This window comes from Mytilus trossulus, chromosome 1 (assembly GCF_036588685.1).
Source record: "Mytilus trossulus isolate FHL-02 chromosome 1, PNRI_Mtr1.1.1.hap1, whole genome shotgun sequence".
Taxonomy (NCBI): domain Eukaryota; kingdom Metazoa; phylum Mollusca; class Bivalvia; order Mytilida; family Mytilidae; genus Mytilus; species Mytilus trossulus.
In genome coordinates, this window is record NC_086373.1 from 67,690,613 (window position 1) to 67,978,970 (window position 288,358).

Sequence of the window (288,358 nt, forward strand, 5' to 3'; positions counted from 1 at the left end):
AGCGGAACGGACAGACATTTAAAAAACATAAAAGAGTTAAAACTGAGAGATGGATATATTATAAATGTTGATATAGAAATTTAGGACCGAAAACAGGATTAGTCAAGATATTATCCTGTGGTCAAAATAACAGCATCCAACAAACATGTAATGGAGGAACGCTTAATGTCTACATATGAACAGAGATATCTAAATACAAACAACCTGATGAGAGATGTTCTAGCCATGAAGGACCATTATAAAAATGAAATTCCATTCAATCCATATTCGCATGATGAGGAAGACTTTTTTTTCCAAATGTACGTTATATAATGTGCAAATTTACTGAAAGATTCCATGTACCAAAAGAAATTTCTTTTTACTAGGACCTTTCTGACACTAATAAGTAGCATAAACATTGATGCCATGTGCTCCAACTTACATCCTCTTAATAATTAAAATCCATTTGTGGGTTCCTCAATCACTTAAAGTATAGCAGTGCTTGATTCTGCATCATGACACTAGGATTCTGTGCTTATATTAGTGATTATTTTCAAAATGTTTTTTTTTATGAAGTTTATTCAATTTACGACCCTCTCAAAGCAAGGTTCAGGCGTCACAAAATGGCCTAAAAAAATCAGTGTTATCATTAAGCAATAAAAATGTCACAATTGGTTTCGTAAATGGGCCTTTTTCAAAATCTTTACGGAAAAAAATAAAAAAAAACATAATTTTCTACAAAATAAGCCCAATTTGAACATTTTATCAAAAATATGAGGATTTTGTGCCATTTTCAGACCTTACAGCTTGGCCGCCACATACAATCCAAAATGTGTTGTAACCAATAGATTCCATTTTTGTATACAATTCATCAATATAAAAACTTTTTGGGTCGTGGATGGCGGCCAAGGTTAACTATTCCAAAAAACAATTCGTTTGATTTGTTTGAGCTTTTTAAATTTTCCTCGGAAAAAAGAATGAATATAAATATAGATAATGTGTTAATTGAAAAATATTGTTGTTTTTTCATACAACCTTTTATATTTATGTTAAATGCCAATAACTATTTTTACATAAAAAATAGTGTATGAATACAAATCGATAACTACATTTCTCTAACTCTATGGAAATTTATCCCTTTCCGAACCCATTGTATAAAAAAATTTAATCAACGTGTGGTTGCTGGTGATCTCAAAAGATCATTGGATGATTTTGAGGGTCATGACCTTTTTAGCTAACTGAATGAATCAAAATACGATAACAGGTGTTAATGAAATTGACAACTTCGTGCAATGTGAAAGGCACTCGAAGGGGATTTTCGGTTAACAAAAAAAGAAAATGTCTTTTTAATCATTAGAGAAACAGATTCTTGCATGGTTACTCGTGGATTATCGGATTTATCCAATCTCGATAGTTAAATTATGAATTTTAAAGTCCTCGCCGAGGCGGCTCGGACTTTAAAATTGATAATTTAACTATCTTGATTGGATAAATCCGATAATCCACTGGTATCAATGTAAGAATCTATATTTATCAACGTTTTGCCCCTCACCCCCCAAAAAAACAATTTTTAATTAAAATCAAAAGATGCATTGGAAACGTTCTCACAATAGCCTGGGTTTTGCAGGTTTATATCAATAGGTATTGATTTAACTCCAGATACCAACATTAAAATTTGATACCCCCAGAACCACATTTCTTCTACAAAAGACTCATATATAGTGACGCCCGAGTCGAGTTATAAAGGACAAAATAAAGTACGTATTTGAAGAGCATGGAAGTAATTAAATTCGAAAGGTTTTGCCACATACTATAACATTTTTTAAAGTTTGCAAACAGTTAATAATAATGACCATTACAATGATAAGTGGCTAGTAATATTTTTTGTTTTGATTAATTAACATATATGTCGTGTCTTTTATATTCACATAACAAACATGATATCAAAAATGTTCAGACACAAAATAGATGGTTTTCCTTATGACTATAATTATGAATATTTATTAAACATTTCCTACAGACTGCAGTTCCCTTTTTAACTGTTAAAATGATAATTTTGGCTATCACCATCTCCTTTTATGGCGATTGTTGTTAGTTACTCATTTTCTTAAACAAAAGTTGCTAATGAAATACAAAAGTGTTAATTGTTTAAATCGTTGTTTGAATCTAAATAATATGTGTTCAAGAAGAGTAATGACGGACACGGATTGGGTGTTTACATATTATTACTGTATCACGTGGTCTGTTTTTATATAAGTTCGGATCAGATCTTTCAGATTCACTTTGAACTTATTGAATTTGCTGGACGGACGAATAAATAATAGGTTATGGATTTGAATATGATTGATCAGTCAAGATTCCAGATAGCCTTGTTGGGATCTGGATTTGTGGGGAAAAGTTCTTTTTTGAAGCAATATTTACATGGTGGTTTTTCTGATGACTACACGGAAACGGTTGAAAACCTATACTTTCAACAATATATGATAAACGGAACAATGAAATATGTCAATTACTTAGATACAGCCGGAAGTATGGCATTTCCTTCAATGAGGCAACTTTATGTTTCAAAATCAACAGGCTTTATTCTTTTCTTTTCAATAGACGATGCGGAATCATTTAAAAGTATTAAACGGATTTGGGAAGAAATTAAGATTAGCCGCCACTCTTTACGAAGTATTCCTTGCATCATTGTTGGGAACAAACTAGCCAATGAAGATAAGAGAGAAGTGGAAACATTCGATGTTTTAGAATGGGCTTGCAGTGAAAATCTTGGGGGATGTATTCTTGAAATTTCTTCTAAAGACAATGCAAGTGTGAAAAATGCTTTTGATATGTTATTAGAGCAGTTTGGCAATACAAGAACGGAACATAGAGGACCATTTCGAATTCATTCAACCAGTTTCGACAGACAAAACAACAATTCAAATAGACATAAAGTCACTTAAAAAAGGTTTGGAAAGAGGGTTACTTACAACAAAGTTATTCCATCATGCAAATCATTCCAAAAGACTATATTTGATGATTTCATACGGCATACGATTTACATGGTGCAACACCATCAGCATATTAGACGTTCGGTGAAGAAGAAAAGTAGTTTGACAGGCAAAGAAGGCATTCAGAATAAGCATCTTTGTAGTGATAAAATTAGACACAAAGAATCAAAAGGGGAGAAAAAAAAGCATGGCAAACGTAATGCTAAGATTGAACAGTGCCAAAAGTTTTTACAGGTTGTATTTCGACAAAAACGAGACAAGTCAGAAAAACAATAAAATAATTAATAATAAAACAAATGTTGTTTTTTTTTCAATAAAAAAGAAGCTTCTTATGTCATCAAATAACCTTAAATGACAATTAACCTACAATAAAGTATTTAGAATGTTGTTTTTATCTGATAATATTAATAATTTTAAATACATCAACGGAATTCATTTTGCAATATAACAATCGAACACGTTTTTCCAAGTAACAAACATCAATGCTGCCAAATGATCACACTTGAAACGTGTCATATCTTTAATTTAATTGTATGTTGATAAGAAACACTATTAAGTAACTAGATATCTTCTCTTTCATTTTCAAGCAAAGGGTCGTTACTCTATGGTTAACTAGACAATTAATAAAGAGTAACAGATGCCTAAGATCTGTTAAGATTAATTGGCTATTAAAGTATTTTCCAATTTGGCCATCAAGCCTCTGAAAAAAATAAAATCACAAAAAAAAATTAGCTTAGAGGAAAATCAATTCGGAAAGTCCATAATCACATGGCAAAATCAAATAACAAAACACATCAAAAACGAATGGACAAGAACTGTCATATTTCTGACTTGGTACAGGCATTTTCAAATGTAGAAAATGGTGGATTAAACCTGGTTCTATAGCGATAACCCTCTCACTGTAATTTCTAAAATGAAAATTACCCTTAAGCTTGTCTTGCATTCTTTTGATTTTAGATTTCCAGATGTGAGATAATCGAGTAGACTTGCATTGGATGCGCAAAATTTAAGATGGAGAATTCCTTAATCAATACTGCTGTACAGTCCACGAGGTTACCATCAGATTAGCAGTCCGGGCCTCGTTCATATTTAAGCTCCCTCCGCCAAATATCTTATATTAACTGGATTTATGTCCCTTTTATACATAAAGCCAAAGAGGATAAAGTACTTTTATATGTAAGAAGATGTATAACAAAAAGGGACATATGAGAGCCAACTTCAGTCACATTCATTTTTAACTAGGGGAATTTGAAACCATGTTTTTAATCATTTCTGAATTTATCATCGAAAGATTTAAAGAAAAGAAAGCTATATATTGTATCACTTATAAAGCTCTGTCTGCTGAGTTGATAAAAGAATAGAGAACGAGTACGAAAAAGAGAACAAAAACAGCATTAATGACCACATTATTGATATACATGTCAACACCGAAATGTTAACTACTGGGCTGGTGATATCATCGGGGACGAAACGTCCGCCAGCAGTTACATCGACCCAAAGGTGTCAAAAGGTACCAGGATTATAATTTAGTACGCTAGACGCGCGTTTCGTCTACATAAGACGCATCAGTGACGCTCATATCAAAATATTTAAAAAGCCAAACAAGTACAATACTGAAGAGCATTGAGGATCAAATATTCCAAGAAAGTTGTGCCAAATACGGCTAAGGTAATCTATGCCTGGGATTAGAAAATCCTTAGATTTTCGAAAATCCATTATTTATATGAGTACTGTATTGCAGCTAGATCTTTCCTTTCTTCGTGTTTTCTTCTTTAATTCGTTTTGACCAAATCTTTCACAGCAACGATGGTTGTTTCGACTGTCTTCCTTACTTGCTTTTTTTCTTAACCGCCTAATGTGTAAAGTCTTTTTGTCTGTTATACTGTAGTTTTGTCTTCTACGAAAACCGGTTGGAAATGATCCGTTCCTGTATCGTCAAACTGCTCCAATGGAATATCAGAAGCATCGTTTATATTTAAGTGGTACGAAGAATAAATTGAAAGAAAACTTTAGATTTTTCTGCATGCCCATTGTAAAACGTCGAAGGTTTTACTTCTGTTATCTTATTTGTCCTTTGCATGTTTTACTTTTAAATCATTAGTATGGCTTATCTTACTTTGTTCACAAATCCATTTAATATTTCAAATAATTCCGCATCATCCATTAAACAAAAAGAAACCAAACCTGATGATCTTGAGATAGAAAGGTGCCTTGACGGAAATGCAAAACATACGACAGTTTCTAATCAATCGATTAAATGATTGATTGCTGGTTAACGTCCATTGGCAAATATTAAATGCATGCTCGGACATATTTTTTCTTCCATTTATCATATAAATTACTGAAAATCACAAAAATACTAAACTCCGAAGAAAATTAAAAACAGAAAGTCCCTAATCAAAAGCTCAACCACATCAGACGAATGGACAACAACTGTCATATTCCTGACTTGGTACAGACATTTTCTCTATGTAGAAAGTAGTGAATTAAACCTGGTTTTATAGCTAGCTTACATTGTTGGATGTACAAGATTTATCTTTACATATGTTACCTTCAAAGAAGCTTCCATGTTAATACCGTTCCAAACATTACCTGATCCTTACAAAGCTATGTGGAATGTTGACTGATGACCATAATCTAATATTTTTTATTAAAAAATTAAAGTGATTCACCAGATCTGACCTATATTTTATTAATACAGATCACGTGAAGCACGCGCAGTATGTACGGACCCAATCTGCTTTTGTTGAACATTTATTTAGTTAAACGTGCTTCCGTTATATGTAAAGTACAAAATGGTCCTGCCAGATCTGATGGAACTGCATTTTTTTATACAGATCACGTGAAGAACGCGTAGTATGTACCGACCCAATCTGATTTCGTTATTAACCTTAAACACGTATTTAGTTAAACCAACGTTCTTTCGTTATATTTAAAATTTACACATGTTAACGTGATCCTGTCAGGTGTGACAAGCATTTAAAACTGACAACCACGCGAAGCATGCATAGTATGTATGAACTCAATATATTTTCGTCATTGCTTATCTTGGAACACTTATTTAGTGAAACCCTGGTCCTTTTGTTAAATTTGAAGTTCAAAGTGTTCCTGCCAGATCTAACCATCATTTAAAAATTGCAGACTACAGGAAGCAAGCGTAGTATGTACGAACCTAATCTGTTTTTGTCATAGCTTACCTTGAACACTTATCTAGTCAAACCTACAATTTAGAACAATTAACAAGTATACCATGACACTCCGTATTAATTAGTACCTTTTGTATAAAATAAATGGTAACTTACAGAAAAAAAACGCATGAAAGGGTAGGAATACAAAGGAAAAATCTTCCTTTTGTACAAAGGAAAAATCTTCATTTTGTTTTGGTGTTTTACGCCACTTTTAAGCACCGCAGTAAGGCTAGTTCGTGGCGGTCAGTTTTCATTGGTGGAGGAAGCCGGAGCGCCCGGAGATAGGAAAATCCTATTAATTTAAGATTGAAGTCGAGTTCACCCGCACGGGCGGGTTCGAACTCATAACGTCAGTGATTACAGTAGTAACTATTTAGACCACTCGGCCACCTAGGCCCCTTAAAATATGAAATGTGCAATTTCATTAGAATAGAAATCGTCAACGCAATTTGACATGACAATGAATAGCCTTCAGTGCATATTGAAAGTGTTTTGGGAACGAATTGTAAATATTTATCTTTTTTGTTTGTGTATAAACATTTTTAAGTATCAAAAGTATCTGAGATAAACAAAATAAAAACAATATTGCCATTTGATATTCAAACAAAAAGCTGTAAAAATTAGCTGCAATATTATAAAACTGTTCATTGTTGTTATTCAATATAGTAATTGTTTATTAAGGTTTATGAACCCTTTTGTAGCCATTTTTGTACGAATTTTTCAAACATCAATTGTATCAAAAGTACAGATATAATGATTATTAAATATTCGAAAGAAACCAACAGAAGTCAATTTAGGAATACGATATACCAGATAAAAGATAACCCAAATTCGTTGAAATCCCTTGTAATATTTCCAACGACTCCAGATTACCTTCGTTGTACAAATGTGAACAAATTGTAAGACAAACTAATATATGATCATAATATAAAAAAACAACAAATAGTAAGTTTGAATTTTTGGCAATTTTTTGTCATGGATTTATTAGGACAGTTCAACTATGTATCAACCGGCCAACGAATTTGCATTCATCGACAATTTCTCATTAATATCCAAGATAAAAACATTGAAGGGCAACCATCATATGTTTTCTCCAAATGGCGACTGGGCTACCAGACGCCAACTGTGATAAATTCAGCAAATGCATAGGTATTATTTTTATATAAGAGATGTCAACTAATAAAACTTTGTCCCAATTTTATATGGCTATTTTGAAAATGATCATGACTCATTTGAATAAACTGCACAACCCAAGAAAAAACCACCTGCACTGTCAGCATACAAATGTAAATCAGCATTAGAAAAGAGTTCATTTACATTATATGTAAATTATCTTTTGTTAAAACTTCCTTTTGCGTTTTGTCTATTACCAGAGTTGTTTAGGAAAGGTGCAATGTCATTCCTATTACACTTAGATAGATCAGTATCAATTTCATTGTCCATAAATCGACGACATCTTAAGGAAGAGTGATCTAAACCACATTTGAGACATGCATGTCTGTATTGGCAATTGCGTTTATTGCAAAAACCTTTGAAATTAAAATCGTAGCATTTATTACTAACATCAGCGTGTTGTTGTTTTGAAGTATTGGCTGTTAAAATACGTAACAACAAAAAACCATCTATGGATGACCATTTCTTTGTATGGTCCCTTGATACCCTTAAACGGAATTATTGGTCATAAGAATAGCATTTTTCAAAAGAATGATCAGCTGCTGCACCCCTTATGATGGACATATACGAAAAAAGTTCACTTGCCTTTCCAGGATACCTTTCGACAAGGACCTGGGCATAGGCAATAAATGAATCAGTCCAATCTTCAACAGAACTTACAGTATGGTTTTTTTTAACTCTGTTTTGTATAACTAGCATACCCTCATTGATGCCAATTGTATTTTCGGTATTTGTTTGGCTGTTAAAATTCTTACGGTGCATAAGAGACAAATCAATGTATTCAAAATTCCAAATTTTGTCCTTAAGTTTTTGGCTTATAAATATGTCAACTTCATTAAAGCCAGGTAACATAAGAGGTTCATCATAAACTTCATTTACCTCACCTAATGCAGCTAATTGTGTCTCATTCACTCGAATGTCAACAGGTTGCATGGCAACTACTTCGGGTTCATCAACCCGCTGTCTTCTTTCTATATGTGCTTCTTGTTCTACATCAGCTGGTGTACGCCTTCCCACATTTCTCACAACTGGTTGTGGCTGTTGTACTTCCCTGGGAGCCCTCCTAACCCGAAGCTCCGGACCTCTAACCTGGTCCTGTCGGCGACGTCTTCCTCTCCCTCTTGGCATTGTTATAACTACTTATGTCCGAATCTCCTGTCCTTTTTGTGTTCCTTCAGAGTTCAAATCACGCAATGAACAAATCACGAAAAGCATGCAATTTTATACCAAATAAAAGCGGGAAAACCGCTTATGAAAAATGTAGGTGAACAAAAGACGCTTAAGTCCGTCAAAATTAAAGAAAAGTTAACTCTAGTTTAGCAGACGATAATCTCAATTTATTAAATTGATTTAATGCTGAACGATTAAATCTTAATAATAGAGAACATATACTAGGGGGAAACTTGACGCAAAGCATTATTATTTACTGTTGCATTGCATTTGATAGAAAAAGAGTACTTTGTGGCAAATAAATCAAGATTTTTATAGAAAATCCACAGCCTTTAATACAAAGATTTTTGTTTTAAAATTTGAAACATAGATTACTCAATTGCTTTTCTATAATGTGCTAGTGTTTATTAGTTCTAAACAACCTGTAAATTTTAAAGCACCTCGTACTGAGTCACTAAAGTCGAGCGCACACTAAAAGGTGTACTTGATTTGGTCCATATTTTTTTATTTGTTCTAACCAATAAATACATTAATAAACTGGTTTTAAGGAAATCAATGATAGAACTGCATGCAATAATCCTATATCTATCGGTCATCAAATTGCCAGATATGATAGAACAAAGATAAAGGCTGTGGATTTTCTATAAAGTTTCCATATGTTTAGCATTGAATGGACGTCAAGTTGGTTACTTATTCCCTATTCCCTATTCGTTACCTATTCCTTATTCGTTACCTATTCGTTACTTATTCCCTATTCCATATCGTTATTTATTTGATTTTTAATATCCTTCCCCCTTTTTAATTGTTTATACTCTTATATCTGGTAATAGTTCTAAATTTGTTGAAGTAAAATGATCTTTATGACCTATTTATATGTGTTTGTGCTCAACCGATCCTTTTACTTTATGTTCGATACTCATTTGTTCCTTATTTGATTTTTATACGTTCTACCTTTTAACTTCTTTATGTCCATATGTTTGAAAATGGATCTTGGTTCGAAGGGATGAAATCACCGTGTTAGCGCTTTTATAAAAAAGAAGATGTGGTATGATTGCCAATGAGACAACACCCCACAATAGACAAAATGGCACAGAAATTATCAACTATAGGTCACTGTATGGCCTTTAACATACGCATAGCCCAAACCGTGTAGTCACCTAAAAAAGGCCCAGACATGACAATGTCAAACAATTCAAACAACAAAACTAACGACCGTATTTCATATACAGAAAATAAACGGAAAACAAATATGTAACACAAAAAACAAACGATAACTACTTAATTTCAGGCTCTTGTCTAGGGACAGGCACATACTAACATAATGTAATGGGGCTAAACATGTTAGCAGGGTGTACATCGTTTCGGAACATGTTGTTACCTTGTTTAATTCGTTCCATCACTCGCTTACAATTCGCTTATAATACGTGTATCATACGTTGCACCTTTTAAAACATGATTGTCAATTGTTTTGCTGTCTCTGGTGGTAAATTTTGGGTTCTAAGAGGTGACATAACTCTATAAGCGCATATGTACCCGTTCCAGCGCTCAGATAATACCCTGTTAAATATTTGTTACTTATTCGCTTTTAATACGTTTGTTGTACGTTGCACCTTTAAGAGAAGGATTTTCAATTGTGTTCATATCTCTGGTGGTAATTATGTGTTCTTATAGATGAAATACCCCTATTATCGCGTATGTACCCATTCCAGCGCTCGGATAATACCCTGTTACTTATTCGTTCCTTATTCGCTTTTAATGCGCGGGGTATACACCTTGAAATAAATCGTTTTTCAATTGTGTTCATGTCTCTGGTGGTAACAATGTGTTCTAAGAGATTAAATGATCCTATTAGCGCGCATGTACCCGTTCCAGCGCTCAGTAAGAAACCTGCTACCTATTCGTTACATATTCACTTATAACACGTTTGTAGTACGTTGCACCTTTTAGAAAGGGATTTTCAATTGTGTCCATATCTCTGGTGGTAACAATGTGTTCTTCAAGGTGAAATGACCCTATTAGCGCGCATGTACCCGTTCCAGCGATCAGTTAATACCCTGTTACTTATTCGTTACCTATTCACTTTTGATACGTTTGTTGTACGTTGCACCTTTTAGAAAAGGATTTTCAATTAAGTTCATATCACTGGTGGTAATAATGTGTTCTTATAGATGAAATTCCCCTATTTGCGCGTATGTCTAGTCCCAGCGCTCGGATAAAACGCTGTTACTTATTCGTTCCTTATTCGCTTTTAATGCGCGGGGAATACGTTGCACCTTGTAATAAATCGTTTTTTAATTGTGTTCATGTCTCTGGTGGTAACAAAGTGTTCTTAGAGATGAAATGACCCTATTAGCGCGCATGTACCCGTTCCAGCGCTCGGTTAATACCCTGTTACCTATTCGCTACTTATTCACTTATAATAGGTTTGTTGTACGTTGCACCTTTCAGAAAAGGATTTTCAAATGTGTCCATGTCTCTGGTGTTAACAATGTTTTCTTAGAGATTAAATGACCCTATTAGCGCGCATTTTCTCGTTCCAGCGCTCGGTTATTACCCTGCGCATTAAAAGCGAATAAGGAACGAATAAGTAACCGGGTATTATCCGAGCGCTGGAACGGTTACATACGCGCTAATAGGGGTATTTCATCTATAAGAACAAATTAATACCACCAGAGATATGAACACAATTGAAAATCCTTTTCTAAAAGCGGCAACGTACAACAAACGTATTAAAAGCGAATAAGTAACGAAAAGGTAAGGAATAGGTAACAGGGTAATAACCGAGCGCTGGAACGGATAAATGCGCGTTAAAAGGGTCATTTGATCTCTAAGAACACATTGTTACCACCAGAGACATGAACACAATTGAAAATCCTTTTCTTAAAGGTGCAACGTACAACAAACGTATTAAAAGCAAATAAGTAACAAATAGGTAACAGGGTATTAACCGAGCGCTGGAACGGTTACATGCGCGCTAATAGGGTCATTCAATCTCTAAGAACACATTGTTATCACCAGAGACATGGACACAATTGGAAATCCTTTTCTAAAAGGTGCAACGTACAACAAACATATTAAAAGCGAATAAGTAACGAATAGGTAACAGGGTATAAACCGATCGCAGGAACGGTACATGCGCGCTATTAGGGTCATTTCATCTCTAAAAACACATTGTTACCACCAGAGTCATGGACACAATTTAAAATCCTTTTTGAAAAAGGTGCAATGTACAACAAACGTATTATAAGTGAATAGGTAACGAATAGGTAACAGGGTATTAACCGAGCGCTGGAACGGGTACATGCGCACTAATAGGGTCATTTCATCTCTTAAAACACATTGTTACCACCAAAGATATGGACACAATTAAAAAACGATTTATTTCAAGGTGCAACGTATACCCTGCGCATTAAAAGCGAATAAGGAACGAATAAGTAACCGGGTATTATCCGAGCGCTGGAACGGGTACATACGCGCTAATAGGAGTATTTCATCTATAAAAACACATTGTTACCACCAGAGATATGAACACAATTGAAAATCCTTTTCTAAAAGCGGCAACGTACAACAAACGTATTAAAAGCGAATAAGTAACGAAAAGGTAAGGAATAGGTAACAGGGTATTAACCGAGCACTGGAACGGGTACATGCGCGCTAATAGGGTCATTTCATCTCTTCGGACACATTGTTACCACCAGAGACATGGACACAATTGGAAATCCTTTTCTAAAAGGTGCAACGTACAACAAACATATTAAAAGAGAATAAGTAACGAATAGGTAACAGGGTATTAACCGAGCGCAGGAACGGTACATGCGCGCTAATAGGGTCATTTCATCTCTAAAATCACATTATTACCACCAGAGTCATGGACACAATTTAAAATCCTTTTTGAAAAAGGTGCAATGTACAATAAACGTAATATAAGTGAATAGGTAACGAATAGGTAATAGGGTATTAACCGAGCGCTGGAACAGATACATGCGCGCTAATAGGGTCATGTCATCTCTAAGAACTCATTGTTACAACCAGAGACATGAATAAATTAAAAAACGGTTTATTTCAAGGTGTAACGTATAACCTGCGCATTAAAAGCGAATGAGGAACGCGGGTATTATCCGAGCGCTGGAACGGGTACATACGCGCTAATAGGGGTATTTCATCTATAAGAACATATAATTACCACCAGAGATATGAACACAATTGAAAATCCTTTTCTAAAAGGTGCAACGTACAACAAACGTATTGTAAGTGAATAGGTAACGAATAGGTAACAGGTTATTAACCGAGCGCTGGAACGGGTACATGCGCGCTTATAGGGTTATTTCATCTCTAAGAACACATTGTTACAACCAGAGACATGGACACAATTTAAAATCCTTTTCTTAAAGGTGCAATGGACAACAAACGTATTATAAGTGAATAGGTAACGAATGGGTAACAGGGTATTAACCGAGCGCTGGAACGGATTCATGCGCGCTAATAGGGTCATTTCATCTCTAAAATCACATTATTACCACCAGAGTCATGGACACAATTTAAAATCCTTTTTGAAAAAGGTGCAATGTACAACAAACGTAATATAAGTGAATAGGTAACGAATAGGTAATAGGGTATTAACCGAGCGCTGGAACAGATACATGCGCGCTAATAGGGTCATGTCATCTCTAAGAACACATTGTTACAACCAGAGACATGAACACAATTAAAAAACGGTTTATTTCAAGGTGTAACGTGTAACCTGCGCATTAAAAGCGAATAAGGAACGAATAAGTAACCGGGTATTATCCGAGCGCTGGAACGGGTACATACGCGCTAATAGGGGTATTTCATCTATAAGAACATATAATTACCACCAGAGATATGAACACAATTGAAAATCCTTTTCTAAAAGGTGCAACGTACAACAAACGTATTGTAAGTGAATAGGTAACGAATAGGTAACAGGTTATTAACCGAGCGCTGGAACGGGTACATGCGCGCTTATAGGGTTTTTTCATCTCTAAGAATACATTGTTACCACCAGAGACATGGACACAATTGAAAATCCTTTTCTAAAAGGTGCAACGTACAACAAACGTATTAAAAGCGAATAAGTAATGAATAGGTAACGAATAGGTAACAGAGTATTAATCGAGCGCTGGAACAGGTACATGCACGCTAATAGGGTAATTTCATCTGTTACCACCAGAGACATGGACACAATTGAAAATCCTTTTCTAAAAGATGCAACGTACAACAAACGTATTATAAGTGAATAGGTAACAAATTAGTAACAGGTTACTAACCGAGCGCTGGAACGGGTACATACGCGCTAATAGGAGTATTTCATCTATAAAAACACATTGTTACCACCAGAGATATGAACACAATTGAAAATCCTTTTCTAAAAGCGGCAACGTACAACAAACGTATTAAAAGCGAATAAGTAACGAAAAGGTAAGGAATAGGTAACAGGGTATTAACCGAGCGCTGGAACGGATACATGCGCGCTAATAGGGTCATTTCATCTCTTCGGACACATTGTTACCACCAGAGACATGGACACAATTGGAAATCCTTTTCTAAAAGGTGCAACGTTCAACAAACATATTAAAAGCGAATAAGTAACGAATAGGTAACAGGGTATTAACCGAGCGCAGGAACGGTACATGCGCGCTAATAGGGTCATTTCATCTCTAAAAACACATTGTTACCACCAGAGTCATGGACACAATTTAAAATCCTTTTTGAAAAAGGTGCAATGTACAACAAACGTAATATAAGTGAATAGGTAACGAATAGGTAACAGGGTATTAACCGAGCGCTGGAACAGATACATGCGCGCTAATAGGGTCATGTCATCTCTAAGAACACATTGTTACAACCAGAGACATGAACACAATTAAAAAACGATTTATTTCAAGGTGTAACGTATAACCTGCGCATTAAAAGCGAATAAGGAACGAATAAGTAACCGGGTAATATCCGAGCGCTGGAACGGGTACATACGCGCTAATAGGGGTATTTCATCTATAAGAACATATAATTACCACCAGAGATATGAACACAATTGAAAATCCTTTTCTAAAAGGTGCAACGTAAAACAAACGTATTGTAAGTGAATAGGTAACGAATAGGTAACAGGTTATTAACCGAGCGCTGGAACGGGTACATGCGCGCTTATAGGGTCATTTCATCTCTAAGAACACATTGTTACCACCAGAGACATGGACACAATTTAAAATCCTTTTCTAAAAGGTGCAACGTACAACAAACGTATTAAAAGCGAATATGTAATGAATAGGTAACGAGTAGGTAACAGAGTATTAATCGAGCGCTGGAACAGGTACATGCACGCTAATAGGGTAATTTCATCTCTAAGAACACATTGTTACCACCAGAGACATGGACACAATTGAAAATCCTTTTCTAAAAGGTGCAACGTACAACAAACGTATTATAAGTGAAAAGGTAACAAATAAGTAACAGGTTACTAACCGAGCGCTGGAACAAGTACATGCGCGCTAATAGGGTAATTTAATCTCTAAAAACACATTGTTACCACCAGAGACATGGACACAATTGAAAATCCTTTTCTAAAAGGTGCAACGTACAACAAACGTATTAAAAGCGAATAAGTAACGAATAGGTAACGAAAAGTTAACAGGGTATTAACCGAGCGCTGGAACGGGTACATGCGCGCTCATAGGGTCATTTCATCTCTAAGAACACATTGTTACCACCAGAGACATGAACACAATAAAAAAAACATTTATTTCAAGGTGCAACGTATACCCCGTGCATTAAAAGAGTATAAGGGATGAATAAATAACTGGGTATTATCCGTGCGCTGGAACCGGTATATATGCGATAATAGGGGTATTTCATCTATAAGAACATATAATTACCACCAGAGATATGAACACAATTGAAAATCCTTTTCTGAAAGGTGCAACGTTACGTAAAACAAACGTATTAAAAACGAATAAGTAACGAATATGTAACAGGGTATTATCCGAGCGCTGGAACGGGTACATATACGCTTATAGAGTTATATCACTTCTAAGAACCCAAATCTACCACCAGAGACAACATAACAATTAAAAATCATGTTTTAAAAGGTGCAACGTATGATACACGTATTTTGGGCGAATTATGAGCGAGTGATGGAACGAATTAAACAAGGTAATACCATGCTCCGAAACTATGTACACCCTGCTAACATGTTTAACCCCACCACATTATGTTAGTATGTGCCTGTCCCTAGACAAGAGCCTGAAATTAAGTAGTTATCATTTGTTTTTGTGTTACATATTTGTTTTGCGTTTATTTTTTGTATATGAAATACGGCAGTTAGTTTTGTTGTTTGAATTGTTTGAGATTGTCATGTCTGGGTCTTTTATAGGTGACTACACGGTTTGGTCTATGCTCATTGTTGAAGGCCTTACAGTGACCTATAGTTGATAATTTCTGTGTCATTTTGGTCTATTGTGGGGTGTTGTCTCATTGGCAATCATATCACATCTTCTTTTTTATACAAGCGCTAACACGGTGATTTCATCCCTTCGAACCAAGATCCATCTTCCAAAATATGGACATAAAGAATTTGAAAGGTAGAACGTATAAACATCAAATAAGGAACAAATGAGTATCGAACATAAAGTAAAAGGATCGGTTGAGCACAAACACATATAAATAGATCATAAAAAGATCATTTTACCTCAACAAATTTAGAACTATTACCAGATATAAGAGTATAAACAATTAAAAAGGGGGAAGGATATTAAAAATCGAATAAGTAACGAATAAGGAATAGGGAATAATATAAAAAAGAATAAGTAACGAATAGGTAATGATAGGGAATATGGGAATAAGTAACGAATAGGTAACGAATAGGTAACGAATAGGGAATAGGTAACGAATAGGTAACGAATAGGGAATAGGGAATAGGTAACGAATAGGGAATAGGGAATAGGTAACGAATAGGGAATAGGGAATAAGTAACCAACGTGACGTCCATTAGCATTGAAGCAACACAAGGGTACATAATCCTTAAAGCAACCAAATAATCAGGTCAACATCAAACTGTCGTTGAAAAAAAATAAGAAAAATATCTCACGTAATTCTGAACAAAACGAGGAAACGCAATGTTACTTGAAAGCTTTAAGAAAAGATATAAAAACAAGAGATGGTATGATTTTTAATGAGACAACTCTCCACAAGGGACCAAAATGACACAAATTAACAACTATAGGTCACCATTCGACCTTCAACTGTGACTCTAAAATTATTTTTGCCGAAAACCAATTGTCTCATACAGATTTTGAAATTGCCATCTGGATGATCACACGCCTGATAGAACAGGTGAAACAAACCCCGTTCTTTTTCCCCATATAAAAACTGGAAAAACTGTGGCCAGCGGATTGGACAGATATCCAGAATAGAAAAATTAGTAAAAACATTAAAAAATGTAGATAAAGAAGTTTAGGACCGAAAAACTAGTTAAGATATTATTCTTTTAACAAAAAAACAACATCCAACAAATATGCAATGAATAGAGATATTCAAATACAAAAAACCTGATGAGAGATGTTTTAGCCATGTAGGACCATCATAAAAATGAAATACAATTCCATCCATATTCGCATGATGAGGAAGACTGTTTCCAAATATATACGTTATATAACTTGCAAATTTACTAAATGATTTTATAAGTCAAAAGAAACTCCTTTTTCCTAGGACTTTTTGACACTAATGAGCAGCACAAAAGTTCATGGCATGTGCAACAATCTCGAGCCCGCCACCGGTTAATAATAAATATCCATATGTGGGTTCCTCAATCACCAGAAATATAACAGTGCTTTATTCTGACACTAGGATTATGTGCTAATGGTGTATAAGTGATTGTTTTTAAAATGTTTTTCTATGCAGTTATTAAATAATTATACAATCTTCTCAAAGCAAATTTTACAACTAAATGTCTCATAAAGGTACCAGTCTTGTATTACAACTCCAGTTTCTGGTGCATGTCAAAACATGGAGGGAAACAAAATAGTGCATTTTTTTTTCTGAACTCAATTTTTTCTGTTTGATTATAGGTTTATGCTGAATTGAAACATATTTATAGACTTAAAAAAAATCAAGCATCTTTTGGGGATATCAATCCAGGAAAGTGGAAGGATATCATGTTTACTGGAAGTGGTGCGGCCAAGTAAAAATAGCAAACAGAAAGTAGAAAAAAAATGTTTTGACTTCAGGATTGCGGAACATTTTATTCTTCGTGGCAAGACCCACTTTTTTTTCGACTAAATCACAATTTCACATTAGTACATACATGATATGAACATGATTTTTTTTTCTATGTATCATTTTTTATTTTTTTATTTTCAAAGATCAGCTGTTTTGCATGTAAGCCTACGGAGCAGCGAATTACAAAACTTCAACCTAAACTATAAATATTCTTTTTGTGACACATGAATAGACATTATTCTACTTAAGAAAATACTTGTACCAAGTCAGAAAACAGATGTTATCCATTCGTTTGATTTATAATTAGAGCTTTTGATTTACTATTTCATTAGGTTCTTTGAATTTTTCTCGGAGTTCAGTATGTTTGTGATTTAACTTTTTGTATCTATTTCAATCAGTTGTAGCAGTGTTGTAGTGTGTAGTCAAGAGTACATTGGGAATTACAGAAGGGTTTTCAATTATTTAGTTTATTTTGGTCTTACTTTAATAAAAAAAAAAGGAAGAGAAAATGTAAAATTAAGAAGATGAAAACCTTATCATAAATAAAACTATATCATAATTTCCGCAAGTAAGTTTTGTGAATGGTCTAGGACTCATTTTCACAACTTTTGCAAAACGTTTAATAAGATTTAAAATCTAAATTTTAAATCAGTTATCGGTTGTGCTCAGTCCGTTATAATACTTCGTCAGTTATTATTAATAATTGGTTTTTAATTGGATTATCGATCTTCACAAGTGATTGTTTACCCATAATCCTCCTTTTACCGTCGACATTTGGCAAAAGAAGACGCTTTTTAGAGCTAAATATATTTGCAGCAAATCTACACAAATCTGACACATAAGTTGTTAAAAACGTTATTTATTTTCAAAGTATTTCAAACAATTTTGTTCAGAGATTTGATTATCGATTATTTTGACTCGATTGATACAATTGTCGAAGCGCCAGGGCGAAACAAAAATTTTCATGCAGCAGACGGCATGGCATGGTTTTGAAATTTTTGACATTTTGAATTAGTTTATATCTAGCAGAAGTTCATTTTTTTTTTAACTTTATATTGAATAGATACAGTGAACACATCAAATATTTGTGATAGCAGAATTCCAATATTATTTGTTTGAGGTAGATGCAAATCTAAATTAATATTTTTTTCATCAATCGGCCACAGCAGAATCGGGCATATTATTGTGTTGCTTTTACATTGGCTTAAATCATATATTATCTGACATATAATCAAATATTTACATAAGTTATCATAGTGTGTCTTTTTCAGTTTAAAATGCTTAGAGCTTCTAAAAGAAAAAGGGTGGTGCCCAAGGGAAGAGGAGATAGCGTGGCTCCGGCCGCTAAGAGAAGTGTCTTGCGTCGAAAAGTTGGAGATGTCCATGATATCAGATCAACAGAGAGTCCAGTGGCAAACATTACACTAGATACAGATACAGAAGTGATGACTATGGCTCCGGTCCCGGTCTCAACAACCGCTACTGAACCCATTACGCCTTCAGGTAATTGTCCAGTATTTCAAACCCCTTCTCCTTGCATTAAGGCCAGTGATGACCTTGCTAGAAATATCCCTGTAAGCTTGAGACAAAAAATTATTGCTGGAGAGTATATTGACCTGGCCTTACTGTTAGTCAATTCACAAGCCTCTGCAGGGGATAAACAAAAAGTAGTTATTTCGCAGGGAGAAATTTTGTTACAACCACGGCAGCAACAACAAAAAATTGACTCCATAGATACCTGGACAGACGCATATTTATTGTATATAAGTATATATTGTACTGCTCACCCGCATGTATTTCAAGAATTACTAAAGTACATGCATAGTATTCGGTTAGGTGCTAAGCGGTGCGCACTAGGGTGGAAATCGTATGACGAACAATTCCGCCTCAGAATGTCACAGGATCCAGCAGGGTCTTGGGCTGTTGTTGACCCTGAGCTCTGGCTGCTTTATATGTATCCTCCGTCTTCTAATAGTAATGCGCCAGGAAGCACGGGGCGCTTTAAATGTTACGCATTCAATTACCAGGGCAATTGCGTGAATCAATCATGTCCTTATAATCATTCTTGTTTAAGATGTTCTGATCAGCACCCACTTATACAGTGCCCAAGACAAAACGTTTTTCCTAATAGGGTAGGCGGAAATGCAAGATTTCAGCAACCTAGGCCTCAATTTAGACCGAGATTTCAGGCACGTGGTGGCAACCCAGTGCAGTATCCCAACAATACGAAATCGTATTCTGGTCAATTTATGAAGTGATTCTTTGCAAAATGCAATTAAAGTTGTGGCACAATATTTTTTATGTTTCTATGTTAAAGAGATGTGTAAGAATTTATGACATTGTTCATATTGTTAATTTTGTATAGCATTCAGATTGTATTACTTTCAGAGTCCAAACTATTGCGTCACCTATGGGATAAAGGGTGGACTCCAATAAACATAATTGAATTAAACACGTATCTTGGTGATTATGCAAATAGGGTGGATGCTAAGCTCCTGCTTGAGGGGTTTACTTTTGGATTTAGGATACAATATGAGGGTCCACGTATTTCTACTACCGCAAAAAAATTTAGTTTCTGCAGAAATACACAAGTTCGAAACATTAGCAAAGTTGAACGACGAGGTCAAACTTGGTAGGATTTTGGGTCCATTTTCTAAAAAACCTATATCGACACTGCGAATTTCTCCAATTGGACTTGTTCAGAAACCAGATAATGGTTGGCGTCTCATAACTCATTTGTCTTATCCAAGTGGAGGTAGTATTAATGATTTTATACCCGAAGATTATTGTAGTGTGAAATACTCATCATTTGACAATGTTTTAAATATGATTGCAGCTCTCGGAGAGCGTGCGAAAATCGGAAAAATCGATATTCGCCAAGCATTTAGGCTTTTAATCATAAATCCTGCAGATTTTGATCTTATGGGTATCAAATTTCAGGATAAGTTTTACATCAATAAATGTCTACCCTTAGGATTAAGTAGCTCATGTCAGCTTTTTGAACGGTTTTCGACCTTTTTACACTGTGTTGTTCAGTCAAAGTCGGGTCTGGACACTTTGGATCATTATTTGGATGATTTTATATTTGCTGGACACGAGTCAAATAATAATTGTGAGTTGTTAATGGACACTTTTATGAAAGTTTGTAAGGATTTATGCGTGCCATTGGCAGACAACAAAACAGTTGGTCCTACAACAACCTTGACATTTCTTGGTCTTGAAATTGATACTTTACTTATGTTGGTAAAAATTCCGGAAAACAAGGTCATTAAGTTAAGGTCTGGTATTCAATACATGGTTGGTCGGAAAAAGATAAAATTGAAGGAACTAGAGTCAATCATTGGGCTAATGGCATTTTGCTCACGTGCAATTCCGTCATCAAGGGCTTTTACTAGAAGGTTTTATGATGTTATTTCAAACCTCCAACACGGAAAGTCGTATTATTATGTAAAAATAAATCAAGAGCTGAGATCTGATGCTTTAGTCTGGTTAGAGTTTTTAGAAAATTTTAATGGCGAATGCTTCATTTCGGAAAGTCTCTGGTTATCAAGTGATACGCTTGAGCTGTTTACTGATAGTTCTGGAAATGTTGCTCTTGGTTGTGGGGCTTATTTTAACAAGCAATGGACTCAGTTTCGATGGCCTGTCGAGTGGAGGGATAAAGACTTCATGTCCGATATATCTTTTTTAGAGCTGGTGCCTATATTATTGGCCATGTTAATTTGGTCCCCTCAATTTTGCAACAAGAAAATTTTATTAAGAATAGATAACCAAGCACTAGTTTTGATAATTAACAAGCGAACATCAAAATCGAAGTACGTAATGAAGTTAATTCGTCCTCTAGTTTTGTTATTAATGAGAAAAAATATTCAGGTACGAGCGTTGCATATTCCAGGCGAAAGTAATGCAATTGCAGATTCTCTGTCTCGTTTTCAGGTGATCCGTTTCCGTACATTGGCCCCGGAAGCAGATCAAACTCCATCAGACATTCCTGTGGAGTTTCACATGGTCATTTCGGAACTGAAGTAGATTTTTTAATAAACAATTCGGTAGCTCCTAGTACAGCAAAGTTGTACACCAGGGCTTTAAATTTATTTAACAGTTTCAGGAAAGATATCGGTCTTGCTAATGTATGGCCTGTGCCACTGCACGACATTGTTGCTTTTATTGCATATATGTATAAATCTGGATTCGCTCATTCAACAATTAATTCGTACATATCAGGCCTAAGTTTCTACAACAAACTAAATGATTATGAAGACTATACACAAAAATTTATCGTTAGGAAAATGATCGATGGTGTAAAGCGTACAAGGTCGCCTCAGATGGACACTAGACTGCCTATTTCAAGAGAGTTATTGGGTCGTATTTTGTCAATATTATCTTGTATCTGCAGTTCGGCATACGAGGTAAGACTATTCAAGGCGGTTTTTTCCTTGGCCTTTCATGGTCTTTTTAGGGTTGGGGAGTTGACAGTTCAAACTATGAGTAATACATGTTATTCAAATCATGCTTTAAACATGAATGATGTACAAATTTACAAAAAATATTTAGAAATTCATTTGGTTTCGTCTAAGACCGATCAGTTTGGTAGGGGCGTAACCATACACATTCCGGAGCAATTAAACAAATGTATTTGTCCGGTGGTTTTATTGCCTTGCTATTTGCGAGACAGACCTGTAGTAGAGGGACCGCTATTTTGTCATTTTGACGGTAAACCATTGACTAAATACCAGTTTTCTGCAATACTCAAAAAGTCACTACATGCTTTAGGTATTGTTAATACTCGTTGGTCGTCTCACTCTTTCAGAATAGGTATGGCTACAGCCTGTGCCATTGAAGGGTTATCCGACGAAAAGATTAAAAGTTTAGGTCGTTGGAAATCGAGTGCATATTTACGGTACATACGAATTCCCGTTTAATTGTTTATTTATATTGCTGTTAGTTTCAGATTCTCCTATAAGGGTTTGGATTGTTGGGTCGTCTATTGTTAAGAATGCGTTTGTGGAATCAAGGCAACGCCCGGGAGGAACTAATTTGGCTTTGAATAGGTTGGGAGTAAATATCTGGTGGCAAGGAACCGGTGGACTAACTCTCTCTAAGATGAAAAATCGCATTAGATTAATGCTGAGACTTGAAGATCCTCCCAGCTATATTATAGTGCACATTGGGGGAAATGATATAGGTAATATCAAACTAGGTTACTTACATTTCCAGTTGGTTAAATTTATGTCATGGTTATCAAATAAATTGCCTGAAACCACATTAATTTGGTCGCAAGTACTACCAAGATTGTTGTGGAGGTATTCAACCAATGGGAATTGTATGGAGAAGTGCAGACGTCGGTTAAACAGCTCCATTGGTGTCCACATGACAAAGCATGGAGGCTGTTACATTCGATATCCTGACATAAAAGCTACACATAAGTTCCTAGCACAAGATGGGGTGCATTTATCTAAGATAGGAAATGAAATTTTTCTGAATATAATACAGGGAGCACTAGAAACAATTATTTCCAGTAAGACGGGTGGCATTACTTTTCCAGACGACTATTATACACTTTGAATTTTGTTAATTGACTCGTTGTAAATATTATATCTGCTCATATTATGAACTTGGTAATTAGTTTAGATGAAACATCAGCGTTACTGATGCTGTTTTATGTATAATGTAGATAATTTCTTCCTTGTTCCTCTGTTCATTTATTTAGAAATTGTTTCATTCAAATTTGCTTGAAATGGCACAGCTTCGCGCAGCTCCCCCCAATTTTATTGGCGGTTGACGGTTCTACGAAACTTTTAACTGAGGACTAAAATTGTCGCAGCACCGTCAATTTGGCAGATTTCGCTGCGCTTAAAGAACATATTTGCAGTTTACAGACTTATTTAAATCGTATGATAGCATTAGCCTCTGATTTCCAGGGTTAATAGCTTATCTTGAACTTGCCCCTTTTCATATATGGTCTGCCACCTCGAACATATTCGGCGATCATCATACAACATTTTCAAAGAAACATATGCATTTCTATCACTGAATTTTAGTTCATATTATATCACAAATTGCATTTCATATAATAGTACATATATCAATTTGTTAATAAATGCTGTGGCCATTTCCTGCCAACTCTAATTTGTTATTTTTTAAATGAGCATCTAAGATAATAAGATTTAAAATCTAAATTTTAAATCAGTTATCGGTTGTGCTCAGTCCGTTATAATACTTCGTCAGTTATTATTAATAATTGGTTTTTAATTGGATTATCGATCTTCACAAGTGATTGTTTACCCATAATCCTCCTTTTACCGTCGACATTTGGCAAAAGAAGACGCTTTTTAGAGCAAACCCGCCCACCCTCCCCTTTATTTGCGGAAGATACTGCTGTTTGGTTTTTGTTTGTTTATTTCAGATGTGTATTGTCTACATAGATTATATCGTCATACCATATTGAAAGCTGTTCAGATTCTAATATCGAGACTGTCAATCAACTAAAAATAGATGTTATAGATGAATACTGGCCGCAAAAGAGTGGACATACACAGAAATTGAAAGGATTACTTGGAAGTGATTAATTATGGATTTTATTACATTCTAACATGTGAAATAGTTGCAGATTTGATTTAATCAATGATAGCGATAACTTCTGATTTCCAGAGTTAGTCGTTTGATTTATGGCAGATTTCGCTGCGCTTAAAGAACATATTTGCAGTTTACAGACTTATTTAAATCGTATGATAGCATTAGCCTCTGATTTCCAGGGTTAATAGCTTATCTTGAACTTGCCCCTTTTCATATATGGTCTGCCACCTCGAACATATTCGGCGATCATCATACAACATTTTCAAAGAAACATATGCATTTCTATCACTGAATTTTAGTTCATATTATATCACAAATTGCATTTCATATAATAGTACATATATCAATTTGTTAATAAATGCTGTGGCCATTTCCTGCCAACTCTAATTTGTTATTTTTTAAATGAGCATCTAAGATAAATACAGTTATTGTAAAAACTCTGTCAATGCATATTACATATTTGTTTGTTTGAATCAAACTTTTTATTAATAACCTATTTGTGTGACCTTAAGAAAACTCTTATAATTTGTGTTTGTAAACATGTTTTACACATATTAAATGGAAAAAAAATCATCAAAATAAAAATATTATTTGCCATTTATAAACAGGTTTAAAGTTGTTTGTTAAAAGAGGGACGAAAGATACCAAAGGGACAGTCAAACTCATAAATCTAAAACAAACTGACAACGCCATGGCTAAAAATGAAAAAGACAAACAGAAAAACAATAGTACACATGACACAACATAGAAAACTAAAGAATAAACAACACGAACCCCAAAATACGCAATGATATTTTCAAATAAACACATTATTCATACATTTTCAGTGCTGTACAACTTTGTACTTTTTTCACTTTCGATCTTTTATATCTGGGCGTTATGTATTCGGGTTTAGTTTTCTGTATTTAGTTAATACTTTAGTTCCATTATGTATATCTCTTTCATATTCATTTGATAAAATTTACTGTTTGCAATAGCATGAATTGGTCTATATAATAAGAATGTTCGGGCATACAAACAATGCCGTATTTGTCAAAACCTTTTCAACTTTTGATCTTCAGTGCTGTACAACTTTGTACTTTTTTCACTTTCAAACTTTTATATCTGGGCGTCACTGGTGAGTCTTATGTGGACAATACGCGTTTTTGGCGTATTTAATTTAAAATCTGATGCCTTTTGTTATCTATTCATCATGTTTTTCTTTGTCTAATGTGTTCTCCTATTTATTTGTATTGTAGTCCTGTAATATTATGTTGTCATTTCAATGTTATATTTAACTTTACCATTAAAGTGCGAGGCATGCCATAAAACCAGGTTAAACCCACCACTTTTATTCCCCATTAAAAGTGTCCTGTACCAATTCAGGAAGATGGCCATTGTGATAATATTGTTCGTTTCTGTGTGTGTTGCATTTTAACGTTGAGTCGTTTGTGTTTTCTCTTATTTTTGAGATATTGACATAAGACGTGGCACGGTACTTGTCTATCCCAAATTCACGTATTTGGTTTTGATGTTATATTTGTTATTCTCGTGGTGTTTTGTCTGTTGCTTGGTCCGTTTCTGTGTGTGTTGCGTTTCGGAGTTGTGTCGTTGTTCTCTTATATTTAATGCGTTTCCCTCGGTTTTAGTTTGTTACCCCGATTTTGTTTTTTTGTCCATGGATTTATAAGTTTTGAACAGTGGTATACTACTGTTGCCTTTATTTATCAATGTGTAAAAACTAAAAAGTCATCGCTCAACCATATAATGAGCTAGGCTCTGTAATGCCATATATATATATATATATCGATACAATATGATAATTTTTCAACAAAAGGACAAATGACTAGCGCTTTTATTAAGTCCAACAAGTTTAAGAAATACTGTAAATCCAGAAACGATTGCGAGGTTTTTATATCTGTGAATAAATCGGCTTGGTGAGTATTGCAATAAGAAGAACTCGCACTATGATAAATAAAGCATAGTTCTGCAGGTTGATATTTCTAATAAAACTCGCTTTCTTGTCCATTTTTGAAAAAAAATCCCGATACTAAATCCATTTAATTAGTTCTGCTTTCACGGTAATAAAATTGTTCTAGCCTTCTTAATATGTTAAACATTCTGTTACTTAAAAATCAAAAGATGATTTATCTGAACAACACATTTCAGAAATATTTAGTAGTGATATATTTTTAATTTTAAGTCTGTTGAAATTGATGTTTTAGTGGGATCCCAACCCTTCCTTAACCGTGGACAGTGTTGCAACAATATAACATAAGTACGAGCTATAAAATTAGTTAAAAAAGGCTCGTAAAATTGGTACAAATAAATATATATATAACATATAAATTCATTAATATTCAAATGGATGTGATAGGATACTTTAAGACCATTTAAGGTCCAAAATTCCGAAAAAGTTTTGTAAAATAAAATTAAAACCACTTGATGTATAATTATACTGCTATACAACCAAATTGAAACGCGATGAGGAAAATTTAATCAAATGATGACCCCAAGCAAATACCCACCTACATTTTGTATCTATAACATGTCAACAATTTATAAGCGCTTATGAAACATCTTACAATAATATAACAGCGACTATAAACTAATTTCTATCAATGTCCAGTATTTCCAAGAATTGTATTAGTGACCATCCACTATTTGTAAATGCACATTTGACATTTAAGAAAAATGTTACTATGAAAGCATATGAGGCAATAAAACTGAATAATACAAGGTGAAATAGACAACAAATAGCGCTTCTGATTTGCTCAATCAAAATAATGATATCTTTGAGGGTTTTTTTAACAATTTAACAATGTTAACTTTTACTGCGAACAAATGTACTAGTTCATGTACTTTTTCAGATGATATTCCGAATAGTACTTCATTTCAAGTTTATCGGTTGAAAAGAAAATATCTCTACAGCGGAATGTGAAGGTTGATGATACTTACTGCTGCTTTTTTCTAAGGAAGCTTCTAGATCAGGTTTGTCTCGTCAACATAAAGGAATAAGTCGGCAAGTGGAGACAGACGAGTAGAAAAACGTGTTGCAGACCCTGATATTGGAACTTGCATATTCACCCATACTTGGCTTTCATGTATGGGTATAAAAGAAATATTCTAACGTATTGCAATGAATTCAGACATGCAAAGAGCTTTAGTGATGCAATATAGTAATATGTTGTTTCAATAGGCGAATTGTATGACATTCCTCTGTTTGCCTGTACCAAGTCAGGAATATGACAGTTCTTATAAAAAAAGAAGATGTGGTATGATTGTCAATGAGACAACTATCCACAAAAGACCAAAATGACACAAACATTAACAATTATAGGTCACCGTACGGCCTTCAACAATGAACAAAGCCCATTCCGGGTAGTCAGCTATAAAAGGCCCCAATAAGACGTTCCTATAAGACAAATTGTACAACAATTCAAACGAGAAAATTAACGACCTTATTTATGTAAAAAAAACTGTCCATTCGTTTTTGATACGTTTTGTTATTTCATTTTGCCATGTGATTATGAACTTTCCGAATTGATTTTCCTCTGTCGGAGCCCCGCTTGACAGTCTCCAGAATGACCAACACATTAAAAAACAGTTCAGTTCCGTTCACACACTGTGTCTATCGTCTATTTTATATGAGCACCTACGTTTTGATATTGTATTTATATTGTCACAATTGTGTCATAGATCAAAATAAATTTAGTGTATGGTAATATGTTTTGTTCAAATGTCTTTTTGATCGAGTTTATCCATTTCGATTGATATTTCATAGTCCATCTTTTTGTGCTGTAATGTAACTTTATTTACGGGCGTAAGCTGCTATTACGTATTCAATTATTTGCTTGCACATTTTTTTCACACAAAAAAATAAATTCTGAAATTGAATAACGGATAGCCAATCCCGTAACTGTACAAAGTTTAACCCCAATAAAAATGAATATGTGAAGCTATTTTTTAACAAGAGGGAAGCGGATAAAGCAATGCAAAACTGTACATCTAGTTGGTCTAGCAAGGATGCAAATGAGCCACGTGCGTCGAGTTTATAAGACGTTACTGCAAAGAAAAATATTGTTGCCCCTTTTTATCTAACTTGACAGATGATGAGTTGCTAAAACTTGAAACAAAAGTCAATCTACTGCAGCATGAATGAGAGCCAAACTACCCTTCCCGTTTAAGTAATAAGAATATAAAAACGAAAACTGGACTTTTAGATGTCGAGATATATAACAGAGGATGATACCACTACCTTCCTAAACTAAGTCGGATTCAGGTCTACATATACCAAGAATTTACATTCTCACATGAACACAAAGGTCAACGTTCTCATAGGTAAATTTACAAAAGAAAAGCTGATGCACCCGTGCTGAATAATCATATATAAGTGCATAAGTAATGGGAAACTCCTTCGTATATATCGTGCGTGTGATACAATTAGATTTAGTTTAAACATATATTTTTTGCAAAAGGGATTGGAAATAGAAGGTACACAAAAGGAAGAACGTTGATAAAATGTCATTCACGTGATGAAGGGGAACATTATTTGGCAAAAAATGACTTACATGTCCCCGTCTTACCACCAAAAATACGGTAAGGTCTACGTTTAATGGTCGCACATTTTTTTTGAATTTTGAAACTGATATAACTTAAAAACGAACAGTATTATTTATTTACTCACATGAAACAAACCGGGATGTGGTATTCAGTACGTAGGTGAAACTGGACGATATTTATCTAAACGCACTCAAGAACATCTGTATCGTTTTAAAAGACCCAATAAATTCAAAAGTATCATTTATCAACACCTTAAGAAGCACAACCATCCTTTAAAATATTAAGCAGTTCAACCTTTAGAAGTAGTAAATAAGCAGCCTGGTGAATCTCATTCAAAGTTTGTACGATCACGGAACAAATTGAATTAAATTGGATTAAAAAATTACAGACAGTATACCCTCTCGGTCTAAATGATAATATCAAGGGAATTGGTAATATATCTAGAACCGATTCCGTTAACATTTTGGATATAGTTTCTAAAACTGTTCGTAAAAACCGATCTCACGGTCGCAGAACAAATCGCAATCAAAGAAAATTTCGGACCAATTATACCAATATTTCGGACCTAATTTCTATTTAAAAAAACAACGGCAGACATTTTCTGTTAACAAAACTCTGTTCATTACCGGTTAATAAGTTAAATAAAATTTTGGAGGAATGCAACACAATTTCATATAGCAGTCCTAAGTATGAAATTGTTCAAATTATTATGGCATATTGTTATTCTAAACCATTTCCCAAAATTGATCGCCCTGAAGATTAAAAAAAACATTTTATTAAAATAAAGTATGTCAATAAAGATTTTGATTTTGTAAATATTGCCGGTATATTTAACGACCATTCTGTTAAAGAACAAATTCCTGGATATTTTGACAATACTGAGCTACCTCTACAAGAAATCTACCCGGAAATTTGTGTTTAATTATAGTCAATTGTATAAAGATGTTAATATCAGTGAAAATACACCTACTTCATGTAATTGTAGTTATTCTGAATATATTTATGTACCCATTTCCCATGTTATAACAGGAGATCTTAACATCGTTCAAGACCGAGAGATAAAATCATTCCTCAGTTAAGGACCTAAATATCGTCCCCCGTCAATTACTATTTGGAATGAGTGTCGTAATATCATCCACGATTCACTCCATACTTACTGTATGAAATGGATAAAACGGGAAAAAGCTGACAAAAAATCTTTGGACTCTTTTTTTAATTCAGTAATGAAGATAGTTGATATACGTATTCAACATTTTAAATAACATTTTACTATTAACAATAACCACAATAAATCTATTTCTCGTATTAAACATTAACTAAAAGAACTAGCCAAGGAATTTGTTTTTGTCCCGGCCGATGAAGATGCTAATAAAATTATTATTGTTTGACGTAAATTTTACATTGAGGTTCTGAAAAAATAATTACCAATTCACAAACTTTCCAACTGACTCCATTTTCAGAAAACGACATCTGTAACAAACATAAACTTTTAGCTACCGCTTAACAAGCAAAGCCAAATACAATGAAAGTTCCAACTATGTATTGGCTTCCGAAGCTACACAAAACACCTTACACATATATATTTATTTCGTCTTCAAGCCATTGTTCCACTACTAATTGTCTATTCTTCTTACCAACACACTTGGTACAATTAAAAACCTGATAATAAAATATTCAAATAAGGCTTTCGAAAAAAGTGGAATTAATTACTTTTGGAGTGTTAAGAACTCGTTGGAAATACTTGATAAATTGCATGCTTATATTGGTGATTTTGAAACTGTTCAAAGTTTTGATTTTTCAAACTCTTTTAATTCAGTAATGAAGATAGTTGATATACGTATTCAACATTTTAAATAACATTTTACTATTAACAATAACCACAATAAATCTATTTCTCGTATTAAACATTAACTAAAAGAACTAGCCAAGGAATTTGTATATATATTTATTTCGTCTTCAAGCCATTGTTCCACTACTAATTGTCTATTCTTCTTACCAACACACTTGGTACAATTAAAAACCTGATAATAAAATATTCAAATAAGGCTTTCGAAAAAAGTGGAATTAATTACTTTTGGAGTGTTAAGAACTCGTTGGAAATACTTGATAAATTGCATGCTTATATTGGTGATTTTGAAACTGTTCAAAGTTTTGATTTTTCAAACTCTTTTAGGTCATTTTTCAGTAGCAATAAACAAAAAAACTATGTCAATTGGACATGCTTTGATACTATATATGCCCTTGAATTTTACTTGATAACATTTTTGTTCGCTATGGGGATTCCGTATAATGACGGCGTGCACAAAGTTGACGGCAACTGTAAAATGCACTTTTTTAATAGCTTTAAACTGATAATTTTATATGTATTTATAATATTTTTTGAAGAAGAATATTGTATCATGATTAAATTATGAATGCATGCCATAAGAATCCACATTACTAGTAAGGTAAATTAATATTTAATCTTTAAAGCATGAAACGGACATATAGAAAACGGCAAAAAATCGGTGTAACTTGTAACATTAAATTAGTATAAAATAGAGTTTTTGACCTAAAATTTATACAAATTTAAAATTCTATTCCAAATTTTCGTATAATAGAATTGTTCAGATTCGGACTCTGACATTATATGAAATTTACCGCAAAAAAATCAAAAACGACCATGGTAGATATGCTTGGAATGATCTTAGTTATGTGTAAGAAGTAGTAATTTGGAAGGGCTAATAATCAAAATGGAAGAATCGGTAAGAAAAAATATGTAATTGCTATCTTTTTATTTTAAAATAACTTGGTATTCGAAATGTGCAAAACCATAGGTTTAATAAAATCTGCAACATAAGAATGATTCGATAGTCCATACTGAACACCTGAATTTTTTAAATGTCCAGCTATTATGTTACATTCTAAAGAAATGGCGTTTTGACGCTGTTTTCTGAAAAGGATCCACGATATCGTCGCTACTTATTTCCATTATACTGCTCGTAGCAAATACTTATTTATATTTTCAAAATGTGCATTTGCTGCACTTTTTTTGTTCGAAAAAAAAAGAAATATGTTGAACATGAATGTTTAGAATTATGTGGTAAACTAAGTGTCCAGTGTTTTTGTTACGCTGACGTTTTCTGAGGGAAAATACCGACGTCGTAAATGGTTTTTGTAATTTGAAGACGTTACATTTGTAGACTCAGCTTTGTGCACGCCGTATATATCGTAAGGTTATCGGAATTCCAATGGGGACTAACTGTACCACTTATTGCGGACCTGTTTTTGTATTGCTATGAATTACAATTGATGACAAAAATAAGCAAAGACCCATCAAAACAACAACTGATACACAAATTTAATAATACTTTTAGATATTTGGATGATATTTTGGCTCTCAATAATGACGACTTCAGTATGCATATTAAAGAAATTTATCCTGTTGAACTTACTTTGAATAAAGCTAATACTAACAATGACCACTGCTTTTTCCGCGATCTTGATATCTATATCACAAACGGAAAGCTAAATACTAAAATTTATGATAAAAGATATGATTTTTCCTTTCCTATTGTTAATTATCCATTTTTAGATGGTGACGTTCCCTTGTCACCATCTTACGGTGTTTATATATCTCAACTTGTACGATTCGCTCGTGTATGTACCAATGTTTTAGTTTTAACGAGAGAAATTTACCCATATTTTGACTATTTTATTAATTGTGACTGTTTATTTAACGCATCATGTAAATATAACGGAATTTGACGAGACTGTTATTAAAGTGAGAGGGCTAGCGCTATAGAACCAGGTTTAATCCACCATTTTCTACATTTGAAAATGCCTGTACCAATTCAGGAATATGACAGTTCTTGTCCATTCGTTTTTGATGCGTTTTGTTATTTGATTTTGCCATGTGATTATGGACTTTCCTAATTGATTTTCCTCTGAGTTCAGTATTTTTGTGATTTTACTTTTTATGTATTACTGAAAAATTATTACACCAGGGTTTTCGATATCACAAACTAGTTAAAACATTAACTAAATTTTATCATCGGTATAAGGACATCATTCGTAAATATAGCTCAACATGCAGACTTCTATACGTATTTCACATTCAATTTTTTATGGAAATATTCTGTATAAAGCACAAAGGTGTCAGTATTCACCTCAGAAACTAACAAAACCTTTGAAAAGACTTATTAAGAAGGGATATAGCTACGATACTGTTGTCAGGTCATTAAAGATTGCATATTTTGGCGTTAATATTGATTCACTTATAGGGTCTTTGTGTCGGAACTAAACACATTTATTCAAAAACCAGTTGTTGGCACGACACGGGTTATGTTCTTCTCATATAAGTTATGATGGTATGATACTAAACCCCTAACGGGAAGGATTGTGCCTGATGTTCATATGATGAAATCATTATCTTTCAGTCAGTTTTATTGAAGTCTGGAGCTGGCATGTCAGTTAACTGCTAGTAGCCTGTTGTTATTTATGTATTATTGTCATTTTGTTTATTTTCTTTGGTTACATCTTTTGACATTATACTCGGACTTCTCTTGAACTGAATTTTAATGTGCGTATTGTTATGCGTTTACTTTTCTACATTGGCTGGAGGTATAGGGGGAGGGTTGAGATCTCACAAACATGTTAAACCCCGCCGCATTTTTGCGCCTATCCCAAGTTAGCAGCCTCTGGCCTTTGTTAGTCTTGTATTATTTTAATTTTAGTTTCTTGTGTACAATTTGGAAATTAGTATGGCGTTCATTATCACTGAACTAGTATATATTTTTTTCAGGGGCCAGCTGAAGGACGCCTCCGGGTGCGGGTATTTCTCGCTACATTGAAGACCTGTTTGTGACCTTCTGCTGTAGTTTTTTTTCTACGGTCGGGTTGTTGTCTCTTTGATATATTCCCCATTTCCATTCTCAATTTTATTTGACGATTGAACGTCAAATAATAGAACACAAAACGCAGACGTTGCAAAAAAGAAACATTTTCCACCCCCATATATATTTAAAGAGTTTTATTTGGAACAATGGTTAATTCAAAAAATTTTATACCCACCACTTGAAAATTTGTAGGTATATTATGATTGGGAAGTCTATTCGTTCGTTCGAAAAAAATCGTCAGTTGGTTTGTTCGTATGTTACATTTTTGTATCCGCAACTCATCCTATTCGACAGAATCTTACAGAATGTTATTCACCAAATGTACTTTTGCTCCTCATATATTCGGTATCTGCAGATTCTCTTTATTGTGATTCTTGTGTTTTATTTTGAAGAATTTTATCAGACCTGTCGACGATAGGAGCAATATGCCAGGACATTTTAAAACCCACGAAAGGAGCGATTTTAATCATTGTAGTTTTATCGAAATAACGGACAAGATCCTTAAGGATATACGTAATACAAAACACATCTGTCATTGATACCCTTAGAGATCATCAGATAGGGAAAAAATGCACATACAAAGAAAAAGAACAATTGAGAACCTTATCCTGTGTGGTAGGCAAAGTATGACTGTTAGAGGTAACACAGAGGAAAAGCCATATAAAATTAAGCTGCTTCAGGTGATGAGGTTCCGACAAAACAACAAACACAACAGAAAAATGAAAGGCCAAGTTAACATCTCCTGATATCCAAAATGAAATAACTAAAATCATTGGTAGACAAATAAGAGAAAATATCGTGCGCGATTGTAATAGAAGTGATACCTTTGTCGCCTTTGCAGTCCAGGACATTACGTTATCTTTTAACAATACTGCCAAAAAGATGGAGACTTTTTACAATGAGTTAACACTGACATCGTAATCAGAGAGGAGTTTGATTAGTAAAAAAATAAGAAACTTGTTTGAAACACGCTTGACGAGTTGCGCTGATTCATTTAGGTAAGTGTTCCATGTTATTGTCAGTACCATTGCAACTTTGTGTCGAGATGGTGATGACAAAACCGGTTAGTTATAAGCTGCAATATCAAGATTTGAAGTTATCATAGGGTTAGTAACAATGGAGCACATTTACATAGCATTCATTGTGTATTTAACGACTTACCTATAAAGCAAGAGCTGTGAATAAACTCATTATAAATATCAGGACAAAATTTTGTATACACGACACGCGCGTTTCGTCTACAAAAGACTCATCAGTGACGCTCGAATCCAAAAAAGTTAAAGAAGCCAAATAAAGCACGACGTTGAAGAGCATTGAGAACCAGAATTCCTAAAAGTTTTGCCAAATCCAGCTGAGGTAGAAAAGCCTTAGTATTTCGAACATTTCAAATTTTGTAAACAGTTAATTTATAAATATAACCATATCAATGATGATTCATGTCAGCACAACAAGTGCTGACTACTGGGCTGGTGATACCCTCGGGGAAATAAATCTCCACCAGCAGTGGCATCGACCCAGTGGTTGTAAATAAACTCATCATAGATATCAGAGACTAAATTTTGTTCAACGCCAGACGCGCGTTGCGTCTACAAAAGACTCATCTGTGACGCTCGAATCCAAAAAAGTTTAAAAAAAAAGCCAAATTTGGTAGAAGCTGTCCAGGATCGAGTGTAAACTGATAATTTTTTTTTGGTATACGCTTTTTGATCAGGTATTACAATGACTGACAAACCTGAGGTCATACCGTCCATTCCAAAAAGAGTCGGAAGATAGGTGAACTGGGCTAACTATCCAGCTGACACTTCAAATCAGTATTGGTAGTTTGCCTTGTACATGTTGTATTGCACCTTTCATAACTATTTTATTGGAGAACTCGCAAGACATTTACTGGATAATTCTGACCTTTTTCAAGACCAGAATCTTATACTTGGAATCTTTGAATGAAGAGTGTACAGACAAACTATACGAAACATAGCATTTAATAATAAGAAACAATTTCCTTCAAAAGTTCTTAATCCAATGCCAGTACCTACATTAACCACTGAACGGTCATTGAGTGCGCTTCTTATTGACTAGGTGTGCATTGAATAGTAATAATATTGTCCCCAGTGAGGTACACATGCCCTGAAGCGTAGCCGATGGCAATAGTTATATCCGAGGAAACAATAAACTTACTATTCCACGAATATTCAGTTAGTAAGTGTTTTATTATTACCGAAAGAGACAACAGCCAATACATGGCGTGGCTATATCAAAAATCGTAATATAAAAAGCAGAAAAAAACCTATTACTGTTTAACATTCACTTCCTTTATATTCTGAATGCTCAGGCTACGTTCTGCAGTGACGTCAACCCTATAGATACAATAGATAAAACACTACGTCGCAACTTTCGCGGTATTTTCAACATCCTCCGATCATATAGCTGCATATGAAATTCATCGAAATATAATGATGCTTGCGGTCAAATAAACTCATCATAGATACCAGGATTAAGATTTTATATTTTCGCCAGACGCGCGTTTCATCTACAAAAGACTCATCAGTGACGCTCGAATAAATAAAAGTGTCAAAGAGTTTCAATGAGGTCCAACAGTTTGAAATTATAGACCGTTGAAATAGTGCAATGCTTGCAATTTGAAAACAAAAAATCAAAATATTTTGCACTTATTTTAAAAAGAAAATTGTAACAGTTTAACTTTTACTGACAAGTAGGAAGTTAAATTTTTAGTTTAATTAAGGGTCTCAAGAAGTATTTTCCGTTTTCCTTATCATTCAAACTCCATATGCAGCGTTGCAATTTAACTTACTTGTGTCAAATAAAAAAAGATATGTGCACGCCTTCTTCTTCCTAGTTAAACACCCGCAATCTGATGATGTTGTGGATGCAAAGGAGTTAAGTAAGTATATTTGTCATTTTGTTTGTTGACATTGTTAAATGTATGCTTCAACTTTTTTTATTTTGTATTTTGAGTGGAAAAAAAATGATGAGATTGTTTTACTATGTTTCACTGTTTTTTTTTTATTTCTAAAAATTGAAACATACAGATATGACATACATACAATATAATGTAACATATATACAATGTCATCATTACAAATACTTCTTTATTGAAAATATTTTTATTATATTTAGGTGTTACGTATAGAAAAATTAATCACCGCCTTTATTAATTATATTTAATTTTGTACGATTAATTACGTTTGAAGTTGGATTCATTACAAACTGGACATATATATATATATATTACAGTTAATTGCTATTAATAAGTATTGCAATATGCATTTTGTTTTAATGAATTATCAGTATTTAGTTCTATTATAATCTTAAAGCAATCCTAATTCTATCTCACTTTGGAATTATAGTTTTTCATATGTGACGTCATGCTGTTTCTAAATTTTATAAATTCAAATGTGAACGTTTGTGCCATTTCGCCATCGTATGTGACGTCATTTTTTTTTAATTGCGTTGACGCCTGGACTGATTCGGGTGTGTCTATGCTGTATTGAACTTGGCATCATGTATTCGGGTTTAGTTTTCTGTAATAAGTTAATACTTCAGTTTTATTATGTATATATCTTTCATATTCATTTGTTAAAATTTACTGTTTGCAATAGCATGAATCGTTCTATATAATAATTGTGTTCTTATCCCGGGCATAAAAACAATGCCGTATTTGGCAATACCTTTTCAACTTTTGATATTCAGTGCTGTACAACTTTGTACTTTTTTCACTTTCGATCTTTTATATCTGGGCGTTATGTATTCGGGTTTAGTTTTCTGTAATTAGTCAATACTTCAGTTTCATTATGTATATCTCTTTCATATTCATTTGATAAAATTTACTGTTTGCAATAGCATGAATTGTTCTAAATAATAAGAATGTTCTTATCCCGGGCATACAAACAATGCCGTATTTGGCAAAACCTTTTCAACTTTTGATCTTCAGTGCTGTACAACTTTGTACTTTTTTCACTTTCGATCTTTTATATCTGGGCATCACTGGTGAGTCTTGTGTGGACAAGACGCGTTTTTGGCGTATTGAATTTTAAACCTGATGCTTTTTGTTATATATTAATCATGTTTTTCTTTGTCTAATATGTTCTCCTATTTATTTGTATTGTAGTCCTGTAATATTATGTTGTCATTTCAATGTTATATTTAACTTTGCCATTAAAGTGCGAGGTTTGGCATTCCATAAAACAAGGTTCAACCCACCACTTTTATTCCCCATTAAAAGTGTCCTGTACCAAGTCAGGAAGATGGCCATTGTTATAATATTGTTCGTTTCTGTGTGTGTTACATTTTAAAGTTGAGTCGTTTGTGTTTTCTCTTATTTTTGAGATATTGAGATAAGACGTGGCACGGTACTTGTCTATCCCAAATTCATGTATTTGGTTTTGATGTTATATTTGTTATTCTCGTGGTGTTTTGTCTGTTGCTTGGTCCGTTTCTGTGTGTGTTGCGTTCCGGTGTTGTGTCGTTGTTCTCTTATATTTAATGCGTTTCCCTAGGTTTTAGTTTGTTACCCCGATTTAGTTTTTTGTCCATGGATTTATGAGTTTTGAACAGCGGTATACTACTGTTGCCTTTATTTGATATTTTCTATAGAATAGAAAAAAAGTTAAAAAATATATAAATTTCTTAGAAAATTAAATAATAAATAGTAACAATAAAGAGATACATTAGGATTAAAAGAGTTGAAAATGAAGAAGACGCAAAAAAGAATTATTATTCAGTTACCTTCCTATTTATATTTTTGATTATTTCTAAATGTAACATATTCATTTTGAAAACTATTTGAAAAAAAAAAATATATATTTCTTTCGTGACAGCAAGCAACAATATCGATGACTCATAACGTGACAATTATATTTTCTTTAACATATAAGCAAATAGTCAAAAGTGATAGTAACAAAAAAGACATAAGCTAGTTCTCGATGACAGTTGTTTATAATTTTTCCATACATTGTCATTTTAAGTTTTATTTTTATTTTTTACAGCTATCATACTCTCTGATTTTTACATATCTCTAAGCTTTATTATAATTGCTTGCAATGAGAGATACTTTTAAAGCGTCTAAAACTTTACATATATTGTTAAACATAACTTTTTTTAATTTTGTTTTTGGGTTATAGAATAAGTCTCCAAATACCTAATGAAATTTATTCTTTCGGAGACTTATTTCAACGGAAAGGAACCAGTTATCATTATCTTTTAGCAAAATATATACAGTATTGCAATTCCAAAATAGGTGTTCTATAGCATGGAAGAGAATATCCGCCATAATTATATAATTCTTAATTTGTGAAATGCAACTTCCTAATTTGTGAAATGCAACTTCCTAATTCGTAACATAATTTCTTAATTTGTAACATGCATTCTTTCCATCCGATACATCAATTTCTACATTTCTTGATTTGCAAAATGTAAATTCTTAATGTGTAAACACAATTTTTTAATTTGTTCACGTATTTTCTTCATTCTTTACATGATTGTTTTGTATGAGTAACGTTTGGTGAGATCGCGTCTGTAAAATTGATACCGCTCCCAGTCAATGAGAAGTTCCGTTTCTAAAGAAAAACTACAAGTTACAAATCAAGAAGGTTGACAAGTCTAGAATGAAATAGTTTCACAATAATCCCAACGAGGTCTCTGTGAAGCCATGTCAACTCGTACCTTTGCAAACTGGTACCCAATATTTACCAACGCGTATTTCTACCAACTTGCACCAAATAGTTTATGATGTATATCCATTAAGTTTTTTATCTTCTTTTCTTTACTATAAAAAACCACATAACATTCAGTGCAACTGCATTTATAGGTAATCTGATGCAATTGGTTTTCAAATCAGAAATGGCTAAAGTTAACCCTTGGAAGTGTCTTAAACAATCAGCTCTATATTCCGGACTATATATTAGACTAATCTAGAGTAAACAGAGCATACTAGTTCTTCGTCAAAAAAATTTGACAAGACCCCAAACAGCACAAGACACCGAAAGCATAGGCTCCACCAACTTAATTTTTGTAGATAGCGGATGGTGCAAGTGGACTTTCTAAAAATAAATCGACCCGTAACAAAACAATAAATAACGAATAAAAATTGAACATTGATAGCTTAAAGTTTAATTTCTTATCTGTATGTTTGTGGGCTGACCAAAAATAAAAATGCTGTCTCCGGATTAATTGACATCTTTCTTGGACGTCATATCTGAATATTTGATGAAACGATGTTAACTAACATAGATACTTTAAACCTATTAGACGATTATATTTATTTTGATTTATTTAATTCTTGTTCTGATTTTGTCACTTCATAAATACAAGGGTTGTCAGTTTCCCTATCGAAGGTCTATGGTTTTCGCGGGGCACTATGGCTCCCTCCACTGGTAAAAACTAGTCGACACGAAATATAAAAAAAGCGGCGCTTAAATGTGGCGTTAAAACACTACCAATCAATCAATCGATTTTAAAGATACGAAAGGCTTTCACACATAAACTAAATAGAAAAATTTTATGGAACACATTTTCAACACAAAGATCAGTGAAAAAAGCTGCATAAAAGAGGGACGAAAGATACCAAAGGGACAGTCAAACTCATAAATCTAAACCAAACTGACAAAGCCATGGCTAAAAATGAAAAAGACAAACAAAAAAAAACAATAGTACACATGACACAACATAGAAAACTAAAGAATAAACAACACAAACCCCACCAAAAACTATGGGCGATCTCAACATAAGATGTTTTATCTTATCTTTTTGAAGTGAAAAAGCGAGTACAAGCGTTAAACATAGTCCCAACGTTTATACTTATAACAAATACGAGCCATGATTTAAATTCAAAAAGATATACATTTCGTCCTCATTTTCCCCTAATCTTGGTTTTTACAAAGTCAATAATTTAAACTTTATGGAATGTGGTGTTCAAAGTGCAGTACTGATTCTGGCATCTGTGTTTTCATACACCCGTCTATATTTATTTCCGCTAAAACAACCCATTCTCATCTATTTTTGTATGTTCGAGCCTTTTGTCCACTAATCAGGTGCCAAACAAGCAAATTTAAAAAAAAAGTATTCTAACACTTTCAGTCAAATAGAAAGGGGTGTTCTAATCATATGTCCCTATACAAAAGCATAAGTAGTCAAACACAAAAAGGGGGTCAACCCCCAAAAATCTCCTACTGCTTCCCAACCACTGACTTATGATCACTGATTATACTATACATTTTAATCAGAAATATCGCAGTTAATCATTCGTCTATAGAAGAAAGTGATTATATTAAATTGTTTGACCGATAATTTGTTTCGTATATATGTTGAATAATTATAACTACACAATAGTATAATCTGTTAAATGGTTAGCCTTAGAAATTTCTGATTTCAAAATCAATTGCATCAGATTACAAATCGATGTAGTTGCATCTAATTGTATGTTTTTATATTATAGCAAAGAATATAACAACTTTAATAGATATGAATTGTGAAATATTTGATGCGAGTTGGTAGAAATAAGAGTTGATAAATATTGGATACGAGTTTGCGAAGGTACGAGTTGATATGACTCCGCAGCAACCTCGTGTGTAATATTGTGAACTATTACATTCTAGACTTGTAAAACTTCTAGACTTGTCACACTAACATGTTGATTTGTAACTTGTAGTTTTTCTTAAGGAACGAAACTTCTCATTGGCTGGCAACATTAACAATTATACAGACACGATCTCACCATATGTGACTCAAACAAATTAACTACATTTCACAAATTAAGAAATTAAAAAATTCCTGTAACGAATAAAGAAAATACGGGAACAAATTAAGAAATTTTGTTAACACATTAAAAATTAACATTTCACAAATCAAGAAATGTAGAAAGTCATGTAACGGATGGAAAAAAAACTATATGTTACAAATTAAGAAATAACATTTTACAAATTAGAATTGAAAAATTATTGCGGATATTCCCTTCAATACTATAGACTCGTTCTCTGATTTACAAAATGAACATGAAGGATCATCAGCCAGTCTAATTTTATCTAATAAAATACTTATGTGTTGCAATACTGTAATTGTTAGTGGTTATATATATATATATCTTAAGCGTTAAATTACAAGTATAAATCAATTAAAGGTATTTATTAATATGGTACAATTAATCAAACACCTTGACTAAAATTATTTTGGCTCGTTTATTTTTTATAAAATTCTAACAAAATATTTGATTGACTACAAAAATACCAAAATTTCTTTTAAAAATTGAATCACATGCTTTATCGAATTATGTCATTTGGGTTAACAATTTTAATCATTCAGGAAAAGCATCTTCCTGTTCAGTCATATAAAGAAAATACATTCAATTCAGAAGACACTATCTTGACTTCCTGTTAGATGTCCTTACATAAATATTATACTTACAAACTAATGGCATCTACTTGAAATTCTCACAAGTACATAAAAGAAGTAAACACCTGGATATAAAAAAAAGAAAACTGAATCGATCGAAAGCATGATTGCATACCTTTTTAAAGGGATAAAATGAACTCAAATCAAAGAGGGTAGTATTTTTAAACTTCATTTCCCCATATAAAGACGATATCTTTTCCGTGAATGATTCAACGTTGAATGACCATCTTGACTGTATTTATCCAATCTAGAAAAAGACACTGATTATCCGTTTATAGAACAAGTTTTTTATAACAACAGAGTTGACTTAAATTTTCACAATGAGAACTGTTCATTTTTCTGTAGGGATATTCTATCAACTCATATATTTATCTTACCTCTTATAGATTTTTAGGAATCTGATTGGTTAAAAGCAACCGCGTGGAGACCGTGTATATTCCATATTAGGTAGGTATGGTTCAATATTGAGTTAGTAGGCTGGGCCTATGTCAATACACGCTTAGTGGTGGTGTTACGTCCCTTTATAAAAACAACACGGTCTTGAGGAAACATCTTAAAGTTTTCAACAGACGAAGAAACTAATGATTAATGATTGAAATAAATTATAAAACACATTTTAAGCTTACAAGTTGTTTTTGTTGACATTTTTTTTGTATCGAACAATGGAAGTAGCTTTCTAACGGTATTGAATACTTGACCACTTTGCATTGTTGTATTTTGTAAATGTTCTATCTTTTATGTCCAGGGTTATTATTTTCTATTTTCATATAATTATTCATTTCTTTCTTAGTATCTACTTTCTCTCTTTTTGTGTATAATGAAGTTTTTCTTAATATATATTTAAGAAATAAATGCTTCTCTTGTAATTCATTTGGGTGCAAAAATGTTGACAGAAGAATATTTTGTTTCCGCGCTTCATTCTATAAATGTGCGCACAGCCAACGCTTTTACTACCATATTAAATTGCTATAAGAATCATTAAATTATAATAACTACATGTTTTCGCTATGTTCATGAAAACACGATTACAATCCCGGTTTTTCTCTCTCACATTACCTGTGAACTTTACTGTGGGAACGTGTGTTATAAAAAATGTTACAACTCATCTAGAAAATGACTATTAATTTTAGAAGGATTCAAAATTGCTTTTAGCCAATTAAAATAAGGTAACAAAATGATGTAATTATCAATGTGTAATACCATTCTCCCATCAACATAACACTTAGTTTTAAACTTTTACATTTTATAGCATATTTATTAAATAGCTAATACCAACACAGTACTAAAGATATATATAAGAAGATGAGGTATGATTGCTAATGAGACAATTCTTTATCTAAGTCACAAGGCTGTTCACAGAAGGCTTTATTTGGTTGACAAACATCTGATTATTCACATTCTATCATATCATCATAGCTAGTTTAAAATATATATAGTTAAAACATTGTATCTACACTAGAATATAAACTTATTCGTTCATCGGTTCTGTGAATGCATCATGGTTGATTAAAAAATGTAGCTTTCGTCCCTGAAGGAATCACCAGCCCAGTAGTCAGCATTTCGATGTTGACATGAATATCAATTATATGGCAATTTTTATAAATTTCCTGTTACAAAACTTTAAATTTTTCGAAAAACTAAGGATTTTCTTATCCCATAAATAGACTACCTTATTCGTATTTTGCACAACTTTTTTGGAAATTTGGATCCTCAATGCTCTTTAATTTTGTACTTGTTTGGCTTTATAACTATTTTGATCTAAGCGTCACTGATGAGTTATGTAGACGAAATGCGCGTCTGGCGTATACAATTATAATCCTGGTACCTTTAAAAACTAAAAATGTATTTTCAAATTATAAATATTGTTTAAGGTCATGAAATCAAAACTAAATTCAGTGTGTTCGGAGTGCGATGCTGGATTTACATTCATAACAAAAGGTCAAACCTTAACAATTTATATAGATTATTCAATTTGATAACAAGGTCATACAAGGTAAACATATTTCCCGACACGTTTCAATTCACAGTTCTATGATTTTTGTTTTAGAGCATAAAGAACCATGTTCGTATCAGTCATCATCACGATTGTAAAGATTTCAAGTCTAATAGTTGCAGCAAAAAGTAAGCATAATTATGATATAGTAAAGCATTTTTTTTAATGAATCTTATAACACATGAAACATTACATGAAAAAGGTGAAAGAGAAAAGATAATCTAAGACAATCCTAGCGATTAATTTAACAAATGATTGTCTTACTTAAGCTACCTGTTCCGCATCTAAGCAAGTATTGTTTATTCGTTTTGGCTGGTGGTAACTATTTGTATTAAGCTTGGTATATCACACGGTAGGAAACCTTGATGATTGATACGTTGTAAACAGATGCCGTATGCTACGAAATTTCCGTCTTGCATATGTCTAATGTCCACGACCTGTATTTTGATGGTTTATCGATAGCTTGAAGAAACAGTTTGTTTTTGTCATGTGAATTTCTTACTATATTTTTAACGTTTGATGGACGTTTTAGCGAGCTATTGGAACCGACTGTTCTCCTTTTCTTGGCGACTTGATCCTTTATTTTTATGATGCTGATTTCATGCATATACTTCGAAGGAAGAAAAAAAAAATAGCAATGTCCTTTAACTTTACTATCAGCTAAAAATATATGATGTTCTGTCGCTAAATAATTCAAAATTGGTGTCTATGATGAATGCATTTATCCATTCGAACTAGAGATAAAGGATACAACAAATGCAAATAAGTCTGCCTCATACCTTGACTTACTTCGAGATATTGACAATGAGGATCGGTCGAAAACAAAACTTTACAACACAAGAGATGATTACAGCTTCCTAACTGTGAACTTTCCATTTCTATTTAGTAACTTTCCAGCAGCGCCTGCATTCGGAGTACATATCTCCCAATTTATACGATATTCCTATTATGATTTTCTTGATATATGGTTGCTGCTCACAATTAAGCTGTTTTACCAAATAGTGAAGTTGAAATATTAATTCGTAAATTTTATGGACGCCATTACGAGTTGTTTGACCGTAATGGAATATCCGTTTAACAGATGATGTGATTTTCATTTCACGAATATGACCTACTGATTTAGACTTTATACTGGGTTTGAACTAACACAAGCAACAAGGCGGGTGCCATGTACGGAGCTGGATCTGCTTATCCGTCTGAAGCATCCTCAATAACACCCTATTTTTGGGTTCCTTCCAATGTCTTCATGACCGGCAGATATAGTTTACCTGACCTTGACCTCGTTATATAGATCAGTGTTCAAAGTTAAAGTTACGTGATGAGGTTTGTTTCCAGTTAATAAAAACAGTAGTTCAATTATATGTAGTTTATGGATTGCTTGTAAAGGGGTGCATGTCAGTCCGACAATTTTTCACCTGACCTTGACCTCAATTTTCCTATTCATTGCCGTAAATCAATGTTTATAGGTATGGGAAGATGTGGTATGATTACCAATTAGACAATTCTCCATCCAAATAACAATTTATAAAAGTAAACTGCGGAGGCTTTGCTCGCACCGAACAACAAGCTATAAAAGGCTCCCCAACAATACAGGTGTAAAACCATTCAAACGGGATTTCTTTTCATATTAACAGAACTTTACAACTTGAAGATTACTGCCCAGTCTTTCGGTTTTTATTCCTTCACTAAATTAATTTCAGCTATCCAGTTAAAAAAAAAAAAACTTTAGCTTTATTTTCAAATTTAATAAATATGTTGTTTCATAATATATATTATTCATATCTGTAATCGTTAAGGGATTTGTCGTTATCAAATTTTTATAGATTTTTTTTTTATAAAAACCGGGAATTTTTCAAGGCTTTCTTCTGATTATCCCAAGTGTTTTTTTTTTAAACACTAACCAGTTTAACCAAAAATTATAAAAATAGTGGATATGTATAAACTTCCAACCTCCTTTACAATCACGTAGCTTTTGAAGCAGTAAAATTATTTCTTATATCAATCATTTATCACCCCCCCTTTTTCATATGGACCAATGATTGAATTTCTTTTCACTTTATCTGGTTTATTATCCCTAACAAAAATAAAACAACAATTTTCTATTCCTATCAATATTTCTCTTGAATTACACAGGTAGTTCCCACAAAGGGTGAAATAGGCACAATTATTGTTTTAGTAAGACTTTTTTCTTCCAATAACACAACAGTTCATTCATGATCTTTCAATTCTATTGTCCTTCCCAATATAGTATTGCCTATTCCTCTCTTAAAGGCACAAAGTATATGTCAAGAGTGTTAACTGGCCCACGTCGCCAGTTTCTTCCCTCAACTTTGTGTTTTCATGCTTTTAGCTTTCCGACCAAGATCTTTAAAAATCTTCAGTGTATATGTTACATGTACATGATGTTGTAAGCCCAACATTTTAAAGACTTAGAACATAAAATCAATAGTCAGTAAAACAGACGAGATATTTTACCGTGTGCACTATTATTTTCTTATATATCTAACTCTTGAATTTAAACAAACTTCAACAAGAAAACTATATAATGAAGCTTTATGACATAATGGGTTAACAGTTAAATTTCGAAAGAATATCGTTTTACAGTCGAAATGAGCTTTAAGGACAACAGTAAGTTTGATGCATACACATTCCGTCATTTTGGCATTCTATGTTTTGTGATTTCTAAACATGTGTGTTTGTATATGTGTGATTGACGATAAAAGACATTACATGAGATGAGTTATAAAACAGTCAAGATGGAAATAACATTTTTGCAATATGTGAATAATATCAATATCTTGTTGTAAGCGTCAACTAGACGTAGTAACCCTATCTCATTATAAAGGATATTTATATCACTAGTTGCTCATAGTTATCGTGAGTTGCAGTGGAATAATATCATTTAAATAAATATTCAACAAAAAAGAAAGAAAAAGAAGAAACTAATATAATAATGAAGGGCAGCTAGTTACTAGTATTTCGACATCTTTCTTATGGCTTGCTTCAATGGTGTTTGGTATATGTTTTCTTGTGTCAAGTCGTTGTCTTTATCTTTGTGTTGTCATATGTAGGTACTTACTTGGTGATATGACTCGTAGCTGGGTTTTTTAAACAGACATATGCACCGTAATCGACACCAAATATTAAAAAAAAGAAACGTCTTATCGATTTCTTGAACTTGCAGTGCGATGATAGTAATGACGTTTTTAGAATATACTTTTTTGTCAACATGAAAGGTTCAAGCAATACCATAATCATTGTGTCTTTATGCTCAAATCGGGAATTGCGATATTCATTGAAATCTTATGGTGTACACTTAGTGGGAAAGCTGAGGGATAAAACAAAAGTGATCGATAAAAAACTAAAAATCAAATACGAAGAGCTATTTATACAGTTGCCTTACAACAATTAGTATCAAGTACGGATTCCACCTCCTTGGAACGGCTTGCTACGGAGTATGAGCCTTTCCTGTTGCCTTCGATGCTGATGTATTTGTTTTACGAAAATTCATATGTTTTGTATGTACTGTTATACAGTTGTGTAAATGTGTGCTTTTTGGTTTAGATGTACAAGGACATGATATCACATGGACATCACTAGACGCAAACACAACAACCCCAGTCATTCATTCCGACCTCGAAATAACGGATTCTGTTAAATACATTTCAAAGATCTGTGAGAATCATATGGAATTAGTTCTGGACGCCTTAAACGAAAGCACAAATTGGGCAATGCACAGTAAGTTATCTTTGGGTAATTGTGTCACACTAAACAAACTTTGATTAATCCTATTAAGATAAGAAAATAAATATTATAATATTTATCACTGCAGCAATTTGTGATTGATTGTTTGTTTGTTATCAAATGACCATTTCCTTTAGAAGAGCTATCATTAAAAATGCTGTCAAGTAGAAGACACATTTAATATTCATAATAGGTAACAAATATGGTAATAAAATAAATGGTACCAATTTTCTTGCACCAGATGCGCATTTCAACAAAACATGTCTCTTCAGTGATGCTCGTGGCCAAAATATTTGAAATCCAAAGCTGATATAAAAGATGTAGAGCTATAATCCAAAAGATCCAAAAAGTATAGCCAAATCCGTGAAAGGAGTCAGAGCTTTGCGTGAGGGAGATACATTCCTTAATTTATAATAATTTCTAATATTTTGTAACAGCAAATTTTAATAACACAAAAACTCCGTATTTGCATGCAAGTACCGATATGGTAAATGACTATTAAAAAGCCTTAAAAACTTGCTGGTGAGAGCTGAATTATCCTCTCAAGCAGGCTCTTCATCTATGGGCTCTTGCAAGGGTTGCGGAAACAAACGATGTCTGACTTGCTAACAAATACTGGATAACCAGACCTTTAACAGTCACTCCACTGGTACAGAATACACCATATTTTGCAATGTTAATTGCAAGACTTCAAATGTTGTGTATCTGTATCAGTGTAAATGTGGTAAACAGTATTTTGGCGAGTCTCACAAACGAATGCACGACCATCGTAGCGACTACCAATGCAAGCCAGACCTCCCTCTCAGTCGACATTTGAGATCATCTGGCCACAGTAAGGCAGATCTCAATCGACTGACCATTAAAATCATTGACCACAACTCTGCTTGTTCTTAGGAGGATAGACTCGCTCGGGAAGGATTTTAGATAAGAAAATTAACAACTTTGGCACCAATTGGGATAAATAAAAAGTTGTAGTTCGACTCCGTGTAGTGCTTCACATTTAGGCTATATTACTTATTATTACAGTCTCTGTTTCTATTTCTTACTTTTTTCATTTATTAAAAAAAAATTGTTGAAGATACCAATTTAAATTGCTGAATTTTTTTAGGGATGTTTAAGTACCAAGCCACGTTCTTCTAGTTATTCTTAGTCAAAAATTATTATTGCATTTTAACGGCCGTTTGATCGCGATGTTTAAATATTCAGACTCTATTGTAGCTACTTTTCTCTGTCAATTTCAAATATTTTAAAATTTAGATCGTTCAGTGCTGTCTATATGGTAACTTTACAGACGTTATCATGCTTATACATGTTTTACCATCATAATGGTCGTTCCCGATAAAGTTTTAGAATTGTGCTAGTTCAAATCGCACATTATTATTTGTATGTAAAGCATATATGTGAGCTCTCTGTTATAATGAGCCTTATAACCTATGTCATGTTTAACAAATTTTTAGAATGGTGCAAGCGTCTAAACTGATGTTCGTTTTGACTTTTTTATTGTATAAATTTCAAGATTTAGTAAAAGTTTAATCTAAGACTTAAAGGTGATTCAATTAACATCAGAATCTGACTGAGGAAGGATATCTGCTATTCGAAATATTGACAAATAATTACACTAAATTTTATAGTTACCTTTTTTATATTTGGAGTTGTTGTGTACACTTTTTAAGCCGTTATCATAATATATATATTTATAAAACCAAAGATTTTGACGTAAATGCATCGAACTTTAAGTTGTTTATTACATTCCACGTTCAGTATTTCCGGTACAATACATTTTGTGCTTACCTTTTGTTTTCGCGTCAATTTTAAATGGAGGAATTTTCACAACAAACTTGGAAACAAGTTAAAGGTGCATTGTTTTGGAAAGTGGGTTTTCTTATTTAGACAATTTTCTTAAGAGATAAATGTATTTTGTTTTAAATTGACGAATGATACAAATCATAATGACATTTCATCATTAAAAATATTCTACATGTTCTACCTCGTGACACTGCCTTCTATCATTAATGTTATACAGCATTTATGGTATGAAATTCACATCGAAATTGATAAAAAAATACTTTCAATTGAGATCTATTTTTTTTAAATGTTCTTTTGTTTGTATTTTTTATTTCCACCCAAAATGCATTACAAAATATTGAATTGTCATATAAACAGAAATTGTCATCTATCCTATATCGCGATTTGCACTCGTCCCTTAGTAAGTGACTTCTGATTTCACATATTGTTTTATAATTGCTTATATTATTTAACAGTGTTAGATGCTCAAGGTAGACAGCCCTCTGGTATTTTAAATGGTGGATACAAGTGGTTGGGTGATTTTGACGAATGTCTAAAGATAAAAGCTGACAATCTAACACATTACTTATTTAATGGGCGTTACTGTCTGATTCAAGTAATGTTTCCACGACAGAAAAATCTAGTAAGTAGACTGATATACGTGTATGTCAAGTAAAAAAAAAATGCGCTAAAGTCTTAATTGACAAAGAAAAAATAAATAAGATGAAAACATTGAAAAGGCTGTTACTGAAAATAATTGAGATTCTGCCATATAACTACGATTTATATTCTAAATATAACGAGAAATATTATAATAGAAGATAATAACGGTGTTCAAGCACTTGCAAGAAAAACTGCAAAATATTATACTTCTGACGAAAACACGAAAAACAACACTTTATGCGATTCATTAAAAAAGAGTATGCATGTTTTGGATTAATAAGTAACGAATTCTTATAAATTAATGCAACAGCATACCATTGTTCAAAAACCATGAATAGATTGAGAGAAAACAAATTTAGGTTACAAACTTAAACAGAAGGAAACACTGAAGTGTGACAAAAACAAAAGCCAACAAAAAACAAAACCGAACTACATGTATTTGATAACAACTGCCATTATTTCTAAAAAATTATGATATATTTGAAAATAAATATTTTGTATTGTCTACAGTACTGTTAAAGAGAACAGATGTTTCCGTTTCAAAGGTTAACATTGTTTTGATCGTAAAAGATAAATGCTTTATTTGGAGTGTGATGGAATTACGTGACTATACAAAACAACCGCAGAACGATGACCTATAAATTCTTGCATCTACCACATTTGGTCTCTGGTTGGTATATGACGCCTTGACATGCAATCATACCACATCTTCTTCTTTTTATATTTGTCATAGATAAATACAATTTATTTCAACATTTGTAGCCGACTTCCCCTCTCCCCAGCTCATTTTTTTACCAATCCCCCCTCCAAATAAAACCTCAAAACAATTTACAATCAATAATTATAACATCGATATTTATATCTAAGTAGAACTTCACTGGAAATTCAGAGGAAAACATCAAAACATTGATGTCAAAAGTATAGCACTTCCGCATTGATTTCAAGCTTACATCTGTTGGAAAATGTTTCTTTCCATATGCTCAGTGTTGGGATCAAAGATAGCAAAAGTATTAATCTATAAATATTAAATACTAGTATACATTCAACATGTCATGGGTGTTTATTGTACTTACGCCCATTTGCTAGCTATTGGCCAGCTATAAAACAATGTTTAATCCAGCATTTTTTACAAAGGAAAATATTTGTACAAAGTAATAAATATGACAGATTTTCTCTAATCGTTTGATAAGGTTTGAACTTTTGATTTTCCCATTTGATTTTTAACTATCAGTTTTGAATTTTCCTCGGACATGTCGGAGCTTGAAATATTTGGTTATTTTATTTTTTGCATTGACAGTTTTAGCGACAATTAATTGATGTAAACTTAATAGTTGTTTATTGCAGTTTATGAACATGATAATAGAAATGTTTCGTTGCAGCTCTTCCCACAGTACCCAGTATCAGGACTAATAGGCGTTTGTGTTTCTGATAAGTGCACCACACAGGATACTCTTAATATTGCACATACTAGTAAGTGTGTTCCAAATATATAACCATATTAATTACATGAATAGTTTATTATTTGTTTAATTTGTTTAAACAAATCTTTCCCCTTTTATTTTGATGTAATGTTTCTACCATGATTTCGTAATAATGTTCAAACATTATTCAATGTATTATTAAATCTTGTTAAAAAATAATACTAAGACACTGAAATATTTTAGCCATAATAACACTGACTGGGAATGTATCAATGCATGGTATACTAACATAATTCTTTTAGTGTTACAGAAATATAACAACTCACTTTGAACAACTAGCAAATCTTATACTATTTTGTCTTTTGTGGTCTGTCTGCGTGTACCTTTTCTACATTTACCTCTTAATGTTGAAAATTTTAAAACTCAAAACTGAAGACAACATATGAGATAAGCAGCTTTACATTGAACAAAGGTGTCTGAAATTGTATTAACTATCGGAGCCTTTTGTTTCAAAAATGTTATAACAATTTCAATATTTTCCACTGTACCTATTCTCTTAATAACAGAACACAGTAGTTTCAATCTTAATGTCGTCTATTTCTTTCATTCGAACTTAAATACGTCCAATTAAAGTATACATATATGCTTATTAAGTTGAAAATTCTACAAATCCTTAATACAGAAAAATACCAAATTGATATATTCTTCGGAATTTCCTTTTTATATCAATCCTATTTCATTTTAAGTATAAGCATATGTCTTCAATTGATAGTGTTCACAATTTAAATCATCAATTAGCGGCCGTCGTCGTCGTCGCTAAAAACGCTTTCAAAGATCTCTGTTACTAATTTAAATCAAACCTTGGGAGAATGATCTTTATGGTGGTGTCCAGTAAAACGATTGCCTTTTATTCCGGTATTTCAATATACAAGGCCTCCGTGGTTTATTGAGAATTATATAAGTTACAGTCTTTGAAAATTCTATTTTTTTCTTCAATAAGTTTTACGAAACTACCTGTATGATAGATAGACAGTAACTTCAAATGACAATTATGCAGTCACCACATTTCCTTATTTTTTTTTATAAAATAAATGACTTGTGTTCTATTTATATTCACAAAAGACCCCAATGCATATTGTTTACATGTTACATGGCGTGATCTTAAATGCATGAAAACACATCTTCGTCATATTGTGTCAGAGTTGGAACTTTCTTTTTATTGCTTTTACAATGTTGTTCACTGAATGAGTTAAAAAAAAAAGATATTGCTCTTACTGAAGAAGAGCAGACTTTGCCATTTAAGTTTTATTTAGTGGATCGATTTACAAATTATAATTATACTTAATCCTAAACCAATACTTAATAAATTTTTTATTTACTAGGGATAACTATTTTGTACTTGGTACTTTTTATAAACATTCATATGTAAAACAATTATTTTCAAACAGATTTTCTTTTCATAAATATTGAAGGATAAATCCATGGCAAACATTTTCTACTGACGAATAAAATAAAATCTTCAAAACTCTACATAGAAAACTAAATATTGAAATTCACGACCCCTCCACCCCAAAAAATACCAAACAATGGAAACAAATCAGAGAAAACATTATCACTTGAAAGGTTCCTGCTCCATTGGTAAAAAATTTCTTCTGATAAAAATCGTCAATAAGACATTATGCATTGCAGTATTGGTTAATGCCTTTGTCCAACCTAACGACCTCAACAAGGTCATTAGCCGAAGGTATACTGCCGGCGTCACACATTGGCGTATAGACCGGCGTGCACCAAACGTACAGAGAAACTTGACAAAGTAAAAAAAAACAATCGTTAATCGCGCGTTTCATAAGTTTGAAGTACGTCGAAATACAAAGGTATACGCTTGATGAACACTACAACTCGAGGAAATTTTATGCAGCATAAAAATGTTCATCCAGCTCAAGCGTGTGTCTAGCGTAAACCTGTCCGTTACGCACTCGTTATGTATTCGCTACTAGCGCGTTTAACGCTCAACCGATAAGTTTAAGACACGTTTAGGGCACGTTGTATACGCTTCGAGATCGTTCGAATTTAACTTAAACGTATGCGGGTGTGTTTGTAACAAACATCCAATAATAGAAGGTCCAAGATACGACCGGGACGCGTCTCACATACGTTTAAGAGACTTTTTTCCTTCGTAGCGTGCATGTCATCTACGTTAGACAAATGCCAGGCATACGCAACCATACGTTTCTTGAACGCCCGATAAACGCTTAGGTACGCTTTTCGTACGCCAAATGCACGCTTAAAGCTTGTGCACACGTTCCAGATATGATTGACTGATTGAATGCACCCATTCTAGCGTACATGATTTTTTAACACGCTAGGCGTACGTCGTGTGACGCCGGAAGTAAACATTTTTTTTTAATTCTAAAACTTGAAAAAAGCAAAGACTGTAACCGGAAGAAACAAAATAGTCAATACAAAATTAAATTCACGGAGTTGGATATATATACCTGTATAGGGTTACGTTCAATTGTGTTTAAAAGAAAGGTGTTAATACAAAGATATGACAGATTCAAAATACACTGATCAACTCTATGACCCACTCTACATGTAGAGTGGGTCATAGAGTTGATCAGTGTATTTTGAATGTGACAGTTACATGACTGCTTTCTTAATAACTTCACATAATCAGTCTATCTATAAGTTTCTTATTAACAATAACAACCTATGTTCGCTTATTCTGGACTTTCTTAGACCAGCCCACTTATTACAAATACAGAATGTCGGGTGGCTATTAAAACGTAATTGAACTATTGAATAACCTGCTTAATCGGAAATAAAAAAATGAAGTTATATAAGAATATATTTTTAATTAACACCACTTTCAATGTGGTTGGGTGTAATTCATACCTAATAAAGGAGAGTGTTTAACTTTCCAAAAACAAACAACAATTCGAATTGTGATTTTATTTATTTTATTTCACTTTAATACTGTAGCGCTTCCACAAAAAATAGAGGAACCAATTGAAGTAGTAAATGCTATATGTCAGGAAGCGAATAAGAAGTTGGATACAAAGGCAAAGACAGTGTTGTAAGTGTCATAACTGTGTGATGTCTTTTTAAACGTTTAGTCAATGTAATGTGTTTTTCTTAACGTCATGTGTAATTCTTTTTGTCATATCAAACGTCTAAAAATTAAATATACTTAAATAAACCGAGGTACGTTCACCTCTTGTTTATTGCTTTATTTATTGCTGTCTTTTGTTAAAGTATACAATTTCAATTTAGCAATAATTCATTGTAAACTTAGTACCGTTCAGACAATGTGCTTGTAGTTAAATTCAGATTTGTTCAGTGCTTAGTATTTACCGGTAAAAGTCAACATCCTAGAGGTTTATATGAATAAATCACGAACAGAACTGTAATGGCTGCAAGCGAACTGTTTATAGAAAAGATGTGGTATTATTAAAAAAAAACGATGAGATGTGTTCCTCCCTCTCCAGAAACCTCTTTATCATCATGATCATATCGTTGGGGTTTTATCATAAAAAAAATATGGTGGCTGATGTATGTTCATCCAACGGCTTCTTGTATAAACGTCCAAAAACAGTTGATGATTGAACTCATAATTCTAGAATAGTTTTGAAATATCGATCCATTCCATTATTTTTTTCATGTTTATTATTGTATTGTATTTCTATTTTTTTCTTTCTATTAATCAAACTGAAAGGGGATTTTTACAATGTAGTTCGATATTGAATAATTAGTAGTAGATGCAATGAGTACTAATTCCTTGAAGCAATTCATTTCACATGAAATAAAACAAATGAATCGATGTTCATACATCGTTAGTTTACAATAGAATCAATTGGATTATTACATTGTATAAACTTACAACTCCCATAAGGGACAAAAGTAGCATAGGGCGCGCATTGAAGCCATCCATCTGAGTCTGTCTACTGCTTGTTATTGTTCTTCTCTAAATATCCCCCATCCGATTTATGTTCTTTTCTTGTCTACGATTCATCTCCAAGTTTCCTATTCATCTTCCTACATTTCTGTTTCCTGATTGTGTCCACGTCAATGCAATTCGACAATCATTTCATGGGTCAATCCTCATTATGTGACCTATCCCTCCAATATCCTGGTCTTAATGGTGTTGGTGATGGTGCACATGTTGGCTCTTTGCAGCACTTTTGTGTTGGAAATCATATTTGGCTAATATATATATAAACGAGTCTAAATTGAAAACTACGCTCAAACCTATGATTGCGTTGGATAAAAACCGCAATTTTTATACGTTTATAGTTTCGAAGATTTTACGCAAGTTGTGTTAAAGTTGATTTGATTTTCATTTCTTTTGCTTCTACAACGCTGATATTACATTGCACTTTTAAGTTTTCATTTCGGTGTTTCTACTGTATTGGTTTGATGGGCATATTTCTCTTAACTTATAGTATGCTGCACTTGCTTTTGTTTTATATTTCTATAATCGAATTTGGTATCAAATCAAAAACAGTGAACAGATAAATATCTGGCACCAACACTAGAAATTGGAGATAAATAAAAAAAATGTCATTATAAAAGCAGAGTTGACTTTTGATATCAATTAGTACACTGGTTTAACAACAAACTCGAACTTTGATCTCGGGGAATTTGATATCTATCAGGTTGATAAATCAATATATCAACCTTTATAACAGTCAATATTCATGATAATTATCTATCTATAATACTAAAATTACGAGGTCCAATTTGTCAGCCGTCATCACGTAAAAACGATGAATCAAAGAATTCAACTTTATATATATAACTAATATAGTACAAAGGTGTAGATTAAAAATTACACCACTCCAGGCCTTTTTGTTTTCCACGTAATTAATATTGCCAATAATTAAGAAGTTCCGGGTCGAGTCCGATACCGATACCAATAGCATATTCATCTGTGACCTATTACCTTATCTGTACGTTCCGCATCAGGCGCACCACCAAACAGTGTATTCAGGATATGCTATATACACGGGTCATAATCACAGGGTTAACACTACTAAATTGTCAAATTGTTACCTATTGTAGTATTTTAATCAGTAAGACTTTATAAGATAACAATACGAATACTAAAAATAAGGTGTATATTAGAATCATATTAGGTACAGTTATCAATTTGTTAGCGGGCATGACGTAAAACAGCGAATCAAAGAATTCAACTTTATTTATAACTAATATAGGACAATGCTGTTGATTAAAACAAAAATACTCCATCCCAGGACCTTTTGTTTTCCAAATAATTATTATTACCAATAATTGATAAGTTCCAGACGGGTTCAAACAGAAATATTTGAAAGCAGAGAAAACTGTGATAACTATCCTATAATCGGCATGACTTTATCAGATGACAATACTAATACAAAAATAAGTCTTGCTCATAGTTATATACTTTAATTCAGTCACGGACCCGCGATATCACGGGTGTGTTCTAGTTTATACTAAGATTGGAACTTCTTCAGAAAAAGAGAAGTGCAAAGCCACACAGGTAACTTTGGTATTAGTCCTCTTGACTGTTTTCAATATTTTGTTTGTAACTATATGTTTAGCAAATACTTGATGTTGGTTATTCCGGAAAACACTTGCCCTTGAAACAAAACAGATATTTAGTTATGCAAAAGGCACCATACAATTATAATTATAGTACCCATAGCTGTCCTATTATCCAAAATATGGATTACGGTTGTGATTTACTTTTGATGACTGTATTATGTAATTTGCTGGCAAATTATATTGATAAGTTATATTTTCTATTTTAGATGCATATTAATAGCATTGGGTGCCCTAGTATTAACCTCCACTGCATATGATGTTATCCAAAGAGTTTGTCTCAAAAGGTTAATTCCAAATGAAACTCTGAATGAACTGCAGGAGGCTCATGTGAACGGTTTAGGAAGATTAAAAACGGAAAGTAGAAGTGACATTAACCTTGAAAACGGTCCTGACGCAAGCCAAGATAGCAAAACGGATATAAATAATTCATGTACCGGTATATATTTTTAATAGAAGAGTTAAAGATTATCATCAAATACAAAGAAATAACTACAATCAGCATGAGGTTGTCCTAAGACTTAAAAAAAAAAAAGATAATGTGAACACGATACACTGATAAAAAATTGCAGCATGGAAGGCATGGCTAGCAGTTGCTTTATACATAAAATAACATATGTCATAAATTAATACATCTTACTATTTCTTCTATATACTTTTTAAATTAAAAACAAAATAAGTGTTTACCATGCAAGTTGCAAAAGTTCTTCTCCAGTGAAACTTCTGGTGATTCCTTGGTCTAACTGTATAACTAGTCTTCAATGCACATATGTATGTCAACACTTTCCGCAAAAGTATAAACCAATAAAAGACAAATTTTAATACTAGTCAGTTTTATAACAGCATTTAATTTGATATCGCTTGATTTCAACTAGAGTTATCTAATTTTCAAATGCACGTGACATAATGAACGAGATTTTTTCACTGTTTAATCAGATTACTTAAGTTGATATCAAGCGATATCCAATTTCTTTGAACTTCAAACATATTTATTTTATGGTAATATAACACATTCCAAATGTGTTAAGATTAAGCAAAATATGGGAAATTGTTGATCTTTTTGAAAATAATATTAGAGGTGTGGTACAATTGACAAATGAGACAACTCCCAAATTAAGTTAAAATGCAGTGGATGTAAGCAATTGCAGTAAATGTACGGCATTCAACAACACCTGTTCCGTATAGTCGGCTACTCATTTGCGCTTACCAAATTTGACCTCTTAGGTCCTGTTTATTAATAAAAGTTCAACATAAAAGGTTGAATTTTTTAAAACTTTTGTACGCTTTAGAATCTAAGAAATTTGAAACAATGAAGATTTCCAATTGAAAAGTGTGAGTGCTTTGTATGTCATCGAAGAAAATACATGTCTTCATTGGCATGTACAGAAAACCTTCAAACGATATCTATGATCAAACAAATATCAAATTGACATGCAATATCGTCCCATAATTCTGTATATGACAATATAATCAATGCTGTTTTCGTATACATTTTTCGTAACTCACTCCGTGCAGAAATGTCACTTCATGGGAGAAATGAGTAACAGACCACAAATCTAAGAGAATATTTGAACTGCGAAGTGTTTTATAATAAATACATATGATTCTTTTATTGCATTTACATGTATATATTTAATTACTGTGGATTCATTATTATTCGTTGGATATCAATTTTCGTGGATTTCTCGGGTACAGTTGAACCACGAAATTAAATGTGCAACGAATGACAGATTGTATATAGGTGTGAATGCAGACTATGGCAAAACCACGAAATTAAATATCCGCGAACATGTAATTTTTCCTTCATCCACGAAAATTGGTACCAACAAAAATGAATGAATCCACAGTAGATATTCTTTGTTTTGAATTTTAAGGAACGCCTAGTAAAGTATTGTTAGCCTTTTCGGCTTATACTAATGGTTTAAAGCTACTAAACACACACCAGGGTGCAGATACTCTATGTGCAATAAATGGGCTTCGGCTTTTTAGCATAACATGGATTATTTTAGGACATACGTATGCATATAGTTACCAAAGAACAGGTAATTTTAGAGCACGCAATTCGATTGCAACCGCATTAACTGCAGTTTTACATATATATTAGATTAGAGAACAGGCTTAAAATTCTTGATATCATATATTTGTTACAAATTTTTGCATATGTGATAAACGCTGATTTGGCATAGTCTTGTGGCCCGGGTTATATAACCGGTGTCCACTCGAAATCCAATATAATTTCAATGGGAAGACCAGGTAAAGCCCACACATTCTAATTCCCTATATGTACTCTTCTGGTGTGATCATGTATTCTCTTTCAGATTTGCTGGATTGTTAACCTATTGTGCAGTGCTGTACAAAGAAATAAACTTAGTATAAGTTTATAGTTGTTATCAAAAGTATCAGGCTTATAATTTGAAAGTTCATCGGAATGTACCAAGACCTTGTTGATAAATATTCCGTATCAATATAAAAAAGAAGATATGTTATGATTGCCAATGAGACAGCTATTCACAAAAGACCAAAATGACACAGACATTAACAACTATAGGTCACTGTACGGCCTTCAACAATGAACAAAGCCCATACCGCACAGTCAGCTTTTAAAGGCCCCGATTAGACAATGTAAAACAATTCAAACGAGAAAACTAACGGCCTTATTTATGTAAAAAATTTACGAAAAACAAATATGTAACACATAAACAAACGACAACCACTGAATTACGGGCTCCTGACTTGGGACAGGCACATACATAAATAATGTGGCGGGGTTAAACATGTTAGCCGTATCCCAACCCTCCCCTAACCAGAGACAGTGGTATAACAGTACAACATAAAACGAACTATAAAAATCAGTTGTAGAAGGCTTAACTCATCAGATGGACAAAAATACAAGTGGACGTGGCTGGGTACTTATACATCCCAACACAAAAAGACAACATAAACAGATCTGAGAGAACTCGCAGTTATCTGTCAACTTTACAAATTATATAGGATGGTCTTGATGTATAGATTCTGCGTAATGATGTTGTTTATCATCTTAGCAACGTGTTTTATTGTTCTTTAATTTGTCTTTGTTTTAATATTACTTTTACTATTGAATGGTTTTATGTGATATCCGTTTGACGTGGCTCGGTACTTATACATCTCGTCAATGTGTTTGTATTGTCTTTCATTTCTTGGCGGTGTGTTTTGTATATGCGACTTTTTGTATTTCCTTGGTTCTTATAACGTGACTCTGTACTTTAAAAGATCCCGTCAGTATGATATTGTTCTATTTTATGTCATTATGGTATATTTCTATTATGAATTACAAAATACGTTGAACCACAAACGTCAAAATCATTCAATCGCGTAGTGGAATTAACTATTTGTGGATTCTTATAAATTCTATATATAACTTTTGGACTATTTTAAATCTCGGTCTATTTCTGAAATATATTCTTATATACTTTTGATTTTTAAACCCTGTATACTAACATTGCCTATGTAAATTTTAAAACTGTTTGTATGCACATTGAACGACAAATTTATGTGACGTATACAATTCTCTGACGTCAGACACACAAATCAATGAATGTGTTTGTAGATAGATGTTTTTGTGTTCTGTTAAATTTTAAAATTGTTATACGATGATGACTGATGTTCCCATATTTTGACTATTTTATTTATTATGTCTGTTTATTTAACGCATCAATGTAAATATTACGGACTTTGATGAGACTATCATCAAAGTGAAAGGGTAAGCGGTACATTTTTTCTACATTTGAAAATGCTTGTACCACGTCAGGAATATGACAGTTCTTGTCCTTTCGTTTTTGATACGTTTTGTTATTTGATTTTGCCATGTGATCATGGACTTTCCGAATTGATTTTCCCCTAAGTTCAATATTTTTGTGATTTTACTTTTTGATAAAGTGTATTTCGTCTACAGAATTAGACTCATCAGTGACGCGCAGATCAAAATAGTTAGAAAACTTAACAAGTATAATATTGAATAGCACAGAGGACCCCAAATTTCTCTTTATTTTATCTTTTTTTTAATTTTGAATAGAGATAAAAACTACATAAAGAAAAATGAGGCTTTAAATTCTCATCATTTTCTGGCGAGTCGAATTGTTCAATTTCTACTATTCAGTTATATTAACACGGTTCTGAGGCTTTGTCGGTTGAACATAGTTATAATACAAAAATTTGGTTCTGTCTGATATCGTGAAGATATTTAATACTACATATATTTAGTTCCTGATTGCAGATCCCAATAGGTCTTGCAACAAAGTCATATTTATATTTACTTTAAAAATTTATAAATTAACATTGAGGGTTGAAAGCGACGAACACTGTATGACACAAGAGATGCTTACAGTCATATAAAACTGTTCATTCTTATAATTGTATCAACCATACGATATGATTTCTAATGATTTGTTTATCTTGTATTTTCTGAATATATCAATCGATTATTACAGCTTACAAATTGATCACCACACAAACTATTCTAAAAATGAGGATTTTTATTTACGCATGAAATTGTTTGTGTCTTTATAAAAACAAATATTTACGATATCGTCTACCATACTACATGCATCATATCAGTTCTTTGATTTCAAACCTTGCTGTAAGTATCAAATCGTAAGATGAAATCGTACAATAGAACATATCTAAAAAAAGAGGTCGGCTGGTAAATGTTTTTATGTAATCAATTACAGTATTGTTTATTTATTCACAGATAACTATTTCAGCGCCTATCGCAAGTTTTATAGTCGGATATCGTTTATGGCTATTGTGAATGCTGACCTAGGGGTTGACACATTTTTCGCTATAAGGTATCAATACTACTTGAAAATTTATTTATTATTTTTTCTTTAATTTGCTCATTATGTATAAAGTTCTTTTTCATGTACAGTATCTCCATACTATTTAATCATCATTGATTTATATACAAACCACAAATAGTTAAACAAAGGTTTGCAATCTTAGCTGTACAATGCCTTTGAATTCTAACGGTCTTCTTTAAAGTCGATCAAGTAAAAGTTATGATTCACTTAAACAAGAGGCGAACAATAACAAAGGGACAATCAAACTCATTAGTCGAAAATTAACTGACAATGCAATGGCTAAAAGAGAAAATGACAAACAAACAAAGAATTATACTTCACAAAACACAATATAGAAAACTTAAGACTGAGCTACAGAACCCCCACAAAAAACTTGGAATGATTTCAGGGAGGCAGAAGATAACAAGAGATACTCATAATTCGAAGACAAACTGACAACGCCATGACAAAAAAAACCCCAAAAAAACAACGAAAATATTAACAACAATCATGAACAATATAACTAATTTTAAAAGTTGTTATAATGAGTTCTTTTTGTTATTGAAGTGGTCTACTAGTTGCCTTCGTTACATTGAAAACGATGAAAAAACAGAACGGCAGACTAAACGTTTTCTTTTATTATTTTCACAGATTTTGGAGGTACGACATATTATTTCATTACATTAACATTCATCAGTATATTTCATTTCATGTATCAAACCTTTTATATCATTTTGATCACTCTTTACGAGAACTTAACTTTTCATATTAAAACTTTATATCAAATTTGTGTTTGATGATTCAAAATCACTTAACATACGGATATCAAATACCAAAATCAAATTAAGTCAGGTAAAATGACAACAGCTTAACAGATCTTCTGTGACTTCAATCGAAATAATAAAAACCTAAATTGATTGAAAAAAATTAAGGTGAACCTGACATTTTTTTGTGAATTCGTAAGAGCTGTCGAGATCGTAATGTTCATTTCAGAATAAAATGTGTTTACTTACGACTTAGAGACCGCGTGTGCCGTTAACACCATCGTCTTGTGATGTGCATGCACCACTCATATAAAAGAAAAAAATCCGGATACTAGGCTGAACGAATTATTCACGTAGAACAACATCAATGTATCTGAAAGTAAAACTAGAGGAAATTGTAAGGTGATTTTATAGTTGGAAAATAGTCTGTGTAGGAGATAAAACGTGTAGGTTTGCACAATAGGATTCCATTAAAATATCGACTGCATACTTAAAAAAAATCTATCAAACACACCAATCATGTTGTCGGTCAAACCGTTAAGCGTTTTTGATTTATATCATCGTTGCTGTTTTTATTGTTTGAATAAGTGTGGTTCTTTTTCATGACTAAGACAAGAAATGTGCATTTTTGTCGAAAAAAGGTACGTCTAATGAAACGATGTAATTACACTGATTGATTGTTGGTTACTACACGTACAGTGGCAAATATTATATGCATGATTGATTTTTGGTCACTTAACGTCTAGTGGCAACTATTGCATGCATGATCAGGACGAGAACAAGTAAACAATCAATACAATATGTTGGTCTTGTGAAAAGGGACATCAAGGATTATGGTTAGTGAAATTTGGACTGCCACTGGAAAATGAGGGTATATTGGATACGGACAGACATTTTGCCTTGCAACAGGACACCTACAGACCATTTTAAAGAGTTGTTGCAAGGGTTATTAACGTGCAAAGATCATGGCACTCTCTTAACACGTGACATCGGATTTAACGTCCCCTTTCTGACGAACGTGGCTGAAAAATTAACATCTCGCACAACCAAACGAACGCCTTACTTTGGCAAGCGTAAATCTGCCGGTCGGAAGAAGACCAAGTGACCATATTGATATCTTCCAGTCACCCATGGGTGTATGTTATTGGAGTCGAGCGCGTTTGAAGGTGAAAGAGAATATAGGATGAGGACAGTAATTTAGCCTTGCAACCGACTTTCTACAGAGCGTCCATAATGTTTGTATCAAGGGTTGGTAACGTGTAGAACGCGTGGCACCCTCTCTGTACTAGATGTCGGATTTAACGTCTAATTCTGCTAATATTTACGTTGTCAAGGATTTTAATACTGGTTTGTAGAAGACCAACAATGATCATACATCTATTCTAAAGTCAGCCTAGGGATTACAATTATAGTAAAAATTCACAACCATAACAGAAATGAAAATGTGAAACGATTGCATCAAGTGTGTCGACAGGATAAGCGTATACTTATATGCATGCACTACTACCATGCGTATTAACACAGAGAACTACATCGATGCGTTACCTTAATGGCGCAAACATTGTTGTCAGCATGCTTTAAAACGGCCGTGGACAGCTATGAACGGACCTTTTGTACAAAAAAGGGAATCATTGCTTTCCTTGGATGCGGTTACAAAAATAATAATTGTCCCCTCTTCTAAAGACATGAATAAATATCATCGGTATAAGGGTATCATTCGTAAATATAGCTCAACATGCAGACTTCTTATACGTTCAGGTATTTCACATCCAATTTTTTATGGAAATATTCTTTATAAAGCACAAAGATGTCAGTATTCATCTCAAAAACTAACAAAACCTTTGAATAGACTTATTAAGAAGGAATATAGTTACGATACTGTTGTCAATATAAAAAAGAAGATGTTGTATGATTGCCAATGAGACAACTATCCACAAAAGACCAAAATGACACAAACATTAACAATTATAGGTCACTGTACGGCCTTCAACAATGAGCAAAGTCCATACCGCATATAGTCAGCTATAAAAGGGTGCGGGAATTTCTTTATTTTTTTATTCCGAAATATATTTGTTTCATGATAGAAACTTAAAAAAGATTGCTACATACTATTTTTTTGGACTCAGATGGATAGTCGTCTCTTGCATACCACATCTCCTTTTGCATAATAATAATAAGAAAAGCTTTGTTTATTTTTAAGCAGTATTTTTCAGGAATTATTGTTATATAAAGTCATGCAAATGTCTGCTTGATAAATAATAAGTTGGCTCGAAAAGGATTTTATTGAATTACGGAGTTTACGATGGCTGAAAGAGACGGTAGTTTGTTTTTGTAAAGCAAATGGTCTCGACTATGACTATCATCTACTGTTAACAAATTTCTTTTCCATAATAAATAATATATTTCAAGTACGTTTCTAAAATTAGATTTTAGAAAATAGCTGTTACTTTTATATATTTTACCTATTAAACTGTTTATTATCCCAATAACATTTTATGAAGAATCATATTTCAATTACCCATTTTTTGTACAAAGGGCATGTCAAACATTGTGCCAGTCACACACACAATATTACTACTCTTTCACAATAAAAAAAAAAAAAATCTCAAAAAAGTATTTGCACTGTGGTTCAATCGTTTTGTCGCAATTTATTGAAAATAAACTAGATGTTTATGTCGAACCCGATCATTTCAACAATAACATGAATAACTAGTAGGCAGACAAGTTTATCAGAATGAATAAAAATCATCAATCACTGTTAAGTCCATACATTTTTGCAATGTAAACACTTAAAACAACAAAAACACTATGTATATGCTATATATTTCTAAACATTATAACTTTTAATAAATATACCTTTTAAAGACTCACGCCTGTTTACTTGCTTGTACTGGCAGTGTACGTGTCCTTATTCAATTATATTGGAAGTGGACCTTTATGGGGAGGAGATGCAGCAGACCGTAAACCATGTGAACGATTCTGGTGGTACAACTTGTTGTATATTAACAACTTTCAAGCATTGCCTGATCAAGTAACGTATAACAGTTTAGAAATAAATAAGTCAAGTTATAATAGATGTTCCTTTCGATATTGTCAGTGATAACTTATGCAAAAACAATGTCAAGTAAAAATTAAAGTAATTGGGTATATTGCATACTTAACGGAAAGTAGATGAAACATCTTTGTGTTGTAAGTTCTGTTTTCTAGTAACGGGCCGCTTTTTAAAAACACGCATATTTAACATATATATAACATAAGGTTTATATTAACATATCGATTAGATTTAATGTAATACAATTCATACAAGATGCTTCCTAAATGACTTTAACACTTATAGTACACTTTATATTGTTCTTATGTTGTTTCCGATAAGGGGAAGGTTAGGATCCGGCTGGCATGTCTTGTCCTTACCACATTATATGTGCATGTGCCTGTTTCCGGTCAGAGTCAATGATTCAGTGATTGTCGTTTGTTACTGCGTTGCATAATTGTTTTACGGTCATATTTTTGTACATTTTATGGGCCGTTGGTTTCCTCGTTTAAATTGTTACTAGAGCACACCCGCGAAATCGCGGGCATATACAGCTTAATTGTGAACTGTTGTATGATGATTTTTTTGTAAAAATATTATGTATTGAGAATTACTTAAAAGGTATCTCCCTTTTTCCAAAGTCCGATATTTGTTTCCTTTCTGTTAAATTCAATTATATTCAGTCTAAAAATATGCTTCTCATACAATCCATCAGTGCTTTTTCTGAGAGCCTTATTAATATGCCAATGGTAGGATTTGAATCATGAATAAATGACTAATACCGACTAAGGCCAATTTGAGGGGTTGTCGATCGGATGGGTCCTGATCCCGAAATCCTGGGCTTAAAACCATGAAATCCCGAGATGCAGAATTTTAAGAAATTCATATCCCGAATTCAAAAAATATATTCCTATATCCCGTTAGGATCAATCCCAAAATCCCGAGCTTAAAAACACCCGATCCCGACGCCCCGAAAAAAGGTCCTGCCTCCCTCTAATCTCTACCTTACTCTCATTTTTGCCAAATCACTATTTTCCCTTTTAACAATAGATTATATATAGAAATGCACTGACAGAATACAGCGAGTCTCTATATATCAAAGTAGTATAATCGTAGTTTACATGTAGATAAACGCGAAAAATATTTGTCCTCTCTAAGGGATATAATAGTTGTGATTTTTGCGATCTAAACACCATGATATGGAGAACACTCTACGGTTGGCTGTACTTGTGTCACATGTTTTACTTATTTTAATACAAATGCAACTGGTATGACCAATAAATTATAGATATATAAATGCCCTGACAGAATACAGAGAGTCTCTATATATTAAAGTAGTATAATCGTAGTTTACATGTAGATAAACGCGAAAAATATTTGTCCTTTCGAAGGGATATAATAGTTGTGATTTTTGCGATCTAAACACCATGATATTGAGAACACTCTATGGTTGGTTGTACTTGGGTCACATGTTTTACTTATTTTAATATAAATGCAACTGGTATAACCCCTTGAATAGTAAACATTTAAAAAAAAACGGTAGACAGAATACAGAGAATCTCTATATATTAAAGTAGTATAATCGTAGTTTACATGTAGATAAACGCGAAAAATAATTATCGTCTCTAAGGAGTTATAATAGTTGTGGTTCTTGCGATCTAAACACCATGATATGGAGAACGCTCTGATTGGCACATCTATTTTTCTTTTTTGTTATCTATCATACGATTGGTTGTATTTGTGTATGTTTCAAACAGGAAGTCTTATCTAAGACTAAAAGTCAGTCTGATGACGGAATCATTTCCGGACTCCTTTTTTATCGTTTTTCTCCCAAAAGAACTCAATCTTGATAATCATAAGAATGGATGACAAATGCGACTATGCATGTTAACTATAGGACACAGAGGCATGATGATTGATTTATTGTGGAAGGAAGAGAAGCGACACCAAAAATGAGGTCTCCTCGTTTAATAGTATAGATGCAATAGTGGTTTCGGGGCCTTTTATGGCTGATTGTGAAGCATGAACTTTTCTCATTGTTGCATGCCACGCGCTGACCCATGGCACCCATGTCGGTTAATTTCTGTGTCATTTGGTCTCTTGTTGAGATTTGTCTCAATCGCATTCTTACCACACCTTTTTTTTTTTTTATATGTAATAAGAATGATATCTACATAAGACTTATCAGTGACGCTCAGATAAAAAAAGTTATAATTCCAAAAAAGTGTGACTATTCGTATAAGGTAATCTATTCCTGGGATAAGGAAAATTAATCCTTAGTTTTTCGAAAAGTTTTGTAACAGGAAATTATTGAAATGACCCAATAATTGATATGTATGTCAATACCGAAGTGCTGACTAGTGGGCTGGTGAAACCCTCGGGGACGAAACGTCCACCAGCGGTAGCATCGACCCAGTGGTGTAAATAGTTATCAAAGGTACCAAGATTATAATTCAGTACGCTAGACGTGCTTTTCGTTTACATAAGACTCATCAGTGACGCTCAGATAAAAAAAAGATATAAAGCCAAATAAGTACAAAGTCGATTAGCATTGAGGACCCAAAATTATATGTAAATGTAACTTTGAGGTATATAGCTCATGATCTATGTTCCAGAGTGTGGCTGTGAATATAGTATTTTTTTTGTTTTTGGCGTTTCGTTACAGAGGGTATTGAGCATTTATAAGAATTGAATTTCATCATTTACATTTCCTCCTAAAAGGTCAAACGTCCCAGCGGCTATATTCCTCTGATTTTACAGTTTGCGGTATTATCTTTATAGAGCTTTTTTCTATCTATTTTTTATCTGGTTTTTATTATTTTTTTATCAGAGGAAAAAGCCCATCGATGGAACTCGGATATTGCCCCTTTAAATATCAGTCAGTCCTAAATGAGTTTTTGCAGAAAAAAATCTTTCTCTGGTTGTTTATGTTCCTTCTTAAAAATTTCATTATCAGGCAATCAGTGTGATGGCAAAAATTACATTTTGAATACTGTGTGACCTCATGCTCTAAAATATCAGCTCGACCTATCATGCTCGCCCATTTTGGTCTGTATAAAGTCAGTATTTGAAACAAAAATTAAATTAAACTATGTTCATTTAATAAGAAATCATGATGCAATTACCGAATCTTTGGATTTCTAACAGGCAGAGGACTAAAATCAAAGTATCATACATACAAGTTCACCAGAATTGCAAGTATGCTGAAACAGTTAGTGGACGATACCTGTCTATCTATTGTTCCGTAACGTATAGGCATAAAAACTAAACCTAATACACTTTGAGCGACCATATACTAGGGTTCGCTGATCAAAAGCAAGAATTATGAATTAATTTAATCGGAGAAATGACAAAAACAAAGTTATAATAATTAATTAATATAATCGAACATTAGTTGTAAGTTACTTTGTTTTTCAGTGTTTAGGTTGGACGTGGTACTTGGCATGTGACATGCAATTTTTTGTGTTAAGTCCAATTTTGATATTTTCATTATATAGGTGAGCTTGTATATTTAAGAACAAAACTGATGCAGTTTAGTTGACTGTTTGATTGTTGCTTTATGTTTTGCCGCTTCAATATTCTGTAATGCTAATATTTGCTGGATTATTCATACAAAAGCTGATCTTTTATTCGGTGAAGACATACATTCCATTATTTGTTTTAGTTTCGTATAAAAATAAGCCATACCGTATGTGAACAATCTAGTATTTCCGTCTACCTAATAAACTCTTTTTATTTCGTATTATTCGTGTACTTCGTGTAAAAAAAATCGTTTTAAAAACTCGCAATCGCCTTTCATTGGCATAATATCATTTAACACATGCAATTAAAATTAATCTGTAAAACAAACTATTTTCCGATGATATACATGTACCATTATGATCGAAATTTTATCAATTTTCTTTCAAAGTCAAAATACCGGATATTTTTTGTTATATTGAATATCTATAAACATTAAAATTAAATGCTGTTAAAATATTTGCAAGAAATGAAAGCAACTTCTTCACCTTTTTTGATACGGGCATCACGATTGATTATTTTTAAACTAAATGCAAAAGTCTGCCGTACGTGTATCTATGATGAGTTTATTTCCTCGCTTTATGCATAGTGTACTGACTATGCGCTCTCATTTCTTATTAATGGTTAAAAAAAAACATTCAATTAATTAATGTGGTAAAAAATATATCAAGCATTTAAAGAACTGATAAAAAGCATGAAAAATTAGTTATTGATATTTTATTTTCATTGTTTTAGTTTGTATCTTCTGTTTTCAAGATCAAAAGTTGCTGGCAGTGTAGTTGCGATCGTGAGCTTACTCGGAACAACAATTCTAACTTGGATAATTTCATATAATTTGGATCTTGGTATATCCACTGACACATCGTAAGTGAATATTACAAACCTGTTTTGCTTGTAGTATAATATATAGAGAATAATACATGGCAAAATCCGTATCATATGTCGTATCATCCCGAGACATCAATATCAGCCCAAGGGCATTTAGGCCCGAGGGATGATATTGGTCGAGGGTGATACGGCATGTGATACGGATTTTGCCATGTATTATACGCTTTATCATATGTTTCAACAGAAGAGTATTATATGAACTGTTTTCTGATTCATAACACTGGGTTACCTTCAGATCTACTTTTGTCTTGTTTCAATGGCCTTAAAAAAGAACTGCGCAATTACTAATCCGAAGCACCATGGTTACCTTACAATTTACGTGCTGTTGTTTTAAAAATATTTTGTTTATTTTTGTATTTTTTATAGTTGCATTTAGTGTGCCAAAAAATATGATTTTTTTTTTACCTTCTTGACGTCACATACAATATGAAAACGACGTTCGTGACGTCACATACCAAACAATGACGTCATAAAAAAAAATTGAGGAAAATTTTTCATAAGCAAAAAAAACCCAAAACTGACTTTATGTAAAAAAAAAAAAAAAAAAAGTAGGGGTGTGATAAAGGGTAGGGGTGCGATAAAGGGTAGGGGTGTGATAAAGGGTATGCGATAAAGGGTGCGCATCAAAGTTGCGCGATATGGATTAAACAGCAGGCTATTTATCACATATGCAAAACTACTGTATTTACTACTAAACATATGATAAATAGAGATTAATACATGGCCTTTTCCATATCAGCCTGGGTATCATCCCGAGACCCCCATATCAGCCCGAGACGGTTTAGTAGTAAATACAGTAGTTTTGCATATGTGATAAATAGCCTGCTGTTTAATCCATATCGCGCAACTTTGATGCGCACCCTTTATCGCATACCCTTTATCACACCCCTACCCTTTATCGCACCCCTACCCTTTATCACACCCCTACTTAGCATTAATATGATAGCTTTTGCATATGTGTAACGAACGGAAGTACACAAGCCATAATTTCCCACCCAGGCTGATAACCCATATCAGCCCGGTCTGATAACCCATATCAGTGGCGTCTCGTGCAAAAACCCATAACAGTGCTTCTCGTGCAAGTTACTTCCGGTGTTACCGGTATCGGTTGTTTATTTTTCCATTGTGACGTCAGATATTGATGACGACGTCGAAATTTACGGGAACTTTTGTGGGGATAGTTTAGTACTAGCTAACAAATGACATTGGCAATTATGAATCATTTTATAGTACAACAAACATGGAGTAATAATGATCATGAAACTCTTCCAAATATTCAATGTTTCAAAATGCCTCTATAGGAAATGTTACCATACAATGTACATATATATGGTAGTGATGCTGTTGGTTGACAATTATACTTATATTGGATTTATAACTTAACTTCTTTATAAAGTTTTTGACTGTTTTAGTTGTTGCATTTGGTTTTTTTTGCCTTACATAAAACTATTGTCGGAAGTATATGATAAAGCGATTAATACATGGCCTTTTCCATATCAGCCTGGGTATCATCCCTCGACCCATATCAGCGCCTCGACTCCGTCTCGGGCTGATATGGGGGTCTCGGGATGATACCCAGGCTGATATGGAAAAGGCCATGTATTAATCTCTATATATACAATTATCCATAAACTCATTATAGATACTAGATTTAACTTTTGTACACCAGACGCGCGTGTCATCTACGGATGAAAATCAAACCTTTACGTGATAAAAAGCCCACCACAATTTTGACGTACCATCTGGATTAAATTAAGTCATTGATTATGCGCTTCACCCGGGACAAGAAAAGGAACAGTTAGTTGTAACTTGTAAATAAATTTGCAGTCTCAATGGTTTTTTTCTTCAGTCGAACATCTTATGTACAAAATGTACAGTATTTCTGTTTCGTATGTAACGCGTCCTTGAACTACAATAAAGTATTTGTTCATCGCATTTTTGTTCGCTTGTTATTAAGCTGCATTTCTTAGAAGGTATTGAAAATGGTATCTTTTAGTGGTTCATTTTGTTTAATTTTGAGATATCGTCATGCGTTTTGTTTAGTATATGGAATATCGAAATGTTCCTTTCTTAAATTTTAGTCCGTTAAGTATCTGATTTAAAACATTGTAAGCAAAATAAGGGACTCTCGAATAAAATAATGTTAAAAAGACCAAACAAAATACGAAGTTAAAGAGCATTGAGGACCAAAAAATCGTAAACGTTTTGCCTAATACAGTTAATCATATCAATGATCATTCTAGGCCGATAGAAAAAAAACACACGATACATTGCGCAAAAACAGTTTCCTAAATTGATATGTTTTGTCAGAGGTAACCTGATTTCTTTCTTTTAAAAAACTTAGTACGTCGATTTTTTTTAATAATTGGATACAGATATTCAAAAGTATGTCAGCATTACCTAATCGCTTTACTTATTTTTAGACTAAGTGGACTGGAATTTAACGACAAGTACTATATTAGACCTTATTGTCGAATTGGTCCTTATATCATCGGAATTTACACTGGATATCTTCTTTATGAAAATCAATGTAAATGTCGAATAAATAAGGTAAGAACAATTAATAGCATATTTTTCTAAATTGTAAAAGTGAAACAAATAAAGGCAACAGTAGTATTGGTTCCATTAATGTTATTAAGGTCAAATGGGAATAATGAAATGCGTATGTGGGATTATGCATAATGCATGCTTTCCCCTATGTTCCACGTAGTTTGATGAGCCCTTTTAATGGTTTATTCCTATATGTATATCATAATTGCTTTACAAAAGAGGGACCAAAGATACCAAAGGGACAGTCAAACTCGTAAATCCAAAACAAACCGACAACGCCATGGCTAAAAATGAAAAAGACAAACAGAAAAACAACAGTACACATGACACAACATAGAAAACTAAAGAATAAACAACACGAACCCCACAAAAACTAGGGGTGACCTCAGGTGCTCCGGAAGGGTCAGCAGATCCTGCTCCACATGCGGCACCCGTCGTGTTGCTTATGTGATTAAAAATCCGGTAAAAAGTCCAATTCGGTAGGTCAAACTCATGAAAGGGAAGGGGACTGCAGTTACGACGTAAGGAACATATCCGATATCATTTGTGAAACGGTTATTCCATATTCCAATAGTCAGCATTACGTTGCTGGCAGCATTTCAAACTTTATACCTCAAAGGTAACTAAAGTAGTTAAATTTACCAATCTTATTAAAATATCTGCATAAAGATTTACTTAAGCTTTTGCCTCATCGTTAATCCAAAGATATTTGCAAAATCATACGTTTTTTCAAATCAAATATAAACAAAACGTAGAATATAAATCAGATACGTCACTTAGCAGACCGATTTCGATCTATATAAAATATAAAATTTTGCCAAACCTGTCATGGCATATGACATTGTTAATCAATGCAAAATAATTAACCCAGATACCTGGGAAGATATCATATCATAAATAATCTCCTTTGTTTACTTATTGTACTTCAAACTTATTAACCCAGTAAATGTCTTTAAGATAGACTGCCAGATTCAATTTACTAAATTTAAGTTAATCGGACATGACTATTTAGATGAACTTATTTAATTTGTTTGCACTCAAAGCTGTAGATTTTTGGTATACCTGCATTCATCTTAAAAAGTTATATTAATTAGTCTACGATATTTGCCAAAACCACTAAATGATCTTATACAAATGAATCGTTTATCGGGTTTCTCATATGCATATAATATATGTCTTTGGGTTTAAAATTATCAATGCAACCACACAACAACGAAATCCAGTGGGAAAAGGCAATCCCTTAAACTCAAGTCATTGCAAGCATAATCATTCGCTGTCATGCTAAGCATTGAACATTCACTCAAAACAGTCTCATTACAAAATGAGGTCATTTAGAAAAAAGAAGGTAGAATTGTACATAAAAGTATAGACAATATTTTCTGTTTAGATAGTTTAGAACATGTGCATTTTTTGCAGTTTTTAAATCTTCTTCTTTGGGCAGTTAGTGCAGTGGTGACATGCACTGTTATATATGTAATTTACCAGGAAAGCAATGGGAACTTTATGTCAAAGGAACTAGCTGCAATGTACAATGCCGTGCATACATCTCTGTGGGGTTTGTGCATATGCTGGATTGTGTTTTCGTGTTCCACGAGGCAAGGAGGTGAGGATACTATTTGTTTGACACATAAAATGTCATCATTCAGTCGAATGCTAGAAATACTATTATAAACCATGTATTGCTTGTTTTTATAATTTCTAAAAAGAAGAAACAAACAAACAAATAAGCAGGGATATTCTAACGTTTGCGAACAAGTGATTCTTTGACCATTAACTTAGACGTGAATTAGAAGATTTAGATCAATAAGATATAATTACGAAAAATATATAGATGATTCTGTAAAATCTCAACAACAGTTTGTATATTAGTTAACTTTGCGTCCGTCGTCGTCCGTATTGGTCGTCCATCGTCGTCCGTCGTCGTTAACTTTCACAAAAATCTTCTCCTCTGTAACTACTGCGCCAAATTAAACCAAACTTGGCCACAATCATTCTTGGAGTATCAAGTAGAAAAAAAGTTGCCGGTGACCCGGCCAACCAACAAATATGGTCGCCATGGCTAAAAAAAAGAACATAGGAGTAAAATTTAGATTTTGGCTCATATCTCTGAAACCAAAGCATTTAGAGCAAATCTGACATGGGGATAAAACGTCAATCAGGTTAAGGTATATCTGCTCTATAATTTTCAGAAGTATCCGATAACCTGTTGTTGGGTTGCTGCCCCTAAATTGTTAGTTTTAGGGAAATTTTGCCGTTTTTTGTTATTATCTTTAATATTATTATAGATAGAGGTAAACTTGTAACAGGAAACATGTTCTGCAAAGTAAGATCTACAAATAAGTTAACATAATTAAAAAGGTCAATTGACTTCTTAACGTGTTATTGCCCTTTATAGTGAAATTTTAACAATTTTTGAAATTGACCAAAAATTAGGGGTGCTCCGGAAAAGTAGGCAGATCCAACTCCATATGTGGCACCCTTTGTGTTGCTTATTTAATTACAAATCCGGATAATAGAATAATTCGTTAGGTCACATTCGTAAAAGAGGGAACGGGATATAAGGAACATATCTGATATCATATGTGAAACGGATATGACATAACGGTCAACCAACTCAACTCTTTACACACGTATTCCCAATTCTAAATTAAAGACAAGAAGTAAGAAAAGGTCCTACTTTGTTTCATGAAGAAGAATAACCAACGTAGAAACAAGTATCTAGTCTTAGGGAGCAATATACCCTTCTTTGTAAAAATAACTTTGATTCAAACAAAGAATTCTCTGAAACTTACATTATAAAGAGACTTTATTTTCTGATTGACAACAGGACGTGTTTTTCAACAAACAATCGACATTTTCTTTGGGAAGACACTGTGCCCCTCTTCTCATTAATTTTTCCGTTGTTTCTTTATTCATATGAAATTGACTTCATACAAGATCTTTGTAGGTAGACAGAAAGAAGTAAGAAGTATCCTGATACTATAAAAAAGAAGATGTGGTATGATTGCCAATGAGACAACTATCCACAAGAGACCAAAAATGACACAAACATTAACAACTATAGGTCACCGTACGGCCTGAGCTTTCCACCATATTAAAATATAAATGATCACTTAACAATTCAAATTTTGTGACGTGGTTGAACACATCAATACCATCGAACCAATTTTTTTTTTCGATATATCAGTTTGAATGTCCCTATTCTTTTGCCTTTCATTTAGCATATAACAAAAAAAAAGGCAACCAAAGTTATACTACACTATAGGGAAATTATAAACTAATAAGCGATGGGATACAAATAACGTTATGACCAAACAAAACAAAGCGAATACACAGAAAATACAAGCAAAGAATCTTGTTATTTCAAGTTTTTAAAACAGACAACAGTGTACGCCTCAGTAGGAGTTTCCGCAGACACATTTTAATGCAGCCGAATACAGGAATACTAAAAAACGAGTGTCATCTTTTATAAGTTCTTTGTAACCATCATCTGTATCACAAAAAAAAAATAGACGGTTTTAAAAATTGTAAGATTTTTTTTTTTTTATAAAGTTTATCAAACACATATTTTCAATGATTCCATTTAGATATAAGGATATAATGGTTTCAAAACCTTACATTTTTAATATTAGATCAGAACACCAAATATAAATGTATTGTAGGTATTGCTAGTAGTATACTGTCGTGGAAAGGATTTGTTCCTTTAAGTCGATTGTCGTATTCTGTATACCTGATACATCCTATTATCATCTACTATTATGCTGGATCAAGTAGGCGCACAACACACTGGTCTGATCTTGATATAGTAAGTGTCAATTTGATTTTGGTAAAGTTTTTGTTGGTTATTTAGTACTAAAAATCTTTTAAAAAAAAGCAATGCAAAAGTAAAATTTTATCTAGTATTTCAATTTTGGATTTGGAATTCAGTTTGTAAAAAATTTATAAATACGTATCTGAAAATTTGTTAACCTGCTATTTCGTGATGGCATCCTTGATAACCAAGGCCAGTTGTATTCATCCAGCCTATAATACTTCACTTTTCTTGGCATTTTAAGAACCACGCTGGAGCGTAGTAAAAGACTTAAAGAGGAACAATAATATACCTCGACCAGTGCACTAACAACGTACAAAAAAGTATATACAAAAATGTATAAGCAATATATTAGGGATGTCAAAAGATATGAATTTTAATGCTCGGATTCTCGGTCATGATACTCGCGAGTACTCGGATAAAACTAAAACGTCTATACACATAGAAAAAAGTATTGCAACACCTTGATTTTTTTTAAACTTGAAAAATCAGCCTCTTTTTTGGATGAAATATAATAAAATATTTGTATAATATTATTGAAACATACTTTATGATAACATTGGCATTTAAACAAACACAAAATGTTTAAAAAAAAAAGGATTTATATAACCACAAATGATAACAAAATGAAGTGTTTTTTTCTACAAAAAAATGCTTTTCACAACTTTTACTGTAGTCGACGTTTACAAAGTCAGACATTTCAAAATTAATCTTCAGATGACTGTTCACATCATGGGTGATCGTTATACGCCAAAGAATTAGTAGTTTGTGCGCAGCCTCCATTCAAACGGATAACCGCATCATAACGTCTTCTGATTCCTGCCATAAATCGACTAATTTGTTGCTAAGGTACAGACCTTCTAAAATTCAAACTGACCATTATTCCGTGCGTTCATCGTGTATCGTGCGTGTTGCGTGCGTGTACCGTGCGTGTGCCAATCGTGCGTTCATCATTCATCGTTCCGTGTATTTTCCGTGTAACGTGCGTGCATCGTGTATTCTTAATCGTGTATCGTGCGTGTATCGTGCGCTCATCAATCATGCATTCTAATCGTGTATCGTGCGTTCATCAATCATTCATTCTTAACCGTGTATCGTGCGTTCGTCAATCGTGTATAATTGTGTATATCAGATAACGTGCATTTGTCAAACGTTCATCTCTAATTTTGTAACGGTCATAGTCGGTTATAGAGCTAACCAAAGCTTATCTTTTTTTCTCACGGTTACAGTATATATATTTGTTCCAACTTAAAATAAAACTTACAGTCATACTTATTTTCTTGTGAACACTTAATTAACATCATCGTACATAACGTTCATACAGGTTCATGACTTTTTGTGTAAATATTTTATCATCTGTAAATATTTTGTGGTTATTCAGTGAATCTTGGCTGGGTCTACACTTAAGAGTTAAAATTGTAATTTCTATTCCACTGAGCGAAATGGACTTAAGAATATACTGTTGGCCAACTGTTATTTGTTAAAAATATTCTGGCAATTAAAAACAAAAGTGCTTTTGTAAAATTTAGATTTGGGGTAGCTCCACTAAAAAAATGACACTGGAAAGTATGAAAGAAAAGAAGTCCACGAAATGACATGTGTTGTCGCTCTACTATTGAAGATGAACTTCATGTCATTCTAAAAAGCCCATTATATGTAATTTTAAGACAAATATTATACATTTTAATGAACATTTTAACCTATCATTATCAGATGGCGAAAGTTTTATATTTTTATTTAATTACGGCAATGTTGCTGGTTTAGTCGCCAAAACACCAACAATATTTTATTTAAAAGAAACTATACAAATCCTTGATTGAACTATGCTAGATTATAATTCTTCGCTTATTTGGCCAATTCATATGCTACTAAGATATTATCAAATATTTAAGTTTTGATAAATACCATTATAAATATTTTGCCTTAGTTTCTGATGGTCACATGTACGTAATGTTATTTCATTGAGAAAAAAACAATATACAAGATTGTCGGGTAAATGTGGATTGCGGATTGAAATGTTAAATGTCAAACTTGAATTAACAAATTAAACTGAGGTGAATTAACACGAATATGTATATCCTCTTCAACAGTGTTTGAAATCTCTATTCTGAATTTCATTTAAACTAAGCTAAATATGTTTTGTGGAAAATTGAATATAAATAAACATTATATGAAGACATCATTTAATTTTTTATTAAACAAATATAAGATTAGGCAAATATATCATGTATTATCATAATTTTAAATTTGAGGAACTTTCAAAACTTGAAATTGAATTAACAAGTTAAGATATATAATCTTGTTTTTATTATTATTATTATTTTTTATATAAAATAGTTTAAAATATGGTAATATCATAAGAAGACTTTATTCAACTGGAATTAACATGGAACACTTTCACGGATTCATTTTTCATTGTGTTCATGGTTGCCTATCAATGACACCGTTTTTAATGTATGTCTAAAAGATTATTATCCGAAAAAATAATTCACAATAGTATGTTGTTAACTAGGTTGGTCCCCTCCGTACAACATTCAGTATGCCTTCGGAATATACAAAAATTAAGGTATTGTGAAGAATTTCAATAACGACCGGGAAACAGACTAGTTGTTAACCTTCTATGATTATTAAAGAATGACGGATGGTTTTTTTCTCAGTACGTCTAAACACTGCTAAGGAGTCCTTAGTGCACAAAGGCCTTGACTATGCTACTAAGGACTAGAAGGAGTGTTGTTATATGTATTATTTTGATATGTCATGTTAGAGAATGATATTTAATGCATAAATTTCAAATTTTACAAAAAAATAATCGTAAATAAACGAAATATTCAACATTATTTAGACACATGCCGGTTTTTCTTAAATATGCCGAAAATCAATGAACTGATTGACACGTGCCAAATAAAACAATCACGATCTTTTTATTTTAAGTAATTTAAAACAATTGTATCGAAAATAATTATGCTTCAAATATTTATAATTAAATGTGTTGTTGAAGTTCTTATTTAAAATGATATAAAGGACAAATAATTTTGCTGTTCTTTTATTTCTTTCCCAACAAAATTGTTTGTCATATGAGCACGACTTTGATGTGCGCTAACTTATGTAAGTAAGAGTGTGGTCAGCTTGTTAAAATGTTTATGTAAGATATACGAAGACAAAAGGAATATATATATATATTTATAAGTGTTTTGTTTTTATTTTAATTCCGACAAAGATGCGTGCATATACAAATGGTTTCAATAAAAACCGTAAATTCCGAAACAGCTATATATGTTAAGTTTCATGAAATGGATAAGCGGTTCTCAAGTTACAGTGCGACATGTGGACGCCCGGCGGACGGACGTACGCCGTACATTTGTATACTATAATACTTCCCGTCAAAATGTTGACGGGCGTATAAAAAAAACGCAGTGCGCCCGTATGTCAGAAGGAAATCTGATTTGTATAATTTTTGTCGAGTCTTCAACTTTAGTTGAAAAAGCGTTATTGAATACCAAGAAAGAAAATAAATCCCGTGAAGACGAATTTCTTCCTTTGTTCGAGAACAATCTTATTGAAATAAAAATCTGTGATTTTAATATGTCCATAACTTCGATGAACCAAAGCAATTTAAATATCGACCTGTATTTAATTCAAAATGGTTCTCTTTTTCTTCTTTTGGTATACAATAGTCCATCGATATCCCATGATAAGATACTGTTGTCATGCGAGGACTAGTCTATTTACAAAACTTTTAACCCAAATTAAACATTATGTATGTTTCATTCTTATATGTTCAATGTAAAAATGCCGGTATATAATTTTAAATTGCAACTATCTATAGTTCCGTAACTTTCTATCCAGGCGTATAAAGAATGGTCGACAAGTGCGTATATTTTTGTTTAATCAATATTTCTTGTGTGTTTCAAACTGTCCTTCACTTTTAACAACGATACGAGTACTTAAATTTTCCCATATTTACCCTTGGAAAAAAATGTGTAAACAGATTTTTATTTTATCAAATCTTTTTTTTTTTTTTTTTTTAAATTATTTAGATTTTTATTTAGTAATATTGACTTGTATATTACTATCGGAAACGCAAGACAGAGATGTATATTATACACCCGACAGGAAATCGCTGAAATACCTGGACGTGTCACCTCTGGGAGTAATACCTTTAGCCAGGCAGGTGATCAGACAAGGGAAGGTCCGACTTTATTGAAATAAGTTTATTACATAAAAGAATTATGAACAAATTAGATTTTTGAAAAAAATATTCATGGAACACTTATTTATGATCATTTGTGACTTTAAACTATGACTTTTTAACCAATTCCCATATAAACAGTTAAAAACGACATGCAGATGTTGGTTACTTAAAAAACATTTTCCGTATCAAATTAGTAAGTCGGATAATACAACCGTTCGATTGACAAGATATCCACTCGCAATTACGACTACATAATGTTACTGTTTTGGTCTTTAGATGTTCATAGACATATCGTGGCTAAAAACGGAAAAGATAGTCAAAGATGGTCAAATTGGCGGCACGCAGAGAATTTATACTCTAATTTCAAAATTGATGGTGATCTCTTGTCTAGCAGAATAAAATTTAATATCAATGAATTTGAGCATTTTTATACAGAATGAACATATTAGTATCAATTATTTTTTTTGCGGAGTTTCCCTTTAAGCTAATGGTTAAATCTCGAAAAAATGCATCTTTTCCCGATATTTCACAGTTTGACGTCGCGCAAAATAACATGTACGGCAGCAATTTTAAATGTGTCAAAAAGAACGAATTCTTCAATTATTAAGTAAGAAAATTTCTGTCAAAAATCATTATATAGGAAATTTTTATTAAGGTCATATAATATGCGATAAACTGATATTAAAATACTAATTCAATGTCATGCAATTAGGTTTTTAGAAGAAAGAGTTTAATGTCTGCTTTTTTTATTTTAATTCTGCGAATTGTTTTTGTCTGTTAAAACACCAAACAGAGAGATAAAGAAAAACACAACTAATTGAATAAAATGGAGGATTGAAATGGAGAATGTGTCAAAGAGACAACAATCCGACCAAAGAGCAGAAAATGGTGCGTCTAAACACGACTAAGGACTCCTAAGTGCACTAATGAGTTATAATATGGTACTGAGGACCACTAAAAGGGGTGCTGTACAATGTAAACACATTTCTTATCTGGATAGATATTGTTATTTAATGCATATATATTCAAATTTAATCAATAAAAGATCACAAAGGATAATAGAACAATGACTGAGCCGGTTTTCGTTAATTTTTCCGAAAATCACTGAACTATAAGACACGTGTCAAATTACATATAACTGATAACACTATTACCTTAAAATATGAAAAAAATAATTATTTGGATAAGAAAATTACCCTGACATTTAGACATATTTACCATAAAATATATTTTAAATTTTTAAAATATCATTTAATATGCATCGGTTTATGATTAAATGAAAAAATATAGAAAATTGTTAAGCTGTTTTTTATTTCAGGAAGGAAAATTAGGTTTGCATCGAAATAATTAGCCCCTCCCCTATAAATGATCATTAACCCCAAGTGGGGGCTTAAATTTGGACACCGATCACGAGGCCTGACTGCCACAAACAACAGAAAACGAACAGCAAACAGTGGATACACCAATTGATATGTATGAAATACAACGACGGACACAAAATATTGCACTGAAAAATTTCAACTACCATTAAGATCGATTTTTCAAATCTCCTTATCAAATTAGTCCTGCATTTAAAAAAAAACCATGGGATATCTATTACCGTTTGGTTTCAAATTTGAATTGAAAATTGCATTTTCCCAAAGAGTTTTAGGTAAAACCCCGAGAATCTCACCTCCTAGAAATTTGAAGTGTTAGGATGTTTGGAAAAATGTATGAATTTTTTCACATACTTGAAATTGTATATGGAATAAATACAAATTCAATAAGTTTACTGTACAAACAAACCACAGACACCAATTGTGTCAGTTATATTGTTTAATTCATTTTACTGAGAGAAACATTTGATTATTCAGTGGTTGTTTAAACGTCCAGTGGCAAAAGTTTCATGCATATTCAGGACGAAAAGTCGTTACAGAAATATATAATGTAGTAATTGGTATAACAAATGTTTAAATTTTCTATTTATTTGGTAAATGTCATTTTCTTAGCTAGTTCTAATTAATTTGTACGAATAAAATTTTCGGACAAAAAAATATCTTTTGCTCTAAATTAACATAAACGATTCTGAAAACAATGGATAATATAAGGAACATTGTAACTTACATAACAAAAAAGAGATTATGATTGTTTAATCAGTTGTTTCGTCAACTTCGCTCGTGCCAGTCGGATCACTGATTTTCGGCAATATCAAGGAAAAACCGACACGTTTTAAATAATCTTCAACTACTCATTTATTGGTGAAATTAACCTGATTTAGTTTAAACATATTTATTTATAGTGGATTGGGAAACAAGTTTTGCAACTTATATTAATCCTTTTCCACTTTGCGGGTGCGAGTGCTGCCTTGTAGCGGCATTAGCCTACTCTTTTTCGAAATCTACAAGGGTGTCTTTAACGTGCAAGAGATATGGCTCTCTCTTAACACGGGTCAGCCATTTATCGTCCCCGTCCGACGGACTATCATCGTTTCCTCAAGACCATACTCGCGAATGGTGTCAAGGGAGAGCCGAAAATTGAGTTCCTGAAATTTTCATCCCAAACGGGAATCGAACCAGGAACCTTTGTGTTAGTAGTCCGATGCACTAACCACTACACCACGCCTCTCACGATACCTGATACATGGCCTGTTGATAAGTATATATGTACAGAACTACAAAAACTTGCAGTGCATGTTGACATAAAAGAATCAAATAATTTCTGCTATGCTTGTAGTGAATACGAAAACAGCTTACTATTTTTTTTTTTAGATATATACGTATAAACCGTCAAAGTGAAAAATTATATATCAAAAAAATAAAAATACATAGATCATTCATTTATTGACATCAATTATATCAAACATGTAGTTGAAATAATTTCTAGAACCAGTCAATGTCTATAGAAATAATGCGTCGGACATTGTATGAATAAAAATAAAATTTAGATTTTTAACTCTATGAAATAAAATTAGTTTAGGGTTTCGCGGAACACAATGTCTCGCCTTCGTTTGCCGTAAACTTGAACTCTATGGCTGAACTTTAATCAAGACACTATATTTTGATTGTTAGGAGCTTCTGTCAAAGTTCAGAAATATTTCTGGTGCCTATAAAATAGCCGACTTTAGTTTAGTTATTTGAATCTGAGCTGGCAAAATAGAATATTATCTATTATCCTGGTATCGGCAAAACAGCCACAAGTATTGCCTTTAATTATAATGCATATCAATTTTAGATACTATTCTAAATATCATAGCTTTGAGAATCGTGTAAAAAGCGTTCGTTGTTCATTCCTCAATGAATCATTCAAAGTGCGTGTATCGTGCGTGTATCGTGCGTGTATCGTGTATTTATCATTCATCGTGCATCGTGCGTGTATCGTGCGTTCATCATTCATCATTCATTTTGCGTTAATCCTTCGTGTAACGCTCATCGCTCATCGTGCGTGTATCGTGTATCGTGCGTGTACCGTGCGTGTATCGTGCATTCACCGTGCGTGTATCGTGCGTGTGGTCAGTTTGAATTTTAGAAGGTCTGTAGCAGCAACCATTTCTGATGAAGGGCATTGTTTGTTTCATGATGTGTTTGAACTAGGGTGTCCTTTCGGGCACATTTCGCCCAACAGTGTCCAATATATACTCGATATGGTTCAAATCCAGGCTACGATCGGGCCAAGGAAGATGAACCGAATTCTATTGGAACAATGGATATTCCTCCACGATGCTAATTTTCAACTTTGGCGAGCTCTGCACTACATTCGATAAGGAAAACTGTGTGTCTGTTCGTAAGCAAAGGTCTCCGAAGTGGTCTTATGGCACGATATCCAGTATATTAATGAGTCGATCTCGAACAGTTCTTGTTTAAAGGCTCCTGTATACCCACCATTCTCTGTTTAGGATTGTATTGTATGCAAAGGGTTTCCTTCTGACCAACCTTCATTATGATTGATTTTCCCTAGCAAATGGTATAGGGGGTCTTCTGTATCTCGGAAGGTCTTTAACATCGTTTATTGCCTGATTTTTAATTCTCAAAACGACTTATAGTGGAATGGTGATAACAAACAATACGTGCAATTGTTACAGCGACATCTCTGCTTCTCTCACGCTAAAAATCTCCAATCTTGCTGCAGTTAAGAGTTGTCGAAGACCCATTTTAATGTTTGAATCACATAACTTTAAAAACTTGGTTATTTAAAGTGTTGAAAACAATGAGGATAAAAACATCTGTTTTGCTGTTTATGGGTACAGTAGCTGCATGTGCAGATAAGAACTTATCGAGTCAATATTTATTGATTAAACTCAAGTGATACTTAAATAATGTTTAACTAATTCTATTTTACCAAATTATATCACTAAAAAATTAAAAGTGTTTTTATGCCCCACCTACGATAGTAGACGGGCATTATGTTTTCTGGTCTGTGCGTCCGTTCGTCTGTTCGTTCGTCCGTCCGTCCGTCTGTCTGTCCCGCTTCAGGTTAAAGTTTTTGGTCAAGGTAGTTTTTGATGAAGTTGAAGTCCAATCAACTTGAAACTCAGTATACATGTGCTCTATGATATGATCTTTCTAATTTTAATGCCAAATTAGAGTTTTTATCCCAATTTTACGGTTCACTGAACATAGAAAATGATAGTGCAAATTTCAGGTTAAAGTTTTTGGTCAAGGTAGTTTCTGATGAAGTAGAAGTCCAATCAACTTGAAACTCAGTATACATGTTCCCTTTGATAAGATCATTTTAATTTTAATGCCAAATTAGAGAATTTATTCCAATTTCACGGTCCACTAAACATAGAAAATGAAAGTGCGAGTTGGGCATCCATGTACTGTGGACACATTCTTGTTTAATTTCAATTTCAATTTGGTATTGCAATACTGTTTTCTAGGTGTATATATTAAAAAGTTTAGGTGAGACGCGGTCTTTTGTGATAAATTTTCAAAAACCTAATAATAGTGTTATGACATCGCTTGACAGTACAACACGTAATATTGCAGAACTCAAACTGTATGACTACAAAATACAACTTAAGTTGAGGACTTGTGAGTTATTCATTTATGAAAGTGTTAATTCGTGAAAAATTCCGTTAAATTTGTCTCTCATCAGTTGCGTAGGATTCACCGCAGGGCACTTTGATTATATTCTTATTGAGAAATATGATCAGGGTCATAGGTCTGGCTGACTTTTTATGTTCTGTTACAACAAGTTTCGCACATAAAAATATCCCCTCGGAAGGAATGATAAAATTAACGGTACCAATTTTCTTGCACCAGATGCGCATTTCGACAATACATGTCTCTTCAGTGATGCTCGTGGCATAAATATTTGAAATCCAAAGCTTATATAAAAGATGAAGAGCTATAACCCAAAAGGTCCAAAAAGTATAGCCAATCCAAAAAAAAAAAGAAGAATAAATGTACCTTGTACAACTATGGCACAAAGTAGTCTCAGGATAAATGTATTTGAGTTGTTTATATATTTCAATTAGTATAAAGGGGATATTTCAAAAAATCTAAATAAGGCCGTTAGTTTTGTCGTTTGAATTGTTTTACTTTGTCATTTCGGGGCCTTTTATAGCTGACTATGCGGTATGGGCTTGTTAAAGGCGGTACGGTGACCTATATTTGTTAATTTCTGTGTCACTTGGTCTCTTGTGGAGAGTTGTCTCATTGACAATCATACCACATCTTCTTTTTTATAATGTGATGGGAAAATAGAGGATGACTTTTTACAATGTTTTATGTATTGTAACTTTTGGGAAATTGTCCAAACAAATTTTGGAACAAAACTGCAATCCTCCCTGTATAGTTTTTTTTTAAAAAAAGGATTATATAAGATATAAGATGTTGTATAAAAGAGGGGCGAAAGATACCAAAGGGACAGTCAAACTCATAAATCGAAAATAAACTGACAACGCCATTGCTTAAACCGAAAAAAAGACAAACAGACAATTAATAGTATACATGACACAACGAAGATAACTAAAGACCAAGCAACACGAAACCAACAAAAAAACTGGGGGTAATTTCAGTTTTTCTGGAAGGGTAAGCAGATCCTACTCCATATGCAGCACTTGCGTGTTGTCCATGTTATTACAAACCCGGTAAATAGTGTAATTCGGTAGGTCACATGCATGAAAGGAATAATAATGCATGCCTATGAGACAACTGTCCACTCAATTCACTATGTGTCAAGCAGGTCATTCATACCACATCGTCCTATATTAATTTTAGTTAAACTTACGGTCTTCAACACGGAGCCTCGGCTCTCACCGAACAGAAACCTATAAAAGGGCCCCAAAAAATGACTAGTGTAAAACTAATCAAACCGGGAAATCAACGGTTCCATATACTTTTAAAAAAAAAATGTGCATAACAGCGTGGACAACCGCAATACTTATGCTGGAAGTAATACCGAATCATTCATCTTTTTTAATTGTTTGTCATCGGCTATCGATAACAGTTATTTTTCACGCACTCAATCTGTCAGAGGCCTTCCAATTGGGACTTAAATAGAATAGAAAAATAAAGTACATGAAGTTGCAGGAGGGAAACATTTTAATCAACCTGCAAGGTTAAGCCCTATACTAGTTGTTTGTATTACTTGATTAAGGCATTTAAAACCTTAGGTAAGCCAACAGCCTTAATGTCTTATACACGTACACTATAACAAAGTATCGTTACAGACGAATGTTCACCTAACATGAAACAGTCAATTGATAACCTGAGAGCGCCAGGAAAAGGTCTTGTCCACGCTGAATAATTATTATTATTTCCTTTTCAGATTTATATGTACCTTGGACATGTATGTTTGTCTTTTGCGATAGCTATACCTGTTACGTTACTGTTTGAAATGCCTATGATCCAGTTAGAGAAAGTTATCTTAAGGAGACGGCATTCAAAGGGCTAACAACCACAAACTATAGACAAAATATATATACAGTCTACAGGAAATTTTTTTGTTAATAAAAACCAGATGTGTCTCAGCATGCCTTCCTTAGGCCACAGTTTTTAATTTGTTGGTTTACGGATTTTTCCCTTAAAAAAGTCGGGTCGGTCGGTCGAGAAAAAAAAGAAAAAAAAATATCTTTCAAAACGGAAAAATATGCAAAATAAATATATATTTCACCTTACTAACAAAATGTTTGTCTTATTTTCTGTTTTGTCATCATTTCTTAACATTTAATTCAATGAAATATTATTAATCAGTGATCATGAACATCGCATGATGCCATGACATCGTAAAAAAGGGGGGTTGCACGGACAAAGACGAAATTAAATCGTCATTTAACAAACAAGAAAAACAGATTCGCGTAGCTCTCAATCAATTCCAGAAAACTTGGTAAATAATGATCTTCAATCACAAAAACTAATAAAGAAAAAAAATGTAAAAACGTTGTACAAAAATAAGTTTAAACACACGTGTCGAAAAACGTAATAGACTCGTCCACTGGAAAAACAACAATATCGGGTTAATCAGTTGTCATGCAATCCGGTTTTTATCCCAATGATTGATATTTATGAAACAAGAAAATTTCATAAGAATGGTTAATATTCAGTTCTTTAATTGATGTATTCCACCTGTCAACATTTGGACAAGTCTATTTCTCTGAGATGATGCTTCTTACGGACTGATGATAAATAAGGGAAACGAACTTTTTTTGTAATAGGTATTCAACACAGGTTTCGTTCCGCAAAATTATTTGCGCAAAAGACATTTCAAGGTCAGTTACAATTGATTTGTCTATTTTTAGAAACGTAAATTGTAAGTTTTATTTTTCACAACAGAAAGTGTTATCAACTTTGTTAATGATTAATGCATTTCATTTTATAAAAAAAGAAAATTTTAATTATTTTTCAGGGATAATGCATTGATAAGGGTCGGCGGGAATAAAAAAAACATGAAAAGTCAATTTTATTTTTATTCTGAAAGTCGGCAAAATCGGGTCGGCGGATCCGTAAACCAACAAAATAAAAAACCGTGGCCTTATTACTGTACTATAGAGGCAAACCACAATATATTTTGAGTGTAAAATAGTGAAGGTACATTTGTTTGAGGTCAGATTACATGAAAACAAAATATATATAAAAAGCTTATATTACAGTAAAGTTTCAAATAAATTTCCACATTTCCAAAATTAGAGGCTAAGAAAGATCTGAAAGGTCTAAAATATAGAAAATGTTTTTGTGGAATCTATACAAGTTGTCTTTACTCTGTCATTGGCTCTTGTTATATCTAATAAATGATGCAATTATTGGAAACTTGCAGATCATCTATAAAACAGGTATAAACAGTAGTAAACTTGTCACATGAGGAATTTTGTGTGTCCGAGGCGATTTATTTGGATGTACCTTCATCGGGAACATCGACAAAGAAGCCAGTGATTTGCAGAGTTGTAGCAAACAAGGAAAATACAAAAAATACCAAAAACCATCTACATGTACAAATGTATGTAACAAATTATTATAAACCAGTGAACTTTGTTAAGTGCGTCACTGATTTTTAAACAACCACGTTTTAAAAGCACACACTTAAATTTCCTCGAAAACAAAGTAGCTGATTTTAATACAAAGTACGACAAGGTGCTTTATTGACCCCTCACCAATTGATATTATATATACATAACATAAATGGTCTTATAAATACAGAAACTTGAAAATGATTTATATTGTTCCATTAAAAGGGAGGCTGTCAACCAACTAAAGATTAAAATCATCACATATTAATTTGCTTTATCGATACAAATTAGAGATTTTACCTGTTATCTGAGACAACGTGGGGCCAAATGACATACACATATAAAGTAAGAAATATTTTATTTTGGCAAAAGTACAAAATTGTACGGCCACGGCTTGACAAAGAATGGGACTGCCGAGAAACATAATTGGCAAGTCCCTAGTATATATAATTAAACCTTATAGTCCATTCCTTATTCCTTATTTCCACATTATTGTCCATTCCTTATTCCTTATTTCCACATTATTCTTATTCCTTATTTCCCCCTTATTGTTATTCCTTATAATGTCATTTCCTTATATATCAATATAATATCCTTATTAACATTATTGCTTCCAAAATATATCGGATGCTGGCCCTGGGAAACAGAAGCTCAGCGGATACATAATTCCATTATAAGAAGCATAATATATTTGTAGATGTTGTGTCGCTATTTTCGCCACATGGTCGAACTCAGTGGCTATGCCAAGAGTTATTGGACACTTAGTTCGACCACAGCCACAAATGCGGTAGCGACACAACACACCCGCCGTGACCGTACTTTTAAATGACCACATATATTTATATCTAAATTACCCTGTAATGAAATAAGAAAAACAATTGCCCACATGAGATAAAGTAAAATTGAAACTGAATCCATTATTCCTACTTGTATTCAAACCTTTAAAATTTAGAACACATGAACACTGGTACTTGTCACCAAAGTCAGAGAATAAGGGGACTTTAACCTTTGGTCTTTGCATTTCATATTTTTAACCAATAAATTAGACAATATTTTAGTTTAGTTTCTGTTATTTCTATACATGTACCATGACAACATTGATGAGTTTTTGAGAATGATATTAGCAAAGTTTTGCAACATGATCTTTCTTTACGGATAACAGTTAGCCGTCCTAAAAACCCTTTTAATTTGTTTCAAGTGATATATAAGCAATAAATAAAGTTACATGCAATAAAAGTGCCTTAAGTGATTCTAAAAGTGGTGGCCAAATGATATCATAATTATACATTTTTCGGAACGCTTCGAAAGCCACTAGACATGTACACTATGTATCTGATGTATCTACTTGAAACAAATAAAAATTACTAAAAAGGAACAATTTACAGACACTGTGTCCTATCGATGCATCTACTTGATACAACTCAAAATATAGTTTGATTAATTAATAAGACACAATTTACAGACACTATGTCCTATCAATGTATCTACTTGATACAAACTAAATTATCCTTAAAAGACACAATTTACTGCAGACACTGTGACCTATCAACGTATCTACTTGATACAAACTAAATTATCCTTAAAAGACACAATTTACTGCAGACACTGTGTCCTATCAATGTATCTACTTGATACAAACTAAATTATCCTTAAAAGACACAATTTACAGACACTGTGTCCTATCAATGTATCTACTTGATACAAACTAAATAATCCTTAAAAGACACAATTTACAGACACTGTGTCCTATCAATGTGTCTACTTGATACAAACTAAATTATCCTTAAAAGACACAATTTACAGACACTGTGTCATATCAATGTATCTACTTGATACAAACTAAATTATCCTTAAAAGACACAATTTACAGACACTGTGTCCTATCAATGTATCTACTTGATACAAACTAAATTATCCTTAAAAGACACAATTTACAGACACTGTGTCCTATCAATGTGTCTACTTGATACAAACTAAATTATCCTTAAAAGACACAATTTACAGACACTGTGTCCTATCAATGTATCTACTTGATACAAACTAAATTATCCTTAAAAGACACAATTTACAGACACTGTGTCCTATCAATGTGTCTACTTGATACAAACTAAATTATCCTTAAAAGACACAATTTACAGACACTGTGTCCTATCAACATATCTACTTGATACAAATAAATTATCCTTAAAGGACACAATTTACAGACGCTGTGTCATATCAATGTATCTACTTGATACAAACTACATTATCCTTAAAAGACACAATTTACAGACACTGTGTTATATCAATGTATTTACTTGAAACGAACTAAATTATCCTTAAAAGACACAATTTACAGACACTGTGTCCTATCAATGTATCTACTTGATACAAACTAAATTATCCTTAAAAGACACAATTAACAGACACTGTGTCCTAACAATGTATCTACTTGACACAAACTAAATTATCCTATTAAAAAAGACACAATTTACAGACACTGTGTCCTACCAAAATATCTACTTGATACAAACTGAATTATTAGAAAAAGACATAATTTACAGATACTGTGTCATAACATTGTATCTACTTGATACAAACTAAATTATCCTAAAATGACACAATTTACAGACACTGTGTAAATATTCGTCCTGATAGATATGCCTGAAATATTTGCCACTAGACGTTAATCAACCAACAATCAAATCAATCCTATTAAAATATTTACTTGGTACAGAGAAAATTTATGGTCTAATAAATTATCTGAATTAATGAAATATATTGGAATACCCTTTAACAAGCATTGTAATAGTAATTTCAAACTGAAACTGGAAGATTTCTACAAGATAAAATTGAATTTCAACTATCTAAGATAAAAGATGGAAACTGTGGTTAACTTTAGCAATAGAAACTGGTAGGTATGCAAGACCAACAATACCCTCTAATGAGAGATTTTGTAAATTTTGCACAGGAAAAACTGAAAATGAGATTCATTTCTTTAGTGAATGTCCACAATATAACAAAATTAGGTCTAAATATAAAATTAATGATATTAATTCAAATAATTTGGATGAACATTTTTCCAAAATGTTAAATCCTATGTCTGAAAAAGGATAAAAATATATTTGTATGTATATTGAAGAAGCTCTTCATATGAGAGACCACCGTACCGTTTCATCAGAGAATAATCTTTTACATTAATTCGTGCGTATACACATAATTCTTATATCTTATATAGGTGATTGTGTATTTTAAGTAAATTTATGAAAATTTGAGTAACAAATTAATGATGTATAAGTTTATGGTATCAATATCAGTTTATAATGTAATGTCTTTCCTACTGTTATGAAAGATTGTATCAGAGTTGAGCCGTCCTTTGATAATGCATGCTGTTAAATTGTATAGTATACACCATTGTTTGCAATACGAGAAGTCGAGCCAACTGCATAACTTGTGTCAAGTTTGACGACTGTTTAATTTAAATAGCAACCAAAGAACAGTTATCTATGTAAAACATAACTTGTTTGTCCCTCAATTTGAACTTAAACAATATAACTATGGCCAGTATTGGAACAAGTTCTAAAAACAAACAAAATTATCATACCTTTCATAAATTACCCATTCGTGAACCAGTCTCATATTGAGGGACCCTACAATTTATGGCAGGATGGGGACCATTGCATCTCAAACATATATGAATGTATCGACATTGTGGTAACATACATGCACCTATGTTATTGAACTCCTAAAACATTTCCTGTTAGTGTTAACCATATTAACCCCATAACTAGGTGCATTTTGCTGCACTGTATGAATATATAACATCCAAAGTTCTTGGTCAACAGTAGCCCATGACATATCTGAATTTCTAGCTTTCTTTAAACGAAACTGTTGATTATGGTCCTTCGAACCTGGCCCAATATTGAACGACTTGCACCCAACTTAACCGAATACATACATGTTAAAATATCTTGTGCATCTTCTAAATGTACACCAACATAAATACTTAAGTAAATAGGGAAAGCATCTATCCATGTGTAAAAATCAGTAATCTTTTTACTTGGTTTAGTTTGGATAATCAGCTGTCCATTTGTATCTACAGTTAGATAATTTGATTGCTCTGTGCCTGAATTTGTATTAGAGCAATATACCTAAACCTACATATTCACCCTTAAATATTTTATTCTGAGTTTTTGTGAAACATTTAAACATAGATTATCATTTAGACTAGTTATTGGCAAAATATTAGAACTTTGTGTTATACCTGTATTCGATTGTTGCCTTTCATTGACTGAGTCGGGAGATGTAACAGTAGCTGGAGAGTGCATAAGGGCATTGACAATCTGAACAACTTCATTTTTAAGTTCTGGAGTCATCATACATGTAGCTGAAACTTGCGTGGAAGTATGCTGTCCAACGACATTGCTAGATCTGTTTCCCAACGGTGTCGGTTACGTCCCTCTTTTGTAACCTTTGGCTGCGTTTATAACTTTTAGAGGGCCTTTTTGACATACGTACAGTTTTTCCCATTTCCATAAGATGTTTGGTTTTTAAAACTGAAAATTACTACAATAATATCAGTGAAACGACCGTTGAAAAGTTATAATAGATATACAATTCGTCTAAACATCAACCCAACAATGTTAGATCTGTAAATTTGCTTTCGCAAATTATAAATAGATATATTTTAATTTTTACAAACTTCATACATTTACAGCCGGACAGCAAATCCCATAATGGCGTCGATTTTATTATTATTGTCACCTGATTTCGGATTCAAAAAATGGCTTTTTTTTTAAACGGCAATGACGCCACGAAAACGTCAGCGTAAATACATTTTAAGTTTCTCCCAAAATTAACTACATATATCATTTGATACGGAAAGTTTTAGACTTTCGCTGTGTTCATATTTAAAGAGTTAAAACTCGAGACTTTCTTGCAAATTTGATGGTTGAAGTTGAAAAAAAGTTCCGCGGAAGTGACACTTGAAATTAAATAAATGTAAATTGTAATACCAAACGGAATGGTAACGGGATTTCCATTATATGAATGATACCGCCTGATTTTATGAACAGAAAATGCCTATTGATAGAAAAACTCGCCAGGTAAAACGGCATTGTGTCAATTCAACAAGCCCCGAAATTGAACGACCAAAGGGGAATAACTCTATCTAAACAACATGCCAAACATAAACAAAGAATGGGCGGCGACAAGAAACGACAAGGACATTATTTTTGTTTGCGAATCACGACTCTTTACATAAATTTCAAAAGATAACATCATAAATCTTTATAAGAAGTTGAAAGTTCCTAAGTAACATGGAAATAGCGATAATATAAAAAAAGAAGATGTGGTATGATTGCCAATGAGAGAACTATCTACAGCCAGACAGCAAATCCCTGATTTGTCCGTTAAAACCCCGGATTTATTATTCGAGAATCAAGTGGAGATAATTTCTGTGAATCCCGTCAATAGATGTCGCTGCGCTAGAAAAAAAATTGTTGCCGAAAACGACACCTTGAAAAAGCACATTTTTCAATATTATATCAACGGAATAATGGTCCTGTCGGTTAAAATTTAAATCAAAGGCATACAAGCATAATAAATTTAAAAAGAAGTTGAGGTGACATTAGCCAGATAAATAAAATCGAGCGATTATTTTTCAGTTTTTGGGATAGCCATTTTTCCGCTTCGACTGTCGATGGCCAATTTTCTGCTCAGAACGAATTGACACATTGCCGTTTTACCTAGTGTTAATAAATATGACTGGGTTATTTGGGTACATTGAGACACGGAGAATAGCTACAGTATGGTCACATGACGTTACCAGGCGATGCAAATGCGCAATCGGCCTTTCCGCCCACATCCATAATATTGCAAGGTCATACAAAAAAATCTCCTAATTATTTCAGCAATACAACACCAGTTGAAATCATAACAAAGTAATAACTGTACAAAGCTTTCACCAACGAAAATATCTTCAAGTTTTCTAAAAATTTCACTCGGCCAAATCAGTTATTTGTGTTTAATTTCCCTTTTAAATGTCCCAAATGACGTAGTCCAGATAAGAGGTCACAGTTGAAAAGACTTGTTTACAAACAAAGTTTGCTTACACGTTTTGTTATTTCACCTTAAAACTCATTGTTTAATATAAGGAAAGGTAATATAATATCAGAGCTATACATTGGGCACTGTTCATTGATATTTTGAGCACATTTGTGTACTTTTTCTGGTTTTTGTGTAAATAATTTTCTTCCCACATTTCTTTACCCCACACACATTCAATTTTTTAGTGCCTGCAGCTTAGTATTATAATATTCAAATATACAGCTTATTTAGTCTTCATTTACACATAGTATCCAATAGTATTTAATGTAGGACTGATAAAATCTGGGACATAATGTGACAGTCCCTGTACCAGAACTTGTGAAGGTGTGGTATAGCCTTGCCCACAGATATTTCATTGCATTTTGATATTTACTGATTTTAGAAACCTCTTTTCCATTAACTTTTTTAATTTACTGCTTACTGTACATTATCCCCTAACATCAGTAACCAGATTTCCCTGTCTTTTTTCATTTACACTTGAATTGGTATACATTTAATTTACTGATAGTCATAAAATATTTTGTTTTAAAAATATAATTTAAAATTTAATTTTTGATTGTATAATTTAGTTCGATTCAGTTTATTTTATTTCAATTTTTAATTATTTTTATGTGATTGTTTTAAAATATAAATATGCCACGCAAGAAAAACTGTGATATTGTACATGAAGGTAGACAATCAGGACCATGTGTTCACTGTCGGTTACATGAAAGAACAGACCGATATATCCATCTGGTGCAAAAAAAGGAAAGTGCTCCTGAATTTTACACTTTTGTAAAACAAATATACCTTATTGAGGATGAAGGGTGCATATGCAGAAAATGTGAACTGAAATTAATTAGAAGCTATGATCTACAAAAGCTAAATCAAGATATTCAGGATGAAGCTACTCCAGTAAAACAACAGTGTTTTCCACATGAATGTCCTCCAAGTAAGAAGAAGGCATTGTGCTATCTTGCAAAACACAACTTGTGTAACTCAGATGAAAAACTTATAACAACCTCTGTTGAAATTGGACCATTCGAAACTTGCTTTCATGTAGAATTTGACAAGAAATATCTCCAACCTGGTAATGAGCAAGTAACACTGGATATTTGTCACATTCACTATATGTACTTTAAAAATTATGCTGCAAGATCAAACTGCTCTATATGTGAAAGAAGCACAACAAAATTAAAAAGGGTCAATGTAGAGGACCGGCTACAGTTATTTAAGGTATATTTGAAAGAGGAGTTGCAACACGAAACACCTGATGAAGATGGAAAACCTATTGTATGTCTTTCATGCTACAAAGCTTTCAACAAATACACAAAGTCTGATGAACAGGAAAAATCTAGAGCAAAAACAGATATGTATTTGACCGACTGTCTCTCTAGTATTGAAATCATGGAGTGCAATACACGCAACATTGACACATACTGCTAACGAAATATATTGAAATATGTGGTCAGCAGTTTCTTATTATATAAACCACTGTTATTATCAAAACTATACAATGTTTATGCATCAGAGGTGGACAAAGCAGTTAAAGACTTCAATTTAGTTGTTAATGATGACCGTCTTAGAATTGTACAGCATAGTGCGACTTGGCTTTTAACAATGTTGAAATCTTCTCTGGGACCAGCACTTGTTTTACATGTTGCACAAAGCAAAAAACAAGGAAGAATGATTTACAGGCTTGGAACTAACTTGATTCAGTGTTTACATTCCACTATTTCAGACCACCATAAAGAGAGTGATGAGCTTAACAATAAGATTAGTGCTCTGGAGAAAAAAGTAAACAGTAACATAGCATCAAGCTCATCCGTAAATACAATGGAATGCCTGGATAAGACTGCCAGACTCTTGAAAACTCATGTAAAGCTTTATGTTCAAGACGCAATCAAGACACAACTACCAGATTTATTTAAGGAAATCAAGAAAATAAATCCCACATTATGGAACTTTATCTATGTGTTAACATCAAATGAGGAAGAAGAGAAAATTTGGAGACAGAGTTATTTTTCATGGAATAAGCATTATATGCCAGAGGATATGCAACAAAAATGTAGGCTCTTTCCTAGACTTTACATTGCCAGTTGTATCTTTCATGCCAACAGCTCACATTGTGTTCAGCCACTTCATCTACTAGCATCTGATATATTAGATAAATACAGTAATTCCTCATCGGATCTCTTGACTATTAATTCCAGACTTGTTGCCGGAATTTCAAAGGACACATTAAAGAGATTTATTACAAACAGAGTGATGCAACTAAATAGAGATAATACCATCAGTTCGGAAAGTTTCGCTTTAGCTTCTTTCGATAATCTTGACAAAAATCAGAGCTATGCATTAGTGGGATCTGGAAAAGACAAGTCAGGTTTTCATGGTACAACTATTCAAGCTGTGATACCTAAGCCAAGTGAAAAGAATGAAAATCTAGATATTGCATCGCCTGAACATATTGAAAAAATAGATCACAGAAAACGAATTGAAATGTCTAGTAATAGAACTTTACCATCAGACATAATCAAATCCTTAAAGGAACCGAACAACTTAATTGGTGAACCATCGGAGGTGAAGTATAATAAATTTCAAGCTTTAAAACTGGTGGATTTTCATGAATCTAAATTTGAAATACATCAATGGAATACATTTCAGAGTATATTGATATCCTATGGCTTTGTAAAGGATCATGTAAAGGAAAAGCACATTATCATACCAGGTCTAAAAACATATCTATCATATTCTCAAAAGACAACCGAAGCTTCAACGTTTCATTCAATTGCAGTACTTGATGACCCCGACGATTCGAAGGAGACAGTTGTCAAAACACTAAATATTTTGCATGACCGGTTTCAGATTGGAAATAAACTACAGTACCTAGTTGTTGTTGGTGATGGCAAGTCATATGATCATCTCATTAAACTTAAAGCGGAATATGGGTGTGTGTTAGACTGGGTTTTACCATATCCAGGAGATTGGCATATTTTAAAAAACATCTTGCCAATATTCATCAAGATTTTCTATGATGCCGGATTGAAAGAATTAGCAGGAATTTACCATCATGGTGCTACGCTAAAAGTGTTGACAGAGTGTACTAAGTTTAGTGTTACCCACAGATTTTTTTTGTCATGTATGGGAGGCAATGCTCAGATGCCAAATAAATGCATACAAAAACCAGGAAACAGTAATGGATTGGCGTAAAGAATTAGATATTGTGTTGAATACTGTGTTGAGCTCTTGTGATCATACACCTGACACCAGTGAAAAGTGCGCCGGAGATATTTTAGATTGTGAGATGTGGAAAAGTTTATTACAAGAGAAATCAAAACTTGAAAGCTTGCTTGAGGGTGTGCACACTAATTTTGATCAGTGGAGGTTCCATAATTGTACAGCCAGTGCTACATTTCAGTTCTGGGACACATTTGTCCACACAGATTTCATGGCTTACCTAGGAATATACATTGGAAATAGAAGCAGAAACTGGAATTTAAGGAACGTATCACTGAAAAAACTGGCATGCCTATTTTATGCATTTGACAGACACAACTACCTCCGTATGATTCCTTACCACTTAGCTGATCTTCAGACTTTTCCACAATCAGTTCTAGACCATTTTGAGGCAGGATGTTTTTCCGTTTCCATCACTGGAAAAAATTATTACTGTGTTGCGTTGGATGAGGCTCATGAAATGGAAATTAATCTAAAAACCAAGCAGGCAATAAATTCATTTAGCCCAACATCTCTGGCTACTCTAACACATTACTTGCCATATAGAGCTGAAACATTGCACAATATTAAAACCCAGTTGTGTATAGAAAAAAGTGATTCACAATACAGGGAGACCAACAAGCCCTTCATTGAAACAGAAGAACTTACTATCAGGCAGTATTTGAGTGAACTTAACACCACATCATTATTTCAGGAGAATTCGGAGTGTCCACTTGTACACATTTTCAAAAAAACAGTGGCAACAACAGATCAGTCTAACAGCATGTTAAATTATAGGGAGTATGGGAACACAGACATGCAAAAGTATATAACATGCTTCCTTATTAAATCTACTGAATTATCTGCTAAACAGATGCATGGAAGAAAGCGAATGAATTTGAAAACCTTTGCGCCAATGAAAATTAGTATGCATAAACAGAAAAAGGAAATCAAAGACAACCAAACAGTGATTTCTTGCCTTCGCAAACAGATTGCATTTTCGAAGCACACTCAGAAACCAGTGACAGACTTGGATCAGTTTATTTCACTTCCAAGAGCAATAAGTGATGCCTCAGGCCAACCTCTAAAAGGTACAAAATCCAATGCATTGAAAGTAATAAAATCAACCTATGAAGCTGCTTTTCTGTCGTCACTTCCAGTCATTGATGAATCTGTTCAAAGTAATGTAATTCTTGAAGGAATGTTTCTGATCAACACAATCCCGCTTTCCTCACATAGGACATTCAGTGATTATGCAGAATTTTTGTTTAACAGATGGATTGTAAAGTCACATATTCAGTTTAAAGCTCAGGAGATTCATCCCAATAGAAATGGTACAAGTCCTAAGGATATTGAAAGATCAAGAAGAATACATGATTTTGTATCAGAAAAAACATACAAAAATGTTTCGTCTCATGTGCTTCTGCCTACCAACTGGAGAAATTTCCTTAATGTCCGAGACCATAAAAGAAAGTTAGTGAACTACCTGAGTTATCAACTTATAACACTGTCACTGCAGAGATTTCAAAACCATGAATGTGTTGTTGTTACATCTGGAGGTTTTGATGATGAAAATATGGACAAGGCTTTGAGTTCACTTGGTGGTGTTGATGGAAGTATTGTTGAATGTTGTCATCTGAATAGTAACCACGAAGAAGGTGATACACGAGTTTGGTTGCATGCAATACAGTCCAAATCACATCGAATCATCATTTACAGTCCTGATACCGACACATTCTTTATTGGACTACCATTCATTGATTTGATTGCTGACAAGACCATATATATACAGCTGAAAGATTCTTGCTTTGACCATCAATTTGTAGATATGAGAATGTTTGCATTGCAAATGTCCAATGATATGTGTTTGAAAGGCTTAGCAACATCAGTCGACTGTTTGCAGATGGTGTATATATCTAGTGGATGTGATTTTGTGTCATTTTTTCATGGATATGGAAAGAAAACATTTTTTGATATATTTCGTCAAAATGCTGACTTCATTTCAAGTGATCTTTCCATTTGTGATAAGGATAACATCCAAGGATTGTGTGCATTTTTCCGCCTTATTCTATGTGTATATTTCTCAAAGCACAGGACAGCATTTCAACCAGCAATTTCAGTAAAGGAAATGTATGACAAAATCATTTGTGAAAGTGCTTTAGATAAGCATGTTGCTCTTATTAAAGATTTCCGTGAGAGGATGTGGGAACGTGTAATGTCAGAGGTCGAAATGATTCCCAATGCAGAGGCGTTGAAATTACATTGGCTAAGATGTTGTTGGGTAATGCAATACTGGAAACAAGGAAACACCAACTCTATGTCGCTGCCAGGCTTGAATAGTTACGGATGGAATATATCAGATGGAGAAATTACAGTTGTGTGGGACACTGAAATAAATTTAAAAAAGTGAATGATACCATACAGTGGTATACAGTACAGCCTGTGACTTCCTCTTAGTAATGTCCACCCTCTTGCATGGTCAACATCCAATGGTGAACATTTATTGGGGTATTCAATCTTGAGATGTTGGCCATTTATTGGGGGTCATAAATCATAGGTAGATTTTTTTATCTAATTATGTTACCTGTTAAAATCAATCAGGGTTGAAGTTTTCAGCTGGTATGTTTCATTAAAATTTACCTGTACAGGTAACTTGGTTTCTTTTGAAATTGACATTTCACCTTTTTTGGAAAATGTAGAATACAATATTGTTTTAGTCTGTTAATTTATTATTATTTTTTGTCTTTAACTTTATTTAATTTTGTATTTTTTTAAGGTTTTATTTTTTTATTTTTGTAAGTTTTGTTTCTTATTATTTTAATTTCTTCTCAGTAAGAATCTTGAGTAGAAATGGCAAAAAGTTAAAGATAGAGTTATTGACTAGCATTTGAAATAAACAGACTTTTAATAATTGTTTTTTAAGTAAAAAGGTTTATATAAATGTACATGATGTACATTGTATTCAATTATTTGTTAACATTATTAAATGAGTTATTACTACTAATAATAACTAATAATCATGCAAGTGATATTTTAAATTAAAAAAATGAAAGTAATTAAACAATTTTGTTTCTTAACAAAATAAGATGATCAATATCAATCCTTTTACAATAAATTTTGATAACATCTAATATTATTCAGGAAAATTACAAGTACCATTATATGGTTTAGGAAAAAAATAATTTTGTTTATCTTAACTTTCTTCAAATCTCAAAAACAAGAGTTGTGATCAAACAATCACTGAAAAGACTTATTTTCCAAATGTCCACCTAGTTATCATCAAATTTTGATAAATGTTCATTAAAACTGCTAATCATAATGATTTTTTTTTCAAAATTTGTCTCCAGAAAAATAGTGCACTTCTAAAGATGGTGACACTTTAATGGTCTATTAATTAAATCATTTTTTTCATTGTATTATATTGTCAATAGTGCTGGACTGGTATGATACATAATCTTGGTATACATTTACAAAGAATATTTCAATCAACCTAGGCCTTTTAGATAAAGTTAATAATTGCAGGGACTTGAATGAATTAAGACTTTTAAAGTCCTTAATAAAAAAATGAAAATAAAAACTTTTGATAAAAACTGTAAACTTGATTGTGTCAATAGGTATAGAATTTTTGGTCATAATTTAGAAATAAAAAATAGTGGACAATATAAAATTCCTAGAAAGGATAGAATGTGTAAACTGTTTCTCTTGTTACAAGGTCAATGAAGAACACCTATTCCTTGATTGTAAAATTAACAAAACAAATTTGAAATAATCCATTTTTAAATTATTTACCTTCTCATTATAATGTCTCTAACCCAAGAACAAAAAAGTAAAAGAAATGCTTAACCTCTAAAACATGGATCATGTTTAAAATATCAAATGACAATAAAAATATTATCAAATTTTGTTGTAATGAATATTTCTAATACTTATTAATATTTTATTCAATAAAGAAATAATGAATTGCCTAAATTTTATTTAGTGTATGAGTCCTAAAGACAATCTTTATCATTTGTTAAATAATATTGAATGCAGATCAGTCTATCTACAATAATAAACCATTTTGATTTTAGAAAATTAATTTTTGAGAAACACCTTGTCAATAGAAAAAGGCAGGCATTGTAAATGTTTGCAGTATATTTGAAAATGATATTCATTTATTTTTCACTACCAAAAAATAACTTAAATTGATCAAAAACTATTTAAAAGGTATAATATCAAAACTAATAGTCATGGGACAATTATGTTTTAATTAAGCTGTTTGTTCAACTAATTTTATTATTTCAATTTATTTTTGAATTTCTTGTCATAATCACAGTTATTAAATTTGACAAACACATACATCATTACATGTATATTTTACCTGAGACACCTGACCTGTAAGTTATATAATTTTAACACTTCGATGCATTCAAGATTTCCCTTTATCCTTGACTAGTTTTTGAGTAATACCTTGTGTATTAAAAAAGCAACAGGGGGTATGATGATGAACATATAGGGCCACCATGGTGAACATATTTTTTATGGCCACCATTAATAAGATAAAGTCACAGGTAGTACTGTACCAATGGATGTTCCTGCAAAAGTGGTTGTACAACATTAAGATGTAGTTGTAAAAAATCTGCAAACAAGTACTGTTCACCAGGTTGCAAGTGTGTAAACTGCGTTAACTTGCCAACAAACCTGAACCAAGTGGTTGATGATCCAGATTCTGATTTAGAAGACAGTGAACAAGAAGAAGACATTTCATATGAATCTGATTCAGAAACAGATATCAATGAGTTTGCAGCAGATACATCTGGAAATTCATCAACTGCTTACAAAAACTACTGGGACACTTTTGAGAATTATATTTTTGCAGTACCTACAGATTAATGTAATATCCCATATATATACATGAAATAACTGCATACTCATACTGTAATCAGAATGTATCATGTACTTCATTAACATTTATACTGTACTTCAAAGTTTATTATAAATTCATTTTTAAATGTTTTTTTTTAATCAAACACAAATATTTTTCTTCAAAGTTTCCTTGTGATTTATGAATAATGAAAATGAGGGTCTTGTTAAGATGAAATAATTGGTCTTATAATATGCATAAAATTAAATTAGAAAATAGATTATATTCTAAATGTCTTCCTATAAAACCTAATACCTAAGATTATATTCATCTGATATAGGATTATATTAACTATTTCTTAATTATTCACCCTCTTTCCCCCCCCCCCCCCCCCAAAAGAAAAGGGAATAAAACACGCCAATTTAATTTGTCAACAAATTCCCCCTCAAAATTTAAGACCAAATTCCCTTTAAATAAATCTCTATTTAAGTTTTTGAATATGTAAGTGGGCCCTGTTGTAAAAATAAAATGAAATAGAACAAGAAGTAATTGTAACAGGATGCTGTTACAAAGTCTCCCAAACAAAGCTCCCATAACTCGCCATTCATATGGTTCCATATTAATTTGATTTGATTTTTTGTCCTCTACAAGAATATATATGGCTTAGGGGTGGGGATCTCCACCATTTACAAGTCTTCCAACAAGAGAGGGTGAGGTGACCCCATAGGGACTTCCCTTTTATTTCATTTCATTTGTTTTATTGTCCACTACAAGAATATGTATGGTTTAGGGGTGGGAATGTTGACCGTTTAAAGGTTTTCAAACAGATGGTGGTGGGGTGACCCCTTGGGGACCTCTCTTTTATTTCATTTCATTTGTTTTATTGTCCCCTACAAGAATATGTATGGTTTAGGGGTGGGGATATTGACCGTTTAAAAGTTTTCAAACAGATGGGGGTGGGGTGACTCCTTGGGGACCTCTTTTATTTTATTTCATTTGTTTTATTGTCCCCTACAAGAATATATATGGTTTAGGGGTGGGGATGTGGACCGTTTAAAAGTTTTCAAACAGATGGGGGTATGGTGACCCCCTGGGGACCTCTGATTTATTTCATTTCATTTGTTGTATTGTCCCCTACACGAATATATATGGTTTAGGGGTGGGGATCTGGACTGTTTACAAGATAATAGCATATTCTCAAATTAAATGGGGGGATGACCCCAGGGGACTTCCCTTATATTCATTTAATTTGTTTTATCCTTAAATTGGTTGGAGGCTCCTTATTTGGGGGACATATGGTAACAGGTTAGACCCTCCACCTTAAAAAAAACCCATTAGTTCCTGTATAAGTAAAGGCAGCAACAAATCATTTATGATTTTTACACCCATGGACAATAGTAATAACTTCCAGTTTATACATGTAGTATAACTAATAATATCATTTAAAATTCATGACAACCTGTATTTAATCTAAATCATTTCAACTTGTATTTATACAGAAAAGAAGAGAATTCATTTTTCATTTATATATATGTTTTAAACAAATTGTGTTATGAACAAAAATGGTTTAACAGTGTAATAAACAAAAGTGACATGTGACAAAGGACCATTGAGGTGTAGTAATAATTTTCAACCAGCATTTCCCAATTCATTAAATTTTAACATTTTCTTTATTTTTGTTGGAAATTATAGATTTCATACCACACTGACTTCTTTTTATATCTTTTTTTTTTAATGGGATCATTATTAAGGTACTGGAAGGTGCTAAACAAAGTTATATGGTATATTCAGATCCTTCTAAGATCAATTTATCTAGATCTATGTAGAACAATTTTAGATCGAAAGAAATAAAAACAATATTTTATGACCTGCATGTTCATCATGTTTTTTTCCATTATCATTCATGACCTAATAGTGACTGAAACAGACCTAATGTATCAATATTATAGTTATTCTTTGTGTAAATACATGTAATGCATTTATGCTCGTTTTAATGAATGCTTTAATATGATAATTAATATGTATCTTATTTTACATCCAACATTTTGTTTATGTAATTCTATGTTTAATGTTGTTATGAATTTCTGGATGTACAATTCACATTTTTCTCCTAAAATTAATGATTTTGATTATTGAAGCCAAAGAAGGTTATATTGTTCAAATATTATATGGAAAGTCAAAAAGAAGTATAATTCAAATCCAATTTTATTCAACTGAAATAAAAGTTTCATTTCAAAAGTCCATCCTTCTTTTCAACAATTTTAAAAATAAATACTGACATGGGAGATAACTCCGTTTACCTTAAATGACTCTGGTGAATTAAGCACATTTAGTGTTGTATGGAAGACAACTCTTACTTAATTTGAAAGGTGTTGTTCACAACATTTTTTTTTTTTAAATATTTTTAAAATCTTTAAATTCAATAGTCTCCAATTTTAAGATAGGAATATATGAACACACATTGTTGTCATTAAAGTTTTACAAATTAGTGTATTATGATGATTTGAATGTAGTGTTTGTTTTGTTTGAAAATGAAGCTTTATGATTAAAAAAAGTACATTTAATACAGTAGATCCCTCATCTTACAAGAACTGCCCTATTTTGTTATAATTTAAGACACTACAAAGTATGTGGTATATAACAAACTTTTTTCCAAAAATATCCATAGCCCCCCCCCCCCCCCCCCCCCCAGAAAAAAAATATCAAATGGCTTTCAAATTTTAACAAAATTAGTTTACATTGGATAATTTGGATTGCAACTGATGTTCACTAACTATTATATCAAGTTTTAAAGTGCAGATTGACTTTTAATTCTTTAGGTTTTTTTTGCAAATTTCAATTCAGCAAGTTGTAAGTGTTAATATGTCTACTAGAGTGTTAGTTTTGGGTCATAGCTTTATAAAACGTTTACACAGAGATATTCTTAATCGCTGGTATCCAAATTTGGTAAAGCATTTAAATTTAAGACAGGCTGGTGTAATTGTTAAGTTGGAAGGTTTATCTGGTGGGACAATAGACACACTGCTTGAAGACAAAGAGAACAGGGTTCGAAAGACAATGCTAAGATTTTCTCCAGATATTGTTATTTTACAAATTGGTGGCAATGATCTGGATGTTGTAACATTTGATATGTCTGATTACATGGAGAAAGTCTGTCAGTTCATAGGTATTTTACAGACTACATATCTGGTAAAGAAGGTTGTTCTTTGTGAGATTTTTCCAAGAAAAAAACTTAGAAATAATAAGATTTGTCCTTATGTATACCACTATGAAAAATATCTGATAGATCAATATTTCTATCTAAGTCTTGCCGACCATCCATCAGTCAGTTTTTGGTATCATAAGTCCAGACTGACAGCCCAGTGGAAACTGTTTTTGTTTGATGGCATTCACCTCAATGTTGAGGGAACAAGGAGATTTTTCAAGAGTCTTCGTGGTGCTGTCATGAGTGTCCTTTAATATTGTGTGGTAACTGTATAATGTACATGAGACAATGCCGATGGCTTAGATATAGAAACTGTACGTCTTCAACAATGACCATAAAAGTCATGATATGAAATACTGTGTGCTTCTCAATACAGAAATTGTTTTTGTTTTTAAAGATTTAAGGGGGGAAAATTATGATCTTTAGTTGAAAGAATTTTAAAATTTTGTATTACAATAAATGTAAGTCACATACATTTTATGATTACCAGTATATATAAGTTTCGTTCTTTTAAAGAAAAAAATTAAATATGGTTTAATTTTTGAATATATTTTAGCTCATCATTTTTCAGGTTAGTGTTCTCCATCCAACATAACCAAACTATTAAATTAATACATTTACTATTTGGGAAACACACAATATTTTATAACTGGCATTATTTGAAACAACTACATTCAATCCTGTATTTAACTCCTGTGCCGGTTTAACCTACCACTAATTACTTTTAACACCAAGGCACTAACCATTTATCTTCAATGGACTTATGGTATGGGGTAAAGTCTTTTGGTAATCAAACTCATTCTTTAGCCTTGGATTTTTTTTTATTCCAAAGTTATTATTGGCTTCAAACTTGCTCTTAATTTATATACTTTTTCATTGGTGTTATGTGTCTTTTGTCCTCCTATTAGTTGTAATTTTGTTTCAGTCCTGTTATGGACTCAGGTTTCCATTGGTCTTTTAAAATTTGTTTTGACACAACTGTCATGGTTGGGTTAATTTATAAGTGCTCACGAATAATAATTATACCAACTTCTATATGTTCCTTTTTTAGTTGACTTTAAGATATGGATTTGGCTTATTGGTTCCCGCGGAACATTATTGTTTTTTTAATTCTGCAGCTGAAGGACTATTATGGAAAGAAATCCTTATTTTTTTGCCAATTACATGTACTCCATTTTGTATTATTACATGACTTATTTAGAATGGGAACAGTTAAATTTTTACTACTGTGAAAGACACTTTATATTTGGATGAAAATCTTTTTTTTTTTATATAAATTACCACCCATATTTACTTCAATTACACCACTGCAGACAACAGATACATGGTAAGGGCTTTGGTCATGTTAAAATATTAATGTTTGCAATTTTTCCAACATTCAGGTCATTGCCATATATCAACCAAGTACTTCAATTTGCATCACAAAACTATTGAAATTCATATAATTGTAAACCCCACCTTAACATCCCCAGTTTTCAGTGAAGGGTAAGCATTTGTCTTGTAAGTAATCACCCTACAGCTCTTACTTTATTTTAGATAATCCAAAAAGCTTGTCAGAATTATAATTAAACATGTAAAGAAATAGCTTGATGTACTGTATATAATACATGTCTTTCCTGGAAAGCTATCTATATGCACGGACTCTAGATATAGTTTTGTCTTTGGTTTGCTGTCTCATATCTTTTTACCCCACATCTCCTGTTAATGAATTCACACATAGAACGGTAGATTTATCAGAATGAACAATAAAATGGTAGAAAGGTGCTGAAAATGTGTAATTATACCCTGTTTCAATATTCATTATATTTACCTCAACTTGGCTCAAACATGACAATGCATGACATGAAGGATAACAGTTATAATCATTTAAGTGGTATATGTTATTGAGATATCAACCGAACATCACAATATGAGGCACTTTTATAAGTAAATTTTGTCTATACCAATGCTTCCAGTTTTTCTAAGAGAAAAAAAATTAATTTAGGTTTTCACATTATTTTAAACCACTTATATGTTCATTTCTTTAAGTTAATATAACTATTATAGGTCAGCAGACATGGAAAACATAGTTCATTTAGTTGACATAAAGTTGGATGTGGGTGAAAAGCTAGTTGTTAGATATATTAGCTACCTTTTAATACCTTAATGTATTGAAATACACCCCCCCCCCCCCCCCCGACCAAACTTGCCATTCAGGGTTATTGTAACAAATATTGATCAGTTTAACTATAGTCTTGTTTCAAAACAAATGTAATACCAATGTTTATATATATGTATATGTATTTGACAAAGTAGCAGATGTTTTCATGTTTATTTGATATGTCTGATATGAAATGCAGTTGAACATGAGTCGGGTTATTTAGAGTACTACAAAATTGTTAACACCAGTTCAAAGTGTCCTTCATGACATCCTGATAAGTTGTCCATAGGGTTGGTCGTGTTACTGTTTAGGATGTCAAATTGGAGTTAGTAAAAATTTCTTAGATTTTTATGTTTACTTAATATAAGTTAAAACCACAATGACATCATGATATGTTGTACATTTGAATGTTTGTCAGCTGTGGTGATTTCAATTTTTAAAGTGATCACTTCTTGGCCAGACTTTTGTACAATAACTGCTTCATAGACAGGTTCATTTAGATATTTATGAATAATGAATAAACTTCTGTTCCAAATGTAACTCATGTTGACACAGGCTTTTTTTGAGAAGCAATTCTTGACAAGACTGTGATACATATTGTACCTATTACATGTATAAAATTGTGTATAGCAGTAACAATTGATCTCGTTCTTGGTTCTACCACACATACTCAAGCATTAAATGTTAGTCACTGACCGTGACATGCAAGTGTTCAGTATCAACGATTGTATATTTGTTCCACAGTTATTTGAATTTTACTCCTTGAAAATGTAGTAAACAATCTTTAGTATATATTTGTTTAGGGGCCAGCTGAAGGACGCCTCAAGGTGCGGGAATTTCTCGCTACATTGAAGACCTGTTGGTGACCTTCTGCTGTTGTTTAGTAACTAAGAATTTAGAACATGATTTCTTGAGCAAAAAAAAATTTCTATGCAACTCAGATGTGAAAAGGGTGGAAACTGTGTAGATGTACATTTGTGTTACCATTTTACAATTAAGAACAGAAGATGTGTAAAAAAAATAAGGACGCTACATGTATAAAGACCTTCACCATTTAGGCAATGTGGTAGTGAAAAACATACATTTTTTTCACTTCTCCTTGTTGAAATTCACCAATTAATATGTGCTTGATAAAATTTCTGTATACCATATTACAGTCTGTAATGGTTCAGCACATTTCCCATGTCATTGGAATGGAATATTTCATTTTTAGTTTATTCTTGTATGTGTGGTAAATTGGCTTGCCTATTTCCAATGCCATGTTCCCTGGGCGAGATTATTGAAGCTGAATAGGTTATTTCTTCTTCTTGGTGGCATTTATACAAATTAATTACTTTTGATTATGTTTAATTGTTTAATTGTTTTATTTTGTTTATTATGTTATTTTTATTTTGTTTATTATGTTATTTTTATTTAGTTTGCAATATTATTTAACTTCTGTTCTATTGATTCATAAAAAAATCTGGGTCAAAAACAATTTTAAGAATCAATATTCATTAACATTCATAATTAATGATTGTTTTCAGGGAACCTACATATTAGTAAGTTTACCTTTCTTGAAGGTTATCAAATTGGTTTGATAGCCGGTGGAGGTGATACTTATGCTGTGTTTGTTATTTCAGATGCTTCTTGATAATGTTGTATAATCTCAACATTAGGTATTGGTTTAATTTTTCAATGTATCTCATGCCAATTTTTTTATACAATAACTATCTTTAATTATTAAAATTAGAAATTGTTTTCAACATATAACCATGAACAATGCAATTTTGAATGTTAGATAACTTAATTCCACAACAAACAAAAAAATATTGAGGTCTATGGAAATTAGCAAGACCACTTTCATCGATAAAGCCCACTTACATATTATTGTTGTACAAATTGTTGAGATGACAGTAATTAAATATTTCTTTGGAATATATCTAACTGGTTTTATTAGTAAGTTGGCTTGAGAAAAAAAGTGTAAAGTGTAAATATGTCAGTATTATAAGGAGTTAATTTGTTAAGTTGTTATGTTGTTTGTTTGATAACCCCTTTCTGGCTTTGCTGGTAATTATTTTTTATTTGTTAAAGCCAGGAGTAGAACTCTGTGTACCTTTTAAATATTAAATCGTGTTTCTGGAAAAGGGATTTTAATTTATATATGCAAAATTTTCTAAATTAGCTTGATACTTTAAAAGGTTAACCATAAGTCATATAGCTAAGTTCATCAAAATTATCAGACGGGTATTCTGTTGGGTTTCATTTTAATTAATGCTGGTTCAGAGTTAAATTGGTTTAATAAAGAATCTAGGAAAACAAATTACTTCAAATGTTTCTGGCTTAATTTTAACTGACATATTATTCAAAGAATTATAAATGTCTTCTAGTCTTACATTATTACCATCAACAAAAATATTTAAAAAGTACAAATTAAAAATTTGAAAAGGCAACATTTAAGATAAAAAGTTTTCAATTTGCATACAAAAATATGATTAGCATGTATCTATAGTTTTTAAGATTATTTGGCTTTTTTAAAAACACAATTCAAGTCAGTAAAGAAAAAGAAATATGAAATGAAATAAATTATTTATAAAAAAATTATTCTTTTTAAATCTGCATAAGTGAAATATATTTATAAAAAAGTTTTATTTTACACAAACACAAAGCTCAATTTTAATAAACAAAATTAATTTAGTGCACTACAGTAAAATTTAAAAATAAATGTTAAATGTATGAATAAATTACAAAGGGTGTTTTTTTGGTGGTTCAGTAACACGAGTTCTGCTCATGATTCAGTTCAAAGGACACTTTTTATTCAAAAAATAGAAGAAAAAAAAATAGATACATCTTTGTGTCCTTGTATAAATATATAAAGTTTTCAAAAGAAAATCATTGATAAATTGCATCTTTATTAAAGTTAAATGTGTTTCTGTCATTTGAACTGGATTGCTAGAGGGCCTCTTGACATTGTAATTATGCTCAAATGAAATACATTTCTGATCTTCAGGTACATTATAAAAACAGTTAAGAAAGATTTTTCTTTCATGGAAACATCTAATTATAACACAGAAATAAAATAATTCAAAACAATTCTTTTTCTCATAATTTTTTTTTTTTTTTAATTGTGATCATGTGAATTGTATCTGTAAACCAGAAATGTATTTAACATAAGCATTAGAAATGTCATGAGTGTATCCACCAATAAAACCGGTGGACGTGTTAAAATCAAATTAAAGCTATCACTTCTGTTCAGTAACCACAAAGTCCAACTTCCCAGGGCTTGTAAATACCTTCTGTACAAGCCTGGCAACACAATCCAACTAAAAATTCATCCTCATGCTTTAATATGGGCAGTAATATTTTTAGGAAAAAAATATATAGATGGAATAATTTTCCTAGTTCAATGCATGTACAATGTAGGTAAGCAAGAAATGAGTGATTCAAAGTATGTGTTACTAGAAAAATTAACATAAAAGACATATTTGTTATGTTATTATTTTTGAAATTCCAGAAGGACCATATTTCATAGCCAGATCTAGGGGAGGGGGTGCCTGTGGGTAAACATTGGTTAATTATATTATATAGGAAATCACTACAGCATGACGACTTTTTGTTTGAGTGCCTTCCACTTTTATTTATTTCAGTCAGGGGGTACCCCCTAATGAAAAGTTCCGGATCTGCCACTGAATTTATAAAAAATATGGAAAACATAATAAATTATTTAACAGAAGGCAAATTATTTGGGAATAAAAGATATTACTCCACACGTGTTTCAATCGAAAAGAAACTGTATGCTCAGCTGTGTCATCAATGTTCAGATCAAACGTGCCCTAAACAAAACTTATAGACAGCCGGACAGCAAATCCCATAATGGCGTCGATTTTATTATTATTGTCACGTGATTTCGGATTCAAAAAATGGTTTTTTTTTTTAAACGGCAATGACGCCACGAAAACGTCAGCGTAAATACATTTTAAGTTTCTCCAAAATTAACTACATATATCATTTGATACGGAAGGTTTCAGACTTTCGCTGTGTTCATATTTAAAGAGTTAAAACTCGAGACTTTCTTGCAAATTTGATGGTTGAAGTTGAAAAAAAGTTCCGCGGAAGTGACACTTGAAATTAAATAAATGTAAATTGTAATACCAAACGGAGTGGTAACGGGATTTCCATTATATGAATGATACCTCCTGATTTTATGAACAGAAAATGCCTATTGATAGAAAAACTCGCCAGGTAAAACGGCATTGTGTCAATTCAACAAGCCCCGAAATTGAACGACCAAAGGGGAATAACTCTATCTAAACAACATGCCAAACATAAACAAAGAATGGGCGGCGACAAGAAACGACAAGGACATTATTTTTGCCTGCGAATCACGACTCTTTACATAAATTTCAAAAGATAACATCATAAATCTTTATAAGAAGTTGAAAGTTCCTAAGTAACATGGAAATAGCGATAATATAAAAAAAGAAGATGTGGTATGATTGCCAATGAGAGAACTATCTATAAGTTTTGTTTAGGGCACGTTTGATCTGAACATTGATGACACAGCTGAGCATACAGTTTCTTTTCGATTGAAACACGTGTGGAGTAATATCTTTTATTCCCAAATAATTTGCCTTCTGTTAAATAATTTATTATGTTTTCCATATTTTTTTATAAATTCAGTGGCAGATCCGGAACTTTTCATTAGGGGGTACCCCCTGACTGAAATAAAAGTGGAAGGCACTCAAACAAAAAGTCGTCATGCTGTAGTGATTTCCTATATAATTAACCAATGTTTACCCACAGGCACCCCCTCCCCTAGATCTGGCTATGAAATATGGTCCTTCTGGAATTTCAAAAATAATAACATAACAAATATGTCTTTTATGTTAATTTTTCTAGTAACACATACTTTGAATCACTCATTTCTTGCTTACCTACATTGTACATGCATTGAACTAGGAAAATTATTCCATCTATATATTTTTTTCCTAAAAATATTACTGCCCATATTAAAGCATGAGGATGAATTTTTAGTTGGATTGTGTTGCCAGGCTTGTACAGAAGGTATTTACAAGCCCTGGGAAGTTGGACTTTGTGGTTACTGAACAGAAGTGATAGCTTTAATTTGATTTTAACACGTCCACCGGTTTTATTGGTGGATACACTCATGACATTTCTAATGCTTATGTTAAATACATTTCTGGTTTACAGATACAATTCACATGATCACAATTAAAAAAAAAAAAAATTATGAGAAAAAGAATTGTTTTGAATTATTTTATTTCTGTGTTATAATTAGATGTTTCCATGAAAATAAAATCTTTCTTAACTGTTTTTATAATGTACCTGAAGATCAGAAATGTATTTCATTTGAGCATAATTACAATGTCAAGAGGCCCTCTAGCAATCCAGTTCAAATGACAGAAACACATTTAACTTTAATAAAGATGCAATTTATCAATGATTTTCTTTTGAAAACTTTATATATTTATACAAGGACACAAAGATGTATCTATTTTTTTTTCTTCTATTTTTTGAATAAAAAGTGTCCTTTGAACTGAATCATGAGCAGAACTCGTGTTACTGAACCACCAAAAAAACAGCCTTTGTAATTTATTCATACACTTAACATTTATTTTTAAATTTTACTGTAGTGCACTAAATTAATTTTGTTTATTAAAATTGAGCTTTGTGTTTGTGTAAAATAAAACTTTTTTATAAATATATTTCACTTATGCAGATTTAAAAAGAATAATTTTTTTATAAATAATTTATTTCATTTCATATTTCTTTTTCTTTACTGACTTGAATTGTGTTTTTAAAAAAGCCAAATAATCTTAAAAACTATAGATACATGCTAATCATATTTTTGTATGCAAATTGAAAACTTTTTATCTTAAATGTTGCCTTTTCAAATTTTTAATTTGTACTTTTTAAATATTTTTGTTGATGGTAATAATGTAAGACTAGAAGACATTTATAATTCTTTGAATAATATGTCAGTTAAAATTAAGCCAGAAACATTTGAAGTAATTTGTTTTCCTAGATTCTTTATTAAACCAATTTAACTCTGAACCAGCATTAATTAAAATGAAACCCAACAGAATACCCGTCTGATAATTTTGATGAACTTAGCTATATGACTTATGGTTAACCTTTTAAAGTATCAAGCTAATTTAGAAAATTTTGCATATATAAATTAAAATCCCTTTTCCAGAAACACGATTTAATATTTAAAAGGTACACAGAGTTCTACTCCTGGCTTTAACAAATAAAAAATAATTACCAGCAAAGCCAGAAAGGGGTTATCAAACAAACAACATAACAACTTAACAAATTAACTCCTTATAATACTGACATATTTACACTTTACACTTTTTTTCTCAAGCCAACTTACTAATAAAACCAGTTAGATATATTCCAAAGAAATATTTAATTACTGTCATCTCAACAATTTGTACAACAATAATATGTAAGTGGGCTTTATCGATGAAAGTGGTCTTGCTAATTTCCATAGACCTCAATATTTTTTTGTTTGTTGTGGAATTAAGTTATCTAACATTCAAAATTGCATTGTTCATGGTTATATGTTGAAAACAATTTCTAATTTTAATAATTAAAGATAGTTATTGTATAAAAAAATTGGCATGAGATACATTGAAAAATTAAACCAATACCTAATGTTGAGATTATACAACATTATCAAGAAGCATCTGAAATAACAAACACAGCATAAGTATCACCTCCACCGGCTATCAAACCAATTTGATAACCTTCAAGAAAGGTAAACTTACTAATATGTAGGTTCCCTGAAAACAATCATTAATTATGAATGTTAATGAATATTGATTCTTAAAATTGTTTTTGACCCAGATTTTTTTATGAATCAATAGAACAGAAGTTAAATAATATTGCAAACTAAATAAAAATAACATAATAAACAAAATAAAAATAACATAATAAACAAAATAAAACAATTAAACAATTAAACATAATCAAAAGTAATTAATTTGTATAAATGCCACCAAGAAGAAGAAATAACCTATTCAGCTTCAATAATCTCGCCCAGGGAACATGGCATTGGAAATAGGCAAGCCAATTTACCACACATACAAGAATAAACTAAAAATGAAATATTCCATTCCAATGACATGGGAAATGTGCTGAACCATTACAGACTGTAATATGGTATACAGAAATTTTATCAAGCACATATTAATTGGTGAATTTCAACAAGGAGAAGTGAAAAAAATGTATGTTTTTCACTACCACATTGCCTAAATGGTGAAGGTCTTTGTACATGTAGCGTCCTTATTTTTTTTTACACATCTTCTGTTCTTAATTGTAAAATGGTAACACATATGTACATCTACACAGTTTCCACCCTTTTCACATCTGAGTTGCATAGAAATTTTTTTTTGCTCAAGAAATCATGTTCTAAATTCTTAGTTACTATCATCTAATACTTAAGCATAACAGGAAAATCCAAAATAGTTAAAATCATTATAACCTGAATTCTGTTTGGTTTTAATGAATGGCTAAAGATTAAAATTGAGAATGGAAATGAGGAATGTGTCAAAGAGACAACAACCCGACCAAATAAAAAAACAACAGCAGAAGGTCACCAACAGGTCTTCAATGTAGCGAGAAATTCCCGCACCTGGAGGCGTCCTTCAGCTGGTCCCTAAACAAATATATACTAAAGATTGTTTACTACATTTTCAAGGAGTAAAATTCAAATAACTGTGGAACAAATATACAATCGTTGATACTGAACACATGCATGTCACAGTCAGTGACTAACATTTAATGCTTGAGTATGTGTGGTAGAACCAAGAACGAGATTAATTGTTACTGCTATACACAATTTTATACATGTAATAGGTACAATATGTATCACAGTCTTGTCAAGAATTGCTTCTCAAAAAAAGCCTGTGTCAACATGAGTTACATTTGGAACAGAAGTTTATTCATTATTCATAAATATCTAAATGAACCAGTCTATGAAGCAGTTATTGTACAAAAGTCTGGCCAAGAAGTGATCACTTTAAAAATTGAAATCACCACAGCTGACAAACATTCAAATGTACAACATATCATGATGTCATTGTGGTTTTAACTTATATTAAGTAAACATAAAAATCTAAGAAATTTTTACTAACTCCAATTTGACATCCTAAACAGTAACACGACCAACCCTATGGACAACTTATCAGGATGTCATGAAGGACACTTTGAACTGGTGTTAACAATTTTGTAGTACTCTAAATAACCCGACTCATGTTCAACTGAATTTCATATCAGACATATCAAATAAACATGAAAACATCTGCTACTTTGTCAAATACATATACATATATATAAACATTGGTATTACATTTGTTTTGAAACAAGACTATAGTTAAACTGATCAATATTTGTTACAATAACCCTGAATGGCAAGTTTGGTCGGGGGGGGGGGGGGTGTATTTCAATACATTAAGGTATTAAAAGGTAGCTAATATATCTAACAACTAGCTTTTCACCCACATCCAACTTTATGTCAACTAAATGAACTATGTTTTCCATGTCTGCTGACCTATAATAGTTATATTAACTTAAAGAAATGAACATATAAGTGGTTTAAAATAATGTGAAAACCTAAATTATTTGTTTTTCTCTTAGAAAAACTGGAAGCATTGAAATAGACAAAATTTACTTATAAAAGTGCCTCATATTGTGATGTTCGGTTGATATCTCAATAACATATACCACTTAAATGATTATAACTTGTATCCTTCATGTCATGCATTGTCATGTTTGAGCCAAGTTGAGGTAAATATAATGAATATTGAAACAGGGTATAATTACACATTTTCAGCACCTTTCTACCATTTTATTGTTCATTCTGATAAATCTACCGTTCTATGTGTGAATTCATTAACAGGAGATGTGGGGTAAAAAGATATGAGACAGCAAACCAAAGACAAAACTATATCTAGAGTCCGTGCATATAGATAGCTTTCCAGGAAAGACATGTATTATATACAGTACATCAAGCTATTTCTTTACATGTTTAATTATAATTCTGACAAGCTTTTTGGATTATCTAAAATAAAGTAAGAGCTGTAGGGTGATTACTTACAAGACAAATGCTTACCCTTCACTGAAAACTGGGGATGTTAAGGTGGGGTTTACAATTATATGAATTTCAATAGTTTTGTGATGCAAATTGAAGTACTTGGTTGATATATGGCAATGACCTGAATGTTGGAAAAATTGCAAACATTAATATTTTAACATGACCAAAGCACTAACCATGTATCTGTTGTCTACAGTGGTGTAATTGAAGTAATATGGGTGGTAATTTATATAAAAAAAAAAAAGATTTTCATCCAAATATAAAGTGTCTTTCACAGTAGTAAAAATTTAACTGTTCCCATTCTAAATAAGTCATGTAATAAGACAAAATGGAGTACATGTAATTGGCAAAAAATAAGGATTTCTTTCCATAATAGTCCTTCAGCTGCAGAATTAAAAAAACAATAATGTTCCGCTGGTACCAATAAGCCAAATCCATATCTTAAAGTCAACTAAAAAAGGAACATATAGAAGTTGGTATAATTATTATTCGTGAGCACTTATAAATTAACCCAACCATGACAGTTGTGTCAAAACAAATTTTAAAAGACCAATGGAAACCTGAGTCCATAACAGGACTGAAACAAAATTACAACTAATAGGAGGACAAAAGACACATAACACCAATGAAAAAGTATATAAATTAAGAGCAAGTTTGAAGCCAATAATAACTTTGGAATAAAAAATAAAATCCAAGGCTAAAGAATGAGTTTGATTACCAAAAGACTTTACCCCATACCATAAGTCCATTGAAGATAAATGGTTAGTGCCTTGGTGTTAAAAGTAATTAGTGGTAGGTTAAACCGGCACAGGAGTTAAATACAGGATTGAATGTAGTTGTTTCAAATAATGCCAGTTATAAAATATTGTGTGTTTCCCAAATAGTAAATGTATTAATTTAATAGTTTGGTTATGTTGGATGGAGAACACTAACCTGAAAAATGATGAGCTAAAATATATTCAAAAATTAAACCATATTTAATTTTTTTCTTTAAAAGAACGAAACTTATATATACTGGTAATCATAAAATGTATGTGCCTTACATTTATTGTAATACAAAATTTTAAAATTCTTTCAACTAAAGATCATAATTTTCCCCCCTTAAATCTTTAAAAACAAAAACAATTTCTGTATTGAGAAGCACACAGTATTTCATATCATGACTTTTATGGTCATTGTTGAAGACGTACAGTTTCTATATCTAAGCCATCAGCATTGTCTCATGTACATTATACAGTTACCACACAATATTAAAGGACACTCATGACAGCACCACGAAGACTCTTGAAAAATCTCCTTGTTCCCTCAACATTGAGGTGAATGCCATCAAACAAAAACAGTTTCCACTGGGCTGTCAGTCTGGACTTATGATACCAAAAACTGACTGATGGATGGTCGGCAAGACTTAGATAGAAATATTGATCTATCAGATATTTTCCATAGTGGTATACATAAGGACAAATCTTATTATTTCTAAGTTTTTTTCTTGGAAAAATCTCACAAAGAACAACCTTCTTTACCAAAAATTGTTCTACATAGATCTAGACAAATTGATCTTAGAAAGATCTGAATATACCATGTAACATTGTTTAGCACCTTCCAGTATCTTAATAATGATCCCTTAAAAAAGATATAAAAAGAAGTCAGTGTGGTATGAAATCTATAATTTCCAACAAAAATAAAGAAAAGGTTAAAATTTAATGAATTGGGAAATGCCGGTTGAAAATTATTACTTCTTTTGTTTATTACACTGTTAAACCACAATTTGTTTAAAACATATATATAAATGAAAAATGAATTCTCTTCTTTTCTGTATAAATACAAGTTGAAATGATTTAGATTAAATACAGGTTGTCATGAATTTTAAATGATATTATTAGTTATACTACATGTATAAACTGGGAGTTATTACTATTGTCCATGGGTGTAAAAATCATAAATCATTTGTTGCTGCCTTTACTTATACAGGAACTAATGGGTTTTTTTTAGGGTGGAGGGTCTAACCTGTTACCATATGTCCCCCAAAAAAGGAGCCTCCAACCAATTTAAGGATAAAACAAATTAAATGAATATAAGGGAAGTCCCCTGGGGTCATCCCCCCCATTTAATTTGAGAATATGCTATTATCTTGTAAACAGTCCAGATCCCCACCCCTAAACCATATATATTCGTGTAGGGGACAATACAACAAATGAAATGAAATAAAACAGAGGTCCCCAGGGGGTCACCATACCCCCATCTGTTTGAAAACTTTTAAACGGTCCACACCCCCACCCCTAAACCATATATATTCTTGTAGGGGACAATAAAACAAATGAAATAAAATAAAAGAGGTCCCCAAGGAGTCACCCCACCCCCATCTGTTTGAAAACTTTTAAACGGTCAATATCCCCACCCCTAAACCATATATATTCTTGTAGGGGACAATAAAAAAAATGAAATGAAATAAAAGAGAGGTCCCCAAGGGGTCACCCCACCACCATCTGTTTGAAAACCTTTAAACGGTCAACATTCCCACCCCTAAACCATATATATTCTTGTAGTGGACAATAAAACAAATGAAATGAAATAAAAGGGAAGTCCCTATGGGGTCACCTCACCCTCTCTTGTTGGAAGACTTGTAAATGGTGGAGATCCCCACCCCTAAGCCATATATATTCTTGTATAGGACAAAAAATCAAATCAAATTAATATGGAACCATATGAATGGCGAGTTATGGGAGCTTTGTTTGGGAGACTTTGTAACAGCATCCTGTTACAATTACTTCTTGTTCTATTTCATTTTATTTTTACAACAGGGCCCACTTACATATTCAAAAACTTAAATAGAGATTTATTTAAAGGGAATTTGGTCTTAAATTTGAGGGGGAATTTGTTGACAAATTAAATTGGCGTGTTTTATTCCCTTTTCTTTTGGGGGGGGGGGGGGGAGAGGGTGAATAATTAAGAAATAGTTAATATAATCCTATATCAGATGAATATAATCTTAGGTATTAGGTTTTATAGGAAGACATTTAGAATATAATCTATTTTCTAATTTAATTTTATGCATATTATAAGACCAATTATTTCATCTTAACAAGACCCTCATTTTCATTATTCATAAATCACAAGGAAACTTTGAAGAAAAATATTTGTGTTTGATTAAAAAAAAACATTTAAAAATGAATTTATAATAAACTTTGAAGTACAGTATAAATGTTAATGAAGTACATGATACATTCTAATTACAGTATGAGTATGCAGTTATTTCATGTATATATATGGGATATTACATTAATCTGTAGGTACTGCAAAAATATAATTCTCAAAAGTGTCCCAGTAGTTTTTGTAAGCAGTTGATGAATTTCCAGATGTATCTGCTGCAAACTCATTGATATCTGTTTCTGAATCAGATTCATATGAAATGTCTTCTTCTTGTTCACTGTCTTCTAAATCAGAATCTGGATCATCAACCACTTGGTTCAGGTTTGTTGGCAAGTTAACGCAGTTTATACACTTGCAACCTGGTGAACAGTACTTGTTTGCAGATTAATGTTGTACAACCACTTTTGCAGGAACATCCCTTGGTATACCACTGTATGGTATCATTCACTTTTTTTAAATTTATTTCAGTGTCCCACACAACTGTAATTTCTCCATCTGATATATTCCATCCGTAACTATTCAAGCCTGGCAGCGACATAGAGTTGGTGTTTCCTTGTTTCCAGTATTGCATTACCCAACAACATCTTAGCCAATGTAATTTCAACGCCTCTGCATTGGGAATCATTTCGACCTCTGACATTACACGTTCCCACATCCTCTCACGGAAATCTTTAATAAGAGCAACATGCTTATCTAAAGCACTTTCACAAATGATTTTGTCATACATTTCCTTTACTGAAATTGCTGGTTGAAATGCTGTCCTGTGCTTTGAGAAATATACACATAAAATAAGGCGGAAAAATGCACACAATCCTTGGATGTTATCCTTATCACAAATGGAAAGATCACTTGAAATGAAGTCAGCATTTTGACGAAATATATCAAAAAATGTTTTCTTTCCATATCCATGAAAAAATGACACAAAATCACATCCACTAGATATATACACCATCTGCAAACAGTCGACTGATGTTGCTAAGCCTTTCAAACACATATCATTGAACATTTGCAATGCAAACATTCTCATATCTACAAATTGATGGTCAAAGCAAGAATCTTTCAGCTGTATATATATGGTCTTGTCAGCAATCAAATCAATGAATGGTAGCCCAATAAAGAATGTGTCGGTATCAGGACTGTAAATGATGATTCGATGTGATTTGGACTGTATTGCATGCAACCAAACTCGTGTATCACCTTCTTCGTGGTTACTATTCAGATGACAACATTCAACAATACTTCCATCAACACCACCAAGTGAACTCAAAGCCTTGTCCATATTTTCATCATCAAAACCTCTAGATGTAACAACAACACATTCATGGTTTTGAAATCTCTGCAGTGACAGTGTTATAAGTTGATAACTCAGGTAGTTCACTAACTTTCTTTTATGGTCTCGGACATTAAGGAAATTTCTCCAGTTGGTAGGCAGAAGCACATGAGACGAAACATTTTTGTATGTTTTTTCTGATACAAAATCATGTATTCTTCTTGATCTTTCAATATCCTTAGGACTTGTACCATTTCTATTGGGATGATCGAATACAACATGAATCTCCCGAGCTTTAAACTGAATATGTGACTTTACAATCCATCTGTTAAACAAAAATTCTGCATAATCACTGAATGTCCTATGTGAGGAAAGCGGGATTGTGTTGATCAGAAACATTCCTTCAAGAATTACATTACTTTGAACAGATTCATCAATGACTGGAAGTGACGACAGAAAAGCAGCTTCATAGGTTGATTTTATTACTTTCAATGCATTGGATTTTGTACCTTTTAGAGGTTGGCCTGAGGCATCACTTATTGCTCTTGGAAGTGAAATAAACTGATCCAAGTCTGTCACTGGTTTCTGAGTGTGCTTCGAAAATGCAATCTGTTTGCGAAGGCAAGAAATCACTGTTTGGTTGTCTTTGATTTCCTTTTTCTGTTTATGCATACTAATTTTCATTGGCGCAAAGGTTTTCAAATTCATTCGCTTTCTTCCATGCATCTGTTTAGCAGATAATTCAGTAGATTTGATAAGGAAGCATGTTATATACTTTTGCATGTCTGTGTTCCCATACTCCCTATAATTTAACATGCTGTTAGACTGATCTGTTGTTGCCACTGTTTTTTTGAAAATGTGTACAAGTGGACACTCCGAATTCTCCTGAAATAATGATGTGGTGTTAAGTTCACTCAAATACTGCCTGATAGTAAGTTCTTCTGTTTCAATGAAGGGCTTGTTGGTCTCCCTGTATTGTGAATCACTTTTTTCTATACACAACTGGGTTTTAATATTGTGCAATGTTTCAGCTCTATATGGCAAGTAATGTGTTAGAGTAGCCAGAGATGTTGGGCTAAATGAATTTATTGCCTGCTTGGTTTTTAGATTAATTTCCATTTCATGAGCCTCATCCAACGCAACACAGTAATAATTTTTTCCAGTGATGGAAACGGAAAAACATCCTGCCTCAAAATGGTCTAGAACTGATTGTGGAAAAGTCTGAAGATCAGCTAAGTGGTAAGGAATCATACGGAGGTAGTTGTGTCTGTCAAATGCATAAAATAGGCATGCCAGTTTTTTCAGTGATACGTTCCTTAAATTCCAGTTTCTGCTTCTAATTCCAATGTATAATCCTAGGTAAGCCATGAAATCTGTGTGGACAAATGTGTCCCAGAACTGAAATGTAGCACTGGCTGTACAATTATGGAACCTCCACTGATCAAAATTAGTGTGCACACCCTCAAGCAAGCTTTCAAGTTTTGATTTCTCTTGTAATAAACTTTTCCACATCTCACAATCTAAAATATCTCCGGCGCACTTTTCACTGGTGTCAGGTGTATGATCACAAGAGCTCAACACAGTATTCAACACAATGTCTAATTCTTTACGCCAATCCATTACTGTTTCCTGGTTTTTGTATGCATTTATTTGGCATCTGAGCATTGCCTCCCATAAATGACAAAAAAATCTGTGGGTAACACTAAACTTAGTACACTCTGTCAACACTTTTAGCGTAGCACCATGATGGTAAATTCCTGCTAATTCTTTCAATCCGGCATCATAGAAAATCTTGATGAATATTGGCAAGATGTTTTTCAAAATATGCCAATCTCCTGGATATGGTAAAACCCAGTCTAACACACACCCATATTCCGCTTTAAGTTTAATGAGATGATCATATGACTTGCCATCACCAACAACAACTAGGTACTGTAGTTTATTTCCAATCTGAAACCGGTCATGCAAAATATTTAGTGTTTTGACAACTGTCTCCTTCGAATCGGCGGGATCATCAAGTACTGCAATTGAATGAAACGTTGAAGCTTCGGTTGTCTTTTGAGAATATGATAGATATGTTTTTAGACCTGGTATGATAATGTGCTTTTCCTTTACATGATCCTTTACAAAGCCATAGGATATCAATATACTCTGAAATGTATTCCATTGATGTATTTCAAATTTAGATTCATGAAAATCCACCAGTTTTAAAGCTTGAAATTTATTATACTTCACCTCCGATGGTTCACCAATTAAGTTGTTCGGTTCCTTTAAGGATTTGATTATGTCTGATGGTAAAGTTCTATTACTAGACATTTCAATTCGTTTTCTGTGATCTATTTTTTCAATATGTTCAGGCGATGCAATATCTAGATTTTCATTCTTTTCACTTGGCTTAGGTATCACAGCTTGAATAGTTGTACCATGAAAACCTGACTTGTCTTTTCCAGATCCCACTAATGCATAGCTCTGATTTTTGTCAAGATTATCGAAAGAAGCTAAATCGAAACTTTCCGAACTGATGGTATTATCTCTATTTAGTTGCATCACTCTGTTTGTAATAAATCTCTTTAATGTGTCCTTTGAAATTCCGGCACCAAGTCTGGAATTAATAGTCAAGAGATCCGATGAGGAATTACTGTATTTATCTAATATATCAGATGCTAGTAGATGAAGTGGCTGAACACAATGTGAGCTGTTGGCATGAAAGATACAACTGGCAATGTAAAGTCTAGGAAAGAGCCTACATTTTTGCTGCATATCCTCTGGCATATAATGCTTATTCCATGAAAAATAACTCTGTCTCCAAATTTTCTCTTCTTCCTCATTTGATGTTAACACATAGATAAAGTTCCATAATGTGGGATTTATTTTCTTGATTTCCTTAAATAAATCAAAGCAGTGAATGTCTGGTAGTTATGTCTTGATTGCGTCTTGAACATAAAGCTTTACATGAGTTTTCAAGAGTCTGGCAGTCTTATCCAGGCATTCCATTGTATTTACGGATGAGCTTGATGCTATGTTACTGTTTACTTTTTTCTCCAGAGCACTAATCTTATTGTTAAGCTCATCACTCTCTTTATGGTGGTCTGAAATAGTGGAATGTAAACACTGAATCAAGTTAGTTCCAAGCCTGTAAATCATTCTTCCTTGTTTTTTGCTTTGTGCAACATGTTAAACAAGTGCTGGTCCCAGAGAAGATTTCAACATTGTAAAAAGCCAAGTCGCACTATGCTGTACAATTCTAAGACGGTCATCATTAACAACTAAATTGAAGTCTTTAACTGCTTTGTCCACCTCTGATGCATAAACATTGTATAGTTTTGATAATAACAGTGGTTTATATAATAAGAAACTGCTGACCACATATTTCAATATATTTCGATAGCAGTATGTGTCAATGTTGCGTGTATTGCACTCCATGATTTCAATACTAGAGAGACAGTCGGTCAAATACATATCTGTTTTTGCTCTAGATTTTTCCTGTTCATCAGACTTTGTGTATTTGTTGAAAGCTTTGTAGCATGAAAGACATACAATAGGTTTTCCATCTTCATCAGGTGTTTCGTGTTGTAACTCCTCTTTCAAATATACCTTAAATAACTGTAGCCGGTCCTGTACATTGACCCTTTTTAATTTTGTTGTGCTTCTTTCACATATAGAGCAGTTTGATCTTGCAGCATAATTTTTAAAGTACATATAGTGAATGTGACAAATATCCAGTGTTACTTGCTCATTACCAGGTTGGAGATATTTCTTGTCAAATTCTACATGAAAGCAAGTTTCGAATGGTCCAATTTCAACAGAGGTTGTTATAAGTTTTTCATCTGAGTTACACAAGTTGTGTTTTGCAAGATAGCACAATGCCTTCTTCTTACTTGGAGGACATTCATGTGGAAAACACTGTTGTTTTACTGGAGTAGCTTCATCCTGAATATCTTGATTTAGCTTTTGTAGATCATAGCTTCTAATTAATTTCAGTTCACATTTTCTGCATATGCACCCTTCATCCTCAATAAGGTATATTTGTTTTACAAAAGTGTAAAATTCAGGAGCACTTTCCTTTTTTTGCACCAGATGGATATATCGGTCTGTTCTTTCATGTAACCGACAGTGAACACATGGTCCTGATTGTCTACCTTCATGTACAATATCACAGTTTTTCTTGCGTGGCATATTTATATTTTAAAACAATCACATAAAAATAATTAAAAATTGAAATAAAATAAACTGAATCGAACTAAATTATACAATCAAAAATTAAATTTTAAATTATATTTTTAAAACAAAATATTTTATGACTATCAGTAAATTAAATGTATACCAATTCAAGTGTAAATGAAAAAAGACAGGGAAATCTGGTTACTGATGTTAGGGGATAATGTACAGTAAGCAGTAAATTAAAAAAGTTAATGGAAAAGAGGTTTCTAAAATCAGTAAATATCAAAATGCAATGAAATATCTGTGGGCAAGGCTATACCACACCTTCACAAGTTCTGGGACAGGGACTGTCACATTATGTCCCAGATTTTGTCAGTCCTACATTAAATACTATTGGATACTATGTGTAAATGAAGACTAAATAAGCTGTATATTTGAATATTATAATACTAAGCTGCAGGCACTAAAAAATTTAATGTGTGTGGGGTAAAGAAATGTGGGAAGAAAATTATTTACACAAAAACCAGAAAAAGTACACAAATGTGCTCAAAATATCAATGAACAGTGCCCAATGTATAGCTCTGATATTATATTACCTTTCCTTATATTAAACAATGAGTTTTAAGGTGAAATAACAAAACGTGTAAGCAAACTTTGTTTGTAAACAAGTCTTTTCAACTGTGACCTCTTATCTGGACTACGTCATTTGGGGCATTTAAAAGGGAAATTAAACACAAATAACTGATTTGGCCGAGTGAAATTTTTAGAAAACTTGAAGATCTTTTCGTTGGTGAAAGCTTTGTACAGTTATTACTTTGTTATGATTTCAACTGGTGTTGTATTGCTGAAATAATTAGGAGATTTTTTTGTATGACCTTACAATATTATGGATGTGGGCGGAAAGGCCGATTGCGCATTTGCATCGCCTGGTAACGTCATGTGACCATACTGTAGCTATTCTCCGTGTCTCAATGTACCCAAATAACCCAGTCATATTTATTTACACTAGGTAAAACGGCAATGTGTCAATTCGTTCTGAGCAGAAAATTGGCCATCGACAGTCGAAGCGGAAAAATGGCTATCCCAAAAACTGAAAAACAATCGCTCGATTTTATTTATCTGGCTAATGTCACCTCAACTTCTTTTTAAATTTATTATGCTTTTATGCCTTTGATTTAAATTTTAACCGACAGGACCATTATTCCGTTGATATAATATTGAAAAATGTGCTTTTTCAAGGTGTCGTTTTCGGCAACAATTTTTTTTCTAGCGCAGCGACATCTATTGACGGGATTCACAGAAATTATCTCCACTTGATTCTCGAATAATAAATCCGGGGTTTTAACGGACAAATCAGGGATTTGCTGTCCGGCTGTTATTCATTATTGGTTTCTCTTTAAATTGCTTGCTGTGTAACAGATGAAACATTTCATATAACGATAGTTTTAAAATCGAAGACGTCTTTAAAACCATGTGCGCAGTTTTTATCTGAAATTACTGGTCTGTTCAAAAATTCTATTTTTGGAAATATAATTCATGATTTCCACTGAATTAAACCAACAACTGAAATTTATAATGAAATATTTAGAAACTCTTTACAGAAGAAACAACAAAATACATAAAATCTTTAACACTATTTTATACTGGATCAAAACCATGTGCTTTTCTATCTTTCAAACTTTCCGAACCTTTTCAGTAAAATAATATTTTTTGAAAGACATCCATTTCATATACCAAATCAAAGAAATAAAATTCAATATTCAACTAAATTTGTTATAATTTGAATAACTTTTGAAACAAACATTAGTTCATTCATACGGAACCCAATTTTTTGCGTCTTCCCTCTGCTGTATCGTACGTGGTAAAGAAAGAATGATGACGTCACAGTTTTCAAGGTTAAAATAATATTAACGTGACTCATAATACATAACAAGTTCCACCACGTGTGCAAAGCGGGACAACTCCATTGCAAAACGTAAGCCCACTTTCCTCCGATAACCGGATTTATTCTTCATAGGAATAAATCGTATTATGTCTGCTTGTTTTATTCAAACATCGATGTCATTATAATGGAATTGTATGCAACTGTCATACAACTCAATAATTTCGTGATTTTTACAAAAAATGGGTTTCTGATCATATATTATCAAAAAAGAGGGACGAAAGATACCAAAGGGACAGTCAAACTCATAAATCTAAAACGAACTGACAACGACATGGCTAAAAATAAAAAAAGACAAACAGACAAACAATAGTACACATGACACAACATTGAAAATTAAAGAATAAACAACACGAACCCCATCATAAACTAGGAGGATCTCAGGTGCTCCGGAAGGGTAAGCAGATCCTGCTCCACATGTGGCACCCGTCATGTTGCTTATGTGATAACAAATCCGATAAATAGTCTAATTCGGTGGATCACATTCATGAAAGGGAAGGGGATTGTAGTTACGACGTAAGGAACATATCCGATATCATTTGTGAAACGGTTACTTAGTATTCCATAACGATCAACCAACTCGTGATGGCGTCCGTAAAATTTACGAAGGGATGATTTCAACTTCACCATTTGGAACTCTTAGTTTAATAGCTTACTTGTAAGCAGCAACCCTCTATCAAGAAAATCATGATAGGAAATGGAAGCACGGGAATATCGTATCAATTGGGAGATATATACCCCGTATGCAGGTATCCAAGACATGATATCCTCGTTTTATCGGTTTTCGTCCTATTTAGGATGCATTGTGACATCACAATATCCATTTATAAAGCAGGCATAGAACTTATTTATATAACTTGCGACAACATATTTATGCTTTGACATAACATTCAACGATAAATTATAATTTTTTTACCGGTTTAGCACACCTGGTGTTTATAGTTTTAAAAATGTGTCTGATGGCTCTGCTTGCCAACAAAGATGGCCGACATTGCTTAAATACAAAGGGATAGAGAAAGTAGTTTTGTCAATAACATGTGATATTTTGAAACTATTGAAAAATTAATACAGAAAATCTGAAACAGCAAAAATGTTTAGGATATTCAAACATGTTTAATACGCCAAGACTGTCAGACAACATCTTGTAGAAGTAATTACCCAGTAGTGACATATTTAACCAGTTTTGACTATTATCATGAAAACTATGACAGAAAGAGAGAAACCTTAAATTGCAAAAATGATCAGCAAGACAAATTATACAGAGATGTGTTCTCGATAAAAATCGTCAGGCGACTGCTTATTAGATATATTGATGACGATTTTTACGATTGTTTTGCGTTGTGTCTCGTATATGTTTAGCAACTATGATAGATAGATAGAAACCAAAGTAGTAAAAAATATCTGAAAGACAAAATCTTCTTTTAATTAAAATTACAAAGAAGAAATTTTGAGACGACTCCTTGTTGGAGTAAATGACCTTTTATGATGATTTGTACCATTGTTGAGCGTTTTGTCTTATACTATTAATATTACAACACATAAATAAATATGTCGCATCATACCTCTAAAAGGAATATTTAGCATATTTATCTTTCTCTTGAGAGAAGATTGATTCAAACGAGTCGCAGCAAATACATATCAAATCTGTTTTTTTGAACGAGCATTCAATTAAATAAAAAAAAAACACACACACAAATCAGCGTCAATAATCTAAATCATCAAATAATGTTGTTTTGTTCTCCATACATAGTAAATGCCATTATTTTTCTTATGTTTTATTAATTATGAGTTGTTTAATAATTGATAAGAAACAGTTAAAAAAACTAAATGATTAGATATAGAATACTCACATTGTACTTGAGAGCCGTGATGTAGTGGTTAGTGCATCGGACTACTAAAACAAAGGTTCCTGGTGTTCGATTCCCATTCGGGATGAAAATTTCAGGATCTCAATTTTCGGCTCTCCCTTGACATCATTTGTGAGTATGGTCTTGAGGAAACGATGATAGTCCGTCGGAAGGGGACGAGAAATGGCTGACCCGTGTTAAGACAGAGCCATATCTCTTGCACGTTAAAGACACCCTTGTAGATTTCGAAAAAGAGTAGGCTAATGCTGCTACAAGGCAGCACTTGCACCCGCAAAGTGGAAAGGGATTAATATAAGTTGCAAAACTTGTTTCTTAATCCACTATAAATAAATAAGTTTAAAAACTATTAGAAGATATCATTATATTTTACGTTGTTGGGGTTTTTTTTTAAGGGGGGGGGGGCGTTATATAGCCAGTAAATGTTACCACTCCAATTTCAAGATGAGACCTTAAATTTCGATGCTTTAATATTATAACTATATTACTTTTTGTGGTACAATCACAAACCATTTTATTCTAGAAACGAGTGTATGATGTTCTTTATATTTTTAGATATTTCTAAATCATTTTCAAAATATATGATAGAATCATATTCAAAACAGTGTGGTCCTGGCCATTGATTGACGACCCAAATTATCCCATTGACTGGGACAGATAAGGTGAACGTTTGTCTGTAACGACCATTGCTCACTTCTTACTTATTATTAATAGAATTTAAACTGTGGGGTCACCAAAGGTTCTTAACGCCTTTAATAATAAAATAATTCGAAAAATTATTCAGGAATAACCTTTTTAAGTTTTGATTTATATTATTACTATAAATCAATTCATCGTATTATTCCTGATTCGTTTTTCGAATTGCTTTATTTAGGTGTTGAGAACCTTTGGTGACCCCACACATTTAGTGTCTTTAACAAATACATAGTGAGCAGTGATTGTTACCGACAAACTTTTACCTAATCTGTCCCAGTCAATAAGATAATTTAGGTCGTCAATCAATGGCCAGGACCACACTGTTTTGAATATGATTCTATTAAAATATCCACATAAATCTCACAATTATGTTATAAAAATAAAAAAAAAAGGCTTATCATATCTTTCATGTTAACACAAACTATTTACAATATGATAAACGATTGTCTATCGTAATTACAATTAGTTCATGACGAAGTTTTAAATTTCATATTTTACCTTCGATTCATAATGTTTATAACATATATGTTTATATTAAAAACATGTACATAAACCCATCTTACATACACAGATTTGAATATTGAAGGGTCAAACGGACATATAACCAAAAATAGGCAACAGTAATATATAACGTTGTTTAGATTCAGAAAAAACTAATCCGGGTAACAAACAAAAACAGAGGGAAACAAAATTTAACTATAACAGGAAAACAAAAGAACAACAAAAACACTGAAGTTCAACAAAAACAAACGCCAACACACTAAGAAACGAAATATTGGATAACAACTGCCATATTCTTGACTTGGTATAGGACATTTTAACCCTCTTGCTGCTAGTAGTTATTCATATATGTCCAACAACGACGACATTCGATATGTCAATTTACACCCTACTGACCGTTACAATTGGGAGCCAAGAAAAATACTACACTTTTATTCTTCGGTCTTTTATATGAAAGAGATACAGTAATAATTAGAAGCTTGCATAAATTAAAACATTGCCATATGTGCCTTTCCGGCACATCCGCTGTGGACACTATGTTATGTCCCTCCAGCAGAAAGACGGTAAAGAAAAAATGGTGTCAAAAACATTGATGCACATGTGTACAGTGACTAACATGCGATCTCATCTATAAACAAAAATTGTCACAATATTTGTCTAAACAATTTTCATTACAATGATTGTATTGAAAAGCATTTTTATAATTATTTGAACCACAAACTATAAGACAATCGATTATCCAATCGAAACCATAACAGAAACTGCAAAAATAAACCATGAATGGTTTTATGTGCAAAACACCGAGACACGCTGCACAGCAATGGTAATTCAGTATTGGTCCGTGTAACACTTATCAATTCAAAGTTTTAAAAAGTTTTGATATTTTAGATTTTTGGAATTTTGATCAAAGTTTTAAAATATCAAAATTTCAAATTGTGTACAAGTTTTGAAATTTTGAAATTTTAACCAAATTATTAAAATATTAGATTTCTAAATATCGTTTTTAAATTTGATAGTTTAGGAATTTAATCAAACTTTTAAAATACTAAACATAACGTGCAATTTTGATTATTTCACTTTTTGAAAGTTTGATTTTTTACTTTTTGATTAAAAAATCAAAAATAGAAAAGGGCCGAAAAGAGGGGTTCCTGTAAAAAGCGAAACGAAATAAAAGCGGAACGAAACGAAACAATATGAATTGAAAACGTACTGATACTTAAAAGTTTATGTATGAAATAAAACCCCAAACAGACAGATGTAAGCGGTGAAAAATTGGATGACAAAATAAATATTTCTCAAAAGAAGAGAATTCATTTCAAAACCAGACGTACGGCGCTGATATTGGCCATTTTACTTGCTGGTTATTCTGGCACCCATATTTTAGGAGAAACAGGAGTAACAGTAAATACTGGACAACTCGCAGTAAGTCAAATAGTATGCTAAGGTTGAGCATGTACATTTGTATATATATTTTCTACTGAACTCTTAGCAATAAAAATGCTCAATACACGGTGTATTATCTCTTTTGATTTAATTTTTTTCTGTTTTGCTTTACGACTTCTTATTTTGTGCAAACATGTTGGCTAAGGAATATATCATTCCATATACATTATGAACGATCATCTTTAACGTTTTAATCTATTCTTTGTAAGTTGTTGTCCATGATTATTCAGCTTTCAGCGTTCCCTAAGAAAGTCGATCCAGAAAAGCGCTTTGGTCGTAACTTTCATTTTTATCGGTTGTATGACGATCATAATTATATTGACTTGTATCAATAATTTTAGTTAATATTTTTTTTGGTACGGTAGGAATACTGAATGCATGGTGTCCCAATTAGGGTTGTGCTAGTCTACCAGGTGGGAGGTTTTTGATATCTATACTATTAAACGAGAAGACCTCATTTTTGGTGTCGCTTCTCTTCCTTCCACAAAAAATCAATCATCATGCCTCTGTGTCCTATAGGTAACATGCATAGTCGCATTTGTCATCCATGCTTATGATCATTCAGATTGAGTTATTTTGGGAGAAAAACGACAAAAAAGGAGTCCGGAAATGATTCCGTAATCAGACTGAGTTTTAGTCATAGATAAGACTTCCTGTTTTGAAACATCACAAATACAACCAATCGTATGATAGATAACAAAACAGAAAAAAAGATAAGCCAATCAGAGCGTTCTCCATTTCATGGTGTTTACATTGCAAGAACCACAACTATTAAACCTCCTTAGAGAGGACAATTATTGTTCGCGTTTATCTACATGTAAACTACGATTATACTTCTTTAATATATATAAAGAATCTCTGTATTCTGTCTACTATTTTTTTTTTAAATTTTACTATTCAGGGGTCATACCAGTTGCATTTATATTAGAATAAGTAAAACATGTGACACAAGTACAACCAATCGTAGAGCGTTCTCCATGTCATGGTGTTTAGATCGCAAAAATCACAACTATTATATTCTTTAGAGAGGACAAATATTTTCGCGTTTACGATTATACTACTTTAATATATAGAGACTCTATATATTTCTACATATAATTTATTGTTAAAAGGGGAAATAGTGATTTGGCAAAAATGAAAGTAAGGTAGAGATTAATAGAGGAGGCAGGACCTTTTTCGGGGCGTCAGGATCTGGTGTTTTTAAGCTCGGGATTATATTTTTCGATTTCTGGATATGAATTGCTTTAAATTCTGCATCTCGGGATTTCATGGTTTTAAGCCCGGGATTTCGGAATCAGGACCCCTCCGATCGACAACCCCTCAAATTAGCCTTAGTCGGTATTAATCATTTATACATGATTCAAATCCTACCATTGGCATATTAATAAGGCTCTAAAAAAAGCACTGATGGATTGTCATAGAAGCATATTTTTTAGACTAATAATGGTCTATATATAAGCAGTTACATTTATTTCATGTTTGAAACGGTGCAATTTTTTTTATATGTATTGATTTGACTTTTACCAAAAGAATCATGTAGCAAAGGAGAAGAATAATTGTGGTCGTAAACCAGAAACACGAATATAATTGAATTTAACAGAAAGGAAACAAATATCGGACTTTGGAAAAAAGGAGATACCTTTTTGTAATTTTCAATACATAATATATTTGACAAAAAATGATCATCCTACAACAGTTCACAAGCTGTATATGCCCGCGATTTCGCGGGTGTTTTCTAGTATATATATATATATATACAACTCGTCTAAACATCAACCCAACAATGTTAGATCTGTAAATTTGCTTTCGCAAATTTTTGGTTCTTCCCTCGCCGGGATATATATCTTATTTACGCAGAAATTAAGAGTACTTAGATCAAATATAAGTAGATTGGAGCCAAAATACTGTTACAAGGTGTCTACATAAACTCATCATAGATGGATACCAGGATATAAATTTTGCCGGTTTTTGTGCCAAACGCGCGTTTCGTCTACAAAAGTTTTATCGGTGACACTCGAATCAAATAAGTTAAAAAGGCAGTTGAAATCATTTATATCGTATATATAAAAGTATACCATAAACATTATTTTCAGCATTCATTGTTATGTAATAGTGGCCCCTGTACTACATAAAGCGCTTATCTACCATTTGTAGGTGTCGGCATTTTAAAAATTGAAAGTTTATATCAGCGATAAATGGTAATCTTTTGGGGAATCCAATATATAGATAGTCACCTTTTCTTTACTTTGATACTTCCACGAGGGGCTTCGATAATGGTACATTAAAATATTCTGATTCCCAATTTGATGAAATAAGATATTCTATGCAAGCAGAGGACAAAAGAAAAAATCTGAATCCAAATTTTCTCCATACCTTATTGTGTTAAATTTGGATTCAGATAAACTGATTAAAAGCGATGAAAAACCTGTTAGCGTTTCTACAAAACAAACACACCCCACTTTTAAAGTTAAATGTTTGCTCCATTATAGACAAAATTTGGGCTGGTTACTAGTATCATATAATATACGTAGCTCGATTATGGGTCCTAAATCAACCACTTTTTTTAATAGTAAATTAAAGGAAAGGGATCTTTTTGTATAAAGGAATATTATTGTTCCGTACTTGCATTTTGTTATTTGAGTATTTTTAAGTTATCGTATACGACATTTGACTTTAAGCAAACTAAAAGAACACAGGCAGGTACATCCAGTCAGAATGTGGCGTGTAAAGAGAAGCCTCACTCTCATCTGCATGATGGATTTTTCCATTTTTGGCAATACACCGATGTTGCTCTCGAAAAACCAGTACAATGTAAAACGCTAAATTTTAAGTAAAAAATTCACCTACGGAATGCTGAAACTGAAATTTGAAAAATAAGAACAGAAACAATTGAAGGGGTGTTTAGTCAAAGTGAAGTTAAACCATATCAAAATCCATCTATACGGGCTACTTTGTCATAGGGAGTTGAAACCTACGTTTTTTCGTAATTTGTATGTGAACCATCCATTTTGAATTATCAATTTTTTGTGCCAGTGACAAATATTTCATGAATGTTCCAGAACAAATTAGCAATACATGCAACAGGGAGAGAGTGTGCATAATGAAGACATATAAAACCTTTCAATTAGTTTAATTGAAGTCAGGATCTGGCGTATGGCAGTAACTGTTATCCTTATATATAGTAGTCCTTTACTAAATTATTATCATTGTCATTCTGATTAGTTTCTTTTGTTTCCCAATCTGACATAAGAGATGTATTTCCTTTTCAAGTGCGTTTTACTGATCGTATTACTGTGTGTTTTTCATTCTTTATTGGCTAGAGTTATAGGGGAGGGTTGTGATCTCACGAAACATGTTTAATCCCGCTGCATTTGTGCGCCTGTCCCAATTCAGGAGCCTCTGTCCTTTTAAGTCTTGTATGATTTTAAGTTCATTGTTATATTTCGGAGCTTAGTGTGACGTCTAAAATCGCTGAACCAGTTCACTTTTTGTCTAGTGGCCAGCTGAAGCACGCCTAGCACAACGCTATGCATTAATTATTCCTTCCGTATCATTTCTTGGAACTGAAATAAATCATTAAAGGCAATATATTATCGTCATGCAATTGTGATAGGAATAATTTGTGTAAATTATGCATCTTCATTTGGAACTGTGTGAAAAGGGTATTCTTCAGAAATATGATACTTTTGAACTTTCATTGACAAATCGATACAAATTGACAAATCGATACAACTTGACAAATCGAGCGGATGTTGCCAGTACGAATGCCCGACTCTCACTGAAGTTTAGAACTTCAGAAAACATATTTAAATCAAGAATTTACATGGTGACAATTAAATAATAGAAACGAGATTACAAAATGACAATGAAATAATACGATAAGAATTAACAAAAGATTATAACAAAAATCTGTCGATTGAGCTTTTAGGCTAAATAGCGGCGTAATTGAAATGACTAGAGGATTAATTATTCTTTACGTAAGAAAACTTAAGAACTCTGTAAAGCTGTGACTTTATCTATTATTTACAAAAAGAATTATCTTGAAACAAATTTCTGACTTTGTGAAAATATACTTGACACTTAATTATTACTTATAATACAAAAAGCTTTACAAAGAAAAATCGTTACATCATAATGAAATGACTTTGACGGACAAATATTGCAAATATAATGATTTCGATAAAACAATGAATAGTTTAACAATGAAATGACATTTTATGACCGTACAGTTTGTCAACGAAAGTTCAAAAGTATCATATTTCTGAAGAATACCCTTTTCACACAGTTCCAAATGAAGATGCATAATTTACACAAATTATCCCTATCACACAATCGATAAAAAAGAAAAGTTTAAAGTTGCATGCGACCGAAGCGCTTTTTCTGGATCTACCTTCATCAGGAACGTCAAAAAGGCGAATAATACTATTTGGTTTACTGCGAGTTGGTGAGTTTTCACTGATTCTTCGAAATGTTGGGCACTGGGAACACCAAATAGCTCTAAATTATTTATCTCAAACGCTACCCGTAAATAAGAGATTTAAATCAACTTATTTGATTCCTGTTTAGATAGGTTTAATTATTTATTTTTTTGATAAATGCACAACCTTAAAATTTCAGGATACTGTTATCCCATGTCATGTCTTATATGTTTCATAAAAAAAAAAGAACATGGCTTCTTCTTTTCATTATTTATTTTGTAATTAAAATTATTTGATATATTTCGTACTATTTATTTATAACTAAGACTGATTATTATCAGAGCATTGTTATCAGAGCATTGTTTACATCAATGTTTACAGGTACCCCTCTTGTCGGCCCTTTTCTATTTTTGATATTTTAATCAAAAATTAAAAAAATCAAACTTTCAAAAAGTGAAATAATCAAAATTGCACGTTAGGTTTAGTATTTCAAAAGTTTGATTAAATTCCTAAACTATCAAATGTATAAACGATATTTAGAAATTTAATATTTTGATAATTTGGTTAAAATTTCAAAAATTCAAAACTTGTACACAATTTGAAATTTTGATATTTTAAAACTTTGATCAAAATTCCAAAAATCTAAAATATCAAAACTTTTTAAAACTTTGAATTGATAAGTGTTACACGGACCAGTATTATATAACAGTTATATCCGGGAATATGACAATTTTGGTCTTGAAAGGCAATTTTATAAGTAATTGGAAAATAAACGAAACGACCATGGCCAATCACATTTTTTAAATTGAAACAATAAAAAAAACCAGATGAATGTATGATGTACAAAATACCGAGATACGTCGAATAGTAATGTAAATAAACTTCCGAAATAACAGTCAAAGTCGGGAATAGGTCACATTCGGTGATTAACAGACAGACGACATAGATTTAAAAAACACAATTTAAGACGTGGTAAAGATGTCATTAGACACGTCCATATTCTGAATGTATGTGCCTGTCTCAAGACAGGAGCCTGTACTTTAGTGGTTGTCGTTTGTTGATGTGTTAAAAATTTGTTTTTCATTCTTTTTTTGCACAAAACCGTTAGTTTTCTAATTAGAATTGTCATTTTTGGGTCTCTTATACCTGACTATGTGGTATGGGCTTTGCTCATTGATGAAGGCCTTACGGTGACCTATAGTTGTTAATTGCTGTGTCATTTGGTCACTTGTGGAGAATGTCTGATTGGCAATCATACCACAACCTATTTTTTATATTAAGATTCTCATCACTTTACCTTATCATACTTGCTGGATTCTTTATGGGCCCTCATCGTGAAAAGGAAAAAACTGGAAAAGACCGATAGGTCGAAAAGCTCCTTTTTTTTTATTGTAAGAACATCTCTGCATTTTTCTAAAACAAATGCACGTCTGAATACAAGTTATGGATTTTGGTAACCTGATATTATTACCACCGATTTACATTTTAATAAAGTTTGTTTTTGAGGTTATAATTTCAAAGGTTTTCACTTTTTACTTCATTATTGAACTACAAAAACTCATTGATTTACCTTCATAAAGAATGCTTACTACGACATGTAAAAGCCTTCCTTGACCGCTTTAAACAAGCATTTTGGTTGAGATATTGATAAGATATGGGGGATATTATTCGACATGATATGATAGTTCTTCACTGTCTGTGTAAAATTTTCAAGGCCTCTAGTCATTTCTGTGTGTCTTGTTTCCTCCTGCTATTTTGTTTTATTTGCAGCAATACTAGCTTTTAGCTTAGCACCACTAATAGATGCTTGGAAATGTATGGAAAATAAAAAACTTACTAGTGCGGAATATTGAATTTGTATACATACAATACCATCTAATCTTTTTGAATATTTTATGACGGTCTTTCGTGTCTTTCCTTGTTCGTAAATATGTCACTGAGTTTGTGTAAAAGCAAGGGTGTCTTCCTCGAATGCCAACATTTTATATGGTTCCTGTATATCACGTGACTAGTGATAGTGGACAGTCGTATTTTCTCTGTGATCTTAAAAGTGATTTTTAGTGTATTTACTGATTTTATAGACTAAACTTTTAGTTAACAAGTAACTTTATACAGTGCTTAGTGGAAATACAATCCACTGGGAATTTTAATTTGCAAAATAACTGGATATATTACACGATGGATGAATTTTCTAATTATCGTTTGTGTACAAATGGCGCCGGTCAGTATGTCAACAACTTGATGACGAGTAATGGACATGTGCCTGTAAGTACTTTTAATTATAACATTGCTTCACCTAGCGAAAGAAAACGTCAATCAGATCAGATGGCTGAACATTACATCGAATCAGACAATATAAACAAGAAAAGTAGATGTGATTTGAACTACTCGAGTGCACCCTCGGCGATTGATAGCGAAAATTCCCACAATAGACTTGAATCTTTAATTCTTCAATTGTCGGCTAATTTTACATCTATGAGTAAAAGCTTAGAAAAAAGAATTGATGACCTCGAAACTAACATGGAGGAAAAAATATCAGTAAAAGTGTCCGAAAGAATTTCAACAATGATAGACAACAAGTTGAAGGAAAAGATAGATGAAGTAAAAACTGAGGTAAAGAATGAACTTGATGTTATGAAAAGTCAAATAAACAGTCTAGAAAAAAAGGTATCAGATAAAGACACTAACAGTTCACGCCAAAGTAATACCAGAAACCGATTCATAATCAAGAATTTGTCGTTTGACGAGCGAGAGCTAACCGAAGATGAATTGACAAAACATAAAGTTAAAGGTATGTTGCGAGATGGACTGGGTTTAGCCAATGTTGATATAAAAAGTGTACAGAGAAAAGAAAGTAGGGGGGCTTACCCTGGTATAGTGGTAGTCGAAACGAGCAACATTGAAAACAAAAAGGAAGTCATGAAAAATAAATCGAAACTTAAAAGCAGTAGACAATTTGAGAAAGTGTATATAGAAAATGATATGCCGTTGGAAACGAGGAACTTCCAAAATGCGATGAGGACCGTTTTGAAAGAAATGGGAAAAGACAAAGACTATAAATTTGCAGGAAGTCGACTCTTAGCCAAGCGCACATAGGATGCAGTGCGGCTTGGGGTATGGAACTGCAGGGGATGGTCTACTAAATCGAACGAAAATTCAATTTTCCGGGAAAAAGTTTTAAACTATATTAACTGTGATATTATTGGAATTTGTGAAACATTTTTACGTGGAAATGAACGCCTACACGTTCATGGTTTTAGATTTTATGGAAATAATAGGAAAACATTGCATAAACGTGCCACTCGCGGCTCAGCAGGAGTAGGTGCCTTTGTGAAAAACAATATAGCGGATATGTTTGATATACATGTTTTAGATGAGGAGGAAGAGGGAGTATTATGGTTGGAGTTCTCAGCTAAACTAGAAAAACTATGCTTTTGTGTTGCAATATGTTATTTGCCACCAGCAGATTCATGTAGACCTGTGGACTCGGACGTATTTTTTCGAAATCTATTACATCAGATATATTCTTATCAACACAAAGGGAAAATATTTATTTGTGGAGATTTTAACTCTCGTGTAGGATCAAATTCCGATTATATTGAAGGTGTTGATCTTGTTAAACCAAGGAATTATATTGATCATACAGAAAATCATCATGGAGATGTGTTCATTAATTTTTTAAGTGACGTTAATTTCGGCATGTTAAATGGGCGATTTAATGATAACCAATTTACCTGTATTTCTACAACTGGAAAATCTGTAGTAGATTATATTTGTGTTCCTTACGAAGATATGGAAAATATTGAAGACTTCAAAATAGTTCCAATGTCAGATATAATTAATAATATTTCATACATTCCTGATAGTATTCCGGATCACTCAGTATTATATTGTGATGTGAATTTATCTATTAATTTAAAAAGGAATATGGATATGAATAAAAGTGAGAATAATGCTAGTCATAAGCATAATGTTTCATCTGTGCCAAATGATTTCTTGCTAAATGAGGATATATTTCATAAAGTACTGGAAGCTATTCAGAAAATAGAAAATTATATTGAAGTATCAAGTGATGTTCAAAATGCCTACGACGAATTCCAATCTTTAATTAAATGTGAAATGGACAACAAGTTACCTATTTATAATAGTTCAAGTGGAAATAAACGAAAGAAGTCACGTTTTAAACCTTATTGGAATGATAGTCTAGCTGGTCAATGGAGTAAAGTTTGTGAAACTGAAAAGAAGTGGTTACGTTACACTGGACCAACATCTTTAAAGCAAAAATATAAAAAAGAATACTGTTCCGAAAGAAAAACTTTTGACCGTCTAAACCGAAAATTTAAAAGAAAATATCAAGCCAATGAACGCCATATACTTGAAAATAAACTGTGTGAAACCAATCAGCGTGATTTCTGGAAATCTATTGGTAAATTGGGTATTGCCAACGAGCGTAAACCTTGTATTCCAATGGCAATTGTTGATGAGAACGGTTCAGTTAATACAAACAGAAACGATGTTATGAATAAGTGGAAGACCGATTTTCATTCATTATTTAAGCGAAAAACCGGTGTCGAAACTGAACTTGATTCTGCGAACTTTAATATTGAAATTGATGTAACTACGCTTAATGCATCTATTTCCAGAACTGAGGTTCTCGATGCAGTCATACGTGCCAAATCACGGAAAGCTACAGGAATTGACGACATCCCGGCTGAAGTATTAAAGAATGACACAGCTATTGACTTATTACACCAAATTATTATGGGCTGTTTCAATCTCGGCAAAGTTCCAATTCAGTGGAAAAGTGGTATTATAAACCCGATTTTTAAACACGGATCCGATGACAATAGAAACCCGCTCAACTACAGGGGAATAACTTTGATTTCGGTGCCTTGTAAAATTTATTGTAACATTTTAAATTATCGTTTAAGTAAATGGCTTGAAGATAACAAAATTTTATGTGACGAACAAAATGGATTTCGACGAGGCAGAAGCTGTGAGGAGCATATACATTCGCTATACTCAATCATAAATGATCGTAAAATATCAAGAAAATCCACGTTTACATGTTTCGTTGACATGAAAAAAGCATTTGATACGGTTGAGCATAGCTTTTTATGGTATAAACTGCAACGTGCAGGAGTAAGGGGGAAGTTTTTATTCGCAATTCAGTCACTGTATGATGATGTTAATTGTACCGTTCGTGTTAATAATGACCTTACTCAGTGGTTCAACGTTGAAGCCGGAGTAAAACAGGGATGTATCCTTTCACCGACATTGTTTTCTCTTTACATAAATGACTTAGCGGACCGCATTAATGCGTTAAACTGTGGAGTGAAGGTTGATGATTTTCATTTGAGTATTTTATTATATGCGGACGATATCGCCTTAATCGCACCCGACGAAAATAGTTTACAACGAATGCTAGATGTCGTATCGGACTGGTGTGCTACATGGAAACTTTCAATTAACATTAACAAAACCAAAATCGTACATTTCCGAAATCAATCAATTGCAAGGTCAGATCGGATTTTCAATTGTTCAGGCAATAATATTGATTACTGTGAATCCTACAAATACTTAGGTGTCTGGATGGACGAGTACTTGACTTTTAAAAAACATGTAACGGAGTTATCAAAAGCGGCTAGTCGTGCACTTGGAGCTTTAATGACAAAGGCGTCTATGTTAGGTGGAATGACATATAAAGTTTACACTAAACTGTATACATCAATGGTAGAGCCTGTTCTTCTCTATGGTAGTGGTATTTGGGGAACTAAAGCGTTTAGTGCCATATCGACAATTCAGAACCGGGCCTGTAAATTCTTTTTGTCCGTAGGAAAACGAACGTCTAATTTAGCATCACGCGGCGATATGGGCTGGACGTCGTGCTTTACAAAACAGCGAATTAACTTCTGTAGGCTTTTGTGTAGACTTTTACGCTCTGATCAACATAGAAACTGTACTAAAATACTTAAATGGACTTCAAGGTATAGAAAGGGTTGGGCTTTCCAAGTGCACAAAACTGTTGATTTGCTAAATGTGAGAGATCTTGTGTACGATTTATCTGTATCTACAAAAACTGTAATGCGTACAATTAGCGAAAAAATAACTGTATTAGATAACACGGAATGGAACGAGGAAGTCTTTAATGATCGACATAACTCACAGAACGGAAACAAATTACGAACTTATAGGCAATACAAACAAAGTGTGAAAACCGAACAATACGTCCGTTTGAACATTTCCAAAACTGAGCGACGTACAATGGCTCTGTTTCGCTCCGGTTCACTTCCACTTGCGTGTGAGACGGGAAGATACTCCAGGCCGCCTACACCCATTGAAGACCGAATATGTGTGCTTTGCGAAACCAACAGCATAGAAACAGAAAAACATTTTCTAATGGAATGCTCATTATATGACGATCTTCGATACAATTTGTTTAATGAATGCTCAAAACTTATTGAAAACTTTCAAGATTTTAATACAAACAGAAAATTTATTGAAATTATGAATTGTACCAATATCCAGTATTATTTTTGCAAATGTTTACATAAATTTTATTTACGTAGAAAACTATTTTTACAGTAATATTTTTCATTAATCAATTTTTAATGCATTTATTTATAAGATTTTTACCCAATTTTATAGTATTTCATATTTCATAGTTAATACATATCTTTTTTTTTTTTTTTTAAACTAAGAATTATTTATATTTTAAGCTACTTGTTCCATTTAGATAAAACTTTTATGTGATTACTTACAAGTTTAAATAGTATATTTTTGTATATATTTTGGTTTTAAGAATCAAGTGTCTCATAAGTCATTTTTTGGCTGGATATTGATTGTTGTATGTATGTATATGTATATTGTGTGAATGTCTTGTTTCAATCAATATGTGACACTATAATAAACAATTTTATTCTTATTCTTTTATTCCTATTCCTTGAATGCCAATAAAAATATTTCAATAAATATTTATATAATAACAATAGGTGTTTTTATAAGTATTTAACTGTTAAAGATAATTAATGAACTTTATAGAAATTCAACATTTGATCACTTTCTCATAAGGAAAAATAGAAGATTGTAGGGGTAAAATCATTATGAATTTTAAAGAAAAAAAGAAAATTAAAACATTTTATTACTTTTTATCAAAATATATATTTGGAATGAATATATGTTAATAACATAAGAAATATTAAAAAAATTAATGAAATTTTAGTTTAATACAATTATTTCAAACTAAATAAAGGATATAACAGATTTGTTTAGTTCCATATCAATTTAAATATTTTATTTGTTGAAAAAAACTATATGAAGATTTCAGTTGTACAATTAATGAAATTAAAAAAATAATTAAGTTAATTTGATAACTTCTAAGCGGGGAAACTCTACAAAAGTTTCAAGAAATTTCATGAAATATTGTAAAAAAAATTCAGATGAGTTGCAAACATGACAAACAACTAAACAATGTTTGTTTTTTTTTTTAGGAAATGCAAATTAGACGTTATGTGTTAACCTTTGAACTTAAAGTTTGCTGAGTGTAAAAATGTCACTAAAAGAAACAGCAGCACTACTGGCTGAAAGTCGAAAAATAGTCAACCAATCAAAAGAAGATGATTCTTATGTACTTTTAAACATGATCCTCAAAATCGTTACGACCATAGATAATAGAATGCAAAAAATAGAGAAAGGCGTAAATAAAATTGATGAGCTGAAAACTATTATCACATCTGTAGTAACAAGAGAAGGGGATTTGGAAAAAAACCTTCACGACGTAAAATTAAAAAATTCTGAGTTGGAGGGCAGTATTGAAGGCATCAGCAATGTATTTGACGAAGTAAATAACATTAATAAAGAATACAAGGCCAAACTACAAAATCATTCGTCAAAATTTATTCAACTAGAAAACGCAACAAAATTTGAAATCGGAAAACTTAGGGTAGAAAACGAAAAGATCGAAAAACTTAAATCAAACATCTTAGACCTACAGTGCAGATCAATGAAAAACAATTTAATTTTTTTCTGGCTTAGCTTACAATAAAAATGAAAATTGTGAAGCAAAATTGAGAAATTTTATCTACGAGGAGCTACAAATTGAACACCATATAGAATTCGGTAACGTTCATAGATTTGGGAAAATAGGACGGAATAGAGCCAAACCAATTGTTGCGCGTTTCATTTACCGACGCGACCTCGAATGCGTTCTCCAAAAAGCATTTCGCCTCAGAGGAAAGCCATTTAGTATTAATGAACAATTCCCGGCAGAAGTTGAAGCCCGCCGTAAGAAACTTTATCCTGTTATGAAACAGGCGAAGCAAGACGGTAACCAGGTGTCTTTGATACGGGACAAACTATTCATGAACGGAGAACAATTCGAAATTACAGAACACATTGATATAGATGATCAGCACAGAGGACATCCGAACGGAGGGTTCAGAGACATAATGATGACCTCAGCTAATACTAACGGTCGCCCTTATAAACGACAAAGATCTGGATCAAGCCCAAGAAGTGAATCAACTCACCTATAGGAATTTCAAGGAGAGAATAACCAACATTTATCAGATGTAACTTTTAACTGTAACAATACTTTAAATACTACTAAAAATGTATACATAAGAAGTGATATAAATATTTTGTGTTTAAACTGTTGTGGTGTTAAAAAAAGATTGAACTATCCTGAATTTCAATCATTGTTGAGTAATAATGATATAATTTGTTTAGTAGAAACAAAAACTGACGATGTAGATATTATTGATTTACCAGGTTATGAATTTAGAATGAAAAATAGAAAGAAAGTGTCAAGAAATAGGTCAGGTGGTATAACTTTAGGGTACAAATTAGAACATGCAAATAAAATTAAAATTTTAACAACTGACAGTCAGTTTGTTCTTTGGTTCCAAGTATCGTCAGATTTACTTGATATTGATGATGACATAGTTTTTGGCATAGTATATATTCCTCCGGAATACACAAATTACTCATCTCAAGATGCTTACAGTCAGTTAGAAAATGATTACATTATTTTTTCTTATAATTATAAATATGTGTTATTACTTGGTGATTTCAACGGACGAACAGCAGACGACGACGATTTTGTTATTATACATGATGATAAACATACCGACAAGTAATAGCTTTTCTAAAAAGCTTGCCGTATTTTAGCTGATTATATTGAGATCAGTGGTTTGTGAGTAGTTTATTTTTATTGGAATATTGCACTTCAAGCAATATGAAAACATAGCACTTTTTTCTACTGATATGTCGTTTTTGTTGTATTATTGGTGGACCCGTGTTATAATGGAAGGAGACTTAATAAAATTGAGAATGGAAATGGGGAATGATATTATAATAAAATGTATTCTGTGTGTATAATCAACTTGATAAAAATAGCATATAACGTAAATATACTTTTGAGGATTACTACTTGACAAAATGGACAACAGAAGGCAGTTGCGGATCCAGAGGGGGACGTAGAGGGCAAACGCCCTACCCCCCCCCCCCCTTTTTGCTTATTTTCTTTTTTAAATGATTAATCATACTAGACTATGTGAACTTCGCCATTTCCTGTGTACTCTATTATTTAATTTTTTTGCGACAATTCTTTACTTAAGAAGATATTTTTTGCCATAATTTACTGATTGTCAAAGTCTTGTGATTCGCTATGGTGGAGTTGACCACTACAGTAACACATTGCTTACGCTGAGGATGACAATCATGACACATTTAAAGCGACATAGGTTTGAGCAAGAACATATTGACTTCTATTTCACTATTCCACCAAACAGAAAGTAATACTCTATAGACTATAACACTCTCATGAAAAAAGTTCCATGGCAATATTATTTACCTACGAAAACATGTTTAACCCCAAACGCCATTGTCATGATTGATATGGACTATATAAAATTGCTATTTGGTGTGAACCAAGCTTTGTGTTGAAGACCAAACTACAACCTTTAATAGTTTACTTTTATAAATTGTGACTTGGATAGACATGATATACAGTTGTCTTTGGTACTTACATGTATATGAGATCCAGTAATACCTATCTACAAGATTGAGAACACATTTTTTTGTAATGAATTTAAAACATATTTAATTCTGTAATATCTGATAATATGTATCAGTTATTTGTGATTTTTCATTTGATGTGTACCGGTAATCTCTGGTAATGTCAGTATCAGAATGATCAGTTGTGATAAAAAAAATTGGGCAGTTGTCATGTGCAGATATACCACATGTGGATCTCCTTTCCCCTCTCATTTATAAAATTGTGCATATTTGTCACAGAAACGCACCAGTATTTTGGTAAATGAAACACTTGTCATATTAAATTAAAGTCAGAGTTTGAGTTAGAGGCTTTTTTTTGGGCAAGGGCAACACTTTTGTGGGAAAATTTTTGTTGTTTTTATAGGGAATCACTGAAGCATGCATGACTGGAGTTGGCCCCTTCTTAGGCAGTCAGTGGGTTTCGATTATGAAATTTCTGGATCCACCACTGAAAGTTTGAGTAAAGTTAGATTATCAATCAAATTTATGACAAATTATGTTGAAATTTGTACAGATAATGAATGAAAAATCTTTTTTTTTTTCTTTTTTTTTTTAACACTCTAATTGATTCTTTATTGCACATATTGCTGTTTAACAATTAAACTTGGTGTACAGCATTTCATCAAGTTTCCCTGTTAGATTACAACTGAATACCCAGGGATAATATTCAGTAAAATTTAACTAATAAATTACATTGTTTTAATTCACACATTAAACTATTATGAATGAAAAATCTGGTAAATTAAAATAAATAGGCACTTTCTTCTTTTTTATACTATTATTAAAAGCTTTCCTTGCTTATTCACAAGGACATATGATATCCTCCATGCTATTCCCATCTGAGTTTCTATTCATACATACATGTAGTCTGGTGCTGCTCCAAGTAGTCTTTTTTTTTCTGTTTCTTGAGAAGTATTTGTTTTACCTGTTCAGTCACTATAAAGTGTTACAATTCTTATTTAAACGCAACACATAAATAGTGACCAAAAAGGTTCAGCTATTACATGAGAGAAGCTAGAAAAAAGTAAAATGTATACATTTTAAACATTTTTGTAGGACCATGAAAATGCCTTTGGGGTATATAGATAGATATGCATAGATAGACCATAGAACAAATAAGCAAACAAATTCAAAGGAGATGTACATTAACATGTAAGATAAATTATGAAAAAAGAGCCATGGCCAGAGGCCCCAAACTTGACAGCATTTGGTGTTGAACAGGTAAAATGTTTGCATTGACAATACATATAGCCTTTGTTAGACCCAGGTGGCCTTTCTCTAAATCAGCTATATTAAAGGTAACCACATATTTCTGGGCCAGGTTGAAAAATAAATGAAAATGACTATGAAAAAGCAAATAGAAATACACCAAATTTGGGAGACATCTATTAAAATGTTTGAAATAATAAAAAAAAGTTGACAAGAACTAAGCTTTTTCAGATAATATACAGACTATTGCAGTCAGCCTATAAAAGACTCTTTGCCTCCTAAATGTTTGCTTATACACTGTGCTGCCTATAATGATTTAAAATCAGTGTGATAGTTTTCATGAAGAACACTGAGGGTACAGGTATTATGACAAGATAAATGTTGTGCTACATGTATCTACCCAAATAAGTAAAAATATAAAAATTCTTGACCTCTAAAACCAGTGATTGATCTCCTGATTTATATCTTATCACTCTATGCAGATGCTGTGTGAAAGAAAAATGACTTAACAAGTTAACAGTATGCTTAAGCTTCTATCCATTGAGCTGATTTATTATCAATTATTTTGCTTTAAATACCCCTTATTGCTACAATATGTATATGTCCACCATTACATGTACATCACAAATATTCCAAGTAAAATTTTGAAGTTTGAATAAAAAACATATGATGCCACAATGGAAAAGTAATTGCTGTATGACATTAATGGTTTAAGAAAGGACAGATTCTCAGGCCAGCTGGAACAATGAGGGGGGAGGGGGCGACTTCTCCAGTCATGCTTCAGTGATTCCCTACATAATAAACCAAATTATGGCAAATAGTAATGTTCATCACGAAAAAATATACTAAGTGTTAGACCTGATGATGTGAATAAATTGAAAGGAGATGGAAATCCGACATATCGAATGAAGTTTTCAGTGCTTTTGATACATGTTTATCACTGGGCAATCTGATGAGTTGGGCCTTTTTTGACTGATTTTTATAGTTCGTTCTCATGTTGTAACTTATACTGTTATACATGTACCACTGTCCAAGGTTAGGGGAGGATCAGAATCCCAATAACATGTTTTACCCCACCACATTATTTATGTATGTGTCTGTCCTAAGTCAGGAGCCTATAATTCAGTGGTTGTCTTTTGTTTATATGTTACATATTTGTTTTTCGTTCATTTTATTTCATTTATAAATAAGGCCGTTGGTTTTCTGGTTTGAATTGTTTTGCATGTCATATCAGGGCCTTTTATATTGATCATCTTTGACCTATAGTTATTCATGTCTGTGTCATGTTGGTCTCTTGTATACACTTGTCTCATTTGCAATCATTATATAACCACATCTTCTTTTTTATAATGACTGACGGCTGATCATATAAGGCACAAAATGTGCACCTGAATACAGGTACATTGTATCTTGTTTTGTAACCCCCATTGACATAATGGTTACATTGGTTACACTCATACAAACTACATGTATCATAAATCATTCACAATTTCCCCAGTCTATTTGTAACTTTCCTTCACCTAATGGTTACATTGGTTACGTACACACATGCAAACAACCTTTTTAGAGTTCACTGTGTTACAAGTTTTTTGGGTTTGAAGGATCGTATAAATGATTGCCTTGAGGGTCATTCAGGACTCATTGTCAAATATAGAGCTGTAAACATGGTAAAAAGCTAAATTATATAATTTGCAACAACTGACACTATAGTATCCTATAGTGCACTGAAACCCTTGCCAATTCTATGGATCTATACCTCAGGGTGCACTGGGATACTTCAGGGAGTTAAAATATCCATATCTACGGATATAAACGTAGAAAACTTATATTATAATGCTAAAAAAATATTGGGTACCACTTAGTAGAAGTACGAGCTGGTAGAAGTACGAGTTGCCGAAAGTACGAGTTGGCTGAGTACGAGTTGCCGAAAGTACGAGTTGACATGTATCCGCCAATAACAATACCGTGGTGCTTGGTGTAGGCTTCTTTGCACATCAGAAACCATATTGCTCACCTTGTAATTTTTGTATCCTTCTCAGTATCGTCGAGTTTGTTTATTTACACCAGAAATCAATGAAGCGATGAATGCTGGAAACGAAATTACATCTTCGGTAAATTCCGTGATTTTAATATTTTCTAAACAATATGTCCAAGCAATGAAAAATAGATGGGTTTTATTTTTATACATGGAGCATACGTTTTGTGTATTTACGATTTAAAATCTTAGCTAACGAAGAAATCAAACACAAAAGTATCTCAATCATTTAACCGTTTTAATAAGCAGTGTAAAGTGTAAATTATACGCATTACTGTTCTATTTTTAGAGAATATCAATACAGTTTCTTGCAAAAATAGAAACACAATTTCAAGATTAAATCTTCACATTGTCACATGATTATATAATCTGCACGAAATTGACAGTTTGTCGTGAGTTATCATCATAACTAATCACTATAGCAAATGAACACTTTATCATAATATGTACCTATAACCTAGTATCATGATTTCAAACCGACCCCACTTACGGACGCGTTGAACATATAATGGCTTTTTATGCATGCCACTCATTAATAGCCAATCAGACGTTAAACAGACCTTCATTTCCCAAAAAATCATTCCGGAAACATCCGCGAAGCTGTATTTATAACCAATGAAATAACAGAAATACCGTTAACAGATTAACCCGAACCTGACGTTTAGCCTCTGACTAATTACGACCGTATGACCATGGTCATACGTAAAGATACGGGAAACGATTGTTAGATTTATGTAAAGGAAACAATTTATTTATTGTAAATGGTCGAATTGGTGATGATAGACAGTATGGTAAATTAACATGTAGAAAAAGCAGTATTGTAGACTATTATATTAGTAGTGTTGAGTTGTTAAAATATTTTACTAATTTTCATGTCCTTGATTTTTGCACCTTATATTCTGATGTTCATTCGCCATTACAGATAACTTTGGCAAGCACTAAACAAGATGTTGTAAACAATCAGTGTTTAGATACTGGAACAGATACATGTAATCGTCCAGAAAATATTAAAAAATGGGATAATGATAAAATTGGGGATTTTCAAAATGGGATAGATGTAGAAGAGATTCACGCTCTAATTGAAGATATTAATAAAGTTGAATCAAATATGGACAAAAATGAAATGAACCTGATTGTTAATAACATGTGTGATTTATTTTTGGATTCTGCTAGGGCAACATTTGGGGTAACCAAAACTAGAGGGTTAAAGAAGTATAAAAACAAGCCTGTAAAATTGAATAAAGAATGGTTTGATTATGATTGTAAATTTGCTCGCCAAAATTATCGCAAACTCAAAAGAAAATTTAAGAACAGTAGTACTGATGAAAATCGTCAAATCATGAAATCTTCGGAGAAACGATATAAAAAAACTTTAGATAAAGCAATTATTGCTCATAGAAAGAAAATGGCAAAAAAAATAAACACATTGAGATCCAATAACTCAAAAGAGTATTGGAAATTACTTAACAGTAGAAAAAAGAGAGCCCAACCTGACATCCCTATCAACAAATTATTCGATTTTTTCAAAAATCTGAACGCCGCCCCAGAAATTGAAGAAAATACAAATATTCCAACTCTAAACCCGAATGATGTCGATAGGCTTAATGAAAATTTAAACAGAGGAATTTCTAAAGACGAAATTCTTAAGGGCATCAAAAACCTGAAAAATGATAAAGCATTTGGGGATGATCGTATAATAAACGAATATATCAAGTCTACAGCTAGTTTATTCATTGAATTATACGAAAAATTATTTAACGTTATATTTCGCACTGGTATTATACCAGACAGTTGGTTAGTTGGTTATATTAAGCCTGTTTATAAAAATAAAGGTAGCAAGTTGGACCCCAAAAATTTTAGACCAATTACCATTTTAAGTTGTATGGGGAAACTTTTTACCGCAATTTTATGCGAGAGACTAAATCTTTTCTCTGAAGAATTCATGATTTTAAACGAAAACCAATGTGGTTTTAGAAAGGGTTATTCAACCACCGATAATTTATTTGTGATTCATACATTGTTTGAAATTTTAAAGTTAAAAAAGAAAAAACTATTTTGTGCATTCGTCGATTTCGATAAGGCTTTTGACACGATATGGCGAGATGCACTATGGTACAAAATGCTTTTAAATAATATGAATGGATGTATGTATAATGTAATTGTAAATATGTATCGAGGTACAAAGTCATGTATTTCATATAACAATGCCTTATCTGATTTTTCTTCCCATGTAGTAACGGGGTTAGACAAGGCGAAAATTTATCGCCTTTTCTTTTTTCTTTATTTTTAAATGATCTTGATTCTTTTTTGCAAAACTGTAACCTTGAGGGCCTTAAATCAGTGTCAAAAGAGCTTGAGGAAAAACTTGATATTTTTTTAAAACTTTTTATCATTCTGTACACTGATGATACTGTTTTGATGGCCGAATCAGAAACTGAACTCCAAAAACTTTTAGATTGTTTCCAAGATTACACAGATGTATGGAAGCTTAAAGTTAATGTTGATAAAACAAAGGTCGTAGTTTTTTCAAGGAGACGACCATCATGTGATTTTCAATTTTTATTTAATGGCAAAAAACTTGATATTGTTGATGAATTTAACTACTTAGGAATAGTTCTAACAAGAACAGGCAATTTTAATAAAACAAAACAGTTTAATGTAGAAAAAGCTACCAAGGGTCTTTACGAAGTGTTAAGACTAGGTCGTCTACATAATCTTTCTATATATAGCCAGCTAGATTTATTTGATAAAATGGTAAAGCCAATACTACTGTACGGTTGTGAAGTATGGGGTATTGGCAATAACGACATGATTGAAAGGGTACATCTAAAATTTTGTAAATTGTTATTAAGTCTGAAAACATCTACACCCTTTTATATGATTTATGGGGAGCTTGGGAGATATCCTATAGACTTGGACATAAAAACTAGATTGATTTCATTTTGGGGAAGATTAAACTCTGGTAAAGAGACAAAACTATCATATATTTTATATAAATTGTGTTATCACATGTCTATTAATGACAATGTGAATTTTTCATGGTTAAAAAGAATAAAGACTATTCTGAACGAATGTGGTATCCCAAATGTATGGGAAACGCAATCTTTTATAAATTGCAAATGGTTAGTTTCATTCATCAAACTTAGACTTAAAGATCAGTATGTACAAGTCTGGCATTCTTTACTAGAAAACTCGCCAAAAGCACTAAATTACAAACTTTTTAAAGATTTTTTTGGAAAAGAAGATTATTTTGAAATTCTTGGGAACAAACTGTCTTATTGATTGTGTAGATTTAGGACCACAAATCACAAGCTCCCTATTGAACAGGGTAGATGGAACAATATAGTCAGAAACAATAGAATTTGTCTTCTATGTAATAAAAATGATATTGGTGATGAATTGCATTATATATTAGAATGTAAATACTTTAAAGAAAACAGGAAACATTATCTGTCACATTATTATTTACAAAATGCAAATATTGTCAAATACAAACAGATTATGTCTTCAAAAAACAAATCAGTATTGATTAAATTATGTAAATTCATAAAGATTATTAACACAGGTGTATGTGCTCCTGGCTAAAATGGACTTCAGATATTTTATTAGCAACTATTTTGTTTGCTCTGTCTTGTTGTAAATATTGTACATAATTGCATGTCTTCTCTATACCTATGTATATGGTTTATTGAGAATAAAGATATATATAAGGAATCACTTACAATGAAAAAAGAGGGTGTAATTGTATTACCAAGAAATATATCCTTGTGCAAACTGGAATCCTTACAGTCCTGACTTTGTGATGCAACACTTTTGAAAGTTTCATTTTAAGAGAATCCATATTTGTTCAAATAGGAGCAGCAAAATATGATTTTTAACAACTTAACAAACATGAACTAGATTCAGCTACCTGTATTTACCTAGTTGTTTAATTAGTATGATTGTTTTGATAAGCATGCACTTTTGTTGGGATAACTACTTGCACCTATTCCTTGAACGCCAACATAATTTTACAGGTAAATTGTCGGTAGAACAAAGGATGTTGGCATTCAAGTGGCCAACTGTTTAAAATGATCGAATATTCTCTGGAAGTTTCATATAGAGTATACAAACTAGAGTAATTGGTACGGCTAGTACAAAGAATAATGCAACATTTCAGATGACGATATTCGATGAGGTAACCAATTAACCTCTTGTTTTTTGCTCTAACACTTAACAACAAAATTTCTAGTTTCAGGAAACATCTATCAGAATTTGATTGTTAATTGTGCTTACTTACTTATATGTTTCTATATGAGAAAGTAGATGAAGGCTTTATTTTACCCCGTCAGATTAACCGCTAGATTTTGTATCCGACTTGAAACGTTGAATTAAGTATTTAAAGTCAAAACTAGGTGTGGGGGATAAATGAATTTGATGTTATGAATTATAAAATTGAATTGAAATGAACTCTATAAAATATAAATATTCTCAGCATTAAACTTTTACTAAAACTCATCAAATATAAATAAATTTTGACGATCTTTAGTTGAAATTGTTAAAATAAGATGGAAACAATGTATATTTTGTCAGAAGACATGTAACGAAATTCAATGTTATTTTAAAATGAAACCTGAATTTGTCAATGTATACATAACGTAAGGGTACCCAAATTGCACCGAGTACCCAAATTGCACCTATTTAGTAAAATTAACAACAAAAATCTTACAAGATTTCCTAGAGACTAAACAATTTGATTTTTTTATGATTTGATACTATGCACATCTTTCAACATAGGTAAACATATTTAGATATACACAAAACGTTCACAGTATTTATCAACAGATGTACTGTTTACTGAAAAAGCAAAATGTACGAAAACGTCACCATGCGACGTCATCAAATACAATATATTATAAGTATCCATTTCGTAAAATATGAAGAGAAAGCATGGAAAAATATCCAATTATTGAAAATATTTGAAGAAATTAAACAAAAGCTCGGTTATTAGACTTTTGACGATGTGAATTTAAGCATGGATGCAATTTGGGTACTCCTCATTACAGAATCATGAATAGTTTGGAGGTTGATTCAAACCCATTTTTTTATGACTCAATATGGATTAAAAATTAGATTGGTGTACCTATACAGTAAAGAAGGATAGCGCTACAAAATAAACACAGTATGGACATTTGTTTCTTGATCATAAAAAAACGTAGGTGAAAAAACTGTCAAAATAGGTGCAATTTGGGTACCGTCACGTTATGTATCTATAAAAGAGGAACGAAATATACCAGAGGGACAGTCAAACTCATCAATCGAAAATAAAACTGACAACACCATGGCTAAAAATGAAACAGACAAACAATAGTACACATGACACAACATAGAAAACTAAAGAATAAGCAATACGACCCTTCCCCTAAAAATAAACCAAAAACAAAAAAATAGGTGCTCCGGAAGTGTAAACAGATGCTGCTCCACATTTTGCACCCGTCGTGTTGCTCATGTTATTACAAATCCGGTAAATAACCTAATTCGGTAGATCACATTCATAAAACGAGGGAGGTTGTAGTTAGAACGTAAGAAACATATCCGAAATCATTTGTGAAATGGTTATTCCATAACGGTCAACCAACTCGTGAAGGCGTCCGTAAAATTTCAGATGGGATAATTTCAACATCACCTTTTGGAACTCTTGGTTTGATAGCAGCAATCCTCTATCAAGAAAATCATGATAGGAAATACAAGCACGAGATAATCGTATCAATTGGAAGATGTATACCCTGTTGAAAAACACGTCATTCGAACGTAACAGATATGTTGTCAATCAAGAAATCAAGCATCTTGATAATGTCAGTTTCAGAGAATTTTTTGGTTGAATCAGAGTGGTTCTTTACAAAGAAGGATGTATCCCTCTCTAAGATAAGATACTTGTATCAATTTGTCTTTTAGTTTGGAATGTGGGATATTTGCGTATAGTGTAGAAAAGTCAAATGTTTTAATACGTTAAAGTAAGCATGATACTTTAAAGTCTATTTTTAAAGTTGCACCATACGATATTTTGACGACAAGTTTAGTCTTTCCACTACCAATATTGTGGATAATTGCGGTTTATAGCCATATAGTTCAATTGATAATAAAACTCTGTAAATAGAGGTTTCTCATAATCTTACGAACGAACGAAAATTTACCTAACTTGACGTAACTTGCCGGAACAAGAAAAGAGGGAGCATTCATTTATTCAATACTTTTTGACTATTGGCTGTGATCTTCTTCCCTATGAAATTTCTTTTATGTACATACTATATACATTTTGGAACTTGTAAGACCATTTCGAGTCGTAGACATACTATATTGACTTGATATATATAATATATGATATACAATTTACGGTTTAGTTAAAACAGTTGAAAATCTTTTTGATCAATAACTAATGGCGAAGAATATAAAATATTTAGACCCAGGACATCAATCGTACAACAGATTTTGATAAACATGATAGCATCATTTGGAATTTTTTAGTACATATATGAAAAAGGGTAAATATGGAAATTTGGAATGGAAGAAGATAGAAATCTGTTTGAATATTGTCAATGATCAGATCAATAGAAGAAGGTCTTTCGCAAACATGAGGTAAAACTAATCTAGGCGTGACCGCTTCTTCTTTTTAATTTGAAAGCAAACATTCTCTGATCCGGGGAAACTGCGTTGCTCCAAATCTAAAATCCAAATGATCACTTCTTGACCTTAATATTATATTATAACTAAACTGATAAATTCAAGAGGATGAGTGAAGGCAAACATTGAAATAAATATTTGAAAAAAAAGTTAACACTTCAAAAAGTATCATATTAATCTATTGCAATAAAAAATCATAATATCTAATAAAATTTGTAGATTTAGCTAACTAAGTCCTTATATTTGTGTAAAGTACCAATCGTTTCTAGTGGAAAATTGTTTTGACGTTGAATAAGCTACAATTAAATATAGCTTGCCGGTCCCTCTTAGTTGATACCAATCAATTTATCACCTAGAGAAAAGTAGTGAGGCGAGTTTCGTCCATAGTCTTTTTTAAAAATGATGAACGGTTCTTTATATTGGTATGTAATCATTTTAAACGTTTCAAATTTATGAAATTATATTTGTACATCAATGTTTTTGATATACTAATTACAAAAACTGTAATATATTGAATTGATACATTTTGTAATTATTCAAAATTATATCAGAAACGTAAACTTAATTATAAAATAATGAACCTGTTAAGGGGAGAGAATACTCGCATAACTTTTTCGAATTGGCACATAATACAACGGAATGTCACTCTTGCATACAAATGGCACATAAATATAATTAATTGTGCAATCGTCCGCCACCTTCAATGATGATTTTAAATTATAAATATAACCACAAGTTGTTAATCTATAGACAGTGAAGACTAATGAATACTAACCCACTGTAAAATTATTTCTTTGCAATTTTTTAAAACTTCCTCAGGAAAATGCTCGAGCCACTTGACTTTCATAGCTCAAAATTAACGTTTTTACACAATGTATGAATAAATAAGTTAAAGATTATTCGCTTCTCAAAGTGTAAGACGCAATAAAAATCGTATGCTTGCACCATCCGACCGAAATACGGATTTAATTAAGTCATAAAAATTTCGACATTTCTTCGTATATTTATAACAAAACCGGTTTTAACCAAATCACAAGTACGTGTTAAGATCTGACTAAATACCTATTTCCCGATATGGTCAGGTAAAGTTGCTACAAAAAGATGTAATGTATATAGGTTGCGTTTTTTTCGTGGAGTTTTTTATATGGAATGCTGTATATCTTTTCTTCGGTTTTTATTTTTCAATGTTTTTTCTTTTTACTTTGAAAATGGAATATAAAAACTATGTAATTATAGTTTTGTTTGTGCTGTAACACTATTTCAACATGAATACATTTGTACAACTCTAAAACTTTACGATTGATCGAGTGCACCTTTATATTTCTGTAACATATTCCCAAATATGATTTAACAGCAAGTCGGACCATTTGGACCTAGCGCACATTGAAACTTAACTGTTGGGTGTTTTATTATTGGAGACAGAATTAACCCAAACTCTCTACTATTTTTTCGTTCTATATCTATTGGATATTTCCATATTTATAAATGATGCATGGATACAGAACTTTTCATAAGGGGGTCTGCTGACTGACCTAAGACCTACATTCATGCTTCAGTGATTCACTCTATAATCAACAAAAGTTTTCTACGAAAGGAGGAGGGACTGGAGTCCCCTTTGTTCCCCTGTGTGATATAATAAATGAAAAATATTGAACTTGTGTCATCTCAATCACTTTTCACTCATTTTACAAACGCTAATTTCGTCGTAACAAACATAGAATACTTGCAACAGATCGTTACACACCCAACAATCAATCAAATGAAATGCAAACCAGACGCAACAATTGTTTTTTTATATCAAAAACTGACAATTTTTTTTTAAAAATGCACAAGGGAGATAAATCGAAATCATATATTCGACATGTTAACAAACGAACCTAAACGGAAGAATATCTAACATTCAACAACAGAAAATAGATTGGAATACCGACGTTTAAGGTTGATGACCCTTTCTGTAGCCATTTTTGTAAAGCTTTTTAAACTTCAATAGTATCAAAACTACAGATATAATAATTAAAATAGATAGTTAATAACTTATCAAAGGTACCAGAATTATAATTTAGTACGCCAGACGCGCGTTTCGTCTACACAAGACTCGTTAGTCATATCAGAATATTTATAAAGTCAAAGCCAAACAAGTCCGAAGTTGATGAGCATTGAGGATCCGAAATTCCCCAAAAATGTGCTAAATACGGCTAAGGTAATCTATGCCTGGGATAAGAAAGTCCTTAGCAATCGACTGTAGTGACTCATCCCGAGGTATTTGAAATTTGCAGGTTGGTTAGCACTTTTTGTAAAAAAAAAACACTAGCACATCATAGAAAAGCAAGTGAGTAATCTATATTACAAATTTTATTACAAAAATTGCTGTATTAAAAGCTGTGGATTTTCGACCTGGTTCGATAAACATCTTGATTTATTTGACACAAAGTACTATTTTTTTTTATTAAATGCAATGAAACAGTAAATGATAATGCTTTGTATCAAGTTTCTCCTTGGTGTATGTACACGATGGCCTATCTCTATTATTCATTATATCTGTAGTTTTGATACAATTGAAGTTTGAAAATTTCGTACAAAAATGACTACAGAAGGGGTCATAAAACCTTAATCCCAAAAATAAAATGCCAGTTACCAAAAATACTATGCAATTGTTAACTGTTGTTTTTAAACACACTGCAATATCGGTAGACATATATCATGGATTGCAATGGAACAAAACTACTGTTCCTGACCGAAACGTTCGTAGAGTTTCGTCCCTTCGTAAGATGTTGAGAAACCTCTAATATGCGACCTTTCCTCACTCGGGCACCGTATTATACCAACATTTCTAAATGTTTTTTTTAAAAAATGTTTAGTATTTCGATAAATTCAATGTGTTGTAAACAGTTAATGTATAATTATGACCGTATTAATGAGAAAGATATAGGAAGATGTGGCATGAGTGCTAATGAGACAACTCTCCACCCAAGTAATAATTTATAAAAAGTAAACTATTATAGATCAAGGTACGGCCGTCAACATGGAACCTTAGCTCACACCGAACAGTAAGCTATAAAGTGCCACAAAAAATAGTAGTGTAAAACCTATCAAACGGTGAAACCAACGGTCTAATTTATATAAAAACAAGAAAATAAAAACACGTATAAACAACATAAACAGAGGACAATAATTGTACATCAGATTCCTGACAGGTGAAATCATTTGCAGCAGAATTAAACGATTTTATGGTACCAAACCTTCTCACTGTTCTGAAACAATAGTATAATGATAATAGAAACTTCATTTAGATACGAGTTGTTGACGAGTGGGCTGGAAACCTTTACCAGTTTGGGTATCAACATAATATGAGCATTCAGAACAGGACAAAAACAAACAATTATAGTACTGAATATGAAAATAAAATCAAGCACAATGAACCCCATTACAAAGCGTGGTAATCTCAGATGAAAGGTAGTTATGTCCTACTTAACGTCAGTTGGCACCCGTCGTGTTACTATTGTAAATGCACATTCGATGATGTTTCTAATTGCCTTTTGGGTAGGTAGAATTTGGGAAAAAAGAATGGGATAGTGGATGGAACAGTTGAAACAAATCCGTCGTCATCCGTGTAACATAAATTCCATAATTGTCAACCAATTCGTGATGACGTCCGTACAATTTTGGACGGAATGATATCATCTTCACCATTTCGCACAAAAATGATAATTAAAAATGCAACCCCTTGGATATCGTACAATCTGCGAGATATGTAGTCCATATGCACGCGCTGCTTGAATATTGCTACATAAAAATTTAACATTCGCAATTGGGAAGTTTTAATCACCTCTTTTGTCGGAAAGATATGTGTACCACACTGATTGTCAATTTCGAGATGTTATTAATGATACGAGTTGGGGGTAATGGCATATGTTGAATCCTTTATTTCAAATTTGATGGGGTAGTTGCGTTCTATAGAACAGAAAGTGAATTTAAAGCATAATGCTTGTTTTCATGAGATTCTTTTCCAGAAGGTTCTGTCTGATGTTAAGCGTCCATTATATTTCATGCAAAATTTTAAGATCACTTACTTTCATTTCGCATGAATTTTCTCAAAAAGTGTACCATTCTATAGCACCGATCCACAAAAAGTAATAATCATTGGTTCATTTTGACTTGCATAAAAAATAACATTGTTTCAACTGTAATGAAGTTCTTTTTTCAGTTTGTTTTAGAAATATTTTGTGATTGATTCTAATTGTTTTGTTGGATCTGACGCTGTTCATATGATATATGATCAGCGTCTTACAGTTAACAAATCATGCATAAGCTAGCCTCGAAATGAAATTGATATTGCAAATAGACAATTCCAAATCTTGTGCAGTGCTTTGAATTAAGCTGAGATGACTGCATTCTAACAAGGTAAATTGTTCCGTAATAATTATTAATCATCGACATTTCGAATCTTTTTTCTCCGTCAGTCCGTGAACGTTTTTGTTTGTCTTAATACTTTTATGTCTTGATCTTGTAGAATGATACCAAGAAAAAAACTTTTCATACATGAAAGCTGGTTTGGTTTCAGTGACATTGGTTTTATTTTCAATAATAAAATGGTCTACTATTTGCCTTAGCTCTTTGATTTATTCACTCAACTTCTCTTAAATCGCTACTATACAATCGTCATTAACTGGAAACGTTTTTTTGTTTTGTTCTTGTGGTTAAAAGCTTTATCGAAATTTCGTCCGTTGATTTTGGCCAAGATTTTGAAGGGCATTAAGTGCATTTAAAAGTCAGAAACCAGGTCTGCAAGATAATATATCAATGTACATGTAAACAAAACCAAAATTTTGCAGTTCTATTTGCACAGAGTGCAAATGTCCGAGAGAAAATTAGCATTTCCAACATGTACCGCAATATAAATCCCTTTGGGATTAGTCCATGTGTAATCCTAGACAGAATAGTTGTCCATATCATAGGCCATTTTCATAAAGAAATAACATTATGCTTTTTATTTCATTCTACATGTCTGGTTATAATTTGTTTTTCACTTTAATGAACTGTAAATCTAAATCTGGATAAAATAAGAAGTATAAATTGTTTAAATGTTTTATCTAAACGTTTCGGAATCAATAAAGTTTAGTTATCATTTTTTGATACATATTATTAGTACATTGAAAATTCTTTATGGAATGCTGTCCTCATTGTTACATTTTATGTGCTTGCTGTCGTCAGATCAGTGAAATTGAACAGTTTAAAAAAGTCTTAAGAATTTATCTTGTTTGAATAATTTTCTGGCTAAGAGTTTCTGGATGCCGTTGATTATACATGATCAATATAGTCATGCAGTGATATTGTAAACATTGTCCCATACACGGGATATTGATTAGCAGTATACCAAACAGCGTTTGTTTTTTGTTTTTGGCGGGGTATATACTCCGCCAATTTAAAAGTGCACATTAATGATTATAGTCAAAAGTATTTTATACGCCAAAATAATAACCGCCAAAATATTTCGTATACCTTATACTATGACAATCGCGAAACTTTACACCCGCAAAAATAACCTGCTTAACGGTAACAGTATGAACCCACAAGTTATTTTAAAGTTTCATGTAGCATGTCGGGAATATGGTCTTTTTTATAAAATAGTCCATTTCTATGTTTGTTGGTGTTTGTTATTGTAGCAGCGCAGTTTTGGACTTTATTCGTTATTTTTCTCTTATAGTTGATGTGTTTCCCTCTAATTTGATATCTGACCGGGATTTATTTCAGTTAAATCGATTTAAGACCACTGAACTATAGTATATTACTGCTTTATGTATGTATGTGTTACCAGTATAACCCTACCAAAGTTATCAATGGAGCCATATTTGGCCGTTCAAGTAATCCTAAAGGTAACATGCTATCGAATTTACATACATGCTCAAATTACTGATAACGATGAGTTTCAAATACAATTTTTGATACTATTTATACACCCAATGAAAATGACATTGAATGACTAAATAAATCAAACCTGTTGGTGACCTTCTGCTGTTGGTTTTTTTATTTGGTCGGGTTGTTGTCTCTTTGACACATTCCCCATTTCCATTCTCAATTTTATGACTTTATAGTGGATTGATGCCATTGTTATTGAAATTTCAATGAAATAGGAAATGCATATTCTTTAAATCATTATATATCATGGGAAATTGATTTTATTTTGAGATTTGTAGATTTCCAAGGTATGTCCTTTTCAAATGTTTATGATTGAGCGTTCCTTGTGAAGATAAATTTCAGAGAAAAACTGCAGACGAACGAATGTATAGAGTGTTCTTTTTATCGAACATGAATCGAAAAGACTTAACCATCAAGCTTCTTAAATAACTATATCATAATATATCCTCTTCCTATAACAGCTATTGCCGTGTCTTCGTTGTTAGCCTTATGATTCAGAAAAAAATCAGGAATAAAATTGTTTCTTTTTGGCCTGGAGATGGAATGTTACCCATCGGAGATTTAGTTTACCCCATATGAATTCTTATAAACAAAACGCCTCACACGCAACTAGTTTTATAAAGTTTTTCTTTTATTTAGGCATATAAGTTAATATGGATTTTGTTGTCATGAGATGAACAGCATGTCCATTCAAAACAGCCTTGCAAATTTAGAACAGACCAATCAACAGATGTCATGACTTCCTGTTTGATAAGGCTGACATAAACACGCTCACTTACAGTAAGATAACCTTACAAGGTCTTGTTTACTATATTGAAATGTAAATTATCTTTTTCTGATGTTTAAGCACATAAGAACTGAATAAAACTTCGGTACACAAACGAGACTATGTTCTTCTCATATTTGTTATGATGGTATGGTACTAAACCCCTCACGAGAAGGATTGTGCCTTATATTCATATGAAGAAGACAGTTTAATTGAAGTCTAGAGCTGGCATGTTAGTTAACTGCTAGTAGTCTGATGTTATTTATGTATCATTGTCATTTTGTTAGTTTCTTTGGTTGCATCTTCTGACATCAGACTCGAACTTCTCTTGAACTGAATTTAATGTGCGTATTGTTATGCGTTTACTTTCTGCATTAGCTAGAGGTATAAGGGGAGGGTTGAGATCTCATAAACATGTTTAACCCTGTCGCATTTTTGCTCCTGTCCCGAGTCAGGAGCATCTGGCCTTTGTTAGTCTTGTATTATTTTTAATTTTAGTTTATTGTGTCGATTTGGAGTCTAGTATGGCGTTCATTATCACTAAACTAGTATATATATTTGTTTAGAGGCCAGCCGAAGGACGCCTCCGCGTTCGGGAATTTCTCACTTCATTGATAACCTTCTGCTATTTTCTGCTCTATGGTCGGGTTGTTGTCTCTTTGACACATTCCCCATTCATTCTCAATTTTACCTTAATTTATTAAAATTGTTTCACAAATAATAATGATTTAATTTTTTTTGGGGGGCCAAATACTATTAATACAATTTATAGCCTTATCAAAATTATGACTATTCAATATTCACTTGCAATACAAAAATATATTTCTTAAAATGAGCAATTCGTGTTCGCAATCAAAACTGAAATTCTTGTGATGATGTTGCCTTGAAGGGGCATTAGCTGTCAAATTCATGATCATCGAATTGACTCAAATTCTCATATTTAATTTATAAAATACCAAAAACGTATATCCAAATTAGAAAAAGACTGAAATAAACAATTAACAAGGATTTGGTAATATGTATTAGCATTTCGTGTGAATTTTTGTCTTTACGTCTTGTAATTAATCATAAAGATGAAATCTAAATACTGCAAACTATTATATAACTCAATGTTTATAAAACAAAATTCATCTATTTTTTTCCTACCTGTTTTTTCTTTATCTAATCAGTTCGTTTGGACTCACCTTGTCATTGGTCAAAATTTGATTATGAACTCAAATTTTCATTTTTTCCTGGGATTTTTATTGTGACGTCCTCTGCTGATCATTCGAATAGAAACATTATGGTTTTCTTTATATCGTCTGAAAATCATTCGAAAAACTTATTTCAACATCTTATCTCGTGCAATACGATTTTTATCCACCATCGGCAGTTAAATTTAAAAGATCAAAAACGCTCGGAGAGCTTTGCGTTTTAAATCTAAAAATGTTTATGTCTCGAGTGGATAAAAGAGGGACGCAAGATACCAGAAGAACATTCAAACCCATAAATCGAAAATGATTTGACATCCCCTTGACTGAAAAAAAAACCCAAACAGACATACAATAGTACAAAAAAACACAACATGGATGACTAAAGAATAAGTAACTCGAACACACAACAAACTGGGGGATGAAGCATTACATATCACACTTGTTATTGTGGTAGTATAAATATTAACAAATCACGTATACATATGAATAATTAGTGACCACGTGCAATTGGTGTTTATATGTTTATTTTTTTTTCTTTTAAGTTACACGTATGATTACATTTATCATTATTTTACGCAAAAAGGAATATTTTGTTTTGGAAAGAACATATCAACCCAATGGTTTGTCCAGATTTCATTTTCAATGTTGACATTCTTTCCCATCTAATAGTTGAAAACATGCGTAACTAATCTCCAGCTAAGGGATTAAATCAAAGGTTACATGAAGCTGAAGTCCAATAAACTTTAAACTTAGTACACATGTTTCCTATGACATGATCTTTTTAATTTCAATGTCAAATTACAGTTTGTTTTGAACCCAATTTTACGGTTTCACCAAACAAAGAAAATTTGGCATCGTTGCACAATTACTTACTTTATTTGTATTGATCACATTCGCACGAAACTGTATTCATTACCACTTTCAAAACTTCATTCTCTGTTTGATCAATGTTACAAACCCTCATTCTAACCAATACACACTTACAGCTATAATTTCGGATATTGCAAGTCAGAGACTATTCAAACTAGTCCGGAAAAGATGATAAAGAGAAAATATTTGTTCTTAATCTGTCCTTTGCAAACAAAAGTCTCGATGGCGTCAACTTGAGAAATATCCTTCATCATAAATTAGTTCAATCGAAAAAACCTCCTTATTTCAAAGATCAGTCTGTACCAATCATTTATATTTCTAATACCTATACCAAACCTATTGCAACTAAATTTTTCAATTACAAACACGTTTTGTAGGATCTCAATATTGACGACTTCAAGTTTAAACCTCCCGATTGCACTTGTGTTAGTTCCCAATTTACATTTATCCGACTGGCCATGTTATTACCTCAGCATTGAAAAAAAACACTTGTGTTATCGAAAGATCCGAAATATCGTGAGCCTAAATCGTTCTATTTGAAATACAACTTTGGATTCAGTCGAGGTTTATGCCAGGCAATGGGCTTAGCGCAAAACGGAAGCCGTAGACACTCTTTTCAAATGAATTAAGGCGGTGAGGTCGTTGATACAAATCAGAATTAAGAAACTGAATGGGTCAATTAATTCCCATCCTACGTCAATCGTAAAAGACCCAAAGATTGCAAAACACTTATCCCACCTCCATGACAAATATGTTGTTGTCCCCGCAGATATAGCCACCTGTCCTAAGTCAGGAATCTGATGTACAGAAGTTGTCGTTTGTTTATGTAATATATACGTGTTTCTCGTTTTGTTTATATAGATGAGACCATTGGTTTTCCCGTTTGAATGGTTTTACACTAGTAATTTTGGGGCCCTTTATAGCTTGTTGTTCGGTGTGAGCCAAGGCTCCGTGTTGAAGGCCGTACTTTAACCTATAATGGTTTACTTTTTAAATTGTTACTTGGATGGAGAGTTGTCTCATTGGCACTCACACCACATCTTCCTATAGCTACAAACAACATCGTTTTTGTGTGAAAAACTCATTACATTTACTGCTTGATAAACAAATTAGGTATTGAAACTTCACTTGGAAACTCAACATATACCCTCATGACACTTACCAAAGAGGAAACCCTGGATAATCATAGGTCTGTTAAAATTACTTTGAAATTTCAACCATCACTGTATTGGATACCTTAACTGCATAAATGTCCTAACAAATAACGGTTTATTGCTGGATCTTCCAAGTGATCCACGAAACCTCTTTCTAAATGATTAACATCTATTTTTTCAACAATCAAAGACGAGCTTCAAAATTATTTTGAAACTGCCTAATCTAGAGGTGGCCTGAATCAGATGTGGATTATGGAATTTAAAAATTCCAAAGATCTTTCAGAATACATAAAATCTAACTCTCTTTCATCTTACAATAGTATTTAAACTTTTGACTTTTCTACGCTTTACACAAGTATTTCACATTCCAAACTTAAAGACAATTTGAAAGAGTTGGTATTGCTTTGTTTCATAAAGAAGAATGGCCAACGAGAGATAAATCATACTTTGTAAAGGATCACTCTGATTTGAACAAAAAATTCTCTGAAACTGACATTATCAAGATGCTTGATTTTTTTTATTGATAACATGTTACGTTCGGATGACGTGTTTTTAAACAGACTGTCGGCATTCCAATGGGAACCAATTAAGCCTCTCTTCTTGCTGACTTGTTTCTTTATTATTATGAGGCAGACTTCATACAGAAATCTCTTAGGCAGAAAGTAAAGAGATTAGCAATTTCCTTCAACTCTACGTTCCGCAAAATAGAGGATGTTCTTTCACTAAACAATTCAAGATTTGGTGACTGTGTTGAACGCATCTATCCCAACGAACTCAAGATAAAGGATACAATAGATACAGTTAAGTTGGCTTCATATCTTGACTTACATCATTTTAGAAATTGACAATGAGGGTCGGTTGAAACCCAAACATTACGACAAAAGAGATGATTTCAGCTTTCCAATTGTGAACTTTCCATGTCTAAGTAGCAACATTTCAGCAGCACATGCATACGGGGTATATATCTCCCAATTGAAACGATATTTCCGGTCTTGCATTTCCTATCATGTTTTTTTTGACAGAGGGTTCCGGCTCACAAGGAAGCTATTAAAACAAGAGTTACAAATGGTGAAGTTAAAATCATCCCTGCATAAATTTTAAAGACGCCATCACGAGTTGGTTGACTATTATGGAATAACCGTTTCACAAATGTTATTGGATACGTTTCTTGTGTCGTAACTACAATCCCTTCCCCTTTATGAATGTGATTTACCGAATTAGACTATTTACCGGATTTGTTATAGTACAAGCAACACGACAGGTGCCACATGTGGAGAAGGATCTGCTTACCCTTCCGAAGCACCTGAGATCACCCCTTGTTTTTAGTGGGGTACGTGTTGCTTATTCTTTAGTTTTCAATATTGTTTCATTTGTTCTATCGTTTGTCTATTTGTCTTCTTTCATTTTTAGTCAGGCGTTGTCAGTTTATTTTCGATTTATGAGTTTGACTGTCCTCTGGTATCTTTCGTCCCTCTTTTACTTATCCTCGTCGTCACCAATGGGACATAATGCCACTTCCTTGCACTATAGAGATATTGTGTTATATATATCGTAGCCAATGTCCCTTTAAATTTAAGTAATAAGTATTCAACAAGGTTAAAACCAAGGAAAGTATAAGCTTTCAAAGTTTTTAAAATAGCTCTTAAGATAGGCTTTGTTATTGAACTGTAGTATCAATCTATTTCACTTTTTATAAAGGCTAACAATCTTCATTTTAAGATAAAAAATTGCAATTTCACACTCAAATACATCTTGATTTGTCATAAAGGTTGTTTTTAATAACACATCGAGGTAATTGTTATTAGTTTTATTGCTTGATTATGTGATTGATGTTTATCCCACGTTTAGCACTATTGAACCATTTCATTCGGTGAGTTTTCGCTGGTGGAGTCACACCATTTTGCATTTCAGGTAACTGCATTGAGGAGAAACTTTTAAACATTTCCAATGACCATGTTTCCAATTAAGATAAAACTTACTTGTTTATTCGACGTTCTGCATTGGGGAAAGTTTCTCATATTGTTTATTATTTTTCTTTTAAATCCGATACGCATTTTGTGGTGGGCGTTTCATATATATTCATGAATGCATAATATTATGATATCTATTTCATGTATTTTAATCATATGGTTATGAAGTCAAAAGGTAATCACGGGTTTAGTGCAGAATGAAGTATAAAAGCATCTGACTTTGTTACCTGTACGTCGCTCCGCATAGTGGCTTAATTCTGGTAAGTTTGCAGACAGTTTAAGCATGCATAAGACAAATGCCAAATTGTAATTGAATTTCTGAAAATGTTTTTTTCCAAACTTCAAGTAAAGTCTTTACCTTTGAAATTTCCAAAATGAATTACAGTTTTGAAATTTTGATCAAAAGATGGAAAATTAATAAAATCTAGTGTATTCTACAATTATTTTTTTTAAATTATTTAGAAAAAATCTACCGAGAACACATTTAAATCCGGGTGATACGGAAAGAAACATGTGTTTATAAATTCAACTTTACAATTTATAAGAGTAGATATGTAACTTTGATATTTTGAAATTCCATATGTGCAAGTGTTAATTTGTAATATTTCAGATTGACAATTGACTGTGTGAGAATTGCAACTCGAACTATGCAACTTCGTACGTAACTCAAAGTTGTTTTTTTTCTGCATCTATACATTTGCGATATGTACTTTCGATTTTAATATTTATGGTCGGTATATTTGATATTCAAAATTTACAATATGTAAATTAGCATCTTGCATTTAAGTTATTTGCACTAAATATTTTGTATAATGATTTTTTAGTTTTTTTATAAATAGAATAAAATTTAGATGAACTAGATAATGTGAAGTATGTATTGATGTTTCAGAAAGAAAAAATATAATGGGTGAATAAAATATCATACTTCAAATAAGCGACAATAATGCTGATTTTTTTTTGTAAAATATGCCATAATGAAATGATTCTTAGCTGTTTTCTTTTCAAATTTCACAATTTATTAAATGATGTTTGAAAGGTGTTTGTAATTTTTCTTTGGAATCAGGTGAAAGATAAGTGATATTATTAATTTAATTGATACAATTAAATTTAAATTCAATGAGGCACATGGTAAATTTCACTTATATTCTTCTAATAGTCCAAGGTTAATATACATTGACTCTCTTGTACTTCAAGTTGCCATCAAAGAAAATTCAGATGTGACAAATATCGTAATACATGTAATTCAAAATGGATCTTATAACAAACTATAGAAATACATAAAAGTTTACTAATAAGATATATTTAAGAATCAAATTGACATATTGCATTATGACATTTTTAAATCTAAGGCTTTTCTACCTGAGGAATATGTTACCTACGCTGTATTTGGCAAATGTTTTAGGAATTTGTGGCACTCAATACTCTTCAACTTCGTACTTTATTTGGCCTTTTTAACATTTTTTTTTATTCGAGCGTCACTGATGAGTCTTTTGAAGACAAAATGCACGTCTGGCGTATACATAAAATTTTAATCCTGTTATCTCTGTTAAGTTTATATAAATATCCAATGTATTACAAATGTACACATAACAATAGTTCATATCACAAATATGAACAAATTACGAAAGTACATACTACAAAAGTAATGTACCATGGAGCAATTACGGAAAATCCAAACTTTGAATAACATATGTGCAAAGATTGAGTTTTAATTCTCAAATTTTTAATTGTCAAGTTGCGCTGTTACAAATACAGAATTACACAGTTAGATCAAAGTTACATATATACAAACTAGAATTGCAATTTTAGAATTATGAAACCTTTGGGCTTTCCAATAAGACTAAGGCAAATATGTAAATAATGCTGGCTCATGCATATAAAGATCAACTCTTTCATGCAACTGACCTTTTTGTTAGAACCTTAAACATATATTTAAATTGGTTAATCCTTGCTTAAATACTTTCCCGTACATAGTTAAATTGCATGCAGGGCATCACTAATACAAAAATGTTCCGATGAGAATATGATATATTTTCTTTTGTTATGGTTTAATTTTACAATTTGTGATTCTTTTTTGATTCCCTTTTGCTGTGATTAGATTCGCATCATATGCAATTAATTCAAAAGGAAAGAGATGTGCTATGATTGCAAATAAGACAACTATCCACCAAACTTTAAATTAAGTAGATGTAAATGGCGCCGACATGTAAATTTTGAAAAAAAACGTTTGAAATGTAACAAAACTATTCATCAAAAATACAAATGACAAACATCGAACCATCGAAATCAACTACAGGCTCTTGAACAGGGAAATAACGAATGTGTCGGGGTTTGACAAGTTTGTGAGCACCCAACCCCCTAACCTGGTGTAACAGCTTAACATCAGAACGACATATAAATCAGTTGAACAAAAATAACTAACAAAAAATCACCCTGATTATGAACTTGAACATGAACATGCTTGTATACACATGAAGTGCAGATCTGAGAGTACAATCCTTTGCTGACAATAAGTTCAAAGCCAATGGGAGCTACCACAAATCAAAGTAACTATGTCAATCAGTTCATATTCAACTTCCAATTGATTTAGTCTCATTAACAGTCATGGAAAAATATGACCTTGTGCAATGCCAAATGATAGATATCGATAGATAGGTTGTTGTACCGTCAAAGTTCTTAACATATATAGTATGACTTCAATTTACTGATAACAATTGTTAACATGTATATATTTGCAAGCGATTTTCTGCCGAAACAAGCGGACGGATATTTTCATTCGATAAAAAGATAAACTATAATAATATAATCAAAAATATTTCCCTGGATTTGATATAAACTTTCACAAGGAAGAGAAAATGTAAAAAATCTTCGACATCATTAACAAAATCTTAACGTTTACTCAACTGCATAAAATGCATGACCATCTATATTCTTAATAACCATTTCTCGTGACAAAATTTGATATCTAATTATACTAAACTGATGTTTAATGATTACAACTTGTCATCAATTTATGGTTCTAGGTACTACAAAACCATGTTCAAATATTGCTGTTGCTTTGTGTTGCTGGTTTTGATAGCAGCAGTCAACTGCGAAAGGAAGGTTGTATTAATATATTATTGTTCCTGGTTTCCTCACGATGTTTTTGGTCATATTCTATATGATTACTACCAACATCAAATTTATTTAATTACGGTAATGAACAAAAGAAAATTGTCATAATTCACCACATTTGGAATGACTTAATTTTAAACAAATAACTTTTTGTCCGGCGATACATTAGGAATACATTTATATAATTTGAATAGTAAACATAAGTTAGTTAGTTACGTTGAGCACGCTTTCTTTTATTTTAAGATTTCATTGCTACGGTATTTTTATATTTTGGTTCTAAGTGCCTCGGTGGCCAAATACTAGGTTGAATTTGATTGCCAGTTGTTCTACCGATAATCAGTTGTTCTTTCCGGTTTCCTTATCTAATGGTATTTCAAAAGACAACAACAGTGCTGAATGTGGCATGATTAATCAATCAATCATTCATTTTGTGTTCTTTTTGAATTTCTCAGAAATATTATATATTCAACCAGCAGTGTCAATAAGTTGAACTTGTAAGTTTACATCGACAAGGTAATTTTCAAAGTTACGAAAACATAATTGTTCAATTTTGTGGACAATCACTACTCCAATTGCTACTAAATGTGTACATTTTCTGGTCCACTCGTTTCGTACCATCATATTCACAATGGTGAATCAGAATACCTACAGAAACTTTTCAAAGATGGGAAAAGCCTCTTTTAAGGTTCATCAACTTGAGATTCAGATATATTGCTGATACAATTTCACTTAATATCCAAGAGTCTAATGAATATTGGATACTCATATCAGATTAAAATGACGGATTGAGGAAAGTACCTAAACTATAAGATCACTTACATAAGTAATCCTTCCACAAACTTGACAGAGACAGACAACTTTAAAGTAGAATCTATGACAACCTTGATGATCTCAACTTTCGTAATATTTTCATCTTTCAATTTCTCAGCAGTAACATACTCTTTGTGCTTTTGAATGTCTTAACACATTATGCTCGTGTGTGACAACACTCTACTGATGTTTTTATAAGATGTGTGTTCTTGACACAGTCAATTCAACCATTCCCCATGTGAAATTATATTGTTTTGATAAACATTGAACGACAAAAATTGTTCCTATGTGACGTCAGACACGCTAAACAATGATTTTGTTTTAAATTTAATTGATGCTTTTGTGCTTTTATGTAAATGATTGTTTGTTTTAGATTGAAACACAGTGATGACTGTTGTACCCATATTTTGACTATTTTACCCTATTATGTCTATTTTGGTCATGAATCGTTGTAAATATAACGTAATTTGTTGCGTCTGTCATACATGTGAGAGGTGTAGCGCTATACAACCAGGTTAAATCTACCATTTACTCCTTTAGAATATGGCCATTTGATCATGAATTATATATAGACATTGACTTTGAGGGTCTATTGACAGCTAAACTTTACGACGAAATAGATGGTTTCAGCTTCCCAATTGTGACATTTTCCTTTTTAAACCACGAGTTCCAAATGGGGAAGTTGAATTCATCACTTCAGCAATTTTAGGGACGACATCATGAGTTTGTTGACCGTTATCGGATATCCGTTATAAATATGATATCGGATATTTCATACAATCCTGTTCACTTTTCACGAATGTGACATACCGAATTAGACTATTTATGGGCCATGTAATAACATGAGCAACACGACAGGTGTTAATTGTACCAAGTCAGGAATCCGGCAGTTGTTGTCCATTCGTTTAATTAGGGACTTTCCGATTGAATTATCCTTGGAGTTCAGTATTTTTGTGGTTTTACTTTTTCCATCAGAGTGATGAGTAGGAACGACTGAAATCGATTCATAAACACGAAACAGTTGATCAATAATATGTGTCGTTTATAGCAAATTGTTTCCCTGTCTTAAGGATGTACACCTCTGAGGAGCCAAACATTTCTAGAATAAAACTGTTTTTCTAAACCTGAATTTTGGGTTTATATGACTGTAAAGAAATAATTTGTGAAGAAAAAATCATATGGTGATGCGCTTCTTATTTTGCCACGGCCCTCTGAAATTTAATGATTTTTCCCATAAATTTTTACCAACCTTTGGCTTAAAAAATCCCAGTTCCACAATTAAACTTTCATACTCTCAATAAACATGATAAAGAAGCAGGGGACTAATCTGAATAAATTCAACTAAATAAAAACTATAGGTAGGTGTTAATATAAGAAAGTTTTATCATACTTTGATGCTTATTTGTGTCAAATTTACCATGTTGTCAATTTTGCAAATTTGTGATTTGTGATTCTGTTTAAAGAACAAAATGTATATTTTTTTTTCAACTTCCTTGTTATAAATGATTAAAAAAGAATTACATATCTATGAAATATGAAAAGAAAAAATAATTTGGGATGTTTATGTTTCTTGTAAAATTTTACGTACCCCTCAGACATTTTTCTCAAAATTTCACTAAAAAAGACTGACTTGATTAGTTATAAAATTTGAAAATTTAATTTCTCAAAAACTACTTATTGGAAAAACTATCAGATTATTACAAGGCATTTTTCATATCGCATGTATTATCAGCCTTAGGTTCAATATCAGCCCAAGAGCCGCATGACATGTTATGATCTTTTTATCATATGCTTCAACAATGGAGAAAAATAACAGATTCATATATTGATTCTTTTACGTGGTTCTAAAATAGAACTTCAAAGAGTGAAAAGTTTACGGATGTCGTACATTCGATATGAAATCTTTCTACCATATACATTGTACCCAAACAGAAGAGAAAAATATCTAAACATGTACAAACCGACAAAAAAAGTTATTCAACAATATTCATAATGAACACTGTTTCGAAAAGTCAATTTTCTAAATTGTGTTTGAAACTTTTAAAAAAGCATTTATTTATTAATTTGTTTGTTTGGGTTTTTTTTGTTTTTTTTTAAATTATTTTACACAATATATTTTGCAGTATCTACATAATTGTTTTGTACATTTCTTTGTAATGTTTTCCACTGAAAACGTAGCATTGAGGTGTATTTTTCGGAATTTGCCGAGTATCACCGGAATGCCATGCGATAACGCTACGGAAAGGCATGTGATAATAATCGAATCATGTGATAAACTTTTCATAATAGCCCGCTAAGCACCAATTCGAAAAATATGGAATTTACGTTTAATGTAATGCTATTATGATACAGTAAGAGTCATATGTTATGTAGTCTAAGTATATGATAAATAATTCTTTCACAGAGTTTGATTATGATAATTATAACATTTATTTCTATTCTTCACTCATATCACATGTTTTGAAAATAATTCAGAACGATATTTCAATGAGACTGAACGAGACTGAAATATCAGAAAAATACATCCTTAAAGTGTTTAAATTCAAGCAGTTAAATGTTCTGTATTTGTATCTGATAGTTCAAAACTCACTATTAGAATGACATTTCCTGACATGTTTCTAAATGTTCAATTGTGTAAACTTATTCGTTATAAACAATTGCAGAACCACCTTTTAGAAATACATATTCGTATATATAGATACAAAACACCTTTTGACAAATAATCAAAAGCAAAAACCACATAGAAAACATTTAATTTCATATTTATCGCTTGAGGTTGAATCCTTTAACTGCAGCAGGTTATTAAAAACTGTTCAATTGCTTGAAGCGTTTATGTTAATCATGTTTCGCAATACATACTATTAAAACTTCGATTAAAATTTTAAGGGATTTTTTACATGTTCAATAATATATAGTTAATAACAATTTTTGAATTTCGTGATAACAATTTATTTTCAATTTATTTATTTCATTATGTATATATTATTGTCCCCCAATTTGATACCATATATGGAAAAACTAATATCTAAAACAATACGATTTTTTCAGACTTACCATTTAGTTAAATTGGAAGGAGAAAAACGTATACCCCAAGACATTGTACACGACATAGAAGCCAACACAGTTACTATAACAGTAGGCGATGTCTCACAGTACAGTGACAAAGTTCCGACAGTGAATTATCATGATTTTGATACAGTCAGTATTATTCTGTTATTCATATATCTTTTAAATCATTTAATGATGATTTATTTTTTTAAGTATAAAAAAAATGAGTTTTTTGGTGTTGGTTTATTTAAAATCATCAATACGAATTAAATAATTTGCAATATGAAAGCAACCATAATAAAATTTAGTAATAAAAAATAATAAAATCATCAATAAAATCATGCTCATTATTTTGTTCGCAATGTGCCCGTTTTGCCTCAAACAACTCATCAGTGATGCTCAAGGTTAAAAAAGGCAATAAATTAAATGAGAAATAAATATGTACATGTACTTGTAACTGTTATGGAGGTAGAATCAAGAAAGTCAAAAAATAATTAATACTTGTTTATTTCATCTTGCAGGGATATGTTGTGTTTAAAGACATTAGACGAAAACTCTGCTTACTATCTCTGTCGCCAATTCCTTTTCCGACACCATTTTTATATAACCTGGTTAGTTTATCTTAGAATATATTTTTTATTCGATTTACAAAAACTAGTAAAATTATATCTATATTTGTTGAGATGGTATGCGAACACATGACTCTTATTTATTAAAATTACATTAGGTAGAAAGAACATATTAAGTAACATCGAACTGTGCGTCTTATCGATAAAATACTTCGCCATTGCTATTACTTATGTCATTTCAACTGATCGAGCGGAGCTTACGTTTTAATTTGCATTAGGACAGTCTAATCTAAGAAGTGTATGATTATGATAATTGCCGTTATAATTATTACTGATTTCTAATCAAATATCAGGGCCATCAAAGAAATTTACAAAAGAATGACTGGACACTTCATTGATGAGTATCCTAAAACACCTATGTGTAGGTGGAATGGTTTATTATGAGCGAAAGGTTAAACTCCGCCCAGTCAATTGAAATAAATTGAGTAATACTGGCACTTTGTTTAAAATGACAAAAAAACAGTTTTGGATTTCTGTTCGAAAGATAACATTGGACCATACACGATTGTTACTGAAAACATTTTGATAATGTGTTGCCCTATTGTTACTTAGTGTGTTTTCTTAATGTCTGCTATTCTTTTTTTATCCATAAGAACGAAATATTTCATTTGTTTGTAGAACGGTTGTTTATAGAACTTATAATTTAAAAGTTTGATTTTTTTTTTTCAAAGATGTCAATTTCAAATCAAGACCAACCACTGTTTATTTTTTATGTAAACAAAAACACGTCTCATAGATTATTTTCCCAAACGATAACGCGTTGGGGTAGTCCAATTGAAAGGATACACTTATAAGTGGTCATACTTGTTTAAGTAAAATTTTAACATTATAGAACTCTCTTTTACAAACACTTTTTTGTGGATGAACGACTAACAAAGACATAACATATGTATTACTGTCATAAATTTGTTAACATATACGATGGCTCTGTGTCTGAACTCAGTAGCGAAGGAACTTTTTCACAAGCATAGATACTTTAATACCAGAATAGTCGTCGTATCCATGAATGAACCGTTTTTGTATTATTGTGAAATGTGACATTTTGACTAGTGTGCATAAATAGGAGGAGTCAATACTGGCCGCAAAGCTATGTAGTTCGAATGTTTCAATTAAATTTGTGAAATTTTAATATCGGTGATCGACTGTTGTTACAGTTATATAGCACATGTATACCTTCGTAGATGTTAGAAATGTATAAACTTAATTCAAATATAGATGATGTTTAAATTTCCAGACATAAGTATTATCATTTCTCGATCTGAAAATATTTAAATATAAATAAGAAGTAAGGGGACAATTTATGATTGCAAATAATACAATTATCAATCACATATCAAAATATTTTGTTTCTTTTTTCAAAAATAGGGTGAAACTAATATAAGTCTTGATTATGAAGCCCAAATAAGCCATGATTTATTAAATGAAGACAAGGTCACAGATATATCAGGACAGCGAATTTCAGATTTCTGTAGCGACTACAAAACATATATGATGGAATTAGTACCAATGAAAAACAACAAAAGAGGTAATAATTTTATGTCTTTGCAAAATTCGAAATTTGCGACTAAAATTTCAGTTATTACACCGTATAATGCATGCTCATGAAGACTTGTTATCTGTTTAATAAGCATGTCAATGAATAAAACATTAGTTTTTAATTGACTATGAAAAAAGAAAAACAGGTATGCCTGTCGCTAGGTGGCATTGTAGCGCTTTACATTGTACCTTTTAACTTTAAAACATGTGAATAAAAATACACTAATTTTGCAATTTACTCTGGGGCACATAGTTTTTCATAGCCAATGCTATTTATATTTGGTTATTGCTTATCTATAAACGTTTCGTTAAGCGACATCGGTTCTTCGGCATCACTGAAATTCTAAAAGAAATAATTTCAGAATTGTTATTGATTAAAAGCCTGTTCTCTGATGTTGGCAGAAAATGATCGCATTGTAAATCATAACACATCTTCTTATCTTTATATGAATCATTTTAATATATCATATTTTCTTTTCCTTGCAGACTTGTCTCGTAAAGGTACGTTAATTTTATAACTTATATTTCGGATATGTACATGTTTCTCGTTATACAATCTATTAGATGCACCTTTACCTTAATTTGTGTCTTGATTGATTTAGCAAGTGTCATCGGTATACTATTGTTGCCACGAATACAAATGTATTATAATATTGTGTTTTATACACAATTAAATATTCCCCAATACTTTTCATTATTTATCAAAAAAGGAATAACTCGCCTAATAAGCGGTATAAAAGTTAGTACACTAAGAATCTTAAAAAAATGCAAAAAATCGCTTAAAATTGAAAAAAAAGTACATATTAAGAAGAATTGTTTCTTCTTGTGGAAACAAATCCTATCATTAAACGTTAAAACATCGAAATATATTGTATCTATAGGTTGCACTTTGTAAATACCGCTGTTTCTGAAAACACGCCTGTTTTGGGGAGAAATTGAATATTCATAGAACATAAATTTTGTTTACATACTGGTTCCCAGTTATGCTCTCTGTGTTCCATATCGCAGAGACAGAACTTGGGAATGTTACCAGTAAATAAACACGTGTATATTGTTTACATTGAAATATGTGGTAACCTTTCATTCGAGGTAGGGGTAGTTAAGAAAATTAGTGTCAGTTTAAACTCTGAGAAGTTCAGGGCATATAAACGTTGAAAATATGCCGCACTGCCCTATATTTTGACCTTTGAAATTTTGAAAATTGTGGTGCAAATGAACTTCCAATTCTAGGATAAGATTTTTTTTCAAAACTTCATAGTAAAAGAGTACAGTTTTAGCCGTAAAAGGAGTTCCTATGGGAAATTGCATTGTCAATATTTACAGAAATGCAACCTATATAGGGTTAAAAAGGGGAACATTCAGAATTTAACCAATTTTGCTTTTTTTCACAGATTTTAAAGAAATTAACTCAAATATGAAGTTTTATAAATATTTTATGAAGATTGATAGAAACCTGGGCCTTAGATATGATGACTCAGCATAAATTCACAGTTTACAGTATGCATAGTTCACTTAAAGTCCTGGATACAAAATTAATTCATAATATTTGCATATTTATAAGTTAAATTGTTAAGAAGTGCTTATATTTACTCTTTGCAGTCATTGAAACTCATAGATCCTTCCTGAATATTATTTATGGAGTATTTGTGTCCTTTCAATAACCCAAAATTAAGCCGCAACATCTAAATCTGCTTTTTTGTCACCACGGCATAATAAGTACAAGCTAGAAAAACAAAAATATCTCAAGAAAACTTACAATAGTGTGTTCTATTCTGAATATGTACTAAATATTTCAAATTGCTAGAAACAGCAGAATGATTTAGGAAATTTGAGGCCCCAGGGGCAAAAAACATAGAAAATTGCCTACCCCCTGGGTCATAAAACAAATAATTTAACTTGTAAATGCTATGATTTCATGATTTTAAAGTTCTTAATATAGAAAAACAATAACTATGCTTGGAAGTTATGCAAACATCAGATGTTAGCAGTCATCTCTACAACATTTTAAGTGAATGTATATCTCAGACTGGTATCTGCATACATACAACTATTGCAAATATGGCTTTGTTTGAACACTTCTAGCATATATAGTAGCTAAATTGTGTCATATATATTGTTACAAATGATACTGTTGGGACAAGATTTCTAAATTAACCATTTGAGACAGAAAATGTGTTCTTTAATTGACAAATAGGCATACAATAAGATGTGGACTGGAGACAGAGGCTGGATTGGATACTTTATATAATCTTGAATGTTGTAATGATTGACTGCTAAACATTACATTTATAATATTCTGATATGCTTTCAATATGTTATCAAAACAGTTTTTAACATGTTCTAGGCATTTTTTCCCCAGAAAATATGCAAATAGGGTAACCTGGCAATAATTAAAGTCTTGTTTTCAAATTCTTCAAACAATTGAAACAGGGGAGGCGTTATAAAATGTATAGTAAAGAAAAACTTAGAGTATACACAGTGATTTCTTTGAGACTATAATTCTGATAAATGAGTATTCATGTGAGAAAAACTGATTTTAGAGAGTTTTCTATTTGAATAAATGTCTGTATAGGTTGCACTTTGTAAATTCCGCTGTTTCTGAAAACACACCTGTTTTGGGGAGAAATTGAATATTCATAGAAAATTAATTTTGTTTACATACTGGTTCCCAGTTATGCTCTCTGTGTTCCATATCGCAGAGACAGAACTTGGGAATGTTACCAGTAAATAAATACGTGCATATTGTTTACATTGAAATAAGTGGTAACTTTTCATTCGAGGTAGGGGTAGTTAAGAAAATTAGTGTCAGTTTAAACTCTGAGAAGTTCAGGGCATATAAACGTTAAAATTATGCCGCACAGCCCTATATTTTGACTTTTGAACAAAATTGTGGTGCAAATGAACTTTCAATTCTAGGATAAGATTTTTTTCAAAACTTCATAGTAAAAGTGGTACAGTTTTAGACGTAAAGGGAGTTCCTATGGGAAATTGCATTGTCAATATTTACAGAAATGCAACCTATATTGATATAATCATGTTCTTAAATGAAAATGGTTAATACTAATAAGCTTTTAAGAGTGAGGTATACCTGTTATTGTAAACACTCTATGTTGGGTATACTTTATTGGCAAGGGAATTATACTTATTACATATCAAACTGAATATCAAAATAAGGAGGCTGGTTAAATCGTGTTAACTCTGAGTATATGTGGGGTTTTTTCTCTACTAGACAAAAGGAATGCCAGAAATTGGGTTAATTGAATTTAGCTTTCTTCAACAAATTTATATGACCGTGAAATGATGTACATTAAGAGAACATGGAAGTCACATATTGTTTTACGACAAAGAAATGCATTATGATGGGTGTTCAAAAAATAATTATAAAATAGCACATGCTTCATAGTATTCAAGATAAGTGTTATAGCAATTGTTTTACCAAGATTAATAATAGTAAACTTTAAGTATCAATGTTTCAATTTTAGATCTAGGTACTTGCTCTCAACATTGTGGTACTTGCTATATCGTTATTCCAACCAGTGAATACGAAGGATTAACAGCACTTGGTTAGTTGGAGGAACAATCAAATGAAGGAGTTAGATTAATGATGTAAACCTTACTCTCCTCAATTAAACATATTTAAATACTTCTTCTAAAATTTAGTATATTTCAATAGTGGTGTTTTTTTATTCACTACATTAATTACCTGTCCTCTTAAGAATCAAACAGAAACAGATTGATCTTGAAAAAGTCAGAAGATATTCCCTAAGCAATATCTTTGGCATTTGCAACATTTGTACAATCTCATGAAGACTTATTATCAGTATCAATGACTTAGACATTAGTTTTGGTAAACAGTTATCAAAGGTACCAGGATTATAATTTAATACGCCAGACGCGCGTTTCGTCTACATAAGACTCACCAGTTACACTCAGATCAAAATAGGTATTAAGCCAAAAAAGTACTAAGTTGAAGAGCAGTTAGGACCCGAAATTCCAAAAAGATGTGCCAAATAGGGCTAATGTAAAATATTCCTTAAAACAACTAATAAAAAACAAATCTTAGACAGAAAGTTTCTTTTATTTATTTCAGAATTAAATACTGCTACCAATATATATCTTATTGTCTGTGTATATCGCCTAGTCGGGTACAAATTGAGGCCGTACACAGTATAAATGTACTAGTACTAAGCACAAAGTTACGTGTATCATTGATTTTTTAATATGTTTTCAATGACATTTAATAATGTACATTTTTTCGTACTAAATACTAAACTGACAGAGTTTTTCTGATATTATCTGAACTTTATATCTTACAAGGGGGAAATGGTTTAACGTGTTCAGTGGTACTGCATGAACACTTAAACAATATAAAAAAATAAACATAATGATTTTTATTCGTTCGTAAAAATAGACATTATGGACCCATTTTTAATTCGAATTTGTAATCTTTCATAATCTAAATTTCCAAAATTATTTCTTATAATGATTTCACTTACACTTTATTAAATAGATGATAACTGTTGTCAAGGTTAAAAGATGTACGAAAGATACCAGATGGACAGTCAAATTCATAAATCGAAAATAAACTGACAACGCCATGGCTAAAAATGAAAAGACAAACAAACAATAGTACACATGGCATAAAACTAAAGAATAAGCAATACGAACCCCACAAAAAACAAGGGGTCATCTCAGGTGCTCCGGAAGGGTGAGCAGATACTGCTCCACATGTGGCACCCGTTTATAAGTTGCTTATACTATAAAAAATCCGGTAAAAAGTCTAGTTCTGTAGGTCACATTCATAAAAGGGAAGGGATTGTAGTTACGACGCAAGGAATGTATCCGATATCATTTGTGGAACGGTTATTCCATAACGGTGAATTAACTCGTGATGGCGTCTTTAAAATTCACGAAGGGATGATTTTAAATTCAACATTTGGAACTCTTGTTTTAATAGCTTCCTTCTGAGCCGCAACCCTCTATCACGAAAATCATGATAGGAAATGCAAGCCCAGAAATATCGTATCAATTGGGAGATATATACCCCGTATGCAGGTGCTGTTGAAATGTTGCTACTTAGACATGTTAGACATGGAAAGTTCACAATTGGAAAGCTAAAATTATCTCTTTTGATGCAATGTTTTGTTTCCAACCGACCGTCATTGTCAATTTCTAGAATGATGTAAGTCAAGATATGAGGCCGACTTAACTGTATCTATTGTATCCCGTTTATTTTATAACAAATCCGGTAAATAGTCGAATTCGGTAGGTTACATTCATGAAAGGAAAGGGGATTGTAGTTTCGACGTTAGGAAAATATCTGATATCATTTGTGAAACGGTTATTCCATAACGGTCAACCAACTCGTATTAACATTGTGTTCCGTGAATGTTTGAAGACTGCATGGCGTCCTTTCGATATCGTTTGATTAATTTTATTTCCGAGCTTTTGTTTCATGAACATTATTCTTTCTAAGTAAGTAAGCTCTGCCGGGAATGATTATCGTGAGAAATGATTATTGGCGTCTACTTAGAGTTGCAAAACCTAACAGTTAGATAGTAAAAAAATAATGTGTCGTTACAAATCAATCCAAAACTTTGCTAATATCAACCTATGATTTAACTTTCATAAAATTTGTGTATGAATTGTACATATGAGAGCCTTTACAATGCAGTTCTACATATAAATATATTTCTAAATGACACAACAAATTTATTGATTGGCACTAATTTTTGAACTCGTCCAAGACAGTGCTGATATGAACCTTTGATAAAAGTTTCATAAAATTCTGGCAAGAATTGTACAATTGAGAGTGCGAGCAATGCAACTCTTATAAGTATAACGTATGTTTCCAAGGGACTGAACTCTTTTAAAAATAAATGATAGGCACTGATTTTCGAACTATTACTAAAAGCTATGATATAAGTTTAATTAAAATCCGGCAATAATTGTAAACGTGAGACAGGACGGATGAACGCATAGATGGATTGTTGGAAGGACGGATGCCCAATATTTCCATTGACCCCGCAATGCTTAATTCGGGGTACAAAAATGTATGATTTTGCCGTTAACTCCAACCAAGTTTGGTCATAAGTTCTTCTTCCATCTTTAGTTAATTAGTTAATTGTGTTACTTTAATAGTTATCAAAGGTACCATGATTAATATTTAGTACGCAATTATAATTCTTCGCGATTTCTTTCAATCAAACTATCAATATAAAGGGTTTCACAAATATGTACTTATTTAGATCTAAACCAAGACAAATGTAACCAAAACCATGACGAATTTCTAGACTTTTAACTGAACCATGTCAATCGCTTAACCAAACCATACCAATTTGGATATCTTGGTTATTCTGCGTTAATTTCTTAAAAAAACACCAATGTTAATTTAGATACTTTGACTTACAATATAGATTCAAACATTTAATTAGCATTTTATTTGATCATTTCAAAAGAACTGAGGCAATTATTTTGGAAAGTAACATAACTAATCCATGACCAACATAACCAAATCATGACATAATCACTGTTCTAAAAGTTCCTCGATATGACGACCTTACTACCCTTGCTAACTGTATTCAATGATATTGGACTGACTTAGATTTAATTTACAATGTGTGATTTTTTTCAAGAGCTACACGATAACGATGTAACAATTTGAAGTTATTAAATGTTTGACACTACTGAATTTCCACTAAATATTACGGTGTGTAAGGAACAAAACGAACTTTTTTATTGCTGAAGCTGTGTCACATTGTCATAAACATGTCACAAGAACTATATGCAAAATGTAAAAAACAAAAATGATGAACTCCGAAGATCAAATGGCAAAATATATAAGTAACAATTACAAAAATGTAGAATGACATCTATCAGTAATTGAACCTTAGTTCATGTATGTATTAGGATGGAACATTCCATATATTGAATGATTTTTTTTATGTATATATGTATATATACTCATAGAAAAAAGTATTGCCACACCTTGATTTTTTAAAACTCGAAAAATCAGTCTCTTAGTTTGGATTGAATATGATAAAATATTTGTAAAATAATATTGAAACGTAGTTAATGATGTTATTGTCTTTAAAACGAACAAAAAATGTATGAAAAAAAAAAGTTTTATAGTAATGTTTATACAGTATCACCTGAGTTAGATCAATAATTGTTGATCTAACTCAGGTGATACTAGTATATAAATACTGTTTAATTAGTTCTATTTCAACAAATTATTTATCAAAAAACTAAAAAAAATATTTTTATTTGAATTTCAATTTGGTGTTTTTTTTTACTTTTGTCCAAATAAACAAAATGCCTGTGCCAAGTCAGGAACATGAAAGTTGTTATCCATTCGTTTGATGTGTTTGATTTTGCCATTTGATTAGGACTTGACTTCAAGAATTTTCGTCGGAGTTCAGTTTTTTTGTAATTTTACTTTTTCTTGTATTATTGTTTATTGATGCAAGCAATATGGACAACTTATTATGTTGTCATTTCAATGTTAAATTTAATTTTGCCATTAAAGTGCGAGGTTCAACCCACCATTTTTATTCCCCTTTAAAAATGTCCTGTACCAAGTCAGGAAGATGGCCATTGCTATATTAGTGTTGCATTTTAATGATGTGTCGTGTGTTTTCTCTTCTTTTTGAGATATTAAGGTAAGACGTGGCACGGCACTTGTTTATCCCAAATTCATGTATTTGGTTTAGATTTTATATTTGTTATTCTCGTGGGATTTTGTCTGATGCTTGGTCCGTTTCTGTGTGTGTTGCGTTTCGGTGTTGTGTCGTTCTTCTCCTCTTATATTTAATGCGTTTCCCTCGGTTTTAGTTTGTTACCCCTATTTTGTTTTTTGTCCATGGATTTATGAGCTTTGAACAGCGGTATACTACTGTTGCCTTTATTTATAAAGTTTTATTCATAAAGAGCTATACTTCAATAAGCTTTAAAGGGGCACTAGCTTTCAAATGCATGTTCACTGATTTAACTTAAATTTTCATATTTGCTTCATGACAACATAAAACATTTATCCAAATTATAAAATGTCTAAAATAAAAAAAAATAAACCTTACAGGACATGGGCTTGCTAAGTTGAGGCTTCGTTTCGTGTATTTTATTATCTTAACGCCTTTTTATTAACTATCGAGTTGACCTCCGATGGTTATATAAGCGATATAAACATAGATATAAATAAATGTGCAGTTGGGTTTTTTCTAGGTGTGTTTATTTTATACTATAGATTGGAATATACGTTAATCATCGATTTAACCTGAATAATTGTTTTTGTGGATCGAACCAGTCAATCAAATGACTCACCTATGTTTCAATTTCAATGTTGATTTTATTTCCCTTTAAATAACTGAACACGGACAGTGCATGCGTTATTCAGCTCTAGCCAAGGCGTTAAATTGAAGTTTAAATGAATACGGATTCAATGAGGTCAAAGTATTTACTTGAAAGTCAAAATATTATCATCAATGTTTCTTTGACAAAATGGAACCACTACTGATTTCCTTTTTTTAAACGTTCGGCTTAGTATGTATACAAAAAAAGGAAATTTGGTATGGTTGCAATTGAGACAACTTTACACAAGAGACCAAATAACACAGAAATCAACAACTTCGAATACAAGCTATACGGATTATCTTATACATGTAGAGTTGAAGGTCAAGTGTGACAACATGACCGGATATTGAATATGGCTAGATTTTTTTTCAAACCATGAATAGTCATGTTAACATTTGAAAAAAACCGAAGACTGTTTTTTTTGTGTTTTTTTTTGTAATGTGTTTATTGGCAAAAACTACACATATAATTAATCATAGTAAATAAGTCCATGGTACATCATCAAAATCGACATAAAATATTAATAGTTTGATATTTTAATCATTCCACAAACTTATAAGTAAATAATAATGAATTGTGTAGATACTTTTATTACGTAAAAGGTCACTTGAATAGTCATTATATTAGTTGGAGCCAGGGTTTCCAACAGGAGTACTCTCTTTGCAATGGATTATATCTGAAAATATCATTTTCCAATAAACAAATTGTCTAGATTTTTTTTTTACAATCATTACATGATTATCTATATCCACAGTATTTTAAAAATGAAGATTTGCTATTTATAACTTTAAACATTACGTTCGCAAGATTAGTTTGCAGATTAAACTAGTTGGTTGTTTCTTGTTGGATGAGTGGCGAGCTCGTTCTTTGTTACTAGGAATGTAAGCGCAAAGAGATGTTGTATACTTCCCAATAAAACCTATCCATTTAAGTCCAGATTGAAGAATATGGTCTCTAAGATTGTAAAAGTATTATCCTATTTTACCAAATATCAACATACATAATTGTTCAAGAAATGCTAATACTACTACCAATAACACGAACAATTCATCTATAACCACGTCAATTACTGATAATAGTCTTTTGGTTGTTTACGTTTAATTTTTACATTTGCGTAGTTTTTTCTTTTACTCTTTATTACATTGGACTTGGGCGTCTTAAATTGGCCTTTTCCACGCTTGCTTTGCTAATTGGTTGTTTATTCAATATTGGTTTGAAATACATGGAGGGTAGAAATATACAAAATCATGTTTAACCCCGTCGCACGTTTGTGTCTTTGCAAGTCGGGAAATTAGAACATTTGTAAATATTATGTGTTTGTTTTAAAGTTTTAATGTATTTGTATGTTTGGTAGTTAAGTGTAGCGTCCATTTTGCTAATTTAAAACTAGTAAACATTATTGTTTATTGGTCAGCTGAAACACGCCTCTTGATGCGATATTTTGAAAACATATTGGTGGCTTTGAGTTGTTTTCTGTTCGTTGGTTTGGATGTTGCCCCTTTGACACGTTTTTTCTTTAACCTATTCAAAAATAAAATGCAGCTAATAGAGCAGTCATTTTGAAAACTGCGACACCCGCACTCAATCGTGTTGTTTAACTGAGACAATACAATGAGACCATTTTAATCAAATCAAAGTGTAAAGTTTGGACAAAACCAAAAGCAAACGTAAACAGCGTATGCTATTGCAGCTAAGTATACCACCAACTTGTATTATAATAAAGATCTTTAAAGCAATCGTATGTCTGCATTCATCTCTGTTCAGCTGTTTTCCAGTTAGAAGTTTATAGTTTTTTGTAGGTTCTGAAAGACTATCAGACGAACAGACAGTTAGACAGACAGACAGACAAGAATATTTGAAAAAAAACTCACTCCTATAGTGGGTGTATACTATTTTCTCCCATCAAACTGGTAGTATTCTGGTGACTCAAATACAAGTTTAAGCATTTTTAGTCAATAGGTCTCTTATAAACAAAATAGAACAGGCTTTTGTCACTATGATTAATCCCAACATTTGTTAATAAATTATATTTCCTTAAAATTGTCAATAATGTTTTATTTTCCACAATTTCTTCATAAATATTGCATAACTATTAGATTAGTTCTCTGTACACAGCTAAAATATATTTGAAGCGAATTTCCTGTTAGATAAATATCTAAAAATCAAATGTGTTCACCTGGTCTATATGCATCTTCAACAGCATCTGGTTTATATTTTATTTTCTTTCTACATATAAAAATATTAATGAGTAAAGATTTTATTGTCATGAGATGATCATTTATGTACTGTTAGAACGGCCTTGACAATTTTATAACGTACCAAGAAACCTTCCTGCTTGATAAGGAAAATAAATATGCACTCTTGACTACGGTTAGATAACCTTATAATACCTTGTTTACCGTACTGAAATTTATAATTTAAAAAACTGGTGTCAAGCACACGAGAACCTTATAAATCTCTTTTATATTACATCTACTACGTTAACCTATATCAACTAATATTGATTTCTCTAATTATTGATGTTTGTGTTTTGTATGCGGGCCCAACATAATTTTTATTACTTTATTACTTGTTTGGCTTTCTATACTATTTTGGTATGAGCGTTACTTATGAGTCATCTGTAAATGAAATGCACGTATTGTATATTAAATTAAAAGCCTGGTACCTTGATAAATAAAAGCATGTGCATTTATTTGTCCTGCAGTCCTGTCATGTATTGTTGTCATTTCAATTCCATATTTAATATCTCCATGAAACAGCGTGGTTTTGCGGCTAAATATAAAAAGAAGATGTGGTATGATTGCCAATGAGACAACTGTCCACAAAAAACCAAAATGACACAAACATTTTCAACTATAGGTCACCGTACGGCCTTCAACAATGAGCAAAGCACATACTGCATAGTACAATCTATCATTTTTTCCTTAAAATGTCCTGTACTAAGTCAGTAAAATGAAAGCTGTAATCTTACAGATTTTGTGTATGTTACATTGTCGTTGTTTTTTTTTTTGTTGCACTTAAGTGTTTCTGTTGCTTGTTATTTTCCTCTTATAGTTGATGTGTTACCTCAGTTTTTGTTTGTTACTCGGATTTTTTTTTTTTTCAATCGATTTATGACTTTCGCACAGTAGTACACTAATGTTGCCTTTATCTAAAATTGAATAAATATTTTATCGGTTACTTATTTTAGATATTTTGTAGATAGCACATACCTCAACGTTTGTGAAATATCTATTACCACTAAATCGTCTGGCGTATATGCAAAATTTAGTCCTGTTATCTATGATGAGTTTATATACTACCACTGGGTCGATGCCACTGCTGTTGGAGATTTATTTCCCCGAGGGTACCAACAGCTCAGTGGTCAGCACTTTTGTGCTGACAAGAATTATCATTGATATGGTTATATCTATAAATTTACTGTTCACAAAATTTAAATTTTTTGAAATACTAAGGCTTTTCTACCTCAGGCATAGATTGCCTTAGCTGTATTTGGCATAAAGTTTAGGTATTTTGGTCCTCAATGCTCCTCAACTTCGTACTTTATTTGGCCTTTTTAACTTTTTTGGATTCGAGCGTCACAAATGAGTCGTTTGTAGACGAAATGCGCGTCTGGCGTATTTATGAAATTTAGTCCTGGTATCTATGATAACTTTATTATCTGCTATGAAACTATTGACAATATCTTCAACTGTTACAAAGTCTTTCCATTTTCAATTTCAGATAAAATTCGAAATTTAAGAATTAAATGCATCTACATATGACAAGAGTATGCATAAATATGGTATTACACTTACAGTTATCATTTAATTGATTACTTTTGGGGAGTTTAATGCCAGTTGTGACATTTTTGTATAATTTCTTAGCGGTATTTTTTTGTTTGAGGAGGAACCACAAGTCACAAGAGATCACCCAAACATAAGGAAGGAATACTGACGATTGTACTGAGTTAAGATTGAAATAGAACTTACTGCCACGTGCGGGATTGGAACGCACAACGTCAGTGTGAAGGGCTAGTGAAACAATATTTCGAGAACTTAGAATACTGGACCACTATGGAAATCATTGTATGTCTGACCTTTTTTTAGTTACAGCATATTGTTTTGAATTTTTGAAATACTACCTCAGGAATAGATTACATTAGCTGTATTGGCAACACTTTAACAACCCGTTACGTAATTTCTGGTGGGCGTTTCATATATATTCATGAATGCATACACTTGTCATTTCTAGTTCATGTATTTTGATCATATGGTTATGCATATGAAGTCAAAAGGTAGTCACGGGTTTAGTGCAGACTGCAGTATAAAAACATCTAGTGTCATAGTGTGCATGTCGCTCCGTATATTTGCTTAATTTTGGTAAGTTTGCATACAGTTTAAGCATTGACATGAAATAAAGTCATCTTGTTACTTAATTTCTGAAATTGTTTTTCAAACTTCAAGTGAAATATAAGACTGCGAAGGTTTATATAAAAAAAATTAGATACAATTTCTGGTTTTAGTTTCAAATATCAGAATACCGAAGTTTTTTTTTTATACAAATAAATATATCGCTTTAACAAAATGTCTTACTTGAGGAATACCCTAACTGCCTGATGTTTATGATCATCATTATAAGCTGTAGTAACAATATCATTTTTATATTAAAAGTGGTCACACCATTAGTTTTAGTTGTGGAAACCTTATATATAGTGATCACAACATTCAATGCAGTAACACAACACTGTGTGCAGTCTTTTAATAAGTATATGCATATGGTCTTAATATGAAAAAAAATTCTGAACTAGCTTAATATGTGTATCAAGCATTTACGAAGCACAAATTTATTTTCTATTAGTTGTAATAAATTATTCATAAAAGATAAGTCGATTATATTTTTTAAATTGTCTTTTGTATTCATTGAAATTGATATTTACTGATCAACGGAAGAACAAACGACATAAAAAAAACCTTCAACGTTTGTGATAATGAAAGTAAATACATATTCTGAACTTCTAATGGACAACATATGACATACATGTTTTATGGTGACCTTCTATTACTCCTTAAAATCAATTCCACTTCTATATTCAATTTTGTTTAATGCTTACAAAATTTGTGTTTCCAGGTATTGCAAAACCATGTTCAGACATTGCTTCTTCCTTGTGTTCCTTGTTTTGGTAGCAGCAGTCAGTTTCGAAAGGAAGGTTGTATTAATATGATATTGTTCCAAGGTTGTCTTAGGATCTACATGTTTATATTCAATTGAGTTAGCTTTTCATCCCATTTATGGAATGAACAGTAGAACTGTTGTCATAATTAAGCAAACTGAAAGTGGACAAAGACGTCGTAATACTGTATCACTAGATTGTTAACACTGAGTTGTGAGTTCATAGCCGTACGCACTCAGACGCTCGATGCAAATATATACTTACTATAATTTCGAGTTGTTCTACCGAAGTTTGAGTGTTCTCTTCAAGCAGTATTGTTTCTTCCGCTAACAAAAACTGACAGTCACAAAAAGATCATTATTACTTTAAGCAGCGTTAAAACCATCAATCACTAACATTGTGTTCTTTCCAAAGTGATTTGTAGCATACTTTCTAGACTGAAAATATTCCTACGAAACATTGTGATTAGGTATATAGGGCAGTGTTGTCACTCAGATGTGGATATAAAAGTACTGCAGTTTGTACTAAGTATACACCATTTCTGACCAACTTGTTTCGGAAAAACATTTTAAGTTTTGTTTTGAATTATACGTCATGCTCGTGCATGGTGCAACCATACGTACCTCATTACAGATGTGTATTTTGAAGAAAAAAAAACATATTTCAGCATAGTTATGAGGAAGAATGACTAAAATTGACACACACTCACAATTAATTGAAGGATACGATTTGTCATAGTTTTGTCGCAATGAGTATATGCTTACCCTATTTTAGATGTATGATATGTAGTTTTGTCCAACAGTTAAACACAAACTATACGACGGTCGTTTTGTTGTTCATCTACAATAATAAAAATTAACCACATATTTTAGTTTGTATTCATCGATGACAAATATATTATATATTACATGATCTTTTTTTTTTTTTTTATATATTAAGTAATCTTAATAACAATGTTACTGATTTTGGTATCATAAATTGAAAAACTAATATCTAAAACAATACATTTTTAGACCTATCATTTAGTAAAATTGGAAGGAGAAAAACGTATACCCCAAGACATTGTGCACGACATAGAAGCCAACACAGTTACTATAACAGTAGGCGATGTCTCTCAGTACAGTGACAAAGTTCCTACTGTGAATTTTCATGATTTTAATACAGTCAGTATAGTATTATTTTCTTACAATTTGTCTTCGTTTTCATAAACGTTTTATGACGATGTTTATTGATGATTTAAGATTTAAATAACAAATTCACAGAAAATTAACTGTCAAAAAGAAGTTATTTCCCTGTTTTAAATATTGCTTGAACAATAATGCGATACATATTAATAAATGTACGATTTTAGGAAATAGTTTTGTTTTAGTGGTGTTATTGCCGTAAATAAACGTGTTCCGAAAAAGTAGGGCATACTGTATACAGTGGCGGTTTCAAGTAAATGGAAGGTTATGCAGATTGTAGTAAGGTTAACGTGAAATATCACACAAAAAGTCAGTTTTACATTTCCGTTATACCAATAACAGTAATATTGTGTCAATTTTTTTCATATTATTTGTATCAATTAAGAATTGAAGCTGTACTGGTCAAAGGAATGTTTTTTCTGACGTGTGAAGTAGTTATCAAAGGTACCAGGATAATAATTTAGTGCGCCAGACGCGCGTTTCGTCTACATAAGACTCATCAGTGACGCTTATATCGAAATATTCTATAGAGCCAAACAAGTACAAGTTTATACAGATGAAATTTGAAAAGTGTTAAATGTAAGATTTTTGGCAAGATAAAGCATTTCGCATTATTTTCAATAAAAATATGGCAAAAAAAGAGGCATTTGAGTGATTGCTGGCTCATTAAGTTATTTTTTTTTATATAAAATCCACTACATGTTTAAGCATGTTTGTCGCATGACTTATGATCATATGCTAGCTTCGTAAGAGTATAAAAAAGGGTCAGATTCCATTGTAATAATCAAAAGTAGGACTTCACGGAAACACTTAAGGTGGTATGGGAGACTAAAATAAAAATAATAGAATTTGTTCATACATTGCCAAAACGTAGTATCTATTGATATATAATGAAAATTGTAATAAAAATGATAGGTCACCGCGCATTTTTTCGAGCTACAGGAAGTGACAAAATGACAAATTTTGTATGGATTATACAGGAAAAAACATCATTTTGTGATTAAAAACTAAACAAAATAATAGAATTGTTAAATACTTAAGGAAAAGATAGCTTTCAGACAATGCTTTGAGAATTTTAAAAGAAAAGATACATGTAGGGTCACCGTAAGTTTTTTGCGGCTATCATACAAAATAGGAACATTCCATGTAGAATCCTTCAGAAAATGCACTGTTTTAGAGATACCTCCCCTTAAAATGCCAAGTTGAAAAAAAAATAAAACAACCAAAAGTAATCAACATTTGCAAAAATATTTATATTTATAAGTTATATTCTTATAAATTGGTTCTTTTAAATGAACATTCACATTAAATATTTGCATTCCTGCATCAAATTTTGCTAACTTGATAGAAAATCTGGACCTTTGGTTCTCTATTTTTTACAATCCAAGATGGAGGAAGACACCCATACCACCTTAATCTCCATTTAGTTTAGAATATCCCTTGTTCATTTATACCACAAAAGGAAAATTAGAATAGATTTCGACTTTTTTTATTATCTGATCATGACAGTATATTTTAAATGTGACATTATCAAATATTAAAATACATGTATAGTAAGCTAGATTTAAAGGAAAAATTCTTTAAATAGCAATTTGATCAGTAATTAAACTTTAAAGAAAGTCATAGAGCTGCAATTTGAGTAATATACAAATAATAGGTGCTTGAGTTCTTACATGTTTCATAAATTATACAAATTGCGGACCAAGTTCGTAATGATATCCTCTTTTCTTATTATAAATCAATTCAGATATTAGGCCGATAAATTGTTTTACGCAAGACGCGCATTTTTGTCTGTACAAACGCATCAAAAATAATTAGGCCAAACAATGTACAAAATTGAAGAGCATTGAGGATCAAACTTTCATTACTGAATGTATTCACGACAAAAAGTAAAATCACATAAATATCAAACTCCGAGGAAAATTCTAAACGGAAGGTCCCTAATCAAATGGCAAAATCAAATGATAAAACACATCAAACGAATGGACAACAACTGTCATATTCCTGACTTGGTACAGGAAAAGATTAAAACAAAATGTGAGATGGAATATCGTCATGTAACCATAATTCCATTAATTGAGTATGTTTTTATCATTTCGTGTATAAAGGTATTTCATCCCTACAGTAGATCAAATGACACCAAAAAAGAGTGTTGTATACACGTGTACTTTATACAATGGTATTAAGATGAATCGAATATATCACAAAAATGATTTAATACTTGTTTATTTCATATTGAAGGGATATGTTGTGTTCAAAGACATAAGACAAAAAATATGCTTACTATCCTTGTCACCAATTCCATTTCCGACACCATTTGTGTACAACCTAGTAAGTTGAACCTATAATATAACTTGAATCTTATGTGCAAAAAAAGACAGTGTTTAGATACAGACAACTAAGAAAGTAGTTATCTATGTACAAAGAACATGTTAAGTAACATTTAAAATGTGCATCTTATCGATCAAACATTTCGTCAAAGCTATTTGACATTCTGGCAAAAGATACCAGAGGAACATTCAAACTTATATGTCGAAAATAAATTGACAATACCTTGGATAAAAATGTGAAAGACAAACAGAAAATCAAACTACAAAAACCCAACAACTAGAAATCTAAAGCCTTAGAAACACAGACCCCATTTAAAACTGGCAGTGATCTCATATGCTCTCGAAGAATAAGCACATCCTGCTCCACATGTGAAACCCGTCGTAGTGCTAATTGTAGTACAAACCCGGCAATCAGTCCGTAAAATTTACGAAGGTATGATGTCAATTTCACTACTTGGAACTCTTGGTTAATTAGCTTTCTTGTGAGCAGCAACCATCTATCAATGAAAACCTTATATGAAATACAAGCACCCTAGAATATCGTATCAACTGGAAGATATATACTCCGTATGCAAGAGAGACTGAAATTTCGCTATATATCAGGTTACATAACTAATTTTTAATAATATACTAGTCATAGATTATACATCTTATGGGGTTGAAATTGATCTAGTAGTTTAATGTGGCATAAACCAACAAACGACAACGAATGGAAACAAAGATAACTTGCTTGTTGTCCCCGATGATGTACAAATGCGACAGTTCAGTGAAAACAAAAAATTTACAATAACAAAAAAGAATATAAAGATACATGTATATATGCATACACAAAATTAAGACACACTTTGCGTGCAATGGGTTTTTCCAGATTTAACCGTCTTTAAAAACGCTCAAATCCTAATATTTAAAAGCCACGTCCACAAATTTACAAGATCAATTGGAGAGCCATATGACCAAAATTAGCCAAAAAAATATTAGAATTTATCCAAGTTCTTCCTTGCCTGGGGGAGTCGAAACTTTCTTTTATTCAAAACTAATGAACGTACAACTGGAAAAAAACTGTTTGTTATAAATCATGACAGTACCAAAGTACTAACTATTGATCTGATACTAGCCTCGGTGGGGTAGTGGTAGGGAGTGGGTAAAACTGATAGTCCATTAGCAGCGGTATCGCCCCAGTGCTGTTAGAAATTAAAACAAAACGTTATAATTTAATTTTGGATGTAACGCGTCTCCTGATTAGCTGGCGTTATTTTGTTATGAGACCATAGACATAATTCAGACATGTGACCGTGACGTCATCAACGTTTTTTCATGTTTTTCTACGGTTTAAAATGGAATTAAGAATTAAATTATAAGAAATGACTGCACTATTTTTTCTGTCTATTCGAAATAACATAAAAAATGTGGTGGACACTGTTAAATAACCCACTACGCGCGTTTTTCAGTGTGCACCAAATGTTTTATGTTTTTTCTTCATAGCCAGAAAAAATATTTCAGTCATTCCTTAAATAAATTTCATTTAACTTCATTATAAAAGCCGTTTATTTCAAAATCAAGAATAATTAAGAACATAAACAGTTGAAAGCTATATGATCAGAAAAAGATAAAAACAAAAATAAGGATATTTTTTAAGGTTAATTTTGCCCATATACACCTATAGAAAATCATACATGTTTTGATATCCTACTAATAATATAAAATACTGCTCAATCTTTTAAAATAGTATATTGGCAAAAGAACGACTGATATAGCGAATGTATATGTTCACCATAACGAACGTGTTATTGTAGACAATGATTGGTCGCTTGTTGGGTGCTTTACGCCGCATTAGCACAAAAATGCTCGATAGCGGCGATTGTAGACAATGTACATGTGTCTTACTATTATGTTTTCAGTAATCTTCGATCTTAAAATATCAGAATAGTAAATTAATAATAATAATAATTATTAAAGTTTACCAATTGTAAATCATACTTTCCCGAGTGTGGAATGTTGACTCTGTGTTTGTTTTTCTTTTGACCGATAAGGATTGCAATAAAAAGAAGAAATTGTATAGTCATTTCTCGATCTGCAACTATCTTAAACATACATATTAAAGTGAGGAGACAAGTTGCAAATTGAACGAATATCGGTCATATATCACAAAACGAGTTAAGAACTTATGATATCCGAGCAACAAACAATAACTTATTTGAATTTTTATATATAGTTAATAGTATGCTTTCTTTTGCTTTTGCTTTTGCTTTTGATGTTATTTTGTTTTTTTGTTGTTTTCAAAAATAGGGTGAAACTAATATGAGTCTTGATTATGAAGCCCGAATAAACCATGATTTACTAAATCAAGAAAAGGTCACAGATATATCAGGACACAGAATTTCTGATTTCTGTAGCGACTATAACACATTTATGATGGAACTCGTACCAGTGAAAAACAGAAAAAGAGGTAATATTTGTTTGCAATTATCTTTTATCTTTTTTTTTAATGCGAAATTTGCACGAATTATTTTAGATTCAACACCGAATCATGCATGACATCCGGGTTCAATAATACTGACAATCTGATTAATAAATGCATGTGAACGAACTGAAGCATTGTTTGTTGCCGAAACCCCGTTCCAATGAGATATAGCATATTGACACTTGACATGCTACATGAGTGTTTAATTTTTTCGAGGAATAATTGATTTTTTAAATTCGACAAAAAATCGATGCAATAAAAATAGGTGGTGCTTAACTTTTGGCAGACTGTATATTTGTTACACCCATGTTTCTCCTTTCACTAAGGACAAAACTAATTCGAGTTAGTTTTTGTATAAACATGTATGTATGTTTTCTTTATTTTATGTTGTTTTTGCTTCCTACTGTGGTGCACTTAGTTTTACATAACCATTGATACATTTTATAATCGCACTGGAAATCATAAAACATTTTCTAATTTGTATGTGAATTAAATTAATATATCATAACTTTTCTGCCTTGCAGCATTGTCTCGTAGAGGTATGCTATTTTTATTTTTATTTTTGACATTTAATGAGTTCATTAGATGAGCTTTATCCTAAATTTGCGTTTTCTTAATTGATTTTTATGTCAGCATGGGTAACAAAGGAACTAAACAAAATGATACATAAATAAAAAAATAAAAATACAAGCAATTCCTGACATGCCTGCTCCAGATATCAATTAAACAGATTGAAAGATTATTTCTTCATCATATGAACATCAAGTACAATCCCAATCATTTACATTTTAGTTCCATACGATCATAAAATATATGAGAGAAGAACATAACCCGTATAATGCCAACAACTGGTTTTAGAATAAATGTGTTAACTTCCGATGAGTGAATCAATATAAATACCAACATATGCAAACCTTAATGACCTGACAAAAGTATAGTTACTATATCCCTTCCGAAAAAGTCTGTTTAAAGGTTTGCACTAATTCCTCATAAGCGTTATAAAAATATGTACACTCGAATAGAGATAACGTAGTAATTGTAACCAACGTTGTGAAATTGAAAACTTATACATTTATGAGAAGACTTTTATTTTGTTGTTTTTTTTTGTGGGAAAAAAAACCAAATGCTATTGTAAAAATTAAAAATATCGAGTTATATTGTAATGATTTCGAAACATAATTGAAACAGTCTTGTTCTAAAATATCATGATTAATAGTATTGACAGATAGGTTATAAACCATGTAATTGAAAACAAACACTGTTGTCTTTATCTTGCTAACAACAGAATGCTACGTATCATACAACACACTCACTGTCATATTAGCGATCCTTTTCATATTAACTCTCAGTATATGTAATCTTTTTTACTTAAAAAGATTTGTCGGGAATTATGTTTCTCGTATTCAAAATTTCTTGAACAAACGTATAAAACTATAAAACAATAGTAAATTGGTAACATGTACATGTGCACATAAAAAGTTAAGGATTGATTTATGATGGAAAGCAATGAATATTTATGTGCATAATAAGTCTTTCAGATAATTGTTTAATTATCAAATAACCCATGATAAATAGCATGCAATACTAAAATTATAGCTATTGTTTTAGCAAGAATAATTGATAAATATAAGCTAACAAATGTTTTGATTTCAGATCCAGGTACTTGTTCTCAACATTGTGGCACTTGCAGAATTGTGATTAAAACTAATGACTACGAGGGATTAACAGCATTAGGCTAATTCGAGCAACAGGCTGGTGAAGGAATTAGATAAACAACATAGCACATATATTCTATTAAACATATATTTGAATACTGTTGAAATTAAGCCAAACTCAGTGTCAATCTGGATTTATTCCAGGATATTCCACTACGCACCAATTAATTGAACTTTACAACAAAATTTTATTGGCGCTAAATGATAAGCTAGTTACTAGCATTACATTTGCTGATATAAGTAAAGCTTTTGATACGGTTTGGATTAAGGCTTTACTATACAAACTTGATAAATATGGTATAAAAGGAGACTTGCTGTGTTGGTTGAAAAGCTACCTATGTAGCCGATCTCAGAAAGTTGTCTTAAAAGATTCACTTTCAAAATTTGGAAAATTAAACGCCGGTGTGCCTCAGGGTTCGGTATTAGGACCGTTATTGTTTTTGATATATATTAATGATATAGCTGATGGTTTTTCTGGATTTGGGAGGCTTTTTGCAGATGACACTTCAATAGGTCATACTGCTTCTAATGAATCCATTTTAAAAAAATTAATCAGTACAGATCTTGTTTATTTAAATGCGTGGTCAAACAGATGGCTAGTGAAGTTTAACCCAAATAAAACTGATATTGTGATATTCAGTATGAAAACTATACAAAGTAATTTTTCTTTTGATTTTGATGGCACTTCATTAGAGCCAGTTTATACGCATAAACATCTTGGTGTCATATTTAGTAGTGATTGTAAATGGAGTAAGCATGTTGATAAGCTGATAGAAAAAACTTCCAAGCAGCTTAATGTTTTACGAAAATTAAAATTTAGACTTAAGAGGGAATATTTGGAAAAAATTTATATGACTTTTATTCGGCCAATTTTGGAGTATTCGTCAGAAGTATGGGATAACTGTGGACAAAAAAAATCTGATCGGTTGGAAAATATCCAACTCGAGGCTGCTCGAATAGTTACGGGATTAACAAGTTACGCTAGCCGGAACAGTATCTATTTAGAGACGGGTTGGGGGAAATTAAGCGTCAGACGGGAGGTTAAAAAATTATCTATGTTTTATAAGATTCTAAATAACCAAGCGCCAGATTATTTACACGATTTGGTTCCGGATTTTGTATCAGAAATTTGTAATTATAATTTGCGTAACAGTCAAAATATTACTATTCCCGTAAATCGTTTATCAGCTTATCAACAGTCTAATTTTCCGTCATCTATTGCACTGTGGAACTCTTTAGACTTAAGTATAAGACATATTCCTACATTTTCCTTTTTTAAATTTACCTTGCACAAACTATACTATAGAAATAAAAAATGTGCGAGATTTGGTTCTTTAGGAAATATTTATGTTTATATTTATATTTACGTTTGTATTCTGTTTTACACACAAGGCTGCGTAACAGATGTAGCGCACTTCGTGCTGACTTGTTGAAAGCAAATTTGATACAAAATGCAAATTGTTCATGTGGTTTTATTAATGAAAATGTTGGACACTATCTATTGTATTGTATTAATTTTTCAGCTCAGAGAAATCTGATGTTTAACGAAATTAATGTCTTTAATGTTAATATTACTATCGATTTATTATTATTTGGCGATGATGCTTTTCGTACTGAAGAAAATGATATTATTTGTATATCTGTTCAAAGATATATAAAAAATACCAAACGTTTTTCTCTGCATTGACAACCTTAATTCTGTTAACACATGTGTTTAAAGATATTTCTTTATACATGTAATGACAATAATCGAATGATCTTGATGAATATTTACTGTTAAGTTTTGTTATCAATAACGATTCAATGGATTTTAACGAAAGAATATAAGAATAAGTTTCAAATCTATACTTACCATTGTGCAGCTGACATCCTTTTCGGAACTTGAATAATATATTAAGATCCCACGCTTTATTATGAGAAAATACACACACTTCTTTAAGTTATGTCCACAAGAACAAAATGTGCGCATAGGTAATTCCACTAACTATTCGGTGTGTTTGTGTCGTATCTATACTGTAAAAGGATGCACTCGATTAAAATCCATTGATTCGCTTCAAAAAGTTTCCTTTTGTTTTCATGTCTTTATTCTTAAATTATTTGTTAGTTAGAAATATTTCATATGTTCATTAGTTAATGTGTATATTTTGTATTTGTTTCGGAGAAGACGTTACTAAGTTGTAAAACTTGTGTCTGATCCTTTTGTCATTTTGAACAATAAAATATGTTTAAACTAGCAATAACTTTTGCTTTCCCATGATCGTATGACATAGTGGCAATTTTCCACATTCACTAATACTGTATATGCGTACCGTATATCATAATAGAAGTATTAGTCCTGTGCATCCCAAGGTAATGCTTTCATCAGTCTAAAAGAGGGACGAAAAATACCAAAGGGACAGTCAAGCTCATAAATCTAAAACAAACTGACAACGCCATGGCTAAAAATGAAAAAGACAAACAGAAAAACAATAGTACACATGACACAACAAAGACAACCAAAGAATAAACAACACGAACCCCACCAAAAACTAGGGGTGATCTCAGGAGCTTCGGAAGGGTAAGCAGATCCTGATCCACATGCGGCACCCGTCGTGTTGAATTCAGTAGGTAACATTCATGAAAGGGAAGGGGATTGTAGTTACGACGTAAGGAACATATCCGATATCATTTGTTAAACGGTTATTCCATAACGGTCAACCAACTCGTGATGGCGTCCGTAAAATTTACGAAGGGATGATTTCAACTTCACCATTTGGAACGCTTGGCTTAATAGCCTCCTTGTGAGCAGCAAACCTCTATCAAGAAAATCATGATAGGAAATGCAAGCACGGAAATATCGTATCAATTGGGAGATTCATACCCCGTATGCAGGTGCTGCTGGAATGTTGCTACTTAGAAATGGAAAGTTCACAATTGGAAAGCTGAAATTATCTCTTTTGTAGTAAAGTTTTGTTTTCAACCGACCTTCATTGTCAATTTCTAGATGTAAGTCAAGATATGAAGCCGACTTAACTGTATCTGTATCTGTAACTGTATCTGTAGTTATAAGTGTCGGCACATATTTAGACGTTTACAATTATATATGTATATAGTTTCATCATTAACCAAAGGAATACATATTGATCTTTATGCAAGTTAAATAACAGAACAAATCGTTTTTATCTGTTTAACTTTATGTACAATAACATGAAATGAAAGATACAATAATGGTTAACAAGTAATGTACGCTAAGCTGCCTAAATTTTGCAAATGGCTCTTTACGCGAGTGATGAAGCTAGATTATTTAGCAAAATATTGAATTGATCTAAAAAAAAAAAAAATAACAACTACTTTTTTTATTACACTCATTAGTCGTATATCGTTCCGTTTTTAGACATACGTAATTCGCCATTTTAAAATATGTATCTATATAGACAATAATAGTGCATTAACGTGACATATCAACGATGAACGGATGAGGCTTAGAAACGGGAAAATACGAGGCTGTGTTGAACTTTTTTCCCGTGTCAAGTCAATTCACTATAATTATTGTCTTACCCATTTAAAAAGGCCTCATATCATACAGGGGGAAATATCCGACACGATGAAATGTATATTACCTGTTGATAACCGAAATCGATGGTTAACGAATTCGTTTGAGTATAGACTATAATATCAACGATAAGCATACAACATAGTGATTTATAGGTTGCAAACAAAAAGTATTAAAAAGTGAAATATGTTTTTTTCAAAAAATTGAAATAGAAACAAATTTGAGTCCTTAAACGCATCGTTGTTTATATTGGAAAAAAGGAAAAGTTGAAGAGGTCGAATTAATATTTAAATTAATTTCGGCAACTTCTAATCAAATATTCATGTGGAAAAGTGATATCGGGTCAGGGACTTTATATGACATAGAAATATACAGGCAACGAATTTTGACTGCTCAAATAGAACGAGTGCAGTATAAAAAGGAATAATATTTATAAATATGATTCGTCTCCAATTTAGCCACACAATGTTTGATCTTCAAATTTGCCTGAAAGATTTTTGCTTCCTGTTCTGTGTAATGGCAAGCGTTCTATACCACATAGGCTTTAAAACATAGCTGTTGATCTCATTAACTATTATATCATTTTAAGTAACGAAACATTCAAAAATATTTACGCCATTTGTTTTATTGGTGTTATTGCCGTAAATAAACATGTTCCGAAAATGTAGGGCATACTGTATACAGTGGCGGTTTCAAGTAAATGAAAGGTTATGCAGGTTGTATTAAGGTTAACGTGAAATATCACACAAAAAGTCCGTTTTACATTTCCGTTATACCAATAACAGTAATATTGTGTCAATTACTTTCATATTACAAATGTATTTGTATCAATTAAGAATTGAAGCTTTACTGGTCAAAGGAATGATTTTTCTGACGTGTGAAGTAGTTATCAAAGGTACCAGAGTTATAATTAAGTACGCCAGACGCGCGTTTCGTCTACATAAGACTCATCAGTGACGCTCAAATCAAAATATGTATAAAGCCAAACATGTACAAAGTTGAAGAACATTGAGGATTCAAAATTCTAAAACGTTATGCCAAATACGGCTATGGAGGTAAAGAAGGACATCCCCTTGTCCATCATACGAATTTTCAACAGCAATTATATGAACCAGACACAAGTTGGTTCCTTTTTCCTTTTTCCTTTTTCGATATTCAAATTTTAAAAAATATTACAAGTCCAAACTAAAAAAAAAATTTCCTTCAAATTTTTTTTCCTCAGAATTTTTTTTTCCTCAAAATTTTTTTTCCTCAAATTTTTTTTTTCCTCAAATTTTTTTTTCCTCAAATTGTTTTTTCCTCAAAATTTTTTTTTCCTCAAAATTTTTTTTTTCTCAAATTTTTTTTCCTAAAAATATTTTTTCCTCAAATTTTTTTTTTCCTCAAAAAGTTTTTCAATTTTTTTTTTCGTTTCCTTATTCGGTTTCTTTTTCCTTATTCGATTTTCATTTCCTTATACAGTTTCATTTCCTTATACAGTTTCTATTTCCTTATTCGATTTCCATTTCCTTATTCGATTTTCATTTCCTTATTCGGTTTCTTTTTCCTTTTTCAATGTTCATTTCCTTTTTCGGTTTCTATTTCCTTATTCGGTTTCTATTTCCTTATTGGATTTTCATTTCCTTATTCGATTTCCATTTCCTTATTCGATTTCCATTTCCTTATTCGGTTTCTTTTTCCTTTTTCAATGTTCATTTCCTTTTTCGGTTTCTATTTCCTTATTCTGTTTCGATTTCCTTATTCAGTTTCCATTTCCTTATTGGATTTTCATTTCCTTATTGGATTTTCATTTCCTTATTCGGTTTCCATTTCCTTTTTCGATATTCAAATTTTTTCAAAGTTCTTTATAATAATAAATAGATAAATATTCTTGCACACGTCGGGTTCTGTCTGGAATTAAGTTGTAACATCTCAGATACGAACAGTTTGAACGGTAAAATGTTCATAATTTCTTTATAACATAAGAAAAGATATTAAAACAGTTCATGGCTGATGTAAATACAAAATTTGTAATGTTTTAAAGAATTTCACGCTGTGGTTAGCCGTGAATTGTTCCTTTGGACAACCAGTTGACGGTGGTCGCTTACCGGAAGAAGAAGAACGTGTCCGCTGAATGTTCCTTGTAGTTGTGCACATGACCCGCTGAGCAGGTTTCGTTATTCAGAGAAAGGGGAAAGTAACATGGATTCCTACACTGTCCTGTATAAAACTCCTAAAACTGGCGCACATTAAGCGATGTACGCAATGAAACGTTAACAATATAAAATGATGATCACTTGACGAATAAATGAGGAATGAGTTCCAGAACAACATGTAAGACTAACATTAAAGTATATCCGACTAAAACTGACGTTCCGTCTTTACTACATCTTCATCCCAAAAAAGCTCGCTATATTTTTCCTTTTTTGTCTTTTGTTCGAGCCTGTATATTGACCTCTAGATATCTTTAAATTACATCCAGTTTGGTGTGTGTTGATGTTTGATAGTTGTAAATATAAGGAAATAGTAACCGAATAAGGAAATGAAAATTTAATAAGGAAAAAGAAATCAAATAAGGAAACAGAAACCTAATAAGGAAAAAGAAACCGAATAAGGAAATAGAAACCGAATAAGGAAAAAGAAACCGAATAAGGAAATGAAAATCCAATAAGGAAATGAAAATCCAATAAGGAAATGGAAACTGAATAAGGAAATAGAAACCGAATAAGGAAAAAGAAACCGAAAAAGGAAATGAATATTGAAAAAGGAAAAAAAATCCGAATTAGGAAATGAAAATCGAATAAGGAAATGGAAATCCAATAAGGAAAGAAAATCCAATAAGGAAATAGAAACCCAATAAGGAAATAGAAACCCAATAAGGAAATAGAAACCCAATAAGGAAATAGAAACCGAAAAAGGAAATGAACATTGAAAAAGGAAAAAGAAACCGAATAAGGAAATGGAAATTGAACAAGGAAATGGAAATCGAATAAGGAAATGAAAATCCAATAAGGAAATAGAAACCGAATTAGGAAATAGAAACCGAAAAAGGAAATGAACATTGAAAAAGGGAAAAGAAACCGAATAAGGAAATGAAAATCGAATAAGGAAATGGAAATCGAATAAGGAAATAGAAACTGTATAAGGACATGAAAATCGAATAAGGAAAGAGAAACCGAATAAGGAAACGAAAAAAAAAAAAATGAAAAACTTTTTGAGGAAAAAAAAAATTTTGAGGAAAAAAAAATTTGAGGAAAAAAAAATTTTGAGGAAAAAAAAATTTGAGGAAAAAAAAATTGAAGGAAAAAAAAAATTCAGTTTGGACTTGTAATATTTTTCAAAATTTGAATATCGAAAAAGGAAATGGAAACCGAATAAGGAAATGCAAATCCAATAAGGAAATGACAATCCAATAAGGAAATGGAAACTGAATAAGGAAATAGAAACCGAATAAGGAAAAAGAAACCGAATAAGGAAATGAAAATCCAATAAGGAAATGAAAATCCAATAAGGAAATGGAAACTGAATAAGGAAATAGAAACCGAATAAGGAAATCGAAACCGAAAAAGGAAATGAAGATTGAAAAAGGAAAAAGAAACCGAATTAGGAAATGGAAATCGAATAAGGAAATGGAAATCGAATAAGGAAACGAAAATCCAATAAGGAAATAGAAACCCAATAAGGAAATAGAAACCCAATAAGGAAATAGAAACCGAATAAGGAAATAGAAACCGAATAAGGAAATGGAAATCGAATAAGGAAATGGAAATCGAATAAGGAAATGAAAATCCAATTAGGAAATAGAAACCGAATAAGGAAATAGAAACTGAAAAAGGAAATAAACATTGAAAAAGGAAAAAGAAACTGAAGAAGGAAATGAAAATCGAATAAGGAAATGAAAATCCAATAAGGAAATAGAAACCGAATAAGGAAATAGAAACCGAAAAAGGAAATGAACATTGAAAAAGGAAATGGAAATCGAATAAGGAAATGAAAATCCAATAAGGAAATAGAAACCGAATAAGGAAATAGAAACCGAAAAAGGAAATGAACATTGAAAAAGGAAAAACAAACCGAATTAGGAAATGGAAATCGAATAAGGAAATGGAAATCGAATAAGGAAACGAAAATCCAATAAGGAAATAGAAACCCAATAAGGAAATAGAAACCCAATAAGGAAATAGAAACCGAATAAGGAAATAGAAACCGAATAAGGAAATGGAAATCGAATAAGGAAATGGAAATCGAATAAGGAAATGAAAATCCAATTAGGAAATAGAAACCGAATAAGGAAATAGAAACTGAAAAAGGAAATAAACATTGAAAAAGGAAAAATAAACCGAAGAAGGAAATGAAAATCGAATAAGGAAATGGAAATCGAATAAGGAAATAGAAACTGTATAAGGAAATGAAAATCGAATAAGGAAAAAGAAACCGAATAAGGAAACGAAAAAAAAATTTGAAAAACTTTTTGAGGAAAATAAAATTTGAGGAAAAAAAAATTTGAGGAAAAAAAATTTAAATTTGAGGAAAAAAAATTTTGAGGAAAAAAAAATTTTGAGGAAAAAAAAATTTGAAGGAAATTTTTTTTTTAGTTTGGACTTGTTATATTTTTCAAAATTTGAATATCGAAAAAGGAAAAAGGAAAAAGGAACCAACTTGTGTCTGGTATTATATGACGTTATGTGGGTTGGATTTGTCACAATTAATGAAGACTTGTATTGTGTACAGTTTCTTTGGTATGCGGTTTTAATGGTCTAAGTCTAACAGTCAGTATGACGCAAGAGGAATATGAGGTTCTTTGCAAATACAAGTTGAATTCCTTTTCCTGTTACTTTATTGTTAGTGTTGTACTCCACCCGTTGCAACTAATTCAAATTTTTCACCAATTTGGAATCTATTTAGTTAAACACAACTGTTTAACTGGTCAGCAATTTGAACAAACTGTTTAGTCAAGATGTGAAAGTGCAAGGTGACCAATAAAAGCATTTGTACAATCAATGGCAACTTTATTTTAGGCTTAATATTGCTTAAGACCATTTTATCCACATGTGTTTATGCATTTGTAACTTATTAATTTCCGACAAAAAAGTACATTTATATTTGTGATGTTTTTTAAAGCTAAACAATTTCAGAAAATTCTGGTCAGTGATTTTTTTTTATATAAGGCATAACTTCATGTTGAAACCTCTATTTTGTGGCACTGGCTCGTATAAAATTCACCTTTGGTCAATTTTATAAGTCTAATACATTCAGTTGGTAATATGTTGCTTTAAATGGGTGATAACTTATACAAAGAAACATTAAAAGTGCATTTTTTTGTATCGTTTTGTTTTTGAAGCCGGAATCTGAGAGTTGAAATTGTTTAAATTCAACGACATAATTCAGCCCTCAAAAAATTAGAATTGATATAAAAAAAAAAAATTATATAATTGTAATCATGTGGCTTTCAAATTGAGTAAACTGTCTCATAATACACAGAACTTTAATCATTTTTTTTTTTTTTAGAATTGGTTTTTGATTCCTATTAGGTGAGTTTCAGGAAATGTTAAATTCGTTCTTTGACAACATTCCTACATGAACTAGCCTACATTTGTTTTAAAATTGGCCAATCTAATTAAATTGAGAATATGTCAAAGAGACAACAACCCGACCAAAGGGCAGAAAACAGCCGAAGGCCACCAATGGGTCTTAAAACAGTGAGAAAATCTCGCACCCGGAGTTTTACCATAACTGGCACCTAAACAGAAATGTGTGAACTTGAAATAAAATTAAACAAGACTAACAAATACAGAAGCTCCTGACTGGGGACAGGTGCAAAAATTTGGCATGGTTAAACATTATTTTGGAGATTTCACCATTCTCCCTATAGCTCTAGCAATTTAGAAAACACAAACACAGAGCGATACGCACAGTAAATCTCAGTTTTACAGTTTTCTGATAACATTAGAAACATTTGAATTAATGTTACATGTATTTGGTTTTGATGTTATATTTGTTAAACTCAACTGATTTTTTCTAATGTTGAGTTTGTTTCTGTGTGTGTAACATTTTAATGTTGTGTCGTTGTTCTCCTCTTATATTTAATGCGTTTCCCTCAGTTTAAGTTTGTCATCCCGATTTGGTTTTTTGTACATAGATTTACTGTTGCCTTTATTTACAATAACATTTTTTTAAATAATACTGTTGTCCATCCATTTTATTTTTGAAAAAAATACCAGATTAAACGAAATAAACCAAAATATTATCTATAAAGCATTATTTCGTTTCGTTAAAATAGAGTTGAAAGACTAATAACCAGTTATCAATTCTGGTGATATTAATCTGCGATGTCTACGAAATTATCTTGTCTGCACTGTATCCAGTTACTTGAAGCTAATTTAAATTTAAGCCAAAAGGCAATTGATTACAGATTATGTATCTTAAACTAAAAAAAATATTAATCAGACGTCTTTACATTAAATCATATGGATTTAATGTAGAAATGTCATGAACCGTAAGATAAAACGTGAACTTGTGCAATGACCAATTATTTTAAAAGGTATCGCCAGATCGTAGGAACGCTAATGTACAAATGTGTGTAAAACAATACACGTCCGTCATTCATTTAAATGAGAAACGATCCTGAAAGAATGATAAGCGATGGTCATGTATTTATATTAAAGCGTAAAAGATTAAAGATTTGGTACCGGTTAAAAAGTTTTAAAAGTACACCATTTTTTTTTTATAAAAGTAGAAAATGCAGATTGCCCCTCGAAATTACAAAGAAAGAAAACATGTATTCCAAAACGATTGCATTTATATTTTGAATGCATGAACTACTTTTATCTTAAAACATCCTTCCATATTACCGTTTACAACGGTTCTTTCGAGTTATTATGATTTAGTTCCCATGAACTTACAGAATATATCATTCTAAAGAATCAGCACCTAGAATGTATAAAGCAAGACCATTCAGTTTTATTCTTGAAGCAAATCCTGATTATGTTTCATCTATTAGATCGCGTAACTTTCCTTTGGACCTTTTAAGAAGAATCACAAAGTTTCTTTTTTTACTGCTTTTTTTTGGTGACGTTTTACAAGTTCTTAGTAGCAGCTGAAAGCTGAACATCGTATGCGTTGAAAAATGTATTCCCCATACGCGGAATAATTGCGACAAATATATAATTTCACAATTAAAATCTTCTCTTTTGGTAAAGCCCCTGGAATTGAGATGACCACTGTGATTAAATTCGGGATACATGTCCACAAATAAGGCAGAAAAAACTGTAAGTGGTATCTGTAATCTCTAATGCAGCACTATTCATGGAACATCTTCAATTTATTTTTATGTAAAGTAAAATAATAAAGCTTCTTTGAGGTTAACTAAATTCCTTACAAAAAAAACCATACACACATTTAGATATTTCTAGGGGACTACAACCAGACATCTCTCGCTTCATTCTTACGTGGATGCATGTAACATGCTCAATACACCTATTAGATATAACTTCTGACAATGTACGCTCCTGGAGGTCTTCAAATCTTAAATCAAATTAGGTTTAAAAAGTGGTCTCTATCCATAATGTATAAATATATATCACCAAAAAAGGAAAGCATGAATTACAATTAATAAGTAGTAACAATTTTCAACCAAAACATGAATATCAGTTGGTAAATAAATGTTGTTTTCTGAACATTAAGTCTGGACAGGCCTTGTTTTTCAAGATCAAAATAATGCAATGCCTGATCTTTCAATGTTGATTAAAAGTCAACAAAAATACGGTTTTAAAAAAAAATGTCAATTACATATATTATCATATATTCTTTTTACTGGATTTTCTGAAACACTAACGATTTAATTTTAAATATGTCATGATGTGGCAATTCTAGTCACAACACTTGATTGTTTCATTATTAAAATATAGGAATGTTTGTTGCCTTTAACATGTTAAAAAGTACTGCATTATCGTCTTTAACGAAGTGCAAAATATCATAAAGGAAGTAGAATCATTTTGATAGCCACATTTCTGTGCTTAGATTTGTTTCACCTTTACAGCAGATTATGGACAGGTCTCAAGATAAACTCATCATGGATATACCAAAAAATGTATATATAATGTATATACGCCAGACACGCGAATCAAAACAAAAGTTAAAAAGGCAAAATAATGTACAAAGCTTAAGTTGAAGAGCATTGAAGCCCAAACCTTCTGAAAAGTTTGCCAATTACAGCTAATGTGATCTATTCCTGAGGTAGAAAAGACTTGGTATTTCAAAAATTCAAAAGTTTTGTATACAGTTCATGACCATATCAATGAAAATTCATGTCAACTCAAAGTGCTGACTACTGGGATTGTGTTACCTTCGGGGAATTTAAACTCTACCAGCAGTGGCATCAACCCAGGTGTTGTAAATAAAGTCATCATCGATACCAGGATTAAAATTTTGTATTTACACCCGACGCACTTATCGTCTACAAAAGACTCTTCAGTGACGCTCGAATAAAAAAAAGTTAAAAAGGCCAAATACTGTAATAAGTTGAAAAGCATTAAGGACCAAAATGCCTAACAGTTTTGCCAAATACAGCTAAGATGATCTATGCATGTGCTAGAAAAGCCACAATACACATTTTATTACGATCCGATACCAGACCTGTCACGGTCCAATTGTAATACTGGACAACCGTTTGTAATTCTGTCAAGATCATTTATCGCGATATATAACATTTAATGAATCATATTTTGTTTAGTTTAAAAATTCTTGACAACAAAATCAATGTTTTTACCAATAAAAGAATAAGTTTATTTTCTAAACTTGTAAAAGAATTCATAAGTTTATTTTCCTGCCAATCGAATACGTTAGAATATTTGGAATAAATAATTTGAGATCAAGGAAAGTGTCTAGGTCACTCAAAATAAGTTTCCCTAAGGACTGTTTATCAGGTCTTATTATTACTGACACATAACAAGTTTTTTTGTCATTTCTGAATTTATAAATTAAAATGACATTACGAGATACAGAAACAATTGGAATATGAGTTTTATTGTGTTCAATCATAAATGAAACTGAAACACTGAAATAATACTTTGTTGTAGCAGCCATTACATTTCGATTTTCAAAATAAACTAAGAAACTGTTTCTGATATATTCACTTGAAAGTGAATAATTCGACCTCATGTAATCCGTATTCATGTGACCTTCAATTTAACCACCTAACAAATCAGTCATGTCAGTCAACATGAACTTGAAAGTTATTGCACCTTTGAGATTGAAGTTATCCAACAAAGATAAAAACAACTAGGAAGTATAGGTACTGTATATATTTAATAATTTCTTGTTTGATGTCACTAGGGGAATCGATAAGCTATAGAATGACACTACGTTCATGTTTCGTTATTCTGCTTGTCTTCATAGTATATAATAATGAGCAAAGTAGGGATTTGAATATATCTAAGAAATCTTTTATTTGTTATCTGTTCTTACACATTGTATTTCTTGTATTTTTTTAATGTTTTTTTAGGTGTACATGGAGTTAATATTACTTTGTTATCTGATGAGAGAACCATCACAAAGCACGAAAATTCACCCGCACTCGAGTCAACCTATTCAATGTTCAAATCAACTGTGCAAAGTTTGAGCCATAACGTTTCAACGATCTGTGGTTATCATATGAAATTTATTCAGGATGCATTAAATAAAGGCGAAAGTTGGGCAGTTCAAAGTAAGTTCACATTGTTTAAACCTGTAGTAGCATTTACAATTCATGTGTATTCTTCTTTCATTGTAAATTATTTCTAGTTATCATTGCAACCATGTGTGATTGTTTTTATTTTTCAAATTATCATTTTCTTGAATTGTTGATTATTAAAATTTGATCAACGCGTAGTTAGTTTGATCAAGATTTTCATTAAAAAATGCTATGCTGACGTCTGATTTTCTTGATTTTCGCTAAAATTCTGTGACGTTATGAAAAAGAGCAAGCATGCAGAGTCACGTAACATAGAAAGAACAATTTATTTTGCAGATCATTTTACAAAAGATAGAAAAAAATGATGTCCCCGCCAAGTGTAGTGCAACACGATATTTATCCATTCTCGACAGCTTGATTTAAATACAACAAACGCTCGTCGATCCTCATGTTTTAAATTTGAAAATAAAACAGTCCCAAGTGAATAAAAATCGTATCAACCGCGATTCAGTCATAAAATATATCTGCGATATTAATTTAGGATAGAGAAAAGTTTACCTTTATATTTAATTAAGACTACTACTGACAAGAAAATTGAAAAACATAATAGAATGAAATAAAAGCCTCTTCTTTGCCTTTCTTGGCTGGTCAAAAACCGTAAATGATAATATAAAATATAAAATATTTGAATTATCTAAATATTTGTGTTAATTATCCCACTCATATTTATATATTTTGCTATTTCATATCGTGTTACAGACAAAACGTTTACACCTTTTGTCATAATATTATGCTTTTTATTAAAATACATTTTCTACATTGGCTAGAGGTATAGGGAAGGGTTGAGATCTCATAAACATGTTTAACCCCGACGCATGTTTGCGCCTGTCACAATTCAGGAGCCTCTGGTCTTTGTTACTCTTGTATTGTTTTAATTTTAGTTTCTTGTGTACATGTACAATTTGGAAATTAGTATGGCGTTCATTATCACTGAAATAGTATATATTTGTTTAGGGGCCAGCTGAAGGACACCTCCGGGTGCGGGAATTTCTCGTTACATTGAAAACCTGTTGGTGACCTTCTGCTGTTGTTTTTTCTATGGTCGGGTTGTTGTCTCTTTGATACATTCCCCATTTCCATTCTCAATTGTTTGGGGTATGTTTAAAATGTAGTTGTAATTAGCTGTAATTATAAACTATTTTGAAAATAAATTGATGTAATTTGTAACTGAGCATATTTTCAAATACATGTAATTAAAAGCAATGAATAACATTGCCTTTTATCAAAGTAATTGTTTTTACTTTTCAATTACTTTGAATTACTTTCCAATAACAATTAGAAATCTTTAAACATTTTTTTTTATGGAATTTGTAAATACTATTTTGTTTCATATTTATTGCGCAATTGGTACACTTTGATTTCTTAATTTTTTTTTTAACATTCATCATGAAGAAAAATTAATTCATTACTTTTTCACATGTTTACATGAAAACTTAAAAATTCAATTAATACCAATGTATGTACGTACAATGTGTACATGTATTGTTCTAACAATTAGCAATAATTTTCCCTCAGTACCAGCATGCATAAAAACCAATAAAGTTAAAATATCAAATCGTAGTACTGTTTTATCATAGGACATGCTGAAAAATCTGTTTGTCGGAACAAATCATAACTTAAGTGGTTTTATTTATCTCACTCAACTTATTGTAAAGTACAAGTTTGTCGTTTGATTAAAAATCTGTAGATATGGATATTATTTAAATACTTTAAAAAAAAAATACGATACAGCAATCAAAACATACACAAATTGAATCCATATACCTGACGAATGACAAGGCTTGAAAATTCTATCATTACTTCTACTGTGATAACTGAGAGCGTTAAACTCAAATGTACTTCAAATTTTACATCAGTACTTCAGAAAACCTTTAAAATCTTAATTAACATTTTTGGAAGTAACTTTGAATTGAAGTGAATTTTTTCTCTAGTTATCAACTGGATCTATCCCCCCCCTAAATTAATAAATGCAATCAAATAATCAGCATTGGAAATTTAATATTTAATCAGTATGTAAGAATGACATTAGAAATTTGAAAACTTTTTTAAAGAATGTGTGTTCACTGTTAAAAAGTGCATGTAAATTTATAAAAATGTTATTCTTTTTTATCGTATGTCAGTTCTATGACTTTATTCTGAAGGATATACATTAATGTAGCTTGTGTATGTCTTTGAACAAACGTTATTGAAATTTAACAGATTAAGTTTGCAATTAAATGTAATGCAATTAATTGCATCTGAAATTCGATGCTATTGGGGTGTAATTAATTATGTTTAAAAGAAATAAAATTGAAATGTAACTAATCACTATGGCATGTTATTGATTAAAATACTTCAATAGAAAACAATGTGATAATGATTGAATTTAGTAGTGTCAACTCTGTGATTATGTCCCGTGTATATAGCAAAATGCTAAATATACAGTTTGGTGGTGAGCCTTTCAGATGCGGAACGTAACGATAAGGTAAAAGGTAACAGGTGAATTTAATATTGGTATCGGTATCGGATTCGACCCGGAACTTGTTAATTATTGGCAATATTAATTAGGTGAAAAACAAAGGGGTCTGGAGTGGTGTAGTTTTTTTTATTAATACCATTGTCCTATATTAGCTTTATATATTAAAAGTTGATTTTTTTTTCATTTGTCGTTTTTACTCCCATGACGGCTGAAAAATTGGACCTCGGTATTTTAGTATTATAGATAAAAGGTAGAAAATCACTAAGATCATTAATTTAGACATTGAGGAAGTATAATATATATCTATATAAATGTCGCAATCTGGAACCGCTCAAATGTACCATATTTACCTTCTTTTTTTTCGGATGAAAATTACGGCATAAAACAACAAATGAGCAATCTAACTTGGACACACACCATGTATAAGATGGAGCATAATTCTATTTGAATAACATTTATTACATACATCACATTTTGTATGTATTTTTTTTTTTACAAAAAAGAAAAAAATGTATCTACTTCAGCCGTCATATCAAGTATGTATAATTCAATGTTTTTATTCAGTATCCGAGTCATAGCTGTGATTAGTATAGAAGGTATTTCTTTGATTTTTATTTCGAAATACTAAGGGTTTACTTAGAGAATAAGGTACCTCAACTGCACATGACAAATCATATTCAGATAAGGTAATATATGTAACAGGTAAATATACTATAGGTATCGGTATCACATTACTATAAGACGTGTCACGGTACTTTTCTATCCCAAATTCGTGTATTTGGTTTTGATGTTAATATATTTGTTATTCTCATCGGATTTTGTCTGATGCTTGGTCCGTTTCTGTGTGTGTTACATTGTTATGCTGTGTCGTTGTTCTCCTCTTATATTTTATGCGTTTCATTCAGTTTTAGTTTGTTATATCGATTTTGTTTTTGTCCATGGATTTACGAGTTTTGAACAGTGGTATACTACTGTTGCCTTTATTCAATCATCAATGATAAGTTTTTTTATGTAGAAAATTTTAAACCCGTTCCCAAAAATTGATTGGTTTCGGAAAATTGTGTGCCTTTCAAATATCGCAGCGATCTTACTATACTTTATTCATTTTATTTTTTGGTTAAACATGTTAAATGATCAAAATTGATCAATTGCTGTTGGACAAAAATCTCTTCTTTCAAATTTATTTGTGGATGTAACGCGTCTTCTGATTGACTGACAGTGTTCTTTCTATCAGCTCGTAGACGTATTATTGTAATGTGACCGTGACGTCATCAACGTTTAATGTGATTTACTCTGGCTTCAAATGGAGTATAGAATTAAATTATAAGTAATTTCTGTAATTTTGTTCTGTCTATTCGAAATTACATTACAAAAACTGTAGTTCTCACTTTCAAATAACACGCCTCGCGGGCTATTCAGTGAGCATCAGATTTTTGATGATATATCTTCATAGACAAAAAAATATTACAATTATTCCTAAAACGTATTTATATTATGAGACATTGTTAAACTTTTAAATTACTTTGCAAAGTCATACTTCCTAGTTCGTTGAAACACTTACTTTAACATACGTCATTTGTCAGAATATCATATTGCGAACCATATATCTTTTAAGGTCAATTATACTGTCAACGCCTTTGAACAACTAGTTACGTATACTACTAAAGTAAAGAAAACATTTTTTTTTCTAGAACTTGTATTAACTTGATTCTCAAGTAAAGATATGATTGATTCGTTTTGTATTTGTTTCATTAATATCGATTGATTTGACGAATATTCTGCTTTGATTTTAGAAATGAAATGAACTTTAAACATACTTTTGACTTTTACAATATTGATACGCCGTTATAGGGAATCACCTTCTTCTTGACGAATAGGTTTTACTTTTTAAACGAAGATTTAATGTTTTGATATTGATATGGCGAACGTGATTCTAATCTTGTCTTTTTTTCATATCACGAAAACTTCTCTTTTACCTATACGTGACATTTGATAAAATAATTTATTATTACTATTTTTTATTATTGTATTAGACGTGTAATCAGGATTTCCAATTTGTCTCCCCTGGCACGATTTTTGTAAGAAGACGTTAGAATTGATAACAAAATTGATCATAAAGCATATTAGTAAAATGAAACGTTTTGGTTGTACTTCTGTTTCTGGAACATTATTTTCCATGAACTGTTGAATTAAACATCAGAGAATATCAAGATAACATTATATGATGTTTTGATAAAGATTGGTATGGAACAAAACCAGAAATTGGCTTTGTGGATCGCAAAATCAGATCTTTTTCCTGTTTCTTTTATATTTCTATGGTGTGACGTGTAAGAGGGGAAAATGTCATAGGAATAACATGGATAGTTCTCATAAATGTGTTTTATGATAAAACAATGTATATTTTACAAAATCGTCAAACAAATGTAAAAAATAAAATGGTAACGTTGAATTTCTGAATACAGTTTGTATGTATCTATCTGTCTGGAATCTGATGTTCAGTAGTAGTCGTTTGTTGGTGTGTTTCGTAATTGGTTTCGCCTTTTTTATGTAGATTAGACTGTTGGTATTCCCCTTTGAAGTGTTTTACACTCGTCATTTTGGGAACTTTATAGCTTGCTGTTCGTTGTGTTGACGTCCGCACTTTGACATACTATCATGGTTTAATTTTGTATATTGTCACTTACGTGGAGAGATGTCTCATTTGCACTCATACTACATCTTCTCATGTCTAAGAATAGAATTCATGGCAAAATTCTCTGTTTTTGTAATGGTGATTGAACATTCTTGCTGTTTACAATTATTACCGCTGTCTATAATGGACATAGACTAGTTGTTTCAGAGAAAAAAGATTTTTGTAAAATAGCTAGACTTTCAATGTAATTACTACGAAAGTGGTCAATTGACAATTTTGGTGATGTTGGTTTATTTGTAGAGATTACTTTGCTGAACAATTTTGCTGTTTTCAGACTTTCTTTATCTATTATACTATTCAAGATAATAACAACAAAAAATGCAAAATGTCGACAGGGTCCAAAATAAGGTTGGCAGCTCCTTCTGAAAATTTAAGAACAGACATCTTGACCTGATGATTTTTTAAAACCTCTTTTTATATTTGCTTTAGTTTCAGAGATATAAGCCAAAAACTGTATTTTACCAATATGTTTCTTTAGGGCCAGGTGAGCTATATAAAAGAAATATTGTCCTTCTCAATTTTCGGGGTCTGTCGTCGGTTTCGCGCGTCCGTCGTCTCTCAACTTTTACAATAAACTTTTTTTATGAAAGTACTGGGTCAAAGTTATCCAAAGTTGTCTACATTCACTATTGAGAAATCATCAAGCTTCAAAAATGTGCCCGATGACCCCCTACTGCAAACCACGATGGATGACATGGCTAAAAATATAACAGCGTACAAAGTGGTGTCTATTATTTTGAAATCCATTATGAATTGAGAAAATCTATCGGAAGCCACTTACATCAGTCGGAAACCAGTTTGAAATAGAACAAAAGAATCGAAGCTCTTTGTTAGAGAAGGCGATAAATATTTACTGTTTTGTTTACTATAGTGACAAAAAATTTTAAAGTTAATAGAAACAAACAAAATTACAATTTTCTTCTCAATGACGAGGTGTTTTATGTTAAAACACCATTTGCATAAGTTTTCAATTTATCTAGTACATATTTAAGCAGAACAATTAGATATCAATTCGACGACATGGGTATCTTTCAAGTTGGATGAAGAAAATGCATAACCTTTTTTTGAAAATAATACCACGGACGGGAAACATATCAATCTATTCGTTCAGTAATTTTCGTGTCTGCCCTTCCATTATGTGACTCAAGAAAATATTCCCAAAAATTGGTAACAATTGTATCGAAAATAGAAAATCGACTGCACTTTTTTTTTATGTTAGGGCGTGTTTGAGTTGAATATTTTGTCTCGATATGGTACAAAGTAAGAATATTTCATACATCGTCTCGCTTCATATTCTATCATTTTTATATATCAAAGCTACATGTTGATTTTATAGCACAAAAAAATCACAGTACTAAAGGATGAAATGTATGGGTCAAGTGAAATACCTATCTAATGAGTCACAAAAACAGAGAAGGAATGTTCGGATAGCTATTTTTTTACTGAAAGTACTTGACCACAGTCTTTCAAGTTGGATGATGAAAATGCATATCTTCGAAAAAAAATATTTTTTGGGTGATAACTAGGGTTTATAGTCTTCATACAATAACATAATTTTAGTCTGCCCTTCCACAAAATATTTAATTAGAATTTTTTTAAATATTTATGAATTTTCGAAAATTCCACCTGACAACCGATCAGACAATAGTTTTAAGTGGAATCAATGCAGACAAGATCATTAGCTAGTTGATAAATTTGTCTTTTAAAATACAACTGACATAAAAGGATCATAATGGTGCAATGTGGATAAATTTTTCGGATTCCAAGAGCAAAATTGGTAGCGCGTCATCCCTACAATGGCTTCCATTTCTACGGTTGTGAAAATGTACTGGGGAGATTATTCTGACGAAGTAGAATCATGACGGACATGACTTACACAAAAGTAAGTGCCAAAACTGTCAGACGACTTCTAACGGGAGTTTTGACTCCTAAATGACAAATTTTACAATTTCTCATTTGTGCCTACTACATTGTATCTTGAAATTAGAATAGATAAAAAAAAGACTTTAAAATGCAAAAATGATCAAGACTAGTTTCATAAATATATCATATGGTCGAAAAGACAACATGAAAGAAATAGTCCGACAACTCCTTATTGGAGTTATTTTCCAATTGAGTACGATTTTTTACTGTCTGTTTACCTTTTAAGATTTTTTTTCTCTCTGAAACTACACTTCTGTGCAAATTTAACACAACTTGGCCACAATCATTATTGTTTTTTTTTTAAAGAATATATGCCTGATGAAAACGACTGCCAACCAAGCTGGCCTTTTATCGTAAAAATGAAAACATAAATAAAAACATGATCAGCAAGAGTGTATGGGGGGAATCGACCGCCGACTCCTTATTGAGGTTATAACCTTTTAATGGCGACTTGCACATTTTGTTTTGCATTTTTCCTTATATGATAAAAATGATAATTGATAAACAGCCGCTTCAAATAAAAAAAAAAGGAAACAGATTAGAATCTACTTACAGGTCGAATTTTGCTGATAGACAGTTTTTATCCTCTTGTGTTTTCAGCAAATATTCGATAATCTATACATCTGAAAAACTGTAAAAGATAGATAGAAAAAGTATAGAAAAATGAACAGCTACAAAAGATCTGCAATCAGGTCTTATTCTGCCAAAAAAAGTACATAGATAAGGGTAACTGCCCTAAAACGACGATATTTTCTCCTTTTTTTTTTCGGTCAAAAACTAAAAAGATTTTATGAAACTGTTACCAGTAGTCTACAATGTCGAAGATGCAAATAGACCTAAGTGCGACCAAACATGGGAGATATAATCCATAAGCATAATCGATAATTGCATGTAACGGCAATGTCCCCAAAATAGTTCAGTGAAATATTATAGTTCCTAAGTCGACTATTTCTACTAAATATATTAATACTGCTAAGAAGCATAAAAAGGCGACGGTCGTATTGGTTAACACATTAACCATCTTATAATATTTCTTGAAGTAAGGATCACCTAGATCTTAAGACCCATAGATATGTGTCTTAAGATCTAGATGGTCCTAATATATGTACCTTTCTTATAAAGACTTATATGACTTTTCCAAAATTACGACATATTTGATAAACACACTTACAATGACTTAGGAAAACAGATTTTTATTATATGACATTATGATATGTCCTAGTCATAAGAGCGCTTCGATAAACATGCCTCTATTTCATTAAAAAAAATATCGAACCAATGATTATATATCGTGGTCATGTACCTCTTTTAACTACATAATAATCAGTTGTATTGACTATATTTGTATTGTTTGGTAGTGGTAGATGCTAACGGTAGACAGCCCTCCGGTATGTTGAATGGTGGATACAAGTGGTTGGGTGACTTTGATGAATGTCTTAATACGAAAGCTGTTAATTTAACACATCAAGTATTTACTGGACGCTTCTGTATGATTCAAGTAGTATTTTCACGACAAAAAAACCCAGTAAGTAAATATTACATATAACTTAGAAACAGCACAAGATTTTTAAAAAGTTCACAAAACTGGAAACATGTAACACAGAATGAACAAAATTGACAAGGATGACAAGGATGACACCTGAATGCATATAAAAGACACTTTCGTCATGTTTTAAGGTGACTTGTAAAACCATAGTGTCTTGTAGATAACATGTATGTCAACTGGTGATACTAATTAAAGTACATCGTTATACACTTGACTCAAACAACTTTGATTTGAACTTGAAATAATTTAAACATATTTTAGGGGAGCAAAATTACGAGTTTCCTTGAATCTTACAAAAACAACATGTCTTTTGTTGCTAATATATATGTATATGATGTCAATGTTAAACGGTTACAATTTTCGGATTTACTTTAAAGCAGTTTTTTATTTATAAAAAAATAGTGCAACACAATAAAACCATTTTACATAAAATTCAGATATGGGATTCCAAAACAATCTTTGAGTTGGTCACCCTATTTTTGTATTTGTATTTATCTGATTATGTTTTTTTTTAAATTGCTCCTTATATGATGACTTAAGGTTTGAATTGTTTTTCCAATGTTCAAATTCATAGAAAATTTCTCAATGAAATTATGTAAAGACATTTCTAAATATACTGTTTCCTAGATTTAGATATTTGACTTTTTAACACGGGATATCCACACTAAAAATGAACGACAAAAGTGACGAGTTATCGTTCCCTATTGTTAGTTTTCCTTTTTTGGATCAAACCGGATGACACCAAACATACACGATACTAGCTCTGAAAAGATTTACAAAAGGTGCAATGCTTATATTTACGTATACGAAGTTGATAAGGTTTACATAAGACTTCAAATTAGTTATGTGCTTATCAATGTACATGTGAGCATGTAGTATGAAGGTAAAATTAAAAACAAAATATGCTTAGCACCAAAAACCAAAATTCTCAAAATGATAACCAAATCAAGCTAACGTAATCCAAGTGGTGTTACTTCTTATTACAGTGCGTAATATCTCAAAATTGCATACGATAAAACAACAATGATTATGTCATCTTCAAGACTTAATAAAAAAAAATCCATTTTTTTTTTGGGGGGGGGGTCATACTTTTAAACATTTATCTTAATTAAATAAATAAATGTTCAATGCAACGATGTTACATTCCAGATACTCCCTCAATATCCAGTAATAGGACAAATAGCTGTGTGTGTGCCGGATACGTGTACTGAACAAGATGCACTAAATCTAGCACTTTCCAGTAAGTGTAGTCAAAATATAAACCAAATATTGTCTATTACTTTGTTAATCTGCAAAACAATGGTTAATCGGTAAATGAAGAGACCGAATAAGAAAATACTCAATACCCCTCCTTTTTATACAACACAGTTCCGTTGATTTGTATATTCGAAAAGTTCCGACCAAATTGTTTTTCTTGTTACTAAATAGACATAGCATTCATTAAGTGAATTGAAGTGCATGACTGAAAGAATAATATATATATATCAGCAACAATCATTTTCTTCAAAAAGATGGTACATTTAAATGGTGATGATTATTATCTTCAATTCTGATTCGAATGACCACTTTCTGTGTTATGTTAATAGAAAATATATCACAAATTGATTAGAAATAAATAAGCAACACATGTTATTTACATTCAGTATACCTTTGCATACGTCTATTTGCTTTTCACAATTTTTATGCAGCTATCCTTTACTGCATTTTTGTTATTGTAGTTTTTACATTAAATTATTTGTTTGATATAAGGAAGAAATCGTGCAAAAGCATCATCCGTTAAAGCAACATGTACGTACAGCAATAGACCATCAGACTCAAAATGTATCAATTTGAAATATAAGGTTAATTATAAATGTATTTGCGTCGGTCTTTCATTCGACACTCAGAGTTTAGGCGACATTTGATATAATTATATATTATGATACATGGTTGGGCACTAGATAGTATATTTGAATTTTATTAGCGTCTAGCGGGACGGCTGCAGTGCAGGCGATTTGGTGTCACGATATCACAGTAGCATGGGTTCGAATCCCGACGAGGGATGAACCAAAAATTTGCGAAAGCAAATTTACAGATCTAACATTGTTGGGTTGATGTTTAGACGAGTTGTATTTACATTATGTACACAGCCATGTATCACCACCATTGACGGCGATCCGATGGATACATCTGTTGTAGAGTTGTCACTGACTCAGACGTACTTATGAATTTTATTATATATACAATATATATGTATACGTACATCTAAACAATTGACAACTCTACGACATATGGATTCATTGGATCGCCAGTGTAGGTGATGCACGGATGATAACATATATTACATTCATAATTACTGTAAATATCAGCTTAACAATGTGAAAACTTCTTCTACAAAGTTTGTTCTAAGCTCGCGGGGATTTGAATTCATGCTATTGGGATATAAAGACAACACCGCCGGCACTGTGTCCACCGCTCTAGACAACTCGATCATCTAGACAGAACTAAAAATTCAGCTTTTCTCGTCAGTAGTATATTAAATTATAACATGTTGCATGCTATCTTAATGATGAAGAGGGAAATTATTGCAGTTTAAGCTAGGTTCACACTGCCGATCAGAACAACTCGATGATCCCGAATGTCCAAATTTCCACGACCAACGCAACCAAATTATTGATCGGGCCTATTAACGACTTCTACCCGACCTTCATCCGACTGTACACGACTCGGGATTCACAACTCCTTAATGACTCCTTCACGACTCCATTCCGACAACAAAATGACACCTTTTCCATAATTCAGATAAATTCAAGATCTTTACACGATCTTTACTCGACTAGCTAGCCCAAATCAACTATTCACGATCTCAGTCTCGACCAGATCAGATCGACTTGTTCGTATTTGGGTCGTAGGAATAATCGGGAATCGGTCGGGTATACATATTTTTAGTATAAAAAAGTCCAAATTTGTTTATTCCCCGCAGCTTCGAAGTGGGCATTTAGTGTTACCCTTATCCGTCCGTACGCACGTACGTCCCAACACAGCCTTTTATAATGTTATATATGTTAGCTGGGGCATTATCAGTGTCCCATGGGCACATTCTCCGTTTATTTGGTTTAATTCAGTAGACGGTACGAGTAAAATCATACATTTAAAATATCTACATAGAAAAAACAATAGGATTTGTGAGCAAGATTTTAAGAGCTCAGAGAGACAGGTTAATAGCTGTGACGGATCTTGAAGAGTGCATAGAAGACGAACAAGATAATGTAGACAGCAACGATAAATCGAGATGAGGCAGTGGCTTACACGACGACCACTGTGTGGGCAGTAAGAGAGACTTGCACTAACTCAACTAAGAGGAACCCAATGCTTATAAAAACTTCCTCATAAATCTGTGGACACTTAAATGTAATGGTAGTTTGATTGCAGTTTGTTTGAAATGACAGCACAACATGAGATTTGTCACTGGATAAGTACTTATGTTACATAATGTTTGCCATCCCTTTTCCTTGCTTTCTTACAAATAAAGCGCACTGTCATTAGTATGTAGTCAGTTTTTTTGTAGATTTGATATCCATTAGTTGAATGGTAAAATATATTTTAGTTTTGCAGTATGGAAACAACCTGCATGTATTTGATAAATAATATTGCAAAGATATATTTCCCAAAATTTGACCCAAAGTAGAATTTCAATCCCCTGGAGTGATGCCTTTTCTGAAACTGTTTACAACTTTTCATCTATCTACCAAGAGATCAAGAGTGTATTTCTCTCTAACCAAAGTTTTGTGTTAACATTGTGTGCCTTTTGTTATAGTTTGTTAATCGTTTCAGAAGTAGAAACAAATGCATCGTTTTATCAAAGTTTGCTGACCTTGTTTGAACTATCAGAAACGCATGCACATTTTGTTGTTATTTGAACATATTCCGTTGGGAAATAGCCTTGAAGTTTGTAGAAGATGTTATAGACACAGAGGACATCGCTCCTCTATGCATATAAAATTTGATTGGCAGTTCATCATCTTAATCAGATGATTGTATGAATATAGAGATGATAAAGCCTTTTTAAAAAAGAGGTATGGTCTTGCTTGTCATAACTCAAAATATTGTATAAAATTACTCAAATTTAGGTATTATCCTCTTTTCTTTCGTAGCTGTTATTTCAATGAACGCAATGAGGGTAATACATAAATTTGAGTAAGTTTAGACATTGTTTGGAGTTATGACAAGCACGTTTATGCAAAGTATGATAGAAACAAATGATCAAAACGTGAATGTGCTCGCTGTACAATTTTTATCGTTAGTTCTAGAAAGAATAAATAGAATCATATGCGAAACAGTGCGGCTGTGGCCATTGATTGACGTCCAAAATTATCCCATTGACTGAGACAGATTATGTGAACGTTTATCTGTAACGACCACTGATCACTATGTACTTGTTAAAGACACTTAAAATGTGGGGTTACTAAAGGTTCTCAATACCTAAATAAAGTAATTCGAAAAATTAATCATGAATAACACGATGTTATGATTTATATCTATAATATACATCAAAACATAAAGGTTATTCTTGATTATTTTTTCGGATTATTTCATTATTAAAGGTGTTAAGAACCTTTGGTGACCCCACAGTTTAAATTCAATAATAAGTAAGTTTTGAGCAGTGTCGTTACAGACAAACGTTCACATAATCTGTCCCAGTCATTGGATGAATTAAGGACGTCAATCAATGGCGACAGTCACACTGTTTTGAATATGATTCTACATATATAGGTCGCAGTGATCTGGAAGCGATCGGTCATTGGGGTAGTTAATCTGGAAATGATCGGACATTAGTCGAGCAAAGGTCGAAATGATCGAGTACTGGTCGGTAATGTTTTTTGTATTCCGACCAAACTCGATCTCTTCACGATACTTTCCTGATCAATTTGACCGCTACTCTACCAATTTACGATCTCTTCTCGAGTGACTTGCTTCTCGATCCTTACTCGAATGTTTTTGACATGTCAAAAACTCTCGGGTAGAAAGCAAGATCGGTGACGAGCAAGATAGACTATTCCGAACTTTCTTGTCGATTAAATCAGACCAGTGTCCCGATTACGTAATTTGTTTTGATCGAGTTGATCTGATCGGCAGTGTGAATCTGGCTTTAGCTGAATATATTTCGTAGATGATTGTAAGATGCAGTCATAGAATAACAAGGCAGGCCTCTGATTCTCGACAGTGATAAATGCGTTAATTTTTTCAAGTTTTAGATTAAGGAGGGAAAATACGCGATATTTATTCATAATTGAAAAGAAAAGAAATGAAATGGTCGATGTTTTAATAATTATATTAATTTTGTTTTTAAAAAAATCTTTCGTTGTCATTGCGTCATGTCAGTTATATTTGTTTTTCTTATCTTGTTTTATTATAAATTACGCCGTTTTCTTTGATGATGGAAGTGTTTAACGACCTAGACTGGGTTTTCTACGTTGAATTGTGCCATATTTGTAGCCGACAATGCAGTGTGGGGGACTCATCGCTGAAGGCAACTACACTTACGATTGCCTATATTTGCTTGCATCCTCTTCTTTTAATGTTTTGTTGTTTGACAAAAATTATGCAGGATGATTTTGTTTCATACACTTACTCTATATAAATGTTCTACATTCAATAATTAGAAAAATGCTTAAGGTTCATTGAGTACCATTTGCATCACGGGATCGTTGTATATAATTATATAATCAATGAAAGAAGTATGCTACGCCATAAACAATTTTGCAGTATCAATTGTGAACTATTGACGATGTTCATATTATATTAACCAGGACGAAGCCTGAAGTCCAATAAAACCAAACAGGTCAGTATATAACGTTGTTTTGTATTTTTAAAACATGAAAATGATGTTGATTGAAAATGGACTTTAATGTGTTTGTGCATAATTCATAGTATTTTGCTAGATCTTTAATATTGTCAGTCAATATTTTTTATCAATACAGAAATGAAGCGTCCATACACTCAGTAATGAAGTTATGTATAACATATTAACTACCTGTCAGGATGTACATGTAACTGCGAGTACTAGTTATCGTACTTTATCCTGCAATTGGGTGTCCTACTATACAGATACAGCCCTACAGATATCGCTATGCTGTATCTGTATACTATACAGATATCGCTTCTAAGCTCCGCCCACTGCCGGACTGAGTATTGTTTGAACCTGTGTGACCTCAGAATGTGTATTCCACTTGCATTCCAATGACGATGACAATTGTCGATTTCAAAACTTGAATGTGTATGATTGTGTTACAAAATCAGCCATGTCAATTTCAGCATGCATGTTTAGTGAAAGTCAAGTCTGAAGCGTAGGACAACTCGTACACTTCTGTTTCAAATTGGACAATGTTTTGTTTTTAATTTTTACTGTTGAAATTAGTTGTTATGTTAAAATAGATATTTATTCACCTTGAGTGATGTATTATTATTGACCATTCGAGATTCTTTTTTTGCGAATCCATCTTCAGCGTAATGTGTGATTTTGATATTACTACGCGGGCCTCAAGGGATTACAAATAGAAAATAAATGCTAAATATGTAAGTTTTTGTGTTTTTCAAAACACAAACAATTTACAGAATTAATTGCAGGATAAAGACAATAACTGTTTAGTGTCTTTAAATATCAGCTGTATTTGTACTCGGCTCGAAACAGGTGTAGTAGCTCGCTAAAAGCTCGCATACACCTTGTTTCCTAGCCTCGTACAAATACAGCTGATATTTAAAGACACTAAACAGTTATTGTCTATTTCTTTTTAACTTGACCTGTTGATACTATTTGTAATGTTGTTTTGTTGTTTAAAGAGTTTACTTATTCAGGGTTGTATTTAATTGGTCTATACTATACCAGCTTTGTTATGTGTTTGGTATTAGTAATACGATAAATGTTCACTCCTTCGTTCTATGAACATCAAAATTATTTATTTCGAAAACTATCTTCTTTATCCATTTAAACTGTATACCTAACAGCAAAACTATTTTCATTAACCTGTGTATAATATTATTGTAAATGGAGGATTTTTTTCTGAAATTGTTTAATATTTCAAAGCGGTACTGTTACTTTAATTATTCATCCCTCTTATTTTGTTGATTTTGTATTTACATTGTATCAATGATCATATTTATTCGTTCAGTGTAAGATTACATGTGTTAATATGTCTTTTGATAGAGTTAAGCCATTTCAATTGATATTTTGTAGTGTGTCTTTAAATGTTATGATGCAATACTATTGTTTTAGATATATATGAAGGTTTAGTACCATTAAAACCTTACAACCCACCGCAATTGTTTGCCCCTGTCCTAAGCTAGGAATCTGGTGTTCAGTAGCTGTCGTTTGTTCATGTGGTTCATAAGTGTTTCTCGTTTCTCGATTCTCGTTTTTATATAAATTTTGGTTTTCCCGTTTGAAAGGTTTTACGCTAGTATTTTTTGGGGCCCTTTATATCTTGTTGTTCGGTATGAGTCATGGCTCCGTGTTGAAGGCCGTACTTTTACCTATAATGGTTTACTTTCATAAATTGTGACCTGGATGGAGAGTTGTCTCATTGGCACTCAAACAACATCTGCTTATATCTATATATAAATATACATTGAAAAAGCACTGACCTTTTAAGCTCACCTGACCCGAAGGGCCAAGAGAGCTTTTCTCATCACTTGGCGTCCGTCGTCCTTCGTCGTCGTCGTTAACTTTTTACATTTTGAACTTCTTCTAGAGAACCTCAGAATGGAATGAAACTAAACATAGCATGAATATTCCTTATGAGGTGCTGACCAAGTGTTGTAATTTCGTAGCCGGTCCATCATCTAAAATGGCCGCCAACGTGGGACTAAGTTTAACATAGGCCCCTTTGGGAAAATGCATAGACGTTACGCACGGTATTGGTGCCACTTAGCGTTACACGACGTTCCCATTAAAACGACGATTTTAACGATGTTCCACGGAAAGTTTCAAACGTTGACCTTATATTCTACTCATGTGAAATGCCGCTTAAAGTACAGAGATTTTCGAAGTTGCTCCTTTATATGGTTTTATTTTTTAAGGCGGTGCAAATACAAAATTCCATTGAATTTGAACAACATTTTAAATACATGAACAAATATTTAATTTTTGCGAAGAATTATAGATGCAACAATAACACAAAATAACAATTTGATGTCTGGTTAAATGATGAAATATATATAAAAAAAAAAAGATGTGGTATGATTGCAAATGAGACAACTCTCTACAAGAGACCAAAATGACACAGAAATTAACAACTATAGGTCACTGTACGGCATTCAAAAGCAAAGCCCATACCGCATAGTCTGCTTTAAAAGGCCCCGAAATGACAACGTAAAACAATTAAGACGAGAAAACTATAACTGCCTAATTTTTGTAAAAGAAATGAACGAAAGAGTCTGTTTTGTACATATCTTTACTCTTAGGACGAGCGTGCTTACAACATATAACATTGGCTGTCTTTGCTTATAACCTTAAGCAGTGACTCATACTTACATTATAATGCAAATTATTCATTTTAACGTTTAAGTAAGAACAAAATCTTAACATCAACCACGATTTTATGAAAAACGTTAAAAATAGAATATTTTTTGACAAAAATCTCTAACGAAAAGCTTTAAAAAATGTTCAAGAAAACGTGTGAAAAAGTAAAACGTGCTCTTATGCTGCCGTTGCCAACTTTCAATAATTTAGAGATGGTCGGGGTCTAAACTAATTTTTTTTAAAGAAATATTTAATGTTTTCATTGATTACAATTTTTAAATCAGAATTGTTTTACCAAATAATTAAGAAAATGATGTTATGTAGGAATTTACACATTTTGTACATAAATCAGGCCGTTAGTTTTCTCGTTTGGATTGTTTTACATTTGTCATTTAAGGGTCTTTTATAGCTGACTATACGGTACGGGATTCGCTCATTGTTGATTGCAATAGAGAATCCTATAGAAATTCTTTTCTACATCTACATCTTTTTAATACTTTATTATGAGAACGGTGATTCTGTTGGTTGTATCCTTTCAACTGATATTTTTTCACAAATTCAAGCTTCAAAAAAGGGTCGGCGATCAATTTTGTTTTTATAATATTTAAAATTATAGAATTTGGCAAAGTATAGAAAATTCTTACACAGCCCAATACCTACCTCACAGATTACCAGCAGGTTAAAATCCGATTTTTAATGATACAATTATTTTCATTTTACTAGATGTGTATTTTTAAGTATTTGCTATATTTGCATGTTCACATGGATAAATGTTGTTTTTCTCAAGCGAACAACTATGGACCAGGAATGCATTCCATGCACTTTTTATATACTATTGGCTATTTTTGGTTCAGCGCTTCCATTTTCAATATATAACAGAGTATGTCGGTTTCTCTAAATCTTCTTTGACTTTTGAAAAAAAAAAGTTTCCAAACTGATTATTTTCATGTTTTCGGTTTCAATCTTTACATTGGTTTAACCAAAGTACTGAAGTACTGAACATCGGATGACCGCAAATTCTTGTGGATGGTCACAAGCACTTGTCTCAGAAAAAAAATCACATTTCTATACCTGAAACTGAGATTTATGTAGTTTTTTCTGAGAAAAGTTCCTGCGTGGATGACGAATAAATGACAGGGAATTCAACTTCACTACTTTCATATCTATTATATTGTGGTGATACAAATCAGTATACTCTGATGTTTTGTTATTTATATTAATATTTGTATATATATATGCAAATGACTTCATTTAGAAAACCACTGAATGGAATGAAACCAAACATAGCATGAATGTTTCTTATGAGGTGCTGACCAAGTGTTGTTACTTTGTAGCCGACCCATCACCCAAGATGGCCGCCAACGGGAGACTCAGTTTAACATAGGGCCCTTTGGGAAATGCATACACATGACTTCTTTTAGAGAACCACTGAATTGAATAAAACCAAACATTTTTATTCCTTTCCTTTTAAGGTGCTGGCCAAGTGTTGTTACTCTGTAGCCAATTCTTTTTCTTTTTTTCATATAATTTCAAAAACCCAAGAAAAGTCAGGTGAGCGATACAGGCTCTTGAGAGCCTCTAGTTTTAGTTACAAACACAAGTTGACATTCGAAAATACATTTGTGTCACAGGTACAGGAGTCGAAGATCTTGGTTGTACAACAAAGGTTGAATCTTTTTGTAAAGTATTGATGACCCTGAAAAGGACCGTTTATAAGAGATAACATATAAAAGTATTTTTTCAATTGACTTTCTGTAACGTGAACGTTGCTATTCAGTGTATTTGCATTTGTGACGTAATTTTCATAACAGATAACTCTTATACAAATCAAAGAACTAAAATGGTTATTCGCCGGTAAATAATTGTGTTATTCAACGCTGGTGTAGATGTTTAGGGTTATTCGTCCTTCCATTGCATTTTATTAAACTATTCCATGTCACGTGATCACGTATTGCTCAATAGAATTGTTTGTAATATATGTAAGGTATAATAAAATGACTTGTATAATTCATAATCACTATTGAAGAATGCTTCACTTACTTTACAATACGGCTGTAAATGTAACTGACGTTAACACTTTTTTTTCGTAGCTCTGCCACAAAAAATAGAAGAACCAATTAAAGTGGTGAATGCTAAATGTCAGGAAAGTAATAAGAATTTGGACACAAAAGCATGGACTGTGATGTAAGTTTGAAGTTCTTTCAGTGCTTGTTTTCTTTCTAATGGATCTTCTCTATGTTATGCTTCTTTTATACAACATTCCTCAAAAATAGTCCTTTTTACAATTTGAACGGCTATACCATTTTATTCGTTCACAAGCCAAGTCCAAAAACTTTTTTTTAACTTTGAATATCCTTCATGTTTTGTGTAAATGGGAACCACTGTGCGTGCATGTCTTTTTTTTAGTAGGAGGGGGTAAATTGAGTAGTACTGCTAGGTTTCTTGTTTATCATATAAATTGATTCAAAACCTAACGACCAACTAAAAGGGCAACGGGTGTAGGTAGTATGCAGGTCTTTATTTCTTTTATCTTTCGAAACAGTCATGCAATACAGTATACGTCACATTGTTTATGGTAGATTCAATCTTAATTTTGAAAACATTTATTCGGATACCATCAACTTTTAAGGCAGATCTTACATACCGAATATAATGAATAAAATCATGACTTTATTTAATTTTTCTGCGATAAAGTATAGTCATTAACAATTTAGGGTGCTTTTCCTCATTTCAGGTTGACATTTATAGACAACTGTTTAATTTACGCCTTTAAAACAATTCTCTTTTAAAACTTTTTGTGTCGAGCGGTCTTTGTGAGAATTATAGAAATTACAGAATCATAATGCGTGCAGATCTCACTTTGATGCGTTTTCATGTTTTTTTTTTTTTAAAACAGGAGCACACTATCAAAACAATAGAATTAAAAATTATATGATGTTTAACTGATTTCATGCTAGCAATCTAGAATATAGTGTTTATATTCATGCAAATTTTTTAACAAACTTTCGTTTTTTGATACGATATGTACATGTATATGATTGTCTAAAGTCTGAATTAAGCTTAGTCTGTTGATTTTTTTGTATATTGGAACCTTTATAGATGTTGATAAGATATCTTTCTATTGTAGATACATACTTTTAGTAATGGTTACACTTGTGCTTATTGCAACGACGTTTGATATCGTCCAAAGAATACATCTGAAAACTTCAAATAAAAAGACAGATCGAAGGCACATCTCCCTTGACAACGGTCCCGAGGCAAACATAGTAAACAAAACTGAAAAAGGTAATATATTTACTGGTACACATTTTTCTTTACTAAAATATCTGATTTTTTCAGACACAATTTATTTAAAATTGATATTTTTAATAGCTTCCAGTGATTGCAGCGTAGTCTCAATTTGGTTTTTAAACATATTAAATCAATTCAGTCCATTTCTACCAAAGAACCATGCCTGGCAGTTTCACAAAAATGAATCTTTGAAAGTTCTACCTTTAAACTGACTCTGACAGATCTACTATAAACAGGGCTAGGGTTGAACTGTTCAAGATTTTGGCACAGTATTTTTCCAATGTTCATATCTAAAACAAATCGATTGAGAAAACTCAAATCTTGAGGTATCAACAAAAAAATACATGAATTTAAAAAGTAGCGTGACATGATGCAACAACAGGATAAAGGAGTTTAACAGTGACTTTTTCAGTTTGTACTACACATAACCAGCTATGCTAATTCACGTTCAGTCAAAATAGGTTATAGGACACTGATATTCTAGTTTTTATAGATTTAAGACCGCGAAACATGTTGTTGGTGAGTTGAGATACAGTGACATCGTATAGATAAACTAATCATATGTAGTTACCATGGATTTTATGTAGTCACCATGAATTTAACGTAGAATCATTTTCGTTTTTCCTCATAACTTTGTCAGAGTAGTTTTTGCAATAGAATCACATCCATGGTTATAAATTCCATAGAGTGTAAACACGTCCAAACGTAACATTTAAATTGAGATATGTGACGCACTTACGGTGGAATTGAGGGATTGTTACTGAAGTTGACTACTTTAATATTGCAGTTGTATTGATTGAGTTGTTTACAACCTCGTCATTTTGTTTATGGTGGAAAATTATCCCATTGGCAATCAACCCACATCAACTGAATATTTTGTGAGGCATGCGTTATAAGAGTTGAATTAGGTTATATATAATCAGTGTTTTTAAGTCTGAAATTATATTATAAAAACAAATGTATAAAACTTTACAGTGTATATTTGAACATTTGTAAGATGAGGATCAAACAAACGTAACACGTCCTAACTTTCAGGTGCTCTTGGTTACCGAGCACAGAAATCAAGATGTCCGGGTGAACTTATCAATAATTATTTAATAAATTTAGTCTAAAATGTCAATCAAACTCTGAGATTGTTTTCAGCTAGCTCTCAGTAACTGCAGGTAATTCAGATCTGTACTTTGTATCATTTTTTGTTGTGAGAGATGTTTAAGACCCTGCCACGTCCGTTAGATGCTTTTGTTTGATATTTTCCTACTTTGCATTGATATGATGACCAAACCCATTTAAACTGATTCGAATAGATTAACACTATTGTTCCTTTTTAGGGGCAGTTTGGCTCCTTCAGACATGTTTGATCCCGCCACATTTTTGTGTTTTGTGCCTGTCTTAAGTCATGAACCTGTAGTTAAGTGGTTGTGGTAGGTTCATGTCTATTATTTTTTTTCATAAATCATATTGTTATAAATTAGACATTAAGTTTTCTCAATGGAATGCTTTCATATTTTTTCATGCTTAGGTCTATTTTATATAAATATAGCCGACTGTACGGGTCTTGTTTTTCTCATTGTTTAAGGCCGAACGTTTACATATGATTGGTTACATCAAGTTCCTTTAAACGTTGCTTGAAAACGTTTTCTCATTGAGAATCCATGATTTAGTCTTTTTGTGATGTCTTATGACATTTGTTAAACGATTTTATATGATTGCAACATTAGGCCACCTTTCTAATGTAACATTGATGAATACTTTGAGAATAACTTGTCTATGAGTCTGTAAAAACCGACTGACTGATATAAAGTTATCTGCTGGGATTCGTTCTTATACTGTTATACCACTGTCCTCGGTTAGGGGGAGGGTTGGGATCCCGCTAACATGTTTAACTCCGCCACATTATTTATGCATGTGCCTATCCCAAGTCAGGAGCCTGTAATTTAGTGGGTGTCGTTTGTTTATGTTTTACATATTTGTTTTTCGTTGATTTTTTTACATAAATAAGGCCGTTAGTTTTCTCGTTTGAATTGTTTTACATTGTCTTATCGGGGCCTTTTATAGCTGACTATGCGGAATGGGCTTTGCTCATTGTTGAAGGCCGTACGGTGACCTATAGTTGTTAATGTCTGTGCCATTTTGGTCTTTTGTGGATAGTTGTCTCATTGGCAATCATACATATCTTCTTTTTTATATAACACAATCTTCAACAATAAATAGATGGTTTATATTCATGTACAATATGCCACGCCCTAAAAGGCTTTATACAATTGTTAATGAATTTAACAGAAACTATCAAAGATCTGTTATCACTACTTTATTCTCTAAATTAAAAAGACATTAAGACGTGAAATACGACATCTACTAAAAAAAATACTATTGATCAAAAGTACTCAAACAATCTTACTTTCAGAAATTTTGTCAAATAAGATTATGTTTTCTTAGTGTGATACCTTAAAATCTTTACGAGCTTTACAAAAACACGTAGTGTGGCTTCGTTCTTTATTATAAATGGGTTGACCTTTATTTTTTAGGGACGGCTGTTAAAGTTTTATTAGCTTTTTCGGCTTATACTAACAGTTTTAAAGTACTAAGCACACACCAAGGTGCAGATAGTCTGAATGCAATCAATGGACTACGGTTTATAAGCATGTCATGGATAATTTTAGGACATACATATGCATATAGTACAAGGACTACAGGTAAGATTAAAGATCATTAAAGAAAGTTGACGAATTCTAGCTACATCGAAAACCACAGACTGAACAAACACGAACTCCACCAAAAGCTGATGACTTCATATTCAACGTCAGGGTAATCAGATCATAGTCGCACCTGGTATTTTGCTTATGTTATTTTAATATAAACTCTTGCACATATCGAGTTTCTTTCTTCTTTTTTTTACAAAACTAAAAACAAATGGTCACAAATTAGATTTTATTTATCTTGTCGTTAAGTGGTTGGCACCATATAACATAATTTCAAGGGTAAAAAAAGGTGTATTTCACTTTTTAGTCTGCAATAGTATATAAAAAAGAAGATGTGGTATGATCGCCAATGAGACAACTATCCACAAAAGACCAAAATGCCGACCACACACATTAACAATTATAGGTCACCGTACGGCCTTCAACAATGAGCAAAGCCCATACCGCATATAATCAGCTATAAAAGGCCCCGATACGACAATGTAAAACATAAATTGCAGTAATAGAATTAGAAGTAAATGATGTAAAGTATAATATGACGCCAAGCAACAACACAAAAAATAAGCCGGAGGTCAGTTTATGAATTTTCCTAATGAACAACTCTCTTTACCTAAAAAATCAAGCCTTAAATCATCATGAGAACAATCATATTAAAACTATCCCATTAAAAGACATTTTCTGTTGACGAAAACGAGACAGTCGACTTGCATTGTACTTTCTTCTGAGTTAGGAAAATTAACAATCCGGCGTGTTATTATCGCTACAAACATGTATTAGTATACGTCCCTGACAGCATCGATTATTTTGAAACTATATTTTACGGAATCAAATTGAAATCAGGGAAACATAATATAAAAACAAGAACAAATGGAATATAAAAAAAAGAAGATGTGATATGGTTTCCAATGAGACAACTCTCTGCAAGAGACTAAATGACACAGAATTTAACAAGGTCATCGTACGGCCTTCAAAAATGAACAAAATCTATACTGATAGTCAGCTATACAAGGCCCGAAATAACAAAAAATGTAAAACAATCAAACCAGAAAACTAACGGCTAATTGTTTGTATGTAATTTTTTTTTCGAAAAACGAATACTTTACACATAAACAAACGACAACCACTGAATTACAGGCTCCCTCTCAAAGAACCGATATAAGTATCTACAGGTTAAATTAAGAAAGATTAATAAAATCTAGAAGAATCGACAGGATGTATGTAATAGGATCATATATGTTGATAATTTAAAACAATTCATATTTAGTTATGTTTGAATTTGTTGAAGAAGAAAAAAAAGGCAACGTTAATATCTACTTAATATACAAATAAATATTCAAAGTTCTTATTATATGTACATTGCATGACCGAAAAAATCGTAAAAATCAACAATTGCGAATTCGAATCGGTAATAGGTTAAGTTTCAAGATCTTCATCATTTACGAGGTCAAAAAAATATCTCCTTGCCAATTAAAAAAAAATCGTCCATGTATATGTAATGAAGAAGAACCTTGACGACCGTTTTTATTCAGCAGTATTTCGCCTAGACTATTTTTGTTTTTGTTTTATTTACAGATAATTATTTCAAAGCGTATCTTGATTTCATTTACCGGAAATCATTTATGCCCATTTTGAATGCTGACCTAAGCGTCGATACATTTTTTTCTATAAGGTATGTTCCTGTATCATATACAAGGTTTATATAAAGAAAACATAGATTGTTAAAACGGCTATGAAAATTACACAATATCATATTTTTCTTATTTTCACAATATTCCTGAAACGAATAAAGATTCTGTATGAATTCTGTATAATTAAATGCTGTTTCCATCTACTCTTCTGGAAAAAGGTATATCGTATTTGGCACGAACTACAAATGTACTAGCAACCAACTTATGGATAACAAAATCAACAGTATACATCTCTGCACTGGTTTTTATAATATAAATCATGAAAGACTAGGATTTTTGGCTATGAACTTTCCAATATTTTTTCTTTATACCTATTTATGTTGATGATTATATCAAATAAATACTTAATGCTATGTTGATGATTATAGTAACACTTTTATTAATGCTATGTTGATGATTATAGTAAAACCTAATACATATATATTTTCGTTGAAGTGGTTTACTAGTTGCATATATAACATTAAGAATGATGAAAAAACAGAACGGCAGACTGAACTTGCTTCTATATTATTTTCATAGAGTTTGGAGGTAAGACGGAATTTGTCCTATTAGTAAGTGAACTCGGTATACATACTGTTAATGTACTTTCATATTTTGTTTAACGCATACATGAAGATGATTTTGATGGTTTTATTATATTTGTTCATCAGTAATGTAATTAAAAGTTGTTTCGGTTTAGGATAACAAATCGACATAACTGACGAAGTGGAGGACATAAACTAGAATATACCATGGGCTTTGCTCATTGATGAGGGTCGTACGGTGACCTATATCTGTTTATTTCTGTGTCATTTGGTATCTTGTGGAGAGCTGTCTTATTGGCAATCATACCACATCATCTTTTTTTTATATATATACATAAAAACTATTTATCAGTTTTTGACAGTCCTTTTTATACGGATAATTTACAATGTCAAAACAAACTCATTATCATTTAGATTACCATTAAAAATATTGGAAAAGTAAACAAATCGTGAATCATAACTAAAATCTAAACTAACAAAGAGTAACACGACAGTTGCCCCTAGTAAAGTATGAACTGTTAAACCCTTCTCCTCTGAGATCACATCAAATCTCAAATGAGGCTAGTGTTCAACAATCTTAACTGTTTTATGAAGTGTATTGGATTGAACATAACATAGACGACAACAAAAGTATTTTCAGTGCTGATCAAAGGCAAAATTTCGAAAATGTCAACAATTTAAAAAAAAATCAAACCAGTTTCCCAACACATGAATTTTTACTTTCAGACTCACGCCTGTTTACATGCTTGTACTGACAGTGTATGTGTCCTTATTCAATTATATTGGAAGTGGTCCATTATGGGGGATTGATGAAGCAGACAGATTACCATGTGAGCGATACTGGTGGTACAATTTGCTGTATATTAATAACTTTCAAACATTACAAGACCAGGTAGCTCATTTAGATTATATTTTTATTGAGACGTATACATAAAATTGAGAATGGAAATGGGGAATGTGTCAAAGAGACAACAACCCGACCAAATAAAAAAAACAACAGCAGAAGGTCACCAACAGGTCTTCAATGTAGCAAGAAATTCCCGCACCCGGATGCGTCCTTCAGCTGGCCCCTAAACAAATATATACTAGTTCAGTGATAATGAACGCCATACTAATTTCAAAATTGTACACAAGAAACTAAAATTTAAATATTATAAGACTAACAAAGGCCAGAGGCTCCTGACTGGGGACAGGCGCAAAAATGTGGCGGGGTTAAACATGTTTGTGAGATCTCAACCCTTCCCCGATACCTCTAACCAATGTAGAAAAGTAAACGCATAACAATACGCACATTAATATTCAGTTCAAGAGAAGTCCGAGTCTGATGTCAGAAGATGTAACTAAAGAAAATAAACAAAATGACAATAATACATAAATAACAACAGACTACTAGCAGTTAACTGACATGCCAGCTCCAGACTTCAATTAAACTGACTGAAAGATTATGATTTCATCATATGAACATCAGGCACAATCCTTCCCGTTAGGGGTTTAGTATCATACCATCATAACATATATGAGAAGAATATAACCCGTGTCATGCCAACAACTGTTTTTAGAATAAATGTGTTTAGTTCCGACGCAAAGACCGTATCAGTGACTCAATATTAACGCCAAAATATGCAATCTTTAATGACTTGACAACAGTATCGTAATTATATCCCTTGTACATGTTATCCTCCAATATTCTAGTTTGATTTTATATTGAATTAAGAACTATATCAAATCAACATGAAAATTAATATGCAATGACAATGCTGATGTTATTTTCTAACACACTTGTTTAAAATTAATAGTGTAATTCAGTGGTTGGTATATAGAAATAATGATGTCAAACATAAGACAGAATTGATCTATAGATTGAACACACTAACGAAACATGTCAAACATAAGACAGAATTGATCTATAGATTGAACACACTAAATATTTGCCTTCAAAAACGTGCATTTTGCATCATTTGCAGCCATTTATATATGCTGACTGATATAACTTATTTTAACACTTCTGCTGATGCTAACCAGTTTTGTTTAAAATTTAAATTTGTAATCCAATTCTTGATTACATCAATAAATATATTTATATTCATTTCTGAGTTTCGATACAATATATATGATAAATACCGTTATCACATAAATTACACGTTTATTAAAAGACCTGTTTGTTTTGCAGTCTTGGCACGTAGTGTGTTTTGATTGTTTGTATTTTAATTATGCCACTAGTATTGTGAAATTTCTCATATAAAAGTTACATATTTAGAAATTATAAAAAAAATAGTTTTGTCCATATTATGCAAATAGAACGACAAAGAATAACTCAATATAGTGGTCTCGATACCAGTCTGAAGAACAAAGTTTTACCGCAACGTTAACGTTAATCGTACTGTCAAATAGTTCAAGCTGATTCCTCTTCAACAATACTTAATATTCACCCAAGTTTAACTACATTATGTATGGCGGTAAATCTCTTACATTTACAGCAAACCAGAATAAATATGACCGTTGCTCGGTCTACAAAAGACTCATTTAAAAACAAAAGTTATAAAGGCCAAGTGAAGTACGAAGCTGACGATCATTGAATTTGATGACTTTAAATTCTAAGTACAACTTAGGTTAATAGCCATTGGTAGAAGATTCTAAGTATTTCGAAACATTCAAAGTTTTGTAAGAAGATAAAGACAATTTGCAATTATGACCATATCAATATAATTAATGGAAACACAAACGTGCTAACTAATAGCTAGTAATATATTGATTGATTGTTTGTTGATTTACGCCGCATTAGCACAAAAAGGCTATATCGCGGCGAGAGCTAATTCAAATACTGTTACAATTTAAAGCATATTTTAAAAAAAAAGACAAAAGTCCTTCAATATACTAAAATCCTAGACTAAAGCAAATTTAATTATTAAATATTTATGACCTTGATTCCGCGCCAACATTTATGTATAAGCTTAACAATTCAGCATATGCTAAATTGATTTCAGCTTATGCAAAAATGAATTCAGCTTATGCTAAAATCATTTTAGCTTAATGATTTTAGCTTAAACTAAAATGAATTAAGCTTATGCTAAAATCATTTTAGCATATGCTAAAATATAATATAGCATATGCTAAAATGATTTAAGCATATGATATATTCGACGTTTATGACCCTAACAATAGAATTAATTAGAACAACTCAAGACATAGCACAAACATTTCATACATCTATTCATTACTTATTTTCTCAGCAACACGTTTCATTTGAATTTGGTAAGGTTTGATCACCCAGTTGTCTTATGTAGCAAATACAGCCTACTGTGTATACTTTAGAAATGAGTGTTTACAATTAATAACATTTGAAAGTTTCGGTGTCGATGATATATCACATCAGTAGGCAAAACTCATTTTCCAATATAAAATATCATTCATGTGGGCATTAACATTAAATGTTATGTACATATCACTCCCATGAATATATACGCAATATTTGCCACATCTTTCTGATCTTGAGTTTTAAAAGCTCTTCATTTATCTAATTAGATTTTGCCTATAAAATTGCCTGACTCGCAAACCACATATGAGTCTACGTAGACATGCGACACATAGCATGTATGCTACCATATAAGCCCAAGATTTTTTATGTTTTCCCCGACATATTCACATTATAAAATCCGTAAGACATTTACGGTAATCCAAAGGCGTATTATTATTCATAGATTAAAGATAGACAACTTTAGTATACCGCTGTTCAAAAGTCAAAAAAACAAATCCGGGTTACAGTATAAAACTGAGGGAAACACATCAACTCTAACGAGTAAAACAACGAAACAACAGAAACACTGAAGTGCTATAAAAAAAAAAAACGACAATGCAACCAAATACAGAAACGACCTATAAGATAACAATTGGCATTTTTCCTGACTTGATACAGGATATTTTAAAAGTGTTTTAATTTTTATACATACTGGAATATAATAAATTTTCAAATACACTTAATTATTTTTGACGTTTGGATAACAGATTTGAGTCTTTTTCATTATTTATATTCATATAAACATGTATCTTCATTTTTTCAGTGTTTAGGTTGGACGTGGTACTTAGCTAACGATATGCAATTTTTCGTTATAACTCCGATTTTTGTAATGCCATTATTTCGGTTAGTATATTTTTGGTGTTTACAATTTGGTGGAGATAACTCGAAAGTGCCAAATTAGCTTCAACCTGACGATGTTTTTACAAAGACGATATTCTGGTCTGTTTATTTTATAAGCTGGTGATGTTGAATCACTTCATGATGAAGTGTACAGAACAATTTTTAGAATAAACCAAATGAATAAACCTTGATAATTTCACCTTGTTTAATATAGAAGGATTTTTTTCCAAGTTTCCACAAATATGCAGATTAGTTTATGAAGTCGTATTTTCACTCTAGTATATTCTACTCTTATTTTCCCAGATCAAAAGTAGCTGGCAGTGTCGTTGCTTTTATCGGTATACTTGGAACAACAATACTAACTGGCATTATATCTTTTAACTTTGACCTTGGTATATCTCCTGACACATCGTGAGTTTTTGCTTTATATGTATGTAATAGCAAAAAAATAATAAGCAATTTATGAACAAAAGGTCCACTTTTAAAAAACAGAACTATATATATATGTACCAAATATAGCTGGACATAAAATTCTACAACATGAAGAGGACACAATAAGTTTCTAGCAAAATTGAATAGTAAATGACAAAGTTGCTGAACAAGGATAGTCAAAGACATGGTTGACAATATTATATTAACCTTATTATTACGTTAAAAATCTCTCCTACTTATATGAAATGATCAAACAGGTCAAACAGACGAACGTCCAATGCTCATCATTCTATAAACATGTGAAAAATATCAAAATCCTTTAAATTTAATGAAACTTTACAAACACGTTATGTGGCATCATGGATACCGTAGAACAATGATTTGGGGTCCGTTTTGGCGACTTTTGTGTTAGCATCCTAACACAGGATTACTTGTTTGAAATTGTCATTTTATATCTCGATATGAAAACCGAATACCTGATGTGCTATTCAGTCTTTCGACAATTTTCAGAGCTATAAACGACATTGAAAAAACCGAAATCGACCGTCCAGCCCTATACCCAAATCAAATATGTATTTAGAATTGAAAACATATTAAAGACTGACGTTGCGTCCAAAACCAAATCTACAATATCTAAAACCTGCATGGTAAAAATACGTTTTGGTGTCTTTCAATATCAGCTGTATTTGTACTCGACTCGAAACAGGTGTAGTAGCTCGCTAAAAGCTCGCATACACCTTGTTTTCTAGCCTCGTACAAATACAGTTGATATTTATAGACACTAAACAGTTATTGTCTATGAATTCATGGTATTAGAGTTACAGTTACAGTGTATAATAACATGTGTAACCAAACTTGTCAAATAAAAAAAACCTAGAGAGATGATATATATTGTACAAAGTGAACAATTTAACGTAATTGATCAAACACTAGTAGGCCTTAGGACACACTTATTCTTCTCCTTGGCTACAATACATTTTTTAGTTAAAGTAAAATTTAATTAAAAATTTGCACCGCTACACACATACTACAATTAAACTGCATTAAAAGACCATTATTATTCTAATAAAATATGCTTGTCCCAGGACAATTAATAAGTGCTTTTTCTTTTGAGGGCCCTATTAGCATGCCAATGATAGGATTTAAATAATGACTAAATGATGAAGGCTAATTTCTACCCTACTTTCATTTTGGCCAAATCACTTCTTTCACTTTCAACAATAATTTTTTTCCACATGTTTTACTTATTTCAATATATTTGCAACTATGCACTTAAATAGTAAACATTTCAAAGAAAACAGAAGACAGATTACTTGGGAAGAAATACCCTATATAATAATTGGGAACTATATTCCTAGACCACGAACAAAGGGAATTAATTGTGATCTGAGGCCTATTACACTAACATCATCATCAAAAGAATAGACAAATAGCTGGTCCAAGTGTGTTAGATACGCACAATCTATGCACATTGAAATTTTTTAAAAGAAAATGTTTTTTTTACGGAGGAAGGCCTTAAAGCCGATGGCAGTAAACTACCACAAATCGGCGAAAGTTTTAGGCATTTAAATTGTCATAAGTGACAGTCTCATAACTCTGGAATTACACATCATACACTTTCTTTAATAGAAACGGATTTGTATTGCAACAATCTAAATAGAAATATAGAGTTTCAAATAAGTTGATTTTAGCACACTAAAATCAGAGACGAACATAAGACACAAATATTTAAAAGCAAACGATTGCTAACTTTATTCTTACATGTACAATTGTAATTTGTTTTGAGTACATCGGTAAAGATAAGAGCATTACCGAGTTAGCCCGTAACATGTGAAAATGGACTTAAATTTTCGCATTAAGTTCTTTAACCCTGGAAGATAAACTTAATTTTTACTTAATATGAGTTTTCCCAACCCTGGAACAAGACACACGAACATTTTCGATATAATTTTATTTAACCAATTCCAAACTAAAGTGTTTTTTTTTTATCCAACCATAATAAGATTTAATTGCATAGCGTGTGTTAAATTTGAGGATACGTTGATTTATTACAGAAATTGTTATCAAGTTACAAAATGTTAATCGTGTTGTATTATATTTAAGTTCAAGTGGGTTAGACTTTTACGACATGTTCTATGTAAGGCCTTATTGTCGAATTGGTCCTTATATCATCGGAATTTATACTGGATATCTTCTTTATGAAAATCAAAGTAGAATTCGCATAAATAAGGTAAGTGTATATTATCATTCCTTCATTCCAAACCAACATGACTATGAAATATATGTGACCAAAAGTACAATTTGTCAAATGAAGACTATTTCTTGGGAAATGAAATTATATCAATGTCTTGAATATTGTTTTATAACATATGTATGGTTGTTTTCAATCGTAAAGTAATGTTTCAAAAGGTCTGAAAATAACATCGTGGACAGCTGAATAAACCAGCGGTAATGGCTTTAACAGTCATTGCAATGTCTCACATTTATCTACTTATATATACACATTGCAATACAAATCTTTGTCAAAGTGTGTGAATGAAACACAAAATGTAATGTCAAATATGTCATTAACTGTATTAAATTCAATGTTAATTCCTAAATTAGATTCAATGTTATTTTTTTTTGAATGAAGTAGATAATTGAAAATTACGTTCCACACTCAATTTCCGAATGGAATTTGGATGGAGACCGATAAAAACAAAAATATGTTTAATTCATTGACATCTATGATTCTTAAGATTATTTAACAGTTAACATGCTAAACTAATCTCCACCTCTGTCTTTTACGATCGAAATTGAGACGACACGACACGTATATTTCTCTTGATTGATTTATATTTTCGTTTTTTATATTTGTCAAAATATTGATCATTCTCATATCTTAAGAAAGTAAAAGGCAGGTTGAGACTACATTGAAAATATCCAATTTCCTTTTTTACGTTTTCTTTCATGCATGTAAAAAGATTTGCTAAACTCAAATTAAAAATATCAAAATAATAAGTTCTGTTCTGTAAAAAAAGAAAACAATATATTCTAGCAATACATAGTTTTTCTCTTATAGCTCCATCAAATATCAGATGCTTACGATAACAGTTTACAAAACAAAACAACAAGATTGATCAACAATGACTCTACTCAAACTTATTTCTATAAATGTGTACAAATTAAAAGACTCAGTGTTCAGTTTGTATGAGGAACAGGATCTGCTTAGCATTCCGGGGCACTAGAGATCAACCACAGTGTTTATGCCCCCGCTGTAAAAAAGGGGGTATACTGTTTTACCTTCCGTCAGTCCGTCAGTCAGTCCGTCCGTCCCATGAATATGTTTCGTCGCATTTTTCTCAGGAACAACAATACAAGTATTTCTGAAATTTGGTTTCAGGGTTTATCTAAGTCAGTTATACCGTGTGATGCGTTTTCAGATTGATCACTTGACAACTTCCTGTTTACTGAACACTTGTATGATTTTACACATGATAGGCAAGTTGAAAATTTTCGTCACATTTTTCTCAGGAACTACAATACAAGGATTTCTGAAATTTGGTTTCAGGATTTATATAAGTCAGCTATACCGTGTGATGCGTTTTCAGATTCATCACTCGACAACTTCCTGTTTATCGAACACTTGCATTTTTTTACACTATTTAAATTATCCACATGCGGCGGGGGTATCATCAGTGAGTAGTAGCTCGCAGTTTCACTTGTTTTGTTTGTGTTGGTTCTTGTTGCTCAGTCTTTAGTTTCTGTGTGGAGTTTTGCGTACTACCTTTTTTTGTTGTTGCCTTTTTCTTTTTTAGCCATGTCGTTGTCAGTTTATTTTCAAATTATGAGTTTGACTGTCCCTCTGGTATCTTTCGCCTTTCTTTCAATTTCCATATCGTGTATTTGACTCCAAATATATATTTTTTTATATATGTATCTATCTGTAGATTGTAAATTTGTTTCTTTGGACAATAAGTGCAGTAATTGCGTGCACTGTGCTCTATGGAATTTACGATGAAACCAATGGAAACCTAATTCCGAAAGAACTAGCTGCCGTGTACAATGCAGTGCACACATCCTTATGGGGATTGTGTATATGCTGGGTAGTTTTAGCATGTTCCACAAGACATGGAGGTAAGGAATTTATTTATTTTACATGTAACAAGACATCATAATTAAATTCGACCAGTTCTGTCAACTGAGGATTAAAGTCAACTCAATATATGGATTGTTTATATAATATTTTGCAATATTTGTTTACACCAACAACCTTTTTGTTTTCTTAAATTTGGTGCATGCACCAATTATTTCTCTTGTCTTAGAATGTTTTACATGTAACAAGAAAGACATCAACTGATATTTGTCTTACAAGCATTGATTGTCAAGTTATAATTTTACAAATCTCTTGTAATATTCAAACGACTATGTTTAATGTTCTAACGTGGAAAAAAACAGATGAAAAACGATATTCGATTAAATATATTTTTGGTAAAGATTAAGAAAAATGTTATAAATTAGTCCTTTAGTTTTTGAATTTAAGGGTAAGCAACCGAAATTCAAGTTGGAAATGTTTTATAAAGCGTTACGACTTTTTAATTACAAATGTAGAAAACGCAAGACCATATGACAATTTTGTTACAGGTAAACAAACAATTATAAATTTTGTAATAATTAGTTCGTGTCATGCTTACTTCAAAGTTGATAGGTATTATTTAGGCCACTAGTACATGTATTTAAAAATACGCGTCAAAAGTTAAGATTTTGTTTTATTTCTAACTTTGTTTTTTGATTGGAGCGTCACTGAAAAGTCCGCGCGTCTGGCGCAAATACAAAATTTCAATCCTGGTATCTTTGATGAGTTTATCAATATCATTTAACTTAAAATAAACGATAAAAAAATGCACAGTTGAGTCTAGCTAATACTTTTATTTGCATATTTGCGTTTTAAGGGTTGAGTTATCCTTCCTAATTGTGCACTTTTATTTTCTATACAGCAGCATTTGAACAAATCCTGCATATTGAAAATACATATATATCTTTCATATTAAACCATATTCCGTAAATTGCGTTTCTTAACATAATTTTTGTATGAAAAAGGGATGTTACTTATAATGAAAATATTATGTTCAAGATTTAAGGTTGTAAAAGTTATATCTTAGTTCTTTTTACGGACACGAACAGTTGCGTCGAGTGCAGCTGGCTATGCCTTCCAAGCTCTAGGAAACTGAGACCATCCACTGTTTTTGTGGGGTTTGCGTAGCTCATTCTTTAGTTTTATATGCTATGTTTTGTAAACTGTCGTATGTCTTTAGTCTGTTTGTGTTTGTTTGATATCGGATACTTTAGTGTTACCAGTACGTCTTTTACATATAATTTTGGATATTCCTTAAATAATTTCAGCTAATTTTTCAGTATGTGCTTAATCTGTATTTTGAATAGCATTGATAAATAAAATTTAAACAAAACGAAAATCAACAGACATCGCACAGAATTTTTCTTCCGTATTAAAGTCATATGAAACCAGTGTGTGGTGAAAAATAATGTTTATCCAACTCTTGAATCAATGCATGTATATATCATTTACTTGGTCCGCTGTGCACGATTTTATCATTATTTTCGCAAATTTATCATATAATCGTCAATTTGTGTTCTCTCTGTTTGTTATGATTTAACAAATATGGCTGCTCATTAAATGCCGTGTTTTGACGCCGAGTTTTACCGATTGTCACTTTATAGTAAACAAATCACAAAAAGCATGGGTATTGAGCACGTGTTTAACAGGTACAAACAGATATTTGTTTATTTTAAGTGACAGATCCATGCGTATTACGATCACCGGGTTTTTACGAGGATGGTTACGCTCGTGTCACTATGCATACGGAAATATGTCGGCGAATTGCTTCCTGGAAGCAAGCAATTAAAAATAAGTTAACTTCTTCTAAATGTGAACAACTTAAAGAATTTTCCTCAGAAAAAAAGTGTATGTACATAGGTTGTATAATGAAAACTATCCATTTAGATATAAAAACACATATGCATATTTTCTTTTAATTTGAGGTTTCTTATGACTTTAAAAAAAATGTCAGTTTAGACTAACGTTCCGCCACAATTTTATTTTAATCAATATTATTTATTTCTATCTAATCATATTGTTTTTAAAACAAGCTTTTCGTTCATTTTCTATGCTTAAACAAATTACTTTTTCCAAAAAAAATGATAAAAACTGTTTTAATTAAACATGCCCCCGCAAAAATTGCATGTATGGTGCCGAATTATGAGTTCGTGCTCGGGCCCAGATAGAATAATTAATTGAGTTACATGTATAATGCATTTAAAGCTCGTATACATATAAACGTATAATCGTAAAAATAAAAGCTAAAGTCTGTTTTGGCTGATAACCTACATAGTAGAAAGCCATCTTCACCTTACTGAATTGATTTTTTTTTATGAAATATAGATCATGTTGGTGGTGTCTACCTTATTTTTTACGCATTTTTACATGAGCAGAACATTCAATAATGTATTTACATCTTATGATGTGTATGAAGGCAATTATAGGCAATCGAACGGCCCTCAACAAATGAGAGAATCCATACCGTAAAGTCGGCTTTAAAAGGGTCCGACATGAAAATTATAAATTCATTGAATTAAGAAACAAGTTGCTTTCTTTTAAAAAAAGAAAAGCAATACATGAACCTAAGACCGCTGACTACCGGGTCACCAAAAGAGTGTTGGTTAATTTTTTTTTTATTTTGCATTTAAATAATTGACTGTGAATAGAAGAAGCCAGTTGAAAGTATATATTTACAGCTTCTATTTGAATGGGCCGATTTGAATAGTCATTTGAAAGCTCAACTATTATATTTATTACTTGGGAATGTACATAATTTTTCCAATTATAACCCTTTGGCAAATTTTCATTTCTACTAACCAAATGACTTATGCAAATGACACAAACCTATCGCAATATAAATTTATGCTCTCAGTTTGTTTATAAATAATCTGGAATTCTGAATGCATTTATTTTATCTATCATTTCTTTATATTTTGTTTCCTACACGAATGCCTTTATACCCAACTCGTATTTGAAGCTGTCTTTACTCATGGTAGATGTTTTATATGTGGTGAAACCTGTGACATGCAATTTATTCGGACCTCTTGTGAAAAGACTTATTTTGGTCTCATAAAACATCTCAAATTTTAAGGATTTCCTGATTTTACTTAAATCAATTCAAACATTATACAGGGAAACTTAGTTTTGCCGAAGAATTCCTTAATTCAGAAGTTTATTAATAACTGTATACACTTTCAAAATAACCAATTTATATAAAAAGGTATGTAGATATAAAAAGATACCAGAATTAAAATGATGTACGCAAGACACGAGTTAAGTCTATAAAAAACCATCAGTGACGCTCGAATGAAAAAAAGTTAAAAGGCTAAATACATAACAAAGTTTAGGAATCTATTCCTTGGGTAGATAATCCTTAACTTTTTAAAAAGGTCAAAGTTTATAATAGGACAGTGACTCAAAAAAGAAACAAAAGAGAAACAACTCGAGGTCAGAATACCTTTAGTATTGATGATCATGCTTGAAAGTCACAATGTAAATCTCTTTCTGCCGTGTCCTGAATTTAGATAACAAAAACGAAAATAAGCTTTCACGAGTGAATCTAATAGTATTGCATGCAAGTAGTATTTTAGCGCACGAAATAGTAAATAGAAAGCATCTCACTGATACTCAGGAAAAGAATACGAATTTGCGTCAACATATAACTTAATATAATATTGAATTCGAATTGACATTTTATCCGGAAGTTTTGACAACGCAAATCGATAGTGTGTTTTGAAATGTGATCTATAATGTGAATGAATCAAGACGTGTAAGATAGTAGCTAGGTCAACACAATGAATACAATTTTCAAAACCGTACCATAGTAAAAATATGTAGATGCTATAATGTTAAACTATTTTTATACAAACAAACAAAAATTGAATTAAAGTTTTATAATGAACTAACGTTCATGTTAGTTTTTCTTTTTCAAATTCTTTTGAATATATATATAACATTAATAAACACGAACGTCAAGTATTTACGGATCGACATTGTATTTATCGAATGAATCTATTTCTAAATTGTTACATTCCACTATGTGAATATATTACTATACAAAATATAAGCAAAATCAACTAAATCCATACTAAAACAGTATAAAATAATCAACATTATGGTTGTAATAAAATTTTGTTGTGAATATTGTAAATTGTTTTTATGGTTGTTGTGAGCAGCAAGGATTTAAAATAATGCTTTATGAAATAAGAACACACAAGTGTTTTATTCACGACCGTTTAAAATCTAAATATTTGATAAATTCATCTTACTTTCCGTTTTATGATTATATTACAATACAAAAAAATAAAAATTATTACTAATCAAACCTAAAAACTAAAACGGTATGAGATAATAAACGTAAAAATATTATTATTATTGTTTGTAAACATTTTTTTTTGTAGGATGCAAGAATTTATTTAGATTTAATTTTTATTTTTCCTTTACAAATGAATATTTAAAAATACCAAAGCAGAGAATCTTTTCATATAAAATACTTATTCCTTAATTGCAACTCCGAAAATATTCTGATTTCAATCATTGTTAGTTCTTCAGAAACATAAATACAGTTTATATTATATATATGCTTCTTCTATTCCGATTGTATTAAATACGTTTGATAAGAATATTATCTTTCTGTTTTCCGATCTAATATTAATAGTTTAACCAGTATGTTCTCCACGTAAGTCTATAATGAAATACACAGTCAGTATCCCGTGGTTAAATCTTCAAACATAATTAGTTTACATGTTATCGAGACAACTTTATAATTGACCCAGATACACACAGTATACAGTAGTAGTTTTAAAACAGATATAATCGCGTCGTCAAGGGCCATCAAGGGACCATATCAAAGCCGTTGATAACAACCTGTTTAGACCTGTATAAATGACAGAAAACTTTCGAGACGTTCCGAGAATTTTATTCTGACTTCCGGCCGAGAGATATCGAGTGGCCCATAGACACATCCAAAACTCACCAATATATAAGCATGAACCCTTCAGGGGGTTCATGCAAAAATAACTGCCTAGTATATAACAAAAGAATTTACGAAAAACAAATATCAAATACATGAACCAATGACAACCACTGAATTACAGGCTCCTGACTTGGAACACGCACATCAAGAATGTGTCGGGGTTAAACATGTTTTTGATCGCTCAACCCTCCCCACCCTGGGGTAGTGGTATAACAGTACAGAATAAAAATATACTATAACAACTAGTTGAAAAGGGCGTAACTCATCAGACCAAATACAAAGCAGAAAAACATCAAACAAAAGCACAGACAAACGTAGTTGTGTATCTAACCATCCTTCTACCTATCAACATTAAAGACAATAAGTAAATTAAAGGTCTGAGAGAACTCGCTAGTTCTATTCCAAGAACAACTAATATAAAAAAAAACTTTTATTTGGAAATAAATATCAAACCGTACAAATCCACTATCAAGTGAACTAAGTGTAAAGACGTCATTAACAATTAGAGAAAACACGACCTAACGCAATGCCAAAAGTATGTTTAGTACAATAATATTGAGAATGGGTTATATTTACTGATAAATAAAAACAATATCTATAACAAAACAAATAATTCGGAATAAGTCTATTTAAAATATTGATAATTTTACCTGGTTTGCAACCATTTTTTCGGGCTCTGTTAATAACATCGGCGTAAAATTTGGATGTGCTTTTTTGTACCGGTTCAACCATTCCTTTAAATCAAATATTTGTATCTTTTGAAGTATTTGGAAATGTTTTAAATAATTTATGTAACGAAATCTCTGTCTTAATAATTTACAAGTACAAAAATGTAATACATAGGTCACTAGAGACAAGTGCAAAGAACAAGAGTTGGAATATATAAACACCGTAAGACGGTGTCAAAGAAACAACACCGTCTAAAATGAAAATTAACAATAGAGAAAGAAAAACCATCCCTTTTATCAAAATGTTTGGGCATACATGTTGACGTTCCTAAATATGTTGTTCAGATCCATTTTAACAATAATAATTCCTGTGGTTGGTAAAATGTCTTAATAATATGGCCAGTGGGTCATGATCATAGAAAAATGCGTTCAACTTATTTACCAACGCAGCTACATGCATTCCAAGTGATGAGGTAAATTTTCCAATATCGGATACCTACATCTAAGCCTTACAAAGTTAACTGTATTGGCAGAAGTTTTAATTCAAGAAAATGTGATTTAATACTGTATAAACTCTTTTCTATTCAATCTCTTTATTCACAATATGTATCATAACGAATATATAATATCGGGCTCTGACTTCTCGACGACAGATTGAATTTAAGCGGTGTAAATTTTGTTAAGCCTTACACAGGTGCTGACGTTTAGAACAGATTTGAAAAACTCTACCCAAGAACTGATTCTGACAATTCAATTCTAGAACAGTTTTATTTCAAAATTTTAAAATAATACAAAATATATTACCAAAAATAACAAATGTATAATTGTAGGTATTGTTAATAGTATCCTGTCGTGGAAAGGATTTGTTCCTTTGAGTCGATTGTCGTATTCTGTTTACCTGATACATCCGATTATCATCTACTACTATGCCGGAACAGAAAGAAGAATTTTACACTGGACTGATCTTGAAATGGTAAGATAATAAGAATTGTCGTCTTGGAAATTAGTTATAGAACACTGAATATATGTGGCAATAACTGAATGTAGAAATGTCTATAGGCGTGTCTTTGTTTTATTTTAGGTCAATGATTTTTTTTGTAAATCAATTACATCAAGGAGAGTCTGGGACAATTTTGTATCCTTGGTGTATCAATTGCAATGAAAGATAGAGTTGTGCCTTATTCTAAGTTTGCAATATTTTGTTTTTTTGGTTTTACAAAATATTGTTAAGTGTTTTAAACTTTCCTCTTTATTCACGTTTATCGATGTGAAAATTTCAGTTTATATTAGGAACATTTGGGCCTGTCACAATGATTTATCCTGTAGACAATAATTGATTATGGTATATCCAAAAATAGCTAATTGATCAAAACTCTTCATCTTGACTAAATTAAGAGGCTCTCAAAGGGTAACCTTAAAATGGAAATTATATGTTAATCTAATTTATAAAAAGATTTCATTCATCAGCATAAAAATAGTTATTAAAATAACTTGATATAGGAAGATGTGGTGTGAGTGCCAATGAGACAACTCTCCATCCAAATAACAATTTAAAAAGTAAACAATTATAGGTTAAAGTACGGCCTTCAACACGGAGCCTTGGCTCACACCGAACAACAAGCTATAAAGGGCCCCAAAATTACTAGTGTAAAACCCTTCAAACGGGAAAACCAACGGTCTAATCTATATAAACAAAACGAGAAACGAGAAACACGTATATATTACATAAACAAACGACAATTACTGTACATCAGATTCCTGACTTAGGACAGGTGGAAACATTTGCAGCGGGATTAAACGTTTTAATGGATCCAAACCTTCTCCCTTTTTCTGAAACAATAGCATAACATCACAACATAGAAAAACATACGATAAAATATCTATTGGCAGACTAAACTCAATCAAAAAACGTATGATTACACAATGTGTTTTGCCTATATAAAGGCAGTAAGTGGACAGGTCTATTAGGATTGTGTGGTGTGAGCATGTTGTGTGGTATCCGACCTCCTGTCTTTAACAAACGACCGGCTGTAGCAGATACACCGTAAAAGTAGATGTAATGTATATTAACGAATGAGACAAAAATGTCCACTTGATGAGTTGTATTGCATTCATTTTTTTAAAAACAAATGTATTGTCAAAGTCCGCAGAGCGTACAGTAAAACTGATGCAGCTAACCTTTATAGATTGCATGTGTTCGAAACATTTTTGAATTTCAATCATTAGAATCTCAGGTCGATAAAAGCGTTATTCCAAAATGTTTAAACGGTTGTAAAAGAGTCATCCAATACGATGTATGTCACATTAAATGAGGTTGTCTTTTTCAGATTTATATGTACCTTGGGCATACATGCTTGTCTTTTGCTTTAGCTGTACCTGTTACTCTTCTTTTTGAACTTCCTATGATGCAGTTAGAAAAGGTTATCTTTAAGAGGTAACATCAGTAGACAATGGCATTTTTTTTAATACCAGCTTACAACTTATGCTAACAAAATATGATTTCTTACATGATTGGAACTTTATTATTCATTGACTGTAAAGGTGCATTTAATAAAATATTTACAATTCAAGGTCGCTTTTAAAATTTCATTCCACTTCCAATACGAAAGTTTTCATGTGAAAGTTATGTAGAAATGTTTTATACTTTGCTACTATATACATGCCAATGTTTACCTTCAAAATTACTAAAACAATACTAATACTAAACTTAAAAGCAAACCTGCTATGTCTCTATGCGTCGACTCCTTGCCATGTTGATGTCAAAACATTGTGTTCATATAAAGATAAAAGTTACATATAGAAGAAGGAAATTTGGTATGATTGCAAAAAGGACAACTATTTACAGCTAGACGAAATGGTGAAATGATAAGAATGACAGCTCATCCGTCATAGTTCATCATTTGGTAAAATAAAATATGTTATTTAGGACCGTAAAAATGGAATATTTCAAAACAGATAAAAAAAAACACAGCCTGCTTTACCACAGCATGTACAACAACGACCAATAAACAAATATGGCATCCGCAAAACCAACAAAAAATTTTAACACAAATCATTAACAATATGTCTAGATACACATTTCATGAATTTATCAAAATGTTGAATCTCGAATGCAACTAAACAATTGTTTGTAATAAGAGTTCGTGTGATGGTTTAAAAACAATCAAAACATTCCACAAAAAGTACTTAGAAATACACTTATTATATACACTTTGATTATTCAAATATGCTTAATCACTTATCTACCATTGCTCATCAAATTTTACAACATCAATTAAACTGCCACACTATCTTTCCTTAAGATGTTAAATTTGTTAATATTTCAAGTTCATGCGTTTCGCAATAATGTACATGTAGTACTGCTTAATTTGTTCCTAGGGTTATATTTTTTCTAATGAGGGATGTTGTGGGGAAAAGAAGTAAACAGTAAACAGTAAACAGCTATTAACTTTTTGGGTACCATAAGGTACCAAATAATTGAAAGGTTCATTTATGTTTTTTGAAACGTATGCTGAAAGTAAAGAAAAAAGAGTACTGTCAATACTATGTTTTATTGTAAACTGCAAGAATACCTATGAAAGAATATTGAATAGTGAAATATTGAATAAAATTATTATGTACTCAAATCTGATAATTGCATATTAAAAATATGTTATGATGAAATGTTTATAAAAAAAACCAAGTAGAGCTGATGCGGTAAATTTAGGATATTTTGGGTAATTATGGCTTCAACTATGTATGGTCAAGTCAAAAGGTAGGTGATATAGACTTTTCCCCTGGCAATAACCGTAAGTTGAGAAAGGAGTTGGTTCAGTAAGACCTTCTTTTTGGCCCCAAAAAATAGCAGTTTTACAAAATTGTTGAAATATAAACTTTTAGTTAATTTTTGGAAGGTATAATGCCTCTGCTACATACATATGGGCTTGTGGCATTACAATGCACATATATCGGGTACTTGCATCATTTAGTCATGCTAAATTACTGAAATCTTCACAATTTCAGCATTTTAGATACATCTTAGATGGTTTCCGTCTTAAATGAAAGTGGCCGCATTCATGATATTGAAATGCAAGTTGTGTTTAATGATAATACATAACATATATAAAGGTCGAGGATGAACACGGATGCGGCCACTTTCATTTTTGACAAAAACCATATGAAAAGTGACTGTTTTTGGCATATTTTATAGATATTTCATATTTAAGCTTGAATCGGAGCGTTTTTAATGAGTGAATCAGTAAAAATCTTTCAAAAAAGTTGAATCAATTGAAATAGACATTTAAGTGTTTAAAAAGCGTCTAAAATCTTTCGTCAGATGAACTTGAAATTTGAGGCCAAAACCGGCCCTTACTGGACCTACTCCCTTTGGCGTCGGGATATTTGGCGGTTTTCACTCAAAAGGCATGTGTTTTATTTTGATGTGTGTAATTTTGGTGATTCGCCAAATTGATGTGTTTTATTTTGGAACAATAGAAGTGTACAAGGCCATTCATATTTGCTCGTCCTAAGTACACTATAATTTTGGCCAACTAAATAAGCCTCAACTCAACTATGCATTTTGCCGTGTAGACAGACTGGAGCCAGCATTTATTCAAATTTGTGATTCAACATAATGCAATAATCTCATATACATAGGCTATAATCTCATGTATAACATAGTAATAGTATCTATACTAAGTAATTTTTAAAACACTCAACTTTGCGAACCAAAATATATACTTCCGGCAACAATAGTAATAAATATCTATCAACTTCCAAGAACATTCCAAATGTTAAGTATAATATTATGAATACCCGTCATAAACGGACACTCGCCGCCCAGGAAAACCCATCTTAAATAGTTTGAAAACCTGAGTCACAGAGCAATGCAAAAACCTTTTCTGGGAAATGATGACGTACTCCATTATGATCATAATCATATAAAAAAATACCACACCTGCTCTCAAAGAATGCAAACGAACGTTTAAATCAGGACAAATACTTTTTAACCTGGAAACTATACATTCTCTAGCTCTGGTATAGCCTAACCGTTTATTTTTATATATATTGATCAGTTTTTCTCTTACTATCTTTGAAAACTATATCCTTACAACAAATAGGCTATCTTCATCATACTGAAGAAAACCAACAAAACATAAAATTTTCATATGTAAGTACCGTATAACAAGCAAATCATACCTGTAACAATGTTTGTACTTAGAACATAAATTTATCAAAACATCTATGGTAATGTGATCTTTTTTCACCTGCTGTCTGTTTGGTTGTCGTTTTGCAGCTTCCATTTAATTCACAATAAAAACATTTGTTGTTGGATCTTGAATTCCTTGAATGTTATGCGCACATTTGATCCCCGTACACGGCAGATTGCACTACACTTCTAGACGAGCCTTCATACAGTAAATGGGTTAAGTATAACGCAACGTGAATTTGAGAAGCGGTAATACATTTTCCTCCTTCTTTAGATATAAACTGTTTCCAATAAAAAAAAATGTACTACTGGTGTTAGTGCTATGTGAATGTAACAAAACAACGAAGTATTATGTTACTTTTTCATGTTCATGAAACCAACTGAAACCTAAGTACGTTTTGTGATCTTTGGATATTTCAATATGATGACTAGCCTCAACAGCATCTTCATATTTGAACCTAAACTTAAAAACCTAAAAAGTGGAGGTTTATATGCATGCAGTCAAGAACAAGTCTGAATTTTTCTTTATTCCTCGCAACTGTGAGAGGATTAACTACTTTAGGTAGCATTAATGGGCTTTGTTAACAACTATTATAGTGATATAAAGTAAGTATAAAAGAAGACTACTATAGGTAACTTCTGTACTTGAGATATACAACCCCGACTATTTAACTTGGACTGTATATAACTGAATAAATTTACTATATGAAATAACCAGTTTTATTTGCTAATTGAAAACTAAGCGGAATAAAATAATTTAAGACAGCAGAGAAGATAATTCTGTTTAATTGGTTATTACTAACCGACTTAAATAAAAGAGTGAGCTATTATTACTGTAAATGTATAATGTCTCTAGTCTGGTCAAAGGGTCAGAGTGTCCTACTTAATTAAACGATAAATTGTTGAAATTAGATAACTTGTTTTCACGTGCAGAGAAATTTCTTTTATGACCAATGCATGACCGGATATCATCTTTCTTATTGGTCAATGGCATTGCGGGTCAGCACGAGTTCACGTGTAAGTGCATTGTGGTCACTTCCTTTTATCATCAGCATTTGATGTGTTAACTTGTGATTCTTATCAAACAATTTGTTCAAAATTATATGTGATTTTGTTTTTTATTTTATGGATAATTTTGGACTGGAGTGATTTCATTTTAGCTATTTCAGGTAAAATCGAACTATACTTTTATTTTTAAGCTATTCTATGCTTACATTTTCAACAAACGTACAGTTAATTTTTTTTTAACCATCCTTTCATTCGGATAAAACTCACTATTATTTATGCCAAACATGAGCAGTTGGTCAAATTCATTTCTTTGTCAAAGAGATATTGGGTCAATTTGATTTTCATGTGGGTGGCGACACTATGCGTTTGCGATCAAAATGTAATTATTTATCATTTATCTGATGATTAACCTGATTGTAATTTTACAAGTTACTGCATCCTTTACAGCATCATAATGTTTGCAGAACGTATATCCGCCTTATGCATTTGTAAGATACATGATTCGTTTAAATTTTACTACAATTAAAAATTGGATTATTGCATAACGATAATAATACCATAAATGATAGAATGCAAAGTTATACACTTATAATTTATATGATGTTATTAACGGTTTCATACATTTTAAGTACTCTTATATGAAAGAGTAAGACAGTTTAAGTATTAATGCTTAGCTATTGTGTTACAAACCCATTTGACTTACTTGTTTGGGTAAGGTTGGAGTTCTTTCAATTGGTGCAGTGAGCTTAACTGCTTGAACTTATGACCTCTGTGTTTGTGCTTTTTCATTACGTTTTATGCAGAGTTCATTGTTTTATGCTATGTCACGAAACTCATGCTACTTTCGTAAATCTCGTCATGGCAGTTTGGTTTGAGCTTATCATAATTTTGCAAGTTAGCCTAATCGCTAATTGTTAGTATTTTAATTTATGCTCGGTATAAAAAGGATATGTCTCTTACCTATATGTTTATCGCAACCCAATGCTTATTTATTACGAACCAATTTACCTGTCTTTGCCTGTTTTGGGTAATGTGGACGATATTTAAATTTTCGCAGAGGGCGTGGTTGCTTGTACTTATGTCCTCTGTGTATTATTTTTCTCAGAGGTTGTGGTAGCTTGGTCTATGACCTCTGTGTATTTACTTTTGCAAATATTGTAGTATGTAGTGGGTATTGTTTTATGCTTCGTCATGAAACTCATGCTGCTTCGGTTTTACAGAGGTCGTAGTAGCTTGGTCTATGATCTCTGTATTGTTTTATGCTTCGTCATGAAACTCATGCTACTTTTTCAGAGGTCGTAGTAGCTTGGTCTATGACCTCTGTGTATTTGCTTTTGTAAAGTTAATATGTAGTGGGTTTTGTTTTATGCTTCGTCATGAAACGCATGTTATATTTTTGCAGAGGTCGTAGTAGCTTGGTCTATGATCTCTGTATTGTTTTATGCTTCGCCATGAAACTCATGCTAAACTACATTTAATTATTTTTTCGTCATGGTGATTGGTTTGGAATAAATTAATTTTGTAATCAATTCTTTAACTACATACAAAATTGCCAGTTTTTTTATACATGTAGTCAGATTTACATGTTTGTCAGTTTGTAATAAATGTTTTTATTGTATTATTTATTTATCTTTACTAGTATAATTCATGTAAATGATATAGTTTGGGTTGCGATGAACGTAATTGATAATTTTTATGCCGATACTTATGCACTGTAAGGTCGTTTGCTTTTTTCTATATACTAGATTTGTTAATAAAAATAACATTGGACAAGACATATATAGATATAAACTGATGATATTTTAAAGTTCATACTCTTCATTTAATACATTATAAAAACATATTTTCTGTTTAATGGTTGATTATTAAAGAAGAGAAACTTTGATAATTTAATTATCGCATATTATTCCTTAACATGCGTTATGTTTGTGGTCCTTGAGTAAGACCAAGTTTGTTTTAATGAGAATTTAATTTTTATCCATTATTTTATATTCTTTTTTTGTTTGTTTATTTCATGCCTTGACTATGGACGAAGAGCGCTAAGAATGGCATTCATCTACGAAAGAACTTTCCCCATTTAAGGACGTGTGCAATCAGGCGTGATATCAACAACTTCCATATACTAATACTTTTTTTTGCCAGCGGTATGCCATAAGTCCGATAATACGAACATACGAATATTGATGGGTTGCTGTTTCACTGACATTAGGGACACATATCTAATTTCGTGATTAGAATTTTGATCCAGAAGTGCGAGTCGTATCAACATTGACTAACCAAAGCCTAATTGACTGTGTTATAAATACAACTTTACAAAATACGACTTCGATCAGCATTTTGATACACAACTGGACCCTAGTTACGATGAAAGCTCAAAGCACCTAATGTTATTCCACCATCTCTTTAAAGTTGACTATGTCGTTAATTGTCCATGACTCTCGTTACTTAAATACAGCACTTAGTTTTAGAGGAAGGAAAATAAAACAAACAAAGACTTCTGCCGCAGTTCATGGATGGAATGGTCTTAATAGTATCCGTGATTCAAGGATTGAAGTCACATACGTTTATAGAATTTAACAGCTAAAAAGAATAAATTTAGTATCAGAACTTTATACTTCAGCTGTTGCGGGTCAGTATTACCTGACAAAACATTATGATCTTTATTTCAAACCATCACAACTGTCTTGTTTTGGGTCAGCATTGCCTGCCAAAACGTTAATTATTTTTATTTCATATAATTACAACTGTCTTGTTTTGGGTCAGCATTGCTTGCCAAAACATTTTATGATTTTTATTTCTTATAATTACAACTGTCTTGTTTTGGGCCAGCATTGCCTGCCAAAACGTTTTATGATCTTTATTTCTTATAATTACATCTGCCTTGTTTTGGGCCAGCATTGCCTGCCAGAACGTTTATTATCTTTATTTCATATAATTACAACTGTCTTGTTATGGGTCAGCATTGCTTGCCAAAACATTTTATGATTTTTATTTCTTATAATTACAACTGTCTTGTTTTGGGCCAGCATTGCCTGCCAAAACGTTTTATGATCTTTATTTCTAATAATTACATCTGTCTTGTTTTGGGCCTGAATTGCCTGCCAAAACGTTTTATGATTTTTATTTCATATAATTACAACTGTCTTATTTTGGGTCAGCATTGCCTGCCAAAACGGTTTTTATCTTTATTTCACATAATTTCAATGTATCTTGTTTTGGGTCAGTATAGCCTGCTAAAACATTTGTGATCTTTATTTCATACAATGTATGTCTTTATTGCCGCCCTCCTCATGCTTTTTTTTTCTTTAAACATTGTTCGAATGTCAATTGGATCATTTGGTAGGCTCGGTTTAACTTCCTGTATGTATACATGAATAATTCGTAATTCATGTTTTGGTTTTTAATGTTGCCGTGCTTATTCATACTAATTATTCAAATTATATATATAAAACGACTTAATGGTTTATTCCAATGTTGTCTAAATGCTATGGTCTTTAGAGATAAATCCATCACAAACCAAAGTTTTTATATTTAACTAAACTGGTTATTAACTAAATTGTTTTTTTCCTTTTTGTTAAGTGTTAATAGTATGTGTCAAAAGCTATAAACATTTACTCGGTTAAAACTTACATCTTTAAACTTTTATCGCAATAAAGGTACAAAAAATTATATATTTAACATCACTTAAAGCTGGAATATTATATTATTCATTTTACAACTTTATTTTCTACTATCTAATATAAACCTTTTAAATGTAAATATAATTGCATTGGAATAACAGTTTGTTAAAATAAGTTCTGTCGCATGCCAGGAAGGAATGAATTTATTTTATGTTAGGTTGAAGTAAGTTTGATATATTCCTCCTTTTTTATAGTGTTGTTATCGATATAAATTATTACTATTCATATTGAATGGGGATGTTCACCAGTCACTAAATTTCTAAAAAGCTGTATATTAAAAATTGTGACTAAAACTTTTCTCTTTACCGTATCATGAGTTACGAAAATTATTTCTATAGTCTCATATCTATTCGGATCACAACAAAAATAACTGGAGTTAAAAAAGGTTTACAGTAAATTCTTATTTACTAATTTCAATTTGAAAATATTTACCCTATGGAAATCACCCCGCCATATTATGTATGTATGTGCCTTTCACAAGTTAGGAGTCTGTAGTTCAGTGGTTGTCGTTTGCTTATGTGTTACATTTAAGTTTTTTGTTCATTTATTTTTTTAATTTTTTGTTTTTTTATGTAAATACGGCCGTTAGTTTCTTGTTTGAATTGTTTTACATGGTCATTTTGGGGTCTTTAATAGCTGACTATGCAATATAGGCTTTGCTCATTGTTAAAGGCCGTGCGATGACCTATAGTCGTTATTTTCCGTGTCATTTTGGTCTCTTGTGGTGAACTGTCTCATTGGCATCATACCACATCTTCTTTTTTATATTTATACATTTTCGATTGAAAAATGTCAAGTGTAGTTTGGGAATCCTTTGCTCATGATCCCTTACAGAAGTAGTCAGATATAAAACTTCGTATTTAGGAAGGATCCAGGGCTTTGTAAAAATATACTTTAGTTGTGTTTGAATTTTTAAAATTAAAAATATAGTTTCGGTTAATCAAAGTACTAATTGTCTGTACTAAAATATATAAAGGATTATATATTTAAATGTCTGGATGTAAGAACAAATATGAATTCTGAATCATACTTACATTGTAACTGCGATTCTAATGTAATTTAATTGCTGTGATCCTGGTCGGAATAAGATTTACACCTTTAATCATTTTTACCAGTATAGGAGGATAATTTTAAAGTAATATCTTGGTATATGAAAATAGGAACTTTTAATATTTCTGCTAAATGCGGAAACGTTTTACATAATAAAGTGTTATGTGTTTGGTGTACATGTATGTGAATGTAATTTTTTTCAAGTCATATATAATTGTATTCACGTCGCCAGAGTCCTCGGGTGGGGGATCCACTCTTTTAGCCTTAGAGTGGATTTCAGATCCACTCTTTCAGCCAAAGAGTGAATTTGTGGCAGGTTTTTCTCCCCACCTTTGCTATTCTGTGTCATTTATTCAATTGACATGATATTGGTTGATGTAATTTCGTAGTAATTATGTACATGTATTATTATTTCATATTAAATATGAACTTTTATGTCAAATGTTTTATTTGCAAAATGTATTTTGCATTTTATGATTTTGAATAAATGACCTTTTTTCGTCAGTTTAGTTTTTATATCATATAGCAAATCAAGCTCACACTCTGGCTTGCGTATACGTAGTATGTTTATGGTATCTAGCTGTCTGTCTTAAAACCAGTTTTATTTGCTAATTGAAAACTAAGCGGAATAAAATAATTTAAGACAGCAGAGAAGATAATTCTGTTTAATTGGTTATTACTAACCGACTTAAATAAAAGAGTGAGCTATTATTACTGTAAATGTATAATGTCTCTAGTCTGGTCAAAGGGTCAGAGTGTCCTACTTAATTAAACGATAAATTGTTGAAATTAGATAACTTGTTTTCACGTGCAGAGGAATTTCTTTTATGACCAATGCATGACCGGATATCATCTTTCTTATTGGTCAATGGCATTGCGGGTCAGCACGAGTTCACGTGTAAGTGCATTGTGGTCACTTCCTTTTATCATCAGCATTTGATGTGTTAACTTGTGATTCTTATCAAACAATTTGTTCAAAATTCCCACCCACATACCGCCCTTTATATTATCTTTTGAAGTAGATATGTATTATATATGTTTATTTATGGGGCAGGTTTTTCTCCCCATCTTTGCTATTCTTTGTCATTTATTCAATTGACATGATATTAGTTGATGTAATTTCGTAGTAATTATGTATTATTATTTCATATTAAATATGAACTTTTATGTCAAATGTTTTATTTGCAAAATGTATTTTTTGCATTTTATGATTTTGAATAAATGACCTTTTTTCGTCAGTTTAGTTTTTATATCATATAGCAAATCAAGCTCAGACTCTGGCTTGCGTATACGTAGTATGTTTATGGTATCTAGCTGTCTGTCTTAAAATAAATCAAGTTACTTTATAATAAAGTATAAATCCTACTAAATACAAATTAGAATAACAATTCAATTGAAAATAAAATTTATTACACTGTTGTCCAGTCTGATGCTTGGCTAGAAGTGACCAACAAGGGAAAATATTCCCGCTAAATATCAGTATCACGTGATACATATATGTATATACGTGTACATAAGTACCTGTTTCAATAGTATTCACTAGTACCGTTATTACAATAATTTCCCACTATGCTATCGAACCGTTGGAAATTATAATTCATAACATTTCTCTGGACAATGATTTATATTGTTATCCTTTTGCTTCTAGCAATGCATGTTAATTAGTGTTTTCGTTATTTTAGAGTGTTTAATTTTGGCACTTTCATTGGAGGCACGAAATAAACCAAAAAAAAAACTACAACCAAAATAACCCAATTTCCGTTATTAAGAATCACTTAAAAATAAAAATAATTATCATATATACCAGGATTAATTTTTTTATTTACATCAGGCGCGCCTGACGTCTACAACAGACTCAACAGTGACGCTGTCCAAAAAAGTAAAAAATTACGAAGTTTGAGAGCATTGAGGACCAAAATTACTTAAAGTTTTGCCAGATACAGCTTAGGTAATCTTTTCCTATTAAAAGAGAGACCGGTTGATATGTGACGCAAATGCTTTTCTTTGTGTTTCAAATAAAAGTCAATTATAGAAATATATTTTTTGTACATTTACTTCACCATTTCACTCAGACAAATAAAGCAATGTGCACATAATTTCAATATAGGGACAGGACGATATTATAGTTTTGATAAAAAACATAGATTATAGAGAGATTTTCTTATCCTAGGCATATATTACATTAGCCGTATTCGGCACATTTTTTAGGGAATTTTTGGTCCTCAATGCTCTTCAACTTTGTACTTGTTTGGCTTTATAACTAGTTTGATCTCAGCGTCACTGATTAGTCTTATATAGAGGATACGCGCGTCTGACGTACACAATTAAAATCCTAGTACCTTTGATAACTATTTACACCATTGGATCGATGCAACCGCTGGTGGACGGTTCGTCCCGAGGGTATCACCAGCCCAGTAGTCAGCACTTCGGTGTTGACATGAATATAAATTATATAGTCTTTTTTTAATAAATTTCCTGTTACAGAACTTTGATTTTTTCGAAACACTAAGAATTTTCTTATTCCAGGAATAGATAACCTTAGCCGTATTTGGCACAACTTTTTCAAATTTTGATCTGAGCGTCACTGAAGAATCTTATGTAGACGAAACGCGCGTCTTGCATACTAAATTATAATCCGTGTACCTGTGATAAGTATTATGTACTTATTGTAAAACAAGTTCCAGCCCACACAGTTTTTGTTTGTTTGATAAAACAAACATGATGACATCAGGGGAAAATACATAAAACAATATTATTGGAGACTCCCCTCATATTATAAATTGATACATTTGTTATCTGTTAAAGAAATAAACAATATTGGTAAATTCTTACAATTATCTGAGAAATTACGCTGCTAGTTTTTATCAATTTAATTAGTGTCATACTTTGCGTTATCATACTTAATATTTTGCTATGTATACGAGTGATTTAATGTAATTAAATGGAGTTAACCTTTAATTATGTCTTATGTGATATGGTGCATGTATAATTAATTGGTCAATTATTGTATACAGTATATAAGCTGTACTAGCTAATGAATGAAGTATTATTCTGTGAAAACTGCTTATTTTAATGTAAGGGTGCTGAAATTAAATATATAACTGGTTTTTTTTTTAAACAAAACAGCTGTTCAATTCCACTGTATTTACCAGTGATGTAAATATGTAGATTTATTTCAAAGTCAAGTACGTTATACCTGTATTGGGAATATTAATTATTCCAAAACGAATTTCTCAGAATCACGCCTATTACAGAACTTTATGTGAAGATGATTCATAACTGCTGTAAACTAAATGAAAGTAGGAAAAGTTTATATGTTCACTCGATAGGAATTACTAATTATCAAACATAATATTTGCATTTTTAATCGTCAGTCGTTTGATCTTGGTGTCTGAGACTTTGGGAGCTTGTGTTTCCTATCATCATTTCCTTGAAAGAAGCGTTAAGTTGAAATCATCCCGTCGTAAATTTTATGGACACCATCTCGGGTTAGTTCACCGTTATGAAAAATTCGTTTCACAAATGATATCGGATGTGTTCCTACTGTCATTTATACAATCCTGTTTCCATTTCATGAATGTGACCTACCAAATTAGCCTCTTTACAAGGTTTTTAATAAAGTGATAAACACGATGGGATCTGCTTACCCTTCCCGAGCATCTGATATCACCCCCATTTACTGCTTTATGTTTAGTTTTTTATGTTGTATTTTGTGTACTAGTTTTTTTCTGTTTTGCGGTTTGTCTTTTTTCATTTATAGTCATGGCGATGTCAGTTTATTTTTTATATCTGAGTATTAATGTCCCTCTGATATATTTGGCCCATTTTTTTAAAAGCTAGTTTTTACTCTGGAACTTGTTCCTTTTTTTCTTTTTGTTCAAAGCAGGACGATCATCGCTGCTTATTTAAATTATGCACTGTTTCGTATTGTGTTTAAATAAAAAAAAAAAAAGATGTTGTATGATCGCCAATGAGACAACTCTCCACAAGGTTCCAAATGACACAGAAATTTACAACTTTATGTTACCGTACGGCCTTCAACATTGAGCAGACTCCAGACCGCATAATCAGCTATAAAAGGCCCCGATATAACAATGTTAAACTATTCAAACAAGAACACTAACAGCCTAATGTATGTACAACAATTTAACGAATAATAAATATGCAACACAAATAAACAAACGACAACCACTGCATTACAACCTTCTCACTTGGGACAGGCATGCACATTCAGAATGTGGCGGGTTAAACATGTTAGCGGGATTGTAACCCTCCTCTAAGCTGGGACAGTGGCGGAACAGTACAACATAAGAACGAACTATTTAAATTGGTTGAAAAGGCTTAGTTCATCATATGGATAAAATCAAAATGCAAATACTAGTATCATGTGGTCAGCTACTTGTACATCCCAACAACAAAAAGACAAAGTACAGATCTGAGTGTACTCGCAGTTACTGACAGCTAGTTAAGGGCCTCGGGGAAGAAAAGTTTATTGTAACTAATTGAGATTACCCTCTTTAAATAAATATTTTTTTTTATTATAGTTCAAAGCCACTAACAACTAATAAAAAAATCCTGCATCTTAGACTACACAACTAATCAGTACACATCAAACATTCAATGGATTCAATGTAGAGACGTCATAGACAGTCAGAGAAAAACATGCTATTGTGCAATTGCAAGATACAAGTATCGACAGTTTGAAGATCCATGAATGTGTATATGTATGTAACAATAACATTTAGTTTGCTTTTAATTTACTGATTACAAAATTAATATTAATACCAATGAAAATTAAGGAATCGATTAGTTTACCATGATCGCTTCTAAATTTCCTGGCACGCTTAACAACATTTCTGTAAATATGAGGATGTGCTATCCTGTTTGAAATAAATTGTCTACAGGTACAACAAAACATTCAAAACTAATCTTAATATCTATGGAATTTAGTTAGGGTTTTACGTAATTTGTGGTAACGAAGTCCCTGGCTTATATAATTTACCATTGATACATAGATTACGTCCGTTAAAATAAAAAAAAAACTCACTACAGACACGGTCATAGCGAACGAGTTTTGAAATATATATACCGTAAGATTGTGCCTAAGGAACATCACCAAGCAAAAAGGAATAATTACATATAGGGAACGAAAAATCGTCCCTTTTGTCGTAAATTTGTCCGTTTAAACCCAAAATATCTAGATCTAGGAAAGGACAGTTATTACCGTTTCAATTTGATTTTCATAACGTAAGTGCCTTTGTAAGTAAATTTCGGCGGTATATTAAGAAAATTGTTGATTCCTTAATAACATAATATCATCACGATAACGGTCAGTGTTGTAGAATTTATCAATTTAATGCAACTAAGACTTGTCTTTTGTGAGTTTGATCATAACGTGTGATTCATAACAGTACAAAAACTTGTCTGTTATTAAAGGGGCACTTTGAGAGACCATAGAAATACCTTTAACCTGTCGATAAATTTTGCTGCCGAAACGTATCTAAATATCATTATTCAAAGGTGAAATATAACAGCTTCAATAATTTCGTGATAACACCAGAAAGTATATTTAGCATATTTATTAGAGAATAAGTGTTTAAATGAGTTGCAGCAAATATATTTGCATTTATATTAACCAAAAGACCATGTAATTAAATAGGAAAACTTTTGTTTGATAATATTGTGTGGAAGTGTAGTGTTAAGAGTAAAACAATATCAGAAATGTCAACAGAAACAAAAGACCACCAAAAGCACGTAATTTATATAAAACATTCAAAGAATTTTTTACACTCTAAAAATAGTTAAGTCCACTTTTTGATATACAGCCCGTAACAGAGTAGTGATCGAATTCGCGTGTCTTTACCGTCAGAATAAGTTACGTTATCGACAAACTTATTTCAGAAGTGACATAATTTAATTTTCTTCATCAACAAAATATTTCATGTCCAACGTGTAAGTTTTCATTGTTTAAGTCGAAGTTTTTTTAACACAGTAAAACATTTTTGACTATCAACCTCTGTCATTGGCATTTTCATCTTAACGGTAAAGGATCAAATTCGGGATCCCCGAAATTTCTATCATTTGTTACGAGGAAATCATTATTCAATCGAACATATGTCTTTGTTCATGACACATATTATGAAATACAAAGGCGTTGAAATGATCAAATACTTTCGACTTGACGGAAACAAGAATACATAATCTAGAATGTGTGTTCTGTCATAAACAATGGCTTCGATCGGCGAGATCATGTTACATGTAACTGATCTTAGATGTAGAAACAGTTGGTGCGACCTCGATAAAATCTTTATAATTTAAGCGATAAATATTCATGACTACAATGATAATGAATTTATTGGAGTCACATCCACTGTTTCTACTGTAAACCTGAACTCGTCGGTTAGTGCAAAGAAGACACTTTTTAAGAATGAGATTGTTGGTTTATTCTTTACACCTTCGAGGTATTAAAATTATTTCAGTGTTTATTTGAAGTTAAGTTTATTTTCAAATCTCGTCTGTTTAAAATTGTCGAAACTTCCGTTTAAGATTTCTGTGGTAAACTATCTATTCTATAGTTAGGACCATTTTATAATAAATACCCTTTTGTACAAGAATTTTTTCTTTATATTTGTATAGATCTGCTGGTTATAGTTTTTTTTTATAACTTTCATTATTGTGACGACGCGCTATGAAATTCAGATGTATTTATAAATGAAGTTGTATATAAATTTTTGGTCATAAACACAAATCTTTTAAACAGTTCGACGAGTGCGTCAATGTTACAGTAGTCTGATTACTGTAAGTAACTAAGCTTGGCTCGATTCATCTGTCATTTATGGAAACTAATTCACCACTTTCTGAGACATTCATTTTTATTTTACCATCAGACATGGAGCTACATTTGTAACTGAAGGGAAACTCTCAAATTAAAGAAATTTGACATGATATACTGAAACTTTCTTATAATCAATTAAACGACGGCTTTTCTTAGATATGTGATATTTTATGGTCAAACTTTTTCTTTGTTAACGAACATTTCAACATTAAAAATTTAGAACTTCATGAACATGTACAGGAACCTGGCTGAATTATTGCACATCTATGTACTACTTAAAATTGTACTTCGATCTGTTGCGTCCTTGAAATGTTCTGATCGTCCTAAGATTTAATGTACGGAAATGTTTCGGTAAATTTAATTCAAATCCGAATTGAATGTTTATAACACACAAAAAGAGAAACCAGAATCTCTTGATGACCAAATGTATGTACACGTTTGGGCGATTTAGAGCTTTTCAAAAGGAGTGAGATTCCACCCTTATTGAAAGCCTTGTGGAGACCTTTAGATTTTTAAATCCCCTCCGTTGTTCTCATGGAAGGAGTGTGGTCTCTCTGTTATTACCCCATATCTTTTCATTTTCATACTTACCGAAGGTTCCATGTTAAAATTTCCATTGGATCATATCTGTTAACCTAAATGTACAAAACAGGCTCAAGAAGAGGCGAAACTTCTTTTTCAAACCCGAACTAGAAATCCATTTTTTTTCTAATAGAGCACCTTCCATTTTCGTCAATGAGTTCAGGCATGTGAAAAATTATATAATCATACACAAGAAAGAAACCCTGAACAGGCTTTCAGCAATACTTTTTATCTATTTAATATTAAGTAAATAGTAACATGTACATGTATTTGATAAAGTACAGATATAACAAAGAAAATTCCCGGTATCCGACGTAAGAGTGCACTTTTTTACTGCACGCGTAGTCGGATGCGTTCACTACGAGGACACTTGTACCTAAATACGCGTGAAGTATGAGTACAAAATTGTCCCATACAGGACATTTTCTATGTTATCCCAGTATATTTTCTGACAGTTAAGAATAGAATTTGGTCAAATTTTTAACTTGAACATGTGGGAATTTTTATTTTTGCCACGGACCATTTAATTTTCATGGAGAAAGGGGCCTCGTAGTTTTTAGAAAACAATATTCTGACCCTGATTTTGACTTATCAAGACGTCCTTTCATATTAAAGTCTTTTTTTTCTGTTCTGACTTTGAAGAAATGACTAAGTTTCGCCCAATCGGAATGGTGCATGGACATATTTTGTTTCATATTATAAGAATTATTTTCAATATTATCGGTATTAAAACTGGATTATCGACACATGAAACTTTGTCAGCATTGTCAATCTTTTTAACGTTGAAGTACCAATAGTTTGGTCACTACTCAATTAAGTTTGTCGATAACGTAGATAATTTTGACGGTAAAGAAACATCAATTCGATCACTTCTCTGTTACGGGCTGTATTTTATTTCAATAGTTTATGATAAGCTCTTTGATAGTAGTTAAGAAACTTGTTAAAAGCACTGAAGGTTTATTGCAGAACGCTTTCTAGAGGCCAAGATAAAACGATAATTTACTGTTTTTTTTTTTTTGTGTAGTGTGGATACAATGTAACCGATAATAGTAGGGATCTTAAAATGTTCAGAAGGAGCCTTACGTTGTGCATGTTGTGATGTGGCTATGATATGTTTGTTAACTATATGACTCTATGTGGAACGCATGGACTTGAATGTTCACAGGTTACCCTCTTCCTAATTACATATTTGTTCATAGTGTTCTCTCATATATTAATATATACATTGCGTTATGTCCTGATAAAAAGTATATCATAAATGTCTTGATTTGTGTTCTGTCATATTTGTTTGGGTTCGCGTTGATTAGTCTTAAGTTTTCTATGTTGTGTCTTGTGTACTTTTATATGTCAATTAGTTTTTTTTTCCTGTTTTAGCCATGGCGTTTTCAGTTAATTTTCGATCTATTAGTTTGACTTTCGTATATTTCGTCCTTTTTTATGAATATTATTAACGTCCAATAACAGTTTTTTAACAGTAAAGACACGTGTACTGGTTATTTTACCTCTCTAAAATAAAAATAAAACTTAGTTCCGATGTTTTGACTTAACATATAGTTTGAATTATTCCACTTGGTTACTGTTGTGTTCCCATATTTCTTTAATGTTGATAGTATTAAAAGAAAGGTTATCATGTACCAAATGTAATATTAAAGCGGTTCAATACTATAGCCTTTTTTAAATTCAAGTTCTTAAATTAAGGTGTGTTTTTTTTTAGATGAGGCGTTATAAAATTTAAAATATCTAAATATTTGTAGTATGCTTATTACTTAATTTTTGTGTTATCTGTGGAACTATGATGAAAAAGTTCTATGAAAAACTTCTTTATGCTAAACTTGAAGTACTAGAATTTATTTAATAATAAGAAACAATTAATACTCTATCATATCACTCAACTTTTGGGCAATGTAAAATATATAGATTTATTTTCTGATATTATTACTTTGATTTGCATTTGTTCCTAAATTAAATCTCACTATAGTTATCAAGCAATGTGTGAAGATGTCTACTAATAACTGTAAACTAATTTGAAAATAATATAAATATGGAAGTCAATGTTGTTAATCAAAAGAAAATATCAATTAGGCGACATAATAATGTTTGTGATATTGAACTTATATGGTTTAGTCAGTGTGCCTTGTACTTTATGAACTTATATTCTTAAGCTTATCTGTATATTTTTAAATATTTTCATCATGGCATGGACATAATTGCAAATGTGTTTTGGTTTACACAATATCTCCCAATACATGCAAGGTTGCTGAATGAATCTACTCTAATATCTTTCCGCCGACATTGAGAATTTAGGAAAGTCTTCTTTCATCGTATGCAAGGTTTTCTTTGGAACTTGATGGTTTTTTTCCTTGTCAAAGTCAGGACATGCGTCACTACATTTGATTGAAAGTGTTATAAATATTATGGGTGAAAATCTCTCTTCAGAGGTCTAAGGTAACTTTACCTTCTCATGACATGAATTTTTCGCAAATACCACTCTTTATGATATATCGGTTTATAATGGACTGATAACAAATGTATAATATATGTCTTGATGTCTGTCCTTTCGTACAAAGAAAAAGTCATATGTAAATTTCTCATCAGGGTGAAAAATCTACAATCTGTCGCTTTTACAAATGTATTAATCCTAGTATGAATATTTCCATTTTGTAAAGTATGATGAATATTTATATCTCTATGATTTTTACATAATTCACAGTTGTTTTGATGTTATATATATTTGTTATATTTGTTATTCTCTAGGGATTTTGTTTATGTGTGTTACAATTTAGTGTTATGTCGTTGTTTTCCTCTTATATTTAATGTGTTTCCCTCGGTTTTAGTTTGTTACCCCGATTTTGTTTTTTGTCCATGGATTTATGAGTTTTGAACAGCGGTATACTACTGTTGCCTTTATTTGGCATTGTGAAGGTAACATTTTCAGTTACAGTCCTTACAAGGGCAATATTTGTTAATATAAAACTTATATATTAATAGATAGCGAACTCGTGCAATTAGATTTTTTCTAGGTATGTTGGATTTCATAGGATACATGTTGGCATAAAATCTATGTAAATCATCGTTTTTACCCGTATTTTGTGTGGATCAAATCAGAAAATCAAATGTTTTTCCTTGTTTATCTTTCAATGTTGATATTCATTCCATTTTAATTACTGAACACGCCTAATTAATCCATATCTAGCTAACATTTAAGTTAAATGTTACAGGAATACAGATTCAAAGAAGTTGAATTTTTCACTTGCAAGTGAAACATAAATAAACATATTTCTTAGATTATTTTGTAAAAATGAACTAAACTGTCTCTTAAAAGCGAATTATTATAGTTTATCATTCACTTTCAGGATCGATACATTGATATTTTTATTTTTGTTTATATCTCGTTGACAGTTGATGCTCCTTCACATCAAGGCTTTAATTGCAGTGTTAATTTGAGGCGCTACTAAATTTTAAATGTACGTTCACATTATTTAATAAAATTGAGAAAGGCAATGGGGAATGTGTCAAAGCGACAAAAAAAAACACCATAAAGCAGACAACAGCCGAAGGCCACCAATGGGTCCTCAATGTAGAGAGAAACTTCCGCACCCGGAGGCATCCTTCAAAGGCTCCTGACTTGGGACAGGCGCAAAATCGCAAAAACCTGTTTATGATATCTCAACCCCACCCCCCTGTACCTCTAAAAGTAAATGCATAACTATGCGCACATTAATGTTCAATTCTAGAGAAGTCCGGGTCCGATGTCAGAAGATGTAACAAAAGAAAATAAATAAAATGACAATTAAAAACCAATTGTCCAGAGAACAATTGGAGGTCTTTCCACGAAAAAAAATATTTTTATGACGAAAGTTGTAAAATTAAGTTTAAAATATCATTTCAATCGTCAAATGATAGCTTATTGTACGCTGATTCCAAACATACATGGTTTATATACAATATTTTTTATACTTTTATACAATGAGGAGATAATTTGTTACTTCCGGTTAGAAAAATGGTACTTCCGATAATATTTCCAATCAAAATTTACGTGTAACAACATGTCGCAACTTACAATTTAGTACAAATAATGTGTTGATATCTTATTCGGTTTTTGGAAAAAAGTGAGAATTAGCCAAATTCAAAAATTAGGATATGACCTTTACCTTTGACTTTGACCAAATTTTCATTTTTTTTACCAAGGACCTCAAATCAAAAGATTCTAGGTCTCTATCACTTATCACCTTTATCAAATGCATAAGGGGAAATAACTCTCATATGGAGCGTTTATATTGCTTCGTCAAAATAGGACAAATTATGCGAAGGATATAATAAGCAATAAAATAAATTTTTCGTAATCTTTTACGGTTGCAAAGGAGTAGTGGACACAAGGAAAATAGTGTTTGTGGAGATAACTCCCACAAACAAAAGTATTCGGTTACACAGGGTAAATTTCAAAAGTGCATAAACTGTTCGATATCATTTACCAAATATCTAAGTGACATATTGCGAAACAAATATTTATCGCAAGAACGAAATTAGGCGGAAAGAAAAATATAATTAAAAACCAATTGTTCACAAAACAATTGAAGGTCTTTCCACCAGTAAAGATCTATTTTGATATTTAAATATAAAAAATCAGTCTAAAATGTCAGTTCCTATGACTGAATGATGTATAAATATGAATTTAAAGCAAAGATCAAAATCTAGAACGTCCTATTAACCAATGACCTTGACCTCAATTTCAAGGACACAAACCAAGGACCTTAAATCAAAAGATGGTGAGGTCTTTAATATGTATGGTAAATGAGTTAAATCACTTTAAGAATAACTCTAAATATAAGATGGGCAAAAAATCCCATTTATTGTTTACGTAACCTCTCAGCCAAAATTTATAAGTAACGACATGTCGCATCTAACAATTTTGTCAAAATTATTTTTAGATATCTTATATGTATTTTGAAAATAAATGAAAAAGGCCAAATCAAACTTTATAATATGAACTTTACCTTTGACCTTGACTTTATTTTCATTTTTTTGGACCAAGGACTTTAAATCAAAAGACTTTAGATCTCTATCACTTATGGTTTACCAGTTAGAAATGCATATTACTTATATCAAATGAATAAGGGGAAATAACTCTCATATGGGGTGTTTATATCGCTTCAGTTAAAATAGGACAAATCATGCGAAGAATATAACGAGCAATTTTATAAAATAAATGTGTCGTAATCTTTTACCGTTGCACAGGAGAAGTGAACACAAGGAAAACAGTGTTTGGGGAGATAACTCTTACAAAGAAAATTGTTCATCTTAGCAGGGTGAAATTTAAAAGCGTATAAACTATACGATACAATTTTAAAAATATCTAAGCGACATATTGCAAAACAAAAATTTCTAAATGTTGCGGACAAAAACTAATAATAATCAGAAAAAATACAATAGGTCTGTCAACAGAAAAGTGGAAACACCTAATAATCAGAAGAACAACAATAGGTCTTTCCAAAGAAAAGTGGACAGACCTAATAAAACAAATGAAAACAGACTACTAGCAGTTAACTGCCATGCCAGCTCCAGACCTCAATTAAACTGATTGAAGGTTTATGTCTTCATCATATAAATACCAGGCACATTAGGGGTTTAGTATCATACTATCATAGAATAAATGAGAAGAACATAACCCGTGTCATGCCAACAACTGTTTAATTAATAATGTGTTTAGTTCCGATGCAAAGACCCTATTAGTGAATTAATATTAAAGCCAAAATATGCAATCTTTAATGACCTGACAACAATATCGTAGCTATATCCCTTTTTAACAAGTCAGTTTAAAGGTTTTGAAAGCTTTTGATTTGAATACTGACATTTTTGTGCTTTGTAAAGAATATAACCATAAAAAAATTGGATGTGAAATACCTGATGTCTTAAGACTAAGATTTAGACAAATCATGAGACTTTCTGTAAATTTGTTTTAGAATTAATAGTGATCTTGAGAGCACGAATTATGATTACTTTCTAAATGTCTTTCGCAATCTCCAGCATATCAAAACGGCTGTACTTTAGCATTTCGTTTAATTGCAATTCAAATATACAGATGTGGTTCTTGTTGATATAACTAGGAATATTAATTATTCCAAAATCAAAATATATGTTTTCCATAGAGGTATGTGCGAAGATGTATAGTTATAGCTGTAATCAAATACATGAAATTTATGCGGCTCTAAAAAATTTCATCTTCTCACGATTCGAATTTTTAGCATATGCCCCTCATAAGCATCATATATCTGTTTATAATATCCTGATAACAAATGCATAATATGTTTTTGATGTGTGTCCTCTCATAGACGTCTAGTATTAACATTGTATAAAATACGCAACTGTCCTCAACATTATTTTGGATGATAATCATACAAAGTAAATAAAAAGACACTATCGTTAAAAATATCAATTCAATAGTTATCAAAGTTACCAGGCTCATCATTTGATACGCCTGACGCACGTTTCGTCTACATAAGACTCATCAGTGACGCTCAGATCGAAATATTTCGAAAATCAAACAAGTACCCAGTTGAAAGCATTGAGGACCAAAAAATTCCAAAAAATTGTGCAAATACGGCTAAGTTAATCTATGCCTGGGATGAAAGAATCACTAGTATTTCGAATCATTCAAACTTGAGCAAACAGTAAATTTATAAAAATGCCGATACATGTATAATTGATATTTATGTCAATACTGAAGTGCTGACTACTGGTCTGGGAAGACCCTCGTGTACAAAACGTCCATCAGTTCAGCACTGTAATAAGATTTTTTTTTTCTGTATCAATATTGATTTAGATATCAATAAATTGAAACCATACTAATTTTTATACTGTTCCACACCCTATCGATACATATATTTTGACATTATACAATATCATGTTCTCTGACTGTTTGTGACATCTTTGTATCAAATTCATTGTATGTTGGATGATTTTATATTATATACTTTTTGTTTAAAACATCTTTATTTGTTTTAAACTAGCTGTCTGTAACTGCGAGTGAGTGAAAATATATAGAGTTTCTAACAAAAGCAAGTAAATTGTGTTTTCATGTCAATTCATCAAAGTTGGATTTATTCCCCTTTAGTTGTATTTGATTCACATACATATCTAGAATTTTCTAATAATTCAGGGTAAGGTTAGCACCTGCCACACTTTATTAGAAGAGATTCAAGCATATGGCTTTTTAACTTCCAGTCCCAAATTAAAGTCATCAAATTCTAATTTTCAGATAAGGAACTATAAAAAAAATCTAAATATATGTTCACTAAACATGTACTTAATAGTTATCAAAGGTACCAAGATTATCATTAAATACACCATAAGACTCATCAGTGACGCTCGGATCAAAATAGTTGTAAAGCTAAACATTCAAGTAAAAAGTTGAAGAGCATTGTAGACCTTCATATTTCTGTGAAAACTGATTAATTAGTTAAACTGTTGTGAACGAATTAAATAAAGCTTTGTTTTCTGAAAGCTCCAGTATAGCAAACCAGCTGTTCCGTTCCACTTTAGAAGCGATGTTGTGATATAGATTTATTTCTTGGTTATATTAATAATATTTTTTACACTGAAATTATTTCGCAGACTCACGATTTTTATACAATTATATGTGAAGATGTCGAATAACAGATATAAACTAATATGTATGGCATTCTGTAAAATTAATATCTTCTCTCAATAGTAAATATTAATTAACAAACATAATAATATTTGGGTCATTGCGTCTTTCGTTTAACGATTGTGAAGGGTATTTTGGGGAATTATATCCGCCGCCGCTAGATTGTAGGTTTTATCAATACTTCGAATTTGGCTTTGACATCCTCTTTTATTTTTATTATCCCTATTCTTTCCATGTCGTTACTTTATAGTTTCGACTCTAAAGTTCAATTGCTGATAAATGAGCATAGGAAAGTCTGCTTTCAACATACAAACTGGTTTATACTTCGGACTTTCTTTCAGTATGTTCAAGTATTCATTGGTATGATATTATTGATAACTGTTTTATTTGTTGATATGATAGATATAGGAAGATGTGGTGTGAGTGCCAATGATGACTGTTTTGTAGATAAAACGCATGTCGGGGGTACAGAATTTATATTTTTGAATCTATGATTTGGTTTTTTGTCGTCTAAACCGATATCATACATTTGAGTGCTTATATTGCTGTGCATCTTTTGTAGTTCGTATGATCAAGTTTAATAGATGTTGCAGAGATCTTAATAAAATTGAGAATGGAAATGGGGAATGTGTCAAAGAAACAACAACCCGACCAAATAAAAAAAAAAACAACAGCAGAAGGTCACCAACAGGTCTTCAATGTAGCGAGAAATTCCCGCACCCGGAGTCGTCCTTCAGCTGGCCCCTAAACAAATATATACTAGTTCAGTGATAATGAACGCCATACTAATTTCCAAATTGTACACAAGAAACTAAAATTAAAATAATACAAGACTAACAAAGGCCAGAGGCTCCTGACTTGGAACAGGCGCAAAAATGCGGCGGTGTTGAACATGTTTGTGAGATCTCAACCCTCCCCTATACCTCTAACCAATGTAGAAAAGTAAAAGCATAACAATACGCACATTAAAATTCAGTTCAAGAGAAGTCCGAGTCTGATGTCAGAAGATGTAACCAAAGAAAATAAACAAAATGACAATTATACATAAATCATGTAAATAACAACAGACTACTAGCAGTTAACTAACATGCCAGCTCCAGACTTCAATTAAACTGACTGAAATATTATGATTTCATCATATGAACATCAGGCACAATCCTTCCCGTTAGGGGTTTAGTATCATACCATCATAACATATATGAGAAGAACATAACCCGTGTCATGCCAACAACTGTTTTTAGAATAAATGTGTTTAGTTCCGACGCAAAGACCTTATCAGTGACTCAATATTAACGCCAAAATATGCAATCTTTAATGACTTGACAACAGTATCGTAATTATATCCCTTCTTTATAAGTCTATGCAAAGGTTTGTAAGTTGATGAGGTGAATGCTGACACCTTTGTGCTTTATAAAGAATATTTCCATAAAAAATTGGATGTGAAATACCTGAACGTATAAGAAGTCTGCATGTTGAGCTATATTTACGAATGAAGTCTTTATACCGATGATACAATTTAGTAAATGTTTTGACTAGTTTGTGATATCGAAAACCCTGGTGTAATAATTTTTCAGTAATACATAAATTTCTCTCGTTAAAATCTAAAACAATGTTACATACACGAGCGAATCGTACAAGTTGAGATATATAAACACCGTAAGATGGTGACAAGGGAACGTCACCATCTAAAAACAGATAATTAACGATAGAAAATTAAAAATCATCCCTTTTATCATAAATTTTAGTATTCAGCTTTCCGTTAGTGATATAGATATTAAGATCGAGGAAAGGGCAATAGTCATTGTTAGTATTGGCTTTATTTAAAGTAAGTTCACCAGGATAAATTTCATTAATATACATACTGAAGTCGTCATTATTGAGAGCCAAAGTATCATCCAAATATCTAAAAGTATTATTAAATTTGTTTATCAGATGTTGTTTTGATGGGTCTTTGCTTATTTTTGTCATAAATTGTAACTCATAATAACTAGTTAATTCTCCCGTTGCAATGTCTTGTCAAAGACAGAAAACTCGTCGCGGCTTGTTTTCATTTCTGCACTGTTTTGTCCTATTCGAAATTGTCTACAACATTCATTTGTCATGTGTCTGTGTCACTGATTAGTCCTTTGTAGACGATACGCGCGTCCGCCAAATATAAAAATTGCAATCCTTGTATCTATCATGATGAGTTTATTTTCTTTAGTTTTTAGCTCACCTGGCCGAAAGGGCCAGGTGAGCTTTTCCCATCACTTTGCGTCCGTCGTCCGTCGTCGTCCATCGTCCGTCGTCGTCCATCGTCCGTCGTCGTTAACTTTTACAAAAATCTTCTCCTCTGAAACTACTCGGCCAAATTAAACCAAACTTAACCACAATCATCATTAGGGTATATAGTTTTAAAAATATGTCCGATGACCCGGCTAACGATTCAAGATGGCCGCCATTGCTAAAAATAGAACATAGGGGTAAAATGCAGTTTTTGGCTTTAAACTCTGTAGCGCCGACCGTTTATAAAGTTTACCAATTTCAAAGCAAATGAAAAACTGGTGTAAAATAGATTCCGTTTATTATAACAGAAATAAATGTATTGCAATTTACAATAAATAGCATTTAAATAGTATCAACGTATGTAATTACCTATAAAATACCTAATCTGAAAAGTTATATCTGAAGTTCGTAAAGCAGCTGATCGTTAGCATCCAAATTTGAAACTGACTATAGTTGACATAGTTTACAAAGCAAATACACAAAAATAGATATTCCCTACTTCCGGTTAATGGTTACAATGTAAATATGAACGCTGTGTAGCAAAAGGCTACAATTATGAAAGATTATCGTTATAAATGAATGTGTAAAAGGTAATTCCATACAACTTTAACGTATATAAATGATTTGTTATGCAGTTCCTAAGAAAATTACTCCGCATAACATCTTAGTCGCGAATGACAACCTAAAATGTGCTACGAACTCCCGGTAAAATCATTACCAAAATATTGCGGGAATTATGAAAGATAAAATGAACTGCACAAACTATGTGCATTAAACAACGTAATAACTTCTATTACGAAAGTAAATTAAGGTAAAATGCTTTGGCACAACACTGCCTCCCGTCAAATAAAGAATTCTGTCCGCAGAATATTAAAACTGAACAATTTACCATTTATCAAGCTTTTTGAAAAGAGTTATTCATGAATTCAATCAATATAAGAACTAACCAAAAGGAATCATTAAAATGAAAAATTGAATTAACCTCTTCCTTAATAATTTTAAGAAACTTTTCTTATTCATACAAATATACAAATATATACATGCGCAATAAAACAATATTCAATATTTAACAACAATGTTTATGAAGATAAAATGTTTATCTGAAGTTAAGTTTTCTTTTTACTGGAAATGTCACTACACTCTTAATTTTCTTTGTGCAAATGTTTTCATTTTCTAATTTCTTTTCCATTGACTTCAGCTCTTTCTTCAGATCTTCTTTTCTCTTTTCCAATCTTTGTATGAAATCTCCAAATCTGAGGCATTCGAATTTGTGGCTATCCTCCAATTCTTTTATTTGCTTTTTGTGGGTTTCTTCCATATTTCTGTTCTCTTCCCTGTGTTTTTCCTCCATTTCTTTTATTTTATTTTTAAGACCCTCAATTTGCTCATCCCGTCCATCTACCTCTACTTCCATAATGCCAACTTCTTCCTCACTGATGGTGATTTCCTCATCATAGTCTGGAATAAATTCTTCCTCTTTCTCTGTCATCAAGGGTTTAATATAAATATCACTTCCAATCTTAACATTGTATGGGTTTGTGGACTTATGAAAAGTATGTACCGTAACAGTAGAATCCTCTCTGAGAGGCTTTCCTGCCATGGCATTAGCATGGTTTTTCCATTTTCCCTCCGTTAGTGCCTTGAAATTGCAGATGTTACATAAATAGGGAATTTGATTATTTGGAGTGTGTCTGAACATAAAATGTTGTACAGCTTCTTTCTTGTTTAAATGGGTAAAATCACAAAGCCTGCACTGCCATACTTTGGTTCCTACGACGTCAGACATTTCTATAAATAAAAATTTATCAAAAACTAAAAAATTGTTTTAAAATTTACACATTTTAAATATTCTACATTTTAAAAATTTGTTTTTAAAATTTACACATTTTAAATATTCTACTGGTAACTTGCTTTTGCCCAAATTGGCATGTTTTCATTACAGGGTTTTAATCGATCATGGTGAACTACCTCAGTGCGGAATTCACCGCGAATCTCATAAACAACAGTGCTGAGAATTTTAGTTATCACTAAAGGACCAAGCCATGGAGAGCGAAACTTTTTATTTACGGTTTTGTCAAATTTGTATACCAAGGCCCCCAACTCATATTTATTGTCAGTCAATCGTGTGTCATGGTCACGTTTTTGTCTTTCTGCATTGCTCTTTAGATTTTCCCTCGCAATCTCATAAACGTTTTGAAAATGAGATTTTATGGTTTAAATGTAATCTTCATTGTTCTCAGTTCTGTTCTCATGGCTTCTGAACATCAGGTTCAGAGGGATATTGACCTCTCTACCTAGCATCATGTAGTTTGGTGAAAATCCTGTAGCCGGATGAGGGGTACTTCTGTAAGCAGCTAGCAGGAGATTAATGTATTCATCCCAATTTGTTACATTCTTGTTGACAAAGGTCTTGATCATACCACCAAGAGTCTTGTTAAATCTCTCTATTAAACCATTTGATGGACGGATGATATGCAGTTGTTCTGGTTTTGTTTATTTGGAATAAATTACAAACAGATTTGAAAAGGTCACTTTCAAAGTTCTTTCCTTGGTCTGTATGCAATTCTAGTGGTATGCCAAACCTAGCAAAAAATTCCATGACTAGTTTCTGTGCTACCAGGTCAGCATGCTGATGTGGTATAGGGTAGGCTTCCATCCATCTGGTAAAATAATCGCCTATAACCAGTATGAATTTATTCTTCTTCTTGGTTAATGTCAGTGGACCAATAATGTCTATGCCAATTCTGTCTAATGGGTATCCCACTCTATAGTCCATCAAAGGTGCTTTTGGTTTTTTCCCCGTTCCTTTTATTTTATTGCTTATGGTACAATTCTGTATATGTTCTGTTATATCCTGACTCATCTTGTACCAGGTAAAAACTGTCTTCATTTTCTCTATGGTTTTCTTAACTCCCATGTGTCCAGAATAAGGGGTGTTATGGCTCAAAACCAATATATCCTTCTTAAATATTTGTGGAACAATCAACTGTAAATGATTTAATTTACTCTTGGCATTTATCCATTTCTGATAAACAATACCATCTATCAATTCAATATTCTCCCAGTTTAACCAATATCTCCTTGTGGCTGGACTTAAACTGGCACACAATTCTCTTTCTGGTATTTTTCCTTCTTTTTTCCATTGGTGTAAGTATTTTAGATCTTGGTCTTCTTTTTGGAACCTCTGCATTTCTTTAACTGAATATTTGGCCAACCAATCTGACTGTTCTTGTGACCTTGTTACCACAGCTCTTACTGTGACTTTATAATTCAGTTCCTTTACATCATCTACTTCAGTCTTAAAACTTTTCCATTGCTCATTTATCTGTTCACAGGCTTTACAGGTGTCTTCAGAACTGTTTGTAGAATGGTTACACACTGGAACATCATGTTCTTGTCTAGATAATGCATCAGCATTTTGGTGTTTTAAGCCTGGACGGTGTTGTATCTCAAAATCATACTGTGAAAGGGTTTCAATCCATCTGGCTAGTTGCCCTTGTGGATCTTTGAATCCAAATAACCATTTCAGAGACCCATGATCAGTTCTGACGATAAACTTTCTGCCAAGTAAATAGTGTCTGAATTGGTTGATAAATGTTACCATGGCTAAAAGTTCTCTTCTCGTGACGCTGTATCTTTGTTGAGTCTTATCTAATTTCTTTGAGGCATATGCAATCACTTTTTCCTTCCCCTCTTGTACTTGGTGAAGTACTGCGCCAATACCAATGTTGGAGGCATCTGTGTCGAGGACAAATTTTCCATCTGGATGAGGGTATGCTAATACCGGACTGGTACAAAGTGCTGTTTTCAAATTGTCATAACTTTTCTGAGCCGTTTCTGTCCATTCGAAAGTGACATCTTTTCTAGTCAAATGACTTAATGGAGCAGCTATCTCACTGAAACCTTTAATAAATTGCCTGTAATAGTTGCAAAGGCCCAGGAACTTCTGTACTTCTTTCATTGATGATGGTACCTTCCAGTTCTTTACACTCTCGATAAGCTTAGGATTTGGTTTTATGCCATCTTTTCCTACAATATGTCTAAGATACAGTGTCTCGCTCTTCATCAGGTTACATTTGGATGGTTTTAGTTTTAGACCAGCCTTGATGAGTCGTTGAAATACCTCGTCGAGTCTGGATAAATGCTCTTCATAATCTGAACTGAAGATGATTATATCGTCAAGATATATTAGAAGGGTCTTCCACTGTAATCCTCTGAAGATAAGCTCCATACATCTCTGGAACGTGCTTGGTGCGTTACACAAACCAAATGGCATTTTACAGTATTCATACAATCCATATTTTGTGATGAACGCTGTTTTTGGCTGATCTTTTTCTTCCAACTGTAACTGCCAATAACCACTCTGAAGATCAAGGCAACTAAATAGAGATGCGGAGGCCAGACAATCCAGACACATGTCTATCCTAGGCAACGGATAGGCATCCTTAATGGTCAAATCATTCAGTTTCCTGAAATCTAGGCACCACCTAACAGTGTTGTCTTTCTTCCGAACTAGTACGACATTGGAAGCCCATGCTGATTTAGATGGCTGGATTATCCCCTGTTCCAATTGTTCATCTAGGTTCTTCTTATCTTCATTATCAAATGCTGCTGGTGTTCTTCTTAGTGGTTGTCTATAGCTAATAGGAGCAGCCCCTGCTGTATCAATTCTATGTTTGACTAGGGAACATGTTCCCAAATCTGCTTTTGAAGAGGCAAAAGCCATACTGTTCTTCTGTAAAACTTCAGCTAATTTCTCTTTTATGCTTTCACTCTCTATGTCTTTACTGCTTCTTTCATAAAGATCTTTCAGGTGTTCTGGCAACAGTTGATTTTCGGCCTTTTTCTTCTGTTTACCATTCAGCTCATTGATTTTACAAATCTTTATCTCTGATTTCCACTTTTCTGGTATATTTGCCTTTTCTATGGTCTCAGACAATGTGAAGTTTTGCTTGGATAACTCATGTGTTTTACACATCTTGGACTGTTTGCTTGTCAAAGTATCGACTCTGTCATTCTCAAGTTCAAACATGTTTTCTATGTAATCAACAGGATGAAGTTCACCAAGTAGATAGTTTTTCTTCAAACGTATTGGTTCTGAATCTAAATTTATCAGTCTAACTGGAATATTTTTCATGAAGGGGTCAACTAAAGTCTGTGCCACCATAAACTTCCTGCTGTCTTCTATAACAGGCTGTATCATGGAATACCGGGTATCTAACAACTCTTGATTTTGACCGCAACCATAAAGAATAACTTCTGAAGATGGTGGAATGGTGAAATTCGAATCCAAGACTACTCTTGCAATTAAGTCCGACTTGCGTTTTACTTCACATTCTATCCATTTTCCATTTAACTGTATTCCTTTTCTAGAGTTAACTGTAATATCCATTTCATCAAGGACATCGCAGCCTAACAATAAATCATCACCTATAGGTGCTACATATACATCCCAGACAAACTGTGAGTCTCCAAGTGTTAACGTCACTGCTGCTACCCCTTTGGTTCCCATTTGCTTCCCTGCTTCGGCAACAACTAGGTTTTTTTTCAGTGCTGGTTTTAACTTTGATCTGTTTGTTTTTGGAAGGCGGAAAAATATCTCTTCATTTAACACAGTAACTTCTGCTCCAGTATCAATTACAGCCTTGATTTTCTGATTGCTGACCTCCATTGGTACCTTTATACTGGCTGCTGTTATGCGATCAATCACAATTTCCTCTTTAGTGTTCAATATCACATCTTCATCAGCACCTGTATTCTGACCATTTTCATCATGTGAATAAAGACCTTGGTCCTTTTGCACAGACTCAGCAAACAAATCTTGCTCTTGATTAACACTAGCAAATTTCAACATTTCCTCCTTCTTCTCTCTAAGCAACAAACATTGCAGTATTCTTTCTATTGGATCATCACTTGTCTGGTTTATCTTTACTACTTCTGTCTTACTTTTACTATTGTGGGCTGACACTTGGCCGTCAGTTTCAGCCCTCTTTAGTTTAAATCGTCCTCTTGGTCTTGATTTTGTCCTTGGTTCTGCCTCAGTTTTGGACAGTTTCTCGCAAAATGACCTTCTTCTTGGCAATTATAACATCTGTTGTTATTCTGTTTTTGTGTCTGAAAACGGTCTTTATTCTGCCATTTCGATCTTGGATCAAAGTTTCTCTGATTTTGTTTGTTATAATTAAAATTCTTTGGTGCTTGTTGGGTGTTCAACTTGGCATCCATAATACTCTCAACGGACTTGGTAACCTCAGTAGTTATGCTATCTTTAATGTCCCTCCCAAACTGATTTAGCCTCTCTTCAGTCACAAAACGTTTCCCGCCAATTCGTCGTACATCTAATTCTTCAGTTGTACTGTAACTGACATCTCTGTCCTCTGTTTCTACTTCTATTTGTCTTATTTGATTTTTCCCTTTTATACCATTTTTACATGTTGTATGCCATGCGACAAGGTTGATAGTCTCCTCCATTGTTTTTGGTCTTTTCGTCAGAACATCATATGCTATGCTTTGATCTGGTAACCCATTTAACATATGTTCTATGGCAATGCTATTGAACAATTGTTGGTTCATTCCTGGATATGTCTTTTTCACCATTGTCTGTATACGTGCTGCATACTCATTGGTTGATTCTTTGTAACCTTTTCTGACTGTCTGCAATTCCTTTCTGTATGTTTCTGGCAAACTATTGTCACCAAAACGACTTTCCATTTCTTTGGACAGGAGTCTAAATGAACTTCTGATCTCATAAGGCAGCTCTGCGGCAAAATTTGCAGCCTCATCTTTCAGGATTAGCAATATTTCTTCAGCCTGGCGTCTTGGGTCCCAGTTGTTTCTGTCTGCAATGATTTCAAATTGCATAAGAAATGTGCTCCAACCTTCTTTACCGTTGTAAAAGGGCAATCTTGATCGATATCCATCCTGTGTGCTCGACATTGACTCTGTTCTGCCTCTTGTTTCTCTACTTGGCATTCCTTGATCTGTTTGACTGTTTTGCCATAGGAAATCTCTTTCTCTTTCTACTTCTATTATCTTCTCCCTCAGTCTTGCCATTTCTATCTGATTAGTATCCATGGTGTTACTAGGTGGGTAGATATGTGTGTCGCTGCGTGAAACCATTCTTGGTGGATTAACAGTCTGGTCATAAGTCATGTCAATAGTTGCTTTATTCTGAGTGTTCAGTACACTTTGAGGTATGTTCATTGCACTTGGAGCGCAGTGGTATGGATAACTTGTGCTCAGTGCACTAATTGATTGTGGAAAAGTGTTCTGTACACTTTGATTAGACAAATTTGTGCTCAGTGCACTATTTGATTGTGGAAAAGTGTTCTGTACACTTTGATTAGACAAACTTGTGCTCAGTGCACTATAATCTGACAGGTAAGTGCTCGGTGCACTTTGAACAGGGGCAATTGTGCTCAGTGCACTATTTGATTGCGAAAAAGTGTTCTGTACACTTTGATTGGACAAATTCGTGCTCAGTGCACTATAATTTGACAGGTTAGTGCTCGGTGCACTTTGAATAGGGACATATGTGCTCTGTGCACCATACGGAAAACTATAAGTACTTTGAATAGGTGGACTAGTAGTATATGAATGTGAACTTTGACTATTTATTGAAACACTGCCTAATGAATTACCCATATTTAATGAAGATGGACCAGCTTGGACTGTGGATGTATGTAAACTTGGCGTCATACGAGAATTTCCCTCACTACTTGAAAATATTGGCAATGGTAGCCCTCTATTCCGTAAATT

The 288,358-nt window shown here is 32.1% G+C and overlaps 2 protein-coding genes across 2 annotated transcripts; both read left to right on the forward strand.

Moving 5' to 3' along the window:
• Window positions 1–2,306: 2,306 nt before the first annotated feature.
• On the forward strand, window positions 2,307–2,924 carry LOC134691200 (ras-related protein Rap-2b-like). The gene has a single exon (XM_063551575.1). It carries the CDS (start codon window positions 2,307–2,309, stop codon window positions 2,922–2,924), a length of 618 nt encoding a protein of 205 aa, XP_063407645.1.
• Window positions 2,925–18,960: 16,036 nt separating this feature from the next.
• On the forward strand, window positions 18,961–23,330 carry LOC134683112 (uncharacterized). The gene is made up of 2 exons (XM_063542204.1): window positions 18,961–19,237; window positions 22,680–23,330. The coding sequence occupies exons 1-2, from the start codon at window positions 19,012–19,014 to the stop codon at window positions 23,297–23,299; spliced, it is 846 nt and encodes a 281-aa protein (XP_063398274.1). The 5' UTR covers window positions 18,961–19,011; the 3' UTR covers window positions 23,300–23,330.
• The last annotated feature ends 265,028 nt before the right edge of the window (window positions 23,331–288,358 follow it).

Excerpts from the sequence above, each read along its gene's own strand:
- LOC134691200 (XM_063551575.1), top strand. The coding sequence starts at position 2,307 with ATGGATTTGAATATGATTGATCAGTCAAGATTCCAGATAGCCTTGTTG.
- LOC134683112 (XM_063542204.1), top strand. The coding sequence starts at position 19,012 with ATGCTTAGAGCTTCTAAAAGAAAAAGGGTGGTGCCCAAGGGAAGAGGA. Across the intron at positions 19,238-22,679 it reads TGAACCCATTACGCCTTCAG|TTTCAGATTCTCCTATAAGG; the intron begins GTAATTGTCCAG and ends TATTGCTGTTAG.